This window comes from Panicum virgatum, chromosome 2K, assembly GCF_016808335.1.
Source record: "Panicum virgatum strain AP13 chromosome 2K, P.virgatum_v5, whole genome shotgun sequence".
In the NCBI taxonomy this organism is placed as follows: Eukaryota; Viridiplantae; Streptophyta; class Magnoliopsida; order Poales; family Poaceae; genus Panicum; species Panicum virgatum.
The window spans coordinates 62,806,475-63,069,542 of NC_053137.1; the positions used below are offsets into that span (position 1 = coordinate 62,806,475).

At 49.6% G+C, this 263,068-nt stretch overlaps 16 protein-coding genes, 2 long non-coding RNA genes and 2 pseudogenes across 24 annotated transcripts in view; 10 read left to right on the plus strand and 10 right to left on the minus strand.

Annotated features, from left to right (window-relative positions):
- Nucleotides 1-3,008, minus strand: part of LOC120693436 (FRIGIDA-like protein 3) — a 4,476-nt gene extending 1,468 nt beyond the window's left edge. The window contains exons 1-3 of the mRNA XM_039976867.1: nucleotides 2,816-3,008; nucleotides 544-1,635; nucleotides 188-357 (exon numbers count right to left, since the gene is read on the minus strand). Coding sequence (XP_039832801.1) covers nucleotides 188-357; nucleotides 544-1,612 — 1,239 coding nt within the window. The 5' untranslated portion in view covers nucleotides 1,613-1,635; nucleotides 2,816-3,008. The remainder of the gene's footprint in view (nucleotides 1-187; nucleotides 358-543; nucleotides 1,636-2,815) is intronic.
- Nucleotides 3,009-6,002: 2,994 nt separating this feature from the next.
- Nucleotides 6,003-8,402, minus strand: LOC120693445 (probable indole-3-acetic acid-amido synthetase GH3.8). Its single transcript, XM_039976881.1, has 2 exons — nucleotides 7,802-8,402; nucleotides 6,003-7,700 (listed from the first exon to the last, which is right to left on the minus strand). The coding sequence occupies exons 1-2, from the start codon at nucleotides 8,248-8,250 to the stop codon at nucleotides 6,323-6,325; spliced, it is 1,827 nt and encodes a 608-aa protein (XP_039832815.1). The 5' UTR covers nucleotides 8,251-8,402; the 3' UTR covers nucleotides 6,003-6,322.
- Nucleotides 8,403-43,186: 34,784 nt separating this feature from the next.
- LOC120693446 (zinc finger protein 7-like) lies at nucleotides 43,187-44,149 on the plus strand. Its single transcript, XM_039976895.1, has one exon. The coding sequence runs from the start codon at nucleotides 43,470-43,472 to the stop codon at nucleotides 44,004-44,006; it is 537 nt and encodes a 178-aa protein (XP_039832829.1). The 5' UTR covers nucleotides 43,187-43,469; the 3' UTR covers nucleotides 44,007-44,149.
- A 1,724-nt stretch (nucleotides 44,150-45,873) lies between these two features.
- On the minus strand, nucleotides 45,874-47,047 carry LOC120693456 (zinc finger SWIM domain-containing protein 7-like). Its single transcript, XM_039976904.1, has 4 exons — nucleotides 46,823-47,047; nucleotides 46,611-46,716; nucleotides 46,405-46,512; nucleotides 45,874-46,256 (listed from the first exon to the last, which is right to left on the minus strand). The coding sequence occupies exons 1-4, from the start codon at nucleotides 46,915-46,917 to the stop codon at nucleotides 46,155-46,157; spliced, it is 411 nt and encodes a 136-aa protein (XP_039832838.1). The 5' UTR covers nucleotides 46,918-47,047; the 3' UTR covers nucleotides 45,874-46,154.
- A 333-nt stretch (nucleotides 47,048-47,380) lies between these two features.
- LOC120696217 lies at nucleotides 47,381-48,079 on the minus strand. The gene has a single exon (XM_039979347.1). It carries the CDS (start codon nucleotides 48,014-48,016, stop codon nucleotides 47,750-47,752), a length of 267 nt encoding a protein of 88 aa, XP_039835281.1. The 5' UTR covers nucleotides 48,017-48,079; the 3' UTR covers nucleotides 47,381-47,749.
- A 1,538-nt stretch (nucleotides 48,080-49,617) lies between these two features.
- Nucleotides 49,618-50,499, plus strand: LOC120693465 (MFP1 attachment factor 1-like). The gene has a single exon (XM_039976915.1). It carries the CDS (start codon nucleotides 49,760-49,762, stop codon nucleotides 50,237-50,239), a length of 480 nt encoding a protein of 159 aa, XP_039832849.1. The 5' UTR covers nucleotides 49,618-49,759; the 3' UTR covers nucleotides 50,240-50,499.
- Nucleotides 50,500-52,998: 2,499 nt separating this feature from the next.
- Nucleotides 52,999-55,976, plus strand: LOC120693485 (vesicle transport protein GOT1-like). Of its 2 annotated transcripts, none has more exons than XM_039976932.1 (7): nucleotides 52,999-53,243; nucleotides 53,376-53,465; nucleotides 54,783-54,874; nucleotides 54,968-55,048; nucleotides 55,134-55,231; nucleotides 55,355-55,436; nucleotides 55,532-55,976. In XM_039976932.1, exons 1-7 carry the CDS (start codon nucleotides 53,066-53,068, stop codon nucleotides 55,568-55,570), a joined length of 660 nt encoding a protein of 219 aa, XP_039832866.1. In that variant the 5' UTR covers nucleotides 52,999-53,065; the 3' UTR covers nucleotides 55,571-55,976. The 2 variants fall into 2 exon arrangements, with proteins under 2 accessions (XP_039832866.1, XP_039832874.1); XM_039976940.1 differs by having other exon boundaries at nucleotides 53,000-53,243; nucleotides 53,379-53,465.
- An 890-nt stretch (nucleotides 55,977-56,866) lies between these two features.
- Nucleotides 56,867-59,414, minus strand: LOC120693474. The gene is made up of 2 exons (XM_039976924.1): nucleotides 58,298-59,414; nucleotides 56,867-57,326 (listed from the first exon to the last, which is right to left on the minus strand). Exons 1-2 carry the CDS (start codon nucleotides 59,099-59,101, stop codon nucleotides 57,240-57,242), a joined length of 891 nt encoding a protein of 296 aa, XP_039832858.1. The 5' UTR covers nucleotides 59,102-59,414; the 3' UTR covers nucleotides 56,867-57,239.
- Nucleotides 59,415-83,489: 24,075 nt separating this feature from the next.
- On the plus strand, nucleotides 83,490-86,742 carry LOC120693501 (protein UXT homolog). Its single transcript, XM_039976949.1, has 6 exons — nucleotides 83,490-83,839; nucleotides 84,104-84,287; nucleotides 84,434-84,535; nucleotides 85,171-85,278; nucleotides 86,317-86,371; nucleotides 86,495-86,742. Exons 2-6 carry the CDS (start codon nucleotides 84,154-84,156, stop codon nucleotides 86,564-86,566), a joined length of 471 nt encoding a protein of 156 aa, XP_039832883.1. The 5' UTR covers nucleotides 83,490-83,839; nucleotides 84,104-84,153; the 3' UTR covers nucleotides 86,567-86,742.
- LOC120693506 (ervatamin-B-like) lies at nucleotides 86,569-87,987 on the minus strand. Its single transcript, XM_039976963.1, has 2 exons — nucleotides 87,502-87,987; nucleotides 86,569-87,416 (listed from the first exon to the last, which is right to left on the minus strand). The coding sequence occupies exons 1-2, from the start codon at nucleotides 87,983-87,985 to the stop codon at nucleotides 86,860-86,862; spliced, it is 1,041 nt and encodes a 346-aa protein (XP_039832897.1). The 5' UTR covers nucleotides 87,986-87,987; the 3' UTR covers nucleotides 86,569-86,859.
- A 681-nt stretch (nucleotides 87,988-88,668) lies between these two features.
- Nucleotides 88,669-93,477, plus strand: LOC120695574 (annotated as a pseudogene).
- A 373-nt stretch (nucleotides 93,478-93,850) lies between these two features.
- LOC120693514 lies at nucleotides 93,851-96,175 on the plus strand. The gene is made up of 3 exons (XR_005683001.1): nucleotides 93,851-94,198; nucleotides 95,164-95,418; nucleotides 95,686-96,175. It is a non-coding gene; the product is annotated as an uncharacterized LOC120693514 (long non-coding RNA).
- A 1,543-nt stretch (nucleotides 96,176-97,718) lies between these two features.
- Nucleotides 97,719-99,431, plus strand: LOC120693519 (annotated as a pseudogene).
- Nucleotides 99,432-100,566: 1,135 nt separating this feature from the next.
- On the minus strand, nucleotides 100,567-106,428 carry LOC120693529 (probable protein S-acyltransferase 22). Of its 2 annotated transcripts, XM_039976984.1 has the most exons (10): nucleotides 106,026-106,428; nucleotides 105,822-105,935; nucleotides 105,108-105,188; nucleotides 104,307-104,693; nucleotides 104,160-104,228; nucleotides 104,006-104,077; nucleotides 102,960-103,088; nucleotides 102,760-102,840; nucleotides 101,975-102,157; nucleotides 100,567-101,661 (listed from the first exon to the last, which is right to left on the minus strand). In XM_039976984.1, the coding sequence occupies exons 1-10, from the start codon at nucleotides 106,065-106,067 to the stop codon at nucleotides 100,885-100,887; spliced, it is 1,935 nt and encodes a 644-aa protein (XP_039832918.1). In that variant the 5' UTR covers nucleotides 106,068-106,428; the 3' UTR covers nucleotides 100,567-100,884. The 2 variants fall into 2 exon arrangements, with proteins under 2 accessions (XP_039832918.1, XP_039832925.1); XM_039976991.1 differs by lacking the exon at nucleotides 105,108-105,188 and having other exon boundaries at nucleotides 106,026-106,424.
- A 6,049-nt stretch (nucleotides 106,429-112,477) lies between these two features.
- Nucleotides 112,478-226,208, minus strand: LOC120693545 (formin-like protein 5). 3 transcript variants are annotated; one of them, XM_039976999.1, is made up of 18 exons: nucleotides 225,777-226,203; nucleotides 224,213-224,913; nucleotides 223,916-224,134; nucleotides 221,067-223,819; nucleotides 220,721-220,844; nucleotides 220,187-220,258; nucleotides 219,998-220,096; nucleotides 219,826-219,867; nucleotides 219,549-219,680; nucleotides 219,391-219,472; nucleotides 218,433-218,527; nucleotides 217,344-217,415; nucleotides 217,135-217,251; nucleotides 206,095-206,163; nucleotides 205,943-206,009; nucleotides 205,659-205,801; nucleotides 112,913-113,163; nucleotides 112,478-112,832 (listed from the first exon to the last, which is right to left on the minus strand). In XM_039976999.1, exons 1-17 carry the CDS (start codon nucleotides 225,847-225,849, stop codon nucleotides 113,074-113,076), a joined length of 4,950 nt encoding a protein of 1,649 aa, XP_039832933.1. In that variant the 5' UTR covers nucleotides 225,850-226,203; the 3' UTR covers nucleotides 112,478-112,832; nucleotides 112,913-113,073. The 3 variants fall into 3 exon arrangements, with proteins under 3 accessions (XP_039832933.1, XP_039832942.1, XP_039832948.1); XM_039977008.1 differs by lacking the exons at nucleotides 112,478-112,832; nucleotides 112,913-113,163 and adding exons at nucleotides 204,873-205,245; nucleotides 205,323-205,573; XM_039977014.1 differs by lacking the exons at nucleotides 112,478-112,832; nucleotides 112,913-113,163; nucleotides 205,659-205,801; ... (5 more) ...; nucleotides 219,391-219,472; nucleotides 219,549-219,680 and having other exon boundaries at nucleotides 219,838-219,936; nucleotides 219,980-220,096; nucleotides 225,777-226,208.
- On the plus strand, nucleotides 117,003-118,438 carry LOC120693594. The gene is made up of 2 exons (XM_039977018.1): nucleotides 117,003-117,195; nucleotides 117,346-118,438. The coding sequence occupies exons 1-2, from the start codon at nucleotides 117,031-117,033 to the stop codon at nucleotides 117,961-117,963; spliced, it is 783 nt and encodes a 260-aa protein (XP_039832952.1). The 5' UTR covers nucleotides 117,003-117,030; the 3' UTR covers nucleotides 117,964-118,438.
- LOC120693568 lies at nucleotides 200,114-203,223 on the plus strand. Of its 2 annotated transcripts, none has more exons than XM_039977017.1 (3): nucleotides 200,114-201,598; nucleotides 201,759-202,004; nucleotides 202,141-203,223. In XM_039977017.1, the coding sequence occupies exons 1-3, from the start codon at nucleotides 201,491-201,493 to the stop codon at nucleotides 202,756-202,758; spliced, it is 972 nt and encodes a 323-aa protein (XP_039832951.1). In that variant the 5' UTR covers nucleotides 200,114-201,490; the 3' UTR covers nucleotides 202,759-203,223. The 2 variants fall into 2 exon arrangements, with proteins under 2 accessions (XP_039832951.1, XP_039832950.1); XM_039977016.1 differs by having other exon boundaries at nucleotides 200,133-201,598; nucleotides 201,781-202,004.
- LOC120693610 lies at nucleotides 206,186-211,307 on the plus strand. Its single transcript, XR_005683075.1, has 2 exons — nucleotides 206,186-206,344; nucleotides 210,997-211,307. It is a non-coding gene; the product is annotated as an uncharacterized LOC120693610 (long non-coding RNA).
- A 10,713-nt stretch (nucleotides 226,209-236,921) lies between the features above and the next one.
- Nucleotides 236,922-242,156, minus strand: LOC120693621 (protein IMPAIRED IN BABA-INDUCED STERILITY 1-like). Its single transcript, XM_039977019.1, has 9 exons — nucleotides 241,162-242,156; nucleotides 240,290-240,574; nucleotides 239,885-240,202; nucleotides 239,392-239,619; nucleotides 238,837-238,934; nucleotides 238,409-238,517; nucleotides 237,731-238,276; nucleotides 237,513-237,645; nucleotides 236,922-237,399 (listed from the first exon to the last, which is right to left on the minus strand). Exons 1-9 carry the CDS (start codon nucleotides 241,549-241,551, stop codon nucleotides 237,380-237,382), a joined length of 2,127 nt encoding a protein of 708 aa, XP_039832953.1. The 5' UTR covers nucleotides 241,552-242,156; the 3' UTR covers nucleotides 236,922-237,379.
- Nucleotides 242,157-258,994: 16,838 nt separating this feature from the next.
- On the minus strand, nucleotides 258,995-261,643 carry LOC120693637. 2 transcript variants are annotated; one of them, XM_039977021.1, is made up of 3 exons: nucleotides 261,211-261,643; nucleotides 260,851-261,070; nucleotides 258,995-259,733 (listed from the first exon to the last, which is right to left on the minus strand). In XM_039977021.1, the coding sequence occupies exons 2-3, from the start codon at nucleotides 261,058-261,060 to the stop codon at nucleotides 259,212-259,214; spliced, it is 732 nt and encodes a 243-aa protein (XP_039832955.1). In that variant the 5' UTR covers nucleotides 261,061-261,070; nucleotides 261,211-261,643; the 3' UTR covers nucleotides 258,995-259,211. The 2 variants fall into 2 exon arrangements, with proteins under 2 accessions (XP_039832955.1, XP_039832954.1); XM_039977020.1 differs by having other exon boundaries at nucleotides 258,997-259,733; nucleotides 260,851-261,074.
- Nucleotides 261,644-263,068: the final 1,425 nt, after the last annotated feature.

A 263,068-nucleotide genomic window follows, 5' to 3' on the forward strand; every position in this document is an offset into this window, starting at 1 on the left:
AGAAAAAAGAAAATAAAGAACTTAATAATCTGAAGCTTTATTTTATAGTATTCAAAAAAAGCTGAAAATTCTGCATTTAAACCATCCTAAAAGCATTCAACATGGAATCAATTCTGACAATGAAGCAGACCATGCCTATTCATAAGAATTTGATAGTCTCATCAAGTCGAAGGATGATAAAACAAACCTTTGAAGAGGTTGCACTGGCATCCCCATTATTGCCAAATGTATCTTTTAATTCATCTACATATGTCTTTAACAGAGGTGCAGGGGGAAAGGTCTCCGAAAGCCCGAAAGCTTGTATGAAATGAACTGCATCAATTTGCCTGTGCCTGTTAACCAATTCTTCAATGATACCTACAAAGATACAAAGTCAATAGAACTATTTTAAAACACCGACTTCATGCAGAAAATAATGCTTTGCACAGAACAGTAATGAAATTTTAGTTCTCTAGATGGTCGTGGGGCTTAGCGATATGAACAACAGCAGCCTAGCAAATTAAGGGATGAGAACACCTTGTGGCATTCTGTGTGGATACCAACCTGGTATTCTCTCATTAAGACCAAGAGAGCGACAGGTCACAGCAGTCTGCTTGCGACGAGAGACAGCAACTACGATCTTGCATAGTTCATCTTCGTCAAGCACCGAATCAACATTAAAAGTTGTAAGAAGCTGCAGGAATGCCTGTGCTTCCAATGACGAGCCATTAGAAGCATCTAGGTCAACCTCAGCTAACTTACTCTTCCACTCTTCGGCAATTGCCTTGGCTTGCTCCTTAATTTCAGAGCTCCAAGAGTCATTGCCAGCTTGCTCCTTGGCCCCTAGTGCAGGTGATATAGCTTCCATTAAAAGAATACAGCTCCTGCGCTGGACCTCAAGGGCATTTTGTTTATTCCCAGGTGAATCGGTTTGGTCTGGTGGGAAGAAACCCTCCAGGGAATCAAGCACAAGGCGGGCAGGGTCAGTTGCACATCTTAGTGCAACAGGAAGTTCATCACGAAGACTAGCAAGTTTTTTACAATTTTCTGAAAGGAATTTCAGAAGGCCTTTGGTGTCCATCTGCTCACATAGTTCCTTCAATACAGGACGAGGCTTAACCTCAACAGGTGAAGCTTCAGATGGGTCGCCTGACCCACTAGCAGGGGTATTCGCCTCTGAAGCATGAGATGCATTGTTGCCATTGGTTGAGGTACTTACCTTTTTGCCTTTGCTTCCATTGGCATCAAGTATCTCAGCAAGCTCCACCTTATATTTTTGGCGCACTTCAGCTAGAGAAGAGACAGCAGCATCTCTTAGCTCCTGAAGCTGGTTCAAGGAAGCTCGCTCTTTTGCAGAAACATTAGCCTCTTTCTCTGCAATCAGCCTACCAGCTTCGGTTTTCTTTTCTTCTAATGCCTTCTGCTTCTCTATTAGTTCATCAAACTTGCTTCTGTACGACTTATCAACATTGAGGAAATATTCTTTGATATCACCCCAATTCATGCCATTCTGCAACTGCAGAGATGCTTCAGTGTGGGATTTCAACTTGCCAAATACTTCAGCAAGCTGTTCCAGCATAGACATTGTAGACTCAGAACCACCAGAATTGTTCAAAGTAGCTTCTGTGGCCATTTTGCAATAAAACCAACAATTGCCTGAAGAGACACAAGATAATATATTGTGAGTTTGAGAACAGGAAGTGACTGAGCACAAATACATATTGTTAACACAACATGATAAGCAAAGAGTAAAAAAAACAAAAGGTGGACAGCTTTAGTACAAATAATGTAGCCAGAACATGGAATTTTCGTTCTAGCTTTGCTTGCTAATCTGTTGGAGAAAAACACGAACTTGACAGTAAAGAAAATGAAATCCCCATATTATTAATATATTATACTGGTGTGTGTTTTCCCTCATTTTGACAGCGAAGCATAGAATACCTACCTTACAGGCTGCCATGTGTAATCTAGAAATTCCTCTTTTATATAAAAAAATTGGTGTTATTGGACCGTTAATTTGCCATCCACTGTTAAAAACGATGGGATTAATGCTGATTGCTAAAAAAGGGGCCAAATTATGTCCTCTCCTTTCAGTTCATGTACAATTTCAATTTTTTCTTATACCTATTTTCCCCCCCGAATGGTCAACCTGATTGTACAATAGAACCAGACTGGCTGATCAGGGATTAATTCTGGGTTGGATTGAGTGAAACGTTATAATTATCCTATGCAAAAATAACACAGAAACAACTGTGTAATTAGATTTTGTAGAAGTACTAATAACAGGAAAGTGGCATCTGTTCAGCCAACCCACCATGTAGCCATCACACAAAAATCAACCTTCAAACTGGATTTCTAATTTTTAAGTATTTGTTTTGAAACATATGGTTCCATACAGACAAATTCAAAAATCCATTGCACCCTTCTGTATGATTACAGAATGCAAAGCTGCCCCCCAACGATTCAACAAAATGTTAAGCACCTAATCAACAGTCCAGAACCAGTAAAACGACAAGATCAGTCCATGACTACTCTTTCCCGGATAATATGCAGGAGAGCTGTTCAGCAATATATTAAGCAAAAAAAATAGAGCTTTACACCCACAGCCATGAACCTAGAAAATTAGTGCTCCTGCAGGAAAAACAGAGTGGAGATGAGACAGAGAACATGGCAGGCAGCGCGACGGGGTGCCAGTAGCGTGCGAGGAGAGAGGCACAGAGATGGAGAGGGGGTACTAATGCTCGAGAGGGGTGGGGGGAGCTGTCCGCCTGCCTGCTGCCACGAGCGAGGTGGGGGAGAGATGGATGGGGACTTGGGGAGATGTAGGCGGAGGTACCTGCAGGAGCCGCCGCGCCGTAGACGGACGAAGGGGGAGGCCGGTGAAGCCCTCGGCGGTCGCGCTCGCGCCGCCCAGCCCTCTGCCACTCGCCGTCGCCCGCGCGCCGCTGCTAGGGTTAGCCGGTACGGAGAGGCCGAGGCTCGACGAGAAGGGAAGGGACGGCGTCGGTCGGTCGACTGGGGCGGGGCGGGACGGGATCGGGAGTTGGGTGCGAGTTCTGGGCTGCCTGTTGACCGAATCACACGAGCCTCGTGTTGAGCTGGGCCGTTCTTCTTTGCTGCTCAGGAGGCCGAAGTCGGTTTTCTCTGCGGTTCAAAACGGGCCTAGACGTTCCCCAAGCCGGGCCCATTTATGCAGCCCATAGAACAAATAGGCCTCGTGGCAGTGATTTGTATTTTTTTTCAAAAACTTCATAAAGCGCATGAGAATGGGCCCAGTAGAACGCTCATGTCCTTCTAGAATTTCATTCATGTGGACGGAGAGAGAGTGAGAAGCGACGACAAAACACGTGTTACAAGGCCGTCGGGTCCAGCTGGCTTCCACGACGGCAGGACCAGAAATGCTGGAGGCCATTTTTCGATGCGCGTGGGAGGGAAACACGGAAGCGTCAGAGCCCGAGACGAGGAAGCAGGCAGCGCTCCAGTCTCCGGCACACCGGCAGCAGGGCGCGCGCGCGCGCGGGCGCGGGCGCGGCGAGGGAGCTCGATCGCCTCGCCCTCCCGGCGCCGGCCCCTCCTCGTGCGTCGGCTCCCACCTTGCTCCGCGGATGAGCACGGTTGACCGGCCGGTCCGCCGGTGGTACAGCGGCAGCGGCACGTGAGCCTTTTTCGCTCTTCGGGGGCAGCGGCGCCTGCGACCACGCGCTCCTGTGTCCTGCCGAGCTAGCACACCGGCTCACCCAAACCGCCCCCGGCCGCTCAACGGCAAAAGGCCGCCGGGCTCCATCGCATCTGTTGATTGGCCATCGGCTAGCATTAGCACGGTCTAGACGATCATGCACGCACTGATGCGCACGGCGCAGCACAGTATCGCGTGCATGTCTTGGACCCTCGCTCGTGTGGCCATGCAAACGGAGTCAACGCAGGCTCACAGGAGTCACGGTCGCAGGCATTATCCAGATAGCAACCCGTCAGGGGCGAGCACCCTGCATCCACATTCCCCGCGTTTGGCTTTCTGCGCCGTGAATGGAACCAATAATCAATCCGTCCGGATGATATGGACGGACGCACTGCTTGTCTGCTTCTCCGACCCCGACAGTTCCGCACGCCTGCCGGCCGCGGCTGTACGGGGTACTCCGCGCCGCACGATGCAGCTCAGCTCAGATATCGCTTGGCAAGACGACAAGCACGGGACGGGGACGGGGACGAGGACGAGCAGGGTATGGATCAACGGTCAAAGGCGGCAGCGGCAGCGGCGCGGCTGGCACGCGGAACGGGCGTCGCGGTCGTGCGATATCCGTCACGAGCCCCCGACGATCCTCCTGCACAGTGTCTGCAGAGCCCCAGCGCCAGTGCCCAATTTGGCCGCGGCCGCACGCAACGAAAACGAAGCGCCCGCCTACCGCGCCGGAGCAGAGGAGCAATACAAAACGGCACGGTCCGCGCGACGACGCGCGCCCTGGGGTGGCGCGGCGGGCGCTGGAAAAGCGGCTGGCGCGCGGGACTCCGGCAGGGAGACCCGCATCTGTGTCCCGGCCCGGCCGGGCGGCGATTCCGACGGCCACCGAGCTCCCCTCTCTCGTCCGCCGCTCCCCGGACGGGTAGAAAGGCAGCCAGGTAGGCGCGCGCGCGCGCGCGCGTTGACCTGCCGCTATCGCGGACGCTGGCCACTCGCAGTCGGACGCGGCCAAAGCCCACGATTCGCGCGTGATCCGCACTGCGTTCCGCAGGGTTGACCTGACCCCCCAAACCCTGTGGCTTGCCCCGGCCAGAAAAGAAACCGTGGGTGCCCTGCCCTTTTGACAACTTGTGCTGTGGGAGCTGAATGCTTCCGCTTGGCACATCACACACTGCAGCTGTGCAGGCAGGCAGGGGGCAGGGCGAGGTCCTTTTTACTACGACTGTGCTGTACTGTGCGCGGGGAGCGCACAAGGCGACGAGCGGATCTCACCGCATCGCCGGACGCGTCGTCTGGTGCGCGCGGAGTCAAAGTCCCGGAGATCTTGTAACAGCGACGGCGACGCGAACCCGGAGATAGGCACGGCACGCGCCCGAGAGTCAAAACGCTCAAGCCGGGGGCGTGTCCGGCAGTGGGCACGACACGACAGATATCCTATGCGCCGTCCAAGCCCGAGCTCCTCCCCAGCGGCCAGTGCTCGCACGCAGCCGCATGCCTTTCGGAGAGGGGAAACCGATCTCGCTTTTGACTCGTGGAAAGTGAGCAAGAGGAGCAGAGCTGCAGTCCTGCAGCAGGACAGCACGGTGCAGCCACAAGGAAAGTGTGCCGGTCCGTCTATGCAGCGAGCGACGACCAGACGACCGAGCGGCGTGCCGGATCGTGCACCGGTCCGGCGGCCACCATGATGCGGCACCTCGCACTCTCTCCTTTGATTCTTTTTTTTTTTTGCCTGATTAGTTTAGTTACGCGTCAACGTCGCGGAAGAGAGCATTCGACCAGACACTTCGCGTCAGGCTTCCAACCACTCGAAAGACGGCCATCAGTCGCGCCGCTTCTGAAGCGGAACGGCTTCGCTCACAGATAAACACGGCAGATCAGAGGCAGTTTTACCATCGTGAAGCCCTTGGGGCCTTGACTGAATCCGCGTTGCCTGAAGTGGAATGCCTGAAAGCTGAAGCCCCCATGGTAATTTCCGTCGCTCACTGATAAACACGGCAGATCAGAGGCAGTTTTACCATCGTGAAGCCCTTGGGGCCTTGACTGAATCCGCATTGCCTGAAGTGGAATGTCTGAAAGCTGAAGACCCCATGGTAATTTCCGTCACCACAAGCAGTAGAGCAATGGCATGCCCTGCATCCACCACGGCTGTTTTTGTACTATGATACTATGATGAGCCAATGATGGGGCAGTTTTTACCATTTGTGAATAACCGGACTGAATCGCGTTGCCTGAAGTGGAATGTCTGAAGGACGTAGGGCTCGCCAGTGGACAGCAAAGTGGCAAGATCTCGGTTTGGTGGACGGTTTTGGTAATCGGGGGATTGCAGCAGGATCACAACTCGTACAGATTTGGAGGAACGCTTAAATTAGTCGCATACTGCACTCGTACGGATAACAGTGCCACTACTAGAAGAATCCGACTCTTACATGCATCGACTATTCCTTCGCTTCAGCTGGTCAGCTCAGCCGCCTCTCTTCACATCACATCCAAGTCACCCTCAAGCTACTAACAGACAGTACTAAAAAATTCTAAAATTAACAAATTTTTAGGTGCAGCACGGACATTCTACCTCTGCCACGGAGCAATGCCCCCAGGACACAGCAGATGGTTCCAGTCTAATTAAGCGCGCCGGAGAGTTCCAGCTCCTCGCCGCCGCCGCCGACCGGTCTAGTCGTCGTTGCGCTGGCCGGGGGTCCAGTGCGGCAGCGCGGGGCTGAAGTGGCTGGACACGACGCGCGAGTCCAGCAGCTCGATGATGGGCGGGAACGTCACGCACCGGGGCACCTTGTACTGGTTGATGGACGCGCCGCGGGAGATGGCGTAGTCCATGAGCTCCTCGAAGGTGCCCGACCGGACCACCCGGATCTCCAGCGGCCCGATGGAGCCGTCCGCCACGCGGCTCTGCCGGTACACCGAGTTGAGCGCCTCCTCCATCTGGAGGCAGCATTGGTCCAGCGTCTCCCTGTCCACCGCCTCGCCGTCGGCGGGGGTCTTGGCGAGCAGCTCCCAGTAGATGACGTAGTGGCCGGGGATGCTCTTGGTGTAGGCCTGGCTGGTGTACTCCACCACGGCGGCGCCGTGCGGGCGGAGCAGCGCGGACGCGCGCTCCACGGCGCGCTGCAGCTCCGCCTCGTCCGTCTTGTCGGACTCGATGGACAGCAGGACGTTCTTGCGGCGCACGAACCGGAACTGCGGCGCCGAGTTGTGGAACCCGGTCACCTGGAGGACGTCGCCGACGCGGTACCGGTTCAGCCCGGCGTACGTGGTGATCACCAGCTCGTACTCGCGCCCGAGCTCCACGCGGGCGAGGTCCACCAGCTGGCGCGCGTCGCCGCCCGACGCCGCGGCGTCCATGGGCAGGAACTCGAAGTAGCACATGTTGGGCATCAGGGTGTAGGACACCTCCGAGGGGTCGCACATGGGCCGGAGGTTCAGGCCAAAGTAGCACTCCGACGACGCGTACATGGTGCACGCCATGGGAAGCCCGCCGCTGTAATACTTGAGCGTCGGGATGTACTGCGCCATGGCGCCGGTGACGATGACGTCGAGGTACTTGGTGTTGGGCCAAATGCGGGTGATGATGCCTGCCCAGTCGCCGCTGGAGCACTCGGCGCGGATCACCGCGGCGAGCTCGGGGTCCGGGCGGAGGAGGCCCGCGACGGCCTCGCGCACCGACGGGTCGGCGACGCGCGGGGTGAGCGCGCCGGTCTCGATGTCCGCGGCGAGCTGCTCCCAGTTGAGCTGCAGGAAACGGATGGCCCGGAGGAGACCGGACGCGAACACGGCGCCGACGCGCAGCACGTCGTGGCGCTGGACAAGGCCGCACACCATCTGCGCGTACATGCTCTGGAACGCGTCGGCGCAGAGGATGGCCGCCGTGGGGCTCGTGTAGTTGTTGTAGGCGTCGAACGGGCGGTTCTTGAAGTGGTTGCTCTTGTAGTAGCTGGTCAGCACCGGCCGCGCCGCGAGGCCGCCCGGCGTCCTGGTCTCCGACTTGACGAAGAGGAAATGGAGAGCCTTCCCCTTGTCCATCCCAGGCACATACCTGCGCGCAATCATTGAACGCCATGGCCGCCATTAATAACTTCACCGCGCACGTGTATGCTGTCGAGGCAATAACTGCTGGAACCGGAGAAGAAAACTTACAGGTTCATGACGGGCATCTGGAGGCTGTAGAGGAGCTGGCGGCGGTTGAGCTCATCCTCGATGGTGGGCATGAGCTTGCGCTCGCCGGCGGACGTGCCGGAGCTGGTGAGGAACTCGGAGACGGGGTGTCCGGACAGGATGGGCGAGCGGTCGCCGTCGGCAATGCGCCGGATGTACGGCTGCAGGTCCTCGTACGTCGCCATCGGCACCTTGGCGCGGAAGGTGGCGCGGTCGGTGGCGCCGGCGAGGCCGCAATTGGTGAGGTACTCGGTGTCGGCGTTGCGGGCCAGGATCTCCGCCAGGACGCGCTCCTGCACGGCGTCCACGTCGGAGGTCATCTCCTCGATGAACCAGAGCTTCTCGGCGTCGCCCTCCTTCACCGGCGCCGGCGAGGCCGGGCTGCGGAGTGCCGCACCGGTGGTCGTGGACACTTCGGCCATCACCGCCATTGCCTCACCCGTACACTACTTGCGAAACGCTAGCTAGCAGCTGCGTGGAGTGGAACTTGTGGGGGTCGTCTCGACTCTTGATGAGGGAGGGAGGGAGGGAGGGGAAGGACAGAAGATGTTTTCTGCTGCTTGGCTGGTTGTGTGCTTGGGTCGGAATGGCTGGGGCGTGGCGAGATATTTATAGTGGGAGGCGAGCTCGGCGAGCTGGGGCGGGCCGCGGGCGAGGCCGCCGCGAGGGGCGAGGGGCATGGTCACGCGTGGAGCAGTCGGGCGGGGAGAAGAGAAGGACACGGGGTGACGTCGGGGCTGTCGCTCCACGGCGCGCAGCGGCGGGCCCCGGTGTCCCGCCTGGGGGGGACAACCGCCCGGCAAGGTGGGCCGCGGCCGGACGGCCACGTCGGAGCCGGAGCGGCCGCGGAAGCGTGGCCGCTGGGCCCTGGCCGGGTCGACTCGCTCCCTCCATCCGCCGCAGCCTCCCGACCGATGCAAATTTCCCTACGACTTGGCCGTGGATTTTGGCAATTTGGCGCATGCACAGCCGTGGCGCACTTGGTGATGGATCGATCGTCCAATGATCCCGTCCGTTACGAGTCGTTATCAAAGGTTGCGGGCAGAGACGCAAGCCCCCGGATTTGGTGAGAGTCCTGAGCCGGGGCGAGTTGCTGAATCGAACGCGCCATCTTTTCTCAGCTCAGCAACGAGGTCGCCGAATCGAATGCAAAATCTCCGTTGCCTGCCTGCCTGCCTGCCGTCTCGCTCGAACATGCTGTGTCGTCGAGCGGCGCGAGCCCAGCTAGCCCTTATCCGCGACGACTTTTGCAGGTGCCAGCCTTTGTCGTGCCGCATTGGGCACGACACGACGGCGCGGAATTCCGTGCCGTGCTCAGCTCCGCCGATCGCCGAGCTGGGAGGGAGCGCACACAAGCAGGAGGCGGCCGCACGCCAAGCCGGCGCGGCTGGTTCGGGAAGCGCGAGGCCCAGCTTCCCCCTCCCGGGGGGCGCACCGATGGCGACGCCCGGGCGTCACGCCGCGGCGCATCGCCGGCTCCGGTGCGGCCGGGCGGTTACGGTGCGCGCGGGCGCCGCTAGCCTGCCGAGCTGCGGTGCATTGAATGGATCGCCGCGGTTGGGGAGGTTCGCGGGCGGAGACCGGTGGGGCTGGGCGTGCGTCTCGACGAGATTGGCTCGACTCGGTTACGGCTGGCGGCCATGTGAAGGGTAGCCGGCAGCGAGTTGGAACATACTCGTCGCCGCTCGCCAGGGGGTCAGTTGATCCGGTCCACGGCCGGGACAGACGATTCCTGCCTGGGTGGACGGCGTGGCAACTGGCAATCACTCGGCTCCCACGGCGCGCGCCGAGGCGCTGGGAGCAATAAGATAGAGGTGGAAATTGGATCCCCGGCTGCGAGCGAGAAGCGTGCGGAGATCCGGCCGGGATACGGTTCGCGTCCGACGAAACTTCGGATCACCGGCCGCGGCCACGAAATTTTATTGCAGCACGCGGGGCGGAGGCCACCGCTGCTCGTGGTCGTCGCCGTCGGCCGAAGTGGCTCGTGCGTGCGCGCGGGCTGGCCGCGATCGGGCGCGTACGGTGTACCTTGTGCCGCCCATGCATGCGGTTGCCGCCCGTATCATCGTTGGTTGGTCGGGGGCGGCGGGACTGGCGGCCGTGCCAGCCTTGGGGGGCGGTGGCGAGGCGAGGCGAGGCGGCCGCGTAGTGAGCTAGCATATCACCACCGGTCGAGGGGCCAGGCCACGCCACCGCGCGCCGCGGCTGGCAGGCGGCCACGGCACTGCCAGGCCGTGCGTGGCGAGGCGGGGCAGCCAAGCCAAGGGCGCAAGGCTTGGGCCCGTCAAAATCCGCACCGGTTGTTTGGACGCGCGGTTAGGAAAAGGAGAGCCGGGGAAGAGTACAGCGAAGCTTCGCTTTTGCGCGACAGGGGGACGTGAAAAAGGCTGGGGGGTTTTCCGTCACGTGAACTGGAAGGGAACAAGACACTTGTTCGGGCATCTTGTCCGCACGCCCGTGCCGAGAATTTCTAGGGGCGGGCACCCCGTACGCGATCGCGGCAGTTGATTTGCCGGTCGTCGCCGTCGTCGATTGCCGGCCGGCCGGGGGTGGCCCTGGCCTCTGTAAAAAGCGTGTGTGAACTGTAAAGCCAATGACCTTTGCTGTGTCTTGGCATGGTGGTTGGGTGGTGAGCTTACCGGCTACCTTGGACTTGGGTGACTGCCTGCAAGTGTGTGGAGCACTGGAGCTGTTAATTTCTTTTTTTACAAGTAGGATCCATCTCTGCAAGTAGTAGTATAAAACGAAACGTAATCCACGCATCAGCAACGAAGCCACGCTTGTAGATGCGATTCGATGCGGCTCCTGTGTTTGGAGCGTATCGTATCAGATGCTTATATAGATTAACGTGCGGGGACTAGGAAATTAGTTGGAAGCAAACAATAAAGCCGTATAGAGAGACAAATATTAGGAATATGAGGTCTCAATTTCTTTTCCATTTTTCTATATATATATCAGGAATATTGACTCCACTACATATAGACAAAGGTAAAGGTAGCCATCTTTCTACTATCACGGGGTGGCTTCCCACTTCGCAAAGAAATTAGGTCCGTTTAGATCCAAGTACTAATTGGTGAAAGTGCTAAATTTTAGCATTAATGTAACCAAATTCCAAACAGAAGTGTTTTTTTTGCGAGGAACCAAACAACAGAAGTGTTGGTAGGGTGGACTAAAGTTTGGTCAAGATTTAAAAACTTCAGCAAAGATACGAGTGTTATAGATTCAAAAGTTTAGCATTTAACTTTAGTCTTTCCAAACAGACTCATAATAATGTACGGAGTACCTGGTATTCTGGTGTCCCTATGTACGCATCCATGTTTGCTGTCAGTATCATCGTGGTGAAGGTCGGCACCGAAAGCTGGTTTAATTAATTTGTTGGCATGTAAATCGAGTAACTTCGTCCACCGCAGTTTTTCTCCCAAACGTGTGTCATGCACAGTGATTGACCGACGAGTGATGAAGAAGGTTCTGTCCAGCTTCCTTAATTTTCCTTAGAATGTCCTCGGAATCTACTGATTTCATTCGATAGAGATCGAAAGGAATTAGCTACGACATTCGACGGCATAACTATGTTTGTTGTTTTTTTTTTCGAAAGACAAGCCGGCAAGATTTGCCAGGTTTTGTAGTATTAATATAGTAGAGATTCGTCTGTTGATTCTTCGATCGAATCTGTCAAAAGATCGAGCTCGTATATCCAACAGGACGCGTGTCCGTATACGAGTACTCAGCACGATCAGCCGACGCATGCACGGGCGCAGCAAAAATGTACGCAGGCGAAAACAAACGGCTGCTGGGACACTGGAATAGTTATTACCGCGCCTCGCAAGCGGAAGCTAAAATTAAACAGTTAAAAGATCCTAGCTAGTGTGTTAACATTGCATTTGATCGTTGTCGCTCTTTTAATTTTGGGTAAAGTTCGTTTTTCAACCTTGAACTATCACGATAGTCCGATTTTGGCCCTTGAACTATGAAACCGGACATCCTACACCTCCAACTAACGAAACCGTTTGAAAAACAGCCCTGGCTCAGCCAAAGTCGGTTTGCTACAGTAAAATTTCCGAATTTATAGAATTTCACACCTCTCTCTCAATTAAATAATAAAGAAATCATAGTTAATATTATCTAAAAATCATGATATTTTTTTGGAGGTATATAACCTCTAATGACGGATTAATTAGGCTCATTAGATTCGTCTCGCGATTTACAGACGAGTTCTGTAATTATTTTTATAATTAATCTATGTTTAGTACTTTAAATATAAAAAGATGTTTTTTCAAAAATTTTACGGAAGTCAACTAAACACGCCCGTCTGAACATCGTGCTCGTGCCATCGGTCAGTTTTGTTCTTTCTCGTGGTAAGTGCCATCGAGTAGTAGCAATTATTACACTGAACTTTCTCCTCATGTAAAGATGGTCGATCAAGCCTACCGAAGCTGACAGAATCGGAAGACCAAAAAAACATCGACGCACGTCTTCAAGAAGCGCACCACCTAACGCAATACTAGTATAAACGCACGCGGTTAAAACTAAACCCCTCATTATTGGAACGAACTAGTAACTTTTACGTCAAGCCGTCAAGCGCGTTCGCACATTATTATATTCATTCATGCAACAAGAGCCCATTAGATTATTATAGCAGGAGCTGGCCTGGTTTAGATCTCAAAAAATTTTGGCAAAAAATTTCACATCGAATATTTAGACACATGCATGAAGTATTAAATATAGATAAAAAAATAATTGCACAATTTACGTGTAAATTGTGAGACGAATCTTTTAAACTTAACTGCGTCATGATTTGACAATGTGGTGCTACATTAAACATTTACTAATGACGGATTAATTAGGTTTAATAAATTCGTCTCGCCGTTTACAGGCGAAATCTATAATTTGCTTTGCTATTAGTTTATATTTAACACTTTAAATATGTGTTCGTACACTTAAAAAACTTTATGCTAAAAGAACTAAACACACTGCTGCCTGATGAATTGATGATCGAGTGGGCCGACCGGAACTGACGACAGAAGGAAGGAGGGGCCGGGCCAAAAGAACATGCGTCACATCGCGAGTCTCCCCTGTACCGCACTAGATCCCCCGTGACTTGACGTGGGTGCTGCCGACTATCGGTTCATGTTCATGCATGGGCACACCGAACACGCAGTAAAACGTACGCGGCGAAAAAAAATAATCGAGCCTCCCCCCCCCCCCCCCCCCCGGTGGAACCTTCTTCTGATTGCTAGTGAGTTGGTCGACACTACTGCTCGTGCCTCGCCGCGCCCGCGCGACACAACCTTTTCTGACGGCATCTCCACCGTGCGAGACACTGCACGATCGGCGACCGCCCGGCCGGCCGGGCAGGAATTGGTGGACGACGGTGAGCCCGGCCGGCCGGCCGGATCGTGGATCCCCTTTCCGGATTTGATTGTTGGGTCGTTGGACGCGCGCGGACTCACTGCCCGTCTACTCTAAGCGCTGCCGCCCGGCATGGTACAGGCTTAATCAATCGGAGACATGCATTGGCGAGCTCCACTATCTAGCTAGACTAGACAGTGCTCGTAGCTCGCAGCTAGCCTTTGCAGGAGCCAGGAGGGAATCAAAAGGTGTGAGGAAAGAAAGGCGCCGTGCGTGGTGGAGGATATCACCAGCAACAGCAGGCAGCGCGACAGTGTGCGTGCATGCATGTATCGATGGCTGGCATGTACTCGCTCGCTCGGACGCACGCACACGCACGAGTAGGCCGGGGGCGAGCAAAAGGGATTGGCTTGGTGGCGCGACAGGGCGAGCAGACAGGCAGACACGGCACATGCATGCAGGGGGGCGGTAGTACTGTAGTAGCATGGCCATGGCGGGCGGCAGCAGGCGGCCTCTCTTTCTGCCATGCCTCAATCGCGCCCATATCGTCTGGTCGTCTATCCGTCCGAGTCGCGTGTTTACCTACCGGACGTCGACCCATCATGGCGCCCGAGGACCGTTGGTCCGGTGCCAGGAGAAGGGTGTTGGGGCGTGGCCTGATGGGCGAGGGAGTGCAGAGCTGCAGAGAGCAGTGCCCGTGCCCGCATGGCTTCTGTGGGTGGGACGGAGATATCCCTGCGGCGGCGTCACACCACACCATGATGCTAGTTTGACTCGACAGGTATCGCGCCCTTGGGAGTTGGGACTGCAGGTGCAGCAAGGTATTGCCGCGGCCCGCAAACTTGATCGGCAGAGAGAGGTTAACTGTAGGCGTAGCACCAGCTGCTCTATAGGATAGGAGTACAACACCGACAGCAGTTGCAGCAAGCTCCAGCAGCAAATGCAGCAGCTATTGAGCCTCGCAGCCGAGCTGGTGGCTGTGCTCTGCAGCTTCAGCTGCATCTGCAGCCATCGGAAAAATCACAAGCGAACAGGCGCGCGCTAAAGGGAGGATTTGGACGGAAAGGCCCGCGGCCCACATAGCACTAGCCAGACAGTGCAGCCCAAAGATCGGTTGCGTGTGGTGTGGGCGGCGCGCTGGGTACGGTGTCTGAAATGTTAAATTTTTCAAAAATGCGAGTTTTTTAAAAAAATTTGTGTGATTGTGCAACTAGTTAGAATAACCTAAAGAATTAATGCTATCTCCCTCAAAATTCCTAGAATTTTTAAAACCAAATAAATATAAGGATCATATTGTTAGAGTGAGGTATTTGGATTTAGTTGGATCTTATTGCTCTACCATGTTTCAAACCTATTTGATGGATTTTTGTTTGAATTGAGTGTAATTAATTTGAATTGAGCCATTCAAATTAATTACAAAAACTAAATAAACCCCCTAACACTAACAGGCCCAACCATCTAACCTCTAAAGCTCTAACCACCCAAACCAGCCCAACCTATCTCCTAACAAACCTGGCCCGCTCGGCCAGCCATCCCGGACCGTCTCCACCCGACCAGACCAGCCCCCGCGAGCTCGGTCCAACCTGCGCAGCACCACGGCCTGCACCACGCACAGCCCAACCGGCCCAGCCTAGCGCCCTCACCCCCGCTCTGTGCCGCTATCAACCTGGCCCCGCACGTCAGCCCACAACTCTGTTCCCCTTTCCCCTTCCTCTGCCGCTCGCTCACGCGGACGCAGCCGCGCTCCTATCCGCTCCGCCTCGCTCCAACCACCCGCGCGTCCCATGCCTGCCGCGCGCGCCCGCCTTTTTCGCCGGCCGCGCCTGCCTGTCTCCGCTACGCGACACCGCAACACAACCGCCGCGCCTCCCTTGTCGGCCACGTCAGCCCGCGCGCGACTCCGAACGCGAGGAGGAGAAGCCGCGATGCCGCCACACGTCCCAGCCCCGGCACGCGCGTCCCATCAATGCCCTCGGCGTCCGGGCCTGCCGTGAAGCTCCAACCCTTGCCGGCGCCTCCTATAAAGCCCGTGGCCATCGTTCCCAAACCCTAGCCACCCTTGGGGAATTTTCCCCTTTGCCGCCGCCAGAACAGAGCAGAGAAGGAGAGGGCCAAGAGGAAGGAAGAGAGGAGAAGAGGAGGAGAAGAGGAAGGAGGAGGAGAGGAGGACGCCGCCGCCGGAGTCAAGGACGAGGAGCACGAAGCCGCCGCCGCCGGAGCTCTTCACCACGCCGGCGCCCCTGATCGACGACGTCGACGTTGCCGCACTCCTTGCACAGCCCCGACTCACCACGGCAGCGCCTCGTCTCTGCGCCGCTCCCTTCGTCCTCATGCCGCACGGTAGGCTCCACTCTACCTCGCCGCCGACGAGCCGTAGCAGCCTTAGGACTACCCTGTCCCTTGTGTGCCTTTCCTGCAGGAGCCCGCGCCGCTGTGACCCGTAGCCCCTCCTCCCTCCTAGCACCGCCGTGCCGCAGCCCCGGCTTCCTGGGCGCCTGCGCGCACGCGCTTGAACCACAGACGGCCGAGCTCGAGTGCAACGCCCTGGCACACTCGAGCCTTGCCGCCCACGACCACGCCGGCGAGCCGTGTTGCGGCATCTCACACACGCGCACGCCACGCTGCACTCATGCACGCTGTCTTTCACCAGGGCGCCCCGGCGTTCTGAGCCACACGGCGCACCCACGCGCCCTGCACAGCCTCGCCGTCGCCTTGTTGCCGCCGCCCTCGCCACGACGTGCCCGTGTGCGGCCGAGCGCACCCGCATTCCATGGCCGTGCCTCGCCCATGCACCACGCTGACCTCACCGCCGCCGTTGTGGCCGCGCCATGCGTGCGCCGCACGCGGACGTGCGCACTGGCGTTTGAGGCCGGGCCTTTGCCCTTCCTCGCCGCCAAGTCCCTGAGCCACCTTCCTTGCCACCGCGCCGCGGACTCGGCATCCCGAGCCCCCCGCGCTCGCACATCGGGCCGAACCGAGTCGCCGTCGCCCCGCCGGCCGCCGTCGCCCCGCCGGCCGCCGTCGCCAACGGAGGGCGCTCTGCGCTGCCCGTCTCGGCTTCGTCGGTGTTGAACCCGAGCCCTCGCCGCGCGACCCACCATCGACCTGCTCTGCTCCGCCGCCGTACCCTGGCCGTCCTGCTGCCGCCATCGGGCTCTGAGCAGTGACGTCGCGCTCCCATGCCGCCGCTGCTCCTGCCCAGTTCGGCATTGTTCCGCGCCGCGCCGCGACCCTGGCATCCCAGGTGCCCGCATGCACGCACCCGTCCTGCTGGCCTGACCCAGCCGCCGCGCCACCGCCTTGTTCTTGCCGAGGGTCTGCGCATGCACAAGCCTGTGCATGACCGCGCCATCGACGCCCCAGGTCCGCTGTTCGCCTCGCCCAGCCAAGCGCCGCCAGCCGTGCCGCGGCTTCCCGCGCACGCGTAGGCCGATACTCCTGCCTGACCGCCTTGCTATCGTCCGCCCTTCCGCCGCCACGCTCTCGTTCTGCCGAGGCCGTCGTCACCACTGGGAATCCTCGCCGCCCGAAGACCTCGCCGCCGTTGATATGTTCTGCTCGACACAAAGAAGCCACACCGCCGAGCCACACCAGATCGAGGAGAGGCCGCTGAAGATGCTGCAGTCACTGAGAAGTGGGGCCGGCCTATCAGAGAGGAGATGAAGCACTGCCGCGCGGGACCACAGCATCAGTGGAAGGAGAGAAGAAAGGAGGAGGAGAAAAAAAAGAAAAGAAGAAGAAGAGAGAGGAGTTGGGCCGCCGCCTGTCCTAGGGCCCAAGAACGGAGTCGAGCCGGCCTGCGAGCGGATCCTTGAAGCCAAGCCAAGCCTGTAGGGCCGCCGAGCCGTGGCCCGTTTCCTTGAACCGAGCCGAGCCAGCCCAGCTGCCCTTTTGAGCCCAGTTGCACAGCCGCCCTTTTTCCTTTTTCTTTTTCCCGAGAAACCCGACATGTGGACCCCGCCCGTCAGTGGTACTGTGCCGCTGACATGTAGGCCCCGCCGATCCTGCTGACACGTGGACCCGTTGATCCATTGACTGGGTCAATGTTGACCAAGTCAACACCAACGTCATGATGACGTTAACAGAGCCTGACCCAGTGCTGACGTCAGCATGACACGTGGCGCGCCCAGAGGCTGCCACGTGGCTAACCGTGTGATTTTTTTTCTGAAAACCTTTTATTAATTCCAGAAATTATTTTAATCTTCAAAAATTCATAATAATTCAACCGGAGTTCCGAAAATTATGAAGCCAGTTTCATAATTCTTCTAAAATCATGATCTACGCGTTAGAGTAGGCTTTGTTGAGGGTTGGATCTTATTTGAGTAGTTTTGTGCATTCTTGCACTTTGGACCCTATAGTAATTCGTAATTACGAATAGGCCCTGCTGCGGAAGAGAAGACCGACGACCAGGACTACCAGGAGTCTCAGGAGTTCTACGAGGAGCACTCAGGTTCACGCCCATATATGATTTGAATTCCCATTAGGCATTGCTTGCTAGATTTGCTATTGCTCTACTTGTGTGTATGTGACATAAGCCTGCACGGCCTACTTATATACCCTATTCCTTGTACCCTATGACACCTTGATGGATTCTTGAATGCTTTGGCTACTATGAGGGTGAATGGGTCTGGGAATGCCATGTATGATAGTCTTGCATGCTTGAGACCCACTTTGTGAGGATCCAGAGATAGGGCTTTTAGCGAGGGCAAGCTACTGGCCGGGAATGTGTATTGGACACATTCTGGGGAGCACCTGTGGCGGGTGCGGGAAGAGAAGGAGGGGCGATACCTGTTATGGGTACCCAAGGAGAGGCGAGACCTGTCATGGGTGCCTTTGGCGGACCACTGCGAAGGACTGCAAGGAGTGCTTGCCCCGGCTCTTATGGACATATGTGGTATTTGAGATTTGTAGGACTTTTCGTACACGCCACTAACCCACTGTGATGGTGGATCCAGTCCGAGCTATATGCGCGTCACCAGACCTGTCAGGAGTAGGGTAGTTGAAGCGTCCCCACCTAAGTAGAGACTAAATATGATACAAATATCAGTCCCAGGAGGCTGATAACACATTTATTCAACAGATGGTTCAGTCACCGTACAAACCTCCGAGGGGGCGGACATTCGATACAAATGATAATAAGTAGTAAAACAGCTATGGTGATACAACAAAGCACGATCCAAATGGTTTCCAGCTCAGGCTCAGAGTAGTGCGCTAGCAGAAGCATCTTGCAGAGGATCAACATCACAGGCAAGGTTGGGCGCGTTCGCAACATCTACTCAACGTCTTCAACAACGAAGTCCGGATCTTCTTCTGAAGAAAAACCACAAATATTTATCGGGTGAGTACAAAAGTACTCAACAAGTCCAACCCCATCCACGGAGGGGGGGTATCACAGATATGCACAGGCTAAATCAAGGATAAGGCTGGGGTTTATTTGTGGTAAAGCTAGATTTTACACATGCAAGGGTTTTGTTTTGAAAAGAGTTTTCTTAAGCAATTTCTTACTTAGCCGAATAATGAGTGGGGATTGATCCTACACAAAGGATCCGAGTTTTAATGCTATCGGACTCCTCATCTGCAGTAGCTCACGACACAACTGCTAGACACCTTCCAAAAACAACTCACACCGCGAAGACATCCCTCCCAAAAAGGTCTAGTTGTGTGACCAAACTGTAACCCGCTCAATACCGTGAGCACGACTATTCGAATAGGTTTTACGCTCTGCAGAGGTGTACAACTTTACCCACAAGTAGGGTACCACAACACTATCACCTTAGTGTCGGTGCAGATCCCATCAAAGCCATTACCCACCCTATCTAGACCTGACTAGCCAACACGGGCTCCATCAAGGGGCCATTGACCTATAACTGAGGTTTAACCGAGGCATAAGTCACCACGCCCTTATCCCTTCTCCTTGATCACCCGTTGCTCTCAGCTCTCCCAATGGCTATCAGACTAACTAGTGGGGTTTATGCTAAGCCGTTGCCACATACAACGGTCGAGTGGTTTGCACGATAGTTGAGTTAGGCAAGATGACACATCAACTCGGTCCTTAACTGCGACAAGATGGATATCTTCCAGCCTTGCTCTACCGCGCCGGTATGAGCACACCCTTTGGCGTATCACAGAGAAATGCAGTTTCACATTAGTTTCCAAACATTTCACATTTTCCCTTCCTACACACTCACATGTTTTCCTTTTATAAAACAAGTTGTACCATAATCGTTGTGTTGTAATTTAAGCATAAGGTCCTAAGCATTCTAGCAGTGATTAACATCCAAATAGAATTGGACATTAATCTAGGTGGTCAAGGAATGGTTATAACAAATCAAGGGGTGGCTATCCAACTATGTTTTCAAAGCATATGCAATTTTTGTAAAATAGGCCAATAGGTTGTGTTTATAAAACTGGGTCAAAATATGCAACCAAAGGATGAGATTGAACTTGCCGTATTCCAAGCCTTCTGGGAGTTCTTGCTCACGGTACGGTTCTTCAGGCTCTGGCTCGCGGTACTGCTCGGCGAACTCCTCAACGGGCTCTCCTTCGTTTACACCGGTATCTACAGCGCACGCAAACAATCATACAATAAATAAAGGTATTGTCGTTGAGCTCGAATCAGAGAAGGTTAAGATATGGAGATAGGGATAATATTTTCAAAAGATTTTCTAATGGCACAGCTGAAAATATATTAGAAATGGCGTGGTAAAGTTTCGGGGTGATTGGAGGATTTTTGGCGCATGAAATGATAGGTCGAAGAGGGGTCTAGGGATTAAACCGGGGTTTAGGGGCCTCTTTGTAATTAGTTTTGGGAAGGAATGGACTTGATTATAATTTTTGGAAAGATCAGGGGGCCATAGAAAATAGGTAGGGGTCTATTTATAAACAGGTTACATGGTGGAAGGGTTTGTTTTGGAATATAATAACAGAGAGGGTTTCTTTTGCGAAAGGGCTAGAGAGAGTGGAAGGGCTCTTAATTAAAATGGAAGGAAAGGAGGGGGCTATGGGCAAATATGCCCTTCTTGCTCCTCCTCATGAGCAAAACAGAGGAGGGGGGGGGCGCCTGTGGCTGCCCTCGCCGGCGTCCCAGGGCACGGCGACGGCCGGGGCTATGGGGAGAAGAGAGAGGGGGCCGCGGGGGATCGATTCCCCTCCTCAATTTTAGAGGAGGGGGCCCGCAGGGATGGGCGCGATGGCCATGGCTGTGGCGGGCAGGCGGCGGCCGTGGCGGTGGCACTGTGAGGCGCGGCGGTGGCCAGGAGATGGGGGAAAATGGAGATGGCGGCGAGGGGAACCTACCCCTGCTTCGGCGGCGTGACTGTGGCGGGCGGCGGCCGGCTTCGGCGTGCGTGGCGGCGGCACTGTGGCGCAGGGGAGGGAGCGTGCGGTGGCGGGGCGAGCTCGTGGAGGCGGAGTGCTGCGCGGAGGCCTATTTATAGGCGAGGAGAGGCGGTGGAGGAGGGGGGGCGTGGTGGCCGGCCGGCGAGCTCGGCGGGGCGCCTTTAATGGCGTGGGGGTATCTCCGGCTGCTTGCTGGCGTCGCGGAGCGGCGCGAGCGTCGAGGGCATCGGAACGCAGGGGAGGACGAGCACGTGGAGGAGGGCGGAGCTCATTATTAGGCATAGGTTCTTTAAGCGTGAAATCAACATTCTCAAGAAATTCTAGCCTATCATCATGAAAAGAACAAGGCATAGAATTTAAACTTTCATTCCGACTATCGGTTCGAGCATTAGATTTTTAAAGATTATCAACAAAACCAATAGAAGCTTGAGAATTCAATGTATACCTTGGCCTCGGAGCTTTTTCATACTCATTGGAGTCATGGTGCTTTGTGCGAGATGTCATCTTAATGCACTCTTCGTGGTCCGTCGTGGTTTGCTTCTCACGTCTCCATGTGTTGAATGTTGCGCTCTTGTAATCCGTCGTGGTTTGCTTGCAACATCTTTGTTTGTCGAAGGCCAACCTATTGTGCCTTCGTTTGCCAATGTCATTGGAGTTATTCGTCTACTCTAAGCCTCTGAATTTTATCATGTACGCTTGATGAAAGCATCGCCCAAGCTCCCCTTCATTGTTGTCATCGTCATCTTCTCTATCTTGTTCTCATCACGTTGCTCCTGCCTCTTCTTTGTGGAATATCTCCTATATACTCAACATAATATATACCAAAATATAGACCTATTGAAATGTTTATGAAATTATCTTTCCAACGAGTGGTCATTCATCTTAAACCAAGTCCAAACGAGGGAGTTATGCCCGTTTCACTTTTGGCGCTGCGTGATGTCCAGAATTTTTCAGAGTGCACAACCTTCAATGTTTTGGCCATACCCGCTTGTAGGAATCTCCGATTGATTTGATTCTTGATTCGTTGGAACGGGAACTTCATGGAGATTTTGAATATCAAAAAATATGCTACTATTTGCTTCTGAGGTCGAGCTGGACATTGATGAGAACAATATCTTCTTGTGAATTCATCCGAAGATGTTATTGATCTCCATCATGTGGTCTTTGGAGCGTAGTGTCGTGCATCCCTAGGCTTCAAGGTCATCACCATTGATTACCAGCTCACGGCTTCAATGATGTGTCTTCTCCATTGTTCTTGCTTTACCCATGGTGTCGGGATTGGAAGATGCTCCTGTGCTTCGTGTTGATGATCCGAACGGTTTCCTTCCTTGATAGCATCACTCGATTAGAAGTATATAGAGCATCCCACTGGAGAAGATAGGTGGTGTCGTGGTTCTTCTAATCTTGTTGCCTCCAGCTTTGGTCAACTTCAAATCATCATCTTTTGCGTACACAGCCTTCCAATTATCCTTTGACATCGTCATCACCTTCTTCGTTGGTTGCTACTTCCTCTATCCTCGTTGAATTCCCCTTCATCTAGTGCAGAACATATACCAAACTTCTGCTCCATTGCAAGGTGCATCAAATTATATTTCCAACAAGTGGTCATGCGCCCCAATTGGACTCCGGATAAAGAAGTTATGCTTGTTTTATTACGGCGCTGCAATCTGTCCAGAGGGGTTTCAGAACGCGCAGCGTTGAAAGATTTTACCATAACTCTTCACACCAATTTCTAAAGTTGATAGTTCTTGATCCGTTGCAAAGAAGACTTGATGAGCTTCAAAATAATCTATTATTTTCTCATGGTACTTCTCTGATCTTGGACGAAAAACTCATCACAACAGTAACACTTCATAGATGATGATGATCGCACGATTTTCTTCGCGGGCATGCTTCATACCTATTGCTTTGAACAAATAATTCTTCCCCAAAACATTAGTCTTTAAAATTAATTGACACTGAGGCGTACCTTATTTATCATCTTTTGCTTTGGGGAGTGGGGACTCGATAGCGGATGCTGGGTCACTAACAAAAGTTAGCACCTACCACTAAAGAGCGAATCTTGATGTTGTTGCCATCATGTCGATGTGGACGCTGTCGAGGCTCCTCGATCATCTTGTTGCCGATTGTTGAAATTTGTTGAAGTGGATTATGGACTTCTCGAAGTCCAAGTTTGGTGTCTAGCTTTTTCCACCTGCTTTCAAGGACACAAACAAGAAAACAAGGGTATATGCAATAATAAAAATTAGGGTTAGTCCAAAAAACTAGATAGATCGCCCTAGGGTTCGAGTTGCCGATCCCGGCAACGGCGCCAGAAAAGCTTGTTGACGCTCCTTAGCGCCCCAATTTATGTACTGCAAGCGCACGGATCGTGGTAGCTTTTCCCTTAGAGTACTCCCCCAAGGTTTATCAATCTGTGGATTGACAAAGAACTACCTAAGGTTTTCCATCTAATCTAACGGATCTATCCTAACATGAAGCATGAATTGCACATATAGAGTAAACTTTTAATAGATATGAGTGTTGTGTAAAGGTTGATCTCATCCATGAACGTAGGCGTAACCATAGCAAAACCAAAGACATGACTAGGCCTATCGTCATCTAGTTGTAGTTCAAGCTAACGAGCAAACAAGTCATGCATCTCAATCAATAGCATCCTTAAATCAAAACCTCCAATCCAACCCCTCGGGAACCCCTCTACTCAGGCCATGCCCTGTCACGACGCTCTCTTTGAACAAAAGCACCCCGAAGCACGCTAGACGCGTCGAACCCCCTTGGGTAGATCCGGTATGAACTCCTAGCCACCATAGCTACAAGAACACCCCATGCAATCTCTCTCGAGAATAGATCTAGGAATAAGCGCACCCAAGGCAAGAACGAAATCAAAAAGGAGAGACACGATCGCTAATAGATTCGGAAGACATGATTATCATTACTCACATAATAGATGTGTTTGGATCATCACCGCCGTGCGCACACCATTGATGAATCCAACTAGCTCATGAACTCCGCCATGGAACAACCACGCAGGGAGGCCATGGCGGCTAGGGGTGGCCTAAGCCATCTCCTAGACAACTTCGAAGACTTGCGGTGGCCGTCGTCTCCCTCCAGTCTTGGCCCTAGGTTTTTATCGAGTTCTGGGTGGATGGATGCCGCGAGTTGAATAAGGTGCAAGCTATTTATGAGCCGAGGAAGCCACCGGTCGAAGGGGAGGCCGAACCACCTCGGAGACGGGCTAGGCCGGCCGGCTCATGGGCCTAGGCCGGCTGGCCTAACCTTTTTCGGGCCCGCCTTGGTCTCATCTTTCGCGTGTAGACTCCTCGCATCTTCTAGAGTTTATGTCCTTCACGATTACACCCCTTTGGACGTTGTTATCTTGGAGATATCTTCGAGGAAAGGATAGGATAGGGAATCCTTCCTTAAATCTTGATTTGCTTTGCTTAATCCCGAAGTATCTTGATCTCATCTTTGTGGGCTTGGTCCTTTGGGCTCTCTTGGAGGATGGATGTACATAAATGGGCTTCGAATCAACATGGGCTTTGGTCCTTCCTTTGGGCTTTGGCCTTCGTCTTTCTCCGTGTTAGCGCTCGATCACGAGCCTCGTCATTTCATGCTCCAAAATAGGCCAAAAACCTGCAAAAACGAAGTTCCTCCAAAATATATGTGCAAATGTGAAAATGACTAATAATTAGGCCGGGGTTAGGACGGTTAGTGATTTTGATATTAAATCCATGCCATTATCAAGGATAAACAAGGGATAAAATGGGTACTTAAGGAGCGCCAACACCCACAGAGGAAGCACTGCCGGAGGAAGAGTCGTCCGGCTGAGGGTTAGGCTTGGTAGACGCGTGCTCAGAATCTATCTCTGAGACTCCCTCAATCTCCTCTGGGTCTTCTTCTTCTGCTGTAGGCTCGGCTGGGACAACTGGGGGTATTGGCTGCTCATGGAGCATACCAATATGGTCTATAGCATCACCCAGCTCCATTTGGAGCTCGTGAACCTGCTCCTGAAGAAAAGCAATCACCGTGTTGCACTGCACTATTTCAGCACCATGCTCCAGAACCTAAAGCTCGTACTGTGCAATGGCGTTATCTCTCCCAGCAACAGCCTCATTAAGCCCCTGAATCTGAGTGTCTCTCAGGTTAAGACCTCGCTGAAAAGACTGGGCCAAGTCCATCACCTGATCCATGTGCCTGTGTTGAAGGACCTGATAGCGGTACTGGGCATTCATATACCTAATCACCGCCTGGATAGTCTCATCAGCCACATCTCCAAATAAGTGACCAAAGTGGGTGGTCCTGAAGAGCCACTCTGCGCTGCCAGCATTGACTGCCGGAAACAAGTCAATAGGATAAGCGGCCACTTCATTTGGATGGTGCTCACAGAAGGTGGTAGTAGCTTTGAGGGCTGCTGTCTCAAAAGCGTCCACAAGGCGATATCCAACCACCTCAATCTCAATAGGCGGCCAAGCCAAAGTAGGGTGCTGAGGAATGGTCATGGTGGCACTACACTTCTGAACTCCATCCTCAGAAAACCGTCGTCCCTTGTACCGGGGTGGTTCTGGGTAGTGGAAAATACGAAGCGTATCCCACAAAATCCTAGAAAAGCCCTCCCAGTACAGGCAATTAGTATGAGCATATCCATCATCATCCCAGAAGATACTCGGAAGGTCCGCCATCTGAATCAAAAGGATTCAAATGTGAGTTATATGATTATCTCAAGACTTCTCAAATAAAGCTTTTAAGAAGGCTGCGGAAAAATGTGATTCTGATTCAAAAAATTATATGGTTTCACAAGACGTAGGAAGTAAACAAACCACAATTGGTACTGGTTCATCAGTTGGAATTCTTTGGAACGAAAAGATCATTATAACATCAAGATGGGGCTAAGGATGAAGGCATGACTCAATTCCATCTTTTACATCCAAGAAAGTCTAAGTGTTTCAACAAACATGCTCATAATATCAAGTTTTAACTCAACTTATTGTTTAAGCATACTAAGACATATTCATGATGATCCACGCTAGAAATTTCTTAAAAAGGCTCATGTAACAAATTCAAATCCTAGGAATCAAATCAAACATCATCAAACTATGCATGCACGATCTATTCACCCTCACAAGATAAACAATTGCCAACTATTGTTGGGCTTACGCGGTTAGTACGGTGGCATAACATAGATACATCTCTCCCTATAATATCTAGTCGATAAATTCTTACCGTTCTTAACTTATCGAATCGCAGTTAGTGTACCTGCAGAAGATTGACAGAACATATATATGCATTGAACCTTTCATGCCAGCACTCATGAAAGCGTTCTCATACATTACCGCTCACTATAGAAGCGGCATCCATGCGTCCAACACTGCATGGACAGTGCTCATACGCTACCGAGGCAACATATTCACGGGGTACTTTTACTTCCAATATAATCGACCGATGATCAATATATTGGCAGTAGCTCAAGTAGGCCACTGCTTGAGCATAGCGTTCGGATCGCATCGCCGACGGGATGGTTAGACTCCCTCAGCTGACTGAGTATACTTTACTCCCAATATAGTCAACTAATAGTTGGTATATTGGCAGTACCTCAAGTAAGCCACTGCTTGAGGGCAACGTTCGGCTCGCATCACCGACGGGAAGGTCAGACTCCCTCAGCTGACTGGGGATCCTTACCTTCTTACCTTAGCGTAGGTGTGTCGTTACAAAATTTAAAAGATTGATTGTGCACAAAAGTAAGGTTTGATAGAAATGTAAAGTGCTGGAAGTCAAATATAAATAAACCATAAGTAGATAGCCACCTAGTAACTCCCTTAAATTCCCTTAGGGCTTTACATTCTATGCACAGTCCTTAACGAAACCAATGTAGTTTTATAAATACTTTGTTGGTCCAATTTTATACGGAAATCAATTTTTAAGATTCCAACACCTTTGGTGTACACTTGCAGCTCTGATACCAGCTGTGGCAGAACCACCTGAATTATCCCGGCTCAAGTGTGCTAACCATCACCATAAAGGCAACACTGACTCAAACGCACTTCAAACAGAACAATTCTTGGTATGTCGGGTAACGTCCCGATACAACCACCGGATCTCGGATCGAACAAGCATACCCCGCACGAAGGAGAGTCCAGAGATATTACAACCATATATCTTACAACACAGGCATAGTAGTTATTACAACAAGTTCAAAGTATTATTACAGGTCCAAACTCAGTAAAACATTATACAAGACATAAGTTTAAAGTTCAGAGTTTAAGCAGCGGAAAGAAAACACGACGGCTACAACACATCGCAAAAGGATACCAAGCTAGCCCAAGCAAGGTATCACTCGTCGGTGTCATTGCCGGCCGGAGACAGATCCCACTCTACGGACCAGCCAGAGGGCAAAGAGCAGGGCCAAGTTAGACTAGCAGTCTGGTCCACAAAACTCGTACCTGAAACAGGATTCAACAGCAAGGCTGAGTATACTAATACTCAGCAAGATTTAACCGTCAACGGATATACTTAGTCAACTTAGCTAGACTATGCAGGGTTCTGTAAGGCTCTGGTTTTCCATTTGCTAAAAAGCAACTATTGACGCTCCTTAGCGCCCCCAATTTATGTACCGCAAGCGTACGGATCGTGGTAGCTTTTCCCTTAGAGTACTCCCCCAAGGTTTATCAATCCGTGGATCGACAAAGAACTACCTAAGGTTTTCCATCTAATCTAACGGATCTATCCTAACATGAAGCATAGATTGCATATAAACTGAACACTTGATAGATATGAATGAAGCATAAGTGTTCATCACACTCACAACCGTAGATGAGATAACACAACCAAGGAGCTAGGGTCTATCGTCTCTAGGTACGGTTCTAGTCAAAAAGGTGATCAAAACATAGATTGCATCTCAACTAAAGGTACACGGAATCATCTCTCAGAAAGGCGGCTCGCAAGCGGCCTACTTTCCCAAGGTCGCCGGTGCGAGGTGCGTGTTGACGCCTAAGGTTTCCCAAAGCTTTACCCCAAGCGCCCAACAAGTGCTCTTACTCAAAGCTCCTCATCTTGGTGGCCGTGCAACGACTCCCATGGTACTCACCATCGATCCTATTCCACATCATGTCATCGCTAGAACTTTTCCCTCTGCCATGCTGTCACCACACCGGGGTAATCAACCAACTAGCTAAAACACGCTACCTCAACGTATCCGCAAGATATAGACTAATCACCACGAATAGATCTAATCTTACTATGAACATATGGATGCATCACATATGAGAAAGAAAGCATGCATTGAAGTAGACCAAAGTCGAGACAACTAGAATAAAGAGTAGATTGATATCACCATCGTGTGTGTACATACCCCGATGAATGTTGGGGATGACTCCCGAACTCCACCATGGCACAACCTCGGAGGGAGGCCATGGCGGCTAGGGGTGGCCTAAGCCATCTCCTAGGTACCCTCGAAGACTCGCGGCGGCCGTTAGCCTCCTTCGGTGTTGGCCCTAGGTTTTTGTCGAGTTCTGGGTGGATGGATGCCGCGAGTTGAATAAGGTGCGAGCTATTTATGAGCCGAGGAAACCACCGGTCGAAGGAGAGGCCGAACCGCCTCGGAAACGGGCTAGGCCGGCCGGCTCATGGGCCTAGGCCGGCTGCCCTACCCTCTTTCGGGCCCGCCTCGGTCTTATCTTTCGCGTGTAGACTCCTCGCATCTTCTAGAGTTTATGTACTTCACGATTGCACCCATTTTGACGTCGTTATCTTGGAGATATCTTCGAGGAAAGGATAGGATAGAGAATCCTTCCTTAAATCTTCATTTGCTTTTCTTAATCCCGAAGTATCTTGATCTCATCTTCGTGGGCTTGGTCCTTTAGGCTCTCTTGGAGGATGGATGTGCATGAATGGACTTCGAATCAACATGGGCTTTGGTCCTTCCTTTGGGCTTTGGCCTTCGTCTTTCTCCGTGTTAGCGCTCGATCACGTGCCTCGTCATTTCATGCTCCAAAATAGGCCAAAAACCTGCAAAAACGAAGTTCCCCCAAAATATATGTGCAAATGTGAAAATGACTAATAATTAGGCCGGGGTTAGGACGGTTAGTGATTTTGATATTAAATTCATGCCATTATCAAGGATAAACAAGGGATAAAATGGGTACTTAAGGAGCGCCAACATTCCCCCCATGCTTAAACCTTGCTCATCCTCGAGTAAGTCCAGGAGGTTTGCTTATAAAGAAATCAGCGTTGCCCCTCAATGTTCTCTCTGCACTTAGTCATACATAACAAGACATATTGCTCTCTCACGTATTTAGTATTTAAGTTCATGTTGTGACCGGCTACTTTTTCATTATGGAAGATAGACTAGCAATTAAAGAACAAGCCACAATAATAAATAAATGCAATGTTCTCAAACTTAAGCAAACTTCAAACATTTACCTTGTTTCATCGTGAAGAGTTTTCAAAAGAATGCATATCAAACATAAGTGAGGTTCTCTTGCAAAAGATCATAGAAACACTCATCTCATCAAGTCGCTCAAGCCTACATTAGATTGTCTTCAACCAATTCTACTCATATATAAAAGTGGAAGGCTTATATGGAGTTTGGTAGGTAAAAACAATCCTAGCAAAACATTATACTTGAAATATTATCAAAGTAAGAGAGAGATTTAATGGAATTACCGAGACTAGTCAAAAAGGCCATTGGAAAATAATGTTGGAGATGGAGAAAGATGAAACACACACATTTAGATTGGTGAACATGTGCAAGTGGCAAATAGATGATCCCGAGACACAAATGAAGTTCTTGTTATTGGATTGCATATGGTTGGAAGATTTGAGTATGGAATAATTCTTCAAAGTAACTTGGAAAATTAATGAAGCCAAAAAGAGCTAAGGAGCATTTTATTCTTCTCTTTTTTCTTTCATTTTTCTAATTTTCTCTTTCTTTCTTTTTTTTCTTTCTTTTTGCTCCTTAGAACATTTGATAACATAGAATACTTACCCAGCCATCCCCTCATGCTTGAACGAATGCTCGTCCTCGAGTATGAATAGTGGGAGAACCAACTAGCTAGAGTAAGTATCTCAAATTCACCTTCTTCTTCGTAGAACCGCTTGAATCTCCGGGGAGCTTTGTCTCCCAAAACTTTCTTTATATGGTGCCCTTGATTCTTTTGATTCCGTCGAAATGATAATTCATACTCAAATTGGGTTGTGGTCAAGGAGGTAATCACAAAAAGATATTTTTAGTTTAGGGTGGATATCCAGCGAGGTTTGCAAAATTTCCAAAGTTAGGACCAATAATTATGCCGGGGTTAGGACGGTTAGGATTTTGATATTAAATTCATGCCACGATTTCTAGGTTTCGTCGTAAACCTAATTGGTTACTTCCAATTACGTAAATCAATAGTTCAAACCGCACTCAAAGGTAGGGCATTTCCCATTGATATAGGAACTTTTGTACCAGAAACAATAGTATCTCCAATTATAGCCCCTCTGGGATGTAAAATATATCTCTTCTCACCATCCCCATAGTGTATGAGACAAATGTATGCATTTCGATTAGGGTCGTATTCTATGGTTACGATTCTACCAGATATGTCTTTTTGATTCCGTCGAAAACCATTCTATGTAAGCAACTAATTCTAATCAACCATGGTAGAACTTTAGTCAAACATCAAGATTGATCATAATAATATTACTCTTATTACTCTATGTGGCAAAGTGATCAAGTAGTCTCAATATCCGCGAGAGACGGACGATTCGAATCGGATTCTCAACCTTGCAAGGTAAACCTAACACACACGTTTGGAACACCGTTGGATCGTTCCCAAACAACTGTTGACCTTTCATTCCGGCTTGTGAATAGGGTCACTCTCCCCGACTACAGGACACCAACTTCCTACCTGCACCCGTGGAGTTGCGCAACATAAACATAAATAAAAACCTATCTCTAAGAGAGAGTGAAAGGTATATCCACTCACCGGTCCAATCAGCTACTAGGCTTACCGCGTACCATATTTACGGCATGTGGCTAGTACGTTCAAACACTTAACCACCGCTACCACACACCGCGACCTTAGCAGAATTCATCAACACAGACGGGGTCCCACCCAAGGACATGATATCGAACATGACCCCGTCCGACGTCCTTATAGTGATTGCAGATAAAAGAAAACAAGCAACTCCTATTAAGCTCGCGGGTGACAGGCAATCACTCGACTTTTACCGGTCCTATAAGCATAGCAATTACTCGAACTCAAGTCTAGTGTTCAGTACATAGGTTCCTAGGATCATGCATCTAGGGTTTCAATTCAAATCCTAAGAACTGTAAATGCACAAGTAAGTAGTATATAAAGTGCATAATTTGAAATACTGGGTTTATGTCCGGGGCTTGCCTTCGCGGTAGTCACTAGCTAGATTAGCCTTGGGCTCTTCCGGACTTTGGCCCGGGTCTTCAGTTAGTGTAGCGGCGTTCACCTGGGCGTCTTGATCACCTCCTTCGGACTCCGGGATCAGCTCGTACATCCCGTCTATTAGAACAGTCGTATCTATATGTGATGCAAGAAATAGTATTACAACATATACACTTCGCGATAAAGTAGCAGTCTAACAATTAGCAAACACAACTTAGCATATGGGCAATTATTTATAGAGTATTTATTTAACATGTCTTACTACACAAAACAACATGATTAACCTCATAAGACAACTTGATTATATTCACAAAGTAAGTTTTAGTTAGTTCACATAGCATGTAAATCATGGTTTGCTAAGAATTAAGTAACTCAGTACAAAACCAGCATTTAAATTCAGCAAAATTACTTCAAACAGGAAGTATAGAGAGCAATCTATCTTGTAAATTTTATACCATTTAGGCAGCCAATTATTCAGAATAAAACATTTACTCAGACAGCACCTAGAACAATATTAAATTCTACAGACTAAACTAGAACAAATCAGAGGCTATAAATTTAACAGGATATCGATAAAGAGCTAACACAGCTACTGTAAATTTTTCAGAATTTATCTAGGCTTAAAACAAAAGTAATAATTTTGACAATGTTAAACCACATATGGTAAAACTAATTAGTACTGAAAGTTCTATAATGTTTCTGGATCCTAAATTTTACAGACATGAACATATGACCAAAATAGAGTTCCACAACTATTTATTATAATTAAAGCCTTCTTAACAAGCACTAAATCAAAGATATAGTTAAACAGATCTAAAATTTCTCAAACTTGCGCAATAGCAAGGTTTTAGTGACATGCATGCATGGAAAAAGTTTTAAACACAGAACTTTAATGTATCTACCAGCATAAATACATTAGAAAAACTAGTGATCTAGAAATCTTGAAACTTTGACCTAGTTAAAGATGTCAAAAAGGGTTAAAATTTTTATCAGGTACTAGTAACACAGCAAGACACATTCTAGCCAAAACCACATGAAGTTACTAAGTACAACTCCTAGAACAATTAAAGCCTATTTATTCTATTCTTTTTCTTAAATTAACATGCAGACCAAATCTGAAGATGTGTATGTAACAAAACTTGTAGGCCTTGTAACAAGGATTCCACAACATTTAGATTTGTATTTTTCTGATTTTTCTACGAATTTCTAGGCATTTTCAAATTTCACTGATTTGAATTCTAGAGTTCATGTCGTTTTTACATTTGGACCCCTGGAATCAAGTTTCTAAATTACGAATAGGTCCTTCGCCGGGAAACAAGAACAGAGCCGCCATTTCGGCTCGGATTCCGGTGAAGTTCGGCACCGGCGGTGAGGGAAAGGTGGGGGAAAACGATGAGGAGCTCGAGCCGCACCTTTTGATGGCCCTGGCTCGGTGGGAGATGGTCGGAAGGGGGCTCGTCGACGGCGAGCAGCGGCGGTCGGCGTAGGGGATCGGTGGCGAGGATGCTCTGGCGGTCGAGGGTGGAAGAAGAATGGCCGGGGAGCTGCGCGAGAGCGAGGTGGAGCTGAGGGTGGGGCCTGCGCGGGCAGAGCGGCTGTGGAGAAGCGGGGCGACGGTGAGCTCGAGCTCGCCGGCGTTCGGGTGGGCGGTGGCGGTGTTCTGGGGGTTTGGGCCGGGGAACTGGTGAGAGAGCGAGGGGATTGGAATGCGGGGGTTCCCCTGGTGTTGAAGCGCACGAGAGAAGGGGAGCCGGGGCTCTTCCCCGAGCTTGCCACGGTGGGGCCAGGGGGTTGCGGGGGTGCCGCGTGTGGCGGTGGGCAGCAGGAGGTGGCCTGCAGCCCTCCCTTGGCGGCGGGCGGCGCCGCTCTGCGCCGGCGGCAGAGGAAGCAGAGAGGGAGAGAGGAGGAAGACACAGGCTGGACCCGTTTGCAATTTCAAAAAAGTTTAGGGGTCCTACTATAAAACAAAAATTACTTCTAAACTAGGGCTCAAATGAAAAAGTGCCCAACATGAAAGTCGTTCAACTTTTCAAGATCTACAACTTTGATGTTGTGCAAAATTTGATTTGACCAAAGGTTGAAAGTTTATTTTGAAAACATAGAAAGGATTTTGAATTTAATGGACTTTCATCTTTTCCAAAGCAAAATCATCTTAATTTCAGACTGAAAAGTAAAATTTCCTGCCATGTAATGATTACACTGAATTTTACAAAGAAACTCTCCACAAAAGCAATATTCACCCATCTTATTCAAATTAAATTATAGGAAGGTCCTTGCATCAAATCATATTTACACCATTAACCTTATTATTTTTTTAAATAAGACCCTTGTTCAAGCAATTAAGCACATGATGCATAAAATAAATACAGTTCTACTGTGCAGGCACCTAGGGTGTCACAGCTACCCTCGGATCGCGCTCAGGCGCGATGTGTCGCCAGGCGAGCCTAATCTTTCGCCGTGATTGACAGGGAGCTGTACAGGCGCAGCCCCTCGGAAATTCTGCAACGTTGCATCCCTATCCCCGAGGGAAGAGAGCTGCTTCGAGACATCCATGCTGGAATATGTGGCCATCATGCGGCACCACGCACCCTCGTGGGTAACGCGTTTAGACAGGGATTCTACTGGCCAACCGCAGTCGCCGATGCCACGGAGATCGTGCGAACCTGCGAGGGTTGCCAGTTCTATGCCCGCCAAACACACCTCCCAGCTCATGCTCTGCAAACCATCCCCATTACATGGCCTTTCGCTGTGTGGGGATTGGACCTCGTTGGACCACTACAGAGGGCGCCCGGGGGCTACACCCACTTGCTGGTGGCAGTAGACAAGTTCTCCAAATGGATCGAGGCACGACCCATCATCAAGATCAAATCTGAGCAAGCCGTGCAGTTCTTTACCGACATAGTCTGCAGGTTCGGGGTCCCAAATTCGATCATCACAGACAATAGCACCCAGTTCACGGGAAAGAAGTTCTTGGAGTTCTGCAACGACTTCCACATACGTGTGGACTGGACGGCCGTGGCGCACCCACAAACGAACGACCAAGTAGAGTGCGCCAATGGCATGATCTTACAAGGCCTCAAGCCAAGAATCTTCAACAAGCTGAACAAGTTTGGCCGGAAGTGGCTCACGGAGCTACCCTCGGTCATTTGGAGACTGCGGACGACCCCGAGTCGAGCCACGGGATTCAGCCCATTTTTCCTAGTCTCTGGTGCCGAGGCCGTCCTCCCCATAGACTTGGAATACGGGTCCCCGAGGCTCAGATCCTACCAAGAACACCAAACACACTTACTCGCAGCTCTCCCTTTCACTCGTTCACTCGACACCAGGGACTTGGGAGCTCCCCTCCCTCTCCCGCTTGTGCTTGTAACCCCTACTACAAGCACCCCGATGCAAGTAATACAGTACACCCACCTCTGCTGGACGTATGGCCTCTTTGGCCGGAACCAGGATAAGCCCGGTGTCATTGTGTTTCTCTTGCACCAACCATCTGGGGATAGGGACACGCAGCACACTCTACTAGTTGTTGTCCGGGCCGCGGGGTCAGGACACCGACACTTCAGCTTTGGCCCTTTCTGTGAGAATGGCCATGTTCATCAGAGTATTGAAGTCTGGGTATATCTGAGGGGTAAGCAGGGTCCGAAGTTCTGGGTTCAATCCCTTCTTGAACATGTCCGGCTTCTTTTCATCCTTATCCACTTCCTCGGGTGCATAGCGGGCCAGCTCCATGAACTGGTAGGTGTACTCTTCTACTGACATGCTTTCTTGCTGCAGTTCGCGGAACTCATCCGCCTTGCGCTTCATGGTGGCCGAGGGGATATGATAACGGCGGAACTCCTTCACAAATTCCTTTCAAGTGATGTTGGAGGCATCTTCAGCAGCGGCACAGTAATTCTCCCACCAAGCTAAGCCAGTTCCGGTGAGTTGGTGAGCTGCCAGAAGAATCTTGTCTCGATCTTTGCATTCGAACGGCTCGAGCTTCATCTGGATCACGCGCAGCCAGTCATCTATCTCCAAAGGGTTGCTGGATCCTGCAAAGGTGGGTGGCTTGGTTCTCAGGAAAGCTGTCAGCTTGTCATACATGGTCTGCTCTCGTGGCTGCTTATTGACGAGGGCATTGGCCAGGGCTTCCAGTATGAGGGTCTGATTGTTTATCGCCTGTGCCAGGTCCCCGAGGGGGGGTGATGGTGGCAGTGGCACTTCCCATTGGCTTCCTTTCCCTTGCTGGTCTACCTCCTGCTCCTTCTGATTTGGGTCCTGTCCGTGCTCATCTTGCGGTCCTCCTGCGCCAGGGGTTGCAGGGGTCCAACTGTGGGAGGCTCTTGAACCGCGTCGGGAAGACATCTGTAGTTTGGTTAGAGTCTTTGCGAGACTGGGATTAGGATTCGGTGATGTTTAAGTTATTTAGTTCGTATTTTTGAAAACGGGCAGAATCTTCCTTCTGCCGAACAACACACAAACAATCACAGAGAACAACAAGCACAAACAACTTTATTACTGCAGGGGGGTACAACACTGGGGCAAGGCCAACATGCGTACTACACGACCGGGTGTAAAGGCCACAGTTAAGGGTACAACTTAACCCAAAGGGCTGGGAGGGCTTTTTCTAAGATGGCTTCGGGGCAAGCTACTCGTGGGGCGAGCCTTCTTCTGAGACGGAGTTACTCCAGGTTTCTGTTTTCCCGGGGTTACTCAGCAGCTTCTCCTTCAACGGCGGCAGTAGGCCCTTCAGGGTTCTTGGGTGGGGCATGTGGGGTCCCCAAAAGTAGTCCTCATCCTATGATGGGCGTCCCAAGTAGGACATAGTTTTCCCCAATTGCCGGGACTGGCATTCCACTTTTGGTCTATTCTTGCATACGCCGGTCCTGGGCCTACCTGAGGCTCTCCAAGGCATTTATCAAAAGACTGGGAAAGCCAGGTGCAGCTTGGCAAACGCCCTGGGTCCATCCTTCCTCAGCCATATGAAAACAAAGATAGGGTGAACAAGCTTTGCTCAAATACTTGGGTACAAAAGGGGATAGACGATCTTTATTATCACAACAGGGTGGGGGTACATTTTCCATGGATACACGATTATTAGGATAGAGGCCATAGCTTAGGCGTGCTACTCTCCTATCATGGAGACTCTTCCTCGAACCAGGTGCGACGCTTCTTTGGTGGGAGACAGTGCTCTTCATCTTCAGTCTGAGTACCCTTATCCCAATGGGTTTCTTCGGATTCTTCTTCTAACATCCCAGCTTCTGTCCTGGGCGCCTCCTGGTTTTGCAATTGGACTTGGAGAGCGGCTAGGGAATTCTCGGCTTGTATGGCTCTTTTCCGTTGTACTTCCAAATCTTGGATTGCCTTTTCTGCCCTGCGAATTTGGTGCTTCAGTTGTGCCGCCTGCTCTTGGTAGAGTTTATCCAAGCCGGTGAGGTAGATGGATAGGTGGGAGACCGTGTCTTCTAGTTCTTCTTCTTCCTTCCCAAGTCCTCTCATCCGGGCAATCCAGGAGCGTCCTCTTCCTCCAGTAGGCGGAAAAAATCCCATAGGAGTCCGCTGGAGATGACGCTTGTAAACCCCACGTAGGCATCGTAGGGCTTTTCGGGCATCCTTTCGGTAAGTGTCTGGGAAGCAAAAGCCAGTGGTGGAGATGAACCAGGGTTCCACGTCAGGATAGCGGGTGCTTTTTCCCACGAAGATCATCATGTCGCACCGAAGGGTGCCCCTGGAGTCGTACTCCTGGTAGATGTACTCCGGTGGGTCCACAACTCCGACGCGTTCCAGGCTGAGTAGCAACAACTTAGGGAGGCTAGGCTCTGCGGGGCAGATTCCGCCGCTCCATTCATCGTCAGTCATTTGGAACCAGGCAAATGCCAAAGGTAAGTGATGTGTGGAAGATGGGCTAAGCAGAGAAAGATCTAGTGGAAAATGGCTTAGAAAAGGTCCTTGGTCCTAAGGGTCATGTCCTACGGCCAACCTACGGCTCTGATACCACCTGAAGCATCCCCACCTAAGTAGAGACTAAATGTGATACAAATATCAGTCCCAGGAGGCTGATAACACATTTATTCAACAGATGGTTTAGTCACCGTACAAACCTTCGAGGAGGCGGACATTCGATACAAATGATAATAAGTAGTAAAACAGCTACGGTGATACACCAAAGCACGATCCAAATGGTTTCCAGCTCAGGCTCAGAGTAGTGCGCTAGCAAAAGCATCTTGCAGAGGACCAACACCACAGGCAAGGTTGGGCGCGGACGCAACCTCTACTCAACGTCTTCAACAACGAAGTCCGGATCTTCTTCTGAAGAAAAACCACAAATATTTATCGGGTGAGTACAGAAGTACTCAACAAGTCCAACCCCATCCACGGAGGGGGGTATCACAGATATGCACAGGCTAAATCAAGGATAAGGATGAGATTTATTTGCGGTAAAGCTAGATTTTACACATGCAAGGGTTTTGTTTTGAAAAGAGTTTTCTTAAGCAGTTTCTTACTTAGCCGAATAATGAGTGGGGATTGATCCTACACAAAGGATCCGAGTTTTAATGCTACCGGACTCCTCATCCGCAGTAGCTCACGGCACAACTGCTGGACAGCTTCCAAAAACAACTCACACCACGAAGACATCCCTCCAAAAAAGGTCTAGTTGTGTGAACAAACCGTAACCCGCTCAATACCGTGAGCACGGCTATTCGAATAGGTTTTACACTCTGCAGAGGTGTGCAACTTTACCCACAAGTGGGGTATCATAGCATGATCACCTTAGTGTCGGTGCAGATCCCATCAAAGCCATTACCCACCCTAGCTAGACCTGACTAGCCAACACGAGCTCCATCAAGGGGCCATTGACCTATCACTAAGTTTTAACTGGGGCATAAGTCACCACACCCTTATCCCTTCTCCTTGATCACCTGTTGCTCTCAGCTCCCCCGATAGCTATCAAACTAACTAGTAAGGTTTATGCTAAGCCGTTGCCACATACAACGGTCGAGTGGTTTGCACGATAGTTGAGTTAGGCAAGATGACACATCAAGTCAGTCCTTAACTGCGACAAGATGGATATCTTCCAACCTTGCTCTACCGCGCCGGTATGAGCACACCCTTTGGCGTATCACACAGGAACGCCATCCATCTCATCTAAGTATATCTGTCCTTTAGTTTCCAAACATCTCACATTTTCCCTTCCTACACACTCACACGTTTTCCTTTTATAAAACAAGCTGTACCATAATCATTGTGTTGTAATTTAAGCATAAGGTCCTAAGCATTCTAGCAGCGATTAGCATCCAAATAGAATTGGACATTAATCTAGGTAGTCAAGGAATGGTTATAACAAATCAAGGGGTGGCTATCCAACCATATTTTCAAAGCATATGCAATTTTTGTAAAATAGGCCAATAGGTTGTGTTTATAAAACTGGGTCAAAATATGCAACCAAATGATGAGATTGAACTTGCCATCTTCGAAGCCTTCTGGGAGTTCTTGCTCGCGGTATGGTTCTTCAGGCTCCGGCTCACGGTACTGCTCGGCGAACTCCTCGACGGGCTCTCCTTCGTTTACACCGGTATCTACGGCGCACACAAACAATCATACAATAAATAAAGGTCTTGTCGTTGAGCTCTAATCGAAGAAGGTTAAGATATGGAGATAGGGGCAATATTTTCGGAAGATTTTCTAATGGGACAGCTGAAAATATATTAGAAATGGCGTGGTAAAGTCTCGGGGTGATTGGAGGATTTTTTGGCGCATGAAATGATAGGTCGAAGAGGGGTTTAGGGATTAAACCGGGGTTTAGGGGCCTCTTTGTAATTAGTTTTGGGAAGGAATGGACTTGATTATAATTTTTGGAAAGATCAGGGGGCCATAGAAAATTGGTAGGGGTCTATTTATAAACAGGTTACATGGTGGAAGGGTTTGTTTTAGAATATAATAACAGAGAGGGTTTCTTTTGCAAAAGGGCTAGAGAGAGTGGAAGGGCTCTTAATTAAAATGGAAGGAAGGTAGGGGCTATGGGCAAATATGCCCTTCTTCTTCCTCCTCACGAGCAGAACAGAGGAGGGGGGGCAGGGCGCCGGCGGCCCAGGGCACGACGACGGCCGAGGCTAGGGGGAGAAGAGAGAGGGGGGCCGCGGGGGATCGATTCCCCTCCTCAATTTCAGAGGAGGGGGCCCATAGGGAGGGGCGCGACGGCCATGGCCGTGGCGGCGGCACTGTGAGGCACGGCGGCGGCCAGGAGATGAGGGAAAATGGAGAGGGCGGCGAGGGGAACCTACCCCTGCTCTCACCTCGGGCGGGGAGGCAGCGAGGAGGCGGCGCGACTGTGGCGGGCGGCGGCCGGCTTCAGTGTGCATGGTGGCGGCGCTGTGGCACCGGGGAGGGAGCGTGCGGTGGTGGGGCGAGCTCGTGGAGGCGGAGTGCTGCGCGGAGGCCTATTTATAGGCGAGGAGAGGCGGTGGAGGAGGGGGGCCGCGTGGTGGCCGGCTGGCGAGCTCGGCGGGGCGCCTTTAATGGCGTGGGGGCAGCTCCGGCTGCTAGCGGGCGTCGCGGAGCGGCGCGAGCGTCGAGGGAGTCGGCATGCAGGGGAGGACGAGCACGTGGAGGAGGGCGGTGGGGGAGGGGAGGGGGCGGCTGCTGTGCTCGACATCGAGCTCCGCTCGCGAGCAGTGCAGCTCGGGCGGCGAGGCGGCGGTGTTGTAGCTGGACGACGGGCGGCGCGGGGAGCACAGTGCGATGGGACGGGTCGGGCAGTGGCGACCGACACGGCGAGCATCCCGGCACGTGGGGCGCGTGGGGGCGGCCGGAAGCAGGGGCGCGCGCGGACGGGAGCAGGGAGAAGGAAAGAGAAGAAAGGAGAAGGAGGGAGAAAAGAAAAGAAAAAAAAAAGAAAAAGGGAAAAAGGAGAAGAAAAGAAAAAGAAGAGAGGGAGGAAAGATAGAGAGTGCGGCGGTCGGCGGGATACACGGCGACGGTCGACCGCGCGCGGCAGTGACCGCGGGGTTGATCAAGCACGCGCAGCGGTCGGGCGACACGCAGCGCAACACGCGGGACGAGGAAAAGAAAGAGAAGGGACAGCGATTGATTTCGGTGCCGGGCGGCAAAACGCCGGAAGGATTTCGGGAGATTAGAGGCTCGGATGGGAAGGGGTTTAGGATTGATTTGGGCTTAACGATGAAAAACAACTTTGGAAAATATTTTTGGTGAGTAAATTATTTGGATAAATTTTCGGGATGTTACAGTAGTGCGGGGGAGGCCCGATGCGGGAGGAGCATGGGCGCTTGGTGGAACTTCGGATGGCAGGGGGAGAGCCACACAACTCTAGGGTGCCCCAACCACGAAGGGGTTGCATCCCAATCTGGGGGGACAGGATGGTGCCGTAGCAGTTAGTCTCGCTCTTCGAAGTACTTCGGTAGGCCGTTGCCTCGGAGATAGTCAGGTCGCTCCTGGCTGGATTCGTGGCGAGTGGGTACAGGTGTACAACCCCTGCAGAGTGAAATCTATACGTATAGCCGTGTACTCGGTCATGTATATTTTTCTACTCTTCCGTTACTTCATCTAGAGTAGTAAACTCAGCTTTCTACCTCCCTCTAGTCCGCTTTCCCCTGTGGAGTCAGATGAGGTGCATGGAGAGGGAGTTCCTGCACCGACCTGGGATGGGTGAGAGACATGAGTATGGATATGTGTAGATATATATACTTGCGCATGCATAGGAAACTCCAGCCTATCCTTGGTTACTTTTTATACTTTCGCATCCACTTAAAGCTTGCATACGGATGGTGATGTGAACCTATCCCGCCCCAGGGGATAGTTTGGCAAGATGCAAGATCCGATCAGGAGTTCGACACCAACACCGACGGATGGTACGACCGAAGCTTAGAAGCCCGTGCTATGCTCAAGTGCTGCCTGTGGAGATGAAGTTCGAGATGAAGGATGGCCTGAAGACCAGTTACCGCTATCGTTTTCTATTTGTTCCAGTTTAGCCCAATGAGCTTGTAATAAATTCGTACTACAAATTCTTTGGATTCTGTAATAATTAAATCCATGTTTGAACCTCTTTTAAGTGAGTATGAATTGATTTACTGTCTCAAATGAGTTATGTATGTGATAGCTACTGATCTAGGGACTATCACGACGATACAGGGATTCGGGTTCTTCGTTCGAAAACCCGGGTCGTTTCAGTGTCGGCCCGCCTTTGCAGTTCCCAGCGCAGCCCATGGACCGACTCGTCTGCAATCCTCACCGTTTCTACCTGCCAATCCTATATATCTTCCGGAATATTTTTTCTTCTCCACCTTCCATTGTTTGAGATTCGTGCAAAACAACCATAGCCCTTGGATCTACTTCAAACCATAGCTTCCTTTCTCACCCCACGGCTGCTCCTGCACGCCCGTCGCCACCGCCACCACCTGCTCCGCCTCCGCCGCGACTGCTCCACCTCCGCCGCCGCCGCTCCACTCCGCCGCTGCCGTCGGCCGCCCGTGCCGGTCCCGCCGCTGCGCTGCCAACGCCCGCCCGTGCCCCGCCACCACCTGCTCCGCCGCTGCTGCTCCGCTCCACCACTGTTGTCGACCGCCCACGCTGCGCGCCTGTGCCGGCCCCGCCGCTGCGCTGCCAGCACCCGCGCGCTACCTATGCTGCCCCGCCGCTGCTCACACTCCGTCGTGCCGCCTTGCCACCGCTCGCCGGCGCCGGAGAAGACGAGAAAAAAAATATGGTTCAATATTTTCCAAATATTGATTCAACATCTTCGAAATACAAGTTCAACATTTTCCAAATTTTGGCTCAACATTTTTAAAATATTAGTTCAACATTTTTCTAGTAAATGGGCTTTAGTGTACTTTATAAATAAGTTGCTTAATCATCTTCCACAAGATGCACAGGAGCCCCCATTTCTGCCCGCTTTGCTTCAGTGCTTCATCGTTTCTGCCTGAAATCGTCATCCACCCAACAAATCGGGCAGGATAGTACAGGGTTCACCAGCAAGTAATTCGACTTTCGAGGGCCGGCTCCAAGGCATATAGCAGCAATAGCATAATACGCAGATCGTGACCGCAAATCCGAATGGAAATCATGGAAGACGGAACTGCTTCGAGCACCACAAGGATCCCAGTCCCACTATCCCATTCTTCCTGGCTTCCCGCGCCAGAATCAGTTCCCTGCCAAAGATGTCACCCACCCAAGACGACGCGCAAAAGAGCACATGGAATTGGAACAAAACCCCCTCGCCCAGTTGCGTCCACCACTGGCGATCGATCGATCAACCTCGCCTCAACATTGCGTAACTGTAACATGAAGGAAGACGAGAAGTGAAAGTTGCTTATGATAGCAATCAACAAAGCGACATGGCAGGCGCCACCTGCCTACAGCGAACGCCGATAGACCAAGGCCTGCTCTGCTTGCTCGCCGCCACCTCTGGATCAAGCCGCCGCCAGGAGTCACCATTCCACTAACACCATATCAGCATCAGGATTTTTTTCTTCTCTGACTAGTCCAAAAGAGAGCAGCAGGTGTCTATTTCCCGTAGGGTTCCCCATCATCAGAATACAGTTCCGGCTGTCTCGTCCTCCCCCAAATCCAGCCGCATATACCACCAGGGCAGGTAAGAGCAGACACCCATATCGCTGCACAGGGAAAAAGCACAATCATTTGTGCTGTGAGTGCATCATCCACTCGCTTCTCAGCGGAAAGCCTCTGCTCTTTAGCCCGGAGATTGTCCAGTGCTAATGGCGTGTAGGCTTTGGCTAGCGGGAGGAGTGGTAGCTGCACTCACCTTAAGTCATTTGAAAGCCACCGACGTGGTGATGTAGCTTGAGGAGGCTGAGCTAGGCTTTAGTGTTGAATAATGCCATTGCCAAGCGTCCGTGCCTGAGCCTGAAGAGACAGAAAGAGAGTGTTAAGGATAAGCTCAAAGATGAGTAGCGAAGCACTGATGGGTCATAGCACATCTTAGTAAAGCATGCTATTTGTCAGCTAAACAAATGACCCTGGAAAGAACTGGTTTCAGTCCACCTAGACGAAAATTTTGCCATTCCAAGGAATAAGAGTAATTTGTAGGTCAAGTATTATTTTTATTGGTAATTTTTACTGGCTAGTTAGAGCTTAGAAGACTTCCTCACACAAAAAAGGGGAACTTAGAAGACTTATTTTTCAGCATATATTCCTATACTTCTCTAGACAAGGACAATTCAAAGTGCAAGCATCCTGGCATGACAGGCACACAAAATAGGAAAACTAACCAATCGTGGCCCTGTATGGGGTTATAGGACTGTACCTGATAGAAATGTATAACGCTGCTATCCAAAGCAGGTGTAGATCTGATCAGGAATGAGCTGGACAAGAAACTGAAGTTTGTTGTAGCCAGTCACTATACATGACAGGCATATCGTCTTGCAGAATTACAAGAACCAACATGTTTGCCACTACTGCAAACTAGCATATCCTAGTCCACTTCAAAGTACCGACAACTTGCCTTTTTCGTTGAATTATTGCCACCTGCAGACCCCGGCTTCTTTTTATAGCAAAGCAGAGTGAACCACGATAGCACAAACCTTGAGCAACCACCTCCTCAGTTACTTCCAACAAATGGAGGAATGGAGAGAGTACCTGGGGTGGGAGAGCAGAAGTCAGCAAACCAAGTTGATGAAGGTGGCCAAGCCAATGATAATACCTCAGTACCATGGCTGAAGTTGGGTCTTGATGTGCCAAAAGGTGAAGAAGCTAAGCATCCAGAGGCCAAATCGGCGGCCACTCCACATAGGACTTTCTCCTGCAACTACTGCATGAGAAAGTTCTTCAGCTCGCAGGCCCTTGGTGGACACCAGAATGCACACAAGAGGGAGAGGTGTGCAGCAAGGAAGTCACACAGGTTTCAAATGATGATGGGCCTCCCTCCAGCTGCTTCCATTCTCCAACCTTTGAGAGTGAACTCCCACTCCACAGTTCTGAAGGAGCATGGTGATAGAGCTGCTGTTCTTGTAGCAAGATTTGATGGAGGCCAGATGAGTGCCTGGATGCCTTTTGCAATTGAAGAAGCTGGAGGGTTGGTATGGCTAGGGAGCTTCACAGCAAGTTCGCAGGAATCCAAGAAGCAAACAGAGAAAAATCTTGACCTGACCTTGCGCTTATAAATTTGTAATTCATAGATAGGCCATTATATATAAGCATTTTTTTGAGAAGTGTAATCTTTTTTAACAATTTCTGTTGGGTGAACAAGTATAAAGTGCACAGTGAGAATGAAAATTCTAAACCTGCCCCTGTGCACATTCAGCAACTGCACTTTTATCTGCTCTGTAGTTTCTTGCATCATGCCATCCCATAGGCCATGTGAATCTGGTTATATTGGATCAATTTCAACCAATCTGCAACTGCATACTTAAAATTGGTTAAAGATCTAATCGACTCAGTCAAGCCCAAGTCACATGTAATTGGTGATTTTATGCCAGGCAAATGTGCAATTAGTGGCTATGGAGTAAACTAGTGTACAATTGATGTCTGTCTTGGCCTGACATTACACAGTTTCTTCGAGAAGCTGCAATAGATACAACAATTTGTTGGGGTGACTTATGGTGGGTGTTTTGTGGAGCATATTGACTTACGGAAATGATGAAGTATGGAATGTAAATGATGAAGATAAGTTATGGTGGGAAATGTGATGAAATAGTTACCTATAGAGCCTTTATGGATTTTTTGTCATGATATTGATCTTTCTGTTTCTGTATAGAAACAGACCAAACTAACAAGGCAGGTACCTTAGCTTGCACTCTGCATCTTCGAGGTAATTTTTTTTAAAGTCCAGTTCACATTCAAACATTTGTTTCATTGGTAAACACTGTTATAAGAGATAAACCATCTGCAAGAAATTTGCCGCTTTAGCAATAACAAATATTTATATGCTGGAAAATCTTAGCTGTCATGATTATTTGAGACTTCAAGCCTATCATACAAATACCAGTTGGTTTTATCATATTAGTCTTGTAAATATCTAACAAAGCAGCTAGCATCTACAAAAGCATATATTGTAGCCAATTGATATGACCAAAATTGTATCATCAAAGTAACGTGAAAGAATATGAAAAAGAGTGATAAAACCTTGACATATCAATGAAGTAAAGTATACATGGAAAGAACAAGAACACATTCTTTTTTCAGTTGAAAAGGAAGTGCTTAGCATTAGAATTCTCTAGTGAAAGCATAAGAACAAGGTGAGCTAAGGGTAAATATGTGATAGTGAGATGCCATGAGAAATATTTGGAAAGTCACCAGGTTGTATCATGAGTAAACTAATTGCAATAAGAGCAAAACAGAACAAACAATTGAATTGCAATATTTTCACTGCAGTCCTTCCAGTGGTTATACCGCATGTAAAAAAAATTCAGCTAAGACATTGCTTGTGGCAACAGAAACAAAATTTATGGAAGCAAGTTACAGTCCTCTGGGAAGCATCCCCTGGTTGTATATGACTTTAAATTTTACTGAGAGGTGCTAGTTCGAACATATAAAAAAAATAGCTGATCACAGTGTTATGAGCTTATGCAATTCAGTATATTCTTCTATCATAGATAAACCTCAAATCAGTTTGAAACAAGCATCAAAATTAACACTGTAAATAGTTGTAAATGCAGTACTTGGCAATTGGAACTATCTTCAACATATTAATTATGAGCAAACGTAGGATTTCAATTCTCAAGACACTAACCAAAGGTATTCACTATTTCCAATGCTTTATCTGTCATTCTGATGTTCTCTTGTAGAATTCAGTTAAGTATAATTTACTGTGAAATATATCTATTCATGAAGAGGCATATGTGCCAACATCTTCAGGTTAGATAAATCTTGGATTTTTCAGCCACACTTCACCCTGTGATATTGTATCTTCTCTCCACTATTACTCAAGCATTGCTACAATAAGGCATCATAGAAACGAGGGAAAGAACAATATATTGTCAAAAGAAGATAATAGATAAAAGAAGCACATGAAGCTAACTCAATAGCATGTGAATACTGAACACATCCCGATCATCTAAATTCATCAATTAGTTCACATGACTATGCATACATCAGGCCACATTCTTATAAGTTAATTGTTCAATTTAAACTAAAAAAGGATGATGATGCAATGCCGACTCCATCGAGTTTTCTGGCACGCGGCACGCCATCTTCCTATTGTAGTCTGGATGCATAAATACTTTGCATCGGTGTTACTGTGAGAGGAGAAGAAAGTAAGAAACAATTCATAAGTGTTATGTGCATTCTGAAGAATTCAAAGTTTCACGCTCTCAGAGCTTTGCAAGCATATGTGCGAGCTCCTCATCTGTTACTTCCATCTCCTGGTGTTCTTCTACAGCCTCTGCAAGCCGCGCCGCTAACTGGTGCTTACACTGCAAAGACGAAAACGATATCAAAATATTTCAGCTACTATTTCAGTAGCCACGAGCTAACAATTGACGAATGCTAATCCATCTAACCATTCCGTAGTTTGCACAATTTTGTTGTTAATGACGCAGTAGCTGCAGAAAGGACACTTACGCAGAGCTGCTCGCCGCGCCCTACAATGTCGTAGAAGAAGGAGTAGCAGGTGCAGAGGTGCTCCGGGAAACAGAGGTACTCCTCCTTCCTCTTCGACTCCCCCATCACCTGCAGTCGAAACACAAGCCAAAGGTCAAGTAGCTGCTCCCTGGTTTGGTTGGAATACGAGATATCCGAGGGGATCAAACGACGGGGGAGCCGCCGACCAGGAAGAGCGATCGGCCGCTGGGCGCGCCGGTGACGCGGCGGACGCCGCGCTCGTCGACGATCTTGCAGGCGCGAAGCATGTTCTTGCCGAACAGCGTCTCGAGGCTGCGGAGAGCGCCATCTCGTCAATGATTAGAGTGAAGCATGCGCGGGACCGCGGGTACAACATCGCGCGAGATGGGGAGGCAGCGGGCGGTTCGGTAGTACTTACATGGATAGGTGCTCGTCGGATGCGCGGCCCGCGGACTTGATCTCCTCCCAGACGGCGTCGGCGACGGCGAGGGAGATGCTGGTGGTGGCGGACATTGGACGGCGGCGAGTCGGCGACGACTGCTGCTGGTTAACGGCAAGTGGGGGTTGTGGCTGCGTTGCGCGCGCGAGCTGTTCGACGTTTTGATGCAGACGAGAGTGGAGGAGGAGCCCGAGCCACCGGACCGGGGTTGCGTAGTGAGGCTGACAAGTGGGTCCGCGGCCCTGTTTGCCTTTTTCCCACCTTTTTTTGTGCGACGAGCCGTATTAAATTTAGCAGAAACGGCCTGAATAAGAAAAAAATGTACGGAGTATGCACTATGCAGAGTTGTAGTCTTTTCCGAGCTCCATGCATTTATATAGTAAAAAGCCGAACTGATTTTAGCTGATTTCGAATAATTCAATAGTGTTAAAGAGAGAATAAGTCCAAAGACAAGGCGAACAGAGGATAGAAGAACTGTAGAATTGAAATGTACCTGATACAATCAAATCATCCTGAACTCCTCTATGAACTGCAATCACTTCAGATGATACAATCAATCATCCTGATCTCATCTATGAACTGCACGCACTTCATATGATACAATCAATCATCCTGAACTCCTCTATGAACTGCACTCACTTCAGATGATTCAACCATAGACAAATCGAAGGAAACTTATATACACATGGTGCAAACTGCCGATGAATTTGTGATTACAACAAGCTCTCGAGCTGGCAAACCAGCCAAACAAAAATCAGCTACACTTACTTGTATAACCATTTCAATTCTCTGAACTCTGATCACTAAGCCACATTCTGCAGCCTAAAAGCATCAGACCAGAAGTAGCTACCAAGTACCAACAGAAGTTGAAGCAGCACGAACGAAGGAATGCTTGCCCCAATGGCATCAGCGATTGTGGAGGGGGTCCGACGAGTTGGGCACCCTCCGCTCGCTGCCCGTGACGAGGCCTTCCGTCGCCGGGAACCGCCACCATTTCCTCGCCCGCACGTCGAGCGTCCCGCCGGCGGGTGGCCCCGCGCCGGTGGTGGCATTCGCTCCGTCCGTGCCGGTTGCAGACACGCCGTCGCCTTCTCCGGCGACCACCGCCGCGAGCATCGTCAGGAGGAGTAGAGCCAGGAGGAGCAGGAGCCTTTGACTGCCCATCTCGTGCATGGAGTAGGGTAGAGTGGGAGGGACGAGTGGACAGTCTCTGTACTCTACCTGTGCTTGAGAGGAGCTTCCTGTGTTTCTGAATCTTCTGCTGTCCTAATGTAACAGAACAATGGGACGTGCATGCAAGAGTCAAAGCTGAGTTAAAAGTTGAAAAGGCCTTTTGTGGCCTAACAAGGTAGGGGCTGCTGGCTCGCAATCATTCGCAAAGTGAACCTTTTCTACCATGGGAATCTAAAATCAACAATGCACGCAAAAACTCTGAATCATTTGCAACAGGAACAGCAGCAATTCAAAAGGGAAACATGCTGTAGCTGAAAGTTCCCCCGGCTCTATCATCGTGTAGCTTATGCCAATCTTCAGAAACCGAAGAACTACTTAATCAGCAAGAACTGAGCCACCTCTGATGTCGTTTCAAATTGGTCGTCGTGCCGGGTTCCTTTCTCTCGAGATGCTTTTAGGTGGGGAGGTTAGTTAGCGAGAATCGGAGGTTAGCGGAAGATGGCGGTGTGGTTATGATTAAGTAAATGGGAGCAGGTGAAAAATGGCCCGGGAAACAGGGGACACAGCTTTCCACGGGGAGAAAGGAAGGCCTCGATGATCCAAAGCCTATGCGCGCTGCCGCTGCGTGCAGCGCCGGGGGGCCTCTTTTTCTCTCCTCTGGCCGGACCGGAGAAAGCGCGGCGTGCGAGCACCTGCGCCGTCGCGTCGCGCCTGCCGCCCTGCGCCCTCTTGGCATCGGTGCGTGGCCGTGCCTCGGCTGCCTCTCCCCTGGCTCCGTGGCTCAGCTTTACAATGGCATGGGACAGCGCCGGGGCTTTTGCTGCTGCGGTTCTCCAACTGCTCCGAGCCTCCATTGTCGGAGCGGAGCGGAGAGGAGACATCAGACATGGGGACGGGAATCTGGATTGTCGAGTCCTGTGAGGCTGTGACAGTGCTCTGCTGAATATGATGCTCCATGAGGATCAGTAACTCACTTGTTGTGTGTGTGGTTTTAAATAATAAAGAGGGTGCTTTATGAGGCTTATAGAAGTCTTACATTCCTGCTCGACCAGCTGTTGAACACAAACATACCTTGCAATTCTGCACTGAGGCGCATACCATGCTATCCATGAGGATCAGTTTCACTGCAGCATGGGTTAAAAAGTTGTGCTGACAACAGTAATGTTTAATCTGAAGTTAAGATCGACCGTGGCCAATTAAAGAGCGTTACTGCGTGAGTGCGAGGAAAACCAAGACAAAAGAAATAAATAAATGGCCAATCTGAAGTTACGGGCCCGTTTAATCTGAAGTTAAGATCGACCGTAGCCAATCTGAAGTTTAAACGCACTCACGATTTTGTTTAAACGGGCTTGGTTAGCATCTTGAGTGCGAGGAAATCTGAAGTTTAATCTTGAGTGGTTAGCATCTTGAGTGGTGGAAGTCTAAGCCCGTTTAAACAAAAATGGGCCAAAATTTGGACGGGCTCCTAGCCTATATCCGCAGCCCAAAAGAAACCCCACCACCCCTTAAAAAAAAACCCACCAGCCGCGCATCCGTGCGGAGCGCGTGCTCACCTGACCTGCTGGGCTGTTGAGCTTCCCAGAGGCCAGAGCCGTAGCCGAACCAAACAAAACCCCGCCTGCAAGTCTCTCCCCACACACCACAACACACTCTTGTCCTGCGATCGTCTCTCTAGTCCCCTTCTCCATCTCTCCATCTCATCCCCCTTCCACGCCACAGACAGATCTCCCCCTTCCCGCAGCCATGGCGGAGGACGCCCCCAACGCCGCGGAGGGATCCGCCGACGCCGACGCCGCCCCGCCGGCCCCCGGCGCGAAGGCCGCGGAGGCGCTGCTCCCGTCGCTCAGCATCTGGCCGCCGTCGCAGCGCACGCGCGACGCCGTCGTGCGCCGCCTCGTGCAGACTCTCGCGGCGCCCAGCGTCCTCTCCCAGCGCTACGGCGCCGTCCCGGAGCCCGAGGCCGAGCGCGCCGCCGCCGCCGTCGAGGCCGAGGCCTTCGCCGCCGCCTCCGAGTCCGCCGCCGGCGCGTCCCCGGCCTCCGTAGAGGAGGGGATAGAGGTCCTCCAGGCGTACTCCAAGGAGGTCAGCCGCCGCCTCCTCGAGCTCGCCAAGTCCCGGTCCGCCGCCGCGGCGGCGCCCGCCGCCGAGGCCAGCGCGCAGGAGTCGGAGGAATCGTCGGCGACTGCTGCGGCGCCCGCGGAGTCTGCCGCTTCCGAGGAGTAAGGCGCTGGCCCCGCGCTTTGACCCACCGAAGTTTGCTGTTATTTTGGCATTTCGATGGAAATTATCCGTGGTTTCCTCTGGCTAGTAGTATCCATTGTCTATTAGAGATGCGCGTGAGAGGAGGAACTGGTGTTTATTTCATGGACCTGGTATGCTGCTATGATATTAAGTTATGAACCGTGAATCCTTGCCATTGCATATGTAAAGGTTGTGCATGCATGTTTGCATGAGTTCATCTATTCCGGTTTCCTGGTTGCGAAGTGGTTAATGCTCAAGAATAATTGTATCATTAGGATTTAGGACTATACTTGAACTGCGTTAGTTATTGGGTTCTAGGAGGGATTGCTTTCTTGATCAATGAATAATGCAGGTCTGTTAAACTATATATGCCTCTAATTTACAAAATCAAACTAAACCACGTTGATTTTGCATGCGCACAATTACAGGGAGGTTGCAGTTATTATCTAAACAAGTTAATCTTTTGTTGTGGATTGGACATGATGCTTGTGGGGTTAGAACAGTATTATTTGATCTAGCACATAGCTAACATTCACCAGCTGGCATTTCAATGAAGAATACCTAACTACAAGGACAGTTAGTTGATGCTTGATAGCTGCATTTGCGTAGTTCATGATTTGAAGTTAAAATTTGACTTTCTTGATGAGGTGTACCAAATTCGTAGTACTTTGTGGAACACCAATTTCAAGTCTTCAATTTAATCAATTATACAGATGTAACTGTCACCTTCAATCACACAGACTTCACTTGAAATTTTATTTGTACTGCTGTAACTATCCATGAACCAGAGTACATATTGCATCTGTACAATAGAAGGTTTTAAGTTACGAAGTAGTCCTCGTTGGTCATGAGTCACTAGATCAAAACTGCAGGTAGCCAAATATACCTTTTGATTCTTTTTTACGAAACATGTTCCTATGTGTACTTTATGTTGATTCTGAATCATGGAGTTTACAACCAGCTAAATCAGTATGCAGTCTCATTCAAAGTTTACCACTAAGCTGTTACTGGGTTAATGGTTGATATTTCAGTGAAAGTGTAGTATGTTCACTTGCATGTATTAGAGATTTGAGTCAAATCACCTGAATTATAAATAGTCCTATGGTCTCTGCTTAGGATATACAGTTTCCTGATATTCTGGTAGCCACTAAAGCAGTGTGCTGCTTAAAAAGAACTGTGTGTTGCCAACTTGCCATGTGATTTTTAGGTTGTTATCATATATATGAATTTTGATGTCAGGGCAACAAGGGTCCTTCCTTTTGGTTGTCCCTGCATACCAGGTGTTATGCCGTACTCAGTTTCACACAGAATTTTTTATTTTGGTTCTTGAGCATGGAAGTACTGAAAAGAGAAAAAGAGCAGACAGTCTTATAGAAGATATTTAAACTTGTACTTAACATCTTTTATAACTTTAAAAGTTGTTGGTTAATTGATAGATGTATGCATTACTTTGCGAAGCACAGTCTTCTTTGTTGCAACCACCAGATAGGCTTTGGTCACTTTATGTCGTTTAAATTTTACTTGATTGTTTCGTGTTGAATTGCTATAGTATCAGTTCGAAGACAGACCTTTCCACGATTAAAATATGAGTTGAAGTAATTGAAAGCGATACAATGGTTGCAAACTTGCAACTAAAGAAATGAGAATGTTGTGTTTAGCCGTTTTAGTTGCAGCCTATGGGGAGATTTTGCCTAACCAAAGGGATTGCCCTTTCTGTAATGGTATAGCCCGCCAGCGCCAATGGATGGTGATTATGTTTTGCAGAGGCTGAACAATCGTGTTCTCCTTTTCTTCTATGATGAAATTGAACACACGGCCTGAATTTGCATGTTTGGGCAGTCTATGAATGTGTAGTTCTCAACCTCATCACATTTGAATTTTCTCCGCCAGCCATATTGTTCCATCGACACAAACGGTTGATGGGGGCATAAATGAGCTATATTTCGGTCCTGGAGGACTGACGGGATAGTATGTTAAAACTTTTGGAACTGAGGTATTTAGAATCGCTGATGGCATATTTGTCCAATTAACAATCATGTCTGAAGGAAACAATGTTGGACATAACATGGTCCATGGATCAGTGTTGGGACTTGGCCACTTGGGAGTCTATAGTCTGTATCTACATCTGAGAAACCAAAAGAAAATGGATCATACTGGTGAGTTGGCTGAAATGAGCCACGTGGATACCCATTTCTCTTCTCGCTCGTCCATCTAATCAGCCATCATCTTACCTCAAATTGACGATGTACTTCAGTCTCTCTTTTTTTTTTTTGAAGGATGTACTTCAGTCTGAGTCTCAGGATAAAGACCAAGTAGGGGCAAAAAAAAAAAGACACCCAAACGGAAAGAGGCCTTGTTTAGTTCGCTTTTTTTTTTGAGTTTTGGTACCGTAGCACTTTCGTTGTTACTTGACAATTAATATGTAATGAGTTATTTTTTCAACTGCATTTAGTGCTCTATGTATATGTTCAAAAATTCAATACGATAGGTTCTGTATGAAAAATTTTTAGAACTAAACATGGCCAGAGTCATCCACGTGTCGGAAGGGTACTGGCCTGATGCTCTCATCACCCTCGGCCCAAAGAAACGGGGTCACTTTTGGCTTGCCCCGCGCTTTCTTCGGAGCCAAGGCAGGTAGCCAGCCAATCAGCCATCCCGGAAGATTCCAGCTGGGCGCGTTGCGTCACCGCGCGCCACGCACGCACCGCGCAAATGCAACAAAAGCACCGTTGGTTTCGCTCTCGAAGCCGGCTCGACCGATCGATCGATCGAAGCTTCGGCGTCCGCGCCGATCAAACCGACGAACGGATGCATAAAAACCCCGTCGGCCGGGGTAATCCATTCGTCTCCACCGGCAGTTCCACTCCAACCGCCTCTCCCGTGCGCGTGCCCCTCGCCACTCGCCAGCCGCTCCGCTCCTCGTCGCCCCTCGTGCCCGGCGTCGCTCCCTCGTGCGCCTCCGGATCCGCGGCCCTCGGAGAGACAGGTGCGTGTGCGCGTCCGCGCTCCGATCCCTAGCGAAACCGTACCCCCTCGATTGCGCGCTTCGTCGCTAATGGCGGCATGGTTTCTTCGTTCTCCTAACTCCCATCTGCTTCTGTTTTCTCTGCTGTTGCAGCAGGCGGTGTCTGGTCGCTTGCGGTAGGCGGGCTCTCGCTGCGGGTCGTCGTCGGCGGGATGGTTTCCTTCGAGATGAACGACCGCAAGAGTAAGCGACCCCTCGCCCACCCGCTCGGTTTCCTTTCTCTGTCGCCTACGACTTGTGAGGCCGTCTGGTACTGCGTCTTCGTGAGACGGTGTCTGCATTTGCGTGTGCTCTTCGCTTCTCCGCTACCTGTTCGGGTGTGGGAGATTTGGTCGGGTTTGCTTCGCTTTCGCGCTACGTTTACTGTTGGTGCGGGTGGAAGATCGGGCCGTGTTTGCCTCTCGGTTCCGCGCGGTTTATGAGTCGTTTGGTGGGAGATTGGGTGATTCATTGCCTCATTGGGATGGTTACCTCACATCCAGATCATGATTATTATCCGCGGCCAGCAGTACGAAAGCAGAGTTTTAGATCCCAATGAATCATGTGTTAAATTAACCTGTCGTCCTTCTGGGTGAAGGTTTCTCACCAAAATTCATTGATGTTCTGCATTACCTTCTCTATCTGCCAGCATTCGTGTAGCATTCACTATATGCATTCTGTACAACTGAGTGGTAGCATTCGGCTGGGCCACAGATAAATGAGAAACTGTGCTCTGAATCTTAACATTGGGCCTCTGGTTTATGTACACAACGTTCAGTCAGGTTGGAGTTCAGAAAAAATGAGTTTGCCTCTACCAATTCTGACATACGATCAGAGTTAAAATTTCAGCCATGCTTGATGATGTTTGGTCGTGCCTCTACGAATTTATCATGCTTGCTGATGTTTGCTCAGACACTGTCACACTGATAAGCAATTGTCTCCAGAAGTAGTTCAGGAATATGACACAGTTTCTAATCAGGAGGGACCATCCATTAGTAAATGTGCATGGCTACTGACCATACACAATATGTTCAGTACATTGGCTTCCTTATTTAACTTTGCTAAACTTCCATTTAGTATGCTGTGCTGTAATCTAGATTCTAGTAGAATGCATCAGCACCTTTCAACTCTTGCTAAACTTGCTTCAGAAAGGCACTTGCTAAACTGTTACTATATAGTCATGCTTGTTGACGCAGAGCAGAGTTTAGTTTATGCTAAACTGTTCACATACATTTAGGTTATGAAATTTCAATAATGTGTGAGTTTGGCCATCCACTGAACTGATGAGTAATTGTTAGTTGTAGTTCTGCAACATGGCACATACTTTCTATTTCTGATCAGGGACGACCATCCATTAGCAGCTAAACGTGGCTAATGACAACACAATTCACATTATATATAGTAAACTGTATTTCTTATTGAAATTCTGTGAAACTTCAGCTCTTATGTTGCAATATGTACAATGCATGTGCATCTCTCAACTTTTGCTAAACCGTTTCTCACCTCTTTTTTTACCGACAGAGATTGGGCTGGGCTTGACTGGATTTGGAGTTCTCTTCTCATTTCTTGGGATCATTATGCTGTTTGACAAGGGGTTCCTGGCAATGGGGAATGTAAGAATGATCTGTTCTTTTGAATTATTTGGATTCATCCTTGATTCTAGCGTCCTGTTTACTGAGAACCACTGCTGTTTGTCATATTGCCAGATTCTCTTCGTTTCTGGCGTCTTACTGACTATTGGGCTGAAGCCAACTGTGCAATTCTTCACCAAGCCTAAGAATCACAAGGTCCTGATATTATCCTTTCCAAATCCAAGCCATTCCAATTCCATTTCTGTTCTCAGCTAACAAATGAACCTCATTAACTTTGCAGGGTTCAATCTCTTTCGGGTTTGGCTTTTTCCTGGTCCTCATTGGCTGGCCTGCCTTAGGCATGATGGTGGAGTCATACGGCTTCATCATGCTCTTCAGGTTGGTAATTTCTTTAAAGTTGTTATTGTATTATTTTGCTGGTTGCTGGCAGAGTATTTTTCTGTTGCACATGAAATTGAAACAGTTGGGCATTGTGTCTGATCCCTTCTGCATTCTTCTCAGCGGCTTCTGGCCAACAGCTGCTGTTTACCTGCAAAAGAGCCCCTCATTCGGCTGGATATTCCACCACCCCTTTGTGACTTCGGTATGATCTTAGTACAACTCATAAATCCGTCAGCCGTGCCTTGTTCCCCAGGTTGTAATCCTCGCTGATGTTTCCTGCCTTATCGAATTTTGCAGCTGATCACTCGGTTCAGGGGAAGACGGGTCCCGGTGTGATTCGGTTGGCTGCTGGATCATCCCCAAAGCATGTCAAATCGCCTGTACAGACGTAGACCGATTGACATATGCATTTTGTGCCTTCGCAATTCGTTGATTCTACCCAGCTTAAAGAGAGACAAAAATGAAGTCGTTGCTGCTGTTATGTGGTCATGTAGTCCGTCTCAACATAGCGTAACTAATCAGTCTTTCTGCAAGAAGACATTTCTTGGCTGTTAATAAGTAGGTTGATAGATCAATGGGATAGCCTGGTACTACCACTTTTCTATATGCCGATGACTAGGACGAAGTTGTGAACTGGTTTGGAAAAAGCAGCCGTCTTGTGAGAAACAGTTGTGCTACGTATTCCTATGTTTGCTGAACATGATCGAAGTGAAACCAGTCCTTCAAATGAAAGTTTGAAACAGTACAGTGCTCTTTTTCTTTTTCTGCACAAAAGAACCCCCCTCCCAATTCACTTATCTGTAGGAAGATATTGGACTTTTGGGTTCGAAAAAAGTTTTGGAAGATATATCTAAAGTAGATGTGATCGATTGAGCAATTCCTGCTCATAAGTTCCAGTCTGTGAACGGGAGGTTGCTGCGGGTGAGCGCAGTTTCATGGCACGGCTCGCCTCCTATTGCATGTTCCGGGTTCCAGCACGGGGTTGCCACAACTGAGTTGGGCTGCAGCCCGGTCTGATCTTGTGAAGTCTAAATAGGTTCATCAGTTCTTCACCTCAAGAGGCATTTCTTGCTCACTTTGAACCCTTCCTTGCCCAGACAGATGGAATCAGCACCTACCACAAACACTCGCTCCAGCTCTTTGCTAGAACATAACGGTACAAAGATGGCATTGCCTGTTAAGATTCATAATTCATGCAGCAGATGGCCAGTTAAGAAAAAGAATTAGAGCACAAAAGCTTATTTCAACACGCATCATCATTACACAGTTCAAGGCTTGAAGCAAAATTTCTGCTCACCACTGTAGTCAGTGGTAGTACTTTCCATCAGGAAGGGCAATAAAAACAGTTACAATTTGCCTAACTACTCGCTCAACTTAGGCAAACCTTAGCTGTCTTTCCACTCTAGTACTCTATTAACGTGTACAGTGGAATCAGTAGGAACAGTGTGAAACATACAATCTGAAGAACTCTATATTAACCCAGCCCTGGATTTATTTTATGGCTTCCTGAACTTCAGCTAAAATGTTTCTGAAACCCTCACTTCTGAAACCAAACGGTGGACCCAATCCCCGAAATCCTAGACCAGTCCAATAATACGAAAACCATACTTGCAACTTAGGAGCCATTAAATATACAGAACTGAGTTTACGTCAATGGATGATCAAGATCACAATAATGGAAAAAATGGAAATTAAAAATACACAACCTTGTCCAGGGTCATCCATATCAATGTCTGCATATCTACAACTTACCGAATCATCACCCAGCTATATACATATTTTAAGAACAAACAAAGATGAAGTGCTGAACGACCGATTGCTTGAGATTAGGTTGCAGCCTTGATGATGGCTTCAGCAACTAATTATAAGTAAACATCAGACCTGTCAGAACTTAATCTTTGTTTGCCTACAATTGTTGATCCTGCACACTAACCGGTTCGATCCTCTAATTACCTAATCGATTTGCTACAACAAAGCAACTGAACCTTTTCAACAGTGAAAATGATTACGAGTTCCTGATAATTTTAACTGCTTCACTGCCGCTTCTGATGTCGCTCATTAAAGCAATTTGATGCAGCAGCTGAGCTATCCTCTGCATAAGGAAAAACAATAGTTCAATTAGACGGGAATAACAATCACAATGTGAACATTTATTGATATAAATCACGTCTAGACTTCCTTAATCTAGACATTGCTCAGTGGTAAAGCAGTAACAGGTAAAGATGATAGACTCTGGAGAAAACAAAAAAATAGTTTGGTACAATCAGCTTAACGTTTTGGATCCAACATAACAGTCTGAAATGAAGTAACAATTAATTAAACAAAAGAAACATCGGCAACAATACTAGCTTGGTTATATTTTGTTCAAAGACTGCTGGAGTTGGTTGGAAAAGGTAAACCATCAAATGAACAAGATGAAAACTTAAGTGGATTGGAGAGCATAGGACACTAGAAGTTTAATATTTCAATTGTCTGCCCTTTACCTCCCTGAACCCTACCTTAACAATTCAGTCAAAAAAACTTAACAAGAATATCAGTTTCTGAATAAAACACAACATCAAGAAGAGGACTTGTTTCATTTGTCAAAACAATCAATTGAACATTCATGGGGGTCTAAAAGACTAAGTATGAAATTATAGTAGTATTGCATTGCTAAGACATTGTTTAGTCTTGTTTGACAACTCCATAGATATTCTCCTTTCCTTTGGTCCAAGATTAGCAAATCTTTATAGTATCACAGACTGCAAATCACTAAGCATACTGGCAACAGTGCAATACGGATGATGCCATTTACCAACCAAACACCTTCTATATGATGAACTCGACTTCCCCACAGATCAAATGATGCAAGATCACACTAACAAGTTCTGAATTTGCCAGATCAGTACTAAATTTCAGATAAAGATCTCATCGGAACAGCAACAGTCACTAGTTTCCTTCTGACCATCCCGTTCGTCCCACACGAGCACACATGGCATCAATTGGGCAATTAACCAAGAATTAGCTGAGACATCGCATTGGCATCACGTCTCAGATGCTACGGAGTAACGGAGAGATCCGAACCTTATCCTTCTCCTTCGCGAGAAGCACAAGCAGGTCCCGTTCCCTCCTATCCCGCCGCCGGGCGTACAGAAGCGCCCCCACCACAGCGGCCGCCGCCGCAGCTGACAACACGGCGGGCTTCACCGCCGGGCACCCGCAGGCGCCGTGCACGAGCACCCGGTCCTGGACGGCCCCGACCCCAGCCGCCCAAGCGCGCCTCACCGCCAGGCAGCACCTCTCCCACCTCCACCCCCACGCATCCCATAGCCACTCTCCATCCTCCTCCTCCTCTTCCTCCTCCAGCCCCACCTCCTCCACTTCCACCTCCTTCGCCGCCGTCGCCGGCACCGCCTCCTCGGACTCCCCCTCCAGGCCCAAGCCCAGGCCCTCATGGAGCCGCGGCGGGAAGATGGCGCAGTCGTCAAGCCCGCCGTCGACGTGGGCGACCTGCGGGGTGGTGGGGGTGACGAGCTCCCAGACGTCAGCGGCGGGCGCGGGCGGCGAGGAGGAGGCCATGGAGGTGAGGGAGGAGGAGGAGAGGGAGTGGGTCAGCGTCTTTTGCTTGAGGAGGAGGTGCGGGTTCGGGGAGGGGAGGAGGAACGGGTGCAGCACGGAATAGGGCGAGGACGGGGCCGACGCCGCAGCGACCGACGGGGATTCCGGCGCCGGGAGCACTAGCCTCTTGCTGTTCATGGCTGCGGCCCCGGGCACAGCCGTGCTTTGTTCACTGGAGTTGATTTCTCGCTCGGCAACTTGGAGGTGGGTTGTTGCTGATCCCGATGGAGGAGGGGAGCATCCATCGTCCGGTGCTCGGGCTGCGAGCATGTGATCAAATCACATTCAACGTGTTTGAAAACTCGGAATGAGAAAATAGTGAGAAAATAATAATACAGAAATTGGATGCAGCGAAAAGTTGAAAACTATAGAATTCAAAAATACATGAATGGAAAATTTCCGCCGTTTTGGATCGTAGAAATATTTTGGATCATCAGATGTCCTACTACTAAATAAAACAACCACAATATCCACTTCCATGAATTATGCTTTGTACTAAGTTACAAGCTAGTTACAGTCCTGCTAGCATTGGTAGACTAAAAGCTACTATTACCTATTCCAATATCATCGGTGTAAAAGATAACAGTTCTGCTAGCCTTTTGCAATTAAACGAGAGCCTGATGCCTAGATCATATCAGTACAGCTGACATTTGTGGAGCAGCCATTTCATCCTTCTTTTTTCTGCCTTTATCTTGGACATATATTGTCGTGGTGTTGCAAACCACGGCCGGGTGGCGGAAGGCACCCGCCCTAGCCCAGAGGGTGTGTACTCAGGGGGTAGCTAGTCTTAGATCGATCTCCCTCCAGAACACAAGAAACACAGCAGGATTTAGAGTGGTTCGGGCCGCCGGAGCGTAATACCCTACATCCACTGTGTGTTGTATTGCCTTCCCCCAAGCGTGAGGAGGTGCGAGAGCTTGAGTCTGTATGGATATGTCCTGTGCACAGCGAGCGCCTCCCTTTTATATCTCAAGGGGGCGCGTACACAGTCGTTGGATCCCCGACAGGTGGGTCCAACGATGTAGTATAACCTAACGCACTGTTCATGCATTATGGCGTTGCAGGCAAAGGAGATCTTTCTCTTGGATTCCCTCGCCTGCTCCCGGAGCCCTTCGTCCATCATGTCCTAGCGTCGTCTTGTCAGGTCGGGCCCGTCGCAGCTAGTGATACCGCCCGTCACATTGCTTAAGCGGGCGGTGTAGCTTGCGGCGTAGGCGGCATGATGGAAAAGTGCCGTGCTGTCGTATCCGTTTAATGCTACAGGCGGGCTCTGCGCGGGCGCGGCTCAGGCGGCTGCACTGTGCTCCTTGGTAATACGCGGCGCGCAGCGGGGCCTGACAAAAGGCTGTCTTGTGTACCACGGCGGCAGAGCACGCCTTGTCTATCGCATTAAATGCGGTAGGTGGGCGAGTCTTCCTCCGGAAGGCTCGCGCACGATCCCACGCCTCCGGGACACGTGGCGGCTTCGGACCCCTACACGGTGAGGGGAGTCCGGACGGGCGTAGGAGGTCCCGGACCCCTCTGGGGGTCCGAGGCTTCGGCGGTCAGCTTGGAGCTTCCCTTCCATGGAGACACGTGGCGCCACCGGACCCATCCTCAGGCGGGGAACGGTCCGGGGCCGTTGGCCTGGTGAGGGAAAAGCCTGGCCTGTGGGGCCTGGCTACTCCGTCTCTCCCGCGCAGCTACGGATAACTACGCGGGTCCTGCTTTGCTGCAGTAAGAGTGGGTATCCCTGTTGCAGGGTACCGACAGTGGCCCCCGGGCCCACCTTGGGGGAGGTACGAGCCCACAGGTGGGGCCACTTCTGCGATTTGGCACTATATAGCTTGAAGCTCCTTTCTGCAGGTCTTGACCGGCTTTGACTACCCATTGGGTTGGTTGCTGCCTCATCACGTCGCAACGGATTACTGACTAAGGGCCCCACGATAAGCGGTTCACTTAGTCACACGCGCGACGTTCGGCATTGTTGCGGCCGGAGTAAACGGATCATTTACCACCGGCGCAGCTTCCGAAAAGCTCGGCCACGCCTATGATTAATGCGCGCACGTCAGCTCGGCTTCCGCCTTGCTTCACGCGCGCGGGCGACGGTTCGGATCCCGCCTTTTCGCACCCCCGTTGATTACCCACCCTCCCTGACAGGTGGGCCTGGGCCCCCCACGTCATGGACTGGGCGGCTAACTCCTGGTGCGAGCGTCGCTTGAGTTCCGGCGACGGTTCCGGGGCGCGCCGGTTGAGACAGGCTTTATAACGGGGCATACCGTATCCTACGGTTGCTTTCCCGCATTCGTCTTCTTCCTCCAGCCTTTGCGCCCCTTTGCCTCCGAGCCTTCCTTGACCTTCTCTCCCCCCTACACAGGCTCCTTCCTCGCCCGTCAGGAGATGGCATCCCTTGTTCATCCCCGTCGCTTCCAGACCGAGGGAGAGCTGAACACAGTGCGCCGCCTGCTTGGGTGGAGCGCTCAGGAGACCGGCTGGGGGGTGCGAGCAGGCTCGGTTCCTCTTGGCAACCTCCGCGCCGGGGAGTTCGTGCTATTTACCTCGCACGTCTCCGCCGGCGTGGGGCTGCCGATCTCTTCATTCTTGCTGCTGCTGCTGGAAGACTTCGGCCTCCAGCTTCAGCATCTGACGCCCCACTCCCTCCTCCTGGCGTCCATCTTTGTGCATTTATGCGAGATGTTCGTGGGAGTGCGTCCCTGCGTCATCCTCTTCCGCTACTTCTTCATCCTGGTGAGGTCCGGAAGGAGCAAGGACGAAGTGGGAGGGTACTACTTCCAGATAAGGAGCGACCTGCCGACTCCTTACATTCCGGGCCTTGCTGGCGGAAGGTGGGAGGAGTGGCGCAGGGATTGGGTGGTTGCCACCACCGAAGCCAACGAGCGCCTTGTCCTGCCGACCGCGGGGCCCGCCTCCGACAAAGCATCCTGGAGGGCCAAGCCATCGCTGCAGCCGGAGTTCGACTCCGTGCTGGATAAGATCAGGTCACTGGCAGGGAGCGGCCTCACCTCATGGCACGTGCTCGGCGACTTCGTGAAGCGCCGGATCGCCCCCCTGAAGCAGCGGCCGCGACCGGCGTGGAGCTTCACCGGCCTCAACGATTGCAGCAGGACCCATCGCGGGGAGGGAAGCGACCTGACCCAGGAGGCCTTGGAGGTCCTGGTGCGGAACGTGACGGGAGACACCTTCATCGCAGAGAATCTGATCCTCCCGCAGAGCATAGTCCCCCTCTGCGAGGACCCAGCGAGGCTGGCGGTGCTGGCCACCCTGCCAACCCTGGACGACGGGGGATTGGCCCCGCGGCAGACCGGGGGTGACCCGAACCGTGGGGTCCGGATCCCTGGCTCGTCCGGGGATCAGGCTACGCTAAGCGCTGCGGGGTCCGGTGCCACTACGAAGGGGAAACAGGCCGTGGCTAGCAGCGGGGCTGCGCCCGGCTCCAGCCGGGCCCAGAGCAGCTCCGGTGCGTCGTCAGGGGACGTAGGCCGGCGGAGGCTACTCCGGGGCGACGGGACCCTGGTGTCGGAGCCCGCCGCGAAGCGCCAGAGGTCTTCCGAGGGCGCAGGCCAGGGTAGCTCCCGGGCTGCTGGCCCCCACGGGTCCTCTGGCGTAACTGGACCACCACCATCGCCGCCGAGGAATTCATCGCGCTGGCAGCAAGAGCAGCATCAGCAGGAGCAGCCGCAGGAGCAGCGGCAGCAGGCTCGCGGACGGCAGCAGCAGCAACAGGAGCGACCCCGGGTTGCACCCATGCCGCAGCCGCAGGTACAGCAGCAACGGGCGCAGGCCCGGGTTACGCCTGTATCGCAGCTGCAGGGACAACAACAGCAACAGCAACAGCAGCAGCCGCAAGAGAAGAGGCCCGGGCTCCGGGGACGCTGGGTCCCCGGTTCTGCTGGGTTAGTGTCATCTTGCTCTCCTCCCTTGCGCCGGTGTTCTGTTTTTTTTTGTGTTGACGGCTTTTCTGCTTTGCTACCAGGGCTTCCCGCCCCAGCGGTTCTTCTACCACCGTTGGCACATCAGCGGGTGCCCGGGCGGCAGCGACCTCGGCATCGACAGCGACGGTGGCAGTAGGTGCGGGACCCTCAGGTACGGCGTCCTGTTGCTAACTCTGTGACACATGATGCGATGCTGACTGTCATGCCATTTCCAGACTCTGCAGGGCTCAGTGCAGCAGCGGCAGCGGCGGTGGCGCCGGTGCTGGGTGCAGCCGCTCCTGACGTATTGGTGGCGGGGGCACTCGATGCGGCCGCGTCTGCCACGGCGGCAGCGGGAGCACCGAAGTTAGGCTCGGCCGCGCCCGACTTGTCGGCAGCGGGGGCACCAGAGCTGGGTCCGGCCGCGCCCGACTCGGCGGCAGCGGAGGCGCCGGAGCTGGGTCCGGACGCGCCCGACTCGGCGGCAGCGGAAGCGCCGGAGACAAGTGCTGCAGCGGAAGCCCCTACCTCCAGCTCCGGTCCTGCTGCGGAGGAAGAGTTGGAGGTGGTGTTTGGCAGGCGGCTCCTGCAGCTCCAATCCCCGGAGGAGGATGCGACTCCGCTTCCTCAGGTGCTGTTGCGAGTTCGGCGTTCGATTGAAGAGGCAACCTCCTCCGCCGAGGTGGCCTTCCGGCGGGAGTGGTCTGCGCTGGAGAGCGAGCGTCAGCGCCTCTCCGACTGGCACACCCGCCTGGAGGCGCACACGAAGGCGGAAGCCTCCCGCGCTGCGGAAGCTCGGTCGAAGCTCAAGTCGGACCAAGAGGCCTACCGAGCCAGCCTTAAGAAGGTGTTTGACCGAGAGCTCGCAGTGTCGAATCGGGAGAAATCCTTGGCACAGCGGGAGCAGGACTTCACCCTGGAGGTTGTTGGGTTTGCTGCTCAGCGGTCCGGCCTCGAGGCTCACCTCGCAGCCCAGCAGTCAGAGCTGGAGACTCGCAGCGAGGACCTCGAGGTCCGGAGGCAGGAGCTCGACGTCTTCTCTGCGACTCTGCAGGGATGGCATGAACAACTGCAGGAGAGGGCCCGCCAGCTGACTGCCGACGAGGCGGACTTGGAAGAGGACCGGAAGTCTCTTGCCAAGCGGGAAGCTCACGCCACCGCCATAGAGAAGGAGCTTGGGCGCCAGCGAGAGTCGCTCAAGAAGCGGATGGTATACGCGGAGCAGAAGGAGACCAAGCTGGAGGAGCGGTCCCGCGGACTCGAGGAGAGATCCCGCGAGCTGGAGGAGAGGTCCCGCGAGGTGGAGGTGGCCAAGGCGGCCTTGGACACCCGGGTGCAGGAGGCTGTCCGGGAGGCGGTCCAGAAGCACCAGGAAGACCAGCGCGCTGGAGCTCAGCGGATCACTGACTGGGCGGCCGAAGCGAGCCTCGCACTAGTGCCATTTGGAATGAGCCCGATCCAGGTGGCGGAGCCGCCAGCTTCGATAGCTGACGCCCTCCCAGTGTTGAGCTCCGCTTCGGATAGGCTCCAGCGCCTGGGGCCGGTCCTTACTAGACAGCTTGAAACCGAGGGCCGCGAGCTGATCTGGATGGTGGCGGAGCACATCCTGACCTGCCTCCGGAGCCACGACCCGGCCATCTCGCTGGCGCCCGTGGTCGATGGCCCTGTAGCAGAGACGGAGGCCGCCGCTCGGGACAGCGTGCGGGAGGTCGTTGACTTCGTCGCCGCCTACTTCAAGCGAGAGCCTGCGGACCCTTAGGCTGGGGATTGTATCTTTTTTCTTTTGCATTATGTAACAAACATTGTATTAGTTGAAAGTTTTTGAAATAGAAGAAACTTCAACTTAGCTGTTTGGCGGTTGTTGATTTGCGGTATGCGGCACCCCGGCGCCCTGGCCCCCTGGCGGATAGGTTCAGTTGTTTGGACCTGTCTGCCACCTTGGGCATAGGTGTCACATAGCCTGCAAGGCGAGCAAGCGCCTTGTTCCCTGCGTAGTATACAGGAGTACAGAGAGAAGAATCAAATTTGCTTATATGGTAGCAATGATACTGCAACTTAGCTATTTGACGCATGCAGAATCCATCCATGATGTGTGGGACAAAGCGGATGCCTGGGCCCCCTGGGAGAGAGACTCAGCTGCTGTGAGTCTGTCTACCACCGAGATTGGCTCTTATCCTGCATGAAAGCTTTGAAGCAGATACTCGGCCCCCCTGGTAGATAGGCTCAATGGTTTGAGACTGTCTACCACTGGCCAGGTTTGAACCTGTGTACCACCTCAAAGTTATAGCTTAGAGCAGACCCGCGGGGCTCATTCCTGACCAATCCCAGGCTTGGTACCAGGTCTAGGACTCTAGATGCGCAGGTCCAGGTAGCTCTGTGCTTGTTACAGAGTGGGGGAGTGCGTAGGCTTAGGGTCGGAACCAGGCTAAGGCGCTACGCAGGGCTCCGGACCACTCCAGGAAACAGTACGATCTTTCCGGACCTGGCTTCTTCGTCCTAGACCCTTCGCAGCAGTGGGTGAGGTCACTTTGCTGTGCTCGATCCTTTGAGATATAGTGCTGGACACGCCGTGTTGGACTTAGGAAGCCAGCTCTTGAGCTGGGTCGAGGTCCGGGCCCCCAATTACCTGGCTTCAGGTACTAGAGTACTCGCTACAGGGTGGTGGAGAGTGCAGGCTTTTGGGTACGGAACCAGCTAAGCGGCTACACTGTACTCCGAACCACCCCAGGAAACAAGTACCCGCTCCCCAGAGTAGGTCCCTAGGGGTCCGGACCCCTCTCCTGCAGCAAGAGGGTCCGGACCTGTACGGTAGTCCAGCAGCTCAATGCAGATCTTAGTTGCAGCAACAAGAGTAGAGGTCCCGCGGGGGTTAGAAAAAAGCGAAAATTACGAGAATCGAAATGCGTAATTTAACTTTGACACAAAGACAGAATTAGGAAAAAATCTTTCCTTTGCAATCTCGATGTACATGGCTTGCGCGATGGATGTCAGAGGCCGGGTTTATGAGGTCGGACCTCTACCGCTCTGAGCCGCGCGTTAGCCGCTAGTGCGATGGATGCCAGAGGTCGGGTTTACGAGGGTGGCCCTCAACCGCTCCGGGCCGCACGCTAACTCTATCTTATTACAAAGGAAAGGTTATTTCCCTGCTCTGCCTAGGTGTAAAACTTACGCAGATGCTCTATGTTCCACGGGTTGGGCAGCGGTACTCCGTCTTCTGTGGCGAGGCGAACACATCCGGGCCGGCATACCTCTGTAACCTTGAAAGGCCCCTCCCAGCTGGGGGAGAGTTTGTGGAGCCCCGCTCGGTTCAGGATCCGTCTGAGGACGAGGTCGCCAGCCCGGAGCTCCCTACTGTGCACGAACCGTTGACGGTAGCGCCGGAGCGCCTGGTTGTAGCGTGCATTTCGGATCGCTGCTCGCCACCTTCGCTCGTCAACGAAGTCCACGTCGTCGCACCGCAGCTGCTCCTGCATGGATTCGTCAAAGGCCTGGACCCGTGGTGAGCCCAGGTGAATTTCTGGGGGAAGGCATGCTTCAGCCCCGTAGACCAGGAAGAACGGAGTCTCCCCGGTGGCTCGGCTGGGTGTGGTCCGGTTGCCCCATAGTACACATGGAAGCTCGTCAACCCATTTGGCACCATGCTTTTTCAAGCAGTTGTAGGTGCGGGTCTTGAGTCCCCTGAGGATCTCTGCATTCGCTCTCTCAACCTGTCCATTGCTGCGGGGATGTGCCACGGACGCAAAGCATAGCTGGATGCCAATGTCCTCACAGTACTCTTGGAAAAGTCTGCTTTTGAATTGGGTCCCGTTGTCCGCGATGATGCGGTTTGGGACGCCAAATCTGCACACAATGGACCTGAGGAATGCGACTGCTGATTTCTTAGTAATATTCACCACAGGAGTAACCTCCGGCCACTTAGTGAACTTGTCGATGGCAACATAGAGGAACCGGTACCCGCCGACAGCCCGGGGGAAAGGCCCCAGGATATCCACACCCCACACAGCAAATGGCCATGAGGGCGGGATCATCTGTAGAGCTTGAGCTGGGGTGTGTATTTGCTTTGCATGGAACTGGCATGCTTTGCAGGACCTTACCAGCTCAGCCGCATCCTGGAGTGCTGTTGGCCAGTAGAAGCCGTGCCGAAAGGCCTTGCCAACAAGCGTGCGAGAGGAGGAATGACTTCCGCACTCGCCTCCATGGATCTCCGCAAGCAGTTCGCGGCCCTCTCCCTGGGAAATGCATCGCATGAGGACTCCGTTGGCGCCACGGCGGTAGAGATCCCCTTCTACCACCGCGTAGCGTTTAGCCAATCGGACTATGCGCTCAGCGGACACATCGTCATCAGGGAGGATGTTATCTTTCAGGTAGTCCCGGATCTCGGAGATCCATGCATCGGGAGCTCCCAAAGCAGATAGGGGTGGTTCTGTGAGGACAACAGGCTCCTCAACAGAACACACAGCCCTAGTTGGGCACCATAGGTGGAATACTGCCGGGACCGCTAGCTTCGAGGTGCCAGCTTGATCCCCGTCACCCGGCTCGGCAGGCTGGGCGGTAGGTTTCAGCAGCCGTCTTTCAAAGACACCCTCAGGCACAGAAGCCCAGGTAGATGCTCTCGCAGAGAGATCATCTGCTGCTGAGTTGTGCTCGCGGGGAACGTGTTGTAGTTCCAAAGCGTCGAAGTCCTTCTCGAGCTTCCTCACGTGTATGAGGTATGCCGCGAGCTGGGGATTATTGCAGTTGCAATCCCCCCGGACCTGCTTAATGATTAGCTGGGAGTCCCCCTTCACCAGAAGCTGCCGGACCCCCAATGAGAGGGCTTGGGTCAGGCCGAAGATCAGAGCCTCGTATTCCGCCATGTTGTTGGTGGCCTTGAACTCAAGGTGCACCATGTACTTCAGCTGATCTTCGTTTGGGTCGATGAGGACCACACCAGCTCCGGCCCACTTCTCGCGGGCGGACCCATCAAAGAAGAGTGTCCAGTGAGGCTCGGTGAAGACTGGTGTCCTGATTTCCGGCTCCGGGGGTCCAACATTTATGGCCGGACCTCCAGGGTTGCTTGGGGAAGGAGTCCACTCCGCTATGAAATCAGCCAGGATCTGGCTTTTGACCGCATGGCGTGGCTGGAATTCCAGTTGGAACTCTGCCAGCTCTGCTGCCCACTTGGCGATATTGCCTGTGGCGTTGGAATTGTGTAGAATCGCTCTTAATGGGTAAGAGGTCACTACAACAACTCGGTGTGCTTGAAAGTAGTGGCGCAGTTTCCTGGACGCAATAAGTATTGCATAGATAAGCTTATGCGTCTCAAGATACCTGGCCTTTGCCTCGTGGAGGACTTCACTGACGTAGTAGACTGGCTTTTGGACGGTCCGGACCCTAGTTCCTGGGTCCGGTTCGCCCTTGTCCACCGCATCTGTCCCTTGGGCCCCCAGTGGTTCTGGGCTCCCAATGGGATGAGGCTCCTCCGGGCCTGCCTGTGCGGGGCCCGGACCTTCAAGCTGGGGTGAGGCTGACGGGCCCCCGTGTCCGGGGTCCGGCTCACCATCCTTGGCCAAGAGGACCTTAGTGCTCCCCTGGCGGGTTTGCTCCATCCTTTCGGCGACCAGCACCATGCTGACCGCCTCCGCAGATGCAGCAAGATACAGAAACAACGGCTCACCGGGTTCTGGTGCCACCAATACTGGCAGCGAGGTGAGGTGCTGCTTCAGCTCCTGGAAGGCCTGTTCAGCCTCTTCGGTCCATGAAAATGGACCGGACCTCCTCAACAGCTTGAAGAAGGGAAAGGCCCTCTCAGCCAGCCTCGATATGAAGCGGCTAAGAGCAGCGAGAGATCCAGTAAGCTTCTGGACGTCCTTGATGCGGCCAGGAGGCCTCATTGCTTCGATCGCCTTGATCTTGGCTGGGTTTGCCTCGATGCCTCGATGCGAGACCAGGAAACCCAGCAGCTTCCCTGCTGAGACGCCGAAGATGCACTTCTCTGGGTTCAGCTTCGTGCGGGTGGCGCGAAGACGGTCGAAGACGAGGGACAGGTCCTCCACTAGTGTTGATCCTACCCTAGTCTTGACCACAATGTCATCGACATAAACCTCAACAATATCTCTAATTAGATTACAGAAGGTTTTGTTCATAGCTCGCACAAACGTGGGTAAGGCATTCCTTAGACCATACGGCATGACAATGTAGCAATAAAGCCCATCTACTGTTACAAAGGCAGTATGCTTCCTATCCTCTCTAGACATCTGAATCTGGTGGAAACCAGAGTATGCATCTAGGAAAGACAAAAGATCACACCCGGAGGTGGAGTCCACGATCTGATCGATACGCGGAAGAGGGTAGGGGTCTCTTGGACATGCCTTGTTGAGGCTGGTGTAGTCGATGCACATCCGGAGCTTCCCGTTGGCTTTTGGGACGACGACCGGATTGGCCAACCACTCGGGATGGTGGACCTCCTCGATGAAGCCAGCGTGTAGGAGCTTGTGGACTTCTTCGCGGATGAAGTTCTGCCGCTCCACAGACTGCTTCCGAGGTTTTTGGCGCACCGGCGTGGCGTCGGGGTAGATCCTCAGATTGTGCTCGATCACTTCCCTGGGGATCCCGGGCATCTGCGACGGTTCCCAGGCGAACACGTCGACATTTGCCCGGAGGAAAGCGATGAGCGCGTCTTCCTATTTCTCCTCCAGGTTCCCCGCGATGCGGGTGGTCCTGGTGGAGTCTGCCCCAATCTGTACCGACTTCACGGGAACTTGGTCCGGATCAGATGGTTGGACCTTGGGAGTCTTTGCAGGCGCCCTGGGTTGCGAGGTGGACGGATCCTCCTCGGAGCGTGCAGCCTCTGCCGCCAGAGTGTGCAGTCTCTCAACTGCAGCAACGGCAGCAGTGCGGTCGCCCTGCACGGTGAGGACTCCGGCAGGGGAAGGCATCTTCAAGACCAAATACCCATAGTGGGCAATGGCCATGAAGCGGTAGAGTGCCGGTCGGCCAATGATAGCGTTGAACGGGAGGTTCACCTCCGCGACATCGAACATGACGCTTTCTGTGCGGAAGTTCTCCTCGGTCCCGAACGTGACCGGCAATGTGATGCTCCCCAGGGGGAACACCGGATGTGGGCCCACTCCGGAGAATGGGCGAGAGGGAGTCAGCTTGGACTCTGGGATCTGCAGCTGCTTAAATGCTGCATAACTGATGACGTTGAGGCCAGCCCCACCGTCAATCAGCACGTGGTAGAGCCTCACGTTGGATATGACAGGAGCAGTGACTAAAGGTAGCACTCCAGCTCCAGCCATATTCTCCGGGCAGTCGGATGGCCCGAAAGAGATGGTGGTGTTCATCCACCTCTGGTGCGGCGCCGCCCTGGGGACCCCCGGCTTCACCGAAAGGACCTCCCGGCGAAGGGTCTTCACGTCCCGCCGGGAGACAAGCTCCCAGCTCCCGTCATACATCACGTACAGCTTCTTGCGGCGGTCGCCGTTGTCGGAATCGGAGTCGTCGTTGTGATAGACGCCCTTCAGCTCTCGAGCGGGGGATTGGTACCCCAGCTCCTTCTCCCCGGCTGCGGCTCTGCTGTCAGAGGCCTTCTCCTTGCCGGCCCGCTGGCGAGGAGGGGGTGAGTCATCCTTAGAGGACTGCTCCCGCCGCCCACTGACCCGTTTCGCGAGCTTTTGGATCTCGCGGCAGTCAGCAGCGCTGTGGCGAGCGGTGGGATGCACTGGGCATGAACCTCCGCTTCCACCTTGCGGGCGAGGGCGTTTGCCGTGTGTATTCTGGCCCCCAGCCGCTGCCGCCGCTGCCGGCGCCGCTGGTGGCGCTGCTGCTGCAACGACTGGTCCGCCAGAATGCGGCTCCCCACGACCCCGGTTCTTCTTCTTCTTCTTGCCACCGCCCTGAGCGGTAGCGCTGGAGCCACCAGCCTTGGTGTCTCCGTCTTGGGGAGCTGAGTACCATGCACGGCCCTCGGCGGCCCTGGCACACTTGTCTGCCAGGGAGAAAAGCGTAGTGACGCTTTCCACCTCGTGCGTCGCCAGCTTCTCGAGCATCTTCTCATCACGCACCCCCTGACGGAAAGCAGTAATAATAGATGCATCTGAGATACGAGGAATGGTACCCCGTACCTTAGTGAAGCGCGAGATGAAAGCCCGAAGCGTTTCCCCGGGTTTTTGCCTCACGGCGTGAAGGTGTGCCTCCACACCATGCTGCTGGTAGGCGCTGGCGAAGTTCGCTGTGAACCTTGCACAGAGCTCTTCCCAGGACTGGATCGTCCCAGGTGTGAGGTTCATGAGCCAGGTCCGGGCTGGCCCAGACAAGGCTACATGAAAGTAGCTTGCCATGACGGCGCCGTTGCCACCAGCTGCTGTGATGGCGGTAACGTACACCTGCAGGAATTCCGACGGGTTAGTAGTACCGTCGTACTTTTCCGGCAAGTGGGGGCGGAACTTGGGTGGCCACGCCACGGCGCGGAGGTGCTCCGCAAGCGCAGCACAGCCCACCCCGGCCACCGGTGCCCCTGGCTGAATCCGGGCGTTCACCGGAGGCCTGGGTGCCGCCGCGTCCAGATCGACATTGAGGTTGCGTCCCTCAATGTTGAGACGGCGCTCTCGCGCCCTCTCGACAGCGATGCGGGCATCCTCCCCCGCGCGCCGGCGGTTGAGCTCCGCCCGCAAGTCTTCTGTTCGTGCACCCCTCACGGTGGGGGAGCGCACAGATGCCGACGCACCGCCCTGACGCTGGTGGTAAGGTACCACCGCGTTGCCAGGCGGAGGTCGTTGCCCAGTCTTTGCAGAACTGGGGGAGGCCTGAGCCAGGTGGAGGAGACGGTCGACGTCGTCTCGCCACTGCCTCAGGGCGTCTGGCGAGGCTGCCTCAGCCGGAGGGTTGCGAAGCAACTCCCTAGCCGCGGCTAGAGCTCCGCCGCTCGCAGTCTGTGAGGGGGCCCTTGATGGGCGCCCTGACTCTTGCCGGCGGGCGGCTCGCGCCGCCGCCAACGGTGGCTGCTCCACAGGCACGGTTGCCCCTGGAGCAGGAACGCGAGGGGCGTGTGGCGTGGAGGACGCCACCCCCTCCGTCATCTCCACATCGTCCACACGAACCATGGGGACGAAAAGGATGATGAAATGCGACCAGCTAGCCCTTCCCCTACCTGGCGCGCCAAATGTCGTGGTGTTGCAAACCACGGCCGGGTGGCGGAAGGCACCCGCCCTAGCCCAGAGGGTGTGTACTCAGGGGGTAGCTAGTCTTAGATCGATCTCCCTCCAGAACACAAGAAACACAGCAGGATTTAGAGTGGTTCGGGCCGCCGGAGCGTAATACCCTACATCCACTGTGTGTTGTATTGCCTTCCCCCAAGCGTGAGGAGGTGCGAGAGCTTGAGTCTGTATGGATATGTCCTGTGCACAGCGAGCGCCTCCCTTTTATATCTCAAGGGGGCGCGTACACAGTCGTTGGATCCCCGACAGGTGGGTCCAACGATGTAGTATAACCTAACGCACTGTTCATGCATTATGGCGTTGCAGGCAAAGGAGATCTTTCTCTTGGATTCCCTCGCCTGCTCCCGGAGCCCTTCGTCCATCATGTCCTAGCGTCGTCTTGTCAGGTCGGGCCCGTCGCAGCTAGTGACACCGCCCGTCACATTGCTTAAGCGGGCGGTGTAGCTTGCGGCGTAGGCGGCATGATGGAAAAGTGCCGTGCTGTCGTATCCGTTTAATGCTACAGGCGGGCTCTGCGCGGGCGCGGCTCAGGCGGCTGCACTGTGCTCCTTGGTAATACGCGGCGCGCAGCGGGGCCTGACAAAAGGCTGTCTTGTGTACCACGGCGGCAGAGCACGCCTTGTCTATCGCATTAAATGCGGTAGGTGGGCGAGTCTTCCTCCGGAAGGCTCGCGCACGATCCCACGCCTCCGGGACACGTGGCGGCTTCGGACCCCTACACGGTGAGGGGAGTCCGGACGGGCGTAGGAGGTCCCGGACCCCTCTGGGGGTCCGAGGCTTCGGCGGTCAGCTTGGAGCTTCCCTTCCATGGAGACACGTGGCGCCACCGGACCCATCCTCAGGCGGGGAACGGTCCGGGGCCGTTGGCCTGGTGAGGGAAAAGCCTGGCCTGTGGGGCCTGGCTACTCCGTCTCTCCCGCGCAGCTACGGATAACTACGCGGGTCCTGCTTTGCTGCAGTAAGAGTGGGTATCCCTGTTGCAGGGTACCGACATATATTTTGATGCTGAATCTAGTAAAGAGAAACACACAAACAGCTATATTCCAAAAGAAAAATATTGACTTTTTAGTGCCTTTCGCCCTAACCATTTCGAAAAAGGAATCTTGGGCAAAAAGGAGAAGACATCGGGTTTCTTAAAGACAGGCGCCTCCTCGGCGCACCAGAGCGTCTTGCGGGTACGACATCGTTTGCAGCGTTCCACGCTATCTTCCTTTGCTGCTATCGTCACTCAAAGAAAAAAAATAGGGAACAGTCAAGGTCATGTTTCTACGCTGTGCACTTGGGATAGAGCTGAGTCAAGCAGCTGGCCGGTGGACCATACAGTGGTATTGGTCCATTGTCAATGGCTCAATAAATAGAAGCGAGATGTGTGCAGGAGAGGTACTGGTCACTTGGTCAGCTGGGATGGGGGAGCAGTAGCCGCACGGCATGGCTGCTATTTCGTCCGCATGCTGATCCTTTACCTCCTTGCGATCACTGAAAGGTGGGATTTGTATGAGCCTAGCCCCACAAACAGTGATAGAAGCGGTACCAGATGCAGTACGGCTTGCTCTGCCTCCAGTATTGGCTCCTCAACTCACGTCCCACGTCCAGAAAGCGGTCAAGCTAGGCTGGCCAGCTAGGGGAGCAGCAGAATTTCTGGTGACTTCACTAACTAGTGGACCATAAATTTAGTGGCCCTACCGTCAGTCGCGTTGGATGGAGGAGCAAGAGTGATTGGTGGCTGGGCCAAAGAAGGGTGGTGGCACTGCTTCCTAGGTGTGTTTAGATCACTTTGCATTTTGCATTTTGTGTTTTTGGAAAGAGATCTTCAGTATTTAAAGTATTAAATATAAATTAATCACAAAACTAATTACAGATCTCGTCTGTAAACTACGAGACGAATCTAATGAGCCTAATTAATCCATCATTAGAGCATATTTACTGTAGCATTACTGTAGCAATTTAATGCCTAATCACATCATAATTAGGCTCATTAGATTCGTCTCGCGATTTTACGGTCCATTTGTGTAATGCGATTTATTTTTTACTACATTTAATATACTATGCAAGCGATTTATAAAAATTTTTACATTTTGTGTTTTGAGATCTAAACAAGGCCCTATTGTTTCTGTGGCTCGGCCCCTCTACCTCTGCCTCGCTGAAAAGTGAGTCTCAAAAATGCATGCCCCAACAGTTAGCGATAGAGTTTCTCCTCGAACATGTGCCTACTAGAAAAAAAAGAGAAGCCTATCAGCCTTGTATAGTTCTCTCCAAAAAATTTTACACCCTATCACATCAAAGAGGATCTTCCTATTTAGAAGTATTAAATAAAATTCTTTTACAAAATCTTTTACGCATATAAGTTGTAAATCGCGAGACGAATCTAATCAGTCTATTTAATCCATGATTTGCAACAGTGATGCTACAATAACCATCCGCTAATCATAGATTAATTAGGTTCATTAGATTCATCTCGCGATTTATAACTCATCCGTTCAAAAAGTTTTATAATTAGATTATATTTAGTCCTTCTAATTTTTGGCTGAAAATTACTACAGTAAATTTCGTTCAATTTTTACAGGACCTAAACAAAGCAAGCAATCAAGCGTCATGCGTGGATTAGCCTCCTCACCGGAGCGTGAGTGGGACACAGCGCCGTGCGGCTCCTATGCGCGCATGCGCTCCCATCCTATCCCTGATCCCTCTCTCTGCTCTGCAGGCGGCGATCCTTTCCGTACGCGTGTGCATCCCTCGCCCTCTCTCCGCAGATACCGAGGCTGTCTCTCGGAGTAGTTGGGGGAGGCCGTATTCGAGGCCATGCCATCCCCGTCGCCGTAAGAAGTGTGCGGTGCTGCTGGCCATGCCCCTACTTCTGCTACCGTCGCCGAGATATGTTCCTCCCCTTCCTTTTATCTACCCGCTCCATCTGCTTCACCTTGTCGGTCTTGCTGCTGCAGGAAACCCTAGCCACAGCTCTAGGTCCCTCCGTTCTTCCCTCTGGTTGTCGCCTTGCTTTGTTTACAACGTGTAATTCATGAGCTCCAGCCCTTTATTGTGGTTTCCTTGCTCTTTAGTGCATCTGATCTGCTCATTTTTTGCATGACATGTGATTCTTGGATATGCTTGTGGGCCGCAAGCGAGCCATCGGGTCCGTGACCTGAGATCTAGGAGTCTCCATCGACGGAAAAAGCTGACTGCAGTGAGTTTGTAGCTTTGTCTTCCATTTTTTCCCCCGATAGATACACGTGAGAAAAAAAACTTTCCTATTCACTAACTGAGATTTGTTGATCTTATACATTTTTCCCATGGTGGTTCTCCTATAGGCTAACTGCATCCATCTAGGCTATTATAGTTTGTAGTGGTCCTCCTTTGTCACTATGTACTTGAATTGAGATGTTTGATGTGCAGTATCTACTGGTTTTAAGATAGAAATTTCTAGCTTATGTCTGCAAGAAATTTCTTAAGATAGCACAGTGTCAATTGTTTTGGAAATAGAATTTATTCCCAGCTATCTCTTTATTTCTAAATCTATTAGAATAGTATCTGAATCTGGTAATGATTATAGTGGGTTCGGTGTAACATGCTTGATCTTCTAAACCAACTGATATTTTATGATTGTATAAGAAATTGATTTCTAAATCCTAAAGATGACGCAAGATCAAATGACTTGTCATGCAATGTATGCTGGTTTTGCTTGATTGCTTGTGCTGAGGGGCTCTTAGCCTTTTGCCCTTCTAGCCATGTTTTCATATATTGATGATTCATTCCAGAAAAAATAATATTTTTATCCTGGTTTTATGCTGCTCCAAAAAATCTATATTGATGAAGCTTATGTTTGTTTTCATATCATTTCCTTCATACATAATTTTTGCTATTTTTTATATGCCTCACAAATTATAAGTACACGTCTGAAGTAGTAGCCACATGTGACATACATTCCGATTAATGCACCTTTTTAGGTCAACAACACATCCTCAACCAAACATGCTTAACATCTGACAAATATTATCTTCATTGTAGACGTCTTCAGTTGGTATTAATAAGTTCTATAACAACTAACAGTTCTTCTCAATAACTATATTTACAGTCCAACACTGATGCTTAGAAGGAAGAAGATCAACTCATTTTGTATTTACACAGTTGCAGCCACACCTTGCCCTACATGAGCAGACTTGTTGCTTCATGCTATTTATTCAGCCATTTTGTAACATGACGCTCAGCATCAATTACCTCTCTTTTGGATACCTCATGGCTGCAAAAAGTGTTATCTCCTACCCTCTCTTTAGTATCTTGGTACTCAAGTCTTATTTGGATTAGTGTTCTAAGCTACCTCCTTAAATATTTGGTAGCTACTAATGCTGATCATGAAATATAATATATAGCTTGACAAAACCTATGGGCTGCACATGCCATATTCAGTAGTACAAATGTTGTTAAGATATTTACATTAGACATTATGATAAGTTTGTCATTCCAAACATTCTTTTAGTAAATTATCAATTACACATACTTATGTTTGCATAGACCGTAAAAAACTGTTGCTAGGGCACGCAAAGCGCGCGTTATGTTCTAGTATATATGAACAAGCACGGGAGAAAGGATAGAGGGAAACCAGAGATAGCAACAAGGAGAGAAAGATGTTCTCCCTTGTCTCCGAGTGGATGTTTTCTCCTATAAAACTAGGTGGGTCACTCGTGCATTTGCGCGGCTAGGTATTAAATGCGCGGCTAGGTATTATATAAGGATAAACTCTTTATTTTCTATTCCAATTTTGTGCTTTTAAAGCTTTGAGTACAAACTAATTTTGATGTTTTTAGTGTGGATATATTAATATGAATTGGTATATTTTTTACATGTAATTTTTAAAATTTAATTTGTTTTAGCATTTTGTAGATAAAACAGTGTACAAAGTTATTTACTGAGAGTATGTGTAAACTCTTAAATGTTAATAAAATAGCGTAGACAGTTCACATGGGATAGAGAAATGACCTTAGCTAGCGTTTGGGTGGAGAGCGAAGTAGAATGGAATGGTTTCATCCCTATTTTTCTTAGAATGAAGCTGTTCTTGTAGAGTGGTTTGGTTGGAAGTATGGAGCGGCTCCGTTTTTTGTTTGGTTGAAGGGATAGGATGACAGAGTTTTTTTTTTACTGTCATCGTATGTTACGGGACCAACTTGTCAGCGAACTAATCTTACCACAAGCCGTCTTCCTTCTTCGTGCTTCTTCATACCAGCTGCTCACGCGCTTGCTTTGCTTCGACTGCCGTCCTAGCTCGCTCTCGCTCGCCCCCAGTTCGCCGCGGACGCCCGTGACACCTAGTCCGCCATGCGCCGTCGTGGAGCCCTCCCCCCACCTCCGGTCCACAGCGCCGCCGAGGCACGCCACTTCGGAGCCCCTCTTTCTCCGGTCCGCCGTGCCACCGCCATGCAACCCCTCCGCCCTCGGTGTAAGGATCACCGGGGTGTCCGACCCTAGAGGGGGAGGGGGTGAATAGGGTCGCTAATCGCTTTTCTATCCTAGGGCTCAATCTAATTGCATAAGATAAACCTAACACGTCCTACACATGCTAGTTATGACTAAGGTTTATCTATGCTACCCTCTACTTACCCCAAAAGACTTGCAACCTATAGCCAATCCTAATCAAACTAACTAGAAAAGTAAAGGTAAGCAAGAAAGAGTAAATGCGGAAACGTAATGCGGTAAGTAAAGCGGTAAGGGAGAGGATATGCAAACTCCCGTGAAGACACCAAGACACACGATTTAACGTGGTTCGGTTAGGACACCAAAGTCCCTCCCTACGTCCACGGCCACTTGCTCACAAAGAACAAGTGGGATGCCGAGTCTCTTCGCTTGATCACCGTCTTGCCACGCCTCCAAGGCTCCCGACAAGCAAAGGCTAAGTGACGCCAAGTCACAAAGACGAGGTCACCGCCACCGTCTATCTCGAAGCGTCACCACGGCACCGTCTTCACTATCTTGGAGCTTTAACACCAAGTAGGGGCCTCCTTCCCCGCACAAAGTGTCGTTGCCACTCCACACCAAGTCGGAGGGTCACACGACGAGTACACAAGTTGCTTGCCGCAGCAAGACTTTCTCTCAAGCTAGTTCTCTCAAGAACTAAGCCTAAACAAGCACTAAGCACTCTCACAAGTGTGCTTAAGCCTATATGATGTACAATGAAGCTTTATGGTGGTTGGAGATGATCTTTAGCTCTTGTATACTTCCTTGAACTCCAGCGCACTCAAATGACCCGGCCTTGGGGGTATATATAGGCAGCACAAGCAAATATAGCCGTTGGAGAAAAGCTGCCAGAAAACTGTGTAACGCCGGTTAATCCGACGTACCCCAAAAGCCATCATCGGTTTAACCGGTGTATGTAAACTGCTACGTGAAAAACTAGCCGTTAGCAATTAACCGGTGTATCGCCGGTTTAACCGATGCAATCAACCGGTGTATGTAAAATTAGCGTCGGTTTAACCGGTGATTGTAACTTCTTCACGTTCCTCCAAAAACCACCTCTCTGGACAACTGAACCGATGCAATTGACCGATGCATCGTCGGTTCAACCGGTGTATGTATTTTCATCGGTCTTCGTTTGGCAATGCACCGACGTATGCATTTTCTTCAACGTCGGTTAATCCGGTGAGTGTACCTTCAGTTTCCAGCTTCTGGACAATTACACCGGCGTGTGTATTTTCCTTAACGTCGGTTCAACCGGTGTATTGAATTTCTTCACAGTCTCTTCGATTCTTGTCCTTTGGACCGAAGAGGTTTCAGGGCGCTGCCCTGAGACCCGCGAGGGGCGGCTCCCCCTCGACCCCCCGTCCGCTAACCGGGTAGCAGAACCCCCGTAGGGGTGGCCCTTCGGGCCTTGCTACGCCTCTCTTCTCTTTGTCATCACTTGAACCTAAAAGCCTGAGAATAGTCATCTTAACAATCACATTAGTCCAAGTGTTGTGTGTGTCATCAATCGCCAAAACATTATATTGAAATATGGCATGAGAGGCCATTTTCGCTACACTCGGTCTGCCACGTCGCCTCCTAGGAGCCCTTCCTAGAGATGGCAGCAGATCGGGTTCGGTGCGGGTATCCGCGGGTTTCGGTTTTTCGGGTTTCGGGTTTGGTGTTGGTTTTTCGCCCACGGTTTTCAGGTTCGGGTTCGGGTTTGGTTTCGGGTTCGGTTTCGGGTTTTGGTTTCCACCCGTGGATATCCAATGGATATCCGAAATAAATTATTTGGAATTAAAACTCATGTTTTATAATATATTAATGATAATTTGTTTACTTAGACTATTAAATTTATTGAAAGTTGGGTCATGAAAATATTTATTATTTGTTGCCTCTTGTTTATATATGTGAATATGTGTATATTTATCTACGGGTTTTGGGTATCCATTCGGGTTTCGGGTATCCGCGGGTTTGGTTTTGGTGATGGATTTCCACCCGAATCGGTTTCGGGTTCGGGTTCGGGTTTCGATTTCGGGTTTCGGTTTTGGGTGCACGGAGACTCCACCCGATCCGAACCCGACCCGTTGCCATTCTTAGCCCTTCCACACTCGTTTCGTTGCGCCGCCCCCGCGCAGCCCCTCCGCAACAAATGGCAGCGCAAATGGCAAGCTAGTTTGCGGACGAGGAGACTTGCACTGCTACATTAATCTTTTGCGAGACTGACATTTTTGATTTACCGAGGCAAGCAACCCCATCCTCCTCGGTGCTTAGGTCATGGTAAATGACATATTTTCCAAGACGGTTTTGATGCCCGCCTTGGTTAATCAAATAAAAAAAAGGAAAAAGCCCATATCCAGCCCTAACTGGGCCTGGATCGAGGCCTGGCGCACCGCCGCCATCGGGGAGCAGGCCCCGCCTCGCAGCTCTCATGGTCAGCCGCCCCGTGCCACTAGTTTTGCGAGAAGGGAGGGTAGGTGGAGGAGTGCCGCAGCCGGATCCGGCCTAGATGTGCACCGCACCGCACCGCCGCCGCTCGCCTGACCACCTCGCCCTGGATCTGCTTCACCGCCACCGTCGAAGGAAGAGAGGGCGCACCGGGCCGCTCGACGGCCTCCCCACACGCGCATCACCGCTGCTCGACAGCCTTCCCACACGAGCGCCGCCGTGCGCGAGTTCTGCCCGCTCACCGCCGTGCGGTGGAGAGGAAGAGGAATAGGGGCGCCGCGCGTGCCTCCGTGCGATGGAGAGGGAGAGGGCCGCCTTGCGGTGGAGTGGGAGAGGGAGAGGGCCGCCGCGCCGCTGCCGTGCGGTGGAGAGGGAGGGGGGGCGGCGGGAGTAGAAGGACGGAGGGGAGTGGAGAGCCGACGGGGCAACAAGCAAGGACTGAGAGAGATAGAGAAGGAAACCCTAAAAGGGGCCATATATATACTCAGAGAGATTAAGTTGGGCTGAATGGACTGTGGAATGGGCCTGATTTTTGGAGGCCACTGCTTTATACATGTTTGCCTCCGTAAATAATTAACCAAGGCGGTTGTAGAAAACTGCCTCAGTAAATAAGAAAACCGCCTCGGTTAATCTATTTTGCGAGGCGGTTTTTGACCGAGCATTAATCGAGGCCGTTTTTTAATGTGACCGCCTCCGAGGCCTTTTCAAATCGCCTCGGTTAATTAGTTTTTGTAGTACTGTCGTGTGCTGAGCGGGTGCTGTAAGATGCGGCGAGCGGGCATAGCACGGGCGGCGAGGAAGCGCGGCAAGCAAGGGCGATGAGCTGGGTAAGCGAAGGTAGGAAGCGAGAGCAGGAAGCATGGCCGGGAATCTGAGTGCGACAAGCAGGTGTGAGAAGCTTCTTGGTGGCGACCTATGGCATTTGTTTGATCCAGCTAGCATTCTTTTTTGTAAAAATTTCAAGATTTTTGAGTTTTTTAATTACCAGCAATTTCGTTCATGTCCATTAGCTGTCCCAATTGATACCTGCTATTTTGTTTTTTGCAATGGTAATGGTTGAATCTCTTGAAGCGTAGTTAGCTCGTCTATATTCGGAATATGAGGAAGAGCCTATTTATCTGACCAGCCTATTGTAACATCCTCTGCAATCAAGGTATTTATGGTGGGTTAACTCTAATTAGGTATATGGGTATTTTTGATAAATTTTATCATAATAGCAGTAGTGGGTAATTTAATTTTTTTTATTTTTTCCGATTAATGTGGGAATTTTTAGACTTTAAGAGCGAATATGAAGACTCCGTTTGTTGGCCAAATAATAAGATAATAGATGTGCATAGATGGTTCGTTGTCCTCCGAAATGAAAATTTGCAATCCTACGTTCCAAGCACATCCACATAATTCCTTTCCAAAGGAATGGAAAACTTCAAAATTTCTATGAAAAGCTTTGATCTAAACAGACCCTCAGGATTTCTCTGCACTGCAGGAGCAGTGGATGTGAAGTTTTTGCAGATACTACTTCGATTTTACCTGGAGATTTAAGGTGCCACCAAGCACGGTGGCCCACTTGTATATCTTCCTTCTTTCCTTGTCTTGTCCCACCAGTGTGTTTAAGGTGCGGGCTTTCATAATTGAGACTAATCTACCTGTTGCGGATGTGTATCAAATGAGAACCTGAGCATCTCCAGCAGTTTGCCATATTTTAATTGGCATATTTTGTGTTTTGCCAACTCCTAAAAAGATATGCTAAGTAAAAAAAGAACTTATCTCCAACAGTTTGGCATAATTCACTTGCCAAACACAGATCTAACTTACATCAGGAACCTTGAGAGAGAAATAAAATTATATTTATGCCCTTCCACCTCTTGAAAACTTAAATCAGGAACCCTTCTCTATTATTTATTTTTTTTTTCACCCTCCCACCTGACTAGAAACCACGATACCAACCGCGCGCCGCGCGCTTATATTTGTGCGTTGGAGGCTAGTTTTTCCCAAGTTGCCAAAAATTGCCAAGTCTTTTACCAAACTGTTGGAGAAGTATTTTTAACGTTTTTTCAAAAATCAAAGATGCCAACTCGATTTGCCAAACTGCTGGAGATGCTGAGAAATAACATATGTTTGCAAAACAAAAGCAATAATTGCACCCGAAAATTTAGAGTGATGTACTTCAGTGTTCAGTTTTGCAGTGACAATGTAATTTCAAAAATTACGATGTCAGGTTTAGGGTGTGCTTAATTGTAATTTGTCCTTTTTTGTTTAATTCAGCTGCCGTTAGCAAGAGGCGTTGAATTGCCACAACCCAACGCTTATTATAATCAATATTTTCAACATTAAATGTTAAACTTATGCTAAAATTGTTGAAATATCCTCCATAAAGTGTTGAATTAAGCACTTAAATTTTTGAAAGGTACATATTTATGAAATAATAAACTATTGAAAGTATTAGGAAGAAATGTGTCCTAAAAAGATGGAATAAAAAATAAACAAGGCTACGTTGGCATTTCTCACGCATTGGGCCAAATTAGGCCTTTTCGGATCAGATTGGCTAGGCAGTAGATGGCTTAGATTGATTTTTGTGATCTTTAAACATATTTTCTTTCCAACCGTGAATGTGTTTTTGATTTTTTTCTAACCACTATCTTGTTGAGAATAAATATGACAAGAACCAACATGTTTACATTTTACTTATTTTTATCTAGGAAACAAATCTATATTCGTGCTTCATAGAGTACTATTTTAACATTTTGAGTATAGTTCAGCATTTTGATATAATGCTTCAACATTTACCTAAAATGTTGAACTACTTTATCCAAAATATTGCACCAAGTTTGAATAGGTGCTTAATCTTGTATTTTAGAATTTTATCTCTATTAATTTAATATTGCAAATATGCTGGTCACAAGATATTTAGCAGAAGTAGCGAGGGAAAAAAAAAAACAAAGCTCACCTTCCTCCCGATGTGTTTTTTGGCTTCTCATGGGCCTCCCGAACGTTTTTTGGCTTCTCATGGGCCTCCCAAACGCATGCATGAGGCCCAGAAATCCTATTTATCTTCCATAAGATGAAAGCATGAGAACCGAGTGTGGCTCCGGCGGTACCTCTAATGTGAGGGCTGCCGGTGCGAGTTTGATTCCCTAGAATCGTACTCTTGTCTCTCACCAGGTTTGCCGCAAGTATATTTCGTTGTCTCTCACACGTGGAGCCATAAAAGGAAATATGACGTGCCTATCGTCCTATGGAGCCATGGATGATCTCGGTGATATGAAAGGAGTAGGACGTGATCTAGTGATATGAGTGTGGTTGTAGATTTGTTTATGTACATCTAGTGTGAGTGCACCCTGCGTGTGTAGAGTTGATCGCACATGAGCAGATTCTACGGTTGTGCCCGGTCGAGAGGCGTAAAAGAAAAGAAGCATAAAATTTTTCCACTTTATTAGTGCATACTGACAAAATCAATGAGCGTGATTTTTCTTCTGTCTCTCTCGTGTATTCAGTTTTGACCAAGGATTTTAACTACTAACTTCGATTTTTTTTTGCAAAAGTTATTGAGTGTACATGTGTGCACCTATGTCCTATCAATGGTGGATCCAAAGAACCTACCCTAGATTTTGATCTAAATTTTTTTCAATATATACTTAGACATTTTGGCCTAGATTGATAAACAGCCCAACAATTGACCCTAGCCCAACTCTTGAGTCTCTCACTCATCCCTCAGCCCACGCACGCGCCGCCATACTACCCTCCGCACCGCTGGACGCCGACCGCCGGCGCCGGCCACAGCCGCTTGCGAGGCTGCGCCTCCACCCCACGCCGCGCGGTCTCCCTCCCTCGACCTTCGACTCCTGCGTCCCGCCGGGCGTCGGCCCCTGCTTGGGCGCTGGTTGGGCGCACCGCTCGCCCGCTCCCACCGGCCGTCGGCCATCCCCCCCACCCCCCGGCGTCGCGCGGCCGCGCCCCCACGGCTGCACGCTAGCCCCGCCTGGCCGCGGGCCGCCCCGACGTGTCCGCGCTCGTGTTTGGTACTGCTGGTCCGTACTTCTTTCTCTCTCACTCTATTCCATAATTCAATTCAGTACTGGTATTTGTACTGTTTCTGAATTCAGCCATTGAGTGGTTAATTGAATAATTGGTGCATCCATTTGTATTTTTGTTCTGTGTTCCTGATCCTTAAATTGGCATTGATTTTACTTATATCACTGTAACTTTGATCGTTATATACCATATTGTTGCCGAAGTGCTATTAGATTATACTGGATTGCGCTTTGAATTTTTTTTTGCGTGGACTACCCTAGTTTCAATTCCTGGGTCCGCCACTGGTTTCGGGGTAACCCTACCGGAGGCCATGGCTGCGGCGGAGACACGGACGCGACAGGAGAAAGTGAGGAAGTTCGAGGAGTTCGTGGACCGTCGTCTGAAGCCTGACCTCGCCAATGCTATTAAGCAGCGCGACAAGGTGTTTGAGCAGCAGAAGACCTTGTAAGTCCAGCTGAACTTTCTGTAGGCTGACAGTCGGTTCTGGTGTAGTGACATTTGGAGAGCCTATCTCTAGTCTAGCATATTAGCTTTGTCTGTTGCAACTTGTTCTGAATTCTGGTAATGGAGCTTTTTTTTTATGCCGGCAGCTTGGATTTGAAGAGGAACATTGAAAATCTGGAGAGGAATGGCGTCACCAGCATCCGGTCCATGGTCAATCTTGGCTCGGAGGTGTACATGCAAGCGGAAGTGTAAACCTCGCCCCCTTCACCACTCCTCTCAATGAATCCAGACAATCCTTATAATATTTTCATTGCTGATCGAACAGAGTGAGGTTTTCAATTGAAATATTTGCTATTCGATAAATATGAAAAGGCGTGTCATATAGTGCATACTGTGACTTCCCTGTTCTAAACTTCTAATAATAGGGTGTTTGTCTGTTTATACATATTTTTTAAACAAAGACAGTATAACAAGCATATTAGTTTTATATACACTATTCACAAGTAGGTGTTCCAAAATTAGGTGTTTGGTTGTTTGTCCATATTTTATAAAAATACAGTATAACAAGCAGATTAGTTTTATACTTTTATATGAATTCAGTAATTCACAAATTCAGGCTCTTGGTTGTATGATATAATACAGGGAGCAAACTTGGAACTTGCTCATCTTGATATGCTCTCATGCTATTTTACTTTTAAACTCAATCTTAACTTTGTTCCTTAACAGCATTCTTTAAGTTGGAATAGTTGAAGAAATTAGTACAGAACTGACAAAATCATTTTCCATGAAACATGTGTGATAAAGTATTTCAGTATATGTCTGTAATCAGATTTCATGAACTGCTGAGATCTAACTGTTCTTTGTTGTGTGGTGCTTTCTGCAGACCGGATACAAGGCACATTTTCGTGGATATTGGTCTAGGTTTTCATGTGGAATTTACTTGGCAAGAAGCATTACAGTTTATATCCGTAAGAGAGGCAAGGTTGGCTAGGTATGTCAATTCTAATGTTTGATTGTGAGTATGATGTATTTCTTGTAAGGCAGCATTCTTTTCTGTTATACGAGTCTCCGAAATGATAGAGATGATTGAGATTTGGGAAGGATTCTGGTAACTTGTGTTTGCTGTTCAATACCGTAACTTGTTAATTACCTCCAAGCGAAAAGGGTGCAGATTTTAGCTCAAGCATGCCTATGGACGTAAGTCTTGTTAATAATTTATGATTTAGGAACATCTAGATGTATGCACTTAGTTTTGTTGGAGCTTGTCTTCCAGGTATCTTCTATAGAATATGAGCCCACTTGTCCGCATATCACGGAGCTGGTCATGGCATGTTAGGGGTGTGCCTCTGACATTCAATTTATATACTTGTAGAAATTTGGTGAAGATTACCAATTTCACCATGTCATTTCTTAGCATTCTTAGCCATATTATTAGCACTTCAGGATGCCTGAAATGATTGAATGAGTTTTTGTTTATTGGTACGGCAGCATTGTCTCACAAACACAGACGCTACTCTGTTCTAAATAATGAAAACACATAATTGCTTGTTTGTAAGGTAGTTGTTTGATGTTGGGAGATTAGTAGTTTCTTGTGTCATGTGGTCAGTTCTAGATCTAACGGAACAAAGCATCACCATGTCAAAATCAGTATATTACAGTGAAATGCAGGTTGACTGTTGCCTTGATTCATTGTTTTGGGTTTTTTTTTCTCGAACCACGCAGGAGAACTGCGCGTCATTTCATTAAGGTTGAAAAAAAATACAAAGGTCATTTCATTGTTTTGGTTTGACAGCTAACATCATAGTTTGTATCTCTTTGCTCGATATGGTGCTTGTTTCACTTATGGTTGAATGCTTTCATTCTGCATTTTTAGGTTTGCATGAATAGATTTATTGTTTTATTTTATAGTGTGATGTTTTATTTCAGATTTTTTATGCTTAAGTGCTCTTATTCTGTTATATACTTATGTATATGTCACTACAGATGCATTTATTCAGATGTTAACCCTGGATGTCTTGCATGTTTGCAGGCAAATAGATGAATACACGCATCTCATTGCAAGCATAAAAGCACAGATCAAGCTGGTATGTACAGTGTATTACACTTCCATTAAAAACAATAAGTAGTGCATACTTGCATCTCATGTTATCTGCCTAAGTTCAGATGTTACTCGTATTTCTACTTACTCTCTGCAATTCCATATGCAGGTATGTGAAGGTATCCGTGAACTGCTGCAGCTACCACCGGAGACAGAGTTATCACCTAGGAATACATGGTAGAATTTGGTTCTCACGGCAAAGGGTTGGTGACATCGAGCTTGTAAAATGTGGTGTTGTTCTGCCAGATGGTTCCATTTATGACAGCAACTTGGCTTAAAAATCTGATGACCACCTGCTGTTGAAATTATCCAAACCTTGGAGTAATCTGAAACCAGATCATGAGGTTGCCGATAGTACAACAATCTCGTTTTGATTACACGGTGTAATTAATTTACACCCACTAGAACTTACCATTCTTAAGATTTCATGGCATTGGTAATATACTCCATCCATGGGTTAGCGATGTCGTGAGGTCACATCACCGGGTAGTAGGGCATGCTGGCGATGCCGCACAAGCCTTCACTGGCCTGGACACGCCTCTCCATGCGCACGTACCCACCCTCGCCCCACCCGTCGCCCCACGAGTTCTTGACGATCCAGCACCGGCGGCCGCCGGCGTCGGCACCGTACCCGACCACCGTGACGGCGTGGTTGGTCCTGGCGTCGCAGGGCCCCGAGAGCACGCCGCCCATGTAGTGCTGGAAGGTGTCGGCGTTGATGGTCACCACGACAGGCTGCCGCGCCACAGCGTGCTCCAGCGCGGCCTCGCTGTTGGGCGTGACAGCGGCGGCGCCGCGGATACTGCCGCGCCTGCACTGGCCCTGCCTGCTCTCGTAGGGGTACTCCCACGCGGTGGCCAGGCCGCCGTTGAGGGCGACCCACCACATGGCCGACGCTGGGGAGCCGCCGCTGTCGGGCGGGGTGCGGTCGCAGTCCACCAGCTCCTGCTCTGACAGCGAGACGAGCCGGCCCGTCCGGAGCTTGTACAGGTTCTCGATCGACGCCACCACCGCGAACGCCCAGCAAGAGCCTGCAAGGACATGCCATCCTCGTCACGAGGTCATCTAGACACGCATGGGCATGATGGCAACGTGTGCAAGGCGCGTCGTCGTCACCACAAGTCATCTGGTGCTTAACGGGGGTCACGGCGCCACTGGTCCTCCAGTCGACGCTGTAGGGGACCTGGCCGAAGGCGTCGCCGGAGTAGCTGCCGTTGCCGCCGCCGCCGCCGGCAGCGCGTGTGGAGTTGATGAGCAGCCGCGCCACGGCCTCGCGGGCCGCGAGCACCTGCCCCGGCGGCATGGTGTAGTGCGCGGCCAGGAACTCCTCGCTCGTTAGGTCGGTGAACTGGTTCTCGCCGAGCTCGTACGAGAGCTCCCCGCGCCGGTTCGTGGCCTCGATGTACTCCACGTTCCGGCGGTACACCTCGAACCGGTGGCGCCGCTCCTCGGCGGTCGCGTAGGTCCGGTTGTGCGCGGCGCGCCACGCGTGGAAGCGGTCCATCGTTGGCAGCACGTCGCCGGACGCCGCGGCGCCGGCCAACATCAGGAGGCTGGAACACAGGAGGGCGAGGGCTGGAGAACGTGACGCGGCAGCCATGGCCGTCGCTTGGTGCCCACCAGTGTGATCGATCGAGCAGCCATGGCTGCAGTAGTGGGCTTAAATAGATGCACATGGTCGTGCACGACACGCATCATCCTTGCCTCGATCGTTTGAAGAAGTAATAACTAATGGAATCGGAGATCAGGATTAGGGTGCATTGATATGCTACAATTAGATGCCGTCTTGGCAAGCGACGGTCCGGCCGGTGCAGGAGCTAGAAACGGCCGCAGCATGGGGGCAGTCGCACAGTACTCGTGTCCTTCCAGATGATGGAAGTTTTTGCATCTCCTAGCTAGCTCGACATACCACCACCGTTTTGGATATGATCTTGACCGTGTGTTAGGCATACGATGTTCACGGCCCTGTTTTAATTAGTTGTGCTGTTACGACTTGCGCTGCGAGAATAGCTGTGGAACTGCATAGGGAGGCGTGTGTTGCGTGCCATGCAGATGCAGGGGGTTGGTGGTGCTGGTGCACTAGAGCTAGACGATAACGGAGACGTATATGTACGGTAGCGACCAGCGTTTTCTACCGAATAAAGTTTTGTACAGTAGGAGCTATCGTTTCAAAAGTTCAATGTGCGCTATTTTACTGAAGATTTGGTGTCGTGGCGACATGGTCTTGCAGTGCAGGCTCTTGCTGGGCGTTCGCGGCAGGTGGCGTCGATCGAAGGCCTGCACATGATAGAGACGGGGGAGCTCTCGTCTCCCTCTTCGGAGCAGGAGATCGTGGACTGCGACCGCGGGGACAACGACCTCGGCTGCGCCGGCGGTTACCCAAACTCCGCCATGGAGTGGGTCGCCGGCAGCCCGGCAACGGCCGCCTCACCACCGGATAGGACTAGCTACCACCCCTACGTGGGCAGCTGGCAGGGTGAGTGCAGGAGCGACAAAGACCGGCAGCAGCGCGGCCACGATCCGCGGCGGCCAGGCGGTGGAGCAACGGCGAGGCCGCGCTGGAGCGCGCCGCGACGGGTCAGCCCGTCGCCGCGCTCATCAACGGCTCCGGCTGCGCCGTCCGGCCAGTTCCGCAAGGGCGGGGTGTTCTCGGGCCCCTGCAGGCACCAACCGGGACCACGCCGTCACGGCGGTCGGATACGGCGCCGAGCCCGTAAGTACTGGATCGTCAAGAACTCGAGGGGCGCGGAGGGATACGTGCGGGTGGAGAGGCGCAAGTATCACCGGAGGCTGGCGCCGCGACTTTGTCGTCGATGAAGAAGTTTGCATCTGGTCGGAGGTCGTGAGCGCGGCTAGCCATCCCGTCGCCGCTGGAGCGCGCGGCAGCGGCATAGGCGAGGATGCGAGCTAGGGGACGGGCGTTCTCCAGCGGAGGTGGGGCCGGGGGGGCTTGGATTGGGTTAATCGCAGCCGTCCGGATCCAATCCAACGGATATAAGACACCCGAGGGGTGGACGGTATTTCATTTACCGTCCACCCCGGGTCGGTATCCCATTCACCGTCCGCCCCACCGTGCTCCTGTGCTCGCGCTCCGCAATTCATCCACTTCTCGCCGGAGCGCCGCCGCATCCCGCTTTAGCACCACAACATAATCGTGCGTTCGGAGAGTTCCCCTTTGCTCCTTGACGCCGACGACGAGGCTGCGGCGGAGGACATCGGGAACGTCCGGCGGCGTCCACGTCTTTGTCTACTGGCGTTGCCATGGAGCTGCTCGTGATTCGTGAATCATGGCGTCCGGCGAGACTCGTCCGGACGCAGCAGCGTGACGCGCTCCACCATAGAATTTCGGGGCGCGTTCCATTACGAATTCATGATTGTTCGGCGGCGGTGATAGCGCCAGATGCCGTGGCGGCAAAGAAGGGGGCGTGCCCGCGCTGGCGCCAGGGACGACGGTGGTGCTCATGAGGAAGGGGAAGGGTAGTTGGATTTGGAGACACTTCGAGGTATAGGTGAAGCTCCACGAACAATATGGAAATCAAGCTCGATCTTTCTCGCCGGAATTGCAGGTGACGCCGTCGTGCGTACCCGGCCTCGTCCCCGTCGCGGTAGCGCTCGCCGGTTACACCAAACTGAGGTCAAACCGGCTCCTGTATGTGCTAGGCGGCGGTATGGCCTTGTCGCGGCCGGGGTAGTTCGGCGACTGGTCGGAGGTCGTGGCCGCCCACCGGCGCGGTGGGCGCTGACATCTCTAACTAGCGCACGCAGGAGGTTGGAGCCTGCCAGCCTGGCGTGGCGAGGCCGCTCTCCTCGGACGGAGGCAAGGCGGGGGCAGCGATTGGGATTATCACGCCCGCACAGATCCGATCGAACGGTAAGAATGCACCCAAGGGGTGGACGGTGTTTCATTTACCGTCCACCCTGGACATCGAAAGCCAGGCTTCACGCGACGTCTCGCCGGTGCGCCGCCGCGTCCTGGCCGTCTCCTGCATCGATGCAACCGTCCCAAAGAGCTGCTTTGCTTCTTTGTGCCGGTGGAGCCGCGGCGGTGGACGCTGCCGTGTGGCGTGCGCTTCGTGGCGTTCGGCCAGACAAACCAGGCGAGCGGCAGCGTGGCGCCGCCCATGGCAGCCGGCGTCGGCTTGTTCCATTGCGAGTAGGTGCCTCCGAATGATCTTCTGCGGTGATTGTGCCGTCAATGGTCAAGGATTCTTTTTTTTTTGCGAAAAAATGGTCAAGGATTCTTGGCAATGGCAGCGTCATATACCTGACCGGACGTGGTGCCGGTGAGAGGCGGCGGCGGCCGCTATGGCGGCCGTCGTTTTCCGTGCTGCTCGTTCGGTGCCGCTAGTTCTGCCGGACAAATCATGCGAGTAGTAGATTTGGCAACGAGTACGGAGGCCATGGGGGCTATGCCGAACATGTGGGCACTGCCGGCTATGACTGCGCAGTTGGTCGTGGCAAAGAAAGCGGCGCCAGATACCGACGAGATTATGAATTCTATAGTCCCCAAGGCGATCTTGTTTCGCCAATGTCTGATGATGTCGATTTGGATGCATGACAAGAAGCAAGAAGACCCAATGTTTGTGCATATGCATACCAGTCAGCTTAGGGAAACCAATTCGACAGATTCACATGCAAAATCCAAATAGGATTTAGGAAAATTGATGTGTACCAACGAAGATAGTCTGCTCTAGAGAAACCGAGTCAAATTCATCAGCACAAGATCCATACAACGGTACCCAGTTTCGGAAGTTTTCAAATTCCAAGATCCTTTTTTTTTTGCATCTGTAGCCTACTCAACGAACAGATAAAATATTTCGCAAGATACATGGCCAAAAGCACCTGAAATTATCACTGCAGTCTACAACTTCTTAGCTACCGAAAATTATTTGGGCCGAGGAGACTGCGTCTATGCCATCGGTAATCTCTTCTTGACGACAGCCCCTTGATCGCCCTCGTTCTTCGGGAAGACATGCCCCGTCAAGGAACACAATGGCGTGCCCATGGCGTCGCAGTCCTGCATGGCTCTGTATCCTCCTTCAGAACCACTTGCTCCAAATTGGGAGCTCGCTCCAGCACAGCTCTGATAAATTTTATCTGCTGTTCTAGTGGGGCCTAAAGCCAACCAGCAGGAGCTCCTTCAAAGTAGGTTCTTGGAGCCGTCCAACTCCAGCTCCCAGCAAGCGTGTTCCCCACCTCCATTCAGTCTGATCTCTGCACTTCCATTAACAAGATTTGTGATGACCCTAAAAAAAACAAGATTTGTGATAAAACAAGGCAACATCTCAATGCAGAGGGCCAGTCATATGAACATCCCTGTAACTACCTCTCTCAATGAACGCCAACAGTTGAATGTGTTAAGTGAAAAATCACCTGAGTATGTAATATCTCAACTGAGGGAGCCATTTGAAAATTTCGTCCATACAAGATCAAAAACTCAACAAAGATACCATGCACAGGAAGTTTCCATAGCTTGTATAGTGCGGTGCAGAGCTGCTTCATTTTCAGGGTGCATCCAAAACAAAAGAGAAGCGAGACAAAGGAAAGATGGTTGTATGTTTTACCAAGCATATTGGAACGGTCATTTCTATTATAAACAAGATAGCAAGAATCAGTTGTTATACATATGGATTCAATCCAACGAACATGTTTGAATAAAAAAGGAGGCTCAGTAGTCAGTAGATCATCCAATCTAGAACTTCAGCATGAATTACATTTGATTAACCAGTGTACAATTTCAAACTACTTATTTCCAAGAAATAACAAAATTAAGAAGGCATCCGACTAACTCTCAATTGGTAGCCTTTTCTTATTTGACAAAATGCTCCACGTAATCATTCCCTTCTATCAAAGATTAAGAAGAAGAGAGTAGAATTACTGCAGCACACGATCCTAGTAAGTAAAAGCGTATTTTCAATCTAATTACACCACGTCGAATGAAAGAAACAAATCTTGAATTGACGGTGTACTAACTTGGTCCTAGTTCAGTTGAGTAATTCGTGATTGACAAGTTTTCCCAAGCTACTTATTTCCTTTGCATTCCCGTATTTTTTGTGACAAACCTTTGCCAAAGTACCACGTAGGCAAGTATGCTATTACTCTCTCAGCATTTTTTCCCTTGCTCAGTACACTACGGGACACAGCTCATTTGCCGTGTGCCAAGGCCCCCGCCCCTGCCCCTGAGGCCATGGGAGAGCGAGGGAGAGGTCGGCACCATGAACGCCGGCATGTCCAACGGCGGCGACTACTTGAGCGACAGCGCCAAGGGGGCCCCCAACAGGGTGTACTGGAGGGCCAAGGGACCAGTGACGCCGGTCAAGAACCAACAACGCGGCGGTCGTATGTAGGCGATCGAGCATGAATGCTTTACAGTTTTATTATTGCTGAAGAGATAATGTGGCCATGTTTGCATTGATTATATATTTATGTCCTCGCGTTGCAGGCTCTTGCTGGGCGTTCGCCGCGGTGGCGTCCATCGAAGGCGTGCACAGCACAAGATAAACACAGGCCGGCTCGTGTCGCTGTCGGAGCAGGAGATCGTGGACTGCGACCACGGCTGCGACGGCGGTTGGCCTAGCGCCGCCATGGACTGGGTCGCACGCAACGGCGGCATCACCACCGAGTCCGACTACCCGTACACGGGCAGGCAGGGCCAGTGCAGGCGCGGCAAGACGGGCCACCGCGCGCCCAGGCGGTGCAGCGCAACAACGAGGCCGCGCTGGAGCGCGCCGTGGCGGGGCAGCCGGTCACCGTGGCCATCGACGCCTCGGGCCGCGGCTTCCAGTTCTACAAGCGCGGGGTGTTCTCGGGCCCCTGCAGCACCGAGCTGAACCACGCCGTCACGGCGGTCGGGTCGGCGTCCAGCCCGGCGGCGGCCGCAAGTACTGGATCGTCAAAAACTCGTGGGGCGAGTCGTGGGGTGAGGAGGGATACGTGCGAATGGAGAGGGATACCGTCGCAGTCCAGGATCTCCTGCTCCGCGCGAGAGGGATACCATTACCGGCCAGCTGGGCTGTTGTGATCTGGTGCAGTGCAGGCTTTCGGTCGTGGCCACCGTACAAGAACGCTCCGTTCTCGCAGGAAGAAGGCTAGTGATCGAGCTGCACGCACGGCTGGGTTTATACAGCTGTGCGGCGATCGCTCACGCCTCACGGTGCGCCATTTCGCCAGCGTCGTCTGGGTGCGCCGTCTGCCACGGTGCCAGTGCGGGTGATCACGCGCGCCACGGCTGATGATTTATATCGGCCGGACACTGGTAGATTCGGATCATGGGTCACTGACTCCTCACGGGTGATCATGAGACGAGGATAAATTTATTGCAGCTCTGGACTCGACGGCCATGGACTGAGATTCACTCTGTTCTGCTAGCAACAATAGTAGTGTTTTTCTCTCACACCAAATCAGTACTAACAACCAGCATTTTGACGATGAATTGATTGATGAATAGACTGTACGAAAACCTAACATTTTGACATGTTTGCCTGTTTGGTAATGCAATTTGCATTGGGGTTGTGAGGTGGAGAGCATCGGATCAGAAACTCTCGAGTCTCGGATTAAGATACAAAACAGAGTTGGGGAGAACCAGCAGCAACCGTCGATCCTGCTTAACGATTCGTGCGCCGTTAACGGTTTGCTGCTGCAGAGTTTTCCCCTCCCTGCACTGCCGGGACGCAGTCGCCGGCCGGATGCCATTTTCGGCACCGTGATTTTGTTCCTCTCGCCGACGACCTCCGCCTCCTACGCGGCGTCAAGCACCGGCACCGAGCCCTCGGCAACCCCTCCCCTCGCCGACTCCCCGCCCGCCGTACTCCAGGTAAAAACTAAAGCCCCCCACTCCCCACCATCCCGCACCCGCACGCATGGTGTTCGACGTATCGTCTGATCTGCCATCCGCGTCCACTGCGCCGGTGGTTTGTTCGTTCGACGCACGGACGGAGGAATCACGTAGCAAGAACCCAGGGGCGCAGGATTGTTGAGAATCTGAAAATATTAGGGCTTGGGTGTGCGCATTCTTAGTAATCAAGAGTGCTGCAGCTGTAATACAAACATGTGAAAATCGAGTATATGAGAACTACCCCAGAATTTCTTGTCAGGGTAAGCACGAACGCTAGTTGAGTGGGTGGCATTTCCATCAACTTTCAATCTTCTATTTTGTGTTGCAGTGTAATTGCAAACAAATTAGGACAACTGTATCATATGATTGTAGCCAACTGCTAACTGATTGATAATTCGGAGCTACTTACAGTAGTACACATGTCCTTCTTGAAGGCATGTAATGTCAACCATCATACGTTTTTCTGCAGTGGAAATACTAGAGAACTGAGGCCCAGGGACACTGTCGCTGTTTATACTCATATTGTTTCGTGGTTGAGGTTAAGTTCAATTCCCCTTTAGTTTCTTTCAACCAAAGCCATCATTCCCAGTGGTTTCTCATTTTTTAAGGAAAAATGCAAAATAATTTACTTTAATTTGCCAGCCTATGAAATTATTTCTATTCATTCTTAAAAATCGTTGAGATTTTAACTCTCCATTTAGTACGACTAACGAGATGTCACTGATACATTCATACATCCAAGTTTTAACTCTTTACTCACTCCTTAAGTCCGTAACGTTGAGATGTTCTTTAAGATGTTGATGTTGTCTTCCATAGATAGGGGACTAAAAGAACTCTAAAGTTTCTACCTCTATTATACTTTCTCCATTGTGTGATCCAACATATCTTTGCTCTATTCTATTAGAGCTACTATTGTCAAGTTTATGAATGCTTTTCTGATGCAGATCCTGTAATGCCAACCAGACGCCATGTTCAGTATTCGTCTCTTCCTACAGAGGACAGAGATAACCTACGGTTCACATATACTCCAAAATCGCATAGGAAAATTCCATGGAAGTCAATTGCCCTAGCACTTTTTCTCCTCCTCATAGGAATGTCACTCCTCTCCCTGTCATATTTTATATTCACAAGTCACATGGAGGGTGATGATTCTCAGGCATATGATCTCTTATTCCTGGGTGTGCTTGCTTTCGTTCCTGGTATGTCACCACAGGCAACTTCAATTATTCTGTATTGTCTTTCCATATTGTGCCTTCTCTGCTGCATATGAGACAGACATGGTTTTCTTGAAGTATCTGTATATTTGTTACTGGTGGTTAAGCATTTGAGCTATATGTCTGACATTTTTGGTTTGAATTTTTCCTCCAATGACATTCATAGGGAAATAATGCACAAATCTTTGAAATGATCTTCCATTTTTGAATGGTTGTGTGATTTTCACTTTGGTGCTGTTAATCTGTTTTCAGGCTATTACGAGACTCGAGTTGCTTACTATTCGTGGAAAGGAGCACCAGGGTACACCTTTGCATCCATCCCAGATTATTAGCCATTTACTTCTCCAGAAGACCTCGAGTGTGGTCGTCACATGGGAAGGCCAAGCACGTAGAAAATTAAATGAGCCAGAAATGGAGCTAAAAAAATGAACACCTGTGCATGATATATATTGTGTCAAAATATCCTCTGAAACCCTGTTGTGTTCATTCATGGATTAACTTGGCAACATTGCAATAATGCTGCTCACAGGGCTAGCAACATAGGTACATAGCCAGTTTTGGGTTCTCTCTTTGTTAATTTTTTTCTTGTTGCTGGATTACATGTTTCCACTTCGGATTTGTTATGGATTGTGCATAGAGTTTCCTGGTCATACTGATTCGGTGTCTGTGTACTGTTTTTTTTAGAGAAGCATCTGTGTACTGTAGCTGCCCCAAACTAATCATAAGGCCGGCTTGTCTTTTATGTACTTTTCGATGAAGATTGTTAAGTCAGTCTCAATGGTAGTTTTATGGAGAATTTCATGGTATTAAGTTCTATGCCACATCATCAATTTTGCTGACAGGCAAGGAGAGAGAAGAGGGTTTCATGGTACTTATGTGAGAGGAGTTTCATCACCATGAAACTCATCTGGCACAGTTACATACTTAATTTTCAGTCTTGATAACTGTGCTATGAAACTGTGCACTGAGTCTGATCTTATACACTTAATACATGCCTGTGGCCTCCAGTGAGTTATGGTTGTTTGCACGAAATGACATATATATGTGTTTGGATAATTGGATATGTCAATTTATCTGTAAAGAGTGTGCAGTGAAGAGGCTAGATCAAGAAAGGCATATATCCTAGGGAGACCGGAGACTAGATGTGACTGCATTTGTACTACATGGCAATTATATATGATATAGACTTGAGCAAGGAAAGTATCTCGGTGGCCCATTATCATGTCCGAGAGCGCGGGCTTTGCTTCGTCATGAAGCCGTGTTCGCTGTTTTTTCCCATTTGGGTCCTACGTTGCTGATGAGCAGAACAGAACGAATTGAAGAGCAAAGGAACTACCAAACAACTATTTGCTTATAGAGGCTGATATTGTCTCTATTTTTGTCCTCGTGCCTGGCTACTGGGTTGCCCAGGGTAGGAGGCCCGAATCTGTGGAAGCTTTTACTTGCTCCTTTTGAGGTTGTTATTCCTATGGTTGCAACTACATCCTATCATTTGGGACAATTCCTTTATTTAAAAAAAACTTGAGGTATAATGTGATCCAAGAAAATACGAAGTAATTTTTATCCGAATCACAAGAATCACACACGTGCAATGCAAGTTGTAAAGATAGATTTTACAGCTTGTTTCGAATTTGCAGTTTTTTAAAAAAATACAGGAGAATTTACAAGAGCAGCGCAATTTGGGAAATGATTGCCGCTGTACCAAAGTAGAAAACGCACAGTACTGGCCCTATTTAGTTCCCTTCAAAATTTCAAAACTTTACAAGATTTTCCATCACATCGAATTTTTCAACACATGCATGAAATATTAAATGTAGCTAAATAAAATAACTAATTACACAGTTTATCTATAATTTGCGAGACGAATTTTTTGAGCCTAGTTAATCTATGACGGGCCAATAATTACCAAATACAAAAGAAAGTGCTACAGTGCTTTACACCCAAAAGTTTTTTCATCTAAATAAGGCCCTAGTGAACAAAAACTGCAGGTAAGATCAAATTCATGTGCTCCAAATGGCTCTTTTTTCCAAACAACCAACGGCACGCAAAATTATTTCCTAAATTCATGCTCCTTTTGTCAAACAAACTGAAGGTACGAAATTAATTCGCAGTCTTCAGAATTCAGATGGTTGAAAAGATAAACAAGAGCAAAGGCTCCTCGTTGCAGTACCACCGTTGACAAGATAAGCTGCTGAACACAAGAGTACATGACCCCAGAACCCCATAGGAATCCGTGCGAGGAAGCTTCTCTGTACTTCTTTCCCCTGGGCCCCGCATGTCACCGTCACAGGGACGCAAACAACCTCCCCTAGATGGACCCACCTGTCATGCTCACCGATGAACTGTCGGTGTGTCAACCTCCCCCACCCCCACACTCTCATCGTCGTCTCCCTTCACAAAAACGCCCCTCGATCTCTGCTCCGAAGAAACTTCTCCTCCCTCCTCCCACGCCGTTATCATCCCCCAAGATCCCACCTCCCACGCCCCAATTCCCGTCGCAGAGCACCGCATTGGGCGCGCACGTTGTGCCGCCGGGATATTGTCCCGGATCTGACCGGCGAGGAGGCGGCGTTGGCGGGGTTACTTTGGGTGCGCGGCGCGCTGAGAGGAGGCTGCGAATCTAAGGAGGGCGCAGAAGAGGCGGCGGGGGCAGGAGGAGTCGGGAGGAATGGCGCCGACGCGGGGCGCGGGAGGAGAGGTGCGGCTGCCGCCGATGAACGCGCTGGAGATCCTGCGGGAGACGGTGCGCGTGCTGCGCGGGGACCCGCACGCGTTCACGTCCATCCTGTTCCTGCTGCTCTGCCCGGCATCCGGGTGCCTCCTCCTGTCGGCGGCGGCGCTGGACGGGACCGTCGTGCTGCCGCTGGCCCGGAGGCTCCTCGTCGCGGCCGCGGCGTCGGGGCTCCCGCTCACGCATTTCGTCAGGCAGCTGGCGCACCACCTCGCCGCCACGCTCGTGTCCGCCGTCGTCTCGTTCCCGGCGCTCCTCACCTACGCGCTCGGGTGTGCCGCGTCTCGTCGCCTTCTTCGCACTCCTCGTCACCGCCTGCTCCACGCTCAAGGCCATGCTCTACCCGCCTGACATTGTCGTCTGCGCGGGCCTCTTTACCGTTCTCGCCTACTCCGTGGTGTACGCCCACACCATCATTATCTGCAACCTCGGCGGCGTCATCGCCGTTCTCGAGGAAGTGGCTGGGGTCAGCGCGCTGCGCCGGTCGGTGCAGCTGATGCGTGGGCAGACCCACGTCGGGCTGCTCATCTTTCTTGGATCCACCATTGGCCTGGCCTTCGTCGAGGGGCTGTTTGAGCACAGAGTGAAGACCCTGAGCTATGGTGATGGGTCATCACGTCTTTGGGAGGGGCCATTGCTTGTCCTTATGTACTCTTTCGTGATGCTGATCGATTCGATGATGAGCGCGGTGTTCTACTTCACTTGCCGATCATCGAGCTTGGATTTCTTGGATGAGGAGGGTGCCTCCGTTGAGGAGCTTGAGATGATGAGGGCTGACAATTCAGATGCCATCAGGTGATGAAGAAGATTGGTTTGTTTCTCACAGGTGTATCTGTTCATAGTGTCATAGGGAAATAAGGGAGATGGGCATGGCCAAGATCCACGCAAATTGACTGGTGGTATTGATGGTTGTCATGCAATGGTTATACACTTCATGCGTATGCTTGGCTTGATTGGTTGACATCCATGGGGTGAAAGGAACATTTTTGCATCCATTTGGATTCTTCCATGGTCAGGTAATGGTGAGTGTGCAAGAGAAGGCTAGAGGGACATCTTTCATAGGATGTGTTCTTGATCAGACCAAGTTTTGGCAGCGATCCCATAGCTGGCATTGTGTGTAGCATTCTTTCAAAATGATGTAACTAGTATATCAATTTGATTATTGTGGAATTTTGGTCGCCTTACAACATTTTGGTTATACTGAATGAAATGTCTTCTGTTGCTCGGGAAAATACAACCGATTGTATGATTGATTCTTGATGTATCATTTCAGTCCAATTTTCATCTTCGGATACTCTAAATTTTATGTTCTTGAAGATACCTGTTGGCTGTTACGAAATTACTCCCAACCCAGCCAGAGTTGTCCTGAGTTGAATTATCATGTCTAGTATTGTCTTCCACTGCAGAAGCCTGATTACTTTCAGATTTTATTTTTGTTTTCTTACTCTAAAAAATAGAGCTGTTGCAGAGGAGAAATTTTGCTGTGTATTCTTTTATTCTTTGCGTAGTGTGTGCTGGTGAAGACTCTCAGTTCTGGCTTAGAATTTTGCATCTGAAGCATCTTTTGTTTTCTTTGAGCTTCTCTGAGCACTACTGATAATTCATGCTTTCTACAAGACATGGATTCTTTGTTCTTCCTCAGATCAGAAAATAGCCCATTGACTTCCATTGATTATTGGCTGTGTTATCCCCAAGATCGAACTTGCAATGTTCAATGAACAATTGAGTATTTTACTATTGAATATCAAGTGTTCACAGACAACTGACTGAAGCAAGATTCAGTCGTGTCCCTCGCCGTCAGTTGATGCTTCGCGCCAATAATAACGCCTAACGTTTTGTGATATTTGGAAAGAGGCCATTACAATTCTTTCCGTTTAGATATACGCCACTGGAATTGCTTCATTTGGTTGCAACATCAAAAACGCTTGGAATTTCGATCGTGAACTGAGGCAAAAAAAAAAAGTGTCATATAAATAATTGTAATGGTATACCTTTCAGTTTCCTAAATTGGGCAAGGAATCTGACCAATCACCACACTGGTAAATGGTAACATGTTTAGGTGCCTTTTTGCAAGTTTCATGCAACATGTTTAGATTTCAGCATAACCAAAACATAGATGATTGAACTTCATCACGTGACGTCTGTAATTCTCGGATCTAGTGTCTGGTACCTGTTTGACTTGGTTGTGTACGTACGGCTTAATCAAAGTACTTAGGACGGCCTCTGCCCATTGGATACTTACAAAGGGTTTCGGAGTGTGTTCCAGGTTACTGCATTTGCACAGGCTATTTCTAGCCAAAGAGAATTTAACAATCTGAATGCCTGCTACCCATTGCAGCTTATACATGTCATTGTTTTCATCACAGCACATGGTCGGAGCCGACAAGTCAACCTCAAGAACAATCACCAACCAATCAGGCCTTGATCCAAGAGATCCAATGTATTGACCTCTAAATAAATCCGTTCATTGTCATCTGACAGCAAAAGTACAAGCGCCTGAGCTCCCAATTGATGAAATTCAGAAACAGCCTATCTAGCAACTCAGAAACTACCAAAAAAATTAACAATTTCACAGTATCCAACCACTGCTGTGCCAAGTTTTGACATCAATGTCAAACGAGGTCAGATACTGGGATCTCTGGTTGTCGGCCGATCATTTACAATCTTCATTCATCTGAATGATATGAACGAAGCTGAACATGGAGTTGGTCCGAAGTCAGTCAGGACAATCTGTTCTTTGGCACGAGGATGCCTGATGAGGACACGCTCTGATCCGAGTTGAGGATGATGCTTGCCCAGTTTGACGAGTGGTGCACTATCCTTGATGGAATGCGGTCACTGTCTTCACCCCCTGATGCCTCATACCCGTCGCTGGTCGATCTCGACAACTCGATCCCTTGCTGTGGAGTGCATCCTGGGGCAGTGAGGGCTGTCAATTGCAGGTCTTCAGCTCCAGATGAGGAGACAGCTGAGACTCGATACAGGTGCAGATCAGGCGAATCCAAACTGCTATCTGGAGATGATCCGCCTATGTTTGCGGAAGATGCAGCTCTACTAGGATGGAAGGCGCTCCGTGCCTCGAGTTGCAATGGTGCTAAACTGGACAATGCTTCAGGGGGCATTTCGCTGCCAGTACTATCAATAGCATCTGTAGATATCTTTGCGACAGGTTTGAGAGAGAGATCACTGGGCTGTCTTCCTCTTCTGTTCGTTCTCTTGCTATCAGGGCCTAGGTCAATCCTGCCACTGCTCATACCTCCATAGCTACTATCTGTTTCATGGCCTCGTGAATAATCATCTTTTTTGATAGGCACTAAAACTTTGGACTTCTTCCGTGCCTCTGCAGCAACTCTGGAAACTTCTTCTGCATTAAGACGAGCCAATGCCCATGGACTTATTTTCACAGCCCCTGAGCCCTTCTTCCGCCTTACTTCATCTCCTTTTCTCTTGGTAGCAGAATTATGCGAAGAGCCAGCCTCTGACGGAATAACATCATACTGGAATGAGGTTCAGAAACTTCATGTCAGTTGTGAACACTAACAGACAAATGCCAAGTGGGAAAAATGACAACAAGTTTCTTTTTTTAATCATGCCTAAGTATGCAATTGCTATGAGTTAAAACTGCAAGACATCAGTTATTAGCAGTTAGAATTAGCGTGACTGTTAGAGAAGTCACTTACAATTCACATGCTTTACTGCCCAGACTGTGAGTCCACAATGAGTTATACAGATTACAGATATTGCTTCAGTATGGAAGCTACACTATCTGTTTAAATGATTCATGAAGCTTAAAGGGTGTAAGGGTCACACCTGATCTTCAAGAAACAGCCTTGGAGGAGTGCACCACGAACCACGACGAAGTGGACCAAATGAACTAGCACTGCTGAGTCCAGTGTAGGAGCTTACACGAGACATCTGTGGACTCTGCTGCCCACTAACATCTTCTTGGTCTTGCTCTCTCAGGGCAATGATGTAGTCATATGTACTGATTCCCTGTATTGGTTGGAATCAAATCAGTTCGACCAAAGAAAGGCTACAACATCATGTTAACAAACTATCCATGGTTCCTGTGTGTAGTGCTTACTCAGCGAAAAGTCAGTATCCAAGTTTTCATTTCCATTTTGCAGTTTATTTTTTAATTATTTTTTATAAAAAGAAACTCCAAAGTGGTACTCTAAGACCCCCTTCTCTCTCTGCTCTGTAAGTATCTCCTATCATTGTAAATATCCGCCTTTTCTTTTTTAATACAAATGCTGTGGGGATCTCCCCCACAGCTTCAGTTCAAAAACAAAAAGTGGTACTCTAAGAAACTCCATGATGATATTAAATCCTATCAGCAATATAAAAATTTTGTTCAACAAGTAAATGTATGATGTCAGTATCCATAGTGCATACAAAGCATTGTACCCAAGTTTACATTATCCAAAAAAAAATGGTAAGATGTGCAAGGAAGCTGAATACAAGCTGATCATCACTAAGGCATAACTTTGACAACCAGATTCTAATCAACACAAAGATTCTCATATCATTCACAAGGATGTTATTATTCAAAGCTAAAATAGAATTAGACAAAATGGAAATGTATCAGAACTTACCTTCTTGATAAGAAGAATGTGGAAAAAAAGAAGTTGGGCAATCGGGAGTGAAGCAACCATGGCTAGGATGCTACATGATGCCTGTGTCAAAAAAAGAACAATGCTTTGACCAATATCTCAAGAAAGATTGGTGAACAGAGCTGGCTAATTTAATAACCTTTGAACTATTCAGTATCTGAAAGTAGGATGACAGTTCATACCACCACAATCACGAAGGGCACCAAAGAGAAGCTGCTCCCTAGCTTTGAGAATATTTGAATAGAGAATTCCTTCCGCTCGACGAAGCATAGCACTAGCACCAGTACTCCAATTGCTGATTGTAGGATAAGCTGGCCCAAATTGCACAAATCATGCAGACCTGTCAATGGTCAACTAGGATGAAAAGGACCAGGACCAGGACTAAAATGCTCTATGCAATTATGATGACCAAATTCAACGCATAAGAGTGACTGTTTTTAGAATGCACTTGATGCTGGGAACATACTTAACAAGAACAGCACTAAGGTAAAGTATTATGTAAGGATGGCAGTGGGTTGGGTTTGGGGCGGATATCCGCGGATTTCGGATTTCGGGTTTCGGTTTTGAGTTTTAATTTATGCCCACAGATTTTCGGATTCGGATACCCGAAATCTAACGGGTTTGGGGCGGATCTTAATCTTTACCCACGGATCCACCGTCGGGGCTCCGGAAAGCAGCACGAGCTGCCAAGCAAGGCAGCTGACCCAGCTTGGCCACACACGAGCAGCCCAAGGCCCACACGGCTTGCTGCAGGAGCACTCCTCCGCATGGGCCAGTCCAAGGCAGCCAGACCAGAGGCAGCTCCCACGGGAGTGGACAGGCCAGAAGCTGGCCCGTGGCCCAAAGCAAGCAGGCAGCCTGCACGGGGTCGCGTCCAGCAGCTACAGAGCAAGCAGCGCGCCCAGCAGGGGTTCACCGCGCAGCCCGTTAGCGCACAACCGCACACGGTGAAGCAGTAACGCATGGTTTGTGAACTTTTTTTCGGGTTTTGGATAATCCGTTGGGTTTCGGGTATCCGCGGATTTCGGTTTTGGGGATGGATTTTCACCCGAATCGGTGTTCGGGGCGGGTTCAGATTTTAAATTCGGGTTTCGGGTTTGGGTGCCCAAACACTCCACCCGACCCGAACCCGACCCGTTGCCATCCTTAGTATTATGCAAGCATCTATAATTCTATATTACTACAATCTATCAGAGCATGGTAGGACCATAGGAGAACATGAGCTTACCAAGACAAGGGCAGTAGACATTAGAACAAAAAACCTCCTATAGTTTCTTTTTCCAATACAATTGTTGAGCCACTGTTGAGATTTGAGGAAAACAGGGAAGTTATTATATGCTAAATGATGGAAATAAGATTACAATTTTTAAGGAGTATGTTACCCGGCAGTGATGATCAAAACCATCGATGCATTTGTCACAAACTCTGCAGTGCTTACTATACTTCAACACCTACAGAGAAAATAGCAGAATATTAATGTTTTTCTACACAAAAAAGGAGAAGATCAACACCAATTACAAGAAATGTACCTGAACTTCACATAGGCTGCAGAAAAACATCCCTTCCTCACTGGCTTGCTGCTCAGAGGGCCATTCATGTGATCGACAGCAGGAGAAAATGGAAGAGACAGGGTAGAATATAAGGAGAAATGAGGAGAAAGTTGAACTGCAGCAAGATGGATTCTTGTCCTTGTGTTGAGACATTGACTTCTCACTAGACACTGTAACCTCATGTTCTTGCTTTCCTCCAGTTTCCTCTAGTTGCAGCCGAGTATCTGAAACACCTTTTCTGGATTCCTTCAGATGCTTGTGTTTTCCACTTCCATACAAGCTCGTATACTTCTTTGATTTGAAGACCCCTGGGTCTGCTGGGTTCGCTGCAGCACACCAGATGTATAGAAAGAAGACACATAAAACCTGAGAAGCCAAGTTACACACAAGGTCACAGAGATGTTACGTAAATAGATACATCAGCCATAAGACTACTAAGAAAAGTTTCATACAAGGCTTTTCCTATATAGTAATATTTTTATTTCCACAACAGAGCATGACAAATTTCTTAAAAGCAAAGAAAGATTGAAAACAAGTTAAGTACCATGAATTCATGAAAATCATGAAGCCAGGGGTAACCTAGAAATAAGGGGACAAGACAATGGAACCTATTTCACACAACTGCCTTTCACGAATTTGCATCATTACGGCAACACAACAGCACCAAAACAACACCATAGGAATATTAATAAAACAGGCAATGTTAGTGTAATAATGAAAACTAATTATGCCATGTCACTCTCCAGTAAACGAAGCCACAAAATCCTACCGAACACGTACTGTGGCTGGCGAACAGCCCAAAGACAGTAGAGCTGAAGTGGACAGAAATGAAGAGTCTGACATGTACAGCTCCTGCTTGCTCTGAACAACAAAGGGTGTGTTTAGATACCCAAAATCCTCCAAACTTTCCATCACATCTCTGTCACATCGAAACATTAAATATAGCAAATGACACATACATGGAGTACTAAATGTAGGTAAATAAAAAAACTAATTACATAGTTTTGATGTACGTTACGAGACGAATCTTTTGAGCCTAGTTAGTTCATAATAGGACAATATTTACCACAAACAAACGAAAAGTGGTACAGTGTGCTGCAATGTTTTTCCAAGCGCTACAGTGTTTTCCGTGGGAACTAAACACAGCTTGTGGCAGAAGCAAAATTTCACCAACCGCGAAGGCCAAAGCAAAGCCGATGAATTGAGCGAACCAGACAATGGCACCAGAATTGCCCAGACTAGCCAAACGATTTAACTTGTACCAACCTTAAACAAGCAACAAAGTACAGAAATCGTACCAAATACGCGAGACTGCCAAAAAAACACGTTCCGTGATTAGGATACTTAATTCGGCACCTTCTCTAGTTCCAGCAACCACTACCGGGCCCATAAGGCAGCACCTAGATGGGGATCCAAAGGCACCAGACAAGCAAAACACAAGGCGCTCACTCAACTCGGCGTAACATCAAAGAAGAGACAAGCAGGAGCACTCACCAGCGGAGTGTAGAGCCCCATGACCACGTACTGGAACACCTTCCTCCCAACGAAGGGGGCGAAGAACACGTAGAACGCGAACGCCAGCGCCAAGAACACGGACACAGCCACCACCTGCAAGAGGCATGGAATCTTCAGTAATCACAGGCGGCAAGGGAACCCCGGCTAGCAGGAAAAATGCGCGAAATTTCAGCGAGGAAGAACCTGGAGAGGGTGGTACGGGAGCTGCCACCCGTGCCGCCTCATTGCCACTCCCAAGAAACGCAGAATCCGCAGAAGAAACACGAGAAAGAACAAAGAACCCTCCTTTTGACTTCCTGCTCTCCTCCTCGAGCCAAGGGACGCGATCACTGCTGGAACTTCCGAGGATCAAGCGCTCAAGCACCGAGCCCGCGGCTTCTGCTCGCTCTCGCCATGGATTCGATCTTGCCGCGGTGGTCGCGACCGCATCTGTGGGCTGGCGCCCGGTGGCCGGTGGGCGAGAGGGGAATGGGGGAGCGTTTGGGAGGGAGACCAAAGGTTGGAGGGCATTAAATGCCGCGCTGCTCTGTGCAGATTTATGGGAGAGCGGCGAGCGAGAGGGGAAGGGAGGAGGGGAGGTGGTTTGGTTTGGCTGGCGTGGCCGTGGCTGCTTCGCTTTGGGCGCTCACGTGAACCTCCCTCGCCACTGTCGCCAGAGTCCGGTCTCCACTGTGACTGATGACTGGGCAGTAGCAGCAGGGGCCGCCTGGCTGCTGGCTGTCAGTGTGGGGCCCAGTGACAGACGGTTTGTCATCCATGGTCCTCGGATAGACCTTGAGACTCTTCTTTTCCTTTTATACTTTTGTAGTAGCTTTGAACATTGAGGCCTTGTTTGGCTCCAGGACTTTTTTCAGAAGTCCCTATCACATCAAAAAGAATCTTACTATTTTATAGTATTAAATAAAATCTGTTTATAAATGTTTTTTGACAGCTGAGTGCTTTTTCGCGAGACGAATCTAATGAGCCTAATTAATTCATAATTTGCTACAGTGATGCTACAGTAACCATTCGCTAACCATAGATTAAGATACCTCATTAGATTCGTCTCGCAATTTAGCCCCAGGGTTCTGCAGTTAGTTTTATAATTAATATTTATTTAATACTTCTAAATACTAAAAAGTCCCTAGGACTTTTTTGAAGTCCCTGTTTCTAAACACCCCCTGAGTAAATTCCCTATGTGTCACTCAAAAATATAACTCATCCCCTGTGTGCCATTGAAAATTAGCACATCTCTTCAATGCCATTGTTTTAAATTTTCCATCCTCTCTGTGCCATTGCCGTCACAAGACATGTTAACGGCGTCAAGTTTGCTCAAGTTCTGACTTTTTTACCCTTGCTTCATCCTCTCGGCCTCTCCTCTCCCGTGGCCCTCAAGATCGTCGGCCGACTGAATCCCGGCCGATTCTATGGCCCTACCGCGGCCCCCGTGGCCCGCGCTACGCCCTCCACCACACCCCTGCCGTGGCCCCGTCGCGCCGGCGACCCATGGCCCGCGCGCCCTCTTCGCCGGCTGCCGCACCGCGCCTCCATCACCCACCGTCCGCCCAGTGCTGCACCTCCGTCGACCGCCCTCCGCGTGCGCCCCTGCCGTGGCCAAGTCGCGCCGGCCACCACGTGCGAGCACGGACTCGTGGCCCCGCACGTCTTCTGCCGGTTGCCGTCCGCCCCAGTGCTACGCCTCCGTCGACCGCCCTCCGCCTCGGGTAGCAAGCATGGCTCGCACGCAGGCGGATGGGCGGCCGCGGCAGGCTGGACCCCGCGCCGCGCGCTAGAGCCTGCCTGTGCGGCGGAGGGCATGACAGTCGCGTCAAGGGCGCGGCACGGGCGGCGCGCGGCGGCCGGCACGACGGCGGCTTGGGCATGGGTGCGGCGGAGGGCGTGGCCCGCGGCGGAGGACGCGGCGCACGACGGCGCCAGAGCAGGGGTGCGGCGGAGGGTGCGGCCGATGGCAGAGGATGCGACGCACGTGGTGGCCCGCTTGACGGCGGCCGCGGCGGAGGAGCAGCACAGGCCTCCGCCGCGCGCGCCGGGCACTCCGTCGCCGTCATGGATCCGATGGGTTCAAGGTTGAAGATGAATCTGACGTGTGGGTCCCACACGTCAGTGGTAGTAGAGAGAGGGCAAGAAATAGGAGCCAGGGTATTATTGTTCTTTTGACTTTCAGTTTAACTGCTCCGTTAGTATTTTTAACACCAATGCCATAGAGGGAATGAAAAATTAAAAACAATGGCATTGAAGGGATGTACTAATTTTCAATGGCATAGAAGGGATGAGTTACATTTTCCAATGGCATATAGGGAATTTACTCTTGAACTTTTCAAGGCAGGGACGTTTCCAGCAGAGTTTGCAGAGCATGGTAATTTTTTCCTCTTGTTTCGATGATTATTACAGTAATCTTCCACTGATTTGTGGTCATGTTATTTAGTTATATGGCTAGAGTTGATTTTTAAAGTCTTATTGTGAAAAAAAAATGTGAAACAAATCACCTACTTCAAGCGTCATGAGTTTTAACCACAAACCAGAATCCAATGTTTGACGTCGTCGACAGTCGACACTGGTTGGATTATATGTATCTGGTGGTTGGCAGGTAGTGATGCTGATTAGTTGCCGTCTCTGCAGGTATGCGATAAGGTATTTCCCTATATTAATAAGAGACATTGCATGGTGCCAATTTTGCTTACATGTAAAACATATTTATAATATAAATGGACGGTACTGTATCAATAGTTCCAGAAATACTACAAAGAGATATAGCTCTAATAATCAATGATGAATATCCCAACCAAATCTTCCGATGGAGCCATGTAAGTGCAGACGTATCCTGCAAATGTACAAGCATTGTTGAAATTGAAACCTGAACTTTGTTCGTCTTGCTTGCTAGCCAACCAATAAATAGTGTTTTTCTCTCACATCAAATCAACACCAGCCACAGCCAGTCAACAATATTTTTCTTTTACAACAAATTAACACCAACCATCAATCACAGCCAGCCGAACAGAGTGAGTGCAGATGTAGAAATTTACATACACATACTCACTGCTGTGAGCGCACGTATACCTTGTCCGCGCGAACAACTTCATAAAATTTAGCCGGTATTTTGGATTGATGAAATTATCGTATATTTTTGCTACAGTGTAGTTAAGATTTTCCGAAAGATTAACCATCTCATGCGAACCAAAGGTAACTCTCTCTTCCAACTTTCCATGTGCATCAGCTAAGCTACACTGGCAGTGGCGCAATGTCTAAGCGTACCGCTCCCCTGCTAGTAAATCCGGATTTCCAGTATCATATCCAACATATCAGCATCCATGACAGTGTCACGCCGTCCGTACACAACAGTCTGTCAGGGATCAGCAGTTAGCGGCCTCGATTCACAAAACTATGCTGACACGTTCAGCCGTGTTTAGTTCCGTTGCAAAAAATTTTCAAAGTAATCTTACTAATTTGAAGTACTAAATGAATTCTATTTATAAAACTTTTTGCACAGATGGGTTGTAAATCGCGAGACGAATCTAATGATGCTAATTAATCCATGATTAATAAATAATTAACGGATGGTTACTGTAGCATTACTATTGCAAATCATGGATTAAGTAGGCTCATTAGATTCGTCTCGCGATTTACAGCCCATCTATGCAAAAAGTTTTGTAAATAAACTTCATTTAGTACTCTATGCATTTGTCGTCGAAACATTTGATGTAACGTTTTCTTTTTACATTTACTGGGTTTACCGGGTCGGACCAGGGCCTCATTTTCCTGACGATTCTGTCTGTCAACAACTCGACATTGTTTTATACGATCTCCGCTGTACTAAACTAGTCTTGAGCAGTTGAGCTTATACCTTTTGGGGCTAGCAAAACAAAATATAATATTGTGGATTAGTACTGGGTTGTTGTGCATGGTTTGTCCTTTGCTGTTGTTGTTCTCCTTGAAACCATCAACAACCTCTTCGATATATAGACTTTATCAAGATCTACAGATGCAAGCAGATTCCGATTTTTTTCAAAAATAAAGCAGATTCCGGATGGGTGAATCGTGAAAACTCGTGCAGCCTACCCTGGTCCCTGGAATAAAGACCCGTAAGAAAAATGCACTTCGTACTAAAGTTCATGTATTTATCATGAAGTTAATGATCACACAATGTTACTCTTTTCTTATAAAAAATGCCACTCCTTTCTTATTAAAAAAAAGGACACAAAGGGATGCTCAAGCAAAATGTCAAAAGCCCATGATTCAAATGATAATGGGCTAAAATCATCACAAGGAGCCAGCAGCCAGGCAACGAACAATTATCAACTTTGTAAAAGCTGCTATGACTATGAGCCCGTGACCATGCATATGGATCGCCTCATTTCACGCACTTATTTTGCCTGCCCTTTTGGACAGTCCAACAGCATAGGCTCCTCATGATGCCGTCACCAGCAGCAGTTGACCCCTCACTTAAGCAAGGAATCACCCTTGCTATGATTGCCCATTCCAAGTTCCATGTGGCGAGGAAATTTAATCCGCATGCTTTTTTTCTTAATCCCCAATCAACTGTATAATACATGCATGGTATGAATAATCTTGTTTTATACGGTAGAATCATACGGAACACATACCGAGCTTATCGATCTGTGGGAAGAAAACTAATTGTGTGGGCGCTTATCTATCATAGATATCATAGTTATAGATATGGCCCTGATTTATCAATTACAAATCTGGAGCATGTGGCATTTAAGAAACATCAACCTACCCTTTTCAATCATTTTGGGCGGGAGAGAGAGAGAGAGAGAGAGAGAGAGAGAGAGAGAGAGAGAGAGAGAGAGAGAGAGAGAGAGAGAGAGACTAGCTATCCCCAAGGAAATAGTGCTCCACTTCTTAGTTCTTTTGTACCATGCTCACACCGTCACTGAGCTTTTGGATGAACTAATCAAGTAATCAGACGGGTACTATGTTCCACGGGCACATGCATTTCAAACCTCACACCTGTGTTCTCTACCGCTCCCTGGCATCTTCACGTGTCCTCTAGGTGTTGTCACTTGGCAAGATGCCCCCCTTGTGAGTTGTGACTTGAGAGCTGGGAGAGGCAGTGGATGGATGGGAGCTAGTGCGCTGTCAAAGCCTCAACTGCGGTTAAAAAAAGTTGGGTTCTGACTTTTTATGGCGAGCAAGTTCTTGGTTGGCCAGCGCTAGTCTACTAGGCTCCTAGTTTACTTTGGAGTTCTATGGAAAGGGCGGCACCCCCACCTCACCTCAACTCAAGGAAAGGGAGAATCAACGAGACGTCAATGGAGCTAGCCGGCTGCCGGCATGTGATTCGGACCTCGGTTTGGCGCGAGGCGTGGGACAGCACAGTGATGGGGATGGCCCTTGAGCTAGGAGACGAAGCCTCGTCTCACCTAAAGCCGTTGTCCTCTCTTGACCTGTCCGTGTTAGCCGCGCTGCTGCGTAGCTAGGGCCATGGGTGGACATGGATGGGCACACACCTCCTGGCGCAGCTGTTCGTCGCTAGAGGCCACCGGGGGCGGCACCGTTTGGAGCCCATCTAGTTCACCGTTCTAGGTTCTTGCTGTGTCTAGCGCGATTTTTTCTGTGTCTAGCGCGATTTGGGAGAGGGGGGATTGAGGAGCATTTGATAGATGGATGCAACGGGGGGGGGGGGGGGGGGGGGGTGAGCGCGGCTTACCAGGAGCAGGGCAGCACGGGCAGCACGGCGCCCGCCGCCAATCCGGCCACGGCAGCTGCTTGGGGAACCGTCCGATAGTTTGTACGGCCAGGTCTGATCTGGAGTGGATCCGGCTTGCGTCTTTGCGTAGTGAGCCCTCGGCTTCTTCAGAGCGCTGCTGGAGAGGCACCGCCTCGCTGATCTCGCTGCCGCCGCGGGTGATGAGGTGATCCAATTGATCGATTGCTTGCACGGGACTGTGAAGTTGAGCACCTCGGAGCTTCAACATTGCTGTGACGCCCGCCGTTTCTCGTCGCAGGACTCTGACGCTGCGACGCCCCGCCCGTGAGCTCCGCAGCTGGATGTGGACACCTCGCCGGCGGCAGTCCATGGCAGCTCCGGGCTCCGGCGCCCGAGTGTCTGACGAGTCCTCGCGCTTCGCTCGGCTACGTGTCTTTTGCTCGGGCCGACCCGACACGCAAAGCCCGCACAGCAAGTCTTGCGGCCTCTGTATGGATGCAAGTGGGCCTGCTCACAGCCTGTTCCATAGGCGCGGCGCATCGTCTTTAATAACATGTCTAAAAGGAAAGTCTTCAGGGCGTAAAGAAAAGCAAAGCTGACTGCTGAGGGAGTAGCAGCTTTCAACCTGGAGCGTTTCATCAAATAATCCAAAACCAAACTTCAAGCTCAGCATCAGCAGGCGGTCGTGTTATTAGGGGCACTGAAATTGCGTGTAATCATTCGACTTGTTCTCGCTCTTGCAAGAACCCTGAATTCCCTTCCTGTTATCGATCATGATTCAAGAAAGGCCAAGGGATTAACACTAACGAGCCCTTTAATAAAAAAACTTTGACGGGAATAAACACTACAACCTCCGAGGGTAAAGTACCGAAGCAAAAGAAGCTGCACACACGCGATTGTGAAGCCTGCGAGGCTGTCAGACAACGGATCATAGACGAGAAAATGAATTCATTGCATCATATGATCATCGAAAGGAATGATGATACATTCACTAAGAAAGGGAGCTATTACTGCATTACGCGCGAGTTTACATCTCATTTACCCCTGACATACGCTATTTGCCCCTGGATTATCTCCATACCCCTATTCCCTACTGCCTATTTTTACATTTTTTTTTTACCTAAGCACCAGGCTGTACTTTTCGAAGCCATGGCTGTACTTGGGCACCGGTGTTAGAAAGAATGGACAAGTAACATGAAACAACATAAGAAAGAATGGCGTAGCGTCAGTGTTAGCAGCTCTTTACAGTAGTCAGAAGTTGGCCCTGGACCCTGCTGGCCGACATGGAAAAAAAAAATGAAGTCGGCATTCTCCGGTGAGACCTGTAACAAGAAAGTAGTCAGTAATTATGAGAAAATGTTATCGATGTATTCATTAGGAGCAAAGATATCAGGCATAATACCACAGAGGGCTCCTGTACAATTGCTTCAATGCGATGGCGCTGCACCGGTCGGATGCCAGCGTCCATCCACAAAATTCCCCTTGCCCAAAAATGCATCTGACGGGCGTCAATTTGCCCTGCAAGCAGATCAGAAGCACAGCACAATAGCTGGCCATCTGGGATCATCCCACGTCTCTTCCTCGTCTGTTTGCAGACCTTGTCCTCTCTATAGTTTGTTTAGCTTGCCGGCTTGGATTTGATGGTTTAGAGTCCTATGAGCAGTATTTGAAAACAATAAATATAATGAGCTTACGAAGTTCCCTAAAGATGCAAAATATATAAAATGAGAATCAATACATTTTTGCTAGTCAATTGAGCACTTTCGGCCTTCTCGGCTTCTGCGTCCTTTTCAGCTTTTTTCTTCTCAAGCTCAGCTTGTTTGAGGTTCGCCTCGTGTGCTTTTCGAAATGTTGTTACTAAAGTTAATAGGGTAGAGATCACTGCAGAATAAGGATGAGGTATCAATAAGACAACGCTAGAAATGCAGAGACTGGATGTGCTTGAACCACCTACATCCTACAGAGGTACCGTAATTTAACCTAAGCATGTTCAGATAAAACTGATCTGCTTACCTTGCTCAAAGGGGCAACGAACGGGATCCTCACCAAAGTATTTAATCAGTGCATCTGCCTTTTTGCCCTGGAACCATATTGAAAATTCATTCTACAAGAAATGAAGGGCACATATAATGTGCCGAAAGGACAAAAAAAAGGAAACCATACCACTTCAGAAAACAGCGATGATAACGACTGCACATCAGCTCCAGCATTGTCTGTGAACTCTTTCAGTTTCTACATAATGCAGATAATGCCAGTTTAGAAGCAACCAAGAGACAAAGACACTCGCTTATTCTACAGCTTAATAGGAACACAATGCGACTTTATTGTTTAGTTCAGCATTTGATGAATTAAAATGCATCAGTTTACAAGAAATATTAACAGAGACAGTCACCAATGGATGAGCACGTATTTCATCTTCTTTTTTGTTTGTTGTTAGTCTTGTCAGCTTTGAGATTAAAATTCATGAACGCCTATCTGAGGCTCTGAGTAGTCCATGTAGAGGGCCATCAAACAAATAGGTAGAAAAACAACATTATTTTCTACAAAAAAGGCTTTTGATCATCCAAAATGCCTGGTTGTATTTCCACTGAAAGTAACTAGCTAAATTCCATATGAATGCTTATATAAACTGAAATCAAGATACTGTGTCCTGACCTTGCGAAATATTTCTGATACTGGACCATCCTTTTCTGAAGCATCATACTCCAACTGAACTTTTTCCAGCCCTTTGCTAACTGCTTGCATTTCCTCAGCCAGCATTTTTAGTTGTATCTGTAGAAGTTAACAGTAAGAAGAAATGAAACATCTGTTTACAGAATATTATATATTCTACAAAATCAGTAACAATCAAGAAGAAACTCAAACCTTTGATGCGGCATCTAAACTAACAAGATCGACATAGAAGTTTAAAAGCTGTGGAGATCTTGCAGCAAGTACCTGGTATCAAGAAATTGTTAGAATTAAGACATTAATGGAAAATAATTTCACTTGTACTTCAGTAAATTAGACCAGAGCTACAAAGTGGTTACCATCGAATAGAAAAATAGTCAAATTGTAGGCTGATGACTATGGCAGCTTACAAACGTAGCAAGAATGCCTATTCAACAATTATTTATTGGGGCCCCTTATTTGGGATAGACAACTGATTCAGTTGCTTTAACCATGCACCATTAGACAAAAGCAGTATCAGGTGTCATATTCAGACACTTGACGGCACCTTGGAGGTTATGATAATCTGTTAGACTGTTGCCCATGGTTTCAAATCAGACTGTACTAGGCTATATTAGCCAAGATTGTGCAGTTCCCAACATTATTGTTTAACTATTGCATGAACTCATGAACCTAAATTGATTTTGGTGTGTTGGAAATAGTTAATCATTTCTGTGTTGGCAATAATGAATCAGAGATTCAGTGCTTATCATTGAGTTGCAGTTCCACTCCTAATTCTCATACCAAATGTCACTCTAGCTGTTTTGCAATGCACCAACTAGCAATCCATCTTGGTTTGCATGTGTGACTTTGATGCATAGTCGGTCCAGGTATAGGTGAGAGCAGATATAGAGTGCATTGTACAATGACTGGTTCTAACAATGTGCTAAACTGCACAAGCAAAGAGTAAGCATACCCATAGTCCCATGGTCCTAATAAATAAAAAGGCTCATTTTCTCTCAGATTAGTGATAGAGTAGCAGTTTCACTCAAATCTAAGTTTCTTGGAAGCCATCAAATTTTATCCTCTTCCACTCCGCGGGAAAGATCAAACACCTACTTTATATAATACAATAATACAATAATGACATTTATTATATAATACAACAATCTTGGAGAGTCAAAAATTTTTATGTTTGACCAAATTTATATAATACAATAATGACATTTATTATATAAACTAAATACCATTAGATTCTTTATTAGTTATATTTTCATAGTACATCAATTTGATATCATAAATCTTTATATTTTTCTCTATAATCTTTGTCAAATTTGAAATTGCTTTGACTCTCCAAGATTCTTAGGATGTCTTATACTCCCTCCGTTCCAAAATGTAGGTCGTTTTGGCTTTTTTAGATTCATAGTATTTGTTATGCATCTAGATATAATGTATGTCTAAATATATAGCAAAATATATAAATCTAGAAAAAATAAAACGACCTACACTTTAAAACGGAGGGAGTAATTTGGAACGGAAAGAGTACTCGATCTTGACTCATATCGTCGCCGTGCACGAGGGACACAACTGCCAAACACTCACCAACAAGGAGGTTCACAGACTCACAGCGTTCCCTTTGGTTGTCTCACACTCTCGCCAGTCATGCCGATCGAGCTGCACTGCTTTCTGCTGACTGATTATGCTGCCCAATGCTCTTATCTTCGTTCACTCCAGATTACGGCTTTTTTATTTGTCAAATGTTGTTGCATGCAGGATTGAAATTTCGCACTGGTAGGTCCGATCCCAGCCGTGCCATTGTGTGGCAAGATCATTTGTACTTGGACACCTTATAAGTTGATCCTAGAGGAAGGGAGAATGAATCTGAACACCTCTAGGTGGAACCATCAATTTACACCATTGACCAGTCGCACCAATTCTCTATTTTAATCACCAATTATAACTTAGCCAACACTCTCCTCAATTATTAATATTATATTTACCTCTTCATGACTCCTAGCGCTAGTAGTGGGCTTTAATTTTTTTAGTGGAATTATTGAATAAATTTTCCAACAAGCCGCAGCTTAGAATACCAAGTTGTTTCCGTACAAAATGCAGCCACACCATACCAAGTTGTTTCCGTACATGGTTTGTCGTTGGTTTGCTAACTACGGGTGGATGACGCGTTATTGAGAGTCGTAGCTAGAAACGATTATAGACGATATTACCGGCCTGATGTTTTTTTACGCGTTTTTGTAGCGCTGGTTTGCTAACCTGATGTTGATCCTAACATGTGGATCTCTTCCCGGCTGATGAGTTTTGGTCAGCTCATGCCGGCCAGAGCGGGGCCGAGTCGGACTCGGAGGAGATGAGTTGAGCGTGCCGCATAATAAAAGCCAGGGCGCCGTCCTGGGCCCTGTTGGGCATAGCCGCATAGTTAACTCGTAACCCTATTTTTGGTTATCGATCGTGAAACCTTCAATCTGCGATCGAGGAGTGATCACACGAAACTCCTACGTTTCGGTGGGCGCGCATCGGAATCTCGCCTCCTGTGTACCTGTTCCTCTAGCGCGATCTGGCGATGAAGCAGGCGCAGTCGGCGGCGGAAACGGAGGATGCCCTCGAGACGATCGAATCCGACTACGAAGCCTACAAAGCAAGCACCTTTCGCGACGACTGGATGGCTGTCTGGTCCCGTATGCACGGCTGTTTCGAAGACACCAGTGAGTCATCTCTTCTCCATTGTTGCTATTGCTGCACTGTTGGTGACATGCTGTACTCGATCTTGACTCACCTGAGATCATATCTCCTCCAGCGAAGCTCCGCCCCATGCGTTTCACCGACGACCCCCCGCCCCGCTACGGCGCCTTCCCCATGAGCACTCTGCAGGTGTATTCAGTCAGGGTTGAAGGAATCAGAAGGGGCTTGCAGTGGCCGCTCGATGTGTTCGGCATCGTCGCCGCGCGCGACACCGTCGACTTCAACCGCAACATCATCTTCAGCCGCACGAGGGACAACTGCCAGACCCTCACCAAAGAGGTTCCCATCCCTTTGCTTGTCCACTCATTCAGACCTGCCTTGTTTTTGTACTGATAACTGATTGATTGTTCTGTTCTTTCACTCTGTTCACGACTAATTTGTTTGCTTAATGACACGGTGCTGCTGCATGTGTACGTACGTCCTGCGCAGGATCGGAACTTGGCACTGGAAGGTCCTAGCCGTGCCGTTGTGTGGCAGGATCATTTGTACATCGAGGTTAAGCTGACGGTGAAGGGGCCTACCGAATCCGAGGATAAAGACTTGAGCTTTCTAGTTGTGCCATTTGCATGTGGTAATGCGGCGTACTCATATCACAATTATAGTTACAGAACTAGCAAGCTTAGTACGGTGAGGCTTTCACTTGGTCCTATTGTTGACTCTGTGGAGGCCACAATATTTGTGCGAGTCAGTGATGGGTCATGGCCAGATGGTTTCCGTGCCCAATTCGCTGCATTTACCACTGGCATTCGTCGCAAGATAGCCCCTAGCATTGATCACAAGAAGATAATCTTGCTTGATTCTGGAAGCAGAAAAGTGCCTTTTAATGCTGGAGGGATCGAGCTTTCACGGCGTGTCGTTTCGGTTGAGACTACTGGGAAGCTGAGAGTCTGCATCAAGGCGTGGAAGATTGTGGAAAGTGCTAAGAATGCTGTGAAGGATGAGTTATTTTTCACACCCCAGGAAGCGGGGAGAAGCTCTGGTTTGCTTGATGCTGGCTTTTGTAAGATGGAAGTTACCGTCGCCTGGTCCCTCATTACCTGTGATTAATAGTGTGACGAGTGACCTGTCATGAAGATACCGCTGATGGAAGTTACAAAAGCTACAAGTTATGGGCACTTGGAAGTTCTTGCAGAGTTATGGTTATTTTAGTTTTTTGAAACTGGTATTTAGCACTTTGTTCTAGAGGGGTATGTTAATGTTATTATGATCCTGGTGAGACTACCAGCAGAAAGCTGCAAGTTTCTGTTCGGGCTTGCGAGGCCCGGGAAGCAAATAGCAATAATGCTGCAGAAGACGGGGGTTTTCACACCGAAAGAAACCAATTAGAACCCATGGCATGCATGATTCAAGGCTTATAAGATGGATGCAGACGCATTTATAAGTTATACTGCTTAGAATCTTTCAAAAAAAAAAAGTTATACTGCTTAGTGATCTGTTATCAAACTCTTAGAGTTGGCATTGCAGCTATTGCTTTTGAAATGGTATTTAAAGTTATGATGTGATTTCGATGTGATTGCCGCCTTAGTTGTGTACTGAGAAGTCTGGATGTCTACATATATTCTCTAATCTACTAATCAGTTGATAATAAGTGGCTGGGCTGCAGAACCGCTGGAGCAGCCACCCAAATCGGCTGGTCTAGCGCAGGCGCAGGCGCAGGCGCAGGCGTGTGAGTTGTCAGAGGTGGGGCCAGATGTGTTGGTCCCTGCTTGTCAGGCACAGGCCAAGAGCGTGTTTCTGTGCGCGAAATAGAAATGCGTTCAGCGGGAGGCTGCTCCAGCCAGTCGCTTACTTCCAGCCGAACAGGCTGATGTTTATTACTTGAGCACTAAAGGGGATATTTGATTACATTTTGAGAATGTATTCCCGAACCGAAAGGGGTAATGCTGCGACTGTTTAGGCATGTTGCCCTTCATCCGGCTACTGTAACATTCAGGAAACTGAAGTGTTTCTCACCGAATGTCTCCTTTCCTGCATCTCAAATGCATATTTCAATCATTAGACTTGTTCTCGCACTTGCAATAACCCTGCATTCCGATCCTGTTGTCGATCATTGTCGTGGTGTGCAAACCCACAGTCGGGTGGCAGAATGCACCCGCCTAAGCCCTAAGATAGTATGAACTCGAGGGGTAGCTAGGCTTAGTTCGATCTCGATCAAGAACACGATGAACACAAGGATTTAGAGTGGTTCGGGCCGCCAGAGCGTAATACCCTACGTCCACTGTGTGTTATATTGTTTGTGCTCCCAAGATCTTGAGAGCAAGTGTGTGTGTTGGATCTTGCCTCCGATGAGTGTCCAGAGTGTCTAGAGAGAGTCCTTTCTCTCTGTAGCGATGTAACACCCTAATTCAAATTTTCAGCTTTAATAATAAATTTAATTGGTTTTAATTAAATTTCTAAGGTTTTTGGTGATTAGACTTGCATTTAATCTAATTTTTATTCCTTAATTAATTAAAATTTTCCTAGATTAAAACTTTGTTGCGCATTTATGCTGGAGCATTTATTTTATTTGCTTGTGTGCATTGGGTGGTTGAATTCAAATTTTGTTTGAATTCAAATAGATTTGTTTGAGTTAGAATTAGAATTAGAAAGGAAAACCAAAACAAGAAAAACCAGCCCAAACCCCAACCGGACCCAATCCAATCCAGAAGCCAGCCCGTCATCTCCTTCCCCTATCCCACTCTTTTCCCGGGCCCGCTCTCCGCAACCCAGAAAACGGCCCAGCCCAACTCGGCCCGGCTCCACCCGCCTCCCCGCGCTCGGCCCATGCGCGCTCTCGGCCGCTTCCACCGCGCCTCGGCCCACAACCCCGCTCGCCCGCGCTCGAGCCCAGCTCGCCCGCCCCCGTCTCGCTGCGCTCCCGGGCCCACGCGTCAGCTTCGCCCCCTTCCTCGCGCAACGGCCGCGCTCGTCACGCCGCTTTTCCCGGCGGGATCTCCCACGCCAGGCGCGCACGCCAAGGCCGCCGCCGCCCTATAAGAAGGGTCCCCGGCCCTCCTCCGAACCCCACCTCTCCACCGCCGCCACCAGAGCCTCCAAACCCTAGCGCCGCATCCCCGCTCCGCCACGCGACACCTCCTGCGCCGCCGTGGTCCCAAAGCTCTGTCGCGCCCCCGCCACCGAGATCCGCCGCAGAAGCTTCGTCTTGGGGCCAGGTTCGCCCCCGGACTCGCTGCCCCGACCGTAGTTCGCGCCTGCGCCAATTTTGGTCACCGGAGCGCCGCCGCGGTGAGGGTGCTCCCCGCCGAATTTTCTCGCCGACAGCACTCCTCCGACCCCCCTGACCCGTCCTCTCGCCTTGCAGAGTAGAAGCGCGTCGTCCACGCTGGGCCGGACGACCAGGGAGGCGCTGCACGGCCGTCCACCGCACTCCGCCACCCTGCCGGGCTCGGAGCTCCGCCGTGCCGCCGCAAATCCACCCCTGCACCACCGTTCTTCCGTCTCTACGCACCCCAGGACATTGCGTCGCGGTAATGAAACTTCCCGTGCCCTGTTACCCCTTATCTGCTCCCTGCACCGCGCACGATTTCTCACCGGCGTGACGCCGACCCGCCCCGCCGCTGCGCTCGCACGCCGCCGTGCCACGGCCCTGCGCCGAGGCCGTGGTTGGGCTAACTAAGCGGTGCGCGTTCCCCTGGACCTAAAACCCGGGTCGATTTGACCCTGGGCCGTCGGATTCGACGAGCTCCGGCGAGCCTGACGCTGCGCCGCCGCGGACAGAACCGCCGGCGGTCGGGCACCGCCGCTTCCCCGCGCGGATTGAACCCCAACCGCCCGATCCACAATGGACGCACTAGATTAGATCCAGATTACATTAGATCTAGGCCGCCAGATCCAAATCCTGCGGCTGGAAATCGAAGATACCGGTTCGACTTGGTAAATTTGTTAAAGAGACCCTCGGTTTATTAGATATCAACCCGCGGTCCAGAGTTAGTCAAAAATAATTCCACTTAGGTCCTGTTTTTAATGTTTTAACCCCTGAGCTCTTTAGAAATAGCACCCGCCGTCCAGAGCCATCGGTTTTGCAGTTTAGCCCCTGAAACTAAGGTTTAATTACGTTTAAGCCCTCAGTTTTTGCAGAAAACCCCCTGGAACTTAGTTTTTCTCGCAGAAAAGCCCCTAGGACTTGTTTTTGGCCTAGATTATGCGTTTTAGCTCCGTTTTAGGCGTTCTTTAGGTCCACGCGATCGTTGTAATGCGTAGAATAGTTGTAGACTAGTTTAGTGTGCTGTTTTTATGTATTGATGTACTGTTTCTTAGTTTTTGCTAGTGGTTGCTTGTATGCTTATTATTGTACATTGTTTTGGCCATGTGTTCGTGAGTAGACGTTGATCCATCTGAGGAGCCCCAGTACCAGTACCCGGAGCAGCCGTCTTCCGAGCACTTTGAGCAGCAGCAGGAGCAGTACGAGGAAGGCAAGTATAACATGAACAACCTATCACTTTTAAATACAATTTCATACTGCATTTTAATACTGTATGCCTATAAGGACATTCCTAGCCACCTTATATCCTTTATATATCCTTTGGGTTGCATTTTGGTTAGTTGTGCTAGGTTGCTGTGCTATAACACATTCTGGTCCTTTTTAATTAAATTGATTAATGGTTTACTTGAACTTAATTCTGAGAGTGGCCCTCTGTGTGGATGAGTGGTTCACGTCTCGTTAAAAGATGGTTTTTTGTAGAAACATGGTTTAGGGGGCCAGCACAGTGCTTAGTGCTTGGTTGGCCACTCTCCATAAGGACCGGTTCATAGAGCGACAACCTGGGACAACAGCGCTACCACAAGGCTAGAATGAGATAGACTTGGCTTACTAATTAGGTCTTTTTGGTTTGGAGTAACTTACCTGCGGGGCAAGAGTAGTAAGCTTCAATGGTCCCTGCTCCTCCGGCTTGGTCTGTGCTTGGATTGCGCTCCTGTGCTTGTACCCCCGGAGGTGGGCCCCATCGTCGCTGACCTAACTCTCGCGGTTACGCCTTACCAACGAGATTCTTTGTAACGGCCTCGTAGTGAGTCGCTAGTCATCTCACCTAAGGAAGTGTGATGAACCTCTAGCGTAGCTCACGACTTGTGGGTAAAGATGTGCAACCTCTGCAGAGTGTAAAACTGGTATACTAGCCGTGCTCACGGTTATGAGCAGCCCAGATCCTCCTTTTGATTAGTGGGGTTGTCTCCTTCCGACGAGGGAGGTGCCTCTCGGGGTTACCTTGGTGGCTTGGTTTCGGTTTGGTTCTCAGTAGTAACATGTTTAATCTTGATTAATTACTATGTAACTGGGTTAATGGTAATTCATCAACTTGTAGTAAATAGTTTTAATGAAATTTTGCCAAGACTTAAAAGCTAACGCAGTTGAGTCAGCTAACCTTAGAGCCTCATAGTTTGTGTTATACTTGTTGAGTACAAGTTGTGTACTCACTCTTGCCTCTTCTCTACTTTTTCCTCCCGGTTACGCTACTGCTGCTCAGTTCCTGCCGACACGAGGGAGTTCGCTCAGCGCTACCAGGACTACGAGGACTTCTAGGCGTTCGTCTCCCAGTCGACGTCCCTGTGGCGCCCTGCTCAGCTTCGGAGAGCTTTTATCGTATTTGTACTTCGCTTCCGCTGTATCAGACATTTTTGTCATTAATGTAATAAATAACATTCGTATTCGCTTTATTATATCTTTTTACGTGATATGTGCTATGATATACTGTTCATTCTGTTGTATATACGTGTGACTTGATCCTGGCACGTATATGATTGCTCGGTATATGTCCTTTTATAAACCGGGTGTTACAAGCGAGCGCCCCCCTTTTATATCTTAAGGGAGGCGCGTACATGGCCGTTGAGACCCCGACAGGTGGGCCCAACGATGTAGTGTAAAATAACATACTGTACAGAGCATTATGGTGCTACAGGCGACGGAGATCTTATTCCAGGATTTCCCTGGTTTGTCCGTGGGAATCTTCCGACCAGCATGCTTTGCCTTGTCTTGTCGAAACGGCGCCAGACGTAGCTTGCGGCGTAGCTCGGCGTAGTCTGCCGCGTAGCTGTACCGGCCGTGTAGCTTGCGGCGTAGACGACATGATGGAAAGGGCCGTAGGCGACATGATGGAAAGGGACGTGCCGCCGTATCCATTTAATGCGGCAAGGCGTGCTCTGCGCGGGCGCGGCGCCTGCGGCTGCACTGTGTTCCTCGGTAATATGCGGTGTACAGTGAGGCCTGACAAAGTCTGCCTCGCATTCTGCGGCGTCAAAGCACACCTTAATCACCCGTATTGAATGCGGTGGGTGGGCGAGTCTTCCAGCGGAAGACTCGCTCCCGCGCCCGCGCCAGCGGGACATGTGGCACCCCCGTACCCCCGCCCCGGCGGTATTTTGGTTCCATGCGCGTGGGGGGTCCGGTCGGACGCCAGGAGGTCTCCGGACACGTGCCGTCTCCGGACCGTTCCCCGAGCAGGGAACGGGTCCGGGGCCGTTGGCCTGGTGAGGTAAGTTTCGGACCCCAGGGGTCCGGCTGCTCCGTCCTTTAGGGCGTAGTTGCTGATGACTACATGAGTCCTGCCTTGCTGCAGTAGAAGTGGGTATCCCTGCTACAGGGTACCGACAGTGGTCCCCGGGCCCACCTCGGGAGAGGCCACGAACCCGCAGGTGGGGCCACTACTGTGACCAAACTCCGGATAACTTGAAGCTTTCAGCGTTCGACTGCGCGCGCTGCAGGAGTCTTGTCCGGCTTTGACCATCCGTTGGGTTTCCTACTGGCCCACCACGTCGCCACGGCTCACTGACTCAAGGCCCCCACGCACAGTGGTACGCCTAGACATGCGTACGATGCTCGGCATTACTGCCGCCTGGGTAAAAGGAATCCTTTACTGTCGGCGCGGTTTCCGAAGAGTCTGACCTTGTCAATGCACGTACAGGTGCGCCGGTTCGGCTTCTGCCTCGCCCCACGCGCCGCGCGATGGTTCGCATCCCACCTTTTTACACCTTCATTTGTTACCCACCTCTCCTGACAGGCGAGCCTGGGCCCCCTTTGCTCTTCTGCGCAGATTGCTCTTCGCCCTTACAGAAAAATGGCGTCCCTCGTTTGTCCCCGCGGGTTTCAGACCGAGGCGGAACTGAACGTGGTGCGCCGCCTGCTCGGGCGGACCGCGCCGGTGTTCTCCACGGGGGAATTCGTCCCCTTCAACGCCTGCAACGCCAGTAGCTGGCGCTGTCGGTCTCCAGGTACTCTGGCCCCCCCGTCCTGTACACAACTTAGGACTGGCATTTAGTAACTTGCCCACGTGGTCCCGGATCCCGTTGGCAGAGGTCCTTTGAGATACGCAGCCGGACCTGGGGAACAGAGCTTAGGAGGCCAGCCCTCAAGCTAGAATGAGGTCCGTACCTCTAGGTACGCAGTTCCGGGTACTAGGGCACCTGTTACAGAGTGGTGGAGTGCGCAGGCTTAGGTTACGAAACTAGGCTAAGCGGCTGCACAGGGCTCTGGACCACCCCCGGGAACAAGTACCTCTTTCCCGAAGCAGGTTCCTAAGGACCCGGACCCCCCTCTAGCAGTGAGGGGGTCCTAATCTGAACCACATGCCGGCCAACTCAATTCGGACACAGGAGTGGGAACCACGTGGGGGTTAGCGCAAACAGAATGCGTAGATTGAAATTGGAATGTAACATCCTTAGAGGCGAACTGAGGATAAACTTTTTCTTTATAACTAGATATACATGAGATGTGCGATGTAAGCCAGAACTCGGGTTTATGAGGCCGGAGCTGTTCGGACCTCCGGGCCCACAGTCTTAGGTACTACGGTACTCGCCCTAGGGAGGTAGAGCATGTAGGCTTAGGGTACGGAACCAGGCTAAGTGGCTACATGGCTCCGGACCTCCCCGGAGGGTGAGTACGCTTCCCTGAACCTGGTTCGCAGAGGTCTGGACCCCTCCACGGAGGAGGGTCACCGGACTGGACTGCACGGAAGTACTACCTAGTTACAAAGAAAAAGGTTTTATTCCTTGCTGGGCCTCTAAGGGTAGAACCTACAGAGATATAGAGTCGGAAGTGCGACCGGAGTCGGCTTAACATCGGAGAGAGCCACCAGAGTTGGCTTAGTGCGACCGGTGTGGGCTTTAGTGCGACCGGAGCCGGCTTTACCGCCGGAGTGGGCCACCGGAGTCGGCTTAGTGCGACCTATAACACCCGGTTTATAAAAGGACATAAACCGAGCAATCATATACGTGCCAGGATCAAGTCACATGTATATACAACAGAATGAACAATATATCACAGCACATATCATGTAAAAAGATGTAATAAAGCGAGTACGAATGTTATTTGTTACATTAATGACAAAATGTCTGATACAGAGTATGCGGAAGCGTAATACATAAACGATAACTCTCGTCGAAAGCTGTGCAGGGCGCCACAAGGACGTCGACTGGGAGACGAACGCCTAGAAGTCCTCGTAGTCCTGGTAGCGCTGAGCGAACTCCCTCGCGTCGGCAGAAACTGAGCAGCAGTAGAGTATCCCCAAGAGGAAAAAGAGTAGAGTATCCCCAAGAGGAAAAAGAGTAGAGTAGGCAAGAGTGAGTACACAACTTGTACTCAACAAGTATAACACAAACTATGAGGCTCTAAGGTTGGCTGACTCAACTGCATTAGCTTTTAAGTCTTGGCAAAATTTTATTAAAGCTAATTACTACAAGTTGATGAATTACCATAAACCCAGTTACATAGTAATTAATCAATATTAACCATGAACTACTGAGAACCAAACCACAACCATACCAAAACCCCGAGAGGCACCCCCCTCGTCGGAAGGAGATAACCCCACTAATCAAAAGGAGGATCTGGGCCGCTCATGACCGTGAGCACGGCTAGTATACCAATTTTACACTTTGCAGAGGTTGCACATCTTTACCCACAAGTCGTGAGCTACGCTAGTTGTTCATCACACTTCCTTAGGTGAGATGACTAGCAAACTCACTACGAGGCCGTTACAAAGGACACGTTGGTAAGGTGTAACAGCTAAGGATTCAGGCAATGCAACGATGGTTCCCACCTCGAGGGGTACGCAGACCAAGCCTCGTAGCCTGGGGACCATTGAAGCTCGACCCCCCTCGTGCCCCGTCGGTAAGTTACTCCCGAACCAAAATGACCTAATTAATAAGCCAAGACCGTCCCATTCCAGTCTTGTGGTAGCGCTGTTGTCCCATGTTGTCGCTCTATGAACTGGTCCTTATGGAGAGTGGCCAACCAGACAGTAAGCACCGTGCTGGCCCCCTAAACCATGTTTCTAACAAAACCAATTTTAACGAGACGTGAGCCCCTCAAACGGGTCACTCTCAGAATTAAGTTGCATATACCATTAATCAAATTAATTAAAAGGACCAAGTGTGTTATAGCGCAGCAACCTAGCACAACTAACCAAAATACAACCCAAGGATATATATAAAGGATATAAAGTGGCTAGGAAAGTCCTTATAGGCATACAATATTAAAATGCAGTATGAAAATGTATTTAAAGTGATAGGTGTTGTTCATGTTATACTTGCCTTCCTCGTATTGTTCCTGCTGCTGCTCAAACTGGTCGGAAGACGGCTGCTCTGGGTACTGGTACTGGTGCTCCTCTGGTAGCTCAACGTCTACTCACGAACACATGGCCAAAAGCAAGGCACACAATAAGCATACAAGCAAACACTAACAAAAGCTAAGAAACAGTACATCAATACATAAAAACAGCACACTAAACTAGTCTAAAACTATTCTACGCGCTACAACAATCCTGTGGACATAAAGAACGCCTAAAACGGAGCTAGAACGCGAAAACTAGGCCTAAAACAAGGTTCAGGGGCTTAACTGCGAGAAAACTAAGTTTCTGGGGTTTTTCTGCAAAAACCGAGGGCCTAAATGTAAAAACCTGAAAGTTATAAGGGCTGACGTGCAAAACGACCTTAACTGGATGGCGGGTTCTATATCCGACCACTGGTTGAGGAAATGCTGGGAAAATCAATAGAATCCGCCTTTTAAATGCGCCGGGGAATGTGTCGAGGCGGCGAACAACAACAAGACAACTAACTACATTTGCTTTTTCCACCTATGTGGAACGGATGCTTCTACTTGGTCATCATAGACCAGCAAATCACTTCTTGATAGTGGGTCCCGCGGGCAACCGACAAGGGATGGTCACAATAAAGTATACAAAGCTTTCGTAAGCTAAGGCGAGAGATTTCCTACTTTGACCACTGCTGTGACCGCTTTATGCAAGAGTTCCGGACATTTTGCAAGTTTGATGGGGCGCATCCGTTTTCTTGCTCGGTTAATCGAGTTTAGGATTGCCAATTTGATTGGAAATTCTCTGCCGCGACTTCACCTGCAAAACCTGTCTATCTTAGTTCTTCCCACTTTCGCGCTTTCGAACTACTGCCACTTTACCTGAGCATCGCTAGTAATCGCGGATCAGCATGCCGCGGTGAATATGTACCCGGGCCCTGAGTTCCGTTAAAAAAAAGAAGACAGACTCTTTCCAGTAGATGAGCTAGGGAGAACGTCGACTTTTTCTCTCGCCCAATCCGGCAACAACTTGCTCACAAGGGTGCAACCACTGAATTTGTAACGACCTGCTCAGTTCTATTATCCATCGGTCTAATGCACTGGCTCATCTCATGGGTTGATTTTGTAGAAAACTCGGGTTTCCGATAGTCAAAGTGGTTTCTATAAAAGAAGAAAAATAAGGAAATAGGCGCACGAAACGAAGTGAATCATTGATTTTAATATGTAAACCCCAGAACAGAAATTGTTACACAGATACCGAGTTGGTCTCTCTCTTATGGGCTCGGTATAAACCCAAAAATGATAAATTCTCTTATTTGTAGACTCGTCTTCTTTTGGTAGTAATGTTTGCTCATTTCATTCATTCTCATTCAAATCTACTTCTAAGGCTTCACTTAAAAACGCATCACACCCTTTGTAGGTTCAAGCCGAAGTCAAGCATGATCACCTACTGCAAACTCCAAATATCGTGGTCGGCGCGGAGCCCGCTTGGCAGGCGGCAGGAGCTGTGGGCAAGTGCTCCTTTCTCTATGTCAATTGACAGACGGAATCCAGTACAGATCTTTCACTTTAGTTTTTTTAACTGTTCCACTATGGAATTGGAATCTCACTTAATGAAAGATGCACTATGCTTCCTCACTTGAGGAGAGTGAAGGTCATGACTTATTGAAGCAGAACGTCAATTGGCCAAGAGAAGGGGAACTCCTTTCGTCGGTAACTATTGAATTGCCACCGGGCGGCTGGCCTTCATGCCGAGTCTTCCTCCGCCGCCAACTCGACGTCGTCGTAGAAACTCAGGGGGGTCCTTGCAAGAAAACAGGGCTGTTCTGCAAATATTTCTGAATAAAGATGGACCGCGGGTTGAAAACGAAGAAAGGCAGGAGTTCTTTAGCAAGTTTGCCAGGCCAAACCGGTATCTAAGGTTCTGGGCTGTTGGATCCGGATCTGAGGGTTTGGATTTGATGAGCTTTGGATCTAATCAGGGGCATGGGTTTCAGATCGGGCGGCCGGGGTGACTTGTGGCCGACGGCGGCGGCGGAACGCGCCGGAGCAGAGCTCCACGGCTTGGGGGCTCGCCGGAGTAGGTGATCTGGGGCTACAGAGCTCGGTTTGGATCGCGGTTTGGTGCAAAAGAGCGAGCGCGGCACGTGTAGTCCACTGGGGTACCCAGGGAGGCAGTGCGGGGCTGAGAGCATGGTCCTCGACGGCGAGGGCGGTTCGGCGGCAAAGGAGCTCGTCGAGGTTGGCGTGGTCCGGCTCATACGGTGCGCCAAGGGCGAATACATCTAGCACAAAAGGGATGGCGGGGCATGGGGTGCTTACCAAGGTTTGGTCCGGGCGGGGGCGTGACGCCGGTGGCGCCGGCGGCGAGATCCGGCAGCGGACGCGGGTGGAGCTTCGCGGTCCGAGCGGCGCTGGGCTCCTCCGGGCTTGGATCCCCTCGAATCAAAGCGCCTTGGTGCTGCAGAAGTGGAACGCGGTCAGGGAGGGCAGGAACGTCAACGGCCGCGAGGAAAATCGGCGGCGGCGAGACTCACCCGCGGTGGAGTCAAGACTCGATTCCGGTGGTGCAGGGGTCGTGGTCGATGATGGTGGCCTCGAGAAGCTTCCTGATGCGCGGGCGTAGTTGCGGTGGTGGTTTGCAGGCGTTGGGGCGCGGCGGTGTGGCGTGGCCGGGGTGGAGCAGAGCCTCTACACCGGCGGAACAATGGGGAGGCGATGGCTAGGGTTACGCGGCGTTGTGGGATGGGTGAGGTCAGGGGGGACCTGGGTGGTGTTTAAAGGGAGGAGCCGGGGATCGCGGGCGTGGTTGGGGAAGGGAATCCCCGGTGGTTTCGCCGGTGAACTCGGGCACAGAGTTGCGCTGGAGAGCGAAAGGATGGGGAGGGGAAGGTGCTGACGCGAAGGCCCGGCGTGGCAGCGGGTGAGGCGAGAGCGTGCGGTGCGGGCGAGCGCTCCGCGCGGTGAGCGGGCCGAAGCGACGAGTTGGGCCGGTGCAGCGAGCTGGGCCGCGGGAGGGAGTGACGCGGGGTCGGGCCGCGAGCGGGAGAGCTGTCTGGGCCGAGCGCGGGAAGGAAAGGAGGAGAGCTGGGCCCGGGGTGCTGCTGTCCTAGCGCGGGTTGGGTTTGAGGGTACGAGCGGGTTGGGTTCTTTTCTATTTCTTTCTCCTTTCTATTTCTATTTCCCTCTTTCTAAATCTAATTCAAACTCAAGCTAAAAGAATTCAAATAAATTTGAATTCAAACTCTAACCAAACAACAAAAGAAAAGATGCTCCAGCATGAATGCAACAACAAAGTTTAACCTATGATAAAATTTCAATTACTTGAGGAACAAAATTGGATTAAATGCAAACTAAGCAAATTAAATCCTAGAAAAACAAATAAAGCCAATTAAATTTATTATTAAATGCTGGAATTTAAATTAGGGTGTTACAGACCCTACCCCCTTAAAGAAATCTCGTCCCCGAGATTTAGCTGGGCTGGCTAGCAAAGAGATCTGGATATGTCTTCTTCAGCTCATCTTCTCGCTCCCATGTAGCCTCAGCTTCACTGTGATGACTCCACTGAACTCTGCACATCTTGATGCGCTTGTTCCGTGTAACCCTCTCCGATGTCTCCAGAACCTTCACTGGATGCTCAGTATAAGTCAGATCCTCCTGTACATCTAACCCATCCAGTGGTGCCTGCTCCTCAGGTACTCGCAGACACTTCTTCAGCTGAGAAATATGGAAGACATCATGAACTCCTGAGAGGCTGGTAGGCAACTCTAGGCGATATGCAACTTCGCCTTTCCTCTCTAGCACCTTGAATGGGCCCACATACCGAGGTGCTAACTTCCCCTTGACGTTAAATCTGCAGATTCCTCTCATCGGAGACACCTTCAAGTACACATAATCACCAACACTGAAGGTCAGATCTCTCCGTTTGCCATCTGCATAGCTCTTTTGCCTGCTCTGTGCAATCCTCAAATTTTCTCGCACAGCCTGTACCATTTGCTCTGCATCTTCTATAATGTCAGGACCAAAGAGCTGCTTCTCACCAATCTGATCCCAATAGAGAGGAGTCCTGCATTTTCTGCCATACAATGCCTCGAAGGGGGACTTCTTCAGACTGGCCTGATAGCTGTTGTTGTATGAAAACTCAGCATATGACAGGCACTTATCCCAATTAGTACCGTACTGAATGGCACAAGCTCTCAGCATATCTTCCAACACTTGGTTGGTTCTCTCTGTCTGCCCATCTGTCTGAGGGTGATAAGCCGTATTGAAATGCAGCTTCGTATCCAACGAATCATGGAGCCACTCCCAGAATAGTGAAGTGAACTGAGACCCTCTGTCAGATATGATCTTCTTGGGCACACCATGCAAGCAGACAATCCGAGAGATGTACAATTCTGCAAGTCTGGCACTGGAGTAAGTAGTGTTCACTGGAATGAAGTGAGCAACCTTCGTCAGATGATCCACTACTACCCATATGGAGTTGTACCCTTTCTGAGTACGAGGCAATCCAACAATGAAGTCCATAGTGATTTCCTCCCATTTCCACTCTGGAATCTTCAAAGGCTGTAACAGACCTGCTGGCCTCTGATGCTCAGCCTTGACACGCTTACAGGTGTCACAAATAGCCACGTACTCTGCCACTGAATGCTTCATCCCATACCACTAGAAACGTTCCTTGAGATCATAATACATCTTCGTGCTGCCCGGATGAATAGAATAAGCTGTATCATGAGCCTCACTCAGAATCAACTTCCAGAGATCCTTCACATCTGGCACACAGATCCGGTTCTTGTACCACAAGGTACCCTGATCATCCTCTCTGAAATGAGGAGCCTTGCCTTTCTTGAGCAATTCACGGATCTCCTGCAGCTTCTCATCTTCCTTCTGATGCTGCCGGATCTCTGCCTCTACAGTGGGCACTGCCTCGAATGCTGCACTCGAAGTATGATGCAGAAAACCCAGACTCAACTGCTCAAACTCCTCGCATAACTCTGGAGGCATCTGGAAAGCAACGGCCATGTTGACATAGCTTCTTCTGCTTAGATTATCTGCCACAACATTGGCCTTACCCGGATGATAGTGAAGCTCCAGGTCATAGTCCTTGACCAATTCTAACCATCTCCTCTGCCGCATGTTCAGCTCATTCTACGTGAATATATACTTGAGGCTCTTATGATCAGTATAGATATCACACTGCTGCCCATACAAGTAATGCCTCCAAATCCTCAGAGCACGAACAACTGCGGCTAACTCAAGATCATGAGTGGGATAGTTCAGCTCATGCCGACGTAACTGCCGTGAAGCATAAGCAATCTCTCTGCCCTCCTGCATCAGAACACAACCAAGACCATCCTTCGAAGCATCACAATACACCGTGAACCTCTTGCTCTGGTCTGGCAGAGTAAGGACTGGTGCCGTAGTCAACCTCTTCTTCAGCTCATCGAAGGCCATCTGACGCTCATCAATCCACATAAATGCCGCATTCTTCTCTAGCAAGGAAGTCAAAGGCTTCACAATCTTGGAGAAATTCTCAATGAACCTCCGATAGTATCCTGCTAAGCCCAAGAATGACCGGACTTCCTTCACCGTCTGCGGTGTCTCCCACTCGAGCACATCCTTCACCTTGCTTGGATCAACTGCAATACCTCCCTTGGAGATGATATGACCGAGGAATGGAACCTCGTCAATCCAGAACTCGCACTTGCTGAACTTAGCATACAGCTGATGCTCCCTCAATCTCTACAACACGAGCCTCAGATGCTCTTCATGCTCTTCCTCTGTCTTGGAGAAGATCAGAATATCATGAATGAAGATCACCACGAAGACATCCAGATAATCCATGAGAACCATGTTCATCAGGTGCATGAAGAAAGCCGGGGCATTAGTCAAGCCGAAGGACATGACCGTGTACTCATACAGCCCGTACTTGCAGGTGAATGCCATCTTCGGAATATCCCCAGGACGGATCCTCAACTGAAAATAACCCGAACGCAGATCAATCTTCGAGAATATGCGAGCACCTCGAAGCAGATCAAAGAGATCCTCAATACGGGGCAGTGGATGCTTGTTCTTGATGGTAACTGCATTCAGCTCCCAATAAGCGACACACATTCTCTTCGAGCCATCCTTCTTATCTACTAGCAACAATGGAAAAGCCCAAGGAGAGAAGCTGCGACGGATATAGCCCTTGGCTAGCAACTCATCAATAGTCTTCTTGACTTCCTCATGCTCTATAGGTGCCATGCGGTAGGGCCGCTTTGCAAAAGGAGCAGTGCCAGGCAAGAGATCAATAGAAAACTCGATGTCGCGTTCAGGCAGCATACCTGGCAAATCATCCGGAAAGACATCCGGGAATTCAGACACCACGCGAATACCATCCGTGGGTCTGGCCTCCATCTGATGAAGAGATCCCGAGGGCTCTGAAGCACTGACTGTCACCTCTTGGCCATCAGATGCTGTCAAATGAACTGCCCGATGAGCACAATCAATTCTGACTCCCCACTTGGCAAGAGTATCCATTACCAGAATCACATCGATACCCTTGGTGTCTAGCACCCTCAGATCAGCACTGAATGTTGCCCCCTTTATGGCTATACTGACTCGAGGGCAAACAATATGGGATCTTAACTCCCCTCCTGGTGAAGAGACTAGCAGACACTTCCTTAATGCAGTGGTAAAGAAACTATGCTCCTCAACATATGACTTGGTGATGAATGAATGAGTAGCACCAGTATCGAAAAGCACTGTAGCTGGATGGGAGTTGACCATGAACGTACCAATAATCACGTTAGGAGCCTCGGCCGCTGACTCGGCCGTCACATGGTTCACTCTGCCCTGTGCTGGCATCCTGGGCTGGGCTGGGCGCCCCTGCTGTCCCGCCTGCGCCTTCCGGGGGCAAGTGTTGGCATAGTGCCCCGGCTGGCCACAGTGAAAGCACACGCGAGGAGGTGCCTGCTGTCCGGCAGGAGGAGCTGCCTGCCGTGGAGCCTGAGGTGCTGGCGGAGCTGGTGGAGCAGCACGAGCCAGAGGTGCCGGTAACCTCGGGCCCTGACCTGCCTGCTGCTGCTGTCGAGGCGGGTAATGCTGTGGCCTCTGCTGGTACTGCTGGGGAGGCCGGTACTACTGCTGCTGGTACTGCTGGGGTGGCTGGAGGCGAGGATGGGTGTTGCTGCCGGAAGCAACGGGAACAATCTTCCTCTTCTTGTCCTCCATCCCCAGGTGCTTGCGCTCTGTGTTGAGCGCGCTGTCAACCAGATGGTTGAAGTCGTCGAAGCGGAGGTTGAGCAGCGCGTACTGGAGGTAGTCCTCAAGACCCTCCATGAAGTGCTCCTGCTTTTTGCTGTCATCCGCAACCTCGGCAGGGGCGTAGCGAGCAAGCTGCAAAAAACGATCACGATACTCCGTGACCGTCATAGTCCCCTGAAGTGAAAAAGACAGATATATATATATCGAAGGATTAATTCATGATTCAGACGGATAGAACAAGGGGGTATTAGCTCAAAAGGAAACACTGAATGATTATATCTGAGATTACCTGCTTCAGTGCAAGGAACCCCTTCTGCTTCATCTTCATAACGCCCGCGGGGACGTTGTGGCTGCGGAACCGCTCCCGAAACTGGATCCTGGTGAAAGCCTCGCGGTCCTAAACTGGGTGGGACTCCCACCAGTCCAAAGCTGCCCCTCGCAGCTGTCCTGCTGCGTACAAGACTCGCTCCTGATCATCGCACTGGGTGATGGCCAGCTGGCGCTCCACTGCACGGAGCCAGTCGTCTGCCTGAAGTGGGTCAGACGTGTGAGAGAACGTCGGCGGGTGACCCCTCAGGAACTCAGCACGCCTATCGCGGGTCTGCGGTGGTGGAGGAGGCGGCGGCTGAGCGTGGATCTGCTGCAGTGCCTGAACAGTGTTGTTCAGGGTGGCCATCATCTGCATCTGGAGCTGAAAGAACTGCTCCGGAGTCAAGGGTGGAGCCATCGGCATCCCGGTACCCTGGTTGTTCTGTCCCTGCTGCTGGCCAGAACCGGAACTGGTGCTCCTGGTGTTCACCATCTGATTTGAACAAAAGATGTATGAGCAAAGATATTGCATAAATAATTTCAGACGAATATGATATCTTTCGGCAAGGAAGACTTTGGCATGATAAAGTAGACAGGATATAGTGGATGGTTTTACCCCCAACGATCTAACTCATTTTATTAATTAATTAACTTTAACTTAAAACTGAATTTCATTAAACAAATTTAACTACTAAACTATGCAATCAACCAAAAATCCAAATCAAACATATAGCATAATAACAAGCATACAATTCCACAACTTAGCCGAGTTTAACACACGACTCGACTAACACAACGCGTCGCAGAACGTGCTATCATACTATTATAGAGGGGTCATCTAGATGATGGTCGGTCGACTTACTTCTGGCTAGAATCTACGAAAACTAATTCCATAGAGAAGATTCAAGGCAAGACGAGTAAAGATTCTTAGAATTCAAGGAGTATAACAGCAAAATAGTTTCAGCAGACAAGGCTGAGAGTGAAGAAGACTTAAAACTCGACCAGTTCTATCTAGGCTTTCGTCCTACAGTCGATACGGCTCTGATACCACTCTGTAACACCCGGTTTATAAAAGGACATAAACCGAGCAATCATATACGTGCCAGGATCAAGTCACACGTATATACAATAGAATGAGCAATATATCACAGCACATATCACGTAAAAAGTTGAAATAAAGCGAGTACGAATGTTATTTATTACATTAATGACAAAATGTCTGATACAGAGTATGCGGAAGCGTAATACATAAATGATAACTCTCGTCGGAAGCTGTGCAGGGCGCCACAGGTACGTCGACTGGGAGACGAAAGCCTAGAAGTCCTCGTAGTCCTGGTAGCGCTGAGCGAACTCCCTCGCGTCGGTAGGAACTGAGCAGCAGTAGAGTATCCCCAAGAGGAAAAATAGTAGAGTAGGTAATAGTGAGTACACAACTTGTACTCAACAAGTATAACACAAACTATGAGGCTCTAAGGTTGGCTGACTCAACTGCATTAGCTTTTAAGTCTTGGCAAAATTTTATTAAAGCTAATTACTACAAGTTGATGAATTACCATAAACCCAGTTACATAGTAATTAATCAATATTAACCATGAACTACTGAGAACCAAACCACAACCATACCAAAACCCCGAGAGGCACCCCCCTCGTCGGAAGGAGATAACCCCACTAATCAAAAGGAGGATCTGGGCCACTCATGACCATGAGCACGGCTAGTATACCAGTTTTACACTCTGCAGAGATTGCACATCTTTACCCACAAGTCGTGAGCTACGCTAGTTGTTCATCACACTTCCTAAGGTGAGATGATTAGCAAACTCACTACGAGGCCGTTACAAAGGGCATGTTGGTAAGGTGTAACCGCTAAGGATTCAGGCAATGCAACGATGGTGCCCACCTCGAGGGGTACGCAGATCAATCCTCGTAGCCTGGGGACCATTGAAGCTCGACCCCCCTCGTGCCCCGTCGGTAAGTTACTCCCGAACCAAAATGACCTAATTAGTAAGCCAAGACTGTCCCATTCCAATCTTGTGGTAGCGCTGTTGTCCCAGGTTGTCGCTCTATGAACCGGTCCTTATGGAGAGTGGCCAACCAGGCAGTAAGCACCGTGCTGGCCCCCTAAACCATGTTTCTAACAAAACCAATTTTAACGAGATGTGAGCCCCTCAAACGGGTCACTCTCAGAATTAAGTTGCATATACCATTAATTAAATTAATTAAAAGGACCAAGTGTGTTATAGCGCAGCAACCTAGCACAACTAACCAAAATGCAACCCAAGGATATATATAAAGGATATAAAGTGGCTAGGAAAGTCCTTATAGGCATACAATATTAAAATGCAGTATAAAAATGTATTTAAAGTGATAGGTGTTGTTCATGTTATACTTGCCTTCCTCGTACTGTTCCTGCTACTGCTCAAACTGGTCGGAAGATGGCTGCTCTGGGTACTGGTACTGGTGCTCCTCCGGTAGCTCAACGTCTACTCACGAACACATGGCCAAAAGCAAGGCACACAATAAGCATACAAGCAAACACTAACAAAAGCTAAGAAACAGTACATCAATACATAAAAACAGCACACTAAACTAGTCTAAAACTATTCTACGCGCTACAACGATCCCGTGGACATAAAGAACGCCTAAAACGGAGCTAGAACGCAAAAACTAGGCCTAAAACAAGGTTCAGGGGCTTAACTGTGAGAAAACTAAGTTTCTGGAGTTTTTCTGCAAAAACCGAGGGCCTAAACGTAAAAACCTGAAAGTTATAAGGGCTGACGTGCAAAACGACCTTAACTGGACGGCGGGTTCTATATCCGAGAAACTCAGGGGGGTCCTTGCAAGAAAACAGGGCTGTTCTGCAAATATTTCTGAATAAAGATGGACCGCGGGTTGAAAACGAAGAAAGGCAGGGGTTCTTTAGCATGTTTGCCAGGCCGAACCGGTATCTAAGGTTCTGGGCTGTTGGATCCGGATCTGAGGGTTTGGATTTGATGATCTTTGCATCTAATCAGGGGCGTGGGTTTCAGATCGGGCGGCCGGGGTGACTTGTGGGCGACGGCGGCGGCGGAACGCGTCGGAGCAGAGCTCCACGGCTTGGGGGCTCACCGGAGTAGGTGATCTGGGGCTACAGAGCTCGGTTTGGATCGCGGTTTGGTGCAAAAGAGCGAGCGCGGCACGTGTAGTCCACTGGGGTACCCAGGGAGGCGGTGCGGGGCTGAGAGCATGGTCCTCGACGGCGAGGGCGGTTCGGCGGCAAAGGAGCTCGCCGAGGTTGGCATGGTCCGGCTCCTACGGTGCGCCAAGGGAGAATACATCTAGCGCAAAAGGGATGGCGGGGCTTGGGGTGCTTACCAAGGTTTGGTCCGGGCGGGGGCGTGACGCAGGTGGCGCCGGCGGCGAGATCCGGCAGTGGACGCGGGTGGAGCTTCGCGGTCTGAGCGGCGCTGGGCTCCTCCGGGCTTGGATCCCCTCGAATCAAAGCGCCTAGGTGCTACAGAAGTGGAACGCAGTCAGGGAGGGCAGGAACGTCAACGGCGGCGAGGAAAATCGGCGGCGGCGAGACTCACCCGCGGTGGAGTCAAGACTCGATTCCGGTGGTGCAGGGGTCGTGGTCGATGATGGTGGCCTCGAGAAGCTTCCTGATGCGCGGGCATAGTTGCGGCGGTGGTTTGCAGGCGTTGGGGCGCGGCGGTGTGGCGTGGCCGGGGTGGAGCAGAGCCTCTGCGCCGGTGGAACAATGGGGAGGCGAAGGCTAGGGTTACGCGGCGCTGTGGGATGGGTGAGATCAGGGGGTACCGGGGTGGTGTTTAAAGGGAGGAGCTGGGGATCGCGGGCGCGGTTGGGGAAGGGAATCCCTGGTGGTTTCGCCGGTGAACTCGGGCACGGAGTTGCGCTGGAGAGCGAAAGGAAGGGGAGGGGAAGGTGAGGCGAGAGCGTGCGGTGCGGGCGAGCGCTCCGCGCGGTGAGCGGGCCGAAGCGACGAGTTGGGCCGGTGCAGCGAGCTGGGCCGCAGGAGGGAGTGACGCGGGGTCGGGCCGCTGTAAGGATCACCGGGGTGTCCGACCCTAGAGGGGGAGGGGTGAATAGGGTCGCTAATCGCTTTTCTATCCTAGGGCTCAATCTAATTGCATAAGATAAACCTAACACGTCCTACTCATGCTAGTTATGACTAAGGTTTATCTATGCTACCCTCTACTTACCCCAAAAGACTTGCAACCTATAGTCAATCCTAATCAAACTAACTAGGAAAGTAAAGGTAAGCAAGAAAGAGTAAATGCGGAAACGTAATGCGGTAAGTAAAGCGGTAAGGGAGAGGATATGCAAACTCCCGTGAAGACACCAAGACACACGATTTAACGTGGTTCGGTTAGGACACCAAAGTCCCTCCCTACGTCCACGGCCACTTGCTCACAAAGAACAAGTGTGATACCGAGTCTCTTCGCTTGATCACCGTCTTGCCACGCCTCCAAGGCTCCCGACAAGCAAAGGCTAAGTGACACCAAGTCACAAAGACGAGGTCACCGCCACCGTCTATCTCGAAGCGTCACCACGGCACCGTCTTCACTATCTTGGAGCTTTAACACCAAGTAGGGGCCTCCTTCCCCGCACAAAGTGTCGTTGCCACTCCACACCAAGTCGGAGGGTCACACGACGAGTACAAGTGTTTGCTTGCCGCAGCAAGACTTCTCTCAAGGGAGCTCTCGCAAGAACTAATCCCTAATCAAGCACTAAGCACTCTAACAAGTGTGCTTAAGCCTATATGATGTACAATGAAGCTCTATGGTGGTTGGAGATGATCTTTAGCTCTAGTATACTTCTTTGAACTCCAGCACCCTCAAATGACCCGGCCTTGGGGGTATATATAGGCAGCACAAGCAAATATAGCCGTTGGAGAAAAGCTGCCAGAAAAACGCTTAACGCCGGTTAATCCGATGCTCCCCAAATCGCCATCGTCGGTTTAACCGGTGATACTAAACTGCCCACTGAAAACTAGCCGTTACGTGTACGGGCAATCAACCGACGCAATCGACCGGTGTATGTAATGTTAGCGTCGGTTTAACCGGTGAGTGCAACTGTCCTCTGATCCTTGAAAAACAAACTCTCTGGACAACTGCACCGACGCCATTAACCGGTGCATCATCGGTTCATCCGATGTATGCATTTTCCTTGGTCTGCTTCTGCCATTGCACCGACGTATTCAAACTTCCTATCGTCGGTTCATCCGGTGCCAAACCCTAGCCCGCAGGCCATCTCTGTCATTGCACCGATGAGTACATTTTGCCTTACGTCGGTTCATCCGGTGATACTAAAATTCGGGCCTAGCTTCGCCTCTCTTCTCTTTGTCATCACTTGAACCTAAAAGCCTGAGTATATCATCTAAGCAAACACATTAGTTCAAGTGTTGCGTGTGTCATCAATCGCCAAAACATTATATTGAAATATGGCATGAGAGGCCATTTTCGCTACAGCCGCGAGCGGGAGAGCTGTCTGGGCCGAGCGCGGGAAGGAAAGGAGGAGAGCTGGGCCCAGGGTGCTGCTGTCCTAGCGCGGGTTGGGTTTGAGGGTACGAGCGGGTTGGGTTCTTTTCTATTTCTTTCTCCTTTCTATTTCTATTTCCCTCTTTCTAAATCTAATTCAAACTCAAGCTAAAAGAATTCAAATAAATTTGAATTCAAACTCTAACCAAACAACAAAAGGAAAGATGCTCCAGCATGAATGCAACAACAAAGTTTAACCTACGATAAAATTTTAATTACTTGAGGAACAAAATTGGATTAAATGCAAACTAAGCAAATTAAATCCTAGAAAAACAAATAAAGCCAATTAAATTTATTATTAAATGCTGGAATTGAAATTAGGGTGTTACACGACCGGAGTCGGCTTATTCCACCCATACAGCCAATAGCCGAGCGGGTGGAACCATTTGCAGGGTTCGAGCCGGTGTGTGTATTTGCTCGCATGAGTCTGGCATGCTTCGCAGGACTCACCAGCTCAGCTGCATCCTGAAGGCAAAGTTGGCCGGTAAAAGGCACGCCAGAAGGCTTTTCCAACCTGTGTGCGGGATACCTGGGTGATGCACCGCGTGAAGATGCGATTGGCGCCACGGCGGACCGTGTGTCACCTAGCCAACTGCACTATGTACTCAGCAGATTCATATCGTCAGGAAGGATCTTGTCTTTCAGGTGGTCCCCGATCTCGGAGATCCGTGCATCGGGATCTCCCTGAGCATCTTGGATGTGGCACCTCGAGGTCTTCCCGGAGATCCATGCACCTGGGTTCTCAATGGCGTCCACAATCCTTGGCGAACCCCATAGATGGAGCACCGCCGGAACCGCTAGCTTCGAGGTGCTAGTCCGACCCCCTTCGCCCAGTTCGGCAGGCTACGTGGATGGTCCCAGTAGCCGTCTTTCACGGACGCCCTCAGATACGGGTGCCTGAGTTGATGCCCTTGTGGAGAGGTCATCTACTGCTGGGGAGCCTGCACGTGGAGCGTGTTGGAGCTCCAGCGCGTCGAACTGTGGGACTTCTGGCTTTTTTCCGGGTCGGGACCCGGTCGGATTCCTGAGGTAGGGCCGCTTGTTGTCTTTCGTGATGGCCGGACCATCACCTTCCTCTCGGGGCGACTGCTGGGGCCCCCTGCGTAGGTTGCTCGGACCTCTCAGCGACCAACAGTATGCTGATCGCCTTCGTGGTCGCGGGAGGCTTGTTCACACCGCTTGCAGACGCGCTTCGCGAGCTTCTGGATCTCGTGGCATTCGGAGGCGTTGTGGTGGCTCCCGGGGTGGACAGGGCACGGCTCGCTGTCGCGGCCCTGCTGGTGCGGACGTTTGCCGCGCGATTTCTGGCCCCCGGGCGCTATGGCAGCGACCGGGGCGCCAGATTGCGGCGTGACGACGCCGTGGTTTTCCTCATCGTCGCTGCAGTGAAAAGCGGGACCCGGACCACCCGTCTGGGTGGCCTGAGCTTGAGGGGCTGAGTGCCATGCTCGGCCCTCAGCGGCCCTGGCGCACTTGTTCGCCAAGGCGAACAGGGTGGTGACGGATTCCACCTGATGTACGGCCAACTTCTCCAGCATCTTCTAGTCACGGACCCCCTGGCGTAAGGCAGTGATAATGGATGCATCTGAGATACATGGAATGGTTCCGCGTACATTGGTGAAGCGGGAGATGAATGCCCAGAGAGTTTCTCCGGGTTGTTGCCTCACGACATGGAGGTGGGCCTCCACGCCATGCAGCTGGTACGCGCAGGCGAAGTTAGCCGTGAACTGCGCGCAGAGCTCCTCCCAGGACTGGATCGACCCGGGGGAGAGGTTCATGAGCCAAGTCCGGGCTGGCCCGGTCATGGCAACGTGGAAGTAACTTGCCATGACGGCGTGGTTACCCCCAGCCGCGGTGATGGTGGTGACGTAGACTTGCAGGAACTCTGATGGGTTGGTCGTGCCGTCGTACTTCTCCGGCAGGTGCGGCCGGAACTTGGGTGGCCAGGCCATCGCGCGGAGATGCACCGCGAGTGCGACGCAGCCCACACCAACCACCGGGGTCTGGATATGACCCTGCGACCTTGGTGCCGCTGCGTCGAGATCGACGTCGAGGTTCCGACCCTCACTGTTGAGCCGGCGTTCACGTGCTCGCTCTATGGAGACGCGGGCGTCCTCTCCCGCATGCCTGCGGTTGAGTTTTGCCCGCAGATCAGCTGTCTGCGCGCTTCCCACTGTAGGAAAGCGCGCAGAGGTTGGTGCGCCGCCCTGTCGTCAACGCTGTCCCGACCCAGTCCCCGTGGAGCCGGGGGTGGCCTGGGCCAGGATGATGCGGCGGTCGATGTCGTCGTGCCATTGCCTCATTACGTCCGGCGAGGCCGCCAGATCTGGCGGGTTGCGGAGCAGCTCCCTGGCCGCGGCTAACGGCTCGCTCTGAGCGGCCTGCGCGGGGGCTTTGGGGGCGTGCTCCGCTGCACGCTGCTGCGCGCCGTGGGCAGCAGCCCTCGGCGTTGGATGGCGAAAGGCCTGCGGCGCGGGTGTCGCCGCGTCCTCCCCCATCGGGTGGACATGGAACTCGACAATCCGAGCCATGGTGATGCCAAATGGGCGATCAAGCGAAAACCAAGCTAGCCCCCTACCTGGCGCGCCAAATGTCGTGGTGTGCAAACCCACAGCCGGGTGGTGGAATGCACCCGCCTAAGCCCTAAGGGAGTATGAGCTCGAGGGGTAGCTAGGATTAGTTCGATCTCGATCAAGAACACGATGAACATAATGATTTAGAGTGGTTCGGGCCGCCGGAGCGTAATACCCTACGTCCACTGTGTGTTGTATTGTTTGTGCTCCTCCGATGAGTGTCCGGAGTGTCTAGAGAGAGTCCTTTCTCTCTGTAGCGAGTACATGGCCGTTGAGACCCCGATAGGTGGGCCCAACGATGTAGTGTAAAATAACATACTGTACAGAGCATTATGGCGATGCAGGCGACAGAGATCTTATTCTAGGATTTCCCTGGTTTGTCCGTGGGAATCTTCCGACCGGCGTGCTTTGCCCTATCTTGTCGAAACGGCGACAGGCGTAGCTTGCTGCGTATCTCGGCGCAGCCTGCCGCGTAGCTATACCGTCCGTGTAGCTTGTGGCGTATGCGACATGATGGAAAGGGCCGTGCTGTCGTATCCATTTAATGCGGCAAGGCGTGCTCTGCGCGGGCGCGGCGCCGGCGGCTGCACTGTGTTCCTCGGTAATATGCGGTGTACAGTGAGGCCTGACAAAGGCTGCACCGCGTTCTGCGGCGTTAGAGCACGCCTCAACCATCCGCACTGAATGCGGTGGGTGGGCGAGTCTTCCAGCGGAAGACTCGCGCCCGCACCAGCGAGACACGTGGCACCCCCGGACCCCGCCGCGGCGGTATTATGGTTCCATGCGCGTGGGGGGTCCGGTTGAACGCCAGGAGGTCCCGGACCCCTAGGGGGGGTGGTCCGGGACCCCCGTAGGGGTCCGAGCCCTCAGTTGTCGGCGCGGAGCCTCCCTTCCTCGGGGACACGTGGCGTCTCCGGACCGTTCCCCGAGCGGGGAACGGGTCTGGGGCCGTTGGCCTGGTGAGGTAAGTTCCGGACCCAGGGGTCCGGCTCCTCCGTCCTGTAGGACGTAGTTGCTGATAACTACGCGAGTCCTGCCTTGCTGCAGTAGAAGTGGGTATCCCTGCTACAGGGTACCGACAATCATGATTCATTTAAGGCGTAGAGATTAACCCTAGCGAGCCATTTAATAATAATAAAACCTTGAAATTTTGCGCAAATATCAATGGTGAGAATAAAAACACCACAACCTCTGAGGGTAAATAAAGGAAGCAAAAGCAGCTGCCCAACAAGCGATACCCACCACGTGCTCGCGTGCACCGGGTGGGCACTGGGTCCAGGGGCGCTCGCGTGCGCCCCCTTGCCCGATACCCACCACGTACCCTCGAGTGAAATCTGACGGTGAAGCCTTCCTAGGGCGCAGGGGTTCGTTCGGCTCGGCTCACCTACTTTTGATCGTTTCGGAGTAGCTCATCTAGTTGGCTTCCCGGTCCGCCGAAGCCACCCTCCCCGTCGCCCGCCACTGTCGCCTCCTCCCCACAAGGCCGCGCCACAGATCTCATCAGGGAGCCACCGCGAATCCCCATTGCCTGAGCATCCGCGGATCCCCATGGCCGGAGCTGCCGCGTTCCCGGCTCCTGGCGGTGCCCCCGCCCCCGCGCGCCCGAGCCGCCCTCCCCGTCGCCGGAGCATCCACGGATCCCCATCGCCGGAGCCGCCGTGTCCCCTGCTCCTGCCTCCCATTCCCGTGCGCTCGAGTCTCAGATGTCATGCATCACGCTGACATTTAGCCTGTAGCTTTTGAAGTTCAAGTTTTGCTTCAGTTTGTGTACACGGATGCCTTGCCTGGAAATGACAAGCTTGGTGACTCTCCCACCGATATGCAGTGGACCTGCTGAAACTTGTATGTGAGAAGCTTATGTTTGAAATTCCCATCGATTGTCGCAGAGCTGAGACAGATGGTCAGGGCATAAGATGGTGGGATGAAGATCAAAATGTTTGTGACCAAGAGTAACTTCAATAGTATATGATGAACTGGGAACCTGATCTTCAACTCTTCTTTATGCAATTAGGATCAATGATTTTTGGCATAGACAGCAGGTCGCCAGGTCCTCATCGCCTGTGCCTTGATGCTTGCTGCTCACAATCTGATGTTAAATTGTTCAACGATAGGACTGCAAATTATTTCGTAGTTATTTAAATTTAGTGGCCTGATGCCTGATGTCGAGGAAGGCTCTACGCCTGATGTTGTGGCCTGATGCTTTTGGCCAATTGCAGAGTACCAAAGATGTATATAGTGTAGGGATTCAATTGTACAGTGTATGGATGTATTACAAAAGTGATATTATTCTGAAATAAATATGGATGTTTTTGAACATGTGATTTTTCTCTCATTTATTGCTACATGGCTTCTCAGTTCATTACATTTTCACAACATGGCTGATATTTTGGGAAGATACAATTAGCTGATGCTCAATGGTGGATGTGAGTTTGATATCATGTATTGGCAGAGAACAAAGGGCAGGTTCACATGGAAACAAAAAGAACATGTTTGATTTCATAAGCGCCCTTAACAGAAAATGAGCACATTTACATAGATTCGTGACTTTGCACTGCATCAAAATGTAACTTCCTCACATTTCAGAGAAAAAATAAGATTATTAAGACATCCATTCCACTGCTGATTTCAAAACACCCATTTATATATTTCAGATAAAAATGACATTTTACATTATTCTTGTGAACCACTATTACATATATACATTATACAATGTGGTAGCTCCTTTCAATTACATCCATCCATACATCATAACAAAGAGGTGATGCAGGCACCCAAACGTCAATCACCAAATGTGGTAACACAGCTCATAATAAGATACAGAAATCATTCATCAAAATCTTGCTTCACTCGGAGTTACTGACGTCGTGCAGCAGAGCAGCCAGTTTCACCTGGAGCAATCATCAAACGGCACCCAAATGAGCAATCATCACAGCTACATTGATGTGTAGATATTATTGAAGCAGCTAGCAGGAAACTGCAATGCATCTAGGAAAAAATATGCATCATGCAAACATTTTGACAAATTTCTGGCCCTCCATGCAGATCAAGAATAGAAGCTTGGCAACTAGTATTCTGCTCTTGGCATTTAGTATTGGACTCTAATAAGCTCTGGCTATCCACATTGATCCGGATGACGATGATGATCAAACATAACTTTAAATTAGTAGATGATTAGAACAATAAACTACCAGAGAACAAAGCAAGTGAAGCGTCCCCTCATAAGAGAGAATTTAAATGTGATACAAACATCAGTCTCAGGAGGCTGATGCCACATTTATTACATCAGATGGTTCATTACCGTACAAACCTCCGAGGAGGACACTCGATACAGATAATAATAATAAGTAACCAAGCTACGACATAACACCCGAGCGCGACCCACATGGGATCTAGCTCAGGCTCAGAGTACTGCGCCAGCGAAAGCATCTCGAATAGGGCCGGTTCCACAGGCAAGGTTGGGTGTAGAACGATAACCCTACTCGTCGTCGTCTGGTACGAAGTTTGGGTCTTCTTCTGTAAAAAGTAAGAATGGGGTGAGTACAACGTACTCAGCAAGTCCAACCACACCCACGGAGGGGGGTTATATCAGAATAACATGCTCAGGTAAAACAAGGATAAGGTTATGGCTTTAATTTGCGGAAAGCTAAATTTTATGCAGGGGTTCGTTTAACCGAAAACATTTCAGAAACCAGTTTTTGTATTGAATAACACGGAGTTTAAGTTTTAAACTGCTACCGGACTCCCCGTCCGTCGTTGCACACGGCACAACTGCCGGACACAATTCCAAAACCACTCACGCTAGCCCAACCCGAAGAAACACTAGTTATGTGACCACACCGTAACTCGCCCAATACCGTGTGCACGGCTATTCGAATAGCTTTTGACTCCGCAGAGGTGTGCAACTTTACCCACAAGCGGGTTCCACAACACGAGCACCGTAGTGTCGGTGTAGATCCCGACATAGCCATTACCAATCTTAGCTAGACCTGATTTGCCATCACGGGATTCACCAAGGGGTCATCGACTTAACTCTGAGGTATAACCGGGGTATAAGTCACACTAAGCCTATCCCTTCTCCTTGGTCACCCGTTGCTCTCAGCCCTCCTGATGGATATCACGTCAACTAGTGGGGTTTATGCTAAGCCATTGCCCATTCAACGGTCGAGTGGTTTGCACGATGGTGGAGTTAGGTGAGATGACACACCAACTCGGTCCTTAGTTGTGACAAGATGGATATCTCCCTTCCTTGCCCTGCCACACCGGCACGAGCACACCAAATGGCAAATCCCGCAGAAATGCCATCCATCCCGTCTAAAACCCACTTTTCAAAAACACCGCTTTTATCCCTTCCCACATACTCACACATTTTCTTTTATAAAACGAAATAGCGTTATGTGTATAGTCCTAAGCGTTCTAATAGCGATTAACGTCCAAGCAAAATCAGACATTAATCTAGGTGGTCAAGGAATGGTTACAACAAATCAAGGGGTGGCTATCCAACCGTGTTTTCATGCAGGCAAAACATATGCAATTTTATAAAGCAGGCCAATAGGTTATGTTTATAAAAACTAGGACTGAAACATGCATCAAAGGGCGGGATTGAACTTGCCGTCTTCGTAGCCTTCGGGGAGGTCCTGTCCTTCGGGCTCGGGGTCGCGGAACTGGTCCTCGTTCACCGGCTCGTAGTACTGCTCGTCAACGGGCTCTCCTTCGTTCACACCGTGATCTACAACGCATACAAACAAACACACAATCAAGAAAAAGGAGTAAGAGTTTTATCGTTGAGCTCGAATCGGAAATAATTAAGATATGGAGTTCGAAGTAATATTTTTGGGTGGATTCCTAATGGCATGGTCAAAACTATGTTATGAGAGGCGTGGTAAAGTTTTAGATAGATCCGAGGTCGTTTGGTGCATGAAATGATAGGTTAAAGGAGTGATTAGGGATAAACCGGGGTCCAGGGGCTTCTTTGTAAATATATTTGGGGGGCAAGGGCTTGGTTAACAATTCTAAAAATACTTGGGCCTATTAGAAAAAGTGTAGGGGTTTATTTATTATTGGGTTTATAAGTTGGAGGGTTTGTTCGCAAAATAAGGAAACAGGAAGGGCTTCTTAGGGAAAAGGTTAAAAGTGTGGGGGTTTAGGGTTTAGGGTTTAGGGTTTTGGGCATAATGCCCTGTCCTCTTCCTCCCCTCGCGCTGGGAAACAGGGAGGGGGAGGCGGCTCGCCGGCGGTGCCGATTCCGGCGGCTAGGGGCTCGGGGCGGCTCCGGGGTAAGGGGAAAAGGAGAGGGGAGGCCTGCGGGGTCGATCCCCGGCCGCAGCTCGGGCGGAGGCGGCCCGGGTCGGCCTGGCCGCGGCGGGGTGCGGTAGCGGGGCGGTGGCGGCGTTGGGCCGACGGCTCGGAGTCACGGCGGCGGCCGGAGAGGAGGAGAAAAGGGGCAGCGGGGTGCAGGGGTTCGATTCCCCTTCTCGCCTTGGCCTGAGGCGCGGCGAGGAGGCGGGGCAGCGGAAGTAGGCGGTGGCGGCGTTAGGCAGCTCCGGTGGCGGCGCTAGGGAGCTCGGAGAGAAGAGGCACGGGGCTGTGTAGCTCGGAGTGGGGGTCGTGGAGCTCGGGGGTGCCCCTCGGCCCCTTTTTATAGGCTGTCAAGGCGGTGGAGGTGGGAGTGCGGTGGTGACGGCCTGGCGGGCTCTGCGGCCGGCTTTAATGGCGGTGGGGGGGCGGGGGGGGGGGGGGGCGGCTCGGTGCTGTGCTGCCCGAGTGTCGAGGCGAGCAGTGGGCCGTGGTGGCGCGTAGCAGGGACGGCGTGTGCTCGCGGGTCGCGGGCGAGCGGCGCTGCACGGCTGCGCGTGCGGTTGGCGTCGCGGTGCGCACGTGGGCACGGCGAGGCGCGCGTGTGCGGAAGCAGGGAGCGGCCGTGGTGGCGCGCGGAGCAGCGCAGGGAAGGCGGGGCCGGGCAGCGTGGCTTGGACGCGCGCGGGAGAGCGAGGTTGGGGAGCCGGGCCGGTGCACGCGTGGCGAGCGGCGCTCGGGGGTGTGCTCGGGAGCGGGGCAGAGCAGAAGGGGGGGCTGAGCGCGCGGGGAAGGAGAGAGGAGAGGGAAAAAGAAGGAAAAGAAGAAAAGAAAAATAAAAGAAGGGGAGAGAGAAGGGAAAGAGGAGAGAGGGAGAGAGATTCGCGCCGTAAACACGGCGCTCGGTCAGCCACGCGCGGCGCCGGACACACGTGAGCGCGACGCGCGGGTCAAGGAAGAATAGGGCAGCGGATTTGGTTGTCGGGGTCGGGTCTAACAGGGATCGGGAGATCAGGCGGAACAGGAAAAAGTTCCCGAAATATTAGGGTTAGGTTTTAGGAAAAACTTGAGCTCAACGACGAAAACTCGATTTTTAAAATAAATAGCGTACGAATCAACTTAGCAAATTTTGGGATGTTACAAACCTACCCCACTTAAAATGAATCTCGTCCTCGAGATTCGGCTGGTTCCTAAACAGGTGGGGAAACTCCTTCCTTAGAGCGTCCTCGCGTTCCCAAGTTGCTTCATCTAATCCATGTCTGCTCCACTAAACTCTGCATACCCGTACTTCGGAGTTTCTGGTCCTCCTGGTGACAGTGTCTAGAATCTTAACCGGTACATCCTAGTATCGCAGGTCTGGCTGTAGATCTATCGTTTCAACTGGCACGTGTTCTGCTTCGGGTACCCTCAAACACCTTCTTAATTGTGAGATGTGGAACACCGGGTGTATATCCTACATTTCTTCTGGTAGCTCTTGGAGGTATTGTGGCAGTCCCGCCTAAATTAATCCGGCTTAAGTGCGCTAACCATCATCAAAACGACAATCAGAGTTAACACGCACTTAAAACGGAGTAATCCGGCAGTGCTGTCGGGTAAAATCCCGATTAAACCACTTGAACAGGATCGACAAAGCAGTCTAGAGAATGCAACATTCCATAAATTTTACAGCACAGAGTATGAAATTGAATTAATATTACAAACCATGGTTGAATTTATAAAAGACAACAGAGTTCAAGTTTGACGAAAAACGAACGATAGTCTAGCGTCGAAACCAGACGTCATGATGAAGCCCGTACATGACGTCAGCCACATCCTCAGATGTACCACCTGAAAAACAAAGCCACAAGCAAGGCTGAGTATACTAATACTCAGCAAGGCTTACCCGACTAATGGTATATCTAGCCCTTTATCTAGACATGCAAGGCTTTTGGCTTGAGGGGTTTGTTTGCCGAAAAGCAGTAAATAGTAGATCCTTAATTTCAGGTTTTAGCTTCCAAATTCTAGTTCAATTAACCATTCTATGTGAGCATCTATCCGATAGCATACATGGTGGGAAACAATTATCTTTCATCATCCAATCAATCATCTTCATCATCATCGCCTTTCACTTCTTACTCTATGTAGCAGAAGGGTTAAGCAGTCCCAAACCGTGAGAAGCGGACGATTCGAATCGAATTTATTAACCTGGCCAGGCAGACCTAACACACACGTATGGGAATCAAGTCACCCACACGACTTTTCCCCTTTCTTTCCGGGTTGTGGATCAGGGTCACCGTCCTCGACTACAGAGTACGACGACTCTGCACCCGCATGTGCGCGCATGAGAAACGACGTTCAAAGAAGGTGAGGGAGAAGTCCACTTGCCAGGCCAATCAGGTACTTAAGCTTACCGATTACCATATTTCTCGGCATGTGGTTAGTACGTTCAAAAGCTTAACCACCACTACCACACACTGCGGCCTTATCCATTTTCACTAAACAGACGGGGTATCACAAGTACCACAACCCCGCCCGTGAGCCTTATAGTTGCAGTATATAGTAAACATTCAACTCGTATAATTCTCGCGAGTGACAGGAAATCACTCGACTTCTACTGAACCATTAGCCTAGCCAACTAGCGAACTACACATACTAGTGTTCAAGCATAGGTACCTAGGATCATGCAGCTACGGTTCCAAGCAACTCCTGTAAACTTAAATGCGCAAGTAGATAGAAACAGTAATAAGTTGCATAAATTTAAAAAATAGATAGGACATGCTCCGGGGCTTGCCTTCTTGAGCTAAGTTAGTTTCCGAGGCTTCTGGAGTCGGGTTCGGTTTCTCGACGGCGTGGGCGAAGTTCACTTGAGCTTCTCCGGGACCTTCTTCCGCTTCAGGCACCACCTCGTACGTACCGTCGGCGAGAGTAGTCGTATCTATATGCGATGCAAGAACAGTATGATAAACACACTCATATCACGATAAAGTTGTAGTCTAACAAATAGCAAACAATCGTAACACATGGGCAATCGTTTATAGAGTAGTAACTTAACCTGATTTAGTTCGTACGAGGAACGGGTGGTTTTCAAAATTTTGCTAAGTCATGCAAAACCACATCACAAGATTAAATTGTACAAGTCAAATCATGCAAGCACTGGTAATGAAATTTTAGCTGAGTGTTGACGATCCGATTAAAGCATTGCCTTACAAAACCTTGAGAAATAGCACAGAAATATGTTACTGGGTACTACAGGTCATAACACGACTAAACCTACTGGTTTCCTATTTTATTTTGCAAGTTACAAAGTACAGAGAATAAGTCAAGCTAAAACTATATTAATCAAGATTTATTTACACAGATAGTTAGACTCAGTTTCTGGGTCTCAAACGTTTCCAACATGATAATGTACTCAAAACTACTCACTGGTTAAAATATAACAATTTTCTAAAAATAGAAATTATTTATGATAATCTAGTGAATTTAAACCTAGATAAATTATTTGGGCATGTTAAATAGTAGTAGAGTGCTTACAAATTTTACCACGGAATATATTCGTTGTGTTGATCCTACTGTAGGAATTTCAAACTCAGTATAAAAGCATAACGTGGTGAAAAATTAAAACTACCACACTTATTCATAAATCAAGATTTAATAGCATCTATATCTAGACATGAAAACTGACTATGAAATTTTTATAACACTAGAATCACATGCACATAATACCATAAAAATTTCATAGCATGTTATGGCTCCAAACATTGGTTATTAAAAAGGTAAAAACAATTAGTATTTATGCACTATTAAACATAAATCCATTTTTGCAGCAAAAGTTTCTAACTAAAATAGGTCATATTATAGTTCTAGTTTGTAGAGATTTTGATAAGGATTCCAAAAAGTATTTATTTGCTATTTTAGGATTTTTCTACGAATTTCTATTGACTTTACAAATTCACTGCAAAAATTTAAAAACAAATCTAATATTATGTCTAGGCCCCTGTGTTTTGCAGAAGGACCCCTAAAAAGAATTGGGAACTCGCGTTTTGGCCCTTGGCCGGTTCAAGGAACAGAGGAGGCGACAGAGGGCGGCGGCCGGCCGGTTTCCGGCGAGGGCGAGGCTCTCCGGCGGCGAGGAAGGTGTGGAGGAGGTAGGAGGCGGCGAGTGCTACCTGCTGGTGGGTCTATTGGCGTCTGGGGCGGCCGGAGGTGGCGAGTCGGCGGCGCAGGGGTGGCGGCGGCGGCGGTGAGCGGTGGAGGCGGCGCTCCGGCGGCCGATTTGGGGCGAGATCGGGCCGGGGAGCTTCACCAGCGCGAGAGGGAGCCCGTGGGCGGGTTGTCTTGGTCGGGGAGAGGGCGGAGGTGGGGGATCGACGTGGAGCGGGCGGCCGGCGGGGCTTTGTGCCGCGGCGGCGGCTTGTCGGCGATGATTGGGAGCGGCGGCCGGGTTTGGGAGGGTCACTGGGAGACGGTGGTCGTGCTGGGGTACTTGGTTTGGGGAAGGAGAGGGTGGTGGCGCGGGGCGCCGTGGTGGCCGTGGGCGGCGGCGGCCATGGCTCACGGTGAGCTCCGGGGCAAGCAGAGAGGGGGTCGCGGCCCCTTGTGTATCGCTGGGCATGAGGAGGAGGACGAGTTTGGCACGGGTGTGCTGCCTGGGGAAGGGATATGCGGCCAAGGAGAGCGACGGCGAGGCGACGGCCGTCGACGACGGCGCGGGCAGCGTGGCGCGTCACCAGGCGTCGGGGACGCGCGTCGCGTGAAGGAAGTGCCAGGGCGAGCGGTTTTTAGGCTATACTGTGGGCGCGCAAGGCGGAGTTGGCCGGGGCGCGGCGCGTGGCCGGCCAGGTGGCCGACGCCGGCGCACCGACGGTGAACGGCGTGAGGGAGGGAGAAAACAGAGGAAGAAGAGAGAGATGGAGATGATGGCAACTTCGTAATTAAAGCAAAGTTCAAAATTTCATTTTGTAAACTCAAAATTTCTCCCTATTCCAAAGGTCAAAAGAAAAACTTTTGAATACCAAATTTGCTCAAAATTTTGAGATCTACAACTTTCGTTTTAGTCACTTTTTCATTTGAGGCTTCGTTTGAAAAATAAAATTTGAAACTTGAGTACATTTGAAAAGGTATTATATGCTTCGAAATTCGAATTTTTCTCCCATTTTTGTGTGATAACTCAAAAAACTTTGAACACAAAAGTTGTTCGTCTTTTGAAAACCTACAACTTTGGTTTTGGACAAAAAATCTTTTGAGCTATATTTTAGAAATTATTTTCAAAGCATATTAGTTTGAAATTTGAAAGTTAGTTTAAATCTTTGAAAACTACGGTTCCAAGGACCTGTCATTTTATGTTCAAATTTTTATTTTCTCTCTTTGACTTCAACAAGACTTTGATTTAACATGATTTTAGAGAGACGCCTATTCGATTTCATATGTATACTTGCATTGGTTTAAAAAAAATTATTTACGGTTTCTGACCTATGTATCTATACACATACACATGCATGCACACATAAATGTATTCGATTCCATTTTCTTGGTTGATTATGCATGATATCATATTTAATATTTCTTGCTTAGCATTTTAAAACTCTGGTATGTCACAGGTATGCTACTGCTCCAACTTTCTTCAGAACTGGGTACGGTCCAATGTACCGGGGGGCCAATTTCCCTTGTACCTGGAATCTTCGGGTTCCTCGAATGGGTGACACCTTGAGATACACGAAATCTCCTGGGTTGAAACTTATTTCCCGTCTTTTCTTGTCGGCGTAGCTCTTCTGCCTTGACTGGGCTGCCTTCAATTTTTCCCTAATCTCAGCAACTCTTTCTTCAGCCTCCTTTATAAGGGCGGGCCCGACTAGGGCACGTTCACCAACTTCTGACCACATCAGGGGAGTTCTGCATTTTCTTCCGTAGAGAGCTTCGAACGGTGACATGCCTAGACTTGCTTGATAACCGTTGTTGTATGAAAATTCTGCATAAGGTAAACTTTGTTCCCAGTCCTTGCCATAGGTGAGAACACATGCTCTCAACATATCCTCCATAATCTGATTCACACTTTCTGTCTGGCCATCCGTCTGTGGGTGATAAGTGGAGCTAAAATCCAACTTGGTGCCCATGGCTTTATGCAGACTTTTCCAAAATCTAGAGGTGAACTGGGTCCCTCTATCTGAAACAATTCGGCTGGGCACACCATGCAACTTCACTATGTTTTCCACATAGAGCTTGGCTAGTTTCTCTCCGCCGTAGTTGGTCCGTACGGGTATGAAGTGAGCCGCTTTAGTGAGTCGGTCCACTAGTACCCATATGGAGTCATGTCCTTTCTGGGTTCTGGGCAAGCCCACCACAAAGTCTATTCCTATTTCATCCCATTTCCACACCGGGATGGGTAGGGGTTGCAACAATCCTGCTGGCTTTTGGTGTTCAGCTTTGACCCTTTGGCAAGTATCACAGCGGGCGACAAATCGTGCAATATCCGCCTTCATTCCATCCCACCAATATTTTTGTCTTAGGTCCATATACATTTTGGTGGATCCTGGGTGGATGGAGTAGGCCGAGTTATGGGCTTCGTCCATGATTATCTGCCTGAAGTCTCCCTTCTGGGGCACACAAATCCTATCTTTATACCATAACGTCCCCTTATTATCCACTCTGAAGTCCGGTGCCTTATTTTCTCCGGTCTGCCTCTGTATTTCCATCAGCCTCTTGTCCGATCTTTGTGCCTTTCTGATTCTGTCCTCTAGTGTGGATTGGATATTCAGCACTTGGCTGGAGCCTTGAGGGACAATGTGCACATTTAATCGTGCCATCTCTTCGTGCAGATGGTCATCCTTGGGTCCATAGGATTTCCGGCTTAGGGCATCGGCTACTACGTTTGCTTTTCCGGGGTGGTAATGGATTTCCAAATTATAGTCCTTAACCAACTCCAACCATCTTCTTTGCCTTAAATTCAAATCTGGTTGGGTGAAGATGTACTTCAGGCTCTTATGGTCGGTATAGATCTCGCACTTATTTCCAATCTGATAATGCCTCCAAATTTTAAGGGCATGCACTACAGCTGCAAGTTCCAGATCATGGGTTGGATAGTTCTGCTCATGAGACCTGAGCTGGCGGGAAGCATATGCTACGACTTTCCCGTCTTGCATCAGTACACAACCCAATCCTTGTCGGGATGCATCACAATAGACGACAAAATCCCGATGAATATCTGGTAGGGTCAGTACTGGAGCGGTAGTCAATCTTCGCTTCAGTTCCTGGAAACTCCTTTCACATGACTCTGTCCAGGTGAATTTCTTCTCCTTTTTGAGCAGCTCTGTCATGGGTCGGGCTATCTTGGAAAATCCTTCAATGAATCTCCGATAATACCCAGCCAATCTAAGAAAACTTCTGATCTCACTGACGTTGGTCGGTTGTTGCCAGTTGGACACTGCTTCGACCTTCTCGGGGTCCACTGCTACTCCTTCCGCGGTCAGAATATGACTAAGGAAGGCTACTTTCTCCAGCCAGAACTCACACTTGCTGAATTTAGCGTATAGCCTATGCATCCTCAGCTTATCCAAAACTACCCTCAGGTGCTGCTCGTGCTCCTGAATGCTCTTCGAGTAAATAAGTATGTCGTCGATGAAGACTACGACAAACTTGTCTAACTCGTCCATAAACACCTTGTTCATGAGGTTCATGAAATAAGCAGGTGCATTTGTCAGTCCAAAAGACGTCACTGTGAACTCAAACTGCCCGTATCGGGTGACAAAGGTTGTCTTCGGGATATCGCTCTCCCTAATCTTGAGCTGAAAATATCCGGACCTCAGATCGATCTTGGAGAAGTACTTGGCCCCTTTTAACTGATCAAAAAGGTCATCGATCCTGGGAAGGGGGTACTTGTTTTTGATAGTGACCTCGTTTAGTGCCCTCGTTTAGTGCCCGGTAATCTACACACAACCTCATACTTCCATCCTTCTTCTTGACAAATAGAACCGGGGCTCCCCAAGGCGACGAACTTGGCCTGATAAAGCCGATTCGTTGTAGTTCTTCTAGTTGTTTCTTCAGTTCCGCCAATTCAGAGGCTGCCATTCTATAGGGTCTCTTGGCTATAGGGGCAGTTCCAGGGACAAGGTCAATAACAAACTCTACATCCCTATCTGGTGGCATACCGGGAAGTTCTTCGGGGAAAACATCTGGGTACTCATTCACTACTGGGACTTCTTCGAAGGACTTGGCTTCCATGCTAAATACCATTGGGTTTTATCCACTTTCCCGGGTATGGCAGGTCACTCGTACCCCTTCTGGGTTTGTTAGGTGTACCACTTTGTCAGTACAACCTATGAGACCATTATGTCGGCTTAACCAATCCATTCCAAGGATCATGTCTATCCCTTCTGACTTAAGTACTACTAGGTCTGCTAGAAATTCTACCCCACTTAAATTTATCCTTACTCGTAGACAAGCCAGTTGACACCTGATGTCTCCTCCGGGTGTTCGGGTTAACAGGGGTGTTTTTAGTAGTACTGTAGGTATTTTACGTTTCTCCACAAAACTTGAGGATATGAATGAGTGTGATGCTCCAGAATCAAACAGTATTGTTGCGAGGGTTGAGCTGACTAGGTACTCACTGAGTACTACGCCCTGAGCTCCTTGAGCTTCCTGTGCGTCGATGTGGTTGACGCGGGCTCATCCAAAAGACTGCTAAGGCTGCCTCATATGCTGACTATTGTTGTTGGTGTTGTTGTTGCCGCGGATGGGTACTCGGTTGGCACCCGTCAGAACTGGCTTTGGTCCGTTCACTGTGTTGGAAAAGGCTGATGTAGCTGGCTTGTTTTTTGGCATAGGGGCAGTCGGCGATGAAGTGCCCCGTCTCACGGCAGTTGAAGCAGGCCCTCACATTGCTGTTGTTGGTGGTGACCTGGCTTGCATTACTCTGTGGGGCCCTCTTGGTGTTCTGGCTTTTGGGCTGGGTGTTAGGGGCCCGTGGTCCTGTCACTTGAGACTGAGTTATGTACTGCATTGGGGCTTGGGACCTTGGTGCGTTGTAGCTGAAGCTTCTGGGCTTATGGAAACGATCCTGCTGGCGAGACTTGCTCTCCAGGAACTTGCGCTTGTTATCTTTCCTTTCATCAATCTTAGCCTTCTCGGTGAGGATTGCCTTGTTCATCAAGCTATTGAAATCCGGATAGATCTGAGGGGTGAGTAGGGTTCTGAGTTCTGGATTTAGTCCCTTCTTGAACATATATTGCTTCTTCTCGTCGTCGTTCACCTCTTCTGGTGCATAGCGGGCCAGCTCCATAAACTGGTGGGTATACTCTTCCACCGACATACTCCCCTGTTGAAGTGCGCGGAATTCATCTGCCTTGCACTTCATGGTGGCCGAGGGGATGTGATAACGGCGGAACTCCTTCACGAATTCATTCCAAGTAATGGTGGAGGCATCTTTGGCAGCAGCGCAGTAATTCTCCCACCAGGCTAAGGCAGACCCGGTGAGTTGATGTGCTGCCAGCAGAACTTTATCTCGATCCTGGCACTCGAACGGCTCAAGCTTCCTCTGGATCACACGCAGCCAGTCATCTGCATCCAAAGGGTTGCTGGATCCAGCAAAGGTGGGCGGCTTGGTCCTCAGGAAAGCTGTCAGCTTGTCATTCATGGTTTGTCCTCGTGGCTGCCTATTGACAAGGGCATTGGCCAGTGTTTCTAGGATGAGGGTCTGATTGTGGATTATTTGTGCCAGGTCCCCGAGGGGTGGTGGTGGTGGCAGTGGCACTTCTTGATTTTCTCCTTGGTTCTGGCTCACTTCTTGTTCATCCTGGGGAGGGCTCTGTCCATTCGGCTGCACTCCCACATCAGCGACTGGAGGGTTCCGAATGCGGGAGGCCCTCGTAACGCTTCGGTAAGCCATCTGTAAATTGGGTAGAGTTTTTGTGAGATTTAGGATTAAGTGATGTTTAAGTTATTTAAATCGTATTTTTGAAGAGGCGGTATCTACCTTCTGCCGATAGGCACACAACTAACAAGCACACAACATATCAAACAACAAGCACAAACAACTTTATTACTGCAAGGGAGGGTACAACATGGGGCAAGGCCAAACGCGTACTACACGTCCGGGTACACAACTTCAAAAGAAAAGGGGCACAAATCTTCTTCGGACCACACGGCTACATCCCTTGACGGTCGTTAGCACTTTAGGCAAACTCATTGGCTTGAGTGGGTTCTTCCCTCGGAAGAGAACTCATGTCTTCTAGGGGAATGAGGGGTCCTTGCTCGCCGTCCTCTAGATCTCCGTTTTCCCGGAGTTGCGTAGTGGCTTCTCTTGCGGCGGCGGCCGTAGATCTTCCAGGGTTCTCGGGTGGGGCTTGTGGGTTTCCAAAGAGTGGTCCCCATCCTATGACGGGCGTTCCGAGCAGAACATGGTCTTCTCCTATTGCCAGGACTGGGGTTCCACTTCTAGCCCATTCCTGCATACGCCGGTCCCGGGCTTGCCTGAGGCTCTCCTGAGCAACTGCTTCACTGCTGACCGCGGCTGCGGCTCTTGCCTCGGCTTGGACTGCTCGGATCTGTTGCAGTCTTACCGCGAGCTCTGCTTGCTCGGCTCGATGGGTCTGTTCCCTCAGCAAGTTGGCTTGCTCGTCAAAGAGCTGATCCAAGGAGGCTAGGTAGGTAGCCACTTGGTACAGGAGGCCTTCTTCATGGCGGCGCCGTTCCAGGCTTCTCATTCGAGCTTCCCAAACTGGGGTTCTGATGGCCGGTGGAAAGAACCTCATTGGTGTGGGGGCGAGGTGTCTTTCGAAAATCCGGCACAGGTAATGGAGTGCTTTCCTGACGGCTAAGGGATAGGTGTCCTAGTGCCTAAACCCGGTAGCGGTCACTCGCCATGACTGGATGTCGGGGTAGCGGTTACTTCTGGCGATGACTAGGATCACCCTGCAGCGGAGAGTGCCATGATGCTCGTACTCTCTGCTGTAGTACCTTGGGCGTTCCATGACGCCAAGGCTTTCCAGGGCGTTGATCAAGAGGCTGGGTAAACCAGGTGCAGTTTGGCAGTCGCCCTGGGTCCATCCTTCCTCAGCCATCTGAAAATAAAGATAGAGTGAAGAACTTGCACAAATATTTGAGGTACACAAAGGGAGTAGATGGTATTTATTATTGCAACATGGTGGGATACAGACTTTATGGGTACACAATTATTAGAGCAGAGGTCCTAGCTTAAGGGCTACTCTTATCATGGGGACTCTTCCTCGATCCTAAGAGGGCGCTTCTTCAGTGGAAGATACTGATTCATCGCGTCATCTTCGGTCTGAGTACCTTTATCCCAGTGGGTTTCTTCGGGTTCTTCTTCTTCTGTCTGAGTACCTACATCCCAATGGGTTTCCATAGGTTCTTCCTCTTCTTCTTCCTCCTCTATCCATCCACCTATTCCTCTGTGAGCCTCGTACTCTTGCATTCGGGTTTGGAGAGCGGCTAGAGAATTCTCGGCGCGTGCGGTCCTTGTCCGTTGTTCTTCCAGTTCTGCTTCACATTCTTGCATTTGGACTTGGAGAGCGGCTAGGGAATACTTGGCGTGTACGGCTCTTGTCCGTTGTTCATCCAGCTCTTGGGTTGCCTTCTCTGCTCTGTGGACTTGTTGCTTCAGTTGTGCCGCTTGTTCGCGGTAGAGCTCATCTAGGCCAGTGAGATAGATGGATAGGTGAGAGACCGTGTCTTCTAGGTCTTCTTCTTCTCTTCCAAGTCCTCACATCCGAGCAATCCATGTGCGTCCTCTTCCTTTAGTCGGCGGGAAAAATCCCATAGGAGTCCGCTGTAGGTGATGCTTGTAGATCACACGTAGGCATCGCAGGGCTTTATGGGTGGCTTTTCGATAGGTGTCCGGGAAGCGAAAATCAGTGGTGGAGATGAACCAAGGGTCCACATCTGGGTAGCGGGTGCTCCTTGCCACGAAGATCATCAGGTCGCACCGAAGAGTGCCCTTGGAGTCGTACTCCTGGTAGAGAAACTCTGGTGGGTCCACAACTCCGATGCGTTCCAGGCTGAGTATTAACAACTTAGGAAGGCCGGGCTCTGCGTGACAGATTCTGCCGATTCATCCATTGTCAGCCATCTGGAACAGGGCAAGAACCAGTAGTGAGTGTTTGTGTGAAGAAAGGGTTAAGGAAGGAATAATCCTAGTGTGAAAGGGCCTAAAACAGGGTTTCGCTCCTAGGGTTACGTCCTACGGCCAACTTACGGCTCTGATACCACCTGAAGCGCCCCCTCATAAGAGAGAACTTAAATGTGATACAAACATCAGTCCCAGGAGGCTGATGCCACATTTATTACATCAGATGGTTCATTACCGTACAAACCTCCGAGGAGGACACTCGATACAGATAATAATAATAAGTAACCAAGCTACGACATAACACCCGAGCGCGGCCCACATGGGATCTAGCTCAGGCTCAGAGTACTGCGCCAGCGAAAGCATCTCGAATAGGGCCGGTTCCACAGGCAAGGTTGGGTGTAGAACAATAACCCTACTCGTCGTCGTCTGGTACGAAGTCTGGGTCTTCTTCTGTAAAAAGTAAGAATGGGGTGAGTACAATGTACTCAGCAAGTCCAACCACACCCACGGAGGGGGGGTTATATCAGAATAACATGCTCAGGTAAAACAAGGATAAGGTTATGGCTTTAATTTGCGGAAAGCTAAATTTTATGCAGGGGTTCGTTTAACCGAAAACATTTCAGAAACCAGTTTTTGTATTGAATAACACGGAGTTTAAGTTTTAAACTGCTACCGGACTCCCCGTCCGTCGTTGCACACGGCACAACTGCCGGACACAATTCCAAAACCACTCACGCTAGCCCAACCCGAAGAAACACTAGTTATGTGACCACACCGTAACTCGCCCAATACCGTGGGCACGGCTATTAATAGCTTTTGACTCTGCAGAGGTGTGCAACTTTACCCACAAGCTGGTTCCACAACACGAGCACCGTAGTGTCGGTGTAGATCCCGACATAGCCATTTCCCACCTTAGCTAGACCTGATTTGCCATCACGGGATTCACCAAGGGGTCATCGACCTAACTCTGAGGTATAACCGGGGTATAAGTCACACTAAGCCTATCCCTTCTCCTTGGTCACCCGTTGCTCTCAGCCCTCCTGATGGCTATCACGTCAACTAGTGGGGTTTATGCTAAGTCGTTGCCCATTCAACGGTCGAGCGGTTTGCACGATGGTGGAGTTAAGTGAGATGACACACCAACTCGGTCCTTAGTTGTGACAAGATGGATATCTCCCTTCCTTGCCCTGCCACACCGGCACGAGCACACCAAATGGCAAATCCCGCAGAAATGCCATCCATCCCGTCTAAAACCCACTTTTCAAAAACACCGCTTTTATCCCTTCCCACATACTCACACATTTTCTTTTATAAAACGAAATAGCGTTATGTGTATAGTCCTAAGCATTCTAATAGCGATTAACATCCAAGCAAAATCAGACATTAATCTAGGTGGTCAAGGAATGGTTACAACAAATCAAGGGGTGGCTATCCAACCGTGTTTTCATGCAGGCAAAACATATGCAATTTTATAAAGCAGGCCAATAGGTTATGTTTATAAAAACTAGGACTGAAACATGCATCAAAGGGCGGGATTGAACTTGCCGTCTTCGTAGCCTTCTGGGAGGTCCTGTCCTTCGGGCTCGGGTTCACGGAACTGGTCCTCGTTCACCGGCTCGCAGTACTGCTCGTCAACAGGCTCTCCTTCGTTCACACCGTGATCTACGACGCATACAAACAAACACACAATCAAGAAAAAGGAATAAGAGTTTTATCGTTGAGCTCGAATCAGAAATAATTAAGATATGGAGTTCAGAGTAATATTTTTGGGTGGATTCCTAATGGCATGGTCAATACTATGTTATGAGAGGTGTGGTAAAGTTTTAGGTAGATCCGAGGTTGTTTGGTGCATGAAATGATAGGTTAAAGGAGTGATTAGGGATAAACCGGGGTCCAGGGGCTTCTTTGTAAATATATTTGGGGGCAAGGGCTTGGTTAACAATTCTAAAAATACTTGGGCCTATAAGAAAAAGTGTAGGTGTTTATTTATTATTGGGTTTATAAGTTGGAGGGCTTGTTCGCAAAATAAGGAAACAGGAAGGGCTTCTTAGGGAAAAGGTTAAAAGGGTGGGGGTTTCTTTTACAAAAACAGGGAAGGCTAGGGGGTTTTGGGCATAATGCCCTGTCCTCTTCCTCCCCTCGCACTGGGAAACAGGGGAGGGGGAGGCGGCTCGCCGGCGGTGCCGATTCCGGCAGCTAGGGGCTCGGGGCGGCTCCGGGGTAAGGGGAAAAGGAGAGGGGAGGCCTGCGGGGTCGATCCCCGGCCGCAGCTCGGGCGGAGGCGGCCCGGGTCAGCCTGGCCGCGGTGGGGTGCGGTAGCGGGGCGGTGGCGGCGTTGGGCCGATGCCTCGGAGTCACGGCGGCGGCCGGAGAGGAGGGGAAAAGGGGCAGCGGGGTGCAGGGGTTCGATTCCCCTTCTCACCTTGGCCTGAGGAGCGACGAGGAGGCGGGGCAGCGGAAGCAGGCGGTGGCGGCGTTTGGCAGCTCTGGTGGCAGCGCTAGGGAGCTCGGAGAGAAGAGGCACGGGGCTGTGTAGCTCGGAGTGGGGGTCGTGGAGCTCGGGGGTGCCCCTCGGCCCCTTTTTATAGGCGGTCAAGGCGGTGGAGGTGGGAGTGCGGCGGTGACGGCCTGGCGGGCTCTGCGGCCGGCTTTAATGGCGGTGGGGGGGCGGGGGGCGGCTCGGTGGTGTGCTCGGGAGCGGGGCAGAGCAGAAGGGGGGGCCGAGCGCGCGGGGAAGGAGAGAGGAGAGGGAAAAAGAAGGAAAAGAAGAAAAGAAAAAGCAAAGATGGGGAGAGAAAAGGGAAAGAGGAGAGAGGGAGAGAGATTCGCGCCAAAAACACGGCGCTCGGTCGGCCACGCGCGGCGCCGGACACACGGGAGCGCGACACGCGGGTCAAGGAAGAATAGGGCGGCGGATTTGGTTGTCGGGGTCGGGTCTAACAGGGATCGGGAGATCTGGTGGAACAGGAAAAAGTTCCCGAAATATTAGGGTTAGGTTTTAGGAAAAACTTGAGCTCAACGACGAAAACTCGATTTTTAAAATAAATAGCGTACGAATCAACTTAGCGAAATTTGGGATGTTACAGCAAGCTCTTGAATTAATAAAAATACTTGATGAACAGGAATCCTACCACATTTCAAGGATTCCTTGCTTGTCCAATCGGCAATGAAGTCTGCCAATACTTGTGACTTTATGGCTGTTCTTCTCTCGAAGTCTATGTAGAACTCGGAGAGTTCCGAAGCCCATTTGGCAATTCTGACTGAGGCCACTCTGTTACTGAACAAATCATGCAGAGGTTGATCTGTGACTACGATTATCTTGTGAGCTTCGAAATAGTGTCGAAGCTTCCGAGCAGACATGACTACAGCATATGCAATTTTCTCTAGCTCTGAGTACAGGAGCTTCGAGCCTGCAAGAGCTTCGGATACGAAGTAGACAGGTAGCTGCTGCTTCTTTCCTTCAACTTCTCTTTCGAACACGAGCGCTGCACTGACAGCAGAGTAGGATGTTGCGATGTACAGGAGCAACACATCCTTCAGGTCAGGTGAGGTCATTTTGACCATGTTCTGAAGGTGATTTTTGAGTGCCTGAAGGGCTTCGTTTTGCTCGAGGCCCCACTCGAATTTGTTTGCATTGCGAAGGACCTTGAAGAATGGTAGACTTCGATTAGCAGAGCGAAGGATAAATCTGTTTAGGGCTGCTATCCGCCCTGTGAGCTTCTTTACATCCCTGATGGACCTGGGCTCCTCCATGTTCCAGAGAGCTTTTATTTTATCAGGATATGCTTCGATGCCCTTTGTGGACACGAGGCATCCTAGCACTTTTCCCCTGTGAACTCCAAAGATACACTTGTTGGGGTTCAAGGATAACCCTGCTTTTCTTAGGCTGGCGAAGGTTTCATCCAAATCTGCCACATGGTTGCTCCTTATTGAGCTGGTCATAACAATATCATCAACATAAGCCAAGACATTTCTTCTGAGTTGGTGCTCTAGGACCACCAAAGACATTCTTGAAAAAGACTGTCCTGCATTCTTTAATCCTTCGGTCATCCTCACGAAGTAGTAGGTGCCGAAGGGTGTTATGAAGCTTGTTTTCTCTTCATCGATCTTTCTCATCCATATCTGATGGTATCCGGAGAAGCAATCCAACAGAGACATCAGTTGACTGTTCGCTGCATCATCAACGACTCTGTCGATTCTTGGCAGTGGGAAGTCATCCTTCGGGCAGGCTTAATTGAGGTCAGTGAAACCGATGCACATGTGCCACTTGCCATTCTTCTTTTTGACCGTCACGGTGTTTGCCAGCCATGTTGGGTACTTTACTTCTCGAATAGCATTTGCATCTACCAGTCTCTGAACTTCGGCCTTGACTGCTGCGACTTTCTCATCTGCCATTTTGCGAAGCTTCTACTTCTTCGGCTTGATGTTTGCATTGATATCTGAAGCGTCCCCTCATAAGAGAAGACTTAAATGTGATACAAACATCAGTCCCAGGAGGCTGATGACACATTTATTACATCAGATGGTTCATTACCGTACAACTCTACGCGGTAGTGAGCAGAGAAGCACCACTATCGCGAGGATTACAACCCACACCCACACAACGATATTGAATATAAAAAGGGGGTCATCAGAATCTTGCGCCATGCGGTATCTCCTACGGGTGACCCTAATCCACAGGCAAGTCTGGGTGCAGGACGGTACCCTACTCGACGTCGTCAGGAACGAAGTCTGGGTCTTCCTCTGCAAAAATCAAGAATGGGGTGAGTACAAACGTACTCAACAAGTCCAACCACACCCACGGAGGGGGAATAAACAGAGTATAATGCACAGGGTAATTCAAGGATAAGGTCAAGGTTTAATTTACGGAAAAATAATATTTTATGCAGGGTTTCATTTGAAAGCAAGCATTTCCAAAACCAATTTTCTCGTACCGAGTAACACGAAGGGTTGATCCACACAGGATCCAAGTTTTAAGAATGCTACCGGACTCCTCATCCGCCGTAGCACACGGCACAACTGCCGGACACATTTCCAAAACAACTCACGCCAACCCATCCCAAAATAAACACTAGTTATGTGACCACACCGTAACTCGCCCAGTACCGTGGGCACGGCTATTCGAATAGATTCTTAACTCTGCAGAGGTGTGCAACTTTACCCACAAACGCGGTACCGCAACTCGATCACCTTAGTGTCGGTGCAGATCCCAACAAAGTCATTACCCACCTTAGCTAGACCTGACTAGCCATCACGGGATGCACCAAGGGGTCATTGACCTATCACAGAGGTTGTAACCAGGGCATAAGTCACACAGAGCTAATCCCTTCTCCTTGATCACCCGTTGCTCTCAGCTCTCCTAATGGCTATCAGACTAACTAGTGGGGTTTATGCTAAGCCGTTGCCTATACAACGGTCGAGTGGTTTGCACGATAGTGGAGTTTGGTGAGATGACACACCAACTCGGTCCTTAGTGGTGACAAGATGGATATCTCCCTTCCTTGCTCTGCCACAGAGCCACAAGCACACCAAACGGCAAATCACACAGAAATGTCATTCATCCCGTCTAAACTTATCTTTCGAAAATTCCACTTTTATCCCTTCCCACACACACACACACATTTTATTTATAAAACAAGTTGTATTGAGTATGAGATCCTAAGCATTCTAGCAGTGATTAACGTCCAAGCAAAATCAGACATTAATCTAGGTGGTCAAGAAATGGTTATAACAAATCAAGGGGTGGCTATCCAACCGTGTTTTCAGCAGGCAAAACATATGCAATTTCATAAAAACAGGCCAATAGATTGTGTTTATAAAAACTAGGACAAAACATGCATCAAAGGATGGGATTGAACTTGCCGTCTTCGAAGCCTTCGGGGAGGTCCTGGTCGAAGCACTGTCCTTCGGGCTCGGGGTCGCGGAACTGGTTCTCGTTCGCTGGCTCGCAGTACTGCTTGTCAATGGGCTCTCCTTCGTTCACACCGTGATCTACGACGCATACAAACACACAATCAAGAAAAAGGAAATAAAAGCTTTATCATTGAGCTCGACTCAAAAACGATTAAGATATGGAGCTAGAAGTAATATTTTTGGACGGTTTCTTAATGGCACGGCCAAAACTACATTAGAAGTAGTGTGGTGAAGTTTTGGGTCAAACGGAGATGTTTTGGCGCATGAAATGATAGGTTAAGGGAGTGATTAGGGCTAAACCGGGGTCCATGGACTTCTTTGTGAATTGTTTTGGAATAGAAAGGACTTGGTTGTAATTTCAGAAATATTTGGCCCTACTAGAAAGGTGTAGGGGTTTATTTATTATTGAGTTTATATGGCGGAGGGTTTGTTTGCAAAATAGGAAAACAGGAAGGGCTTTTTGGAAAAAAAAAGGGTTAAAAGGGTGAGGGTTCTTTAGTAAATGGAGGGAAGGGGGGTTATAGGCAAAAGTAGACCTGGGCAAACGTTGGGTCGGGTCGGGTTCGGGTCGGGTCAAAGTCGGGTCACGGGTCGCATAGGACGGCCCGCGCCCGACCCGTACCTATCACCGAGTCGGGTCGGGTTGGCCCGTGCACCCTGCGCGGGCGTGTCGGGTCGGGTTTTTTTCGGGTTGGGTCGGGTTTTTTGGCCTTTGGGTCGGGTTTTTCGGGTTGGGTCGGGTTTTGGGTCAAAAATCACGGCCCGTGCCCGGCCCGTTGATTGTTGCGGGTCAAAAAATACGGCCCGCGCCCACCCGCCACGTAGCTCGGGTCGGGTCGGGTCGGGTTTTTTTCGGGCGGGTTGGGTCGGGTTGTTCGGGTCGGGTGACCCATGCCCAGGTCTAGGCAAAAGTGCCATGTCTTCTTCCGCCCCTCGCGCTGGGAAATAGGGGAGGGGGGCGATGCTCGTCGGAGCTCGTGGGCCCGCGGCCTGGAGGCACGGCGACGGCCTGCGTTGGCGCGACGCAGGCGGCGGCGTGCGGCGTGCGTGCGGCTCGGCGGGCGACGCGGAGAGGCGGCCAGGCGACGTGACGCGTCGTCGAGCGGCGCAGCGGGCACCGCGGCCGCGTGGGTCGCGTGGAGGCAGCCGGGAATGGGCGCTCGTGTGTCCATGCGAGGGGCAGGGCCGGCGTGGCGCGCGCAGCTCGGCGTGAGCGCGGTGAGCGCGTGCAGCGGCGGTTCACGCGGCGCGAGCGGAGGGGGCAGCGGCGAGCGGTGCGGCGGTGCACGTGGGGCGCAGGGGCGAGCGGGACCGGGGCGGCGTGGCCGCGTGCGCGCGAGTGGCGCGACGCGCAGGACCAGGAGCAGCGTGTCGCGGCGGGCGGTGTGGCGAGCGGCTGCTCTGCAGCGCGCGAGAAGGCGAGGTCGGGCTGGGGCGTGCGCGCCGAGCGGGCTGCGGAGCGGCTTGGGTGCGGCGGGGTGCCCGGGCCAGAGGGAGGGGAGGCTCGCGCGGGAGGGGGCTGGCCGGGAGCTGGGAGCGGCCGGCCTGAGCAGCGATCGGGAAAGGAGAGAGAGAAAGGAGAGAGGAGGAAAGAAAAGAAAAGAAGAAAAGAGAAAAGGAAAAAAGAAAATGGAAAAAGGGAAAAGAAAAAGAAAAGGAGGGAGAGGGAGAAAAAGAGAGATTCGCGGCGAGCCTTTCGGCGGTGACCACGACGCCGGTCGGGTACGCGTGGCTGTCGCGTCCGCGTGCCGCGGCTTTGGCGGGAAGTGGCGTGCGCGGATCGAGGGAAACAAAGGGACGGAATGGAGACTGGATTCGGGTGTCGGGACAGGGGAAAGATTTTGGGAGTTAGGGTTCAGGTTTTAGGAGGTTTTGAGCTCAACGACGAAAACTTTTGCAAATAAATAATTTAGAGCGTGATTTAATTTTAACGAATTTTCGGGATGTCACAATATCCAAGCGATGCTCAATGATATCTCTGCTGACACCCCGTAGGTCTCTGGCGGACCATGCAAAAACGTCTTGATTCTTGCGGAGGAACTCGAGAAGCTCTTTTTCTTTTTCGGGCTCGAGGGTTGCATTGATAGTTACCATTTTGTCGGGTAGATGCACGTCAAGGGGGACCTTCTTGACTTCGCAATCTTCCTCGAAGGTTGCTTTCTCGTTATCTCTCTGCTGCTCTTTGAAGATAACGGACTTGGATTCAATCCGAAGGTTGTGGACATTTTTCTGGCCTGGTGTGTATGCCCGCTCTATGTCCCGCGCAAGCTGCTAGTCCCTGTGGACGGTGATGACCCCCGCGGGAGCTGGAATCTTCATGCACAAGTACAGTTGATGAACGATAGCTTCGAACTTGTTGATTGTCCCCCCTTCCTAGGATTTCGCGGTATGGGTTGGGCATCTCTACCACATCGAAGGTGATGTGCTCTGTTCTTGCGTTGGTTGTGTCTCCGAAGGACACAGGGAGTGACAGTTTGCCGATTGCGTTCACTCTCTTTCCTCCGAATTCCATTAAAGGGATATCCGAAGGCTGAAGCAGGCTTCGGTCGATGCCCATCTTGTCGAACGTGTCAGAAAAGATGATGTCTACAGAACTGCCAGTGTCAACTAGTATCTTGCCAATTCTCCAGCCCTAAATGTTTGCCTCGATGACAAGAGCATTTGTGTGTGGGTAGCTGATGAGGTTGACATCTTCTTCGGAGAAGGTGATCGGAGAGTGTGACCACTGGGTTCTCTTGGTTGGACCTTCGGAGACGATGCAATGGATTTTCCTGAAGTAGTCTCTGCGTTGTCTCTTGTTTTCAAAGTCCAGGGTGGAACCTCCGGAGATGGGCATGATCATCCAGAAGGTTGGTAGTGCCGCGGGTTGGCTATTTGTGGTTTGGTTTTCTTGTTTTGGTGGGTGGATTGGGGGTGGTGGTAGCTGTTCTTGTGTTGGCTGAGCTTGGGTGATGGGTTGACTGGGTTGTGTTTGGGGGTTTGGCTGCGGCTGCCAGTTATGGTTGTAGTTGTAGTTGAACATGGGTGGCGGTATGCTTGGGTAAATGGGGGGTGGAACGAACGAAGGTTGTGTGTACTGTATTTGTTGAGGTTGAGTTTGTGGAGTCTGAGGCCATATAGTATGCCCAACTAGTTTGGCTTTTTTTCTCGGACTCCATTCTCTCAAGGGTCTTCTTCTTCTCCGGGCACTGGTTTGTTCTATGATCAGAGTCAGACCCGTGGAAGTGACAGAAGAATTTTTTGGGCTCACGCGAAGGTCCGCTACCTCGGCCTCTTCCTCTGCCGCGACCTCTGCCCCGTGCTCCGGACGAAGGTTGCTTGTCATTTGTGTGTTGCGGTTCCGACTCTGGTGGTATCATGAAGGGATCGAAGGTTAACTGTTCCTCATCATCTTGTGAGGGTTCCACATGTAAAATGAGTTGCTGAGCTGGCTGTTTCTCTTGCTGCCATGTTTGCTGATTGTATTTTTCTGCCTTACGCATAATTCTTCTTTGTTCTACCCTTCTGTGATGGTCGGCATCTGACTTCGCGTACTTCTCTACTTCTGTGTAGAGCTCCTCCAGGGTCCTCGGGGGCTCTCTTGTGAGATGAGAAGCAAGCTGGCCTGGCAGGAGACCTTCGATGCATTTCTCAATCGCATCTTTCTCTGGGAAGTTTGGGATTTGAGCCTTCTTCTGAACGAACCTCCGGAGATAGTCATAGAGAGGCTCGCGGTCGTGCTGTGGGCACTTGAAGTCTTTCACAGTGTTGGTATTTAGCCTTCTGAATCCCTAGAAGTCCTAAAGGAGCCTTCCTTTCAGTTGGTACCAGTTATTGATTGATTGTTGGGGAAGGTATGAGTACCAGTTGGCCACAGAACCTTCACAAGCCATGACGAAGGACTTGGCCATGGTTGAGTCGTCACCTCCGGCCGTAGCAATGGTTGCTTCGTAGGCCATGAGGAACTGTGTTGGATCAGTTGTAGCATTGTACTTGGGGAGCTGTGTGGGCTTTTAGCCGAGCGGCCATGAAGTTCGCTGCAGAGCGACTGAAAGTGGCGAGGTCGGGTCAAATGGGAGGTTGACCGGTGGTGGCCTTCGGTCTTCATTGTGAGCGAAGGTTGACTCGATTTTCTTGTTGGGCAGAACCTTCGGGCATTTCTTGGTATGCTCTTTGCAAATTCTCAACTTCTGCCTCCATTTCTGCTAGTTTGCGCCTGGCCTCGGCTAGCTTGTTTGCCTGGTCCAGAGCCCTCTTTTTGGTGGCGAGCTGAGCTTCGATGTTCCTTTTCTTCATTTCAAGGGCCTTGAGCTTGAGTGCTGCTTTTGTGAGCTCCGCGGATTGGGTTTGATGAGTTTCGGTGTTTTCGCTGTCTTCAACCGGATCTCCATGAAGAGCAGCTTCGGTGGTGACTTCAATTCGTGGGTTGGCTTCTTCGTGTTGCGGTGGAGGGCCGTCGAGGACATGGCCAGGCTCAGTGGAGTTGCTTGTGGTGCCGGCGGGGGCTTTCCTCTTCGCTGGGGTCATCGAAGGTTGTTTTTCGAGCTGGAACGGTGGGCGCCGCTGTTGGGATCTTTACTTCTTAGATGCCCAAACAGGGAGCATGAACAATATGAAAATGGCAAAGAAAATAAGCAATTAATTCCCCAGTAATAACCAAAAAATTCAACCCTTTACATTGTGGAGAGAGGGGGCTATTTATACCCCTAGCCCTCGGACATGTTTTTCTAAATTGCCCCTTTCTAACTCATTTATAGCTCACTTACAGCCGGTTTTGGGGTAAAATTACAAAGTGAGAGGTGTACAAATCCGACCTTCTCACGTATTCACATTTTACACGCATGCCTACTCCCGACGAAGATCTCCGTGTCCTTCGTCTGGTCTCATCCTGATGCTTGACAACCTTCGGGCGCCGAGGTCCTTCGCAGGCCCCCGGCCACTTATGAGTGATCAACCGTGACCATTGTATCCGAAGGTGACGTCCCTGGTTCTTTCGAAGGTCTTGCTCTCCTGGCTTGTGCTTCCGGGCGAGCAACCGCATCCTTCGGTCCCCCGAAGGTGAGTTCCCTGGCCTGGGGCGATCTCGCGAGCGACCGTCGTCCTTCGGGTGTACTCGCCTTCCTTCGTTGGAGCCCTGCAAACGAGTTAGGGAGCATTTCCGAGGGTGGGATCGACCTCCGGGAGTCTATTCGAAGATCCAATCCCCAACATGGCTCTTCCAACTGATTGGAATGCCTCTTGCAATTAGTTTATATCGTCAATGGTTTAACCAATCCTCATCATCAAACACTACATTGTTTAATTTGTGTCAGATTTTCTCAGATTACCGGTCGGGAATTGGGATCGAGTGTACAATCTCCGATTGGATTTCCTGAAAATGCTAGCTCATGGACCATGTGTTGTCCTAGATCGAGGGAGAGGCGAGGCAGTGGCTACTTACGGTCAGGAGGCCGCCAGGGATGGAGAGGGCCTCCTCGGCGGCGAGCGAGGGAGCTATGTCACGGTCGCGGTGGGCGTGGGCGGCGTCGCGGCCGCTCTCCTGCTCCACCAGCTCCTCCGCCTTGCCTCCCGCCAGAGGCTTCTCCGTCGCCGCCGCCGAGGATTGGGCTTCAGGTGTACGCAATGGAAAGGATGGAGCCGAGGATTGTACGCGATGGAAAGGATGGAGCTGAGCCGAGCCAGGGCTGTTTTGGCTTAAGTGAAGACGACAACTACAGCTGCCGTCCGATTTTTTTCCTATCCACGCGGCATCCATCGGGCACGGGGTTGCACCTCTCCCCATGCCCCCCCCCCCCCCCCCCCCCCCCAGTTTACAGCCCAAAAACCAGCATCAGAGAGCAGTCGCCTGGCTCCACCAGGGAAAAACAGCTGCTACAAGGAACCACCAGAAAACAAAAGAACTACTAACCATCGAACAATAGGCAACGACTATCCAGCAGGAACCAAAGGCGACATCAAAGCAGCAGAGAGGCCTATCAGAGGAGCCTCCAGGACGACTTCATGCACGTGTCTGCATTACCAGCATAATTCGAAATATCTAGCTAAACTAACATTGTCCTACGCCCACACAGCGGTTATCACATATCACAGCTAAGTGACACCATTACTAATCCATCCACAGCATCTATACGTACGACACAAGATACTAGCTAGTAACCGTTCTCAGGCACCAATAAACCTCTCCATGTACTTTGTTCTAGACATAGAAACAGCAAGGCCCGGCCTTCGTTCTCAGGCACATTTTCATCTCGGGGGTGCCAGAAGCACATGCAGTGTGGTAGTAATCTTTCTGATGACTTCCTCCAGTTGCCCTTTGTTCTCAGGCAGACAGGCACATTTTCATCTCCGACGAGCAGATATGGCATCCTCCTCTTTAGCTTTCTGCTCCATTTGAATAATCTCACTTCGAGGGATTCCCATTAGACGCCTATTGTGATGGATAATCAGCAGTTCCCCTTTCTCTCCAATGAGGTCACGCATTTGCACCAAATCAAAGTTGGGGTGCGACCAAGTCTTACTTGGCAGCCTACGATGGGACAGTAGGAGATTGTTCAGCCGGCTCTGTAGCACAAAGTTCCCCCTCTGGCCCCAGCAGTGCATTGCATGATAGAGTTGTTCCGTCAAGGGAGACGGAGGCTTCCCTTGAGAAATTCTTTTGATCAACTCTTGCTTCAGCGACAGTTGCCGTCTTGATTCAGGGATTGTTGCCATAAAGCGATAGCAAGCAATCTGCATGCGAGTGTCTTGGACAATGCCATCGGGGTATTGGGCAAATGCCTTGAACATAGTGCGCATCGCCTCGATACCACCCGGTCGCACATACATGCTGCAAAAGAATAGTAAAGAGCAGACAAAGTTAATACTCAATGGGTGAAGTACTACTCTGTCAGTCAGAATTTTAAGCTTGCTACCGCATAAGTGACACAAGAGGATAATACAAGCAAGTTGCCGCATCACACTTAATTCACATGGTACAAAAGAATCATTATGTTAATTCTTTACCAGCCTACATTATTGGGCATGTTATAGCATGTCAAAGATTCAGTACAGCATACATTAACATTTTTTTTTGATTAATCGATGTGTACAGGCAACACATATAACTTACATATGGAACTTACTACATAATGAAGTGCATAATTTGCTGCATTTGGGAGAACACAAGCTAGGAATCCACTGAATAAAAACAAGCATCAGCAGCAGTACTTACATACCATCCCTCATAGCCGGACGTAATAGAAGGCATCACAATGGCATCGAACATAGCTGGAAGATTCATATCATCTTCCCTAAACCGGTACCATCGTGACCATCCTTGTTTTATCATCCATCGGCGTATGCCCATAAAATAGAGATCAGTATCTCTAATCAAACAATCAACCTTGAAGGTTTCATCTTCATCATCAATCATCCGAATGATAAAGTAACTGCTAAATCCTGTCTTGGGGTTTTCAATAGGAGTTACGGGTATCTTAATTCCCTTAGCAGCTGCAACCAGGAATGGAGACAGGTCTATCCCACGACGGTCCAGAACATCCATAATACGGAGGTACTCCCCTAGCCCTTTAGAATACCTCCATATGTAAACTGGTACGTCCTGCAAATAAGTATGTGTCACACATTTTCGATCACACAAAAGAAAAATTTTATTAAACTTTCATCTAAAATGCAGCTAATAAAGATGTATTGACGATGCATCTTCATGCTAGTTGCTATTCAAACATTTTACCACGAATGTCCTCTGCAGTGGACAGAATAGTCTCTCCAGAATCAGCTGTCTCTTCAGAGTCCGCTCAGTAGCCATCTGCAAAATTGCAGAGTTGGATAAATCAGTAAAACCTTACTAAGATGAGCAAAAGATTAGATGTGCCAATGAGACTCCCCAAGTTTTGTAACTAATTGGTACATGGTACAGCAGTTTTCTAGAATAAAACAGGATTTCCTGGGGCGCTCTTAGAACCGGTTCTGTTCTTTGGCGGCTAAGAGTTGTTCTTGCCTTCTTGGGCGACCAAGAACTGTTCTTGAACGGCCAAGAACTGTTCTTGGGCCAATGAGACTCCCCAAGTCTTGTAACTAATTGGTACATGGTACAGCAGTTTTCTAGAGTAAAACAGGATGTCCTGGGGCGCTCTTAGAACTGGTTCTGTTCTTTGGCGGCTAAGAGTTGTTCTTGCCTTCTTGGGCGGCCAAGAACTGTTCTTGGACGGCCAAGAACTGTTCCTGGCACGCCAGTGCTCCCTGCATAGGTTCTTCAGCCTAAAAAACAACTTTCTGCTCCGGGGACACAGGAAGATCGCTCCACGGATGCGCAAATAAAGAAATTGAGGTTGAATTAAGCGATGGAAGAGGACGCAGAGCATAAAGCCACCGCGCCCAAAACCCGCCCAAAAACCAAAAGGGGCTATGCAGTGCAGCGTATCCTCATCTTTTTCCATTCCGGAGGCGCAAATTCAAATATTCTAGTGGAAATGATGGTTCTTGCGCGGTGGTGGAGGCCGCTGAGCGAGCCGCCGCCCCGAAACCCCCACCCCAAAACCCCCCCAAAGAAAAAGACGACGTTTGGGAGCGGAGGCGGAGGAGATGAAGCGCGGAGGTGCGTACCGGTGAGTCGTCCGAGGTTGAAGACCTTCCCGTGCAGCACCAGGACTCAGGGAATGCCTGCCTCACCAGCTGCCTGCTTCCTCTGGCGGACGGAGAGACCGGCGAACGGCAGGCAGATGGAAAGCAATCGCACGGACAGGGCGAGGAGAACTGGGAGGAGGACTAGGAGGAGGTAGGGGATCTGTGTGTCGCGCGCCCGAATTCGGCCTCCTCCGGCTGTCCGGAGTGTTGGACATCCCAGCCCAAGGATTCAGCCAGTGCAAGGAGAAGAGCCCCAACAGCGAAATCGGCCTCACTCGGGAGAAGGTAGCCCAACCCAGATCCATTTAAATGGCCCAACAGCTCCTGCAATAACATTAAAAAGATAGGGTGTACATGCGCCACGGCTCCGATGGTTAGTAAGTTGATAGGGTGTACATGCGCCACGGCTCCGATGGTTAGTCACTTACTGTTCTCAGATGATAGTCTGCTGTTTTTTAAGGCAAACAGGGAGAGTGCGGATCAAGTGAAGGATGTGCTACACATCTACTGCCAAGCCTCTGGGCAGCGGATTAGTATGGATAAATCTTCGATACATTTTGCAAAAGGTGTCAGCGGGAGCATTCGTGAGGCTGTCATGGACTCCTTATAGGTCCATAATGTTGCATTGAGTGAGAAGTATCTGGGCATGCCCTCGGATCTTGGTGTCTCAACAAATGGGGCGTTCAAGTACCTAAAAGATAGGGTGTGGAAGCGAGTTCAAGACTGGCTGGAACAGACTCTTTCATTTGGAGGAAAAGAAGTCCTGATCAAGTCTGTAGCGCAACAGATCCCAACTTTTTCTATGTCATACTTGTCGGGGACCACGATTAGGGGCACCCTAATCGGGGTACTAAAATCACCCTAAAAATGCAAACACAATTTAGGTAACTGAGCCCACGAAGGCCTACGGCCCCCTTCCAATCTGTAAGAAAGGAAAGGACTCAAAGAAACCCAGCGCGCAGCCCATCCGCACGCCCTCGGACCCGCGGGGTAATCTCCGTCTCATTCGAGGGCTCCGGTCGAGACCCTCGACCGCGCCCCGCGTCTCCGCCTCGCTCGAGGGTAACGAGCCTACCCTCGAGGAGGCGAATCGTCTCCACCTCACTCGAGGGTAGCGAACCTACCCTCGAGCGGGGCAAATCATCTCCGTCTCGCTCGAGGCCCCCCCCCTCGACGAAGAGGACAAACAACCCTTCCGCTCACCCGCCCATCGTACGGAGGCATTAAATGCCAACCACTCCCCCACAGCGCTCGGGACAGACGGCGTCAGGCCGCCATTCCTCACAGTGGTAGTGACCGGAGTCCTATCCGCCAACTCCGGTCACTGCTCCGCCATTCCGGACGCTGTGCCGACACTGTGGGAACCTGCGACGCTGTACGAGGCGTGCTCGGCACAGCTCCCGTTACTATTCTGCCAACTCCTGCTGTCCGGACTCCACCTCACCACACCAACGGCCCCGGACCCGTCCCCTGCTCGGGAAGGGATCCGGCGTCGCCACGTGTCCCCCAAGGAGGTATGCTCAGCACTAGCAGCCGGAGGCTCGGACCTCCCCCCCCCCCCCGAGGGGGTCCGGAACCTCCACGTGACACCCGGACCCCCTTAGCGCACGCGCTAGCACTCCACCCAGGGGGGCCCGGGACTGCCACGTGCCCCACTACCGCTGGCGCACATATATATGCAAGACCCTGGCCTGCAGGGCCCACGGAACGCCGCCACGCCACACCTAGAAGACGGTACACCCTACAGCGACGACCACGCCGCCTGCTGGGGCTATCAGGACGCCGGCGCGATCTCTGCAAATCCAAGGACGATGCCCAGGACGACTGCCACGCCCAACGCCATGCCCCACAGTGTACTTCCCACAGTACTCGACCACTGCACCCCCGCGATTCGGGGAAAAGACGACGACTTCCACGATCCCCTGCGCATGTACACCGTCCCTCCTTGTGTCTATAAAAGGAGGAGGCGGGTTTCCTTCAAGGGGGTTGTTGGCGCTCCTTAAGTACCCATTTCATCCCTTATTTGTCCTTAATAATGGCATGAATTTAATATCAAAATCACTAACTGTCCTAACCCCGGCCTAATTATTGGTCATTTTCACACTTGCACATATATTTTGGAGGAGCTTCGTTTCTGCAGGTTTTTGGTCTATTTTGGAGCATGAAATGACGAGGCTCGTGATCGAGCGCTAACACGGAGAAAGACGAAGGCCAAAGCCCAAAGGGAGGACCAAAGCCCATGTTGATTCGAAGGCCATTCATGCACATCCATCCTCCAAGAGAGCCCAAAGGACCAAGCCCACAAAGATGAGATCAAGATACTTCGGGATTAAGCAAAGCAAATGAAGATTTAAGGAAGAATTCCCTATCCTATCCCTTCCCCGAAGATATCTCCAAGATAACAACGTCCAAAGGCGTCCAATCGTGAAGGACATAAACTCTAGAAGATGCGAGGAGTCTACACGCGAAAGATGAGACCGAGGCGAGCCCGAAAGAGGGTAGGCCGGCCGGCCTAGCCTATTTCCGAGGTGGTTCGGCCTCCCCTTCGACCGGTGGCTTCCTCGGCTTATAAATAGCTCGCACCTTATTCAACTCGCAGCATCCATCCACCCAGAACTCGACGAAAACCTAGGGCCAAGACCAGAGGGAGACGACGGTCGCCGCAAGTCTTCAAAGTTGTCTAGGAGATGGCTTAGGCCACCCCTAGCCGCCATGGCCTCCCTGTGTGGTCGTGCCATGGTGGAGTTCATGAGCTAGTTGGAGTCGTCGATGGTATGTACTCGGTGGTGACGATCCAAACGAATCTATTATGTGAGTAATGATAATCATGTCTTCCGAATCTATTAGCGATCATGTCTCTTCTTTTTTATTTCGTTCTTGCCTTGGGTGCGCTTATTCCTAGATCTATTATCGAGATAGATTGCATGGGGTGTTCTTGTAGCTATGGTGGCTAGGAGTTCATACCGGATCTACCCAAGGGGGTTCGACACGTCTAGCGTGCTTCAGGGTGCTTTTGTCCAAAAGGAGCGTCGTGACAGGTCGTGGCCTGAGTAGAGGGGTTCCCGAGGGGTTGAATTGGAGGTTCTGATTTAAAGATGCTATTGATTGAGATGCATGATTTATTTGCTCGTTAGCTTGAACTACAACTAGATGATGATAGGCCTAGTCATGTCTTTGGTTTTGCTATGGTTATGCCTATGTTCATGGATGAGATTAACCTTTGTACATCATTCATATCTATCAAAGGTTTACCCTTTATATGCAATCAATGCTTCATGTTAGGATAGATCCGTTAGATTAGATGGAAAACCTTAGATAGTTCTTTGTTGATCCACGGATTGATAAACCTTGGGGGAGTACTCTAAGGGAAAAGCTACCACGATCTATGCGCTTGCGGTACACAAATTGGGGTGCTAATGAGCGTCAACAAGCTTTTCTGGCGCCGTTGCCGGGGATCGGCAACATGAACCCTACGGCGATCTATCTAGTTTTTTGGACTAACCCTAATTTTATTATTGTATATATCCTGTATTTCTTGTTTGTGTCCATAAATGCAGGTAAAATCCTAAACACAAAGTGATTGAAAAGTTCTCAACGTCCATACTTTGACAAGTCCAATCTCACTCAAGCAAGTTGAAGGCTACGTGAAGACCCGCTCTTTAGTGGTAGGTGCTAACTTTTGTTAGTGGCCCAGCATCCGCTATCGAGTCCCCACTCCCCAAAGCAAAAGATGATAAATAAGGTATGCCACCATGTCAATTGATTTTAAAGACTGATGTTTTTGGGAAAATTATTTGTTCACGCAATAGGTATGAAGCATGCCCGCGAAGAAAATCGTGTGATCGGATCATCATCATCTCCAAAGTGCTGCTGTTGTGATGAGATTTTCGTCCATGATCAGAGAATTACCATGAGAGAAAATTATATATTGTAAAGCTCCATCAAGTCTTCTTTCCAACGCATCAAGAATCATGAATTTTGGAGATCGGTGTGAAGAGTTATGGTAAAATCTTTCAACGCTGCGCGTTCTGAAATGTCTCGGGACAGAGCGTAGTGCCGGAGTAAAACGACCATAAGTTCTTCATCCGGAGTCCGTTTGGGATCAATGACCACTCGTTGAAAAGGTAATTTCATAAGGCTTTCCATGGAGTAGAATTTTGGTATATGTTCTGTGCATGATGATCAAGTAATTCAATGAAGAAGAGGCAGCAACAAACAATGGAGAAAGTGATGACGATGTCGCAAGATATTTGGAGGACCTTGTGCACAAAAGTTGATGATTTGAAGTTGACCAATGCTGGAGGAAACATGATTAGAGGAACCATGATGCCACCCATCTTCTCCATGGGACGCTCAAGAAGCTTCTAGTCGAGTGCAATCAAAGAAAGAGACCGCTCTGATCATCGACACAAAGCACGGGAGCCTCCTTCGATCCCGACACCTTAGGCAAAGCAAGAACCATGGAGACGGACCATTGGAGCCATGCCACTCGCTAGTGAATCAATGATGATGACCTTGAAGCCAAGAATGTACAACAAGACGCTCCGAAGACCACAAGATCTAGATCATCGACATCTTCGGATCGATTCGTAAGAAGTCATTGTTATCATCAATATTATGCTCGACCTCAGAAGAAAATTGCAGTATATTTTTGGATATTCAAAAGCCCCATGAAGTTCCGGTTCCAACGAATCAAGAATGAAGTCAATAAGTTTCCCACAAGAAGTTATGGCCAAAACATCGAAGGTCGTGCACTCTGAAATTTTCTGGACAGCACGCAGCGCTAAAGTAAAACGGTCATAACTCTCTCGTTTGGACTCCGTTTAAAGCGAATGACCACTTGTTGGAAAGGTAATTTCATAAAATTTTCAATAGAGCTATATTTTGGTATATGTTCTATTCTGGACGCAGGGGAAAATTCAGGAAGAAGAGACAGGAGCAACGCGATGAGAACAAGATAGAGAAGATGACGATGACAACAATGAAGGGGAGCTTGGGCGATGCTTTCATCAAGCGTACATGATAAAATTCAGAGGCTTGGAGCAGAGGAAGAACCCCAATGATATTGGCAAATGAAGGCACAAGCGGTCGACCTTCGACAAACGAAGATGTTGCAAACAAACCACGACAGATTACAAGAGCGCAACATTCAACACATGGAGACGTGAGAAGCAAACCACGACGGACCACGAAGAGTGCATCAAGATGACATCTCGCACAAAGCACCACGACTCCAATGAGTATGAAAAAGCTCCGAGGCTAAGGTATACATTGAATTCTCAAGCTTCTATTGGTTTTGCAGATAATCTTTAAAAATCTCATGCTCAAACCGATAGTCGGAATGAAAGTTTAAATTCTATGCCTTGTTCTTTTCATTATGATAGGCTAGAGTTCCTTGAGAATGTTGATTTCATGCTTAGAGAACCTCTGCCTAATAATGAGCTTCGCGCTATGCAAGAAACACATGCTGCATTTAATTATACCATGACTTGTTGATGAAATTTAATTGAGGATGTGATTATGTTACATATGTTTACAAATAATTGCAAATCTCGATCTTGCTTTGCGCTTGGTCAAGCTCATGACCCTAAAAGAGCACATATTGGGAGAAGCCCCGAATTTCACTAACCATGCAGGACATGAAACTCAAATGATGAGGAGGGAAACCATGCCCAAAATTTTGAACACCATCATCAACATCTTCAAGTTTCAAGAACGGATGTCGCTAAGCCTCATCAATTTTGTGCACAAGTCCAGAGATTTACAATGCAAGAAAGTTGAATATTCAGGATCTCCATCAAGTCCTCGGTTCAACGCATTAATGATCAATACAATTGAAGACCCACGGGAGGAGCTATGTCTCAAACATCAGAGATGCACGTGCTGAAATCAGCATGGGGCAGATTGCAGTGACGGGAAAAGGGGGCATAACTCCCTCAATTGGAATGTGTTTTGGGCAAATAAAGACTTGTTAGAAAGAAGATTTCGTGCACCTTGCATTGGACCAATTGGTTGGTGCAACTACCAATCTGGACAGAGAGGAAAATCCGTGAAAAGAAAGGTAGCGATGAAGGACAACAAAGAAGGAGGTGACGATGATGTGAGAGACGATTGGGCAAGTTATCCATTAAGCGTGATTGATCATGTCCAACATGGGAAGTGAAATAAGAGCTGCATGGAACACCTTCACCTCTTGCATGAAGGACCATGGCTTCGCATCAATTTGAAGGTAAGAAAGTCGAGCTCTATGACTTTAAATGAAGCGCTTTGCGGGAGGCAACCCGATCTTTTATTTTATATATATTAATATGACCGTCTACATTGCACTCCTTAATCGGAATATCAAGTAACATTGTACCATTGCTCTAACAAAAACCACAACTTCATGTTGTTCATTCTAAATGTTATTGAGGGAGCACTTTGTTATTTGATCTTGGGAAACTTGTAGACCTTTTTGTGTGCCTATTAGTGTTTAGAGTCTTTTTATTTGTGTCCTTTTAGAGATATTTATGAAGCATTGCACCACCCTTTGATTCTAAACTTGTGGTTAGTTAACTTAGGCTAACTTTTTGTTTTGTTTTAGACCACCTCATCATGTCATATCATTTTGTTCACCCACCCCGTGTTGCATTGCATACCATGTTGTTCGTCTCACCCTTGCATTGCATTGCATGTTGTATTTAAAAAAAACTTTTTCTAAAAACATTGACTATCCTCGCTTTTAAGATCCTAAAACCCTTAGGAAAACCACTCATAAAGCAATCCTAAAACCATAGGTTATATTTTTCATTCAAAAAAAATCTAACTTTTGTTTCTCTCTAGTTTTTTTTAAAAAACCACCTTAGATAGAATTTCTATACCCAACACTCACTCTTCAAAATTTTTGTTTTAAGCCAAAAAAATATAGGAAACCCATAAATCTACTTCTAAAACCTTGTTAGCTCGGTTGTTTGGTCCTTTTCGATAAATAACCTTTTCATTGACAAAAGCCTCACTTCTTATGAAGTGTCGTAAAGGCTTTTTGTCACTCTTAGCAATTATTTTTGAATAAGCTAGTTGCGGAACAATATCGAAAGGTCCTTTCAACCTTGCTAACACTTGTTTTTGCTAACTTTGCATTTGCAATTTGCATCCATTCCATTGTTCATGCCCTCATTTTGCTAGATTGGTCTCAATCTTTTTGGTGTATGCTTTCCTATCCATGTAATGCTATCATGATAGCATTTACCTTTTGCAATCTTGTGTAAACGTGGTGTTTAAACTTGTTTGCGGACCTTCATCTTTAAGCTCTTTTGACCAAGATAGAAATCATTTTGTTCTCATGTTGCTTTAGGTTGATTTATAAGATTTGCAATGCGCTTTACCTTTCTTGCGTCGTGAAGAATTTTTAACCTTGAAATGAACATGGTGTTTTGACCTCGGTTATATCTTTATGGCTATATAGAAAATTAAGCAACCTAGTTGTAAACATGGTTTTTAGAACTTGGTGCAAACATTGTCATTGTTTATATATTTTCCTTTCATCTGCATTTACACTTGCATTCACATACACCCATTAGGTTTAATTTTCACTAGACTAACTATGCCACAAGTTAAGTATTTTAGGGGATGTTTTTGGTTTGTTGGCTATTGTTTCTACTCCCAACTGTCACCTTGGGGGTAGAATTGTGCACTTGATTGTTTTGCAGGCATCACAAAGCGTTCCCATGAATTCGTGATCAAAGAAGAAATCAAATTCGTCAACATCTCCAAAGTTCGAGAGCAAGCCCTGCTGTTTTCATCAAATTTTGCACATGGACAGAGACGTATAAGGAAGGAAAAGTTGATATTCAGAAGCTCCATGAAATTTCCGTTCCAACGCATCCAAGATCAATGAATTTGAAGACCTGTACAAGGAGATATGGCAAGAACATTGGATGTTGTGCGTTCTGAAATTCGTCAAGACAGATTGCAGCACTGGGATAAAATAGACACAACTCTCTTGTTCAGAATCAATTTTGGGCAAATGGGGACTTGTTGGAAAGAAAAATTCGTGCACTTCGCAATGGAGCAATATTTCAGTACATTTTCTGTTCTGGAAATTGAAAGAAAAATTCATGAAGATGAGGTAGCAATGGGACAACGAGGAATTGAAGGAGGCGACGACGACGTGAAGCAATGATTGGGACCATGACTTTGTACAAGAAGAAGTTGATGGAAATTGAGACAACAAAGGTGAAGACACATTGAAGATGATATTCATACACATGAGGGAAGGACTTCAAGAATTGCAAGATGGTCCATCTTCTCTTTCCACGCCTAGCATCATGCTAAACATGGGGGAGTATTTCGTGGACAAGGAAGAAAGATCTCATGGAGTAAGATAATCACGGTTGCCACAAGATGCTCATGATTCTTCTTACATGCTTAGCACAATGCTTAAGTATGGGGGAGGCCGCGCTACACTTCATTACGAGCATCGAGAAGGACGGTAATTCTTCCTCAACTCTCTCTTTTTCTAAATGCTAGTACATATATGCCTTCAACCATTGATGCAACCTTTGTATATCTCTCAACCTATCACATGGCTTCTAGTAGGACAACCTAGTTTTGTTTTTGTTTTCAATAAGTGTAGGATCACCATAACTTGTGCTCACCACATTGATAAATTTTGGCAATGCCTTTTCCTTATGGAAAATGATGAAAGTTGCTGCTTTATTTTACCTACGCTATGTTGTATATGACTGGACCATTTGCTCTCAATTAAATGGAATTAAAATGATTAAATACCGGCTCTTTTAATTGTGGAGGTCAAAATAACTAAATTCTAAACCCACATATTCTATGTTGCTCTTTGATTTAAGTCTACCGATGACCTTACACCTTGAGATACTTACCCTAGCTAGTTGGTTCTCCCACTATTCATACTCGAGGACGAGCATTCGTTCAAGTATGGGGTGTAAGCATCTAGGCCCTCTAGGTATGTTTCGGTGATTAATGACAACCATTATTGTGACTAATGAGTTTGTGCAGCTTAATGAATATCGCTCATTTGGTCATATGTTAAAGAGGCCCCTTAATTTCATTATTCAAAAAGGCGATATCGGTATTCAATTCAAATATATAACAAGATTAAGGATCTTTCTAGTCCTAAGTGTCATAAGGTTGAGAAGGACACTTAGGTTAGTATAGGTTTTATAGTATTGTAGTGATCGCACTATTAAGAGGGGTTAAGGTCAAGTAACTTGAGCATGGACATGGTCAATTAAAATGGATGCACACTATGGTCACTCAGGTTCCTAGAAGTTCAAATAAGTGGTTTTCAACTTATATGTCAAGAATATTTGGATTTCATTCAAGACTCAAATCAGAAAAGGCAAAATCAGAAAAAGTATATACACCGGTTTAACCGACGACTCCTTTTTTCTATACATCGGTTAAACGCAGTTAACAGAGTCTGGACAAATACGTACACCGGTTAAACTGACGATATTTGAAATTAACGTCGGTGCAGTTGTCCAGAAGGTTGGTTTTCAAGGGTGTTTCAAGGTTATATACACCGGTTAAACCGACGCTATTTGAAATTAACGTCGGTGCTTTTGTCCAGTGAGTTGGTTTTTCCAGGGATTTCAGAAGTTATACTCACCGGTTAAATTGACGATGGATTTGAGTTAACGTCGGTGCAGTTGTCCAGAGAGTTGGTTTTTCAGTTGATCAGTGGACAACTACACTCACCGGTTAAACCGATGATACGTTGGTTAATCTGCCCGCGTTGTAACGGCTAGTTTTCCAAATGGGCAGTTTACATTCATCGGTTAAACCGACGATGACAATTGGAGGACCGTCGGATTAACCGGCGTTGTGTACTTTTCTGGCAGCTTTTCTCCAACGGCTCTATTTGTGTGAGCTGCCTATATATACCCCTCCAATGGGTCATTTTGCTCTCTCTTGATACCAGGCAACATTCATACACTCATACTATTGTTGAGAGCCACCTTGAGCTTCATCTTCCATACATTTGTTCATTCAATCATTCAAGAAGCAAGACTAAGGACTTGAGTAGAGAGAACCTTGTGTGCATCCGTTCTTGGTGATCGGTTCTTGCTCAAGTGAAGGCCCTAGCTTGTTACTCTTGGTGATTGGCAGCACCTAGGCGATCTTGGTGATTGAGGTGTTTCTTCCGGAGCTTGCCAAGGATTGTGGGAGCCCGAAGAAGTTTGTACGTGGCTTGAGCTCCACCACGCCGGGATGGTGAACGGAGACTCTTAGTGAGCGCCCTCGTCTCGGTGACATGGGAGGTGACAAGACTCTTAGTGAGTGTCACAACGTGGATTTGGGGTGTGTGCCAACACATCGACACCACGGAAATAAATCCGGTTGTCTCTTGCCCACTCTTTCATTTCAAGCACTTACTTTCATGCAATTATTCATGTGCTTGACCTTAGAGATCATAACTTAGCTCTACCTTACTTAGTTTCATATCTTGTTGTATCTTTGATAGCTTGTGTAGTTTGCTTAGTTAGCCGGTTGGTGAATTGAGCCTTACTAGCATTGCATAGGTTAAGGTTGCTTTAATTTGTTTTAGAAATTTGAAAAAAGCCCAATTCACCCCCCTCTTGGTCCATTTTCCTTACATGGGGGGATGGCTAGGTAAGTACTTTATGTTATCAAAAGTTCTAAGGAGCAAAAAGCAAGAAAAAAAGAAAGAAAGAGAAAAATAGAAAAATGAAAAAAAAGGAGAAAAGAAAAGAAAAATGAAAGAAAGAAGAAGAAGAATAAAATGCTCCTTAGCTCTTTTTGGCTTCATTAATTTTCGAAGTTACTTTGAAGAACTATTCCATACTCAAATCTTCCAACCATGTGTAATCCGATAACGAGAACTTCATTTGTGTCTCGGGATCATCCATTTGTCACTTGCACATATCCACCTATCTAAATATGTGTGTTTCATTTTTCTCCCTCTCCAACATTATTTTCCAATGGCTTTTTTGACTAGTCTCGGTAATTCCATTAGATCTCTCTCTTAGTTTGATTATATTTCAAGTATAATATTTTGCTAGGATTGTTTTTTCCAACCAAGCTCCACATAAGCCTTCCACTTTTATATATGAGTCGAATAGGTTGAAGACAATCTAATATAGGCTTGAGCGACTTGATGAGATGAGTATTTCCATGATCTTTTGCAAGAGAACCTCACTTGTATTTGATATGCATTCTTTTGAAAACTCTTCACGACGAAATAAGGTAAAGGTTTGAAGTTCGCTTAAGTTTGAGAGCATTGCGTTTATTTATTATTGTGGCTTGTTCTTTAATTGCTAGTCTATCTTCCATAATGAAAAAGTAGCCGGTCACAACATGAACTTAAATGCTAAATACTTGAGAGAGCAATATGTCTTGTTATGTATGACTAAGTGCAGAGAGGACATTGAGGGGCAACGCTGATTTCTTTATAAGCAAAGCTCCTGGACTTACTCTAGGACGAGCAAGGTTTAAGCATGGAGGGAATGTTGGCGCTCCTTAAGTACCCATTTTATCCCTTGTTTATCCTTAATAATGGCATGAATTTAATATCAAAATCACTAACCGTCCTAACCCCGGCCTAATTATTGGTCATTTTCACACTTGCACATATATTTTGGAGGAACTTCGTTTCTGCAGGTTTTTGGTCTATTTTGGAGCATGAAATGATGAGGCCCGTGATCGAGCGCTAACATGGAGAAAGACGAAGGCCAAAGCCCAAAGGGAGGACCAAAGCCCATGTTGATTCGAAGCCCATTCATGCACATCCATCCTCCAAGAGAGCCCAAAGGACCAAGCCCACAAAGATGAGATCAAGATACTTCGGGATTAAGCAAAGCAAATGAAGATTTAAGGAAGAATTCCCTATCCTATCCCTTCCCCGAAGATATCTCCAAGATAACGACATCCAAAGGCGTGCAATCGTGAAGGACATAAACTCTAGAATATGCGAGGAGTCTACACGCGAAAGATGAGACTGAGGCGAGCCCGAAAGAGGGTAGGCCGGCCGGCCTAGCCTATTTCCGAGGCGGTTCGGCCTCCCCTTCGACCGGTGGCTTCCTCGGCTTATAAATAGCTCGCACCTTATTCAACTCGCAGCATCCATCCACCCAGAACTCGACGAAAACCTAGGGCCAAGACCAGAGGGAGACGACGGTCACCGCAAGTCTTCAAAGTTGTCTAGGAGATGGCTTAGGCCACCCCTAGCCGCCATGGCCTCCCTGCGTGATCGTGCCATGGTGGAGTTCATGAGCTAGTTGGAGTCGTCGATGGTATGTACTCGGTGGTGACGATCCAAACGAATCTATTATGTGAGTAATGATAATCATGTCTTCCGAATCTATTAGCGATCATGTCTCTCCTTTTGTATTTCATTCTTGCCTTGGGTACGCTTATTCCTAGATCTATTATCGAGATAGATTGCATGGGGTGTTCTTGTAGCTATGGTGGCTAGGAGTTCATACCGGATCTACCCAAGGGGGTTCGACACGTCTAGTGTGTTTCAGGGTGCTTTTGTCCAAAGGGAGCGTCGTGACAGGGCGTGGCCTGAGTAGAGGGGTTCTCGAGGGGTTGGATTGGAGGTTCTGATTTAAAGATGCTATTGATTGAGATGCATGATTTATTTGCTCGTTAACTTGAACTACAACTAGATGACGATAGGCCTAGTCATGTCTTTGGTTTTGCTATGGTTATGCCTATGTTCATGGATGAGATCAACCTTTGTACATCATTCATATCTATCAAAGGTTTACCCATATGCAATCAATGCTTCATGTTAGGATAGATCCGTTAGATTAGATGGAAAACCTTAGGTAGTTCTTTGTCGATCCACGGATTGATAAACCTTGGGGGGAGTACTCTAAGGGAAAAACTACCACAATCCGTGCGCTTGTGGTACATAAATTGGGGCGCTAAGGAGCGTCAACATGGGGTCGCGGTCAGACCCATTCGATAGAACGCAACACTCAGCTCCACTGAGCCTTCGATATTGGCACACGCCTCAATCAACTCCACCTCTAGCAGAGACCTGGGAGCTTCCCTCCCTCTCTCGCCTCGCTTGTACCCCCTACTACAAGCACTCCCGGTGCAAGATAATACAGTGCCCTCGCACACCCCCTTGCTGGACGTACGGCCCCACGGCCAGAACCAGGATAAACCCGTGTGTTACTGTGTCGCCTCTTGCATCAACATCTGGGACGAGGAAACACACAGCCGCATTACTAGTTGGGTCCGGACCGCCTGGTCAGGACACCGACAATACTTCAAACTACCACGGGGGCTATGCCAGCACATTGACAATCTACTCCGAAGTTTCTGGTGGGGAAGCAAGGAGGGTAAAAGGAAGACATGCTGGGTCACTTGGGAGGAGATGGCCAAACCAAACTACATGGGAGGCATGGGTTTCCGAGACATAGAGATTTTCAACATTGCACTGCTGGCACGACAGGCGTGGTGGATCCTGCAAGATCCTGACTCGCTTAGCGCAAGGGTTCTCAAAGCAGTGTACTTCCCGAGCAACTTATTTCTGGAGGCAGACCTGGGACCCTCTCCATCTAGAGTTTGGCAGGCTATTGTCGATGGCAAAGAAGTGCTCAAACAAGACTTAATTCGTAGGATTGGAACCGGGGAAGATACGGAGGTGTGGCACTCAAATTGGCTTCCGAGGGATGGGCAGTTGCGGCCAATATGCTGCATCAGTGACACACCGCCGGGAAAGGTCAGTGAACTGATTAACTCGCTGACGTTTACATGGGACTTACAGGCGGTGGACACACACTTCCTGCCGATGGATGGCGAGCTGATCAGAAGCATTCCGCTGTCTGGGCGGAGGTAGGAGGATTTCTGGGCCTGGCATTATGAGAAGTCCGGAGTTTTCTCTGTTAGATCGGCTTACCGGATGCTGGTCACAACACGGGAACAGCGGTCGAACTGGATTGAACACAACCCGGGGAGATCAGATGTCGAGGCGGACCAGAAAGACTGGACGGATCTGTGGTCAGTCAAGGTCCCGTCGAAGATCCGGGTGTTCCTATGGAGGCTCGCTAAGCACTCCATTCCGACAGGCGATGTGCGGCATCGCAGAAACATGGCACAGACAAGCAATTGCTTTATATGTGGCGGTCAGGATTCGTGGAAGCACTCGCTGCAGGAATGCAATATGTCCAGGTGCGTTTGGGCTTTACAATGTGATGAACTTGTTGATTTCATCAGTCAGGCACAAGATGACAATGCACGCGGGTGGATCCACGAAGCAATAGCAGGTCTCGCTCATGATAAGTTGGTGAGACTTGTTGTAACTTTGTGGGCAATTTGGCATGCGAGGAGGAAGGCAATTCATGAAAATATTTTTCAGAGCCCGTTGTCCACTCACAGCTTCATAGAGAGGTTTATTGCAAACTTGGAGATGGCTATGCTGACAGTGGAGAGGAAGGGGGATGCGGGTGCGGGCAGTGCACCTACTGCAGCTCCCAAATGGATTCCGCCCCCACAAGGCCTGACGAAGGTAAATGTCGACGCCGCACTTTCGAAGAATTCTGATATTGTGGCGATGGCGACAGTGGCGAGGGATGGGGCGGGCGCTTTCATGGGAGCGTCGGCCCTAGTGATGAAGGGCATATCCGACCCGGAGACGGCGGAAGTGCTGGCATGCCGTGAAGGCCTAGCCCTTGCAGCGGACCTTATGATCAGGAGGGTATATTGCCACAGACTGCGCCTGTGCTGTCCGAAGCATGGCAAGGCCTGGAAAGGGTCGATACGGCCATGTAATCAGAGAGATGAAGGCTGGTATGGCGAATTTCGAAAGAGCAGAAGTTGTCCATGAAGGGAGGGCGTCGAACACTGATGCCCATGCTTTAGCTAGAAGCTCGATTTATGAATCATTAGGAAGACATGTTTGGTTTTTTGATCCTCCTGATGGAGTTTGTACTAGCTACGCTGTTTGAGTAAAGTTGGCACATCCCCTCAAAAAAAGTATTTATATTTATGATATAAAAAGGTAATGACATCCATTAGGCCGGCCACAATTTTGATCGATCATACGCACCTACTATTGCTCCGCCAGAGACTTTTTATTTGTACCACTCGCTCAGCCCCATGTCTGTGTGGGTTCTAGTAACATTATCTCTTCCCCTCCCCCATTCTCCTTCGCTCTGGCAGCGGCATGCAAGGTGGCGACGGCAGCCGGAGCATCGATGCGGCCTCGCCGGCCAACCTTCCTCCAGCACACCTCACCTCTCCCCCGCGTCATGCTCCTACCTCCCTCCCTCCTTTGCATGTCGGGCGGGTAGCTCCTCGGGGGCACCACCAAACCCTAATAGCTCCAGCCGGCCTCGATCCGCTCCAGCAGCCCGCTGCCTGGTGAGGCGCGGCGGTGGGTGAGGCCGGCCGCCGGGTGAGGTGTTGTTGTCACCGGCAGGTGGCTCGCGGCCGCGGCCTCGTGGGCGAGGCCATGAATGGGAGAGGCGGGGGCTGTAGGCAACGGCTGCGCACAGACCGGGGCACCGCCCGGTGGCAAGTGCGGGAGGGTGATTCGGCTCATCAGCAACTCAGCATCGAGGTCAGCTGCCTCCTCAATCCGATGCGAATGAGAGTCAGGAACAGAGTGCTCGGAGCTGGTGGATTTTTGGGATGGGGTGGTGCTGTTCAACTTCGGTGACTCCAACAGCGACACGAGCAGTGTGGCAGCGATGATGGGGATCCGCATCGCGCCGCCAGAGGGGCGAGCCTCCTTCCAACGGCCCATGGGGTGGCTTTCCGATGACAGTGTCATCCTCGACTTAATCTGTGGAGTAGTGCTTCATTTCGTACCCCAATCCTCCCCACCCATTTCGTTCATCCCGTGATTTCCAGCAGCTCCAGTGGCTTGCTGCCGATGCCCCACAAAGATGGGTCCTCCTCCTCCTCCCTTCCCCCTCTCACTCTTGGATTGAGGCATGGATGGGGTTAAAGCAACTTATATTAATTCTACAGGCAAATTATCCATCTTAGGTTGGCATTTATGTGTTACACCCTAGCATTTTTCCTATTTGCATGATCATGTTGAGAGGAGTTTTTTGCTCCCAGGTTAAAGATTTTAGAGGGAGATAAATTTGGACAGTGTGCAGCCTGGTTCCACACACCTAGTTTTGACCTCCTTAACTATGTTGTTCAAACTGTAGGCAAAATCGATGAGTAGTTTATGTATCATAGTTTAGCAATTTTGCTCATTTGATTTAGCATATTTGTGTTCCAACGATAGGCATATACTTGGAATTTGATGCATTTTGTTTGCTTACTTGCCCTAGATTGCTTTCGAGTCTGTTATATCTCATATTTTTATGCATAATATATCTTATATGAAATAGTACTTGCAAATAGTATTAGGTATTAGCTAAGCGTAGGCGCATAGCTTGTTTCTATTTGTTTTTTAGCTTTTGTTTCTTTTCAATGACTTGAATTCTTGCCTTCTATTTCAATTAGACACATCTACTATTTTCAACCTAGTGATTTGTAGTGCACCATATACCCTGCCGACTAGCTACTTTTTGTTCCACACAATCTGGTGATGAATCAGCTTGAAAGGAATATTTTTTTTCTTGCTTCGTAATCTGTCATTTATGATTGCTAGGCAAAATTCTGACATGTGCTAAACCTTCATTACACAACCGGCATCGCAGGCAAGGCCATGAATGGGAGTGCCTGCGTACATACCGGCCATGAATGGAGCGCAATAGCGTTGTGAACAGCTGTGTACACAGGCCGGGGCACCACCCCGCGACAGGGTGCTTTGGCTTGATAGCGTCAAGGTGCATCTCTCTCTCTCTCTCTCACTCACTCTCACTTATTTCGACATTTTCATTTGATCCCTATTCTAGAGTTTGGGTGAGGGATAATATGGTTTTCAATAGGCAATAATATTTCTATTTGGAATTGGCCAATTAGTGTATTTTTCTCATGTTCTTTTAATCATCCATTATGGTTCTAGAGATGAACTTTGCATAATTTACTTGTAGGCAAGTTATGCAAAATCAGCAAACAAAATATTCACCTGACAATTTGCTAGCAGTACTTAGTTGTATATTGGGTATGCATTAAGTTTCATTTGTTCTATATTTTATTTTTCTTCGTTCTGGTTCTGCATTTATCCTATTAGTGTGTCTTCTTCACTTTTCTTTTTTGTATCCTCTAACTACTGAGCTGCAATATTATAGTTTTGAATTAGGCAATAATATAGACAAAAATGAAGGCAATAAGTACATGATTCTTTTGTATCAGAGAGGTATGCAGTTTTTGCAAAGGTCATAAGCATTTTGATTTGTTTACTTATGTATTTTTTTAATGTGATATTGGCAATTTATATCTGCGCGGAAATATACTGGTAGATTTTTTTTTTACTGGGATGCTACATAGCATCATGAGTCATGAATGCTCAGATTTTGCTTGTGATGTAGTTTTGGATTAAGGGAGTGGGAGGCAATACAATCACATCTCTTTTCAGGTTTGGTTTCCTCTTTTTTGCCTTTTTGATGATAGATGATTCCTTTTATTTCTTATACATTTTTGGGATCAATGCAATACTGAATACTTATAGCCCTGTTTGTAGGGAGTTTGTATCATGTAATAGAAATGTGTCTCAGCTAGCATATGTCCAAGCAAGAATAGATTGGTAGTCAATGTCATATACCCCTCTCAGATTTATTTGTAAGCAAGTTTTGCTAAATCATCAAGCAATTTATTCATTTTAGTTTAGCATATTTGCATTCTGATTCTGATATTTTCCTATATTCCAACATATCAATTTATGCCTTTTAGGTTTGAGTTATCAATTTTTTCTGATGATCTGCCATCTTCTTCAATTGATTTTAGTTTCTGTTTGGTGCTTGGTGTTAGAGAGTAGGCTCATACAAGTAGTCCTATTTTTTCACCTACAATTCAGTAGGCAAGACAGTGTTATTCACCAAGCAAATTAGGGGAGTACAGCAGGCAAATAGGCGCTATATAACTAGCAAACAACAAGTGTATTCAAGACTAGCATTTGATCACAAAATAGACAGGGGCATCACAAAATAGGTAGGGGGGAAATTTGTATAATTAAATTGGATTTGCAGTAAGCAAAACAATTAAATTAATTGACAACTTTTTCTCAGCATATTCATGCACAACTCCAGTTCAGTAGTGAAATCTTGTAATTTTTTTACTACATCTCTTTTTGTTCTTATGTGGTCTATCACTACATGTTACCTACAACCTTTTTACCATAACATTATGTAGGTGACCAAAATGGCAAAATCAGAAACATACAGTAGAATTAAGCAGATCATCACGGTCAGCTAGAGAGGAGTTACCTTGTGTAGTTAGTCCAGGAGAGTTTATATTTCTATTTGCTTGGCAGGATAGTGCAATTTCTTCAGGCAATAATTTATTCATATAAAGACATAATAGAGTACTTTGTGTAATCAATTTTCGCAACATTGCTGCTCGAATCCACAAAACTAATGTGATGCTTTTTCCCCAACTACATTTTGCAGCTTGAACACAAAGGACCTTTCGGTGGGGTAATTGGGGGTGGTGAGGGACCAGCAGCGTGCAGGTGGAGTATGGGTGCATGATCAAGCAAGTTCTATTTTGGATAGATGACAACTATTTGTAGATACATTGTAGACAGAGAAAAAATTGAGGTTTAGATTCCGTTTCTTTTGGGGAAGGAATAGTTGCTGGGGAGGAACCCTAAAATCACTGCAGATGAACGCAAACCGTATCATTTTCTCAAGGGGAGTGATGAAAAATGTACTTTCCCTGCTTTAGATAGTCTATGGCACTATATTCGTTTTCCTTTTGCATCTGCTTGAGCATTTCGTTTTTCTTTGGTTGATGGCGCCGGCGGCCGGAATTTAGCAGTTTAAGTTTTTTTTCTATATGGGGGCAGCGGGGGCGAGGAACCAGCTAATTTATCTCTGGAGGCAAGTTGATCACGTGGGGAAGAAAAGAAACAGGGCACGCAAGTTGGCGGGGCCCAGGTGTAAAGCGGCAGTTTTGTCTTTTTTTTCCTAAAATGGTGCGTCTGTACGGAAGACTAGTTTTACAGCCGGCCGTAATATAACCGGGTCCATATAAAAATTATAATTGTGGCATATTTTTAGTTTTGATTGTTGTATACAACGAAGTTTCTAAACACAACTCTAGCATGGTCAATGTAATTATATTTGTATGTATACCCACGGAGATAGTTTATGATTATGGTAGTTTAAGATTGGGAAAATTGGATTCATACCATTAAAAGAACTCATCTTTAGCTATTTACCATCAAAAGATTCTTGTTTAGATATTTAGCACCAAAAGGTACAACGTTATAGACATATAGCACTCTGTTCCCTTCCGTTGCTAGCATCGTTAGTTTTCCTTTCTTTCACCGATTAGCAATTTGTCAGCTTCCAGTTTTGCCCTCCGGCTAAAATTACTCAAGGTGCAGAAGCACTCATTGGCCCAGTAACCTAACGCCTTCAGCCCCCGACTCAAGCGACACGAATTCATTCGTCCGAAAGAAGCAGGCAGCCAATACAGTTCCCTTTGAACGGCTTTGATTTCATGAGTTTGTATTGCTCGTTCCCATCTCGATTTTGATATCTATGGAGGTAATGGAGAAGACAAGGCGAGGAAAGAAGCCGCCGCGAGCTTAGTCCGATCCCTGCCTGCTTCTGCTCCAACTCCAAGCGATGAGCTGCTTTCCCTTCCGTTGCTTCAGCTTCAATGTCAACAAGGGCAAGGGGCCAAGGGCGAGAAAAAGCGAGAGCAGCCAGCAGCGCTGGCGTCCCTGCTGGCGCCGCCTTGTTCCCTTCCACCGTCTCCATAAGCGCGCACTCCAATCTGTTCTTCTCCACAGCATCGTCGGCCGTCGACACCAGCCTATGCCTATCGAGAACTCGAGCACCGGGGTGTGCGGGCGGCGCCGTGCAAAGTCGGCGGGCTCAAACATCAGGCTAGGCCAGGGCGAGCAAGTCGTCGGGATCAAACATCGCCTACTTGTTCAACGAGCGCACCTGGTTGCGGAGTAGTTATGGCCAAAGGGTAAAATTGCAAGCTGACAAATTGCGAGCTTTGCTCGGGTTGCTGGCGGTGGAATCGAAGGATGCGTCATGGGTACAGGAGTTGGCCGATGCGCCTGGGAGGCAGTATACTCGGCTAATTCGTCTAGAAGTAAGCCCTCCTCTGCGGCCTCCACCTTGTGGAGATTGGCTCTGGTGCCCGACGACGATTGGGAAGCGGCTTCGGCAGCGGTGACGAACGGATCTCTGAAGGCTTCGAGGAAGATGAACAGGAGCTTTGAACTTCTTTGTAATTTTCCTTTTCTTTGGGGTCCTATTTGTGAAAGGACCGGTGTAATACGCTAAGATCAATACATTTTCCTTCTCAAAAAATTGCTAATCAGCAAAACAAAGAAAAACAGAGGATGTTAGTGAAGGAAGGGAACGGAGTGCTATATATATATATATATATATATATATATATATATATATATATATATATATATATATATATATATATATATATATATATTAATGCTAAATATCTAAAGAGAAATCTTTTAATGGTAAATAGCTAAAGATGGGTTCTTTTAATGGTATGAATCTAATTTTTCTTTTAAGATTTTCAAAGATTATGGTAGTTTACGCATTACAAGGTGTTGACACCTTTTAGTGCCAATACAAAAACGCACTCGAACGTGCGCTGCAAAAAGGGGCTCGATGTAGCACCACCTATGCAAGGCGGTCATACCGGTTTCACCGGATCATCTCATCCACTCATCACAAAAAAGCAAAGAGTATTTTGGTAATTTTACACATCGTCTTAGTTTGCATACTTGGTCTTAGGCCAGTCTCAATGGGATTTCATATAGGGTTTCATGACAACAAATATCATCAATTTTGCTGACATGATAAGGAGAGAGAAGTTTGGAGTTTCATGAGATGTGAGGAGAGTTTTATCATCATGAAACTCATCTGGCACAGTTATCTAATTCTCAATCTAGGTAATTGTGCCCATGAAACTCGAGGTCGGTCTCAGTGAAAGTATCATCGATACAGTTACCAAAACTAAAAATTTGAGAACTGTGCTAGTAGAGTGTCATGATGATGACACTCTTACATTTTACGACACTTCTCTCTTCTCTCTACTCATACTATTGGTATATGTTAGCAAATTTATTTTATGATACTTCTATGACACTTCTGTTGACATAGAATCGCGCCAACACACTAGAATGCGCTAGCACACGCAAAAGATCGTCAAAACTATCAACACCCACGAAGCTCTGGGCAGGCCGGTCAGACGGGTGCCGCCGACTGGTCAAACCGGTTCGTGTAGGGCTCCGCTGAAAGCTTAGAACGGCGAGCTCGAGAGGGACCCCGTCGGAGCTCGTCACGCTAGGGTTGCTCTGAGATCGGCAGGCCACCTTCAAATGCCGTGGAGACGAAGGAAGAAAGCAATCTAGGGTTGGAAAAAGCTAGGGTTTGAGAGACAAAAGTAATGCGATAATTTTGATTGATTCGATTGGGAATAACTTCAATCGGCCTTAGCCTTTATATTTATAGGCCGGGGAAGATGTACTCCTTCACGAGTAGAATTACATAAGGACTCATTACAAAAATTCTAATTCTACTCGGACTGTACAGATTAGACCGATCAGACCGATCGGTCATGGCAGGTGCTAAATTTAGCTGTCAATAACTTTCACTGAGATTAGTCTGAGACGGGCCTTAGAATTGTATTTACTAGAAATGCTCGCGGCAATGCCACGTATGGCCAGTGTGAGGGTTTGATCCCAGTACAGATGTGCCCCCTATTTTGTTTGATCCCAGTACAGATGTGCCCCCATTTTTCGTATGCTATGATGAATTGAGGTAGCTATGGGTCGGGTGGATACTCCACCTTCTTATCCGTTGATTTTGAGATCTCTTGTATGTGTTACTGATTTATTCTTTTTAGTGAACTTTGACATAAATGGTTTCAACACAGCATATTGCTTACAACCTTGGTGTTACATAAACTAATATAGTGCGCCTCTTGTGCATAGAGTAATAATTATTGTATGTAGGTAGCTGTATAATTTTTTAAGGCAACGTAGGTAAGGCGACGTTGTTTTCGCGTAGGTATCGTTATCGCATTAAGCATATATTTAGAATTTCTATTGTCACGGCGCTATTATTTAAATAATATATTATTTTGAATATGAAAATGGAAATATCTTTTTTCTAATTTATTTAGTGGTGGAAGAAGGGCTATATTTATTTATTAGGGATGATGGAGTTGTTGACAACCAAAATTGGCATTCGACAATACCGACCGGTCTGACCGGTACGCCCTAGCGGTCTGACCGGTCAGACGCTGTAGTCCGTCCGGCAGCAGCCGACCGGTCTGACCGGTAGGGTCAACCGGTCTGACCGGTCCAAGTGGAATCCGAGTACAACTAGGGATTTTAATAGATTTAGATCTTGTAATAGGATTTCTTGCGGGATAAGTCCACCCCACCCTATAAATATAAAGGGTCACGGCCGATTAGGTATCCAATCGATCAAATCAATACAACTTTTATTTTTTTACTTTTCTCTTGCCCTAGCTTTTCCAATCTACTATTTGCTGTTCCTCCGTCGTCTCTACGTCGATTGAGGGCGTTCTAGGTGGCCTGCCGACCCTAGAACAACCCTACGTGCGCCTGCCCCGATGGGTCTTCCCGGGCGACGTTCGTTGGTCTCACCGCCGGTCTGCTCGGCGGCGACCGGTCTGACCGGTCTGAGCATCGGCGCTGCATTGTGCCGTCGCTCGCTGCGCGTTCAAGCGTTTCCGTGTGTTGGCCCTAGTTCTGCGTCAACATACTTTTTGGCGACTCCGCTGGGGAAAGAATCAATCGGCTGCCATGGCCGGTAAAATTCCTAAACCTAGTGATGTTGATGCCGCCAACATCCAAAGGCCGACTGTTCAGCAACTTTCGGCCGAACAACAGAAGGCTCTTGATGACATCCAGAAGAAGATCAGAGAGGAGAAGGAGAAGGAGATCCAGAAGCTGGAGGAAGAAGCCATGAAGCAGTACATCTCGCACTTCTCCATCGACCGACAAGGGAAGGTCACGACGGATGCCGGCTTCAATGCTTCACAGTTTGAGGTAAAATTCGATGAGAGCGAACAGCCCGTTCTTAATTCTGAAATAGCTAATGCTATAGATGATGCTGTTTCTTCTCATGTGAATAATAAGTTGGAATTTATTGGTCAAAATATGCATGATATGTTTGATGACCGTTTTAGCCGAATTGAAATACATCTTGGTATGAAGTCTGTCGGTAATAATGCGTCTACATCTAATACCGATAAGACAATTCGTGGTTCGGCAATTCCAACTAATAATGCTATTGTGACTAATTCGGCTAATCAGCAAAGCCGAATTAATTATAATGCATCACCTCATGCCAATGTGCCATATGGCGCAGCAAGTTCGTTGCGACATTCCACACCGCCGAACTTTGCTCAATCTAGTAGTACACCGATCACAAATCGGCTTAACGCCGATGATGTTGGATCAGGTAGTATCAAAGAGGAGGTGATTAAGATATTTCGGCAAACTTTTGGTATAGAGCCTAAAGCCAAATGTCGATCTTATCAAAGGCCATACCCTGAGAATTACGATTATGTTGCATATCCTCAAGGGTTTAAAATTCCTAAATTTGTTAAATTCACTGGTGATGATAGTAGAACTACATTAGAGCATATAGGTCAATTTATTATACAATGTGGTGAAGCTAGCACTAATGATATTTACAAATTGAGGTTATTTCCTTTATCTCTATCGGGTGCTGCATTTACATGGTTTATTTCATTGCCACCCAATTCAGTTTTCACTTTTGCTGATTTAGAGCAAAAATTTCATGATTATTTCTTTAGTGGTGAAACTGAATTGAAATTGTCACATCTCACATCGGTTAAGCAAAAGATACATGAAGGTGTTTCTGAGTATATTAGAAGATTTAGAGATACTAGGAACCGATGTTATAGTTTGACAATTTCTGATAGAGATTTAGCTGATCTAGCTTTTGCTGGTTTACTTGATTTTCATAAAGCAAAGCTAGAGGGACAAGAATTTCTAGATGTTAGTCAAATCTTACAAAAAGCTCTGGCTAATGAAAGCCGAGCTAAAGAAGCTAGAAATTCTCAAAAGTCCAATGAAAAACCTAATCGTCCTGTTTATGTGCTCGGGTGTGATTCCAATTGTTCGGACGATGAAGGTAAAGATGTTTATACCGCTGAATTTGTTTGGTCCTCTAATAATAAACCTTGCGCTTGTGGTTCTCTTAAGCCGATTCCTAAAGATCGGCAAGAAAGATTTACTTTTGATGTATCCAAATGTGAGAGGATATTTGATGAATTAAATAAGAATGGTTACATCAAGATGTCGCATGTCATACCGCCGCCTGAAGAATTAAAGCGGCGAGCTTATTGCAAATTTCATAATACTTTCTCTCATGCAACTAATGATTGTAATGTGCTTCGGAGACAGATTCAATCGGCTGTTAATGAAGGCCGAATAATTGTTCCACAAATGAAGGTGGATCAGAATCCTTTCCCTGCACATACACATGTGCTTGAATTGAGTCATCCTAAAGTGTTAATTCGGCCAAATCAAGCCGAATCAACAAAAGGAAAAAATATAATCATTGGTGAAGAAAGGTCTGAGCCTTTGAAATCTCATCAGGAAGCTCCAGCAAAGAAGGTCCCTGAAGATTCATTGAAGAATTCAACGCTCGGGGGGCAAGAACAGAAAAAGGGCGCCAGGTCTGCTCAGACTGGTCTGACCGGTCTGGAGACCGGTCTGACCGGTCGATCTGGAATTTCTGGAAAGAATTCCAGAAACAAGAAAGAAAAAGAAAGGCCGAGTTTTAAAGAACTCTTGGCCAAATGTGAGAATAAAGGAGTCGTCCAGAAGCAGAGGGAACGACCGGACAAAGTCAAGGATACAAATCCATCATCGTCCCAAGAGCAATCGAGTTTGAGCCAAGGTAATTCATTTAATGGACCGATTGCTCCATGGTATTGCTGGTATCTTTATTATATGTCTTTGGATTATAGTAGGATGCACATGCAGTCATATTATATTCATTATCCTCCTATATATCCAAGCTTTGCTTCACAAAGACCGATTAGCGATAATCTGGTCAAAAAGAACATAGATTGCAGCAAGGAGTGTGAGAAGAACATAAAACAAGATTCAAAATATCTACAGCCGAAGTGGTGTTCTTCAGGTTTGTCTCACACCCAAAAGAGGAGGCTGCAAAGGATGCGCAAGAAAGAAGCCATGGAACAGCAAGCAGAGGTTATACCAATAAGGTCGACGACCATGAAGCAGGTATGGAAGCCCAAGTAAGTTGTTTCATCATCAACTTGAGGAAGAAGCAAAATACGACCGATAAATCGTTATCGCCCTTAGACAATTTTGGTTCAGAAGAGTGTTCTTTGGCACGCAAGCTTTGCCAAAGAACAGGGGGGCATATGTTGACAACCAAAATTGGCATTCGACAATACCGACCGGTCTGACCGGTACACCCTAGCGGTCTGACCGGTCAGACGCTGTAGTCCGTCCGGCAGCAGCCGACCGGTCTGACCGGTAGGGTCAACCGGTCTGACCGGTCCAAGTGGAATCCGAGTACAACTAGGGATTTTAATAGATTTAGATCTTGTAATAGGATTTCTTGCGGGATAAGTCCACCCCACCCTATAAATATAAAGGGTCACGGCCGATTAGGTATCCAATCGATCAAATCAATACAACTTTTATCTTTTTACTTTTCTCTTGCCCTAGCTTTTTCAATCTACTATTTGTTGTTCCTCCGTCGTCTCTACGTCGATTGAGGGCGTTCTAGGTGGTCTGCCGACCCTAGAACAACCCTACGTGCGCCTGTCCCGACGGGTCTTCCCGGGCGACGTTCGTTGGTCTCACCGCCGGTCTGCTCGGCGGCGACCGGTCTGACCGGTATACCCGACCGGTCTAACCGGTCTGAGCATCGGCGCTGCATTGTGCCGTCGTTCGCTGCGCGTTCAAGCGTTTTCGTGTGTTGGCCCTAGTTCTGCATAACAGGAGTTTAACATACAATCATGAAATTTGGCAATCTATAGACGTGATGGTATGTTTTTAGTTTTTTATCACGGAAGGCATATTTTAACCTCCGCCCAATGCTGGGACTTGTTCTCCGCCTCCTTTTCCCGTGCTTGATCCATTGCCTCCAGCTTTTGTCTCCGTGGCCGCTCTAGGCAGATGCTGGGAGCTTCTGGAGAAGGGAGACCGGGGGTGGCGTCGGTACCTACGACAAGGAGGCTAGCGGGCAAGAGGGTCACGGACTGCGGCTGAGGGGCGGGCTCGAGCGCGCGGGCATGATGCTTCCCTTCGGTCCTCGCCTCCTCCAACTCGGCCGGCGGCCAGCCGGCCAGGCCACGCGGGGCTAGCCAGCGCGGCGCTGCGCTGCGCCCAGCGGCCGTGGGGCCAGGCCAGTCGGAGGCGCGACGCTGGGCGGCGCCGCTGAGGGACGCCTAGCGGCTCGGCGCGGCTGCGACCGGCAGTTGGAGAAGGCGCGGCGGTTCCTTCTCGGCGGGTCCTCTTTCGTTTTATCCTCTTGGCCTGGCAGGCAGCTCAGCGCAAAGCGGCGTGGTGGCCCGGCGTCGCGTGGTGGCCCGGAGGCTCCTCTTCTTCCATTGTCCTCCACTTGGGCTCGGCGCAGCACGAGACGAGCACGGGTGTGGCGGCGCGAGCCGCGCTCACAGCCGGGGCCAGGCTGATCGTGATGGACCGAGAATGCTCTTCTGCTAGAGGTTGGTGCGTGAATCTGCTAGAGGATATTTTTGCAAAAGATCTGGAATTTGCCACGATCTCGTCCGCGGATCCGATCGGACGGTCCGGTAAAACAGTTGACGTGGCCACGGTCTCCTGTTGTTTTGATCCGTGAATCGTATTGTAAGATTTTGCGACAAGGGAGTAGTAGCCTCTATCGTCCGCGGATCAGCCCACGGTGCGAGGAGGGACCACGCGGATTGGGCCGAAAGGCCGAGTTAGCCAAGCCTCGTACATTCGCCGCCACACAACTCCTTCTTCGGAGGACTCACTCCTCACTCCTCTCTAAAAAAACAACCCACCGGATCTAGGGTTTCCTTCCCAGGCTCAGGAGTCAGGGCGGTGCCGGCGGCGAGGAAGAAACTTGCTTTTGCCGTGCGAAGATGGAGAATACGGCAGCTCCTGAGGCGAGAGTGTATACTAGGCGCAAAGGTGACGGAAAGCTGGTGAGTTTGTCGGGAGCCAAGGAGATGACGCGGCCGTGCTGGGATAGGATGAAGGCGGAAGATGATGAGAAAGATTCGCTCAAGCCGTTGATGAAAAAAAAGGCGTTGATGAAGATGTACTTTGGGCTTTTTGCGGATGAAGTCGAAGAGAATTTTTTGTTGTTGGACTGGATGACACAAATCCGTTTGGGTGATGAGCACGCATCGGAATCTCGCCTGTTGAAACAAGCGGAGGCGGCGAAAACGGATGTCCCCGAGACGATGGAATCTGACTATGAAGCCTATACAGCTAGCACGTTTCGCGATGATTGGATGGCTGTTTGGTCCCGCAAGTTCGGCTGTTTCGAAGACACCAGTGAGTTCTTCTTACTTCTCCATTTTTTGAACGAAATTCTTACTTCTCCATTGATCATCCCATTGGTTGAGTGAACTTTCTCACATATATCTATAATATAATTTTCGAGTTTGTTGCCGTTGTTGTTCTTACTATTGTACTCCATCTTGACTCACTTGAGATCTCCAACCGCGCACATCCAGCGAAGCTCCGCCCAATGCGTTTTACCGATAAGCCCGCACCCAGTTATGGCGCCTTCCCCATGAGCGCTCTGCAAGTGTTTTCAGTCAGGGTTGAAGGAATCAGAAGGGGCTTGCAGTGGCCGCTTGATGTGTTTGGTATTATCGCCGTGCGCGACACCGTCGACCTCAACCGCAACATCATCTTCAGCCGCACGAGGGACAATTGCCAGACACTCACCAAGGAGGTTCAAAGCATTCCCTTTGCTTGTCTCATTCATGCCGAGCTGCTTTGTTTCGTACTGACTGATTGTGGTGCCCAATGCTCCTCTTTGTTCACTCAAGATTATGATTTTTTTATTTGTCTAATGTTGTTGCATGCAGGATCGAAATTTAGCACTGGTAGGTCCAAGCCGCGCCGTTGTGTGGCAAGATCATCTGTACATCGAGGTTAAGCTGACGGTGAAGGGGCCTACCGAATCCGAGGATAAAGACTTGAGCTTTCTAGTTGTGCCATTTGCATGTGGTAATGCGGCATACTCATATCACAAATATAGTTACAGAACCAGCAAGCTTAGTACGGTGAGGCTTTCACTTGGTCCTATTGTTGACTCTGTGGAGGCCACAATATTTGTGCGAGTCAGTGATGGGTCATGGCCAGATGGTTTCCGTGCCCAATTCGCTGCATTTACCACTGGCATTCGTCGCAAGATAGCCCCTAGCATTGATCACAAGAAGATAATCTTGCTTGATTCTGGAAGCAGAAAAGTGCCTTTTAATGCTGGAGGGATCGAGCTTTCACGGCGTGTCGTTTCGGTTGAGACTACTGGGAAGCTGAGAGTCTGCATCAAGGCGTGGAAGATTGTGGAAAGTGCTAAGAATGCTGTGAAGGATGAGTTATTTTTCACACCCCAGGAAGCGGGGAGAAGCTCTGGTTTGCTTGATGCTGGCTTTTGTAAGATGGAAGTTACCGTCGCCTGGTCCCTCATTACCTGTGATTAATAGTGTGACGAGTGACCTGTCATGAAGATACCGCTGATGGAAGTTACAAAAGCTACAAGTTATGGGCACTTGGAAGTTCTTGCAGAGTTATGGTTATTTTAGTTTTTTGAAACTGGTATTTAGCACTTTGTTCTAGAGGGGTATGTTAATGTTATTATGATCCTGGTGAGACTACCAGCAGAAAGCTGCAAGTTTCTGTTCAGGCTTGCGAGGCCCGGGAAGCAAATAGCAATAATGCTGCAGAAGACGGGGGTTTTCACACCGAAAGAAACCAATTAGAACCCATGGCATGCATGATTCAAGGCTTATAAGATGGATGCAGACGCATTTATAAGTTATACTGCTTAGAATCTTTCAAAAAAAAAAGTTATACTGCTTAGTGATCTGTTATCAAACTCTTAGAGTTGGCATTGCAGCTATTGCTTTTGAAATGGTATTTAAAGTTATGATGTGATTTCGATGTGATTGCCGCCTTAGTTGTGTACTGAGAAGTCTGGATGTCTACATATATTCTCTAATCTACTAATCAGTTGATAATAAGTGGCTGGGCTGCAGAACCGCTGGAGCAGCCACCCAAATCGGCTGGTCTAGCGCAGGCGCAGGCGCTGGCGTGTGAGTTGTCAGAGGTGGGGTCAGATGTGTTGGTCCCTGCTTGTCAGGCACAGGCCAAGAGCGTGTTTCTGTGCGCGAAATAGAAATGCGTTCAGCGGGAGGCTGCTCCAGCCAGTCGCTTACTTCCAGCCGAACAGGCTGATGTTTATTACTTGAGCACTAAAGGGGATATTTGATTACATTTTGAGAATGTATTCCCGAACCGAAAGGGGTAATGCTGCGACTGTTTAGGCATGTTGCCCTTCATCCGGCTACTGTAACATTCAGGAAACTGAAGTGTTTCTCACCGAATGTCTCCTTTACCGAATCATTAGACTTGTTCTCGCACTTGCAATAACCTTGCATTCCGATCCTGTTGTCGATCATTGTCGTGTGCAAACCCACAGCCAGGTGGCGGAATGCACCCGTCTAAGCCCTAAGTTAGTATGAACTCGAGGGGTAGCTAGGCTTAGTTCGATCAAGAACACGATGAACACAAGGATTTAGAGTGGTTCGGGCCGCCAGAGGTTAGTTCGATCTCGATCAAGAACACGATGAACACAAGGATTTAGAGTGGTTCGGGCCGCCAGAGCGTAATACCCTACGTCCACTGTGTGTTGTATTGTTTGTGCTCCCAAGATCTTGAGAGCAAGTGTGTGTTGGATCTTGCCTCCGATGAGTGTCCAGAGTGTCTAGAGAGAGTCCTTTCTCTCTGTAGCGAGCACCCCCCTTTTATATCTCAAGGGAAGCGCGTACATGGCCGTTGAGACCCCGACAGATGTGCCCAATGATGTAGTGTAAAATAACATACTGTACAGAGCATTATGGCGCTGCAGGCGACGGAGATCTTATTCCAGGATTTCCCTGGTTTGTCCGTGGGAATCTTCCGACCGGCGTGCTTTACCCTGTCTTATCGAAACGGCGCCAGGCGTAGCTCGGCGTAGTCTGCCGCGTAGCTGTACCGGCCATGTAGCTTGCGGCGTAGGCGACATGATGGAAAGGGCTGTGCCGTCGTATCCATTTAATGTGGCTAGGCGTGCTCTGCACGGGCGCGGCGCCTGCGGCTACTGTGTTCCTCAGTAATATGCGATGTACAGTGAAGCCTGACAAAGGCTGCCTCGCGTTCTGCGGCATCAGAGCACGCCTTAACCACCCGCATTGAATGCGGTGGGTGGACGAGTCTTACAGCGGAAGACTCGCGCCCGCGCCCGCGCCAGCAGGAAACTGAAGTGTTTCTCTCCGAATTTGTCTCCTTTCCTGCATCTCAAATGGATGTTTTCAATCATTCAACTTGCTCTTGCACTTGCAATAACCCTGAATTCCGATCCTGTTGTTGATCATGATTCATGTAAGGCATAGGGATTAAACGTAGCGAGCTGTTTAATAATATTAAAATCTTAAATTTTTGTGCAAATATCAACAGTGAGAATAAAAACACAACCTCTGAGGGTAAATAAGGGAAGCAAAAGCAGCTGCACAACAAGATATTGTGAAGCCGGGAGGCTGTCAGACAACGACGGATCATAGACAAGATGATGAATTCACTGCATCATATATCATAGAAAGGGATGATGATACATTCACTACAAAAGAAAGGAAGCTATTACTGCATTACGCGCGAGCTTACATCTCATTTACCCGACACACGCTCTTTGCCCCTGGATTATCTCCATACCCCTTTTCCTTACTGCCTGTTTTTACAATTTTTTTACCTAAGCACCAGGCTGTACTTTTCGAAGCCATGGCTGTTGTTAGAAAGAATGGACAAGTAACATGAAACATAAGAAAGAATGGCGTTAGCATCAGTGTTAGCAGCTCTTTACAGTAGTCAGAAGTTGGCACTGGACCCTGCTTGCCGACATGGACAAAAATTAAGTCGGCATTCTCCGGTGAGACCTGTAACAAGAAAGCAATAATTATGAGAAATGTTATCGATGTATTCATTAGGAGCAAAGATATCAGACATAATATACCACAGAGGGCTCCTGTACAATTGCTTCAATGCGATTGCGCTGCACCAGTCGGATGCCAGCGTCCATCCACAAAACTCCCCTTGCCCAAAAATGCATCGGATGGGCATCAATTTGCCCTGCAAGCAGATCAGAAGCACAGCACAATAGCTGGCCATCTGGGATCATCCCACGTCTCTTCCTCGTCTGTTTGCAGACCTTGTCCTCTCTATAGTTTGTTTAGCTTGCCGGCTTGGATTTGATGGTTTAGATTCCTATGAGCAGTATTTGAAAACAATAAATATAATGAGCTTACGAAGTTCCCTAAAGATGCAAAATATATAAAATGAGAATCAATACATTTTTGCTAGTCAATTGAGCGCTTTTGGCCTTCTCGGCTTCTGCGTCCTTTTCAGCTTTTTTCTTCTCAAGCTCAGCTTGTTTGAGGTTCTCCTCGTGTGCTTTTCGAAATGATGTTACGAAAGTTAATAGGGTAGAGATCACTGCAGAATAAGGATGAGGTATCAATAAGACAACGCTAGAAATGCAGAGACTGGATGCGCTTGAACCACCTACAATCCTACAGAGAATAATTTGTACCGTAATTTAACCTAAGCATGTTCAGATAAAATTGATCTGCTTACCTTGCTCAAAGGGGCAACGAACGGGATCCTCACCAAAGTATTTAATCAGTGCATCTGCCTTTTTGCCCTGGAACCATATTGAAAATTCATTGTACAAGAAATGAAGGGCACATAGAATGTGCCGAAAGGACCCAAAAAAAAGGAAACCATACCACTTCAGAAAACAGCGATGATAACGACTGCACATCAGCTCCAGCATTGTCCGTGAACTCTTTCAGTTTCTACATAATGCAGATAATGCCAGTTTAGTGTTGGCACTCCCTCACCACACTCACTCACTCTTGCAGGTGGAGAAGAAGAAGGGGAGAGGAAGAAGAAGCTCAGGAAGAGCACACACGGCAGTGGAGCTGCTTAAACCACTGAGCTGCAGCTACTCTCTCCTTTATACACAACCAAGTCAAGGTGAGTCATTTACAAGGTATGGCCTTACAGTGCTTTGCAGCTTCTAACACTACTTGCTACTGCTGCTGCTACTACTTGCTACTGCTGCCATGCTGCTACTAGCAGCTGCAACTATGCTCACTAGTCTTTGCCGCCCAAAATCAAGTGGCAAGCCACGGCAGGTCAAAGAGGTAGAGCTACTACTACTATAAAGAAAGAGAGCAAGCTAGAGCATGGTGATTATCTAACAAATCTTCCCCTAATCGCATTGCTCTTGCTTGATTTCCTCAACTCCAATCTTGGTCCTCAACTCTGTGAGTCGAACGCGCCCAAGTGGCTTGGTGAGGATGTCACCGAGCTGTCGAGCAGTCTCGACATGCTCGAGCTTGATCTGTCCACCATCGACGCAGTCACGGATGTAGTGGAACTTGGTGTCGATGTGCTTGCTCCGGTCGTGGTGGACGGGGTTCTTGGCAAGGGCAATGGCGGACTGGTTGTCCACCATCAGGACGGGTGCCCGAGCGTCTTCTCCGGTGAGCTCTGCCAGCAGCCTCCCCAGCCAAACTCCCTGGCAACATGCCGTCGCCGCCGCAATGTACTCTGCCTCGCAAGTGCTTAGCGCGACGACCTTCTGCTTCGTCGATTGCCAGGAGATCGGGCACGCTCCAAGGAAGAAGAGCACGCCAGTCGTGCTCCGCCGTCCATCAACGTCGCCCGCCATGTCGCTGTCGCTGAAACCGATTAGCTCCAGCTCTCCCCTGCTCCTCCTTGGGTAGATGAGCCCGTAGCCGCGCGTCCCCGCCACATAGCGGAGCAGATGCTTGACCGCGGCGAGGTGATCCTCCCGCGGTTCCGCCATGAACCGGCTCACGTACCCCACAGCGAACCCAATGTCCGGCCGCGTGTGTGTGAGGTAGCGTAGCCCGCCGACGATGCTCCGGTAGCTCGTGGCGTCCACTAAGGGGGCAGTGCTGTCCTTTGACAGCTTGATCTTCTCCTCCATGGGCGTCTGGCACGCCCTGCACTCGCCCATCCCGCTCCGCTCCAGCAGCTTCTCGGCGTAGGAGCTCTGGCGGAGCGTGATGGCGTCCCTCCCCTGCTCCACCTCGATCCCGAGATAGTAGGTGAGCAGGCCGAGGTCAGACATGCGGAACATCGCCTTCATCTTCTTCTTGAACGCATCGATGTCACGCTGCTCTGTGCCGGTGACGATGAGGTCGTCGACGTACACGCCGACGATTACCAGTCCGCCCTTCGACCGGTGCGTGTAGAGGGCGTGCTCGGTGGCGCACTTGGTGTAGCCGAGCGTGGTGAGGCTGGCGTCGAGCTTGATGTTCCATGCGCGCGGCGCCTGACGCAGCCCGTACAAGGCCTTGCGCAGGCGGAGCACCTTGTGCTCCTTGCCGGCGACGACAAATCCCGGCGGCTGCTGCACGTACACTTCCTCAGCGAGTTCCCCGTTGAGGAACGCCGATTTCACGTCCAGATGATGGACCTCCCAGCTCCTTGACGCCGCCAGCGCCAGTAGTAGGCGCACAGACTCCATGCGCGCCACCGGCGCAAAGACTTCTTCGAAGTCGATCCCCTCGCGCTGCACGAATCCTTTGGCCACGAGCCGCGCCTTGTGCCGCACCACCTCGCCGCGCTCGTTCTTCTTCACCTTGAACACCCACTTCAATCCGATCGGCCGGCATCCGATCGGCGGGTCCACAAGTTCCCACGTGTGGTTCTCCTCCACCGCCGCCATCTCCTCCAGCATCGCCACCCGCCAGCAAGCCTCCTGCTCTGCTGCGGCGAAGCTCGGTGGCTCCTCTGCGCTGCCCAGGTGCAGCTCGAGATCGTCCAGCACCCGGGCCGCCTGCCCTGGTGGACTGGAATCACCGACGAGATCATCCACCGCGCGGAACCGGAGCGGCTCGCCGGAGTACTCCGCATCGACGTTCGAGGAGGCGCTCGGAGGAGGCGTGACGTAGTGGATCGGCGATGCTGAGCCTGGTGATGGTGCCGCAGGTGTGGCCGGCGACCCCGTAGGCAAATGCGGAGCCGGTTCCGCTTCCCCTGTTTCCGAAACAGGGGAGGCTGGAGCAGGGGAGCCGCCGCCTGGGCTCGTTGCCGCCGCACCTGAAGCAGGGGAGCCAACTCCTGGGCTCGCCGCTGCTTCCCCGTCGGCGTCCTCCCCGTCCTGGACCTCCACGTGCTCGATGATGAAGTCCCTCCAGGCTCCGCGCACTGCTTCCCCATCACCTTGCTCCTCCTCCCAACTCCAACACGCCGCCTCATCAAAAACCACGTCGCGGGACACCACCACGCGCCGTGCCTGCGGATCGTAGAGCCGGTACGCCTTGCTACCGCGCTCGTAACCCAGGAACACCATCGGGCTGCTCCGATCCTCCAACTTGGGGAGGTTTGGCTTCGTCTTCTTCACATGCCCGATGCAGCCGAATGTCCTGAGGAAGGACACGTCCGGCTTCCTCCCGTGCCATGCCTCGAACGGCGTCATGCCGTCCAAGCTCTTGGTGGGCGCGCGGTTCAGAATGAACACCGCCGTGCTCACCGCCTCGCCCCAGAACGCCGCCGGCATCCTCTTGGCCTTGAGCATGCTCCTCGCCATGCCTACGACCGTCTGGTTCCTCCTTTCCACGACGCCGTTCTGCTGCGGCGAGTACGGCGCCGTGAGATGGCGTTCCACGCCTTGTCCGGCGCAGTAGAGCCCGAACTCGATCGAAGTGAACTCGCCGCCGCGATCCGTCCGCAGCACGCGCAGCTTCTTCCCCGATTCTGTCTCCACCCGCGCCTGGAACTCCTTGATCGCCGCCGGCGCCTCATCCTTGCTTGACAGGAGGTGCAGCCACATGTAGCGGCTGCAGTCGTCCACCAGAAGCAGGAAGTAGCGCCGCCCGCCGTGCGTTGCTGGCGTGATTGGCCCGCAGAGGTCGCCGTGGACGAGCTCGAGGATGTCGCCGGCGCGGTAGCTCGCCTTCTTGGGGAAAGGTAGCCTCCTCTGCTTCCCAGCGAGGCAGCTGTCGCAGAGCTCGCCCGCGTGCTCGATCAGCGGCAGCCCTCTCACCATGCCTCGCCTCGCCATCCTGGCCAGAGCGTCAAAGCTCAGGTGGCCGTAGCGCGCGTGCCAGCGCCATGCGTCGTCGTCGCAGCGTGCCGCCAAGCACACCGGGCGCGCAATGCGCAGCGCCAGGGTGTAGAGGCGGTTCTTGCTCCGTGCGACCTTGGCGAGTAGCTTCCGCTCGCGATCTCTGATCCGGAGCACGCCTCCGTCAATCAGCACCTGGCAGCCTCGCTCGTCGAGCTGGCCAATGCTGATGATGTTGCTCCGGAGCTTGGGGATGAAGTACACGTTCGTGAGCGCCTTGTGCTCGCCGTCCTTGCACTGGAACACGACCGTGCCGCGCCCCTGAATACCAACGCCGGAGTTGTCCCCGAACTTCACGGTGCCGACGACTTCAGTGTCGAGCTCGGAGAAGGCCGCGCGGTTGCCGGTCATGTGGTTGCTCGCGCCGGTGTCGAGGTACCACTGCTCCTCCGCCTCCTCTTCCGCCCGCCCGAGGTTGACCCGCGCGCGCGGTTCGTCGAGCTCGACGTGCCCGCCGCGGTCCTCTGCCTCGGTGTTGATGGCGCAGACCTGCGCCATGAGCAGCGCAGGCTCTTCCTCGTCATCCTGGGCGAGATGCGCCCTCTCCTGGCGCCTTGGCTCCTTGCAATTTCGGGCCCAGTGCCCGATTTTGCCGCAATTGTGGCACCGATCCTTGTCGGCGGCGCGATTGCCGCCGTCCTTGTCGGTCCCTTCACCCTTCCGCCGCGGTTTGCCGCGCCGCCTGCCGCGCGCACCGCTTCCGCCACCTCCGCGCGAAACAGAGGAGCCCTCCCCCTGCTTCCTCTCGCGCAGGCGCACCGCCCACTGCTCCTCCGTGAGCAGTAGCTGGCCGCCGGCGGTCGTGCGGGCGGTTGCCTCCGCGCGATCTTCAACCGCCTTGAGCCACCCGGTCACCTCCTCGATTGTGAGCGTGCTCATGTCGAGCAGCGTCTCAATCGAGAGCGCAATCTGCGCGAATCGCGGCGGCACGACGCGGAGATACTTCGCCACCGCCGCCTCCTCGCCGATGGCGACGCCGACCTGCGCTAGCTGGCTCACCAGTGAGGTGAGCCGCAGCGCGAAGTCCTCGATGGCCTCTCCATCGCGGAACGCGATTGCCTCGTACTCCCGCCTGAGCTGCTGCGCCTTCGCCTTGCGCACGCGGTCGCCTCCCAGCCGCATCGTCTCCAAACTCTCCCAGGCCTCCTTTGCGGAGTCCTTGGCGCCGAGCGGGACGACGTACTCTGTTGGCACCGACTTGAGGATGGCCTCCATGGCCGACTGGTCGTCTTCTTCGTCGGTGGTGCCCGTTGTCACCGCCGCCCACAGGCGCCTTGCCTTGAGCATCACCTTCATCAGCACCACCCACTCGGCGTAGTTCGTGCGGGTGAGCATGGGATACTGCGCGTTGCCGGCTTCCCGCACCGTCTTCTTCACGACGTACGTCGTCTGCCGACCACGCCGCTCCGGGGAACGCCCGCGCCCACGCTCACGATCCAGGGAAGTCATGGCCACCAAGCTCGAACACTCAAGCTCTGAATACCACTTGTTGGCACTCCCTCACCACACTCACTCACTCTTGCAGGTGGAGAAGAAGAAGGGGAGAGGAAGAAGAAGCTCAGGAAGAGCACACACGGCAGTGGAGCTGCTTAAACCACTGAGCTGCAGCTACTCTCTCCTTTATACACAACCAAGTCAAGGTGAGTCATTTACAAGGTATGGCCTTACAGTGCTTTGCAGCTTCTAACACTACTTGCTACTGCTGCTGCTACTACTTGCTACTGCTGCCATGCTGCTACTAGCAGCTGCAACTATGCTCACTAGTCTTTGCCGCCCAAAATCAAGTGGCAAGCCACGGCAGGTCAAAGAGGTAGAGCTACTACTACTATAAAGAAAGAGAGCAAGCTAGAGCATGGTGATTATCTAACATTTAGAAGCAACCAAGAGACAAAGACACTCGCTTATTCTACAGCTTAACAGGAACACAATGCGACTTTATTGTTTAGTTCAGCATTTGATGAATTAAAATGCATAAGTTTACAAGAAATATTAACAGAGACAGTCACCAATGGATGAGCACGTATTTCATCTTCTTTTTCGTTTGTTGTTAGGCTTGTCAGCTTTGAGATTAAAATTCATGAACGCCTATCTGAGGCTCTGAGTAGTCCATGTAGAGGGCCATCAAACAAATAGGTAAAAAACAACATTATTTTCTACAAAAAAGGCTTTTGATCATCCAAAATGCCTGGTTGTATTTACACTGAAAGTTGTTAGACAATGTATATGTGTATTGCGTGTGTTGGGCCCTGGCGTGTAGCACCTGGGCCTTGGCCGGCCACTCTGGCAAGGCCTGGATTGATTAGGTCGGCAGGGTCCTGCCTCTAGGGTTTAGGTCTCCGGCCTATATATTTGTAACCCTTGTTTTACCCTAATCAATCAATCATTATACGCAATCTCTATTGCTTTCATGGTATCAAGAGTCCGGGATCCCCACGATCCCACTTCCGCTCCCTAGCGCGCGCCCCTGCACCGCTGGTTCGCCGCCATCCCGCACCGATCTCTCATCGTTGCTGCCCGATGGCTAGCCCCTCTTCCCTCACCTCTGAGGCGCGCAAGAAGGCTGACGCCGACGCCCAGGCGGCGCGCGACACGGACGCGCAGAAACGCGCGGACGCCCGCGCCGCTCGCCAGGCTGCGCGCAATGCTGCTCTCGAGCACGCCCGCGTCGCCGAAGAGGAGGCCGCCGCCGCGTCCAAGGAGCGCGACGCCGCCGCCACCCGCATCCGCGCCGCCCTGGATCGCGCTGCCCTTGAGTGCAAAGCCGCCGCCGATCCTGAGGACGAAGACGACGGCTCTGCATCTAAGGTCTCCGCCCACGGCGGCGGCAGTGACCTGCACGGTGCCCTCCTCCTCCACGAGGCCGCCGCCCTGCTGAATCTGCACGCCCAGGCGGTGGCAGTGCAGAACATCAGGAGCCTGGTACCCGTCGTCCTCGACATCAACTCCTCCAGCTACTCCAGATGGCGTGAGCAATTCCTCCTCACCCTAGGAAGGTACCAGCTGCAGGATCATGTCCTGCAGGACCAGCCTGCACGTGTCTCCCCCGACTGGACTAGAATGGACTGCGTCGTTCGATCGTGGCTCTACAGCACCCTCTCCAACGACCTCGTCGACATCGTCCTCACCAAGAGCGCGAACGGCACCACCGCCCGCTCCACCTGGCTCGCCATCGAGGCCCAGTTCCTTGGCAACAAGCTCGCGCTCTTCATCTTGATGCTCGCTTTCGGATGTGTTGTGCAGGGTGATCTCTCCATCGGCCGCCCCTTTCCCTCCTTCCTGGAGGTGTGCGATGATCTTATTCTGGAGATCACCCTGGCGGAAAAGGCGTCCACTCCGTCCACCACCCTCCTCGCCGGCTCCACCTCCACCCCCTCTGCGCCACCTTCCCAGCGCCAGTCCAGCCGCACCTCTGGACGTGCCAAGGGAAACAGGGGAGGCGGTGGGACTGGTGGTTCATCTACCTCAGGCAAAGGCGGCCGCGACAAGCATGGCAAGGCGAACAAGGGCGGTGGCAATTCTCAGCCTTCCACAGGCGGTGGGGGCTCGAGTAACCAAACTCCCTCTGAGCCCACTCAGGCGCCCAACGCGCAGTGGCCGTCCTTCTACAACCCCTGGGCGGGCGCCATTCAGATGTGGCCCGCCCAGCGCTCGCCTGCCGCCCCATCGCCTCAGCCTGCTGCTGCCCCGACCCAGCAACAGGCGCAGCAGCAGGCCATGGTCGCCCACCAGCAAGCCGTACAGGCTCAGCAGCTAGCACTACAGGCGCAGGTGCAGCCCGCTCAGCTGCCCTACTACGGCTTCATGGCGCCGCCCGTCTACGGCATCATTCCGGCACCTGTTCAGCAGGCGCCGCCTAGCTTCTCCAACCCCATGAACGGCGCTTCCTGGGACCAGCAGTCGCTTGCTTCGACCTTCAGCACCATGTCTCTCCAGCAACCTCAACAGTCTGACTGGTACTTCGACTCAGGTGCTACCTCCCACATGACCTCACACCCCTCCACCCTTTCACATGTTTTACCTCCGCGGTACCCTTTTCCATCATCAATTGTCGTCGGCGACGGGTCTTTACTTCCTATCACTGGTACTGGCGCTACGGTTCTTCCTGGTAGTTTATCTCTTAATAATGTCCTTGTCTCTCCTAGACTTATTAAGAATCTTATTTCCGTTCGCCAGTTTACCTCCGATAACAATTGCTCCGTTGAATTTGACCCCGCTGGTTGTTCTGTGAAGGATCTGGCGTCTCAAAGGGTGTTCATCAGGTGCAATAACTCCGGTCCGCTGTATCCTCTACAGTTTCCTCCGGCGCTTGCTTTTGCTGCCACTTCTCCTGCGCTGTGGCATCGCCGCCTTGGTCACCCCGGTCATGAGGTCTTAGCAAAGGTCGCTTCAGTAGTCCCGTTCTGTAATAAAGAACCTAGCTCTATTTGTCATGCCTGTCAGCTAGGTCGCCATATTCGTTTGCCATTGCAATCATCAAACTCTCGTGCTACTAGTAATTTCGATCTTATTCACTGTGATTTGGGGACATCACCAATTCCCAGTGTCTCTGGATTTAAATACTATTTACTCATTCTTGATGACTGCTCTCATTATTTGTGGACCTTTCCTCTACGTGTTAAATCTGACACTTTTTCCACATTGGCAAATTTTTTCTCACATGTTCGCACACAGTTTGGTGCTATGGTGAAAGCTGTCCAGTGCGACAATGGGCGTGAGTTTGACAACTCCAGCACGCGCACCTTCTTCCTCTCACGGAAGTTCATTTGCGCATGTCCTGCCCTTACACCTCACCTCAAAACGGTAAAGCTGAGCGCATGATTCGCACCATTAATAATGCTGCTCGCTCCCTACTGTTTCAGGCTAGCATGCCTCCATGCTACTGGGTTGAGGCGCTTCACACAGCCACTCATGTGCTGAACATTCTCCCCACCAAAACCCTGAAACCCGCCACACCTCACTCCGCTTTGTTCGGAGTCGCACCCACATATGGTCATCTTCGGGTTTTTGGTTGTTTATGCTATCCTAACCTTTCAGCCACAGCAGCTCACAAGCTTGCTCCTCGACCAGCATCATGTGTTTTTCTCGGATATTCAGCCAATCACAAAGGGTACCGCTGCCTTGACTTGCATTCGAACAGGGTTCTCATCTCTCGCCACGTGGTCTTTGATGAAACCTCGTTCCCCTTCTCTTCACAGCCTACAACACCTGATTCAGCCGACTTTGAGTTCCTTTCAGATCATACTGACTTTGTACCAGCTCCCATAGGCCCTATACAGTCTTTGCCTGCAGGTACTCAGTTGGCGCCAGCTGCACGGCCACGTGCGGCCACGGTCACGCCGTCTCCTGCACCCTCCGTGCAGCCCGTGCCGGGTCCCCTCCCTAGTGTGGGCACCCCGGCCCCTGGCGCGCCTCCGACCCCGGCGTCCGGCGCCCCTGTTGGCGCACCCCCCACCCCGGCGTCCGACGCCTCTGTTCCAGGCGCCCCTCTTATGGCTGTGGCACCCACAGATGTGGTGCCAACAGCTGTGTCGCCCACGGCGCCTTCGCCCCCCCCCCCCCCCCCCCAGCTGCTGCCTCCACACTTGCGCCGCGCTCCGCGACTCCGCTCGTCTTCACCAGGCGACCGGTGCCGCGCCCACCGGTTGTGGCCCCGCCACCGACCGGTTCTCGACCTCTCCGGAGCTTCGTCCACGTCTACTCCCGACGACCGGTCAGTGGACCGGTCCCTCCGCGGCCTCTGCCCCGTGGTGCTGTCCCGACACCGCCGGTGTCCAACCAGCACACGATGACCACTCGTGCAAAGAGTGGGCTTCGCTTCCCGTTCGTCTACACCGCCACGTCGCTCTCTCCAGTTCCCCGGTCATATCGTGGGGGCCTCGCCGACACCAATTGGCGTGCGGATGCAGGAGTATGATGCCCTGTTGTCGAACCACACTTGGGACTTGGTTCCGCGACCGCCGCAGTCCAATGTTGTTAGCGGCAAATGGGTGTTCAAGCACAAATTCAAGGCAGACGGTACACTGGAGAGGTACAAGGCTCGTTGGGTCCTCCGTGGTTTCTCACAGCGCCCAGGTATTGATTTTGACGAGACCTTCAGTCCGGTCGTCAAACCAGCCACTGTTCGCACAGTTCTGTCCTTGGCACTCTCTCGCAGCTGGCCGATTCATCAGTTGGATGTCAAGAATGCCTTCCTCCACAGCAATCTGTCCGAGACAGTGTACTGCTCACAACCTACTGGTTTTGAGGATAGTGCCCATCCAGATTATGTGTGCAGGCTTAATCGATCTCTTTATGGTCTTAAGCAAGCACCTCGCGCTTGGTACAGCCGCTTTGCTTCATACATACTTCAGCTTGGTTTTGTGGAAGCTAAGACCGACACCTCGTTGTTCGTCTATCACCAGGGTGCTGACACTGCTTATCTTCTGCTATACGTCGATGACATTGTGCTTACTGCATCATCTCCTCAGCTGCTTCGCCGTGTCATCAGTGCTTTACAACAGGAGTTCTCTATGAAGGATCTTGGTGAGCTTCATCACTTCTTGGGCATGCATGTGTAGCGGTCTGGTACTGGTCTTCTTCTCTCTCAGCGGCAATATATGATGGATATTCTTGAGAGAGCCGGTATGTCTGATTGCAAGTCTTGTGCTACTCAAGTCGACACGAATCCAAAGCTGTCTGCCGATGGTGGTGTTCCAGTTGCAGATCCTACGGATTTTCAGTCTTGCTGGGGCCTTGCAGTATCTGACCTTCACTCGACCGGACATTGCATATGCGGTTCAGCAGGTTTGCCTTCACATGCATGATCCTCGGGAGCCTCATCTTGCTGCTCTCAAACGGATCTTACGATACATCTGAGGCACCTTACACCTGGGTCTTTTGTTGCGACCGTCTCGTCAGACTGATCTTGTGGTCTACTCAGATGCTGATTGGGTTGGCTATCTCGACTCTCGCAAATCCACCTTAGGTTATGCTGTCTTCCTTGGTGACAATCTCATCTCCTGGTCCTCCAAACGTCAGACTGCTGTCTCTCGTTCGAGCGCTGAGGTAGAGTATCGAGCTGTCGCCAATGCCGTGGCCGAGGTGTCCTGGTTGCGCCAACTTCTAGTTGAGCTGCATGTCCCTCTCAGCAAGGCTGCCTTGGTTTACTGTGATAATATCAGCACTGTCTACATGTCCGCCAACCCCGTTCAGCATCAACGCACCAAGCACGTCGAGATTGATCTCCACTTTGTTCGGGAGCGTGTTGCTACAGGAGCTGTCAGCGTCCTTCATGTTCCAACCAGTTCTCAGTACGCCGACATCTTCACCAAAGGATTGCCATCTTCGGTCTTCACGGAGTTTCGATCCAGTCTGAACGTCCAGGCTGCCGACGATCAGACTGCGGGGGGGGGGGGGGGGGGGGGTTAGACAATGTATATGTGTATTGCGTGTGTTGGGCCCTGGCGTGTAGCGCTTGGGCCTTGGCCAGCCACTCTGGCAAGGCCTGGATTGATTAGGTCGGCAGGGTCCTGCCTCTAGGGTTTAGGTCTCCGGCCTATATATTTGTAACCCTTGTTTTACCCTAATCAATCATTATACGCAATCTCTATTGCTTTCAAAAGTAACTAGCTAAATTCCATATGAATGCTTATATAAACTGAAATCAAGATTACTGTGTCCTGACCTTGCGAAATATTTCTGATACTGGACCATCCTTTTCTGAAGCATCATACTCCAGCTGAACTTTTTCCAGCCCTTTGCTAACTGCTTGCATTTCCTCAGCCAGCATTTTTAGTTGTATCTGTAGAAGTTAACAGTAAGAAGAAATGAAACACTTGTTACAGAATATTATGTATTCTACAAAATCAGTAACAATCAAGAAGAAACTCAAACCTTTGATGCGGCATCTAAACTAACAAGATCAACATAGAAGTTTAAAAGTTGTGGAGATCTTGCAGCAAGTACCTGGTATCAAGAAATTGTTAGAATAAGACATTAATGGAAAATAATTTCACTTGTAATTCAGTAAATTAGACCAGAGCTACAAAGTGGTTACCATCGAATAGAAAAACAGTCAAAGTGTAGGCTGATGACTATGGCAGCTCACAAACGTAGCAAGAATGCATAATAAACAATTATTTATTGGGGCCCCTTATTTGGGATAGACAACTGATTCAGTTGCTTTAACCATGCACCATTAGACAAAAGCAGTATCAGGTGTTATATTCAGAAACTTGACGGCACCTTGGAGGTTATGATAATCTGTTTGACTGTTGCCCATGGTTTCAAATCAGACTGTACTAGGCTATATTAGCCAAAGTTGTGCAGTTCCCAACATTGTTTAACTATTGCATGAACTCATGAACCTAAAGTGATTTTGGCGTGTTGGAAATAGTTAATCATTTCTGTGTATCGCAATAATGAATCAGAGATTCAGTGCTTATCATTTGAGTTGCAGTTCCAATCCTAATTCTCATACCAAATGTCACTCTAGCTGTTTTGCAATGCACCAACTAGCAATCCATCTTGGTTTGTATGTGTGACTTTGATGCATAGTCGATCCAGGTATAGGTGAGAGCAGATATTGAGTGCAATTGTACAATAACTGGTTCTAACAATGTGCTAAACTGCACAAGCAAAGAGTAAGCATACCCATAGTCCCATGGTCTTAATAAATAAAAAGGCTCATTTTCTCTCAGATTAGTGATAGAGTAGCAGTTTCACTCAAATCTAAGTTTCTTCGAAGCCATCAAATTTTATCCTCTTCCATTCCGCGGGAAAGATCAAACACCTACTCTGGAATCAGGATACATGCTGGTTGCTGTCCTTATCGTTATGATCCTAAATTAATAAATAATTTGATGCAGAACATTGGTTTCAGTTACAATTAGACTACTGGAAATCCAATAACTGTTAGAGAAAGGGCACTACCTTGTACACAAATATGTGAACTAAAATTTCTACAGAAGGTGAATGGCATACCTTGCAGAGGTAGTGCATTAATGTCATCTTATTATTTGTTGCTCGGGTATCAGTAAGTTTTAGAAGACTGTCCAACCGGAAGCCTACCGCAGCACCTGTAAGAAAATATACAGTTGCAAAGTAGTTAATTAGTCCGAGAACAATAATACGTGTAACTATAGAAACCTGAAAGAATATCTGGATAACAAGAACCTGGTACTTTAAAATTTCAATGGAGTACACAGGATATTCCAACCAAATATACTTAGTTTCATGCTTGTTCACAAATTAAGACACAAATATGGTGAGCAAATTTCATTAAACATGTGTTGGAATGCTGTCCACTTTTCCATTAACGAAATGCAATGTAATTATAAAACACATGGCGATCTTTGTGCAAAAAATACAGTCCATGGTGTGAGTCTTTTGAATCTACTCACCTTCAGTATTACTCGCATAATAAAGACATAAAGATACGAAAGACTTTTGATGCGAAAAGATTATGGGTGTAAACTAAACATTGTCTGGTGAAACATAACATGCTTAATGAATCTTTGATAACCACCTTGTACAAGATGGACGCAATGCGCAGGCTACGTAATACACAATTATGCCATGACATTCTCAATTCAGGAGAAATAGTGCTATGATCTTCTAATCAGCATGACTTTGCCACATATTTCTCATGTCAAGTAAAAAAAATGTACTCTAGTAGTCTAGTAGCACTATGTCATGACGTTCTCGATTCAGGAGAAATAGCGCTATGAACTTCAAACCACAGAACAGTCCTAATCGAGTTTGCCACATATTTCTCATGTTAATTGAAAGCAAATAAATTTACTCATCGATGTTAAGGATCCCTTTTCCAATTCACTTTTAGAGTCTTTGTTCCTATTCCTAGGTTGCTCCAGGGGATATTCATCACAATTAATACTGTGTGAAACTGGAAGAGAAACTCAATGAACAAACGTTTTATTACCTCTAGCAGTTCCCTGGTTCAGTGTATTCCCGAGGAGAAGGATTTTCTTCATTATTTCTTTCAACTTGAGAGAACTTCGGATCTGATACATAAAATTCAATTTGATATATAAAACCTGAAACAAAATTGGAATTCAGTATGACCGATTCTCAGCATACCTCATCGCACGAAGAATCTATGACGTTCAAGCTTTTTCTAAGATCTGCGACTTGCGAACCAAACTGGATCTTGAAGGAGAACACTCGCAGTTTTGACTCCATTCGTGGCACTTTCATCAATTCTAAGAAGAACTGCACCAGGTGAACAGTCCCTTGTAAACATACATAATTATGTATTCATATTTAATTGTTGTAATGTTACACATAGCTCGCCTACAGCTCTTTCCCCCTACACGTAATGACCATAGAAAACCATAGGTAAGTATTTAGTCATTACCTGTTCACACTTCCCAAGGTTGTCCTTGTCTCCAGTGTAATTCTGACAAAAAAAAGAATGAAAGAATGGAATACTGCTTTAAAAACTGAGATCATCAAGGCACTAAAGCAAGAATACTGCTTTAAAAACTGAGATCATCAAGGCACTAAAGCAACATTGTACTAATGTGCACCTTGAGAAGTTCCATTTCTTCTTTCGTAGGACAAAACTTTATGAGATTCTCAACTTGATCAACATCCAAGGTCGATTGATCCAGTGCCAGAGCTGCACTCTGGAGAAAATCAATCGTTATTACCATATCAGAAATTACAGAATAGCGAGATTCCAATTTCCAAATCTTTTGCACTGCCGACATTCTTACCACCAAATCTGAGAGTGGCATCTTCACTTTTGTTAGCATTATTTCTGTGTTGTTTGCCCTCCTCAACTCGATCTATTCAAAATTTCAGATAAAATATTAGAATAGAGAAGATACAAAAGGAAGATGGTGAAACTATTGCATTCTTAAAACTTTGCACCACAATGTTAACTAATATTTAAAAATATAGGGTGGTTAACAGAAGAAGTGGATTCACCGTCTGCATAAGAGATGTATAATTGGTTAACCAAGTTGAAATTACAAGAGATCTACATTAGCAATCAATGCATATTCCCTTTGTCTACAGATCTAAATATAATCAATCTTGAATGGTCAGAATTCTAAATCATAGCAGAATATTTAGGACAAAAGTAATTGAATTTTATGCTATAAGACCACACACATAATTCATAAACAACAAAAGGTGACATGGGAAATAAAAAAAAATTGCATTTTACATGCTCCAAATATCCTTCCAAGTGTGATCACATTCACTGATAAAAACTGAAAAAGGTAAGGTAACTGCCAAGTACTTACAAGGTGAACTTTTTCTGGTTTCGAGCCAAGTGATTTTCTACGTTCAGATTTTGAGCTATCATCAGACTTTGGAACTGCTGCCGGAAAAAGGCTTTCAAGTTCTGATATATCAAACTCTGAAACACTGCAAAAAAATAAGTTCACAACATTAAGCATTTGTATGGCGGAAAAAATCAAAAGACCATTTGTGTAAGCTACTTGCACTAATTTAATGCCAAAATCATATGACCTGAACAATAAATCTAATTTCAAAACATGAATTAAGCAAGCAACTAAATCATTGAACATATTGTGACAATAAGTTTAATCTAGATGAAAGGATTGCAAAGAGCAAATAAAAAAATACCTCTGTAGTTCACCATTGCGTTGTAATTCCTCCCACAGGCTACCTTGCAGGGCCCTTGTCACTTTGACCCAATGCAGAGGCTTCAATGTTGACTTACGTGAGGCAGCAGCCCCATATGCTGATCCCAGAGGGCGTGCAGCCCCACGTCCTCTGCCTAAGGAAGGATTACCTCCCGGTGGTGGTGGTACACCAAGTGCTCTAGGTGGAGCTGGCGCACCTGGTGCATGCCCACTTGGAGGAGGAGGAGGAGGGCCACCATGCCGCCCTCCAGGTGCAGGAGGTGGTGGAGGTGGAGCTCCTGGTCGCAGACCTGGAGGAGGTGGTGGGGGTGGAGCTCCTAGTCGTGAACCTGGAGGAGGAGGTGGAGGTGGAGCTCCTGGCCGCAGACCTGGAGGAGGTGGTGGATGTGGAGCGCCTGGAGGGGGTGGAGGAGGTGGAGGGCCAGGGCGAGCACCTGGAGGGGGTGGAGGTGGTGGAGGGTTTCCACGTGCGCCTAGGGAAGGAGGTGGGGGTGGGGGTGCTCCTCGGCCAGGGGGAGGAGGTGGAGGTGGGGGCGCTCCACAACCAGGGGGAGGGGGTGGAGGTGGGGTTGCTCCTCGTCCAACAGGAGGGGGTGGGGGTGGCGGAGGAGGCGCTCCTTGGCCAGGGGGTGGGGGAGGGGGCGCTCCTCGGCTGGGGGGTGGGGGTGGGGGAGGCGGCGCTCCTCGGCTGAGGGGTGGGGGTGGGGGAGGGGGTGCTCCTCGGCTGGGGGGTGGGGGTGGAGGAGGAGGTGTTGATGAACATGTCAATAGAGGAGGTGGTGGAGGAGGAGGAGGAGGAGGAGGAGCTCTAGAACATACTGTAGCTGCTAGTGGTGGCGGCGGTGGCGGTGGCAGAGGAGGTGGAGCATAACGTGTAACTGAGAGAGGGGGTTGCGGTGGAGCACTAGAACGCAAGGATGGTGGAGGAGGAGGTGGTGATGGGGGAGGAGGAGCAGAATGTGCCATTGATGGTGGTGGTGGTGGTGGAGGAGGAGGAGCACTTGAACGTGTTATGGTGAATGGGGGTGGAGGAGGTGAGGGTGGGACACTTGAACTTAGCTTTGGTGGTGGTGGTGGTGGTGGCGGTGGTGGCGGCGGCGGCGGCGTGACCATGTTGTTTAGCATTGGAGGTGGTGGTGGAGTATTTCCACCAATGCCTGACCTCGGGGGTGGGGGAGGAGGGGCAAAGATCTGTTTTTGTGCTCCAGAAGAGGAGTTGAGCAGAGCTGATGGTGGAGGCGGAGGCGGTGGAGCTTCACTTCTTGATGCAATTTGTGCACCCGGTAACAAGGATCGTCGTGCAGGTGATGGAGCAGACAGCGTATATACTGATTCTTCTGTTAAGTGACTACTATGCGGTTCCATCAGCAATACTAGAGGTGCATCCTTCACAGCATTGATTTTGCCATCTGTAGACAAGGATCGTATAGCCAGTGCAGCTGGTGAACTATAGTATCTGGATGGTGGATGTGATGGCCTATGCACAGAGGTAGCATCAGATTCCCTTTTTGGAGAAACCCATCTCCGTATTGTTTTCGGTTTGGCAACCTTTGGTTCTTCTTCTGTCTGGGCTGCATTGTCTGCTGCCATCTTCTTCAACACTGATGACACAGCTTTATCAGGGATTTGCCCTCGGTCATCACTTTCAAACTTCGGGCTGCTAGCCCTAGCCTCTGTTCGACTTTGAGGAAGAGCTATGCTAATATCTTGTTTGCCAACAGGACCCTGTCTCTTAGTTTTTATTTCAGTTGCTACTTCAGTGGCTGGTAACACAACAATTCTGTCATGCACATTGGTGTGCTTTGTAGGTATGGTTTCTTCAAGGCCATCCTCTAATTTTCCCTGATCCAATTTGCCATCAGCTGTATCAGAAGGTTTGACAGATTTAATATTGCCAGAGCTGTTATCATGTGCATTCCTACTCTTAATGGCTGTTCTACCTATCATAGGAAGGCCACTTTTCTCATTGACAACATTTTTTACTTCCGGAATAATGTTGCCATTCTCAACTATAGTTTTCTCTTCATAGATCACTAGCTCATTGTCTACGATTACAGTGTTCTCACTAATAATCTTGATATCACCATTCTGCAATCCTCCTTTTGTTGTAGTCCTCAAGTGGGTATCCCCTTCTGTGCATGACAAACTTCTAGGCGCATCAAAAGCAGTATAATCCAGATCAGCATATTTCAAATTTTTTGTTGGTTCACTGGTCTGGCATTGAATTTCATCACTGCAAGTTGGATCCACTGTCGTGACTAAAGTTTGTGCAATTACATCTTTCGTGTCCTCCTCCTGACAGATAGATGAGAATTTGTGTCCCTCTGAATCAACAGATGTCGCAACCACCTGTATGTCCTGCACATCACTGTTCTCTTGGCCACCTGTGTGGTTTAATTTAGACTTCGCAAGATCCTGTTGGACCTGCTGCAAACCTTCTGGATTCTCAAAGTGGGATATAACAGTCTTCACATCTCCATCAATATCATGCTTAACTAGGCTGCTCCTTTCTTCATTTGCTACAGCGCCATCCAATTCTACAATGCCATCTAATGATAATCTACCATCAACTGACTGAGTTTCTGGATCCCTTCTAGCATCATGCCAATCCTCCTCTGCTTCGTAAAATTCATCTCCCGTGTCTACCGAAGCAACATCAGTCTCATCCCCATCATCAGCTACCTCCACGGTGGCGACAGCAGGCTTGAACGAATCAGGGTCCGAAAAAAGTACCTGGTTCAAAAATGGGGCTATTTTAGGTTTCTCTGTCCACAGGATACAGATAGGAAAAGGAAGTGAAAGACACATAGCTACAGATGAATTTAGTACCTCAGCTCGAAAATCCCTTGGAAACTGATTATTCATATTCCAAGAAACATCAATATCATCACGATTCAGTCCAAGGATGTTTGATTGAATGAATGCAGTGTTGAACATGACCCGGAACATTGTTTCCTTATGCTCTAGGTTATCGCCAATATGAATGCATTCAAGAACCACATCTCCTTGAACACGGCAGAATGCACTGATTTTTACCGGGGCTTCTGCCTGCATTTCAACGATATATCAGAGAAGATTTTGGATTTAAATAACGATTAACATTCTACTAAACTAGGAGAGAGTCACCTGCCCATAACGCAGAAGATGCTTCTTTGTCTTTGGCATTTCAAAAAGGACCTTTGCGCTCTTGTTACCAGGACTAGAGTCTTGCCCATGTACACGTAAATACGGCCTACAACCTCCTTCGCTGTCAAACCGCGGAACAACATGGAGAACAACTGAATCTAGGATAAGAGGCCGGCTAATAGGAGGCCATTCTGAACCACTTCCTTGCCTGGTTATATAGTGCAAGTATCTCAAATGCGAAGGCTGAGGATTTAATGGAAAAAAATGCTGTATAAAGTCCCTGCGAGCCTGCTTGTAGACCATCTCTAGTGTCTTGTGCTCGCCAGTGTATGTTTTCCGATACAAAAGGAGTCCAGCCAACATAAATGCAAGAACTGGCCATCCCCCTCTCTCACAATGCATCAAGAGCATGTTATGCTGTCCTTCCACTGAAAGCCAATTTTCACATGATTTCAAGAAATGGTGGATCATCTCAAGCTGAAGCAACGGACATCCTTCATATTGTTGTGGATAGTCCATTACTGTCATGTCATACTCGGATAATATATCTGAAATCCGGCTCCTCTTGTCACCAGACCAGAAATTGGATACCATGAATGATGCGTCAGGGAAAAATTCCTGCAACTGCGCAACAATGCCGCTCAAGTAATCCCGATACTCATCCTCACCCATGGAATCAGTTGAGAAGCAGCAGTCAAAAACTGAAAAAAAAAAAGACATCCATATATATTAGCACAATCAGATACACATCTTTACATTGTTCACCGAGTATGGAGAAAAATCAAAAGGTATCTAGCAAATTAGGCTAGTAGTATCTTAAGTCCCACCAATGCAAATATCCATACATTTCACATTTCCACACAATTCAAGTATTTCATTCGCTTTATTTCAATGGATAAGAGCGTCACTATAGCTGACTAGATTGAACAATTGAATTTGTAGGCTCGGTGCAGTTGGAGTTGGACATGCCAATTTAAGACAAATGCATGTAAAACCCGAAGCTTCAAAAAGAGCAAACCTCATGAAACACCACCAAATTCATAGAAGGAAACAAATAAAGCGGTTTAAGCCAAATGCAGTTATAAGGCCCTGTTTGGCACCGCAAGCACCAGCCGCGCGTCGCTTATCCGCGAACGCAGCTCGGACGCCGCTTCTCCGCTTTTCCCTCGCGCAGTACAAAGTTTCTCTTTTTTGGCTGCAGGCGTTGGCCGGACGCGCGTCTAACGCGAAGCGTTTGGCGGGATTATTTCCGCTTACCGCGTTTAATCCTCGCCACCGCGGTCCCAAACAGGCCCTAAATCTAAAGACTGTTTCCACGCCTCCAAACCCACAAACATACCAAATGCCTTCAAATCTACTAAATCTAGCTGCTTATTGACAACAATCCTGCTCCCAAATGCGCCAAATTCCAGCTCAATTATACTCCCATAAATAACACTTCACCAAAATTCGAACCCCCGAAACCAAGCGGGAGCCAGAAATTCCTCTTGCAGAAAGTGAAGCACCCCCGCGAATCCCACACGCCCGCACGAACCAGCTCGACCGAGAGGCGAGAGCATTATACCGTAGACGCGCTCGGAGATCTCGAGCAGCCGATCCGGGGTCTTCTTGAGGAAGAACTTGCGGAAGAGCGCCATCCTCCCCTTCCTCCTCCCCCTCCCCCTCCTCCGCCTCCGCTCCCGCTGCCTCTCCGGCGCCCGCCGAGCTGCTCCGTCTCCTCAGGCGGCCACCAATCGGCTCCGATCGGGGCGCCAAAGGCATGAGGGGGACGCGCCCGCCGCCGCCGGCGGGCTCCGGGGCGGCGCCGCCGGGGATCTCGGGATCCGCGCTCCGCCTAGGGCTCCGCCGCGGCGCGCGGCAAGCAGCAGCAGCAGCAGCAGCGAGGCGCGGTGGTGGAACGGGAGGCGGCCGAGGTCGAGGCACCGTGGGATTGGGACGCCTCTCCCTCTACTTACTGCTGCTGCCTTCTCCTCGCTTAGCTTTAACTCTTCCCCTCTCTTTTTTTTCCCCCACTTTTCCCTGCCGCCTCTGGCTATCGTTTCCCGAGTTTTTACCGCTACGACTTGGGTTTCTAGTCCCTTTTTATATTTTCGCTTGCTGGTTTTACTTTTTACTCGGCTGCTGCCGTGAATGTTTCTCCTGGCGTGCCGTGACAGCAGTGAAGGCCGCGCGTTTCGCGACGCTGGTTTTCTCGCCTTTGTTCTACTGTCTCGCGGGACCCGTCATACGTTGGACCGATGTGTCAGTGTCTATCTGTGTTGGTCGCGAACGGGATGGCGTGCGGCGCGAGCGGGGCATTAGGTCTCGGCGACTGTGTCGGTACGGGCGTCGCCGGATTTTCTCTCCCGGGCGACGGGATCTCAATCTTACCAGGTTTTAGCCAGATGTATCCTTTTACCTATGTTCGCGGTAAGTTTGTTAAAAATATTATAAAATCTACTTGCATGCTGTTTTTGGGAGTGTCACGTGCTGGCGGTCAATTTGTTTAGCCGTTTGTACTGCGAGGGAATTTAATCGCAGCGCATGTCTGTCCAAGGCTGTCATCAGGTCAGAGAACATTTTTGGCCGTGTTTGGATGGATTCTGAAAAAAATTTATTCTGAAAAAAAATTTATGAAATTTTTTTGATTCTTTGACCATTAATTAGAGATATTAAATAAAATTAAATTATAAAAACACAATTATGGTACTGTAGCCGTAACTGTAACTAATGAGGCTTTTGACCGCACGATTAGATGATGATGGAACTTTACTCATTAAATTCGTCTCGATTACATCCATCCGTGAAAAGATTTCACAAATAAACTTTGTTTAATACTCCATACAAACATTCGTCTTTTTTGAAAAAAAATTCACCTTGTCATCCAAACACAGCCTTGTTAGCACGCATGTCAACGGATACATTTTCAGAGATGGGAGGGAAAAAGGCCTGGCGGAGAGCTGTCTCCGCACCATGCATTGATATTAGTGCACTTGTTAATGATCCATTCATTGCAGGCGTGAGTACAATGTTTCGTACCAATATTCTGAGATGGAGAAGACACAACAGTCTTCTACTTGCGTTTATCTTGTGGGGTATATTTTGGAAAGTTCCATTGCCAGCGACATGGGAGTAGTACTACTTAGCAGAAGTAAATAAAAATTTTACTAGTAACATGCTAATCGAGTGGTGATCAGAATTTTACGGTTTCAACAAATTAATAGATAAAATTCGCAAAAAGAACGAATTAATAGATAAAGAACCTGCTTGGTTGCCGGCCACAGCCGCATCTGTGGCGCCGCCGCAACTGATCGTCACCAGGGATTGCATTATCGTTCGATAATCAACGATTATCGACTCATAATCGAAGCCGATTTTAGCGATAATCACGATTATCATGATAATCGAAGCCAATATCAACGATAATCTGTATTGATTATCGCTACCGGGCTCCACTGATAAATACCTTACCGTTGGTAAGGTATTCCCTGATCGTCATTCGTCAAAAAATCGGCACCACCAACAACTCTAGCTGCTGCATAAAAACCTGTGGCTGCCTCGTTCAGTCGTTACGAACCAACCAGCGTCAGTTTTTCTGGCTCAGCCACAAGTGTGGCGTGGCTGGTTGTGGCCAGCAACCACGCAGCCCCAAAGCCGTGCTAGGAGCACGTAGTATTTTGCAAAAGCATTAGTGCCCAACCAAAAAATATGACCCTGTGGACCGGATCTCAATTGAATCTTTCAGTGAAGCGTCTCAGAAAGCGTAATGGCACGCCGGTGCTGCTTCCCTTCCATCTGCAGAGCAGATGCAAACACACAAGTTGGAAATAATTAAAGCGGCCCAGAATAATTGAACGGCAAGAGCCTAGAAACGTCCAGGACCAGGACCAGCCAGCCCGAACGCAAAGATCTGCGACCCTCTCCCAACCAACGGGCCAGATCCCCTACGGCCCCGGAAACGGACGGCGATCCACGCGAGGGAGGGGAAGGACACGTGCGAGGCAACGGGAAAGCGAGCACGCACGCCGGCCCGGACGTGGGAAAAGCGGCCACGGAACGGGAGGCAACTGGCGACAGGGCAGAAAACCACGCTGCCGGCTCGTGGGCGCCCCAGGCCCCAGCTCAGCTGCGAGCCGAGCCGCGACGCCAACGGCTTTGGACGGGAGGGAGAGGCAGGCGGCGAGGGCTGGCTTGGACGGGAGCCTAACGGCGGGCCAGACAGCAGCCGAACCGCCGGTGCGAGCGTCGTCCATCGCCGCGTCTGGGCCGGTCACGTCTCTGCGGATAGGTTCTGGTTCTGAAAGTACATTGCCGTGGATAACGGGGTTAACGGGCAGCCTGTTCCGTGGATATCTTAGAGCAACTCCAACAATTTAGGTAAATCTATTTAGCTAGCTAAATTTAGATTAGAAGTAATAAAAAGTTAATCCAACAGACTTTTCATCTAACTTCTCTAGCTATCCCGCTCGGCATCTACACGCCTCGGCTGGCCTTTTTCGCCGAGCGCACCCCCTCTTGCCATCTCCTCCTCCCCCACACGCGTGCCTGTTCCCGCGCCCTCCAGCCCTCTCGGGCCGGTGGCACTGGGCGCCGTTCTCGCCGGCGGCGAGGCCGACCGGCGGCGGGCGGGGCAGACCTGCGGGCTACGCTCCCGAGCGGAGTCGGGGTGCTTGCTGGCACAGCGCAGGGCCGTGCGAGGGTTGACCGTGACGAGGGGCGGCGGCGGCAGGAGGGGCCGTCGGGCCGACGAGCGGCGCGGCCCCCACGCACGGCACATGTCCATGAAGAAGCTTCCGCCCACGAGGAACGACATGGCCAGCCGCCGCGGCGGGAGGTCCCGCGCCAGGTTCGCGGACACCGCGAACGCGAAGAACCCCGCGCATAGCTGCACGTAGTGCCTAGGTAACGCCGAGAAGCCCTCCACGGCGAGGATGGCCATGTTGCGGTAGATGAGCTCATAGGGGGCCTTCCAGTACCCGATTCCGGCCGGGCGAAGCTCGGGCGAGGGCGGTGGAGTACAGGCGGAGGTGCGGGAAGGCGTGGTGCAAGTGCGAGTGCGAGGAATTGAAGAATGGTGACCCGAGCTGGCCTGGGCGCCGGCGACGATGCTTCTTGCTCAGCTTGGACAGAGCAGGAAGGTGAACGGAAGAGGAAGGGGATTAATATGAAGAGTCAAGATTTTTTTTCCGCGACCGTGCCTGAGCACGTTTTTCATTAAGAAGAAAGCAGTTACATACACAATCTTGGTGCGACCAAACAGAGCTTGACCAACACAAGAGCACAAAGGACTAAAAGTAGAGAAACACTGAAAAAACACACACAGACGAAAACTCACAACAAAACCACAGACAGCAAGCAACACGAGGGGAGACAACACACTCGAACCACAAACCTAAACAGCCCACGCCAGCTTACAGCCGAACCTGCAGAAAAGATCCTACAACATCACTAAGGTTGCCTAGCATCCGTCACAGCATCAAGGACCCTGACGGCAAAGCATCCGCCATCGCTGAAGAAGAACGACGGCGGCAAAATATCCGCCCAAACCGAGGTGGGTGGCAAAGCATCCACCCAGAAGGCACGACCAAGGTGGCAACCTAGAGTCGAAGACCATGGCGGCAAAACATCCGCCCAAAGAATCTCAACCAACAAGGCGGCAAAGCATCCGCCAAATTGTAACGATCTGAGCAACCAAACTGATGATGGCGACATGAAGCGAAGGCAGGACGACAAAGACGATGACCACCACCACCGCTACCATGCCAAGAACGACGCCACAACCGGCCGGCAAAGCTCCAAAGAGAAGACGATGCCTCCAGGAAGGATGTGACGCCACAGGCGCCACTGTCGCCTGACCAAAGTGGCCTAGGTTTTCACCCGGAGAGCATGCCAGAGAAGCAGGATGAGGGGTAGTCGATGACGCCTTTCAACAAGGTAAACGGCGCCGAGGGCGTCACCGTCATCGGCCCACAAGCGGGCAAACGGCTTTCGCCTGTACCCCTGATCCCACCCCAGAGCCCCAAGAATCATGCAGCCCGGCAGCCGCAGGGGCCCCTCCGAGAGCGGCGCCGTCAGCAAGAGGGGCCCCACCGGGCCAAGACGTTGGTGCAGCGGCGGCGCACCCTGCCATGCCACGACCGGAGCCGTTCCCCGCCCAGAAGCCACCCCCCACAATCGACATAGAGGGCGTCGAGGCCGGACGCAACCACGCTGGGGGAGCGAAGCCGCACCCCGCACCAGGGCGCGCCGACCAAGGTGGCCAAGCCCCCGACGGCGCAGGCACAGCGCCACAGCGGTGACGGGGCAGCAGGGAGGGGGCACCACCTGCGGCAGGAGGGGGGTGGCCAACGACGCCGCTGCGAGGGCGGTGCGGTGGCAAGCGCGACGACGGCGAGCAGCACGGCCGCCGCAGCACCCGACCGCCGGCCCTGTAGCCCTGTAGGCATCCCCACCTGGGACGCGCAGATCCGGCGAGGGGAGGGGCAGATCCGGCCTCCGGCAGCCGACGTCGAGCCCGGCGGCTGCAGGAATATAGTCACCGACGAGGGGGCCAAACGGGCCTGGGTCAGAGCGGGAGAAGGGGGGAGGTGGGAAAAGGGAGAGGGAGGAGGGAGGGACGGCGGCCAACGGAGGCTACAGAAGAAGGGGAGGCGGCGGGGCGAGTCGCCTGGAGAGTGGAGAGCGCTCGGCCTTCCTAGAAGAGTCAAGATTTGATGCAACTGTTGGTTTATCCCACTATTATCAAGCTCTTTGTTCATTTAGACATTTACAGACTTTCTAGAACTCTAAATTTTGCTAAAATTATACCTAGCCTGAGTTGCTCTTACCGTTGACTTTTCAAAGAGATACCACTTCGCCATTTTCTTTGTCTCTAGTGCTGGGAAAACGATTGAGGAGGAATTGAAAATTGAGTTTCAGAAACCGGCATATTTTTCATATAACAAATTGACCTAGGTGTGCTGTCACTTCAGCTAGGAACTAGCAGTGGGAAGGTAACGTTCCCAGGAGATTGCGCGGACGAAGGTCACCACGTCTGGGGCAAGTTTCTCCGTGACTGTGGCCGTGGCGGCAGCAGCACCAGCGTACCGACCGGCATGATGCCGCGCGCTCCACCAACGATTCGAGCTCTCAAATCCCCATCGCGATGTGCATGGGGGCGTCTGCACGGGTGCCCCATCCCATCACATCGCACGCGTCTTGTAAAAGCAGCACGCGGGGGGGGGGGGGGGGGGGGGTGGCATCGCGCACTGGATTCAGCGCCCCGAATCAGCTGCCAATTAACAGAAAAAAATATGAGCTCATCTTCACTTGTTCGGCTTTTACTAGTAGTACACTTCCAAACATAATTTTTTTCAAACAGATCAGTACTGTCAACAAATGATTTGATACCTCAAGATAGCATATTTTGTAATACTACTTTCAAGTAGTAAACTGTCCGTCTAAAGGCTGGATTTTTCATACTCCTTCCACTATACTATAGGACGGCGAGTCGTCAGGATAACCAGTCTGCAGTCTGCACAGTGCTCCATCTGCACACTCCTATTCAAATGGGTGGGACACGCATGCTGCTCCGGCCGGCGTTCGCGTTCCAGTCCAGAAACTCTTGCTGGGGCCATATGGAAAAGGTTGTTCCAAAAGCAAATCGAACTCTAGCTTCCGTCCCGAGAGTTGAAGGTCAATTATTGGCCCATTAGCATCTGTAGCGTGCAACGATTATTACCGTTACCAAACGTTATCAGTGCAGTAGTCCTACCGCTACCAATTATCAGCTAATAGTCTCTGTTTTCTTTTTCATGGGCGATGGATGTGCAGGAACTGTGGCCACGGACGAGCCAAATGAACAAACCGATGGATTCGTCTTCCCATCCGATCCATATGACGCTACCAGGGAGTGGGAAAGCTAGCTTTACAAGATTTTACAGTTCCCATTGCGAGATAAAAAAAACGAAAAGGAAAGAAGAACAGAGAAGGTCCCTTGGCGCACAATCAACCGTGACAGGCTGCCTACGACGGTGTTGGTATGGGGATCGGTACCGGTAGCGAGTGAGAGGGGAGCCCCACGTGCCTTCCTCTCGAGCCCCGGAGGCCATGTTTGGTTCCCAACGTGAAAAAAAATTCAAAAAAGACGAATATATGTATGAAGTACTAAACGAAGTATATTGTGAAATCTTTTCACGGATAGATGTAACTTTTCAAGACGAATCTAATGAGCCAAGTTCCACTATAATTGGCTACCGTGATACTACAGTAACCACTCCCAATCATCATCTAATGATGCGGTCAAATGCCTTATTAGCTACAGCACATGCTACAGTGTTATAATTGTGAAAATTGTTTTATAGTTAGACTTCATTTAATAACTCTAATCAAAAAGACAAAACACCCCCTGACCCAACAAGGCCGGAGACATCGACCGTGGTTGTCCACATGCGCGCAGGGCGCTCTCGCACAGTCACACTCGCTCTCCGCCGAGCGCCCCCATCCACTTGCTAATCAGCTCGCGAATTCCTTCTCGGATCAGCGGTAGGCGCCGGCGCGCCGCCGAGGGCCACGACCACGAGCGCTGGCGGCGCCACTGGTACGGAACAGGAAGCAACTGAGCCCGCCGGGGAGCTCACGCTTGCCGATAGCCTGCCTGCGGAAAGTTCGGTGGACACCGCGCATCCCGAGGCCATCGGCCCCGCCACGCCACCACACACAGACCCTGTTTGGAACGCGCTACGGTTTATAGCGCACATTTATAAAAAAAAAAATCTTACATGCATAGAGTGTTAAATGAAGTCTATTTTCAAAACTTTTTTAGAGATGGATATAACTTTTCGCGACGAAACTAATGACGGTAATTAATCAATGATTTGCTACAGTGAGACTACAATGACCATCTTCTAATCACGCGGTCAAAAGTCTCATTAGATTCTTCAGAGTTCCTAACGCAGAGGTTCTGAAATTAGTTTTATAAACTGATTTTATTTAACACCGTAATTAGTGGTTAAAGTTTCGAACCAAACAGGGCCACAGTTTCGTGCCCCGATCGGCGACGCAGCCGCTGAAAGCATGAGAGGTGTGCGCAATCATGGAGGACGGCATCACGGCAGTGTCAGCGTCGTCCAGCTTTTCCTTCCCCTTCTGGGGCAACGTCCCGCTTTTCGCGGAGGACGTAGGCGAGTGGAGGCCGTGGGCGGACCACGCAGGCGCAGCCATTAGGCACGAGCAGGGCAGGACGGAGGGATGGCCGGATGGTCATCGTCCCCGATCATCAGCATATCCCATCGAGGACGAGGGAGGCGGGCGCGAGCGGAACAGCGGCGGGGGAGGGGCGGTCGGCACATGCCTGTGTCGCCGCTCTTCTTTTCAGCGATGCATGCTAGGCGACAACAAGAATATTGGCCAGCCATGGTCTCGTGCCAAGGAGGAATAGGATCATGCCCCGCGGGCCAGCCGGATCCGGATTGGGTCACCACGTAACTGGCGCCCCCATCTCCTCCCTCCATTCTCATCTAACCGCTCACAACCATTCAAAGCAACTTGGCCGCGTGCTGCGCGCCGCTCGGCCGCCCGCCGCTCGCCGCGCACCGCTGGCCGCTCACCCGCCACCGTGCCGCTCGCCGCGCACCTGCCTGCCTGCGCGCCGCTCGCTGCGCACCTGCCCGCGCGCCGCTCGCTTCCCAGAACGAGGGTGATTGAACTCATCGTCGAAGTTTTCCATGGCGACGCGGCCGCGGACTTGAGGTTGGCAATGTTGCTGAGCGACGCGAACGCCCGTTCCTTGGGGCCAGGCTCCCCATCCGCGCCGACTGCGAGAAGCCGCCCTTCAGCTTGCCCGGCTCGCCAATCGAGTACCTCCGGCGGCTGCTGGGCATCCTCGGCTTGTCCGTCATCCACCGCTGCGACGCCGACTGCGGTGTCCCGTTCTGCAGGCACTGATCGAAGCCGTGGTCCGGCGCGGGGGCGATCTTGGTGGACGACGCGGGCGTGCTGCACGCCGTGGACGTCGCAGCGAGGAGGCTTTTGAGCTCCTTGAGGGCTTGAGGCTGCTTGGCCTCCATGGTGACGTCGGGGAGCGCGACGGAGAGGTCGTCCGCGGCCTTGCGGCTGCGATCCTTGTCCTGCATCGCTGTCCAGAGCTCGTTGCGCAGTACCCTAATGTACTCGTCCGCGCCGCTGAATATGAGATCCTTAATGCTCCGCTGCTCCGGGGCGCCGCCGCCGCCGCGACGGGGCGCCGCCTGCTGCAGCGTTGGCGATATCCAGCTTGGCCTCCTCGAGCGGCGCGCTGCCCATGGGCGGGCACCCGAGCGGCACGCGGTCGGGCGGCCGAGCGGCGAGCGGCGCGCGGGCAGGTGCGCAGCGAGCGGTACGCGGGCGGGCGAGCGGCCAGCGGCGCGCGGGCAGGTGCGCGGTGAGCGGCGGGCGGCACGCGGCCAAGTTGCTGCCGCCCGCCCAAGTTGCTTTGAATGGTTGTGAGCGGTTAGATGGAGAATGGAGGGAGGAGATGGGAGCGCCAGTTACGTGATGACTTGCCTACTTGCCTAAGGCAAGTCACCCAATCCGGATCCGGGCCAGCCCGGGGGCGCGAACGTGCGCCGCGTACTCTCGCCCTCCCGGATCGGCACGGGCACGCGCAGCGCATGCGCATTGACGCCCCGCGCGCCACCTTGCCGTGCCCCGTGCCCGGATCCCTCATCCAGTCCTCTCTCTCTCTCTCATTTTCCCCGCTTGTTATGGCCGAGGTGTGACCGTGCGGGGGCGGCGGCGCATTGGTGGTGGAATTAAAGTCCGCGTGACGTCGGAGTCCAGCTGCCCGGACGGGCAAGTACGCGGCGGCGGCGGAGGCGGAGGAGGGAAGCGCAAGCGCCATCACTTCGTTTGTTCGTTCGGTTACCGCGGGCGGACAGGGGACTCTGATCTCCCTGCCTGCTCCCGCGTCCGGCCGTCCCGACTCCCGACCCAACTAGTCACCTAGAGAAAGCGCCGTCGCTTTCTGCTCATCGACCGCGGCCGGCAAGGACCGTCCGTCCCGCTCCCGCAACTCGTCCTGTCGCAGTCGCAACCGCCGCGGCCGGCCGGCACGCCCCGTGCTCGGTCAGCGTCGTCGCTCCCTCCCGGCCGAACCGAAGCCGCGCGAGACCCCCTCCCTCGCGCAAACCTTGCTCCTCTGTTTTTCCCGAAAAAAAAAACTTGTTCCTCCCTCGCGCCGAGTTGCAGGACCAACTAACCTGGGCCTCCGCCGGTTAGAGGCCTGCGTTCACCGGGGCAACGGGGTCGCATTCTCTCATTTGGGCCACACGGGCAAGAAAGAGCCGCCACGGCTGAGTATGTGTCGTGGTCCGTGGGCTCTACTTATAGTTCAGAGCGGCAAATTATTCTGAATGGAAAAAAGTCATTTTTACTGAACTTTGGGCCGAGTTTATTTTTTCTCCCTGAACTTTAAAACCGGCCAACCAGTCTCCTCAGACTCCCAAAACCGGTCGCAGGACCTCCTTAAGCGGGTTTGAGGACAATTTTACTATCTTTCTTTTATATTTATTTTAATTTAATCTTTGAAAAATCATAGTAAATCATAAAAAAATCATAAAATAAAAAATCTAATTTTTTTGGACTCCATATGAGTAGATATATACAGTGAATATATTATAGGTATACTTTAGTACATATTTTTTACTATATCTTTAGATATATACTTTTTTGTAATTAATTTATATCTACAGTTTCCGTCATCCAATTATTTTGAAATTTTTATGGTGGGCTAATCATTATATGATTGAGTTGTAGTAAAACATTTATGATTATTGGATCATGTATGACTGAGTTATAGATTTATCTACGTTTATCTATAGATTCGTCTAGATTTTTTATAGATTTATCTAGTTTATATAGATAAATCTATAGATCAGTCAGACATTATCCAATAATTATAAAATTTTTACTACCGCTCAATCATATAATGATTAGTCCGCCATAAAAATTTCACCATAATTGGACGACAAAAACTGTAGCTATAAATTAATTACAGAAAAGTATATATCTAAAGATATAGCAAAAAATTTGTACTAAAGTATAACATATGATATATTCACTGTATTTATCTACTCATGTGGAGTCCAACAAAATTAGGTTTTCTATTTTCTATTTTTTATAATTTTTTGTGATTTTTCAAAGATTCAATTAAAATAAACGTAAAAGAAAAATAGTAAAACCGCCCTCAAACCCACTCAGGGAGGTCCTGCGACCGGTTTCGGGAGTTCGAGGAGGCTGGTCGACCAGTTTTAAAGTTCAGAGAAGAAAAGTGGACTCGGCCCAAAGTTCAAAGAGGCAGAAAAGACTTTTTCCTTCTGGATGCACATCATAGCAGCACATGCTTCTGAATCATGGCTGTCGCAAAACGTCCTAGTGGCTGGTTTCAGAGTTCAGGCTCGCGGTTGCAATGCCAGCCGACGATGAACAGGCCAACAACACGACGCCCTTTTCGTTCCATTCTCAGCGAGGCGCCATCCGGAGATCCAGTACCAGTGCAGCGGAGCATGAGCACAATGAACTACATATTCGATGAATTTTCATCACCAGTAACATACTAGAACTGTAGGCTTCTCAAGCTTGTCGGAGACGGCATTGCGGACCAAATCTCTAGCTAAATGAACAAATCTTTTGTCTCGGTTCAGAGTTCAGACTTGCAGTTGCAATGCCGGAGATACCTACCGAGCGGTTGGATCGATAGTTGCCAGCGAGGCGCTAGTGCGGCAGAGCACGATGACAGATTATTTGATTTTACCTTTTCTTTACAACGGCTACCTTTACAACAATCGAGCCATGGTGCGGTGGTTATTGGTTCCGACTGCAGGATGGTCTGAATATTTTATCAACCACAACGGCTCCTCAGCTGTTAAATGCTCCTACACAAAAAGGATATAAACATAGGCCGTCCTCGGGGAATCTAAAACCCACGCCGAAGTCATACAAATCTAGTAGACGCACAGTTTCTCAATTTTTGCTGTGAGCTGGGACCATCAATTTTTGTTGTGAGCTGGGACCATCTCATGTTGTTTATGTTTCAGTCAACAGTTCAATCGTCAGCAGCAGCAGTTGCCAGTTCCCGGACTCTGACAGTAAAGGCCATCAGAAACTGACATGCTCTCCACATCTCTATGCATCAAGCTTCTCCAATCAAAAGAAATGGTCAAACATTTGCTCTCACTTGTCCACCTTTCTTCCTGTTACCATATAATCAGGCAACCATCAATTGTGATTCGCAAACAAGTATCAGAGAAAGCAACAGGGGCAATGCACAGAGAAAAGGTATATAGTAATTCTGAAACACAATTACCTCTCCTGAACCATGATGTTCGAACGACTTGTCGGATGTGGCGCTCATGCTTCTGCAAAAGTTCATCGATCTTGTGTGACTGGGACAACAAAGGGCCTGAGTATTCAACCTTCTCTTCTTGATCATGGTCACCCTGAAGTTTCAAATGGCATATTAGTTACAACTTTGTTGATATGAAGGTAGAAACCAATATCAAGTAAATGATTGAATCAACTCACCTTGAAGCTATTCTTTGATGAGAGGGTGCCCCCAAGATACATCGCGTTTGAGAAGTTCTGAGAGTGGTAAGTGTCACAAGAATCGAATGAATCTGGGCGCTCTAGCTGTGACCACTTCTTCAGAACTGCACGCTTTGCTACATCATGAGGCTCCCGGTCTCGGACTTTGGAGTTGACCCGTGATATTGATATTGGTACATCTCTGCTAGGTAGCTCCCTCAGGCCAATGTTTTCTTTAGCTTGGGACTTGCTGTCCTGATCGGCGTCACCAGGAAATTGGCCTCTTGAACTAGATCTTGTCCGTGATCTAGCAAAAGAGCGATCCTCCTGTGGTCTTTTGGCCCATGCAAAGCCACTAGATGAAGAAACACTCAATGGCCCAGAGAAAGGGACTTCCTCCCGTGAGCCGTTCTTAATATGCCGAGTCCTTTCTCTAACATGGACAGGCATTGGTTGTATGTCTGCAAATAGCTTAGCATCACCATTCAGTTTCACACGATCCTGTATTGTGCCATCCTTGGTTCCATTTACATTGGTTTTGGACTCCTAAAACAAGAAAGAAAAGCACGAGATTTGAAGAATAATGTTACCATCAAATTAAATATTCAAACAGCCGAGCTAAATCGATCTTCTGATAACAATTGATGAAGCATCCAGCCATAGACAAAAGAAGGATACCTCTATGTTATTTATTTGCTTAGGTACTGCACAAGGTTCTCTTGCAGCTCTGCTGAGCCTTGAGGACTTCTTGGATGCTTCGGTGCCATGCCCTCTGCTGGCTTTTCTCCTGGAAAAAGAAAAGAAAGAGAGAAATTAAGGTTTTCGCTAGATTATGTCAGTGTTCAAGTTTAAACTTAAAAGGAAGAACTTTTTTTGGTCCAACTTCCAGTTATCAAGATTCCTACTGATATCAACACGACTATGTTCCAGTGTTGGGAGCTGCTCGGCAAAAGATGGTATTTCAATTTGTGAAACATTTGTACAGAAGCAATAAATAATAAATAACAGATCCCCAGTTTCCTTTTCCTTTTTTTTTGCAGAAACAAATCCTCAGTTTCTGACTTCCTTTTCTCCAAAAAACTGGTTCTACATTTAACAAAGCCTACCTGAGCGCATCTTCTCGTAACTTTGCATCCATCTCCTTGCTAGGTGTATACTTAGGCAAGCTCCAAGGTTCACATGCATACGGTTTTGTCCTGAAAAACTGTACAAAAATAAACAGGATAAATCGTCCACTATCATAAGCTGTGCGGTTCCTATAGAATTTACAATATGAGAAAATAACTATTGATGGATGCACCAAACTAAATGAAAGTTGCACTTCTGCATTGCTCTTTTGAAAATTTAACTTACAATATTACAATTCAGATGATCTACAATACAAGCCTAATAGTTTGAAAATCTGTTATATTCTTCAACTATTTTTTTTGATAACAATATGAATACAAACTAATATTTTCCTGATGCATAACAAAAAGAAAAAGGCAGTAGAATAGATCAGCGAATTTCAACAAATCAACACCTTAAATTGCAAAGTCCAAATACAATGGTTTTCTCCAATACGTCGTCATTTGTATGTTTTTCTAAAACAATGCAGGACAACTGTGTTTATGTCACCATTTATACATAAGAGTAAAGGATATTACATGATGCAGTCTTACCTCAGATGAAAGAGCACCTGATGCAGAGCCGCGCTTGTAGGGCTCCACCGACAGAAGAGTTTCTAGTAAACTCAATGCATTTTCTGGTACCTCTTTAAAAACATCTCGAAGGGTACTAGGATATGGATGATGCGGTTTAAATATTGTTGCATGAGGTAACTTCGACTTCTTCCAATAATCATCAGCAGGGGAACCACATAGCTTAAAAATCTTGTGCAGTTGTTCCACCTGGAAAATGGAAGAGATTCTGTATCATACTTACACACTAGAGAATTTAAAACTCCTGGCAAACTAAAGCGGGATATTATATTAAAAAATAGAAAATAGAAAGAGGACACAGAATGAAACTTTTGTTTTCTAATGAATCAGGATTGGAGGAAAACCACAAGTACAGAATCTGTTACAGAACCAGATCCCACAAAAACATGATGAACCAGGCCGACCAGCAGATGCAGGAAATGAACTCTATTAATTAATGTAACCAAGTAATTACCTCGGTTCTTCCCTGCAATATAGGTTTGCCACGGAACATCTCAGCAAATACACACCCAACACTCCACAAATCAACAACTGCATCATAGTGAGTTGAACCTAGTAGCAGTTCAGGCGGTCGGTACCACAGTGTAACAACACGGCTGGTCAAGGGATGGTTTTTGCTCGGATCAAAGTAATTAGCAAGACCAAAATCAGCAATCTTTAGAATCCCTTCATTATTCACGAGCAGATTTGCACCCTTGATATCACGATGAACTACACGACGTGAATGGCAATGCTCCAGCCCTGACAGTAACTGGTTCATGTAGCACTTGAGCTGCAGTAGGTGACTGTCAGAAAACCCAGGCTAACAAAGTGTAACGCCAAAGCTGAACTGAAGACAACATATTTTGCTTAAACATACCTGTGCTTCAGTGAATTTGATGTCTGGGGAGGAGCAAAGTCCAGCAAGATCGTGCTCCATGTATTCAAAAACTAGATAAAGGCTGCATGACAACCGAGAAGTAATCAAGCCTTCCAGTTTCATGACATTTGGATGATCAAGCCTTCTTAATATTTGTATCTCCCTTGCCATGAATCTAACACTCTCTGGCTCAAAATTGTCAAATCGCACCTTCTTCAGGGCAACAATCTTTCCTGTCTCAAGGTCCCGTGCCCTGAATACACTGCTATAAGTGCCTTGCCCAACCTACACACACAATGCAAGAAACAGAAGTGGTCAGACCTTTAGAGGAGATAACAAACATGTATCTAGACAAAATTGTCATATATAAACACTGAGGAAGGAATGCAGGTTGACAAATCGTTCAGCATAGAACACAATTTATTGCCCTTGTTTCCCAATTATCTCTCCGTGATTATGATGATCACATAGAAGAAATGGTATAAAGAGGTCAATACCCTGCCAGAAAAGCATTTCTACAATGGACACGACTAAGCCATGTGATGCCTCATAGGAGACACCAGATCACCCAAGTCACATCCCTTTTCTCCCCTATATCCTCATAGCAATTGTGGCTTATACTAGTTTATTGTTCATGTCGTAATCCATCACCAATAATGTACTACTGAACAAACAAATGATAAAGGACACCAGAAAGATACCAACCAGTTAGACCAAATTTCAGTCCCAACAACTATCATCCTTCAAAAGTTCCACATGCACGCAAAATTTTGCCATGGAAAATGACCCACGAGCTATTGAACTGAACCAGTCACGAAATCTCAACCGAAATGAAATCACCCAGGAAAACTCAGGCGAAAGCTCCACAGTACCTTCTCCAGCTTCTCGAAGGAATCGGCCTTGAGCGGGATCCACCCCTGGATGGCCTCCCCGGCGACGGCGCTGAGCCACGGCGGCCACCCGGCCGACACCTGCTCCCCCTCCAGGCTCTTCCGCAGGCTCCGCAGCCGGAAGCTCCGGGACGCGGCCGGCACGGCAACGACGGCCTTCCCCTGCTCCTCGGCGTCGTCCTTGACCTTGTCCGACGACCTTCTCGCCGCGGACGACGAGCTGCGCAGGGAAGACACGGCCGCCGCGGGCACCGGCAACGGCACCGGACCCGAGGGCACCGGCGCGCGCGGCTGGCTCCGGTCCCTGAGCGCGCCGGACGAGTCAGCCGCCGGCGTCACCGAGACGGCGTTCTTGGACGCGACGCAGCCCATCGCGGCGGCGCACTACCAGCAGCACCAGGAGGCGCCACCAACCATACGCCGAGGTCGCGCACGGGCACGGACCAAGACCGGCGCGTGATCTTGAAGAGGCGGCTCCTCCTTCGCCGCTCCCAACCTCCCCCTCCGTCACGGCAGCATTGGGCTGAGAGCCGGCGGCCGCGGCGCTAAGAATCAGAACAGGAAATCTGACCCGTTCGCCCGCCAACCACAGGCGTCACGGCCTCACGGGTCGAACACGGCACAAGTCAAGAACACGCCGGGAGGCCCGGGATTGACCTGGAAGGCTGGAAGACCAATTAATGATTCGACTATGACGCGGCGCGAGACATCACGAAAAAAAGAGGAGGGGGCGCCAGACTGTGTTGAGCACCACCACCGGTCACCGTCGACGGACCGCCACGGCGACGCTTCCCCGTGATCGCGAGGGGTGGTCGGTCTGCGCGGCCGAGAACGGCGAAACCGTCTCCCCCCGCCGCCGGCCAGAAAAGGAAGGCGCCAAATCCGTCCGGAGAAACGGCAGCGGGTGGGGGGAGCTCGCTCGACTCGATCAGAGGAGCCAGCAGGGGAGGGGGGTAGTGTGGGAAGGGGAATCGGAGCGGGGGGGGGGGGGGGGGGGGGAGGCTGCCTTAAAAGGTCGACGATGCCACGGGACGCGCTGGGGGGAGTGATGAGATTTTCCGCGCACGCTTCTCTTTTGGGGAGGAGTCGTTGCTGTGCCTGGTGCCTTTGATGAGCGCGAGTGCCTTTGATGAGCTCAGGCGGGGGGGGGCCTCGGCGACTCGGCAAGGCGCCGCGCCCCTGTTCTTGTAGTGAGATTAGCGGGGCGGCGTAGGGCCCGACCACCACCGCGGCGGCAGCCTTTTAATTTCTGGAGACTTTTCGGGTTGGGCCCTGGGTTTCCCAGGTATTCGAGCGTACCGCCACCATACCTCCTGCGGGTGGATGGTGGCCAAATTCGTGTCTCGCCGATGATCCCCCGTACGGCGGCGCGGTACCGGGCGGTCCGTACCGGTTCCCGGACGGGGCCGAACAGCCGCCGGGCGAGCGGGCTGGTCTGGTCCCGGCTCGCTTGAATGCGAGGCGATTCTCGTTGGGAGTGAGAGACCGAGAGCCCTCTCGCTTCGCGCGGAACCGCCACCCGAACCGGCGCTCCCTCACTGGAACGAACATTTCGAGCGCTTGATTAGGTGGAGAAGAGAAAACACGGTGGCCCTGGCCCCCTTCCGAAAGCGTGCCGGCAGCGGATCAAACCCCTCCGGTCGGGGAGCCCGGACCCCTCCCAGCGCGATAGGCCAGCTTACTTCACGTCTCGCTCAGGTTCGCCGCCCGAGCAGGTTGCTTTCATCGTCGAGTCGTCTCCCCACCTGCTTTCTCCACGGCGTGGCAGGTGGCCAGGTGCCTGTGCCTCCCCTCCCTCCTCGGCCCGTCCGTGACGAGACGAGACGAGACGGCGGCCGGATCATCGACCCGTCCACGACGCCCGCCACCCACGCCTGGGCGCCGCGGCGGTGTGAAGGGGACGTGAGCACGAACGCCATGATCCCGGCCGGCACCTGCCTGCCTGGCCGCGCCGGTGTAAACGGCGGCAAGCTGGTCAAACCGCCCCGGCGCGTCCGCGACGCTGCCTGCACTGCGCGCTGCACGCGCAACGACGGGGCCGGGGCGCAGACGGCAGCTGCGCGCTCACTGATTCCGGCGTGGAAAAATCGGGCGTCATGTGCAGCGTAGCGCAGCGCCGCGCTTTGTCCCCGTGCGCCTCTGCCGGCGCCAGCGCCACCCATGCGGCCGCGCTGGGCTGCACGGTTCGGCCTCGGCGGCGCCAGTTTCTGCTGCCTTTCTGGGGCTTCTTTGTTGTATCCGGAAATGGGCGACCGGAGATTCCACCGCGGAATTGCTCTTGTCCCGGTCTGGCTACTGTGTCCAACCGAGTTGACCCTTGCAGTCAACTTTCAGAAGAAAAAAAACTAAGGCAGGAACACCCAAGGTTTTGGCCTTCTTCAACCCTTTCTAGAAGACTATAATACGTTTCTTTTTACTGTAGTATACACTCATCTTTCCCTCTTCTTCGGTAATCTTCAGAATAATCTTGTTTGGCCCTGCTGGCAGCACAAATGTTATTTTTCCACGACTGCTCATGACATTCAAAGGTGCTATTGTATGCTGCCAAACTCCCAACTTCCCCGTCTAAAATAGTACAAGACAGAGTAAATTTGACATGACATTTGATTTGGAGCTGTCCCGCAATCCTTTTTTTTTTGAAAAAATATGACATATATCTCCAGCTTGGTCAACACGAGATGTCGGAAACAAACAGATTCCGCCAGAATTGTGTCAACTAGCAATAGTGCAATTTAATGAAGGTTAGGTTGGAAGCTACTACATCACGCCCTCAAAAGACCAATGCAAGAAACCTTTACATTCAAAGAAATACAGTAGATGTCAGTAGAAAAGTCTAGGATGCAATCTCGCATAAAGGCTCGTTTCAGCACCAACGTGCATACCTGTTACATTTACGAAAATAAGTGGAAGCTGTTTGATTTGCAATATAAAGTTCTCTTTCTGAAAGATCTTGGCTTGATCCCTTTTCTGAATCATGTGTTTAGACTTTAAGAATTCATGAAAGACATTTGAACAGCCCCCGCGTCGTCTCCCTCGGAGGCGACTCGGGCGGCACCCACCCCGCCGCCGCGCGGGGACGTTGCTCGGCCACCGAGCGGCGCTGCAGCTCTCTGCGGCCTGGAGGGGCGATGTCCACTTGGGCGGATCCGGTGATCCCCCGGTTGAATCGGCAGTAGCTGCGCCCAGTTGCTCCCCTCCCTCTCCGGTGGTGCTGCCGGCGACGGCCCGCTCTCGCATCCCAACGCCGCTTGCTCTGTCTGGGCATGCACCTCGTCTTCCTGCTGCTTCTTCGTCGGCTCGCCGGGCTGTGCTTCCACCCCGCCGGCGAGGCCCTGCTGCTGCCCTGCGTCTCCTCACGGCGGCCATGGGGTGAGTAGCCCGTGGTCGCCTTGGGCGCAGGGAGCGAGGGCCCTGTGGACTCCGGCGCTGAAACGGCATTGCTGTGTGATTTTGAAGGCATCACCAAAGGGCCCCCTCTTCTTGCACCATTGCCACTGGTGACGACGGTTGCTCCACCGCCGTCTTCCACAAAGTGTCCGCTGTTGGTGCCTCTACTTCGTCGACGCTCTCCTTGTTGTTGGAGATACCATATCAAATGCCGGATGTCGCCATTACCGGCCCTCTCTCCTTTGGGGCTTCCTCCCCCGAAGGGCGTTGGATGGCGGTAGGCGGCGTTCGGATGTGCCCTCACTGGTATTACCATTAGCTCGAAGGGAGGTCGTCGTTTCCTGCGACGTCTTGGTCAGGCTGCTCCTCCCCACCCTTAGCCCTATTCTGTTGGCAAGCCCTCCCAGTTCGTTGGAGGGTGGCCACAGAATGGCGTAGCCGCGACGGGTGTGGTGGTGGCACTTTGGCTGTGGTGAACCTGGCAAGTAAGTGTCTCGGCAGTGGCTCCCTCAGAAGACCACCACTCCCCCCTTCGTGTCTGCAACCATTTTACATGCCTGTTGGTGTTCCTTTTGATTCTGTTGTTGCTCCACAAGTACCAGCTGCTGGCGCCTCTACTTCGTCGGTGCTCTCCTTGTTGACGGGATATCAAAATCAAATGCCAGTCGTCACCTCTGCCGGCCTTCCCTCCTTTGGGGCTTCCTCCCCTCGAAGGGCGTTGGATGGCGGTATGCGGCGTCTGGATGTGCCTCATTTGGTAGTACCGTCAGCTTGAAGGGAGGTCGTCGTTTCCAGTGACATTTTGGTCAAGATGCCCCGCTTACCCTTAGCCCCCATTCGGTCGGTAAACCCTCCCAAATCGTTGGAGGGTGACCACGGAGCCGCGTAGCTGCGAGGGGTGTTGTGGTGGCACTTTGGCTGCGGTGAACCTGGCAAGCAAGTTGTTCGGCGCTGGTCCCATGGACGTTTGGCAGAATATATTTGGTGTACTCTTGAGCTGTATTTGAATTGTGATGTTTTCATGTAACCTCTCCTGTATTTTCTCTCTTTTCGGCCTAGCCGACCTCACGTTGTATAATCCTTGTAAGTGTCATTGTAATGGCTCCATCTCGGAGCTCTTTCGATCAATGAAATAGTAGGCGGAGATCCCCCTCCGAATTTGTTCGAAAAAAATGTGTTTAGACTTTAGGCATTAAACCTTTTTTCAAAGAGTACCAGTATACTACTACTGCCCGGTTAAAACACAGCCATTCAAGTTTGTTGGCCCGTAAAAGACGACTTCTTTTGGAAGTATCTTCTGTGTTGGCCAGATTCCAAATTTGGGTGTGGTCTTCTTAGTCCGACAGACAGTGCACTCCTCTTTCTCCCTATCCTGATAGCGATAGGTGTAGGGACATGCGGTTTAACAATTAGTAGCTGGAGGAAAATTGTTTGATGAAGTGGATTTTGGCCGGTCTAATAGCCCTACCGCCTGACTGACTAAGCAAATGTTTAGTACCACTAGCTGGTGCGGGCATGTGATGGGCCGACACTATGTGGATTCAGTGTTGACGCAGGAGAACAATTCGGCCGCGCGTAAATCCATGCGTGGATACTGATGATAAAAAATTAAAAATCAAGCCAAGTGATGATGCAGATTGCAGCGTCTGAAGCTAGCTTAAGGTTCACTGAAACTGCGTTAGGAACATGCGATTTAAAACTCTGATGGGATCACCCGGGATTTGGAACTCTCTGATCTGCCGACAATGATTGCCCTTGCAAACAATGTTGGTTTCTCTCCTTAATCCCAGGCACCCGCTACTCATACAGAATGGGGCAAAGCTAGTTAGCGCGCGCGCCAGGAGGGGTTGCAACGCTCGATCTCGGACAGCGTGTGTTTTTTCTTTTTAAGAAAAGTTTATCTCTCCACAATTTTCTACTTTTAGAAAGTTTCTTACGGCCAGCGTGTATGGATACCTTTTTTTCATCCGGTAATATTTTTCAACATAACCATAGGTTTTACGGTAACTTTTACGCATAAACTTTTCCAACCAATTATAGATAATTTTTTAACATGACACGCACAAATTTTACGCATAACTTTTTTCCAATCTACTTACTAAATTTAGAATTTAGAATATAACTTTCACAAAATTTTCGCACATAACTTTAATGCATAAGTTTGTCAACAGTTTGTAAAAATACAAGTTGTCGAGATAAATTTTCAACACAAATCCTATGAATATGTAACCAGAAAGACTTCTCGGACAAACTTTTACGTATAAATTCATCATACAACTTCTAAGCACAATACTTGATACAATATTTTAGTACAATATTTTTAAAATCTTTATCAACAGAATTTCTCTAGAAAAACACACACTGTAGAAAGTAAAAAGGAAAATTCAAACTAAAAAGAAAGAATGATAAATGCTACTAGCTGCTGCCCAAGCGAAAGCAGATTAATACCTGAGCAGTCACGTCAGGGCACGGACAGCCGGTCAGCCGCGTCGCCAGCTATAGCATCGCGCGCCACGAAGCGATACGGCGCGCGATTGTTGTTTTGGATTTGCATACAGCATGTTTGGTAGTACTAGTTGAATAAAAAGATTTTATTGTTTTTTAAAAAAATAAAAAAGATTCTATTGCGAACACTACACTTGCTTTCGTTTCTAGGGAATGTACATTGTGACCAAATAATACTGTTCAAGGTCCACTGACTGAACTATTGGCCTTGTTTGGTTAGGGGTGGAAAAATTTTCGTGAAAACATTTTGTCTCTTTGACCACTAATTAGAGGTATTAAATAAAATCTAATTACAAAACAACCTCCACAATCATAGTACTGTAGCATATGTTGTAACTAATAAGGCCTTTGACCGCAGAATTAGAGGATGATTAGATGTGGTTACTGTAGCATCACTGTAACCAATCATGGTGGAACTTGACTCATTAGACTCGTCTCGAAAAGTTACATCCATCTATGAAAAAATTTCGCAAATAAATTTTGTTTAGTACTCCATGCACACATTCGTCATTTTGTGAAAAAAATTTCATGGTGGAAACCAAATATGGCCATAATAGCATATCCAGCTTTCTCTGGGAGTCAAAAATTGGATTCGTTCGGATAGTTTCTTTGCATTTCTCCAAAAGCCAAATCTAGGGTAGTGCCGGGGTCCAATCCTCTAGCGTGCAGCACAGTAGCAGTGTGGTGGCGACTTTAGACCAGCAGGACGAGATGCGAGAAAGGCGCAGGAGCAGAGTGGAAAGGCGCGCGGGCGAGGTCTGAAACGGATGTCACGGAGACGGAGGGAGTCCGAGTCTTCTGCGGGGGCTGACTCCCTGCACGCGCAGCGGGGGACACTTGGACTCCCCACGCCACGAGCCTGGCGCACACGGAAACTGCCCGGACCCACTCGTGCTACACACTGTGCGCAGGCGGCAGGCCCAACTGCATCTCTACTGTCCATAATCTTTCCTCCTGTTCATACGGGAGTCTGAAACACCCGGCTGCGTAAAATGGGGTTAAGGTGCTGTTTAGTTGTCTCTTGTCTTCAAAATTTTAAAACTTTGGCCGTGTTTGGTTTTTTTCATGGAATTACTGTAGCACGTTTTGACCGCTAATTTAGAGTATCAAATGAAGTCTAATTACAAAACCAACTCCACAACCCCGTGTAAATCGCGAGACGAATCTAATGAGGCTTTTGACCGCGTGATTAGAGGATGGTTACTGTAGCATCACTGTAGCAAATCATCGATTGATTACCGTCATTAGATTCGTCTCGAAAAGTTACACTCATCCCTGAAAATGTTTTGCAAATAGACTTCATTTAGTACTTCATGCGGACGTTCGTCTTTTTGTGTAAACTTGATTTGATGGTTTACCAAACACGGCCTTTACAAGATTCCACATCACATCGAATATTTCAACGCATGCATGAAGTATTAAATATAGCTAAACAAAATAACTAATTGCATAGTTTGTCTATAATTTGCGAGACGGATTTTTTGAGTCTAATTAACCCATGACGAAATAATAATTACCAAATACAAACGAAAGTACTACAATATTTTACACAAAAAAATTTCTCACCTATCCTAAATAATGAACTGCTAGACAAGGCCTAATACTAGCTGTGAATCTCGTGCGACTGTAATGTGATTCGACCTTCAGTGTTCATACTGCAGTTGCTCCGGTGTTTAGTTCCAGGCTTTCCAGGTGCCTGGGTACGATCTACATTTCTGCAGTCGATCTCGAAGTACTAAATTTTTTGAAAAGATATCTTTCTACATTTGAAGTACTAAACATAGACTAATTACAAAAATAATTACAAAACTCGTCTGTAAATCGTGAGACGAATCTAATGAGCCTAATTAATCCGTCATTAGAGGTTGTTTACTGTAGCATTACTGTAGCAAATTAGCATCTAATTACAACTCATTAGATTCGTCTCGCCATTTACAGACAGCAGTCGCAATGCGTTTTTTATTTCGTCTAGATTTAAGTCTCCATGCAGGTGCCGGAAAAAAATTTTGGAATTTGGAATTATGCATCTAAACACGGCCTTGGTTATTCCCAAGCCCTTTCCCCCTCTCTTCAGATCTTCAGATGTGAGTTCCTCGCAGCTTGTAGCCTTGTACTGAGACAAGAGGGGGGCCGTGTCTTCAGTAGCTTGAGCTGCGCCCTGCCTGTACCCGCACCGCGTTGCCTCCCGTCTCATCGAAACAGCGCTGGCGGGCACGGCAGATTAGCGCGACGCTTGGCATCTGCTGATGCACCAACCATGCTATAACCGGCCAGCTAAGCTCGGACAGTGATGGTATTATTCCGTCCTTCTCTGCATCCATCCAGCCCCCAAACTCTCTTGCTTAGAGAACACTCGAATATGAGTTTCTTTCTTGTGCCAAAACCCGGCTAGAACTAATAACTGTTAGAAATTTAGGTAATTTCGGGCACAATTTAATTCCAAAATTAAATATATAAACTAGCAATATTTCTATGACTTTAAGGAGTAAAATAAAACATGTGAACATGTTTATACTTATCACACAAATAAACATAAACAATATAAATAACCAAAGTTTCAGGGAGTACCCTGAAGCGGGGCCGTTGCCGGAGGCATTGGCTGCGCTGTTACCAACTGGAGTAGACATCTACTCGGCTGGCCTCGGTCGAAGTAGTCGAACTAAATCGGTGCAGGAAGAAGTTCGCAGTGCAGTCCCGCGAATGGTCACCAAGATGTAGTCGACGTAGTCGTTCGGCCACCAGAATGTAGTCGACGTAGTCGTTCGGCTCGTCTACCAGGAAGTAGTCGTTCAATCGGGCAAAGCCTTTGTATTTTTGAGCAGTCACGCTAAAGCGTTACCCAAAAACCTGATTGCCCGCCTATCCCGTGCAGGATCTCAAGGCGAGCAAGGTTTCGGAGGTCTGCTCACGCTAATTCTGTGCGCGCAGAAATTAGCGTTGGGGAACTCAGTTGTTGCAACTGGAGAGGGAGAAGAGATGAGCCGAGTTGCCTCAGTGCTCTGGTGCAGAATGGATGAGGGGAATGGCACTTCTTATATAGTGACTCAGGTGCTCAGGATTGTTGAACCTGGACACATTTAGGTGATGCGGTTATGGCCATTAATTACAAATTTAATTGCACATTTAATCGCACGATTAATTGCTGTCAATGGCAAAATAGCCATCACATCGCACCGCGCCACGCACGTCTCGTCTCGTCTCGTCTCGACACGCCACGCCACGGCCACGGCCCGGCCCGGCCCGGCCCGGCTCAGTGAGGTGAGCGAGCGCGCACGCGTGTGGTTCCCCAATCTCCTCTTACCGGCTTCACAAGGTGTGTACACAAGGTCCACTATTTAAGTCGGTTGAGATCCTCCTCTAATACCAATACGGTATTAAACACTTGATTCCCTAGCATTTATTAGTGAGCTTTTAATTCTTTGATTGCAAATAAATGGGCTAGGCCCATAAATTCCAACAATCCCCACCAAGAATTTCAAGCCACACTTAGAAATGCTCTCATTACCTCTCAGATATACCAGTATTTGATTGAGACTATTAAGTTGAACTTCTATCTAGAATTAAGGCTACACTTGTTCACAACTGTACAATAGACTATGCCTTGAATTGCCAGTCTTGTGTAAACAAGTTTGACCAAAGTTCTACACCGGTACTAGGTTGCATAAGCATCCCCGCGGTTTGGAGCTTATAAGTCATACTCCAGGCCCTTCATGAGTTTCTAGAGAATACCCAGTTCTCATAGACCATGACCAATAGTCAGACTCATATAGGTGTGTTCCTTTCAGATGTTCTGTAGGACAATATCTTTGTTTCAAGAAAACAACTCATTTGTTTTAAAGAAACCACCTGGAACACATTAAGGTATAGACCAACCTGCCATATAGATTAGAAGAGAAATGCACCTTATACACGGAATGAGCCATTTTCACAAAGGTTCTCTTCTCTCAGTCAGACTTTAGTTTGTTTCACCATCCTAATTCACGGGATCTCCGATCACATTGGGGAGGTTTCCACTATAGTATGACTCACGTGGGTCTCAAGCCCAATTCCATAGATGCATTGTCTATCACATTTCGTGAAATTCCCTTTGTAAACTGATCTGCCATATTTTTAGCCGTCTAAACATAGTCCAGGGCTATAACTCTGGAGTTTCTCAATTTTCTGATAGATTTCAACCGCCTTTTCACATGTCTAGATGACTTCATATTATCCTTTGAACTGTTCACCTTGACAATCATCGTTTGATTGTCACAGTTCATTAGAATTGCCGGTATCAGTTTTTCAACTATCGGCAAATCCATAAGGAGCTCATGAAGCCACTCAGCCTCAATAGTAGCGGTATCTAATGCTGTGAGTTCTGCTTCCATAGTTGACCTTGTTAAGATGGTCTGCTTGCAAGACTTCCAGGAAACAGCTCCACCACCAAGTGTAAACACATATACACTTGTGGCCTTTATCTCATCAGCATCAGAAATCCACTTTGAATCACTATACCCTTCTAGTACCCTTGGGTACCCGGTGTAGTGAATTTCATAGTTCATTCTCCCCTTTAGATAGCGCATTACTCTTTCAAGAGCCTTCCAATGATCATCTCCCGGGTTTGAAACAAACCGGCTCAGTTTGCTTACAGCAAACGAGATGTCAGGTCTTGTAGCACTAGCTAAATACATCAATGAACCAATGATCTGAGAATATCTCAGGTGATCTCGCATTATCCTTTTGTTCTTCCTAAGAATTAAACTGGCATCATATGGTGTTGAGACAGGTTTATAGTCGCTATAACCAAAGTGACTTAACACCTTCTCCACATAGTGAGACTGTGTAAGAATCACCCCACCATTGCTCTCTTTTATCAGCTTTATATTAAGGATAACATCAGCTTCTCCCAGATCCTTCATCTCAAAACTTTGAGATAAAAAATCTTTGACTTCCTTAATCACATTAAGACTAGTGCCAAAGATCAGTATGTCATCCACATACAAGCACAAAATCACTCCGTCAGCCCCACCATAGCGATAGTACACACATTTGTCAGCTTCGTTCACAACAAAGCCAGCAGACGTCAAAGTTCTGTCGAACTTTTCATGCCACTGCTTAGGCGCTTGTTTGAGACCATATAAAGATTTCAACAACTTACAAATCATTCCTTCTTGACCATTTGATACAAACCCATCCGGCTGATCCATATAGATCTCCTCTTCTAACTCTCTATTGAGGAAAGCCATCTTTACATCCATCGGATGAACGAGAAGACCATAAGAGGCTGCCAGGGAAAGTAACACTCGAATTGTGGTCAATCGGGCAACTGGTGAATAAGTGTCAAAGAAATCTTCTCCTTCTTTTTGGGTATAACCCTTGGCCACAAGCCTAGCCTTGTATTTTTCAATAGTACCATCTTGCCTAAGCTTTTTCTCGAACACCCACTTGCATCCAACCGGTTTACATCCATAAGGACGTTCAACGACCTCCCAGGTTCCATTAGACATAATAGAATTCATCTCACTCCTCACTGCTTCCTTCCAATAGTCAGCATCAGAAGATGAATATGCCTCTTCAATGGTTCTGGGCGTATCATCTATGAGGTATACAATGAAATCATCACCAAAAGACTTTACAGTCCTTTGTCTCTTGCTCTTTCTCAGAGCATCATTGTTATCCTCCTTAGGATTTTCTACAAGTATATGTTCATTGTGTTCTATCGGCTCAGCAGAGCTATCATCCTCGATGAACTCTTGCCTAGATGAACTTGTTTCATCTCTTATGGGAAAAATGTTTTCAAAAAATATAGCATCTCTGGACTCCATTATAGTACCAACATGCGTGTCAGGTACTCCAGATTTCACTATTAAAAATCTATACCCAGCGCTATGAATAGCATAACCTAGAAAGATACAATCCACAATTTTAGGTCCGAGCTTACGTTTCTTGGTTATTGGCACACTCATTTTTGCCAAACAACCCCATGTACGTAAGTATGAAAGTATTTGCCTTTTCTTCTCCCATTCCTCGAATGGTGTTATCTCTTTATTCTTTGTAGGAACACGGTTTAGGACATGACAAGCAGTCAATATAGCCTCACCCCACCATTTCTTGGAAAGTCCCGCTGTATCTAATATGGCGTTAATCAAATCCGTTAGAGTGCGGTTCTTTCTTTCGGCAATCCCATTTGACTGAGGTGAATAGGGAGGTGTCCTCTCATGAATAATACCATGTTCCTCGTAGAATAAAGTAATAAATTTGAGAAGTACTCGCCACCACGATCTGACCTAACTCTTTTGATCTTTCTCTCAAGTTGGTTTTCTACTTCAGCTTTATAGATTTTAAAGTAGTGTAAAGCTTCATCTTTTGACTTCAACAAATAGATGTAACAAAATCTAGTACTGTCATCAATCAAAGTCATGACATATCTTTTACCACCTTTTGTCAACACGCCATTCATTTCACATAAATCTGAATGAATTAATTCTGACGGTGCCAAGTTCCTCGCCTCCACAGCCTTGTGAGGCTTGCGAGTTTGTTTTGATTCAACACATACATGACTAAACGGAACAAGCCTCTGCTATCATAACCTTTTCCAACAAATATCCCAAACTAATACATTTATTGGATTCAAAAACTAACTTATAACCCTCTCTACACATTAGAGAGCCGCTGACTAGATTCTTCTTGATGGTGGGGACATGCTGCATGTTCTTCAACTGCACGGTCTTTCCCGAAGTAAGCTTCAGATTTACCGTACCAACACCAAAAACACGCGCATGTGATCCATTCCCCATCAACAAGGAGGTAGTCCCTCCGGTCTGGTAAGAAGAAAACAAAGAAGCATCAGCACATACATGAATATTAGCCCCAGTGTCAATCCACCACTCGGGTGAACTAAATACTGAAAGAACTATAGGTAATAAATTATCATACCCCGATGTTCCTCCAGCCTCGCTAATTACCATGTTGGCAGATTTGTTTCCTTTGCGTTTCGGACACTTAGAAGCAAAGTGATCCGGACTGTCACACACAAAGCATGTTACCAACTGGAGTAGACATCTACTCGGTTGACCTCAGTCGAAGTAGTCGAACTAAATCGGTGCAGGAAGAAGTTCGCAGTGCAGTCCCGCGAACGGTCACCAAGATGTAGTCGACGTAGTAGTTCGGCCACCAGAATGTAGTCGACGTAGTCGTTCGGCTCGTCCACCAGGAAGTAGTCGTTCACTCGGGCAAAGCCTTAGTATTTTTTAGCAGTCACGCTAAAGCGTTACCCAAAAACCTGATTGCCCGCCTATCCCGTGCAGGATCTCAAGGCGAGCAAGGTTTCGGAGGCCTGCTCACGCTAATTCTGTGCGCGCAGAAATTAGCGTTGGGGAACTCAGTTGTTGCAACTGGAGAGGGAGAAGAGATGAGCCGAGTTGCCTCAGTGCTCTGGTGCAGAATGGATGAGGGGAATGTCACTTCTTATATAGTGACTCAGGTGCTCAGGATCGTTGAACCTGGACACCATCAGAGTCATTTTGGTGATGCGGTTATGGCCATTAATTACAGATTTAATTGCACATTTAATCGCACGATTAATTGCTGTCAACGGCAAAATAGCCATCGCATCGCACCGCGCCACGCACGTCACGTCTCGCCACACGGCCACGGCCCGGCGAGGTGAGCGAGCTCGCGTGCGCATGTGGTTCCCCAATCTCCTCTTACCGGCTTCACAAGGTGTGTACACAAGGTCTACTACTATTTATGTCGGTTGAGATCTTCCTCTAATACCAATACGGTATTAAACATATGATTTCCTAGCATTTATTAGTGAGCTTTTAAATCTTTGATTCCAAACAAATGGGCTAGCCCCATAAATTCCAACAATAACAAATAGTTCCCTGCAGCTCGGCTCTGAATGTCACCTTCAGAATCTGCATAGAGATTAACGTCTCTTTGACACTGCCGCGGACGGGGTGGGGACGGGAGGTTGGTGGCGATGGGGTTCCCGGAGACGGGAGACTTTTGGGAGCCGGCAGCTTCTAGTGGAGTCAGGCTGTAGGGAGCAGGCGGAGCTGGGCCCCTGCTGCGTGCTCTCGCCGTGCTGACTACCACCTCGTCTTCTTCCCGTCCGGTCCGGTCGGCACGGCTGGCGCCTGTCCGTCACGCCCGCCCGGGAGGTATAGATGGCCAACGGGCCAGCCCGGCCCGGCCCGGCACGATGTCGGGCCGGCAAGGCCCGAAAGTGGTCGGGCTGACACGGGCCACCGGGCCTCACGGGCCGTGCCGCGGCGGGCTTCGTGCCTAGCCTTCGGCCTAGGCACGGCACTATGGACTGTTTTTCGGGGCGTGCCGGCCCGTGAAGCACGGCCCAATCCACGGGCCGTGCCGCTCCTGGTCCATCAACCTTCGTCATTCTCTCTTCCTCTTCCCTGCTCTCTCCACTTGTGACCCGCCGCCTGCCCCTTTCACTCCACCCCGCCGCCCCAGCCACGCTGCCCGACTCGCCAGCTCCCGCCGCCCTCGATCCCACCACGGGCCGGCGCTCGGCAACTTGCGGCGCGGAGGTAGGGCGGCGTGTTGCGGCGGTAGCGTGCGGCCGCGGATGGAGGTTGGCACAGATCTAGGTCGGCGACGGTGCGCATCGGCGGAGGCAGGAGGCGCGGCAAGCCCCCGCGGCGAGAGGAGGCGCGGGGTGCTGCGGAAGTGGGTGGTGCTGTGGCGGCGGGAGGGGCAGCAAGGACCAGCGACGGGACGTGGCGTGCTTGGCGGCGGCGGCGGCGGCGGCGGCGGGCAAGGTCTGTGGGGGTGGGAGGAGCCGGGGAGGGCAGCCAGGGCTCAGGAAAGGAGGCCAGGGGCAGTTTAATGTGGGGCGGGATTCATGGGCCGGGAGAGCAATATTTGGGGAACCGGACCGCTAACGGGCCGCCATTGAAATCGGGCCGTGCCCGTGCCGGGCCACGGGCTTGAGGTGCAGCCCAGGCACGGCCTGCTCCTCCGTGCGGGGCCGTGCTTGGATCGGGCCAAAAAGCAGGACACCGGGCTGGTCCAACGGGCTTGGGCTGCATGGCCATGTATATCGAGAGGAGCCTCCTCTGCAGTAACCAAGGGGACTCGTTCCACCAGCCTATGGCCCCAAGTGTAATAGGGCTCACCGGTCATTGGTACCGAGTCCCTCAGCAGATTTGCGGGTTTCTGGGGCGGTGTGAGCTCCGTTCGGTCCCTATGCACGGGTTGGTCACTTGGTCTGGGTCGCCATTGTGTCACTGCACTTAGGCCAATTTCAGTGGAAGTGTCATAAGAGTGTCATGGATATTAAATTTGCTAACATATATCAATAGTATGAAGAGAGAGAAAAGAAGAGTATCATGAAATGTGAGAGAAGTGCCATCAACATGATACTCCATTGGCACAGTTCTTAATATTCCAATCTAGATAACTGTGTCGATGATACTTCCACTGAAACTGGCCTTAGGTTAAGTTGGATATTGCTGAAAGATTGCTACAGGAAACAGAGCAGAGAGAGAGAGGTGCCCCGTGCCCACAGCACTCCGGTAGTGTCGCCGTCAGATTGCTACAGGAAACGGGAGCTGCGGAGTACATTGCTGGAATCCTACAGGGCGATGATTGGCGGCGCTTCTAGGTGCTAGGCGTAGATGGTTGCCTAGCCCTCCTGATCGCATGCAACCTAACCAGCGACACTGCTTGCGGTTCATTGTTGTTCATCTGCCAGCTTCCAGGCCTCCACTCATGGGATCATGGCTATCATTTTTTTGGAGATCGTGTTTAAGCACATATTTTATTAAGAAAAAGAGAATTACAATGACGTAACTACGAGAGAACACTGAAGTATTTTTTTTCTTCTGAAAAATTAGACGGGAGCACTGCCGATGCATTTAAGAGAAGAAGCAGAGTTTACAGTTAGTACAGAATATCTAATTTAAAACTGCAGTAGAAAACTAGTTTGTCCTGTATGCAAGATTACTAGCCAAACACCAATTCCAATCTCGTACAGGCGTAACAGGCCTACACCTGCACCTGCATGCTGTGCCTGTGCTGCCCAGTACAGTAGTAGCTGCCAGGTTTTATGCTGGGCGCCGTGCTTCCTGAGTTCTTGTTCATGCTGGTTGCTGGGCATGCAGTGATTCAGAGTTGCATGCCCTCGTATGTTCGTGCTCTCATCGTTTCCGTTGTCCCATTCGTCCTCTGCTTTCAGGCTTCAGCTGTACCGAGATTGCGAGCGAGGAAGTGATGTAGATGATGATGCAGAGGCTGGTCCAGGCGCCGGCCGTTCAGCCAACTAGCCAAGGCAATAGTTCTTCTGACATCATGAGAGGCAAAAGAGAGCATTACTATGGAGCATACACATACTTCGACGCTTGGCTTTGAAGGTCAGAAAAAGCACGCTCCTTTCGTTGCTCCTCCTTTTGCTCCCTGTCTTAAAACATAAGTTTTTTTCTTTTATGGCTACGTGGAGGGTCTGTGCAGCGGATGAAGGATCATTTTGGTTACAGCAGTCGTTAGGATTCTTTTGCTGAAACCTAGGATCTGACGGGCGCCATGTTTCAGAACTTTCAGATTCTCTAATGATGCGGCACCCGGTAGGATTTGCATTGCATCATTGGTTCATTTGCATGCCTGGCGAGACAAGTACCCACAACATCACAGCAGCCCAGGAGCTGCTACTCGAGTCCTGAAAAGATTGACGCGCCGCAGATGACACGACTTGCCTTAGACATGAGCAAGTGATGACGCACTGTGCACGATCAAGAGCTGCCGGATGGGGTGGGTCTCGTCGGCCGGACTTAGGGCTGTTTAGATCTTTATTCGTAAATCCTGTAAACGTAAAAAAAATATCACATCGAATATTTTAACACACGTATAGAGTACTAAATGAAGTTTATTTATAAAACTTTTTGTATATATGGGCTGTAAATCGCGAGATGAATCTAATGAGCCTATTTAATCCATGATTTGCAACAGTGATGCTACAGTAACTATTCGCTAATTATAGATTAATCATGAATTAATTATCATCATTAGATTTGTCTCGCGATTTACAACCCGTCTGTGAAAAAGTTTTGTAAATAGACTTTATTTAGTACTTCAAATTAGTAAGATTCCATCACAATTTTTTTTTGTTGGAACTAAACACGGCGTTAGTCCCCTCGGCCCTTCTCGAACTCACGCTTCACCGCAATCATCGCTAATCATTGCTCGAATCTCTGTCTGTCAGTTGCCAACGATCTCCACTGCAGATCTGAATCTGGGCCTCCATTGCATGTAATTGCGCTCGACCTGGTAATCCACTAATCCTAACGATCTCCTTCTCCATTGCATTGCAATGGCAGCCACATGCGAGACGGACCTTGTTCTCAGAGCAAAGGACAAAGTGTACATCCATACAGTCTCTCTCGCAGAAAGGCCAAAGTCTGCACCTGCGTGCTTGCTAGTCTACTGGGATGGTACAGAAGATGCACATGCAAGCGCTTTCGTATTAGACCCTCTCGATCAATGGTTGAATAACAGTCGGGCCTTGTTTAATTGCTTGTGTAAACTTTTTAAAAATGAAATTTTTTCACATTTGAAGTATTAAATATAAACTAATCACAAAATTAATTATAGAACTTGTCTGTAAACTACAAAACGAATTTATTAAGACTAATTAATCAGTCATTAGCACATGGTTACTGTAACAATTTAGTGTCTAATTATACTCTAATTAGACTCATTAGGTTTGTCTCGTAATTTACAAACAAACTATGCAATTAGTTTTTTATTTCATTTAGGTTTAATACTTCATGCATGTAAGATTCTCATTTGATGTGATAGTTTTGGAATTTTGAATTTTGCAACTAAATTAGGCCTTGGATTCAGAGCAGCATAAAGCTAGAGAAGCCATAGAGGACTAATGCATCGGGAAACGGATCCATCTGTCAACGACACAAAACGAACCACATCAAAATTTAAGATTAAAATTTTACTCGCTTTAATAATATATAATAGGTATAGATATAGATATATCCTGCTACAAAAAGGATAGCTATTCTTAAACATTCAAAACGACTGGTTCATATGAAATGAGGGACCAAGCGACTGTAACTTCCATCTTACAAAAACCAGTATCAAGCCTGCCATAGCTTCTCTTCGATTCCTGAGGTGCGAAAACCCATTCATCATCCGCAATAATTTTTTTTACTTTTAGATGTCTCCCAACCCCATGACTTCACATAAACCTTCAGCGTTCCTCTCTTTGCAACAGAAACAACACGCCGTGAAAGCTCGATCTCGCCATCACTGGTAACAAGCACTTTCTCACGTCTAGAATCAAGCAAGACGATTTTCTGGTTATCAATGGTTCTGAAACCCTTTTCACGAACTCCAGTGCTAAAGGCAGCAAATTGGCCGCAACAACTGTCTGGCCATGAACCATCAATGACACGCACAAATATTGTGGCCTCCACAGATTCAACAATATGGCCAACTGCAAACTCCAAAGTTCTAACCTTGCTAGTTTTATAACGGCGAAACTGGTACGAATATCGTGTGCCTTGTCTACCAAATAATCGCACAGCTAGAAAGCTCAACTCTTTATCCTCGGATTCAGTAGGGCCCTTGATTGTCAGCTTAACCTCAACGGTGACATAAGGCGGCAACACAACAGCACGGGTTGGACCTGTCAGTACTAAATATCGATCCTGCAGACAACAACACGAATAAATAAGAGGTATACACATGAAAGAACAATGAGGTAAACATTGAGAAGCATAATTAAACAAAAGGAACACAAAGTGTGTAGCGTGAACGATGTAACCACGCTACAAATGAAGGTTGTTTGCCAATGCCTTGTAAACAAATGAACATTTTAAGGCCCAAATAGGAGTGCTAGAAACTAGAAGTGGTTCCTAAGCGAATGAGCTACCGTTCAGCTGGTGGGATTCGACTCCCGATTCACGCAAAAAGATCCCCTCGCTCGTCCCAGCCAAAGCACGGGACATGGCACAACCCAATCTCATGGGGTCTTAGTGCCACTGTGTAAGGGTGGGGCGGGGGTTCGGGGGTTTTCTTGGCCTGCTTGTGTGCTCGGGGTCAGTCATACCCTCCGCTGATCGAACTTTTTTTATAAGTGGTTCCTAAGGGCACAGAGTTACTAGGCTCTCATTCAGAGGTCGGATGAAAAGTTGCAGGCAGTCTTCCCCAGCTTCCCCACTATACTTGACATTTGACGACATGCATCTAATCCCATATTCCCATATTAGATAGGTAAGAACTTTAGTCAATGTTCTGACTTAAGTAATTAGTTGAGCCAAACATGTATGATTCAGTTTTAATAGCTAGTGGAATTTGACTTGTGTTCTGCTAGGAACGCTATTTTATTTTCACATGCTAGGAAACGGTTATTTGCGAGCATGTATAAGCCTAGCAGACCCATGACATATGACCAGTTTTTATTATATTATGCCAGTCATATGTTCTTCTCATATGTTTACACATAGGTTGAGCTGTCAATCTACACGATTCCAATGCAACGAAAATGGATGCCAATTCTGTGTGCATCTGAGCCATGACAGAAAACAACGAAATTTGATCAACGTATATATATCAAGCTCTCTTCTGCTCATGAAAGTAGTCATTTATGGAAATTGCTGATTGCAGAACCTACAGTAATTAACTCAACCTCATGCCTGCATGGCTATGGCAATTAGGAACCGCACACAGGTGCATAATAAATTTCATGGGAAATTAAGATGCCTGTGTTAGGCAGCACATCAAGAACCAAATAAAATGATGATTGGCAAGTGTGAATATGAATACCTTTTCAGTGAGAGTTTGGCAGTTGTTCCTCGTGCGGCTGAAGATAATTTTGCGATTCTTGTCAATGGAGTCACGTACGGCGACAAAACCAAACACATCCAGTGGCCACTGTAAGCCCCTTTTTATTCCAGCAACCTTGACTGAAAAGACCTGTAGAGTGCCCATGGGGAACGCAGTGTAACCAGGTGCTGGCTCATCTGTAAAACGCATGGGGCAGAGCCTTGCTGCATGATAGTTGTAGGAGATATCAGATGAGTTAAGATTGATCAGATAACAGCAGACTAATAACAACAGCAGTGACAAAATCAAGATTGCTTATCAGAGAACCAATCCTAGTTACGTTACTAATGGAAAACTTACTGGTGTCATCGAATGAACCAAAGCGAGCGGAATACCGAGCTATCCACTCGTCGCGAAACTGGCTAGCAACCCAGGCTTCATAGTCTGATCCTATCACCTCTAGATCCTCCTCGTTTGGCTCTTCCACCTTCTCAGATCCCCGCACCCCAGTTCCACCCTCACACGCTCCATCGTCGCCTCGTCAGCCAGCTGAGCCTTCCTCACCCTCCACAACGCGGTTCCCTCGTTTTCCCCCCGCATGCCGAGAATGTCATCGATCTCCACTCCCAAGATGGTGCATGGGCCACGACGGGCGTCCGCCTCCCTCGCCAGCGCCTCCTCTTCCTCCGGGGACAGCGACACCGTCTCATCTTCCGCTTCCATCCTCTTATTCGCCGACGCCGACGCCTCCACAACCCGATTCCGCGCGCGCGGCGCGGCGCTGCTCGGGTTTCCCCCCTCTGCTGGGGGGTTTTACATTTTTACCATTATAACGAATGACACTCATCAGATTATCATCTTTATATTGGCACCTACAACTATACCAGCAGAGAGAAGTTTAACTTACAATTTTACCACTTTTGCACATGTGGCAAGCCACGCAGGCATGACACGCTGGCACCCAGTCAGCTCGCTGGTGTCAAATGTCCTTCCTACCCCTAACCTCCTCTCTCTCACTCCCTCTCCAACAGCTGGGTCATGCAGATCGTCTCACTGACAGGTGGACCCCACTCGTCAGATTCATCCCCCACGACACCGACCACGACACCATGGTGGCCGCCCTTGTGACGCGCGCTGCTGCCGTCCGCCCTCCCCTTCTCCCCAATCGCCTTGGTCGCCGCCCCTCGCCATGGCCCCGCGCGGACGCGCGCACGCCACCGCTCGCCGCCGTACGCCGCGGACGCACGCCACGAGGCCTTGCAGGGGCCCTGCGTGCGCGCCGTCCTCTACCGGTGCGAGGAGGGCCGCCGTGGAGGGGCGGTTCCTCCGCGTGAGGCCGCCGTGCGCAGGCCGCCGCGGCCGCACGCTCGCCCCGCGGCCTGGCCGCCGCCATGGCCTGGCCGCCGCGCGCCGCCATGGCCGCCGTCACCGGCCGCCGCCATAGCCACGAGAGAGGGGCACCAGAGAGGGAGGAACGAGGGAGTACAAGCACGCCGAGCCACCGCCGCCGCCGTGCTCGTGGGCCGCCCCGAGCCGCTGCAGACGCCGTGCGGGCCGTCCGCCGCGCCGCTCCTCGCACTGCCCGGCCGGCCTCCGCTCCGCCTCGCGAGTCGCTCTGCCGCAGCCGAGCGCCGCCGTGGCCCCTCCGCCGCCGGGAGGGAAAAGGCGCCATCGAGGAGGGCCGGAGGGGCGCGCCGGCGAGGAAGGTCTGAGGAGGGCCGGAGGGGCGCGCCGCGGGCCGAGGAGGCGAGGCCGGCGGAGCGGCCGCAAGTCGGGGAGGACGCGACACCATGGTGGCCGCCGAGCGCGAGGCCATCGCGCGCAGCTGACGGCCGCGCTCGCCATGGCCGCCGCCTTCGAGGTGTCTCCTACCATAGGTGGGAGATGAATCTGATGAGTGGGGTCCACTGCCAGTGAGACGATGTGTAGGACCAGATGTCAGAGAGGGAGAGAGAGAGGAGCAGGTCAGGGATACGAAGGACATTTGACACCAGCGAGCTGACTGGGTGCCAGCGTGTCATGCCTGCGTGGCTTGCCACATGTGCAAAAGTGGTAAAATTGTAAGTTAAACTTCTCTCTGCTGGTATAGTTGTAGGTGTCAATCTAAAGATGATAATCTGATGAGTGTCATTCGTTATAATGGTAAAAATATAAAACCCCCCCTCTGCTGCGGGCCTGCGTGGTTATGCCAGCGCCGCCGCCCTCGATTTGCCTTTCG

What these genes read in the sequence shown, in the direction of transcription:
- LOC120693445 (XM_039976881.1), bottom strand. Translation starts at nt 8,250, where the DNA reads ATGGCGGTGATGGCCGAAGTGTCCACGACCACCGGTGCGGCACTCCGC. An exon ending in CAGATGCCCGTCATGAACCT is followed by an intron (nt 7,701 to 7,801) that starts GTAAGTTTTCTT and finishes GATTGCGCGCAG; the next exon opens with GTATGTGCCTGGGATGGACA.
- LOC120693446 (XM_039976895.1), top strand. Translation starts at nt 43,470, where the DNA reads ATGGAGAGAGTACCTGGGGTGGGAGAGCAGAAGTCAGCAAACCAAGTT.
- LOC120693456 (XM_039976904.1), bottom strand. Translation starts at nt 46,917, where the DNA reads ATGTCCGCCACCACCAGCATCTCCCTCGCCGTCGCCGACGCCGTCTGG. An exon ending in TCCGACGAGCACCTATCCAT is followed by an intron (nt 46,717 to 46,822) that starts GTAAGTACTACC and finishes CGCTCTCCGCAG; the next exon opens with CCTCGAGACGCTGTTCGGCA. An exon ending in GCGGCCGATCGCTCTTCCTG is followed by an intron (nt 46,513 to 46,610) that starts GTCGGCGGCTCC and finishes TTTCGACTGCAG; the next exon opens with GTGATGGGGGAGTCGAAGAG.
- LOC120696217 (XM_039979347.1), bottom strand. Translation starts at nt 48,016, where the DNA reads ATGCACGAGATGGGCAGTCAAAGGCTCCTGCTCCTCCTGGCTCTACTC.
- LOC120693465 (XM_039976915.1), top strand. Translation starts at nt 49,760, where the DNA reads ATGGCGGAGGACGCCCCCAACGCCGCGGAGGGATCCGCCGACGCCGAC.
- LOC120693485 (XM_039976932.1), top strand. Translation starts at nt 53,066, where the DNA reads ATGCATAAAAACCCCGTCGGCCGGGGTAATCCATTCGTCTCCACCGGC. An exon ending in CGCGGCCCTCGGAGAGACAG is followed by an intron (nt 53,244 to 53,375) that starts GTGCGTGTGCGC and finishes CTGCTGTTGCAG; the next exon opens with CAGGCGGTGTCTGGTCGCTT. An exon ending in ACCACCCCTTTGTGACTTCG is followed by an intron (nt 55,437 to 55,531) that starts GTATGATCTTAG and finishes CGAATTTTGCAG; the next exon opens with CTGATCACTCGGTTCAGGGG.
- LOC120693474 (XM_039976924.1), bottom strand. Translation starts at nt 59,101, where the DNA reads ATGCTCGCAGCCCGAGCACCGGACGATGGATGCTCCCCTCCTCCATCG. An exon ending in TCGCGAAGGAGAAGGATAAG is followed by an intron (nt 57,327 to 58,297) that starts GTTCGGATCTCT and finishes TTCCTTATGCAG; the next exon opens with AGGATAGCTCAGCTGCTGCA.
- LOC120693501 (XM_039976949.1), top strand. Translation starts at nt 84,154, where the DNA reads ATGGCTGCGGCGGAGACACGGACGCGACAGGAGAAAGTGAGGAAGTTC. An exon ending in TTTGAGCAGCAGAAGACCTT is followed by an intron (nt 84,288 to 84,433) that starts GTAAGTCCAGCT and finishes TTATGCCGGCAG; the next exon opens with CTTGGATTTGAAGAGGAACA. An exon ending in TAAAAGCACAGATCAAGCTG is followed by an intron (nt 86,372 to 86,494) that starts GTATGTACAGTG and finishes TTCCATATGCAG; the next exon opens with GTATGTGAAGGTATCCGTGA.
- LOC120693506 (XM_039976963.1), bottom strand. Translation starts at nt 87,985, where the DNA reads ATGGCTGCCGCGTCACGTTCTCCAGCCCTCGCCCTCCTGTGTTCCAGC. An exon ending in TAAGCACCAGATGACTTGTG is followed by an intron (nt 87,417 to 87,501) that starts GTGACGACGACG and finishes ATGTCCTTGCAG; the next exon opens with GCTCTTGCTGGGCGTTCGCG.
- LOC120693529 (XM_039976984.1), bottom strand. Translation starts at nt 106,067, where the DNA reads ATGAGGCGGCACGGGTGGCAGCTCCCGTACCACCCTCTCCAG. An exon ending in GTTTTGATCATCACTGCCGG is followed by an intron (nt 104,078 to 104,159) that starts GTAACATACTCC and finishes AAATCTCAACAG; the next exon opens with TGGCTCAACAATTGTATTGG. An exon ending in TGCCCTTCGTGATTGTGGTG is followed by an intron (nt 102,841 to 102,959) that starts GTATGAACTGTC and finishes TTTTTGACACAG; the next exon opens with GCATCATGTAGCATCCTAGC.
- LOC120693594 (XM_039977018.1), top strand. Translation starts at nt 117,031, where the DNA reads ATGAGCACTCTGCAGGTGTATTCAGTCAGGGTTGAAGGAATCAGAAGG. An exon ending in GCCAGACCCTCACCAAAGAG is followed by an intron (nt 117,196 to 117,345) that starts GTTCCCATCCCT and finishes CGTCCTGCGCAG; the next exon opens with GATCGGAACTTGGCACTGGA.
- LOC120693568 (XM_039977016.1), top strand. Translation starts at nt 201,181, where the DNA reads ATGGAGAATACGGCAGCTCCTGAGGCGAGAGTGTATACTAGGCGCAAA. An exon ending in CGGCTGTTTCGAAGACACCA is followed by an intron (nt 201,599 to 201,780) that starts GTGAGTTCTTCT and finishes GCGCACATCCAG; the next exon opens with CGAAGCTCCGCCCAATGCGT. An exon ending in GCCAGACACTCACCAAGGAG is followed by an intron (nt 202,005 to 202,140) that starts GTTCAAAGCATT and finishes TGTTGCATGCAG; the next exon opens with GATCGAAATTTAGCACTGGT.
- LOC120693545 (XM_039976999.1), bottom strand. Translation starts at nt 225,849, where the DNA reads ATGGCGCTCTTCCGCAAGTTCTTCCTCAAGAAGACCCCGGATCGGCTG. An exon ending in ATCTTCTGCGTTATGGGCAG is followed by an intron (nt 224,135 to 224,212) that starts GTGACTCTCTCC and finishes GTTGAAATGCAG; the next exon opens with GCAGAAGCCCCGGTAAAAAT. An exon ending in CAAGGGATTTTCGAGCTGAG is followed by an intron (nt 223,820 to 223,915) that starts GTACTAAATTCA and finishes TTTTTGAACCAG; the next exon opens with GTACTTTTTTCGGACCCTGA.
- LOC120693621 (XM_039977019.1), bottom strand. Translation starts at nt 241,551, where the DNA reads ATGGGCTGCGTCGCGTCCAAGAACGCCGTCTCGGTGACGCCGGCGGCT. An exon ending in CCTTCGAGAAGCTGGAGAAG is followed by an intron (nt 240,575 to 241,161) that starts GTACTGTGGAGC and finishes TTGTGTGTGTAG; the next exon opens with GTTGGGCAAGGCACTTATAG. An exon ending in TTACGAGAAGATGCGCTCAG is followed by an intron (nt 238,518 to 238,836) that starts GTAGGCTTTGTT and finishes TTCTTTTTCCAG; the next exon opens with GAGAAAAGCCAGCAGAGGGC.
- LOC120693637 (XM_039977021.1), bottom strand. Translation starts at nt 261,060, where the DNA reads ATGCGTTTTACAGATGAGCCAGCACCTGGTTACACTGCGTTCCCCATG. An exon ending in GCCAAACTCTCACTGAAAAG is followed by an intron (nt 259,734 to 260,850) that starts GTATTCATATTC and finishes TGTTGTCTGCAG; the next exon opens with GATCGATATTTAGTACTGAC.